This window comes from Mobula hypostoma, chromosome 2, assembly GCF_963921235.1.
Source record: "Mobula hypostoma chromosome 2, sMobHyp1.1, whole genome shotgun sequence".
NCBI lineage: Eukaryota > Metazoa > Chordata > Chondrichthyes > Myliobatiformes > Myliobatidae > Mobula > Mobula hypostoma.
In genome coordinates, this window is record NC_086098.1 from 40,315,246 (window position 1) to 40,603,603 (window position 288,358).

At 41.4% G+C, this 288,358-nt stretch overlaps 2 protein-coding genes across 4 annotated transcripts; both read right to left on the reverse strand.

Annotated features, from left to right (window-relative positions):
* Positions 1 to 667: 667 nt before the first annotated feature.
* Positions 668 to 166,170, reverse strand: gareml (GRB2 associated, regulator of MAPK1-like). Of its 3 annotated transcripts, none has more exons than XM_063036013.1 (6): positions 165,798 to 166,170; positions 113,934 to 114,074; positions 62,422 to 62,552; positions 39,228 to 40,442; positions 6,477 to 6,646; positions 668 to 2,731 (listed from the first exon to the last, which is right to left on the reverse strand). In XM_063036013.1, exons 1-6 carry the CDS (start codon positions 165,904 to 165,906, stop codon positions 1,720 to 1,722), a joined length of 2,778 nt encoding a protein of 925 aa, XP_062892083.1. In that variant the 5' UTR covers positions 165,907 to 166,170; the 3' UTR covers positions 668 to 1,719. The 3 variants fall into 3 exon arrangements, with proteins under 3 accessions (XP_062892083.1, XP_062892094.1, XP_062892102.1); XM_063036024.1 differs by having other exon boundaries at positions 39,255 to 40,442; positions 165,798 to 166,169; XM_063036032.1 differs by lacking the exon at positions 165,798 to 166,170 and adding an exon at positions 100,561 to 100,684 and having other exon boundaries at positions 113,934 to 114,037.
* Positions 166,171 to 209,358: 43,188 nt separating this feature from the next.
* rab10 (RAB10, member RAS oncogene family) lies at positions 209,359 to 277,738 on the reverse strand. Its single transcript, XM_063036043.1, has 6 exons — positions 277,282 to 277,738; positions 241,444 to 241,504; positions 221,117 to 221,255; positions 213,995 to 214,084; positions 210,365 to 210,466; positions 209,359 to 209,793 (listed from the first exon to the last, which is right to left on the reverse strand). The coding sequence occupies exons 1-6, from the start codon at positions 277,406 to 277,408 to the stop codon at positions 209,710 to 209,712; spliced, it is 603 nt and encodes a 200-aa protein (XP_062892113.1). The 5' UTR covers positions 277,409 to 277,738; the 3' UTR covers positions 209,359 to 209,709.
* Between the last annotated feature and the right edge of the window lie 10,620 nt (positions 277,739 to 288,358).

The following is a 288,358-nucleotide window of genomic DNA, read 5'->3' on the forward strand; positions in this document are numbered from 1 at the left end:
ATCCTACTACTAAGTTTTAGATGGCCTACCAACAGTCCCACAAAAGGAGAATCTTTACCTGACTTACTATTTTGAGAGGATTCAAGTTAAATATTCCAGCAAATAAAAATTCATTCAGTTCTGCTCGAGTCAGAAGGGAATGACCGGAATTCACAGCACTTCTGGAATGTAGCCCCTGATAGTTAAGGGTTTACTGTACGACCTGTTGTCCACAAGGTGCAGGTCAGTTTTACGCAGTGCAAATTTAGACCCTCTGCTGGTGGACTAAAGCAAACAACCTGTTTGAATCCTTAATGATGTTCACTGTTTGAATCCTGAAATCAACACAAACGAATAGCCGATGCTTCATGTATGGATTACAAATCATTAGATTAATTTGGACCAATCCTCTGTGTAGAATACCGTCAAGCCTAACCAAAACAGCTTTATTTCTAGAGCAACAAATGAGGATTTGTGTGGAAAATATCACCTGCCAAATCACCTCTAGCTATGACAATACTTCCCCAGCAACCATACATGAAGAACATGGAAGGCTATAATAGAGTCACGGAAAACGTCTCAGGTGCTAGTATTTCTGCAAGAAAAACAAAGCCTGTTATGTGCAAATAGAAAGATTCAGACAGTAAAGCAGCAAAAGTATCCATAGTTAATTTTGTCATGTATTATCTGTATTGGTTTGTATCAATTAAATTATGCATAAACGGGCATTTCCGTACAATTGCAGTATTATCAAATTTCATTGTTAAAAAAATTATATCAACATGAACATCTACAGTGAGAAATTTTACTTGTCCATAAATATACAGAAATATTCCAAAAAAAAGATTAGTTGAAAGAAACCAAAACTATTAACCAGCATAATTAAGAGCTGTCTTCCACAAATAACAGACTATACAGATTTAAGACAGTAGTGTTTAGTATGGTACATTTTTAGATCAAATTACTGGCTTAAACAATGTTCTAAATTATAGGCATATGTAGTGTACTACAACAAAGAGTACTGCACTATTCTCACATGTGTGCGCCCTTTTCTTCTTCTTCTAGCTTTCAATAATAACTACATGCTATACCAAATATATTTCAACAACTATGATAAATTTCCTAGGCTGTCCATGTTTGTTTGGTTAGGGAGAGACTGTAGAATCCACAGGTGCAGAAAAAAATTGTAGGTAACACAAACTGTTTCTTTAATAGAATCCCACTGTTTTATTAGTTCAAACTGTAAATGATAGAAGGAATTTATCCACCATTAATCTAATTCATCCTCAGTAACACTAACAGTAGGAGTTAACTGATTAAGAAAAAGAAATGGAAATTGTATTTCAGCATTCCATTGTGGAAGCATTTTAAACATTTATGGAAACAGAAGGAGTTTGAATAAACAGAGGCTGAAGTTTCCATAATCTAGACTATTCAAGTTCCAATAAGGCAGCATTAACTGCAGTTCAACAATAATTTAACTCTTTAACTCATATTTGTACCTACCAAATTGTGCACTTAATCTGAAGGCAAAGGACAGCGAAGTGTACAATGTCAGCTACAAAAGATACCACAATTTAATAACACATACTTCACACTGCACTACATAAACTGCCAACAAATAGTTTGGATTACTTTAAACATCTGGAAGTAATGTTCATAGAAAGTCTTTAAAACTGAAGGTCCTCCTATGAGTTAAAGAGTTAAACCTTAACCCACTTAGCTAAACAAGGAATTAGGTTAAATCTTCGGTCTCCAGCCTTTGATAAACTGCATGATCTTTTTCACTTGTAGTTTTGTGAGTTTGAAATCATCAGATAAAATCTCCTCAGTCAACTGAACAAAAATATTTCCATCGATGCGCTCACGGATGAAGAACGTCACCACATCCTCTGAAAGGCCAATGAACCTTAGGCATTTGGAGACTTCCTCCATCGAAAGAGTAGATAAGTCAGATGGCGGGTGCCAGTACAAGTCACTACCGTTTAATCTGGGCATAACTGGTGTACTAGATGAAGGAAGGGTGACAGCTATCTCTGCATTACTCCTTGACGATGCTGGAGGAACTTCTATAACACCCTGGGTGAGATAGACTCTTGTGATACCGCCCTCAGCACCTCGTACGACAGTGGGAGAAAGAGAAGCTGTACTGCGGATGATGATATTGTCTGAATCACAGACTTTCGGAGGCCGTGGTGGTGGGACGGGGCACGATATGCTCTCAGACTGTGTGTACAGTGAATCCTGTGCACAGTGTCTACACTCCTGATTGTACCTCGGCTCTCCGGAGGCTGGATCAGGGGAGGTACTACGGCTGACAGTAAGGTCAATTGAATCAAAGTGCTCCGACGTAACAGATGGAGACTTGTAATAATCAGAAGGTTCGAACCAATCTGTTGCTGATGGACTGGATGAGTAGGTAGAGTTGGCAAATGGATTCAATGCCCCAAAAGGGGCAAACCGTTTCTGGGAACTTGGTGGCTTCAATCGAGGACAACTATAATAACTTCTGAAGGTGGTATCTCCTGATAATTTCGGTGTGGATCGCCCACTGATCACACTTTGAACACTGTCTGAATATCCCCATTGATCGGACCAGGAAGTCTGTACATTCTGGATATTTGATGAAATATTCCCCGACAATGGGCGGTTGGAAGAATCCGTAGTCTTGCAGTCTCCCCACGTGCACGGGTAGCAGTAAAGGGAGTATGGGTCTGGAGATGGTGAACAGCTGTCACTGCAGGTCCCAGACCTGAAAACAGAAGGAAATCAATGGAGGGTGTATAGGAAATATGGCTCGTTAATGCATCTGACAAAAAAACACATTAATAACAACTGTGAGAGGAAACCATGAATCACAAAAAAACAAGCATGAACATAGCGACAAAGATGGCATGGCATTTAGCAAGTAAATAAATTCTAGGTGGATCTTGGTTTCATTATATCATGATGGCAAGAAATCACACTCAGTTGCTGAACTTAACCTTTAATACTGCATTTTACTTTTTAAGTAGATTTGATTATGCATTGATTCAACACAGAACTGTGGGCACAGTATGCCTCACAACTTAGGATGCCATTGCTATTGTTGCTAAAAGGAGCTGCATCTTGTAATTACCTTGTAAATAAGACATTTTCCTGTCAAAAATTTTTACTTCTGAAGATGAAGGAAACGCCAGCTGATAGTGGGAGACGAAAGCAAAGGCTATGTGAAATGCATGCTTAGCCAATCAAATCTAAAGTTCTCAAAATAATCACGAATCCGAGGAGGTGCATTCATTGTCAAATTAGAGACACAAATAGAGGAAGTGAGGGAAATCAAGATCGTGCTTTGAGAAGACAGAAAAAAAAGTAAAGTGAAATCATTTTTAAAATCTCTGAAGATGATTCATTAGCTGAAAGAATGGGACAAATAAAACCTCCTCCCTGACTTGCTGAATGTTTCTAGCCTTATTTTTATTTCCAATTTCTCCATCTGCAGTTTTTTTGAATATCTCTTTCAACTGTCTGTCTTCTCTGGTGGAGGTAAATCTAATCAAAACGACTTTGTTGTTAAAAGTTATCAGTACAGTTGATTTCAAGACAACACTCCTGGCAAGTTCGAGGTGTAAATAATGTACAAGAATTTGTCAAGGTTACTGTGAAGTTAATGTTGAAGCAAAATGTGGCAATTTCCTTCCTCAACACAAATTTAGAATCAGAATCCGGTTTATTATCACCAGCTTATGTGACATGAAAGTTGTTGTTTTGTGGCAGTAGAACAGTGCAAAGATATTTAAAATTACTATAAATTACAAAATAAGTATATAGTGCAAAATAAGAGGAATAACAAGATAGCGCTCATAAACTCTTCAGAAATCTGACGATGAAGGAGAAGAAGCTGTTCCTAAATCATTGTGGGTCTTCAGGCTGGTTAGTATGGTAGGTATCCTTCATTCATTATGAGCTTACTTTTGAGAGCATAAATCTGTAAAGACTTTTCTCTATAATATTTACAATATTGATTGGTCTGAAGCATATAAATTATTTCCCATTGTTTTAGTCTTCAACTGTCAAGCTTGCACTTCTGTACGATCACCTCTCTTATTGTGAAATTGGTTGTATTTTGCGCTTTCTCACAGATACCACTGAGCAGCTCTCGACAAATCTCAAGCATAGCATTGTGATATTCAGGAGCCTTTGACCTTTGTATCAGCTGCTTGTTTATTGCATGAGAAGCATTATTTCAGATACATTATGGCTGGGTACTATGTTTTTTTAGACTTGCCAATCATAAAATTCTGTACCACGGATTGCCTTTATTGTTTGAAAGATATTCCATTTATAAGCATCAGGTGGTAAATATCCCGCAGTGCAAACTATGACAGTAATTGCGAGAGATTCAAGGGCCAGAGAAATTGTCTGTCATGTTAAATCACCACCAGTACAAGAAATAATTAATGTACGTAACAGGAAGCACAACTGCAGAAAATATGCCTTAAGCATTTTAAAATTGAATTTGTGATTTTAAGGAGAGCCTATTTGTCATTAAATTGGCCACTTATGTGGGCATCTTCTGAAGAAATCAGTGTCAATGCTGAAGTGCATTATGCCGTATCTATATGGATCTAGTACAGCCCTTATTAAGAAATATAACGTATCTCTACTTCCAAGCAGATTCTATATGATTTGTGTTTGTTAATGATGCTTTGTCTGGTTAGATCACCGAAGAATTGATTTGTCATATCTGGCTCAGCTATCTGTCAGTCTCTAACTTATTTTTACTGAACTCAAACTCATTTCAGGGCCTTTGTGGTTAATCATGTCTGGCAAATCCAGCTTCCTTGGCTTTTATGAAAGCAGATTTTCCACCTGCAAGAAATCAGGGCACCCTGCACCCTGAATCCTATTTTCCTGCATATTCCAACTGCTTTCAACCAAATTCCATTTTGATTACACCTGGCCCTTTAAAATACTGCAGGCAATTAAATCACATGGTTGAAAATCATTTCTGCCCCCAGCTCTCAGGGTTCCTCTTTTTCATCTACATCGGTGGCCAATTTCTTAGGTACGGGGTGGAACCCGGTGTGGTCTTTTGCAGCTGTAGCCCATCCACTTCAAGGTTCGACATCGTGTATATCAAGGATGCTCTTCTGCACACCACTATTGTAACGTGTGGATATTTGAGGTACTGTCAGCTTGAACCAGTCTGGCCATTCTCCTCCAACTTATCTCATTGACAAAGCAATTTCACCCACAGAACTGCCGCTCAAAGTTCTTTTTTCTTTTCCTCACCATTCTCTGTTGTGATGAAAATCCTAGGAGATCAGCAGTTTCTGAGATTATCAAACCACACTGTCTGGCACAAACAATTATTCCACAGTCAAAGTCATTTAGGTCACATCTCTTCCTCATTCTGCTGCTTGGTCTGAACAACAACTGAACCTCTTGACCATGCTTGATATTTTTATGCCACATGATTAGTTGAGGCCTGCTGAAGGTTCTCAGCCTGAAACATCGACTGTACATCCATCCATAGCTGCTAGCCCGGCCTGCTGAGTTCCTCCAGCATTTTGTGTGTGTTGCTGCAGACTTTCTCTTGTTTGTGGCTGATTAGAGATCTGCATTAATGAGCAGGTGTGCCTAATAAAGAGGCCACTGAGTTTATTTAAAACAACAAAAAAGGTCCCAGGATGTCAATGTCGGTACACCATTTTTGGAAAATAATTGGAAACTGCTCTCAGAGTTCAGTGCAATAGTAAATTTTACCTCTCCACAAACCTGAATAAAGAGTAAAAGTAGTAAGTTATAAAAATAACTGAAATATTATCTGCTAATTTGCATAATCATAAAATTTAAGATATTAAGAAAAATATTTTCAAAATCTGTTCACAATAGTGAAGGAAGACTGCGAATTACAGTTTATTGTTTCACTATATAAAACCATCAACTTCAGTTTAAGCCAACCTTTTAACCTTCTTTTAATTATAGTCAGTCAACATATCTGGGACTGAAAATAAACTACTGCTAGTGCTGAGTTCCATTCCTCCAAATGGATGTTCTTAAAATGTTGCACCAAACACTACTTATGTGCTTCTACTGGTGGAAGTCAACTGCTTAAATAGAGGACCTCACAATAAATTATTTATTTTTATTGTTGACATGATAGCAGTACCAAAATGAGGTAACATTTTGTGGGCAGGAAAGGCACACATGCACAAATATGATTATATGATATATATGTACAGTATCTGAAATACATCTTATGGAAATGTTTGTTTGATGATGAAATTCAATAAAAAATAAATTGCAAAAAAAAAACAGATGGTTTAGAGATACAGAATTTTACCTTAAAGATGAGTCAAGGCAAGGAAAATTCATGCTTGGATTGTAATGATTATGTTAAAAATTCTTCTTGAAAATTAGGATTAGTCAAATATATACAGTATCCCACAAGGTTTACACTTACTGTTTTAAATTATTTGCGATAAACTGTAATTCAACTGAGAGCCACTTACATGTCATGAAGACCAGATGAGTAATAAGACAGGCTAGGGCTTGGTGAATGGGCCTGCTGGAGCTGTGCTTTTGCAAACCGAGGGGGAACCGGTGGGCTTGGCGTTAGAACGCCTACAGTACCCCGTGGTGGAATAGGGGGAGCATTTAGAAGTCGACATTCTTCTTTCACCTATCAAAATGAAAACATGATATTTTTCTGCAAGCTTTCCTGTTAATTCCATCACACAATGAAAATGCACGATGTATTATGAAATTTGGAACATTTCAGATGACTCCAAATAATGTGAACATCAATCGCAAAACCATCATCCTTGACTTAATTCTTATGCTGTGGAACACTGAAAGGTGGTTAGAAATCCATAGCTTTTATATATTAAACACATAACAGTAGTGATCGATCAGTTCTAAAACTAACACGTGGGTATTTTCTGTTTGTGTTTCAGAAGCTATTTCAGACAAGAAATACCCAACACTTTAAAATATTCAGAAGCAACCTAATGCAGAGATGGAAATACATTCTGTATAATGAATCACAACTAATCTGTTTATTAATGTGGTTGGGAAAGGCAATAAATGCCAGCCTCAATCAAAGCTGTATTCATAGGCCAGCAACTACTGCTAAAAATCCAATATAATTTTATTAGCATTATTATTGAAGAATCTATTGTGGTTCTCAAGAAGTTGAGAACAGACTGAGTCCGTCTCCGTGATACAGATATTATTAAGAGGGGAACACAGTTTCATAACTATAACTATAACTGGTGCAGGTACTGACTATGAGGTATCACCAGCTCTGTGGAGAGTCTCCCGCATCTGTGAAGCTTTGAATAGGTTCAAAGAAAAGCTGGGCAAGTATACAAAGGGGAAAGAAATGAAAAGATAGGTTGATAAACTGGGAAGGAGATAGCGGAGAATTTTCCATGGCATAATTACTTGTATTGAATTGAATTGTTTTGAATTGAATTGAATTGACTTTATTTCTTACGTCCTTCACGTGCATGAGCAGAAAAAATCTTTACGTTATGTCTTCATCTAAAGGTGCAAAGTGCAATCATGGTAATTTATAATAAATAGAACAGTTAATGTAACATGTATGTTGTACAGGTATGTTGAGCAAAATGGTCTGTTTCCACTCTGTGAAATTCTATGAAGTGGATTACAGCATGGTTCAATTCAGTACAGTGAGCTGAACAAGTAACATACAAAATGGCATAGCTGACGAGTAGAGACTTTACATGACTTGTAACATTTTTACAATTATTTATAGATAACAACTATATATTTCCTTGTAATGTCACTGCCTACATTAACAATATTCCATTCTAAGCTTTTATTGGTTCTGACATGCAGCATTAGTAACTCAATGTAATAAGACTTATGAGTATATATGAAATTTAAGGAAGATCAAGCGCAGCCCAGAAATCTTCAGCAAAGCCAAACAGACTATCGAAAAATCAACAAGTACTTTTACTTCTAAAAGGCAATTCAAAGCATTTCTTGCTGAACGAGAAGGTGCCATGACCCAAAAGCTAGCTGAAGAATAGTTTAAAGGCAATAAGTTGAAACATAAGAGCATAAGTTGAAGCAGGAATTGACCTTACAGCCAGTCCCATCATGCCTGCTCTATCATTCAATAAGATCATGGCTGATCTTTTACCTGTTACTTTTCCAATTCCCTTAATAAACAGAGATCAGACCAAATCTGACTTATTAGAATACTGTCCCTCCACAGCACCCCAGGATAGAGAAATCCAAAGATCCACTATCCCCTGGTTGAAGGAATCCTTTTCAACTCTGCCCAGAATGACTGTCTTTATTTTCAAACAGTGGTCCCTGGTTCTAGTTAGACAGTCATGGGCAATATCACCCCTGCATTCACTATGCATAACTCCCAAAGAATATCATATGTTTCAATGAGACAAATGCTTGTGCTTCCAAACATAGCAGACTACAGGCCAGCAAAGAATAATCACCCATCCCAAAATGTGTTGCACAGACCAGATCTATCTGCAGTATTGCAGATGCAGTTTCACCAAAGCTCTGCATGATGGCAGAAAGATCTCCTTGCTCTTATTCATAAATTATCTTCTAATAAAGTACAACATAATATTTGCCTTCCTAACGTTTCCTACACGAACATGTTAACTTATAATGAACAGCATTTTAAAACGCCCAGGTCCATCTGAGCATCAATTAATCTCTCACCATTTAAGAAATAATTTTCTTGCCTGGAGTGGGTAATGATGTTCAATGTGTAGCATCCCAGAGTACAGTGTTAGGTTGAGTGGAGTTTCTATGCAAACTCATAGTCAACTTTGATGATAGTAACACATATTGGCAATAGAATCAACAACAAATGCAGAAGTGACACACTGAAATGAGTTAAAACAATTAGGCAGGCAGTTGAAATTTAGAAACATAGAAAAACTACAGCACAATACAGGCCCTCTGCCCACAATGTTGTGCCGAACATGTACTTACTTTAAAAACTACCTCGGGTTACCCATAGCTCTCTATTTTTCTAAGCTCCATGTACCTATCAAAGAGTCTCTTAAAAGACCCTATTGTATCAGCAGCCCATTCCACGCACTCACCACTCTCTGCTTAAAAAACTTACTTCTGACATCCCCTCTGTACCTATTTCCAAGCACCTGAAAACTGTGCCCTCTCATGTTAGCCACTTCAGCCCTGGGAAAAAGCCTCTGACTATCCACACAATCAATGCTTCTCATCATCTTATACACCTCTATCAGGTCACCTCTCATCCTCCTTCGCTCCAAGGAGAAAAGGCCAAGTTCACTCAACCTATTCTCATAAGGCAAGCTCCCCAACCCAGGCAACATCCTTGTAAATCTCCTCTGCACTCTTTCTATGGTTTCCACATCCTTCCTGTAGTGAGGTGACCAGAACTGAGCACAGTACTCCAAGTGGGGACTGACCAGGGTCCTATACAGCTGCAACATTACCTCTCAGCTTTTGAACTCAATCCCATGGTTGATGAAGGCCAATGCACCGTATGACTTCTTAACCAGTCAACCTATGCAGCAGCTTTGAATGTCCTATGGACACAGACCCCAAGATCCCTCTGATCCTCAACACTGCCAAGAGTTTTACCATTAGTACTATATTCTGCCATCATATTTGACCTACCAAAATGAACCACCTCATACTTACCTGGGTTGAACTCCATCTGCCACTTCTCAGCTCAGTTCTGTACCCTATCGATGTCCTGCTGTAACCTCTCACAGCCCTCCACACTAGACACAAATTTAATGTGGGAAAACATCAGGACACCTCAAAATATAAACTAACAATTTCCTTGTAACTTCTCTGGACCATGATCCCTAGACTATGCTTCAACATAATTTCCAGGCTTTCAGTCAGTTAACTCTTGTGGAGATCTTCCCTCCACATTCTCCATTTCCACCCCCAACCAAACACAGTCCATTCTTTAGCCCACAGCTGCACAAGCGGCAATGTCCTTTGTTGATGCAATGTTCAGCCTGTAGCAAAAAAAAAACAAACCACTGAAGGAACTCAGCCGGTCACTCATTATCCATGGAGGCAAAGGAATGGTCGACGATTTGGGTTGAGTCTCTGCATCAGGAATGAGAGTGCAGGGGAAAGACAGTCAGTATATGGCAATAGGTTGAAACCGGTAAAGGTGAGATAGGAAAGATTAGGCAGATGAAAATGGGTGAGAGAGTGCCGGGGAGAGACAGGACAGAGGCTGGTAGGTAATAAATGGAGGTTTGAAGGGCATATGTAACTTGGTGGGTGAGGGGATAGGAAAGGTGAATAAAGGAAGAGAGTATCTGGGTGGACTGGTGGAAGTGAGAAAGGAGCAGTCCATGGCTGCATTATCTGAAACTGGAAACTATGTTCATAACACTGGGCTGAAGGGTGTTATTCCTCTTGTTGGCATTTGGACTTACCATGGCAGAGGTCGGTTTGGTATGGGAATTGCTTACCTGTTACCACTTCTACCTCCACATTAACCCCCACCATCCTCCTCCCCAACTTTGCTCCACCTGCCCATCATCTTCCCACACAACTCCAAATCTGGTTCCATTTATCACCTACCAGCTTCTGTCTCCTCCCTCCCTTTCATTTCAATATACAGGTCACCTTCCTCAACAAGCTCATTCCTGATATGGGATCTCAACCCCTTGCCTTCAGAAGTTCTGCCCAATCCACTGAGGTCTTCCAGCAGTTTAAGTTTTTGCTCCAGAATCCAGCATCTGCAATCTCTTGTGTCTCCAACACTCAGTCTCTACTTGTTTTACACAGGAGATATGGTGCCCCCTCACGTGTTAAAAATGTCCATTTTCCCCGCCTAATTTTAAACCCACAAAAGCAGCTCTGGAGCTGGGTGATAATAGGAAATATTAGAAAAACATGATAGGTTAGGTAAGGAAGTTCCAACACAGTTTTAATAAGATATGAAGCAAATACAGAAAGAGTTGCAGCATCCCCCGTACTGAATCCCAATAGCCAACCATGGGTAATTTAGAAAAATGGATTCCATGTTTCTTTGTCTTTGCTTCCTTTGCTGCAGTTTTACTTTGTTTTGAAGGACTGATCATCCAAGGCTCACTGGCTTGTTTACAATACAATGCCTGTTGCTGGCAACCTGCTTTTTCTTGTGTGCAAAACTGTTGAATCAGCTTGAACTTCTCATGGAGATAAACAACAACTATGATGCAGACTGAGCCACATTTGTTCGGCTTGGGTCATGTGTTGTGGTCTTTGTTACCATCAGATACAGTGTCAGTGGAGAGAGTACAGTGCAAGCTTATTTGAATAATCTCAGGTTGGAAGGTGAGATTTCAGAAACAATAGCTGTATTTCCTGATTCAATCAATTTCAAAGCTATTAAGAGGATCGAAGATGGAGAGAGAAATTGTTTCTGCAGCTTGGTGATATGGGACTAGGGGCATGCGGTAAAAATAAGAGCCAGGTCTTTCAGGCACAAAGGTAGAAATTGCAGCCACATGCCAATTATTGTGAAAGTCTTCAAATCCTCTTTGAATGGCAATGACAAGGCAACTACATATATTTAGTCAGAGAATGTTATACTGCATTAACTAAAGGTTTTCTGAGGGTGTGAAAAAAATACAGGCTTATCATGTGAAGCTACTAATTCATCATGATTTCACTGAAAATCACATCAGGCCCAGAGGCTAAAGTGACTTTATGTTCCCACACTCCTCAGTCAATACACTCATAATTGTTGTTATTCCTCTCTGTGCCTTTGGTGCATCAGGTGGCAACCTTTGCGTTCTCCTTTGCATTTGTCTGCTTTTTTTATGAGGCTGAGTTGCTAGCTCGACACTTAATCCCAGCACAGATGGAAAATGTGCCAGGAGATGGCCAGATTCGAACCCAGGACCACTCACTTCGAAGCCTGGTGTGGATGCCATTGCACCACCAGCCAGCACTCATGTAATAGTTAAGATCATTTTATTTTGGGCAATACTGAAATTTTCTCCTTATTTCCTCTCTCTAAACCACCACACATTTAGGCTAAAGATAAGAAGTTGCATTCCTTCCAGTGCGAACAAGATATATATTTCTTGCAAGGCTACTGCATGTTCATCGTTGCTTACAGGTGATGACCAGAACTTTTATCAAAACATACCGTAGCTTGTACCAACAAATGTCATGAGCAGACCTTCAATGGTTACAATGCACAACACTGAATAATAATCAGGTATATACTAACTTGACACTTCATCTTCCTAGAATTTCCAGCAGAAATGCATTCGCAATCAGTAACATAGAAACATAGAAACACAGAAAATAGGTGCAGGAGTAGGCCATTCGGCCCTTTGAGCCTGCACCGCCATTCAGCATGATCATGGCTGATCATCCAACTCAGAACCCTGTAGCTGCCTTCTCTCCATACCTCCTGATCCCTTTAGCCGCAAGGGCCATATCTAACTCCCTCTTAAATATAGCCAATGAACTGGCCTCAACTGTTTCCTGTGGAAGAGAATTCCACAGATTCACCACTCTCTATGTGAAGAAGTTTTTCCTCATCTTGGTCCTAAAAGGCTTCCCCTTTATCCTCAAACTGTGACCCCTTGTGTTGGACTTCCCCAACATCGGGAACAATCTTCCTGCATCTCACCTGTCCAATCCCTTTAGAATTTTATATGTTTCAATAAGATCCCCCCCAATCTTCTAAATTCCAGTGAGTATAGGCCTAGTCGATCCAGTCTTTCATCATATGAAAGTCCTGCCATTCCAGGAATCAATCTGGTGAACATTCTTCGTACTCCCGCTATGGCAAGAATGTCTTTCCTCAGATTAGGGGACCAAAACTGCATACAATACTCCAAGTGTGGTCTCGCCAAGGCCTTGTACAACTGCAGTAGTACCTCCCTGCTCCTGTACTCAAATCCTCTTGCTATGAATGCCAGCGCACCATTCGCCTTTTTCACCGCCTGCTGTACTTGCATGCCCACTTTCAATGACTGGTGTACAATGACACCCAGGTCTCGTTGCACTTCCCCTTTTCCTAATTGGCCACCATTCAGATAATAATCTGTTTTCCTGCTTTTGCCACCAAAGTGGATAACCTCACATTTATCCACATTAAATTGCATCTGCCATGAATTTGCCCACTCACCTAACCTATCCAAGTCACCCTGCATCCTCTTAGCATCCTCCTCACAGCTAACACTGCCGCCCAGCTTCGTGTCATCCACAGACTTGGAGATGCTGCATTTAATTCCCTCATCTAAGTCATTAATATATATTGTAAACAACTAGGGTCCCAGCACTGAGCCTTGCGGTACCCCACTAGTCACTGCCTGCCATTCTGAAAAGCTCCCATTTATTCCCACTCTTTGCTTTCTGTCTGCCCACCAATTCTCTATCCACATCAATACCATACCCCCAACACCATGTTCTTTAAGTTTGCACACTAATCTCCTGTGTGGGACCTTGTCAAAAGCCTTTTGAAAATCCAAATATACCACATCCACTGGTTCTCCCCTATCCACTCTACTAGTTACATCCTCTTAAAAATTCTGTGAGATTCGTCAGACATGATTTTCCTTTCACAAATCCATGCTGACTTTGTCCGATGATTTCACCGCTTTCCAAATGTGTTGTTATCACATCTTTGATAACTGACTCTAGCATTTTACCCACCACCGATATCAGGCTTACCGGTCTATAATTCCCTGGTTTCTCTCTCCCCCCTTTTTTAAAAAGCGGGGTTACATTAGCCACCCTCCAATCCTCAGGAACTAGTCCAGAATCTAAAGAGTTTTGAAAAATCATCACTAATGCATCCACTATTTCCTTAAGCACTCTGGGATGCAGACCATCTGGCCCTGGGGATTTATCTGCCTTTAATCCCTTCAATTTACCTAACACCACTTCCCTACTAACATGTATTTCCCTCAGTTCCTCCATCTCACTAGACCCTCCGTCCCCTACTATTTCCGGAAGATTATTTATGTCCTCCTTAGTGAAGACAGAACCAAAGTAGTTATTCAATTGGTCTGCCATGTCCTTGTTCCCCATGATCAATTCACCTGTTTCTGACTGTAAGGGAGCTACATTTGTCTTAACCAATCTTTTTCTTTTCACATATCCGTAAAAGCTTTTACAGTCAGTTTTTATGTTCCCTGCCAGCTTTCTCTCATAATCTTTTCTCCCTTTCCTAATTAAGCCCTTCGTCCTCCTCTGCTGGACTCTGAATTTCTCCCAGTCCTCAGGTGTGCCGCTTTTTCTGGCTAATTTGTATGTTTCTTCTTTGGAATTGATACTATCCCTAATTTCCCTTGTCAGCCACGGGTGCACTACCTTCCCTGGATTATACTTTTGCCAAACTGAGATGAACAATTGTTGTAGTTCATCCATGCAATCTTCAAATGCTTGCCATTGCATATCCACTGTCAACCCTTTAAGTATCATTTGCCAGTCTATCTCAGCTAATTCACGTCTCATACCTTCAAAGTTACCCTTCTTTAAGTTCAGAACCTTTGTTTCTGAATTAACTAAGTCACTCTCCATCTTAATGAAGAATTCCACCATATTATGGTCATGTTTTCTCTCTGAATGAAAGAGATCATCAACAGAATCACAATTCTAATGTTTGGATGCTATTTGTGTACCAAAAATAATTTATGTTCTTTCCCAAAATCACAACATTTGGAGTGATTAGGAAATTTAAGAAAGCTCAAAGGGAGATCATAGACACACAAGGCCTTCTACAGAGAGTTCAGAATTGTATTTTCCATCTTGTTTTACTGGCATTAAAAATATGTAAGACAGCCATAAATTACTTAACATGGCTAGAATGAGGAAGCAGTTTGTCAGAGGATAGTTATGGTCTTGTCTTTGAGGGGAAACAGCTGTAAGCTAAGTGCATGCCAAGGAAATACTCTCTCCACCCAGAACTGGTGAGCCCAAATGTGCATTTTACCAAAGCTCCAAACTCTTGCATAATTCAAACAATTCAGCTGCATAGATGTCGGCAGGAACTTCTACGAAAGTTTTTCTCCTGTTAAGAATTTGACTGTTTCCTATTTGAGGAGAGCTTTCAACCACGCTCTGATCAATTTATGTTGATTATACTAAACGTTTCATTTTAGAACAAATCAACCTCTTCTAGTTTGTTGAAAGAATCCGGGGAAGAAACAAGAATAAAGACAAGTGTCTTCCACGTGTGTTTCTTCCCCAGATTCTTTGAACAAACTAGAGGAGGTTGATTTGTTCTAAAATGAAACATTTATAGACATAAATATAACAGAATTGTGGCTAGTTCTCTACCTCTGGGTTGCCAATATTTGCATGGCTATATATTTATGGCACTTGGGATGTTGCATGCCCTCTCTTTGCCTTCCTGATTCCTTTCTTAAGAGTCTTCTAAATCTTTTTATAGTCACCAAGGGATTTACTTGCTCTAACGTCCTAAACCCAATGTACGCTTCCTTCTTTTCCTTGGCCAGAGCCTCAATATGTCTCATCAGTCAAGTTCCCTGAACTTACCAGGTTTACACTTCACCTTTACACCCGCACACTTGATATCACACTAATAAGCCTCCCCCATCTCATTTCCCTTCAAACAAGCTCACCTATTCAACCTCTGCTAGATCCTGTTTAATTCCTCCAAAATGAATCCTGCTCTAGTTCAGGTCTCTGACCTGTGGACCAGTCCTATCCTTTTCCGTCAGTATCTTAAAACTAATGGTATTGTGAAGATTAAAGCCAAAGTGCTCCTTGACTGACACTTCAGTTACTTACCCTGACTTGTCTCCTAACCGAAGGTCCAGCTTTGCTCCCTCCCAAGCAGGGCGACATTTTGACTCAACAAACTCTCCTGGACACATTTCACAAATTCCACACCATCCGGGCCCTTAACACTCTGGGTTGCCTTGTCAATATTGAGGAAATTGAAATCTCCCATAACTACAACCTGATTATTCAGGTCAGAAATGGGTTGATTATCAGTGACGTATAGTATGTTATGAAATTTGTTGTTTTGCAGCAGCAGTACAGAGCTATCACTAAAAATCACAATAAGAAAAATATTAAAAAATACATAGCGCAAAAGAAAGCAAAATAGTGCATGAATTCATGGACCTTTCAGAATCTGATGACAGAGAGGAAGAAGCTGTTGTTAAAACATTAAGTGTGCTTCCTCAGGCTCCTGTATCTCCTCCTTTGATGGCAGTAACGAGAAGAGGGCATGTTCTGGATGGTGAGGGTCTTTAACTGTGAATGCAGCCTTCTTGGTGCATTGCCTCTTGAAGATATCTTCAATGGCTAGGGCCCATGATGCAGATGGCTGAGACTACAACTCTTTGCAGCGTTTTTTTCCATCCTATACAATGGAGCCTCCATATCAGGCAGCAATATAACCAATCAGAATATTTAGCACATACATCTGTAGAAAGTTTCAGTATTAAAACACTTTGAAAATAACTCTGAAGTTCTCATGAGCTGCTGCATAATACTTGAAGCAAACTTTGGAGAAACTCTGGACATGTATCTCCCGTATCATTTCATCAAACTGCTTACCAAGCCCATTTGTTCCAGGGTCACCCAATTGTCTCTCGACATGTGTTGGGAATAAAACAGACACAGCCTTTTCAAAGTTTGTGTGGGGGCCATTGCACTGTCTGTACATGTATTTGTCCTGCTGCTTAATTTATTCAAGCCATTCTTTCAGCATCCCCTATGCCCATTTTGGTTCAAATCATATTGAAGGAACTCTTTGAAAGTCTTTCAGAGGTCCCAGTTCAGTGGATGCTGCAAAGTTAATTTCACTAACAGCTACAGATTGTTTGTCTTTGTTGGAGAACAGGGTAGTTTGCGTTTGCAAAAGGGATACTGGTACTACACCAATTTAGTTGGTAACTCCCTTCTGTTCAGTGTGTACGCGCCCCCCCCCGTGTTTTCTTTAATCTTTTATAGTCATCCACTGCTTTGACATCACCAAATGTCTTATTCCCTGCTTTCCATTTCAGTAAAAGAAATATTACGTTACAAAATCACCCAAAGAAATTGGCCATAGGAGAACCATTTTCAAAATTCCCCAGTGCAAGTTATGCGCAGTATTGTACTGTAGGTTTCCCTTGTTTCTTTTTATGTTTCTATATTTTTTCCCAGAATGTAGCCTGAAACTTCCAGTTAACTGAGGAACTCAATGTCAATAGTTCCTTAGTTAACTGCAAACACTCACCAACGTAAATGCTAAGTGTGGGACTTTGGTGCAGGCATTTTCAACTGCCTAGACCCTGAACTTGATGACAGTCTCCAATCAGCACATCCATTGCTGGACCCGAGTGCAGTCACTGGAGCACAAGCTTGCTGCAGTTCCCCAGCACAAGCTGATGATTCTGCTCTCCGATCTCACACCTTGGTGCAGGACATGTGAACACACTCAGTTCAGTGGAGGTTTTAAGGCTACTAGAAGAGAGCCAAAATATTGATGAAGACAGACAGAGGAACATCTGGAGACATTTCTGAAATGTCAGATTCGCTGCTGTTGTTACTGTGCGATCGAGAATCTCCGGAGGGTAGGCCCCAAAATCCCCGCTTTGCCTGCTGCTGGCGACCGAGGCTGAGGTCAAAGCATTCGGGTAGAGAAGGCGCTCGGTACTCGGTGTCGGAGGGCTGATCAGAGCTCGAAGTTCTCGGATGACTCAGAGTCGGACTGTGGTCGGGCATGGCAGGGAGAGTTTTCTTCCTTCTCCCGTCTGTGTGAGATGTGAGACTTCCGAGAAACTTTGAACTTTTTTACTGTGCCATGGACTGTTCTTCATCAAGTTATGGTATTGTTGCACTGTTGTAACTATATGTTATAATTATGTGGGTTTTAGTTTTTCAGTCTTGGTCTGTCCTGTGATATAACACATGAGGAATATTGTATCATTTCTCAATGCATGCATTACTTAGTGACAATAAAAGAGGACTGTGTGTCCTCATAATCTAGTAATCTAAATATATTGCGTTCCTTTTTAAAATTATTTGTGATGGCAGTATGCATTTATAATCAGTTATAAGTGTTTTATGTTGTCTTTATTTTAATTTTTATTTGATGATATAACAGTTTTTTCCCAATTGCAGGAATATTCAGAACACTGAAGGAAGTTGAACAACTTTGACAGCATGGTAAACTCTGTAACAACACACAAAATGCTGAAGGAACTCAGCAGGTCAAGCAGCATCTAAGGAGGTTTCCATCATCTGCAGTCTCTCTGGTGTCATGGTAAACTCTGCACAGGGCTTTGCCATCCCTCACTGGTTTTCTCCACCATTTTACACACACGGTGCAGTTGTCTCAGATCCAGCACTCCCACTACCCTGTTTGCACATCCTCCCTGTTACTGTATGGACTTCCTCCAGGTGCAGATGATTAGTATAGGAATCAGGGACAACAGGATTGTGAGGTGAGTGAATGAGCTTGTGTACGAGAATAGATTACAAGGAAAGAAATGGGGAAATGGGCAAGAGAGTGGCAGATGAAATACGGTGTAGGAAAGTGGATGGTCATGGTAATCAGAAGTTCAGATATCTAGGTTCACAGCTGAGTTTGCAAATCTCTGCTGTTGTTGCTTGATATGTTCTGCTTCATTGGTCTTCTGCTGAGAACGAGGGCCTGCTATATTGGCCCTGGAGTGTGTGGCAACACTCATGTACTGGCACTAGCACATCCTTGGGTGTGTTGGTTGTTAACACAAACAACACATTTCACTGTCTTGGTAAATACATTGGAATCCGAATCTAAAATTTACATTCAATGGCTTGGACTCCAGAACCATACTGGCTGGTCAGATAGCACGAATTAGAAAGTCGTAGGCCCTTCTAGAAGAAGAGCAATGGCAGAGACTGACATTGGAAAACCAATGGACGTGTTTATTCCCAGCAGTTTTACTCTTTGAATATTTGTCCCCCTGTTCTTGACCAACTTTTCATATAACCATATAACAATTACAGCACGGAAACAGGCCATCTTGGCCCTTCTAGTCCGTGCCGAACATTTACTCTCACCCAGTCCCACCGACCTGCACTCAGCCCATAACCCTCCATTCCTTTCCTGTCCATATAGCTATCCAATTTTACCTTAAATGACAATATCAAACCTGCCTCCACCACTTCTGCTGGAAGCTCGTTCCACACAGCTCTGAGTAAAGAAGTTCCCCCTCATGTTACCACTAAACTTTTGCCCCCTAACTCTCAACTCATGAAAACTCATTTTCACTGGTGTAAATCTCAACCCCTTCCTACCATGAACAATGCAAAGGCAGTAGGTGAGATAAAAAGGACCAGAATGCAAGTGGACAAAGTATAACATGAAGGATGAAAGCTGGCAGATACAAGGCACAATGAGTACTTAAAGATAGAAAATCTGCACATGCTGGAAATCCAAGCAACACACACAAAATACTGGAGGAACTCAGCAGGCCAGGCAGCACCTATAGAAAAGAGTAAACAGTCGACATTTCAGGCCAAAACCCTTTATCAGGACTTTAACAAGTACTTTTAAGTCAGCATTCAAATTAATGGGCTTCATAGTGCAGGAGAAGGTGATTAGTGAACCCACTATTACAGGTAGGAGGCATGTTGGTAGGATAATGTGAAAAGATCATCGAAGCAATTTTCCAGTCTTTGCTCACTTTAAGTGCAGCTCCCAACAGCGGCACATGATCAGTGAATTTATGCCATATTCCCCAAGTTTGTGTAGATTGTCAACAGGAACTTTACAGCTCTATTTGGTGTATTGAAAAATAAATTGACACAAATTGATCGGAAAGCAGAAGATAAAGTTTCTTGGAAATCTAGGTCAGATGTTGGGCACATAAAAGTTTGTCTTCTCTTGGTTGCAGTACAACATAAATTACCTCAGATGAATGGGAGCATTTCAAGAGAAAACGCTCTATAGCTGTTGCATTGAATGCGGCCTCTAGATCTTGTACTTCGGGGATGCTTTCAGACAGCACCTTTATTCACAGTGCATTCAGAACTATCAGTTTGAAAGAAGAAAAACAAATGAGTTTCACAATGTAAGATGTGGGAGAATTCTACAGACCCATGCTGGGACTGCTCCAACTTCTGACACTGATAAATTATACAGCTGGTTCGACGCACCGTGAACAAGTCAGCGAAGGATGTAATTTTCTCTGCTGGATCCATCAACAATCGCGTTGAATAGAATGCTGTTCGTTTACGTTTCACAACCTTGAAAATTCAGTGGCCAATCAAATAAATATTTAGCATTTAATTATGCATAAATGGCAAAGAACTTGTCCTCTGTTTTTTTTTAAGCCTGGCTGGTTGCAGAAGCAGCTCTTTGCCATTTTCTCGATTAAGCCAACCTCTGTCCTTTCCCGGTGCTTTTGACTAATTTTCGCACTTCACAGAGCTTACTGAGTGAGCCTTGCCAAATAGACGTGACTGGAACCTCAAGCAAAATTATGCAAAAGCAATGTTTTTTTCCACAATGTGTCCTTGGATTTTGTTCATCGTGAGTAAAGCTCAAATCGCTGTGGCATTCACCAGACTCAACAATATGGCCTGTTTATCGAAAAATGCAGATTAAATGTGTGACACGGACAAGGCTGAAGTTTATTGTTTTCCTTAGGGCAATAAGAAAGTGAACTTTTATGTACTTTGAAATAAATATATTTGGAATAAGGCTTCAGTACACTTAGACTCTTAAAATTAAATGTTAGGATCTGGTGCTCTTAAAGAAAAACTACACCTTTCAGCTATGCTGTGAACTTTTAAAAGCTCGGCCTATAATTTTCTTCACAATAACAACAATAAACTGCATTTATAGATCAGAATCAGGTTTATTATCACTGAGACTGTGTACTGTGTAATTTCAAACAAGAGGAAATCTGCAGATGCTGTAGGTCCGAACAACACACATAAGATGCAGGAGGAACTCAGCAGACCAGGCAGAATCTATGGAAAAGAGTACAGCCGATATTTCAGGCTGAGACTTATTTCAGCCCGAAACATCAACTGTACTCTTTTCCATAGATGCTACCTAGCCTGCTGAGTTCCTCCAGCATTTTGCGTGTGTTGCTAAGCAATTTGTTGTGTAGCCCCCTGGTAAGCCTCAGGTTTGCTCAGCTCACTGTCGTCTAGGGGGAGCAGCCTTCGGTCCCACCAAACTGGGTAATCAAGTTTGTGTGGATGCTGTGTGATGTACCCCACCCTGCCAAATAACAGACAATACACCATATGCGATTTAATGATTACACTTTATAGATCTTACTGGAACTATGTAATTAATAGATAAAATATAAAAGGAAAGTAAAAGGCGCCAAACTTATCAAAGTTCAACCACTTCGTGCACACAGTTGGAGCTCAATTAACGGGGTCTTCTTTCCACCATTCGATCCCCTCCGACCCCCTCAACCCGCCGCCTGGGACCAACCACGGTGGTCAACCAGAAATTCCACATGAGTCTGTCTTCGTCTCCTCTCCTCGCCGAGGACCCTGGCCCTCGGACTCCCGTTCGGGGTCCATTCTGCCGCCCAGTTTACAGCATCGCATCTCCTCTCCCTGTCCCCATTGTGCCTTCTCCCCCAAAGCCCGTGAAAAGCAATAGCTTACAGACACACAAGAAAGAATAACATCTATCCCAAATGGTTCGTTCCCTCTCTTATCAATAACATAACACAAACAAGCAAAGATAGGGAGAGAGGGAGAGAGGGAGAGAGGGAGAGAGGGAGAGAGGGAGAGAGGGAGAGAGGGAGAGAGGGAGAGAGGGAGAGAGGGAGAGAGGGAGAGAGGGAGAGAGGGAGAGAGGGAGAGAGGGAGAGAGGGAGAGAGGGAGAGAGGGAGAGAGGGAGAGAGGGAGAGAGGGAGAGAGGGAGAGAGGGAGAGAGGGAGAGAGGGAGAGAGGGAGAGGGAGAGGGGGAGAGGGAGAGGGAGAGGGAGAGGGAGAGGGAGAGGGAGAGGGAGAGGGAGAGGGAGAGAGAGAGAGGAGAGAGGAGAGAGAGAGGAGAGAGGGAGAGGAGAGAGAGAGAGGAGAGAGAGAGAGAGAGATAGAACTCCTTACATTGCGGTTATTATTACAGAAAAGCCATTTTAATTATAACATAACAAAGAAGCCATTTTGTTAGCCTTCGCAGTAACATAAAAGAAGAAATCCCTTACAGTTGTTTTGTGGTAGAAGTACACTGCAAGAGGTATCAAGTTTGTAAAATATCTCAGGGTTGTACAGAGGAACAATCTTTGTGGCCATATAAGGAGTATATGAGGTCAGATGACCAAATTCCAGGTCAGGTTAAAAGGGTGTTTGACAGGAAGGAGAGCAGAAGAGGCAAAGATTGAGAGCTTTCCACAATGAGGGTGATGGGCATATGGAACAAGATACCAGAATAGTGGTGAAGTCAGTTACAATTACAACGTTTAAAAGACATTTGGACAAGTTCATGAAGAGAAAAGGTTTAGTGGGATATGGTCCAAATGCAGGCTTGGGAAGGCACCTTGGTTGGCATGGAGAAGTTAGTTTAAAGAACCTGTTGCCATGCTGTATAATTATGACTCTACATTCCAGAGTTTGGAGCCTAGGCAGTTGAAGTCACAACTACCAAGTAATTAAAACCAGAGGACATGCAAGGGGTCAAATCTGGAGCAACACAACAATCTAAGGGCTCATAGGATTGGAAGAGGTTATAGAGATGGAGGGTCAGGAGAATTTGGGATTTGATTATAATTAACTATATACACAGAAGGCTCTACTGAAGTATGCAAACTTGGGAGAGTCACCTCTTCCATTTCTCAAACCTGGAGGCCAAAGTATCAGCAAAGCACTATTTGTCACCATTGTTGTAAAGGGAAAAGAAGAAAAATTTAAAAATCAGAAGGTTTTGCTGAAAGGGGAAGGATGAACGTCAGCAAGTATAGTGACGGTCAAATACGCACTACTTACTGAGATGGACAGATTAACTGAAACTTCCATGATAGTTACAATCATGTCAGTTATTTATGAGTCATGATTTCCCGGATCAGTGCAAAGTATGTCATGATTCTACAATTGAGGTGAAAGGAAATAACTTAAATTAAAACAACTAAAATAGAAGAAATACTTCCTAAAAGTAAGTAAAAATTCTGAACTGACATTATACTGGTCGTTATTATAATATTCTCTAACTGTGCCTTCATAGCATGCTGGTCTCCGGATCAGAAAAACAAGATTCAGACCTGCAAGTATCAAGCTCCTGTATTTATGTAATTCAGTGCAGTCTTCTCAATGCAGTTTGGCGCCAGAATCAGAAACCCACTTAATTGTGACATGGATGGCAGTAATTTTAAGAGCAGTTGGACATTGATTTGGTAAAAAAAAAATCAATGGAAAGATGGGCTGTAAACAGGAAAAGGTCGTGATCCACAACTAATAGCATCCTGAAGCACTACTGGCTTTTGTTCATGGCATTTTCAGCAGTTACAAACTTCAGTGAATTAATTCCAAAATATCTCAATCAGAAAAATCTAACAAATGAAACTTACCGCAAGTGAACAACAGATTCAATTTCCCTTTCAGTAAACAAGTTATAAGTGGACATCTGCAGTCCAGAAATGATTCGAATTACGCATGGCAAACGACCTCCCCACAGCAAGCAATAACCAAAGAGCTTTTATTTTTGATACCATGTGTAGGCCTAATGGCCTTGCATGGTCTTTCCTAGTTTTGCAATTCCCATCTCAATGGTAACAAATTAAAAGCATTTGGAACTGCTTGAGTTCATAACAGCAAATACCACAGAAGCCAGCTCTAAAAAAATGATGAAGCAAAGAGAGGAGAAACCAAGTGAACCGCAGCATTGGTACATTGCTGGGCAATTTTAAACAATGCCTGTGTGCAAGGTGCTGCCATTTTAATGCTTGTCAAGTCTAAATCTGATGACTACCTCAGAAGATCCTCTTAGGATACAAAACTGGGCTGAGAAGTGGCAGATGGAGTTCAATCCAGATAAGTGTGAAGTGGTTCATTTTGGTAGGTCAAATATGATAACAGAATATAGTATTTATGGTAAGACTCTTGGCAGTGTGGAGGATCAGAGGGATCTTGGGGTCCGAGTCCATAGGATGCTCAAAGCAGCTGCGCAGGTTGACGCTGTGGTTAAGAAGACATACGGTGTATTGGCCTTCATTAATCGTGGAATTGAATTTAGGAGCCGAGATGTAATGTTGCAGCTATATAGGACCTTGGTTAGACCCCACTTGGAGTACTATGCTCAATTCTGGTTGCCTCACTACAGGAAGGATGTGGGAACCATAGGAAGGGTGCAAAGGAGATTTACAAGGATGTTGCCTGGATTGGGGAGCATGCCTTATGAAAACAGGTTGAGTGCACTTGGCCTTTTCTCCTTGGAGCAACAGAGGATGAGAGGTGACCTGATAGAGGTGTATAAGATGATGAGAGGCATTGATCGTGTGGATAGTCAGAGGCTTTTTCCCAGGGCTAAAATGGTTGCTACAAGAGGACACAGGTTTAAGGTGCTGGGGGTAAGGACAGAGGTGATGTCAGGGGTCAGTTTTTTTTTTACTCAGAGTGGCGAGTGCATGGAATAGGCTCCGACAACGATGGTGGAGGCGGATACCATAATGTCTTTTAAGAGACTTTTGGCTAGGTACATGGAGCTTAGAAAAATAGAGGGCAATGGGTAAGTCGAGTAATTTCTAAGGTAGGGACATGTTCGGCACAACTTTGTGGACCGAAGGGCCTGTATTGTGCTGTAGGTTTTCGATGTTTCTAAAATCTGAATCCAGTAGCATAGGAGCCGAAGGATGAGATCTCTGCAGCTGACCGTGACAAATTACAGAGATTCAGAAGGTCACTTTATATAAGAAACTTTGTCAGGTTTGGCAGGTTGGTAGGCAGAAGGAGCCTGGTTAGGCAGGTAAGACAGAAGCAGTGGGATAGCTGGGCTGGTAAAAAATTAAACTAAATCCTTAGAGAAAAGTGACATAGGATGGGAAGATGTAGAATCCTTGTGAGTAGACTTAATAAACTGCAAGGGTAAACACACTCTGATGGGAGTTATATACAGGTCTCCAAACAGTAGCCAGGGCGTGGGCTACAAATTACAATGCGAGATAGAAAAGGCAGGTGAAAAGGGCAATGTTATGATAATGATGGGGACTTCAATAAGCAGGTAGATTGGGGGTGTATCCAAAGAGAGAAAATTTGTACAATGCCTACCAGATGGCTTTCTGGAGCAGCTCTTGGTTGAGCCAATTAGGGAAAAGACAATTCTGGATTGTGTGTTATGTAATGACCCAGATTTGATTCGGGAGCTTCAGGTAAAGGATCCCCTTGGGAGGCAGTGATCATAATATGATCAAGGCGCAAGAAAGATGCATCCCAAAGATGAAGAGATATTCTAAAGTGAGGATGATGCAATTGTGGCTGACAAGGGAAGTCAAAGACAGCATAAAAACTAAAGAGAGGGCATATCATACAGCAAAAATTAGCAGCACATTTGAGGATTGGGAAGCTTAAGAAGCAGAAGGCAACTAAAAAAAAGCCGTAAAGAGAGAAAAGATGAAAAATGAAGGTAAGTTAGCCAACAATATTTTTAAAAATTACAAAAAGTTTTTTCAGATATATACAGAGTCAAAGAGAGATGAGAGTGGGTATCAGACTGCTAAAAATAAAATGACGCTGGAGAGGTAGCAATAGGGGACAAAGAAATGGCAGACAAACTAAGTATTTTGCATCAGCGTTCACTGTGGATGACTCTAGCAGAATGCCAGAAATCCAAGAGTGACATAGGGCAGAAGTGAGTGCCATTGCTATTACTGAGGAGAAGGTGCTTGGAAAAGTGAAAAGTCTGAATTTACAGTAGGCCAGATGGACCACACCCCAGGGTTCTGAAAGAGGTAGCTGGTGAGATTCTGGAGGCATTAGGAAAGATCTTTCAATAACCACTAGATCCTAAAATGGTTCATAAAGATTGTAAAGGCCTGACTTCTGTGGTTGGAAAGATATTGGGGTCTATTATTAAGGATGAAGTTTCAGAGCATTGAATAAAAATAAAACATAGGAGCAGAATTAGGCTATTCAGCCCATCAAGTCTACTCCACCATTCCATGATGGCTGATTTATTATCCCTCTCAAACCTAGTCTCCTTCCTTCTCCCCATAACCTTTGACATCCTTATTAATCAAGAACTTATCAACCTGCACCTTAAATATACCCAATGACTTGGCCTTCACAGCCATTTGTGGCAATAAATTCCACAGATTCACCACCTTCTGGCTTCAGAAATTCCTCTTCATCTCTGTTCTAAAGGGACATCCCTCTATTCTGAGGCCTCTGGTCCCAGATTCCCCCAGAACAGAAGCATCTGCTCCACATCCACCCTATCTCGGCCTTTAAATATGCAGTAGGTTTTGATGAATTCTCCCTCATTCAGCTAAACTCTAGAGAGAACAGGCCCGGAATCATCAAACACTTCTCGTCCATGAACCCTTTCATTCTCATGAACCTCCTCTGGACCCTTTCCAGTGTCAGCCAGTGTCATAATGTTCATTCAGTGGCTTTTATTACAATACCAAATGCACCCAGTTGAAAGCTTAAAGGCCATCAACTACATCATTATATTTTAATACATAATTAGACTTTAATATATAATTAGACATTTCTAATTGTTTAATTAGAAATTAAACAATTACAAATGCAAGTTTCAATAGTATCTAGTATCTATGCACACAATGCTTCTATGCACAAACATTTACAGATCTAGGTAGAAGAACATAAATTAGTCACTTGGCACTAGAGTTCCATCTAAAATAGTCAGTCATTTTGAGACTGGCACATTAACGGCTCTGCTTCGTTAGGAATAGAGAGAGATTTCGTATGTTACCAAAGACTTTTGCAAGTTTGTATAGATGTATAGCAGAGAGCATGTGGACTGGTTGCATTGTGGCCTGGTATGGAAAATCAAATACGCAGGATCGCAAGAGGCTGTAGAGGGTTGTAGGCTAAGCCAGCTCAATCACAGCCACAACCCTCCCTATTACCAAAGAGATCTTTGAGAGGCAGTGCCTCAAGGTGGCAGCATCCTTTATTAAGGACCCTCATCGTCTGGGAGATGTCCTTTTCTTGTTACTGCCAGCAGGGAGGTACTTGGAGGCACATGATAAAATAAGCCAAAGTTGACATCGTTTCTGAAGGGGAAATCTTGCATTTGAAGGCCCTGGGCCTGTATTTGCTCGAGTTTAAAAGAATGGGGGTGAGGTGGTAAGGGAGTCACAATGAAACCTATCGAATTGTAGAAGGCCTAGATAGAGTGGATGCAGAGAAGATGTTTCCTATTGTGGGGAAGTCTAGGACCAGAGGGCACAGCCTCAGAATAGAGGGATGTCCCCTTAGAACAGAGATGAAGAGAAATTTCTTAAGCCAGGAGGTGGACAATCTGTGGAATTCATTGCCACAGACGGCTGTGCAGGCCAAGTCATTGGGTATACGTATTTAAGGTGGAAGTTGATAGGTTCTTGATTAATCAGGGCATCATGGAGAAGGCAGGAGAATGGGATTGAAGGAGATAATAAATCAGCCATGATGGAATAGCAGAGCAGACGAGCTGGGAGAAATGGCCTAATTCTACCCCTTTGCCTTATTTCATGAATCCGTTAGGAAATCCTCCTGGACTTACAGTCTCCAGAAAGCAACTAGATTTTCAGTGGAAAGCCAACACTGGTGGTGACTGCTACTATCCATCTCTGTGGAACACCCCGCATTGGTAGACAGCTTCACAGCACAAGATTTGGGAACAGGAGGAGGCAATTCATCTATTCAAGCTCAATATGTAATTGACAGGAAACTTCTATCAATTCCATTTTTCTTCCATCCTTTGATTCCAGAAATCCATTCTCAGTTTTGAAATGACCCAGCGATGGAGTCTTCATTCTGCCAAAGGTATACTAAGATATTCTGAGTGAAGAAATTACTTCACAACTCAGTGATACCCCCTTTTTCTGATGCCCTGGTTTTGGATTTAGCCCAGGAAACACTCTCCCTGCATCTAGACTGCCAAGTGCTGTGAAAATTCTGCAAGTTTCAGTGACGTGGCCTCTCATTCCTCTAAATTCGCGAATGCAAGCCTATTTCAAACCAAACCTGTCATTCCAGAAACCTGTCAGGCAAATCTTTGTTATTTTCCATACATGGAAGCATATCCTTTATAAGGCAAGACCACCAAAATCGTATGTGTTATTCTTGGTGCAGTTCCACCAAAGCTGTATACAGTTCTAGTAACACATCTGTGCTCCTGTATTAAACTTTCTTGCAGTGAAGACAAGCATACGGACCATTTGCCTTTCTAACTGCTTGCTGCATCTGCATAACAGCTTTCAGTGACTTGCATGTCAAGGACATTTAGATCTCCTTGAATGTCAACAATTCTCAATCTTTCACGACTGCGATGTTTCGGGGTGAAACCCTTCAGCAGGACTGGAGATCACAGAGGAGGAGCAATGAGAAAGGTCTTCAGTGAGTTCTGCCGAAGAGTTTCAGCCCAAAAAAATCGTCTGTAACTTTTTCTATAGATGCTGCCTGGCCTGCTGAGTTCATCCAGCATTTTGTGTGTGTTGCTTGGATTTCCAGCATCTGCAGATTTTCTCTTGTTTGTGATTGGATTACTTCACTGCAAAGTTTTTTCCAGGGATGCCTACCCTGAAGAAGTTGAAATCTTCCCTTTGATGGGAGTGCAGTGAAACCCTCCCTTACTGCTCCCCTCTGTGATCCCCAGTCCTGCTAAAGGGTTTCAGCCCGAAACGTCGACTGTACTTTTTTCTGTATAGATGCTACCTGGCCTGCTGAGTTCCTCCAGCATTTTGTGTGTGTTGTATGAAGAGAAACAGACGTGGTGTGACATTTCACTGAGCTCCAGCCTATTGGCTGACAGCAAATGTCCGTTTTTATTGATGCTTTTGGACTGCACAGGCGCAAGTCAGCGGTTAGCATGCAAAGATGAGTTTTACGTCCTATTTTTATCCACAGTTCTAAATAAGAAAGCAGGAAGTAATACTCAGCCTGCTGAATGAATGCCAAAGATCAGACTACATTGAAAGTGCCAGGGGACCATACTAAGAACCACATTAAGAGAGTACTGAACTGAAATAGAAGGTATGAGAGTAGATGGAAATGAATTTCAAGGAACAGTCAAAGTGGCCTTTATTCAAAAGGTCGATAAGCACTGAGAAAGGCGAGACATACTTCCTCTTGCTGGCTTAAAATAACCTGGTCATCAGATGTCTGCTGCTTCTGGTGTTGCTGTGCATGGTGTTGGTGTGGCTGATACTGCCTCCATCTAGTAATCCAAGACAGATCATTTCCTTTGGACATGATGTGCAGTTCCCCAGAGGAAAAAGAAACAAACCCAACTCTGTCTTCAACCTAATTGCTATTTACATGAGTGGCTGCGTTGGGTGGTCATTCCCAGCCGACACTTCCGCCGCTCCCCAGCGTAGCAAAGGACATTACCGAGGGTTGCCCTCTTCAGCTGGGCCATGTTACACTACCTCGCGCTCACTGGAAAGTTTCTGTGGAAAAACATCTTCAACCACAAGTCAATCAAGCAGAGATCTGCATAGAAGGTTCTAGAGGCCATTCAGGAAAAGAACAAGATGGATCTTTGTGGATGGTTGGCCGAGCAAATAATAAGTCATTTGACAGAACTCTGGACAAGTGCGAAGACCGTGCCTGGCTGGTGGCGAGAAGGGCCTTTTCTATCAGATGCTTTGGACACAGCCGGTGTCTTATCCCTTGATCAGACGTTCATCCCATTCCTGTGGACGGTGTGTTGGCCAAGAAGGGATGCAGTAATCTTTGCTGAGGTTCAACCCAGGGAGCTGTGGAACACAGGATTTTGCTCTATGGGCTGTTCACTGCTCGAAGGTCATTAACTCAGCGAAGGGTACACTTTAGTCTGCCTGAAATTCATTGAGCTTCCAGTACAAAAATAAAGCACTGCAAGAAAAGACCACTGTACACAGTCATTCTGCCTCTGTGCATCGGGCAGCTTGGCTTTCTGTAAAAGGGTCTCACACATTTTACTGACAAAATATTTGGGGATGAAGCATTTGTGACATTGATATTAGAAGTGAATGTATTTAAGTACTTGGTATAGTGAATGAAGATCATGAACTGTTCTGATTGTATCACTGTATGAATAAAGTACCAATATATTTGGGCATAAAAATAGTCAAAGTGGTGAATTCCAAAGTGCTGGACATTGATAGTTTCTCTGATGATGAGAATGAAGAATATACTCTGGGGTGAGGGGGGAAAGCATGTATTTGATCTATGGCTCGTACAGAATTGGAAGAAATTAAAAATAGGGAAGAAACGTAGATTCACTGGGGCAGGAGTATGTGTAGCTTGGGAAAGATGACAAGTATGAACACTCAGGACTTGCTGCAGAAACTCTCTTAAATTATAAACGCAAGAGATTCTATAGATGCTAGAAATCCATTATGCCACACACAAAATGCTGGAGGAACTCGGCAGGTTAGACAGCATCAATGGAGAGGAATAAAGAACTAACAATTCAGGCGGAGACTCTTCATCAGTTTGAAGGTCCTGATGAAGAGTCCTGTCCCAAAATGGCATTTGTTTGCTCCTCTCCACAGATGCTGGCTGATCTGCTGAATTCCTCCAGCATTGTGCAATACATACACAGCCTTAGATCAGAGTTTTGAAATGAACCTTGACAATGAGGCAGGGAAGGAGAATGAAATCTTCAGAAAAAGAGAAAAAGACATGGAGTCAGATACAGTCTTGTGCAAAAGTCTTAGGCACATACCTTGAGTGACCAAGAATTTTGCACAGTACTCCAAGCTGTTTTTTAGGATTTCCTGCATGAGTTAATTTTGATTTGATTTGAAGCACATGGTGGAAAGACATCCATCTCCATCCTCGAAGGATCTCGGCCGGAAACGTGAACTGTGCTTCTTCCTATGGATGCTATCTGGTCTGCTGCGTTCCACCAGCATTTTGTGTGTGTTGCGTCTCCATCCTGTATTTATTTGCCCTTGAAACAGCAAGATCTGAGAGTCTTAAGTTTTTGTTAATATTGGTAAACACTTACTAGAGTACAGTAGGCACCCTAGCTGGATATATGTACCTTAGACACAGTACTGTACATATTCTTCAGCAGGAATACTGAGTTTCAGAGGGTTTTTTCCTCAGAGTTCTGAATCTCTGGGATTCGCTGTTCCAAATAGTTTAAGATGCTGAGTATTTCCAAAGCTGAGATTTGGACAAGGGAATCATTGATGAAAATTGTTTCAAAGCGAAAGATCAAATCAGTTACAATCTTTCTGAATGGTGTAGTATTCCTTATATTCTGGCTAAGTCAACAGTAGGTGAAATATACAATTCAGTATTGAACAGAACATTAAAAAAATGCACAAGATTTTGGTAGCCTGAAAACATTTGGAATGGGAACCAGAAATGCTCAGATGCAACCATGAAACACAAACACTGACAAGGAGATGAAAGAAACTTGAACTCATTAAAGACTGACATCCTTGTCTGAAGTATTCCTCACTGGTTCCAAGGCACAGTCTATGTCGCTCATCCACTCACTTGTTCAGCTCAATTAAACTCCCTGAAATCTTTGTTCTGTCTTTGATGTAGAACCGAGTTTCAGATCCCATACTCTTATCTATCTTCAGAGCTGGTTGCTTCTATCTCCATTGCTATTTTGAGAACAAAACTTAGGAATTAAATCTTCAAAGTTTGCAAAACTGTTTTAACCTAACATTAAGGATGTTGATCATAGTCATATATAATTCACTTTCAAGTGATTGGCCATGTACAGCAGCAAGTCACAACAACTCTCATTTGTTTGCCTGCCTAACCTTGATCATTTATGTATCTTTTGTAGTCCAATGCAAGACAGAGGTTAGAGTTTCCTTTCACCAGCTCTAAACCAGGAAAGGAGTGATATAATTTATGGCTTTAGTTAAAAATTATAATTCCTAAAGGATTGAAAGGCATGTAAATGAAAAGGAAATTTGCTTGAATATTTCTCAAAACAGACTTTTAAAGGTACACTCTCAAACTAGCAGGTTTGCAACTTTGCTTAACTCATATCCCATAACGAATAGTGAAACTCATTAATTATTTTGATTCTGCAAATGCTGAAAAATTTGTGTAACACGCACACACACAAAATATTGGAGAAACTCAGCAGGTCAGGCAGCATCTATGGAGAAGAATAGCAGTCAACATTTCAGGCAGAGACCCTTCATCAGACTAGAAAGGAATTGGGAAGAAGGTGTGGGAGGGGAAGAAATACACGCTGGAAGGTGATGGGTGAAAGTAGGTGAGGGGGAAGGTGGATAGGTGAGGGAGGGAGACAAAGTAGGAATCTGGGAATTAGTAGGCGGAAAAGGTGAAGGGTTGAAGCAGATGAATCTGATAGGAGGGGAGAGTGGGCCAGGGGTGAAAGGGAAGGAGAGGGGTAACCAAAGAGAGGTGATAGGCAGGTGAGGAGAAGAATAGGGGTAAGAGGAGGGCTAAAATGGGGAAAGGAAAAAGAGGAAAGGGGAGGTAGGAGAAATTACTGGAAATTAGGGAAAAAACAATGAACATGACTATTTAGTGAGCTGTACTAATCCGCTGGTTACTCTGCTTCTTCATGAGATTACTGTTGGAGACCTTTCATTTACGTTACTGATAAAACATGCAACTTCATCTACTGACAACAGGCAGGAATTAAAATGGCAAAATGAATATGAACAGATCACCTACATTATATTTAAAGGAAGTCTTTTTCATCTGAGGAATCAGTTTTACAAAGTCCCAATGATATTTGCTATTGCAGGAGATACCCAATGCCTCCATGCCCTAGTCAGTCACTTGCACAGAATTAGACACAACTCTGTTCAGGAGTTCCTGTTGGATGCTCCAAGAGCAAATCTGCAGAGTCTCTCACCACTACTGATTCAATGTGATGGAAACTGTTCTCTCTTCCTTCTCTTTCTTTGGTTGCTGACCATTGAGCTTTCAACAAGGAAACATTTCCAGGAAGATGTAGGGTTCAGGCAATTTGTTCACACAGGGCCAATACTCACCCTGCCAGGAATAGCCCCAAGCCCCACACCCCAGCTGACTGCTAAACCACTCAGCCTGGCTTGTCCGACTCCGGTCATCTCAGGGCACATTTCCACGTTGAGCCATGGGGAGACTCACTGCTTGTTTCATCACAGACCCCTCCACCCCCAACACCCATGTTCCCACAGAGCAACATAGAGGCAGGAGTTCACACTAGCTTCCCTGCACACCTGTGCTTTCACTGATACAGCTATCAAAATATAATGGTAAATGAATCCTTTCATTGCCAATTCATTCCTGGAAATTCATCCTCAGTGCTTAGTAGAGAATTCTGGATAGACCACCAGTTTTTGTTTTCAGCTTTGTCACTCTTTTGATTGCCTAATAGCCATTGTCATTGATGGTATGCTGGGTGTCTGATGATTCAGAATCAGACTTAATATCACCAGCATATGTCGTAAAATTTGTTAACTTTGTGGCAGCAGTACAGCTATATAGGACCCTGGTCAGACCCCACTTGGAGTACTGTGCTCAGTTCTGGTCACCTCACTACAGGAAGGATGTGAAAACTATACAAAGGGTGCAGAGGAGATTTACAAGGATGTTGCCTGGATTGGAGAGCATGCCTTATGAGAATTGTTTGAGTGTACTTGGCCTTTTCTCCTTGGAGCGACGGAGGATGAGAGGTGACCTGATAGAGGTGTATAAGATGATGGTCATGTGGATAGTCAGAGGCTTTTTCCCAGGGCTGAAATGGTTAGCATGAGAGGGCACAGTTTTAAGGTGCTTGGAAGTAGGTACAGAGGAGATGTCAGGGGTGAGCTTTTTATGCAGAGAGTGGCGAGTGTGTGGAATGGGCTGCCGGCGACGGTGGTGGAGGCGGATACAACAGGGTCATTTAAGAGACTCTTGGATAGGTTCATGGAGCTTATAAAAATAGAGGGCTATGGGTAACCCTAGGTAATTTCTAAAGTAAGTACATGTTTGGCACAGCACTGTGCGCTGAAGGGCCTGTATTGTGCTGTGGGTTTTCTATGTTTCTATATTTCAGTACAATGCAATACATGATAATAGAGAAAAAAAGAAAACTGAATTACGGTAAATATATATATGTACTATATATGTCCTGGGCCGTGGAGGTCATTAACAATGGACACCACATTTCTGAGGCACCACTCCTTGAAGATGGCCTGTTTACTATGGAGGCTAGTATCCGTGATGGAGCTGGTTAATTTTGCAACTCTCTGCAGCTTACTTTGATCCTGTGCAGTAGCCCCACCCAATACCAGACAGTGACGTGGCCAGGTAGAATGCTCCCCATGGTACATCTGTACAAATTTGAGCATGTGTTTGGTGACATACCAAATTTCTTCAAACTCCTAATGAAATATAGACACCGTCTTGCTTTCTTTCTGGCTGCATCGCTATGTTGGGTCCAGGTTATGTCCTCAGAGATATTGACACCCAGGAATTTTAAATTGCTCACTCTCTCCACTTCTGATCCCTCAATGAGGATTGGTGTGTGTTTCCTCGTCTTACCCTTTCTGAAGTTCACTATCAATTCTTTGGATTTACTGACACTGAGTGCAAGGTCACTGCCGCGATACCACTCAACTAGCTGATATATCTTGCTCCTATACACCCTCTCATCACCATCTGCGATTTTCCCATCAATGGTTCCACCTCAAACATTGTACAGTAATTGCAATGTCAGATTTCTGATATGGTTGTGGGTTAATGTAAACTCCTTACTTTTATGATTTTCTTTTATGGTGCAAGTTGGTAGAAAAACATTGTTGCAATTGTCCTAGGATTTAAATGAGGGAAATTTTAAAAATTGGCAAAGTTATTGCTTCTAAGTATGTCTATGTGCAGAGGGAATAGTACTTGAGATGCAAAGTGTGAAGGGACAGACATCATAATAACCTTCTCCATCTCTTTCATCAACAGTTAAGTTTCACTGCTTTGAATAGACAGTTGACTGCAAAGTATGGAAAGACAAACAACAACTTTGAAATCAATAGCAAACAAGAGCCAATGATAACTTCAAAAGAAGGGTCAATTAAAAAGATAAAGTATTAGTTTGAATGCATGATATTCCTACATTTTAATCACAACTCACTTAGGATAAAAGCTCATTAGGTTTACACAAAAGGAATGAAGATTTAATGAGCAAAATTCACATACATAGTCCTGTAATGCCAATAAAGATATTCCAATTCACTACCATAATCCATTTATAAAGTGAAATGCTTTGCAGACTGTTTTCCATCAATAGTTTTAAAGCACTGTGCTATAAAGTTTCAGGAGAATGTCAATAAATTTACATAATTGAAAATGAGAATTTTTAGCCAATGTAAAATCAACAAAGGTAATAGCAAATATAATCAGCCTTATAGAAACCATAGAAAAACTACAGCACAGAAACAGGCCTTTTGGCCCTTCTTGGCTTTGCCAAACCATTTTCTGCCTAGTCCCACTGACATGCACATGGACCATATTCTCCATACACCTCCCATCCATGTATCTGTCCAATTTATTCTTAAATGTTAAAAAAGAACCCTCATTTACCACCTCGTCCGGCAGCTCATTCCACACTCCCACCACTTTGTGTGAAGAAGCTCCCCCAATGTTCCCTTTAAACTTTTCCCCCTTCACCCTTAACCCATGTCCTCTGGTTTTTTTCTCCCCTTGCCTCAGTGGAAAAAGCCTACTTGCATTCACTCTATCTATACCCATCATAACTTTATATACCTCTATCAAATTTCCCCTCATTCTTCTATGCTCCAGGGAATAAAGTCCCAACCCATTCAACCTTTCTCTGTAACTCAGTTTCTCAAGTCCCGGCAACATCCTTGTAAACCTTCTCTGCACTCTTTCAACCTTATTAATATCCTTCCTGTAATTTGGTGACCAAAACTGAACACAATACTCCAGATTTGGCCTCACCAATGCCTTATACAACCTCATCATAACATTCCAGCTCTTATACTCAATACTTCGATTAATAAAGGCCAATGTACCAAAAGCTCTCTTTACGACCCTATCTACCTGTGACGCCACTTTTAGGGAATTTTGTATCTGTATTCTCAGATCCCTCTGTTCTACTGCACTCTTCAGTGCCTTACCATTTACCCTGTATGTTCTACCTTCGTTTGTCCTTCCAAAGTGCAATACCTCACACTTGTCTGTATTAAACTCCATCTGCCATTTTTCAGCCCATTTCTCCAGCTGGTCCAAATCCCTCTGCAAGCTTTGAAAACCTTCCTCACTGTCCACTACACCTCCAATCTTTGTATCATCAGCAAATTTGCTGATCCAGTTTACCACATTATTATCCAGATCATTGATATAGGTGACAAATAACAATGGGCCCAGCACTGATCCCTGTGGCACACCACTAGTCACAGGCCTCCACTTAGAGAAGCAATCCTCTACTACCACTCTTTGGCTTCTTCCATTGAGCCAATGTCTAATCCAATTTACCAGCTCTCCATGTATACCTAGCGACTGAATTTTCCTAACTAACCTCCCATGCAGATGAATGAAATGAGTATTTTGCATCAGTCTTCATTGTGGAAGAAACTAGCAGTGTGCCATATGTTGAAGGGTATGACGGAAGAGAAGTGAGTGCAGTTACTTTTACAAGGGAGAAGGTGCTAAAAAAGCTGGGAGACCCAAGGGTACATAAGCCACCCAGGCCAGATGAACTGCACCCTAGGGTTCTGAAAGAGCTATTGGTAGAGATTATGGAGGCATTAGTAATAATCTTTCAAAAATCATTGAACTCTGGCATGGTGCCAGAGGACTAGAAAATTGCAAATGTCACTTCACTCTTTAAGAAAGGAAGAAAGCAACAGAAAGGAAATTATAAACCAGTTAGCCTGACCTCAGTGGTTGGGAAGATGATGGAGGCAATTGTTAAGGATGAGGTTATGGAGTACGTGGCAACACGGGACAAGATAGGACAAACTGAACATGGTTTCCTTAAGAGAAAATCTTGCCTAACGAACCTGTTGGAATTCTTTGAGGAGATTACAAGTAGGATAGATAAAGGGGATGCAATGGAGGTTGTATATGCGGACTTTCAGAAGGCCTTTGACAAGGTGCCACACATGAAGCTGCTTACCAAATTAAGTGCCCATGGTATTACAGGAAAGTTACTGGCATGGTTAGAGCTTTGGCTGATTGGTAGGAGGCAGAGAGTGGGAATAAAAGGATTCTTTTCTGGTTGGCTGCCAGTGACTAGTGGTGTTCAGCAGTGGTCAGTGTTGGGACTGCTTTTTATACTGTATATAATGATTTAGACGATGGAATAAATGGCTTCGTTGCCAAATTTCCAGATGATATGAAGATTGGTGGAGAGGCAGGTGGTGGTGAGGAAACAGGTAGGCTGCAGAAGGACTTGGACAGATTAGGAGAATGGGGAAAAAATGCGGCAAATGAAATACAATGTTGGAAAGTGTATAGTCATGCACTTTGGTAGTAGAAATAAATATGCAGACTATTTTCTAAACTGGGAGAAAATCCAAAAATGTGAGATGTCATCCAAAAATGTGAGATGTCAAGGGACTTGGGAGTCCTTGTGCAGAACACCCTAAAGGTTAACTTGCAGGTTGGGTCAGTGGTGAGGAAGCAAATGCCACGTTAGCATTCATTTCAAGAGGTCTAGAATACAAGAGCAGGAGTGTGATGCTAAGGCTTTATAAGGCACTGGTGAGGCCTCACCTTGAGTATTGAGTTTTGGGCTCCTTATCTAAGAAAAGATAAGCTGGCATTGAAGAGGGTTCAAAGGAGGTTTACAAGGATGATTCTGGGAACAAAAGGGTTATCATACAAGGAACTTTTGATAGCTCTGGGTCTGTACTTGCTGGAATTTAGAAGGATAAGTGAGGATCTCATTGAAACCGTTCGAATGTTGAAAGACCTAGACAGAGTAGATGTGCCTCAGGATAGTGGAGCATCCTGTCAAAACAAAGATGGGGAGAAATTTCTTTAGCCAAAGGGTGGTGAACTTGTGGAATTTGTTACCACAGGCAGCTGTGGAGGCCAGGTCATTGGGTGCACTTAAGGCAGAGATTGATAGGTTCTCGATTAGACATGGCATCAAAGGTTACAGGGAGAAGGCTGGGAGTGGGGCTGAGTAGGATAAAAAAAGATTCCGCCATGATTGAATGGGAGAGCAGACAATGAGCCAAATGGCCTAATTCTGCTCCTATGCCTTATGGTCTTGTAGTGTTGAGGAAGCAGGAAGGCTGCAGAGGGACTTGGACAGATTAGGAGAATGGGCAAAGAAGTGGCAAATGGAATACAGTCTTGGGAAGCACATGCTTACTTTGGTAGAAGGTACAAAAACAAACTATTTTCAAAACGAGGAGAAAATTCAAAAATCTGAGGTGCAAAGGGACTTGTAAAGCCTTGTGTAGGATTCCCTAAAGGTTCATCTGCAGGTTGAGTCGAGGGGAAGAAGCCAAATGCAATGTTTTCATTCATTTCTTAAGGACTAGAATATAAGAACAAGGGTGTGAAGTTGTGGCTTTATTGGCACAGGTGAGGCCTCACTTAGAGAACTGGGAGCAGTTTTAGGACCCTCATTTAAGGAAGGATGCATTGACATTCAAGAGGGTTCAGAGGAGATTCACGAGAATGTTTCTGGGAATGAAAGGCTTATTGTATGAGAAATGATCGATGGTTCTGGGCCTTTACATGCTGGAATTTAGAATAATGACAGGGGATTTCATTGAAACCTATTGAATGTTGAAAGGCCTAGATAGAGTGGATGTAGAGAGGATGTTTCCTATAGTGGAGGAGTCTAGGACCAGAGGGCACAGCCTCAGAATAGACAGATGTCCACTTAGAACAGAGATGAGGAGGAATTTCTTTAGCCAGAGGGTGATGAATCTGTGGAATTCGTTGCCACAGGTGGCTGTGGAGGCCAAGTCATTAGGTGTATTTAAGGAAGAAGTTGATAGGTACTTGTTTAGTCAGGGTGTGAAAGCTTACAGGGAGAACACAGGAGATTGGGGCTGAGAGGGAAATGGATCAGCCATGATGAAATGACAGAGCAGACTCAATGGGCCAAATGGTCTAATTCTGCTCCTATGTCTTATGGTCGTCTTATTGTTCTGTAGATTGTATGAATACATCATCCTAATTTTGTTCTCTGCCAGTAAAACATTTTTTTTAAAAAACTTACACTTAATCCGGTTGCTATGATACTCACAGCTTCTGATTTTGGAGGCACAGGAGGTGGACTTGGCACGCTGGACTCTCTTCTTTGTAAAATAGCCAAATGTGATGAAAAAGCAGGATCGTCATGTGAGGACGAGGAAGAGTGAGAGTAGAAAGAAATAGAACCCTGTTGCGTTTTATTTTCAGTTTCTGCTGACCTGCCACAGGAATCTTTTGAATTATCTGGTATTTGACTGCTCCACAATTCTTCATAGGGAATCTCTGGTTGCTCTCGAGTCCTAAAATAATTTTCTGCCCAATCAGGAGTCATGTACTCTCCATCCACATCAACTATCTCTGATGGAGTCAGTAACTCATGAGGCATTAGTTGCTGTTCCCCAACAGAATTATGGCAACCCTGAAAGGTAACTTCTCCATTGCTATGCAACAAAGCACCACTGAAAGCACACATGGAGAGCCTTTGAAATGACTGGGTTAGCTCTTCTCGGGCATAGTTCATTGAATTGGCCGAATATCCCTGCAAACAAACCCGGATTCTCCTTGGACTAGTGCAATCATCCATAAAGTCTGTCTTGACCTCTCGAACCGCCTTTGAGTACTCATCGGCATTGAAATGCTCCTGGCTAAACAAAGTTATTTCTTGGACTAACTTCTCATACATGGGGTTGCCCCTTATTAGTCCTTCAGGCAGCACAAACCTGGGCATATCAGAAAGCAGCAGAAAGTGCATTGGGATAATGTCATCCTTGCGAATGATGCAGCACAAGACTACAGTCCTTGATATGATGCTGACAAGCTTATAACGGTGCCCTTCACGGATGCAATGAAGATCATAAGAATTGTGGGGTGAACGAGAAGGAACGGTGACATTCACTGGTAGCCGGACCTTTTCTATAATACTGCGAATCGTATGCTCTCCTTCCTGCATTTGGATCTCCAGGGGACTGCGAGTACTGAATTTTCCACGGCACTGGAAGGGCAGGCTAAGGCTTTCGTTAGTCCTGTGGTTCATGCAGATGAGGCATGGCATTTTGCCCTTGACCTGTTTGTTCAAAGTGCCCCCCTTGCCCAGTTTCCTCAATATTGTATTAAAGCGAGACTTTTCCTTCACAGTCTTGGCACAGAGGATCTCAGCCTGGCCCATCAGCGTCAGCTCATCACCAGCGTGCAGTGTAAAGTTATAAACCTCACTGTCCTCGCTGAATTCACCAGAGACCACCTGAAACAAATAACCAGTTCAGGTTGAATTAAACATGGAAGTAACTATTATCCATTTATTTCAATAATATATTAATGTATTTAAAATTTAAATCACTATTAAGATAAGGAATAAATTATTTGTTCTACATTGCCCCAACAATGAGCTTTAACCTCTGCCAGGAGGGATTCTTAAAATTTACTGTTCATTAAGACTGTTCATTCCACAAATCCACCATGCCCAAGTATGTGAGCACAGAGTATGTTGTTTTTTGTTGTCTGAGTCATCTGCCTAGCTTCCCGCCAAATGAAGGGAAATAGATGATTTTCCAGTTAAATTAGTAAGCAGAAAAACTGGACACAAAACAGGATTATGTAGTATAAGAATCGCAGAAAAGGCCATTTTTTCTATTCAGTCTATACAGGCATTTATGGTCTATTCGAGTTTCCATCAAACTTTGCTCACCAAAATATTTCTAACTCTCTATGGTATTACCACTCAAATGGTTATTCACTTTGTTACATCTGTACTCTTCATTTCTAGAAGTTCCCGTGAAGTTCCATACTCCCACCACTGTTTGAACACAGAAAACGTTTCTTAGTTCCCTGTTGGTTTTCTTGGTGAAACACACACATAGACTAGAAATTCATCTTGACTGAAAAGAATTAGTTCTCAGTAGTTCCACCTGGTGAATAAAAAACCCAGCTATTAACTCCAAAATTGCCTATTGAGTCACATCGATCATCTGACACCAAAAATACATTACCAACATGGTGCGGTTGTTTCCAGTAGATTGTGCAATTTCACATGAAAAGGAATTTAGCACTGGAATTCCTGGTATAATTTGAAATGGAATGATGATCTTAATGTACAAGATAATCAAGTGCACCTTTTCTTCATTACATATTCTCTACTTCACTCCAGTTTCCAGTTGCAACAATATCAGCCAATACTTTATCTCCCATTAACAAATTTGAAGTCTTCATTCGGCTTGCTTTCATGCAACAAAAGGCAACTCAGAAAAAGCACAAAATCAGGAAAAAAACTACCCACGACTTCCATACATAAAATCATTGTTACTGAACACCACTAGGGTCAAAGTTAGGAACTACCTGACTTACTGCAAAATGGGAAGAGATTTCAAAGCATGATCAGTTTCCCAGGGAATCAGAAGTTCACTGAATGACACAACGACCTCTTGGCATACTTTACTGTGTCAGTTCTTTGAAAAAGCTACCCATTTAATCCCTTTCTACTTGGCCCTGCAAACGATTTTTTCCTTTTTTTCGGCCATGTCCCTTCTCAAAGTTATTGTTCACTCTTCATTTGAAGAATTAAGTTCCACCACCAGTGAAGATTTATGTGAGAGAATTCCAGGTGTGCAAAGTATATTGTAGATTTGGGAATTTGTCCCTCTGGACTTCATCCCTTTTAGGTTGTACCATATGACTTGCATTATTTTCCTTAGTCATGCTGTACAAAAGATAATGTGCAATAAGACTAACACTGAGTTTAGTTTAAATCAAAATTGACAGATTTGTGGTTGAGAACCAAATGGCAATTATGGATTCTCAGAGAAGAAGCTGGAGTACAGGAAGTTGAGTCAAGAGACTGGGGCAGAGATATGATCTCTAATCTGGGCTTTCTTCCAACATAGCTCCCTAAGTACAAGTCAGTGAATTTACTCAGATGTGGAGAAGACTCTAAAGCAGACAAGCTTTCACCCCAGATAAAGACAGTTTCTGGGATCTCTTACAAGTTTTCCTCAGCAATGTAATTCCTGTACTTGAAATAGATTAAGAAAAGTTTCAACAAGCTTGTCGATTCAATGGTACACAAGCTGTTAAATGTGGTTAAGAAAAGTTTGACATAAAGCTAATTAACTGATCACAAACATAAGTATTTGTCTGTGTTGTTCAGTGTATCTTAACTGTGCTGCATAATATAATGTTCCATTTATTTATTTCTACCAACTCACAACACATAAAGATTAGGAATTAAGATACATAAAACAGCAAAAACAGAGAGATATTTGTACTTGTGATGACATTCCATAATTTAATAATCTCTAAAACTCCATATAGAAACATTTACAACTGGACTCCAAAGGAAACAAGACTTGACCCAAGGGGTTATTCTAGGAGGTGTCATTGGGGGTGGAGCCTGCCACTTTGTTCCTGGACAACATGCACACAGAAGCTGAAATACTTTGTTATTTTCAGCAAGAAAGAACTGAGCAATGATATGTATAGTGAGCCCAGGACTTGAAAACAGTAAATTAGCGATGGATAGTTGGCAGATATTGTAGTCTCAATTTTAATCATGAGAACGTAATTGGATTTAATAAAATTCTCTATCAAGCATTGCAAAACCTCTGAGACAGTGCATTTGCAAGGATACAGTGGGCAGACGGAAAGTAAATACATTAGTATTCATACACTTTGTCAAGTGATCTTACTTACCCTAAAGCGGGCAAGGCAATTCGCCCCCCCCCAAACATGGAATGTTCAAGAAAGTAATATTTTTAACATATATGAATAAATATGTACAAGTTTAAATGGCTGCTAGATTATTACTTTATAGCTATTAAATCAAAGCTGACTGCTTTGAGCAGACTGAAAAGATGTCCACTGCTCAGTCCACACATGTATTACAATGCACATGCATACAGCGTGGCCCTTTCCCAAAAAAACACTTACAGCTTTTTCAGCAAACAGTAACAAAGAGCTCTCCACACAGACTGGAATCTTAATGAGAAAATGCTGTGGAGCTCTGCTAATGTGGCTTTTCATTCAGTACACCAGCAATCAAAAGAAGCTTGTATTGGGATGAAGGGGTGGGATGTACTCTCAAAATGGTATCCCTAAACACATCATTCTTAAAACAAATTTATGGGAAATTATTCCAACAGCATGGACAACATTTGAAATTCTTCCAGTTGTTACCTTGGTATCCCTAATGTCTTTCCATCTTGAAAGGAAATCGGGAAACTAATTCTTGCCTTTGGCAAGCTCACTTCAAATGACAACAACTGTCAATAAGCAAATTAACCCAACATATGTCTGAAAATGTCTTCATTTTGTCCTTACTATTTCACTTTCTTTAAAGGAGCTTCTGAATATTCTGCTACTTTAATGCAATGAAACCAAAAGTAGTCATTATGAGTGGTAATACAGACATTATTTTCAGTTTTTTTTCTAAAAGCATAAGTGGAATAGATACATAAATATGCACAAAAGTAAGCAGAAACCAATTTGGAGTGAGAAGAGTGAGAGTTTTTGAACATCCTCATTGACTTCTTTGTGGAAATGACCTGGTCTCCCAAGATACAGCAGAAGGAGGACAAAAAAAGAATTTGAAGCACTGCAGCTTGCCTTTCGTCCAACAAAACATCCGAATATGCTTCACGGGATAGTGGAATAAATCCAAAGCATTATGCCTTAAGTTTTTTTTCCCCATCCTTTTGAGAGTAGAAAATATTGCAAGTAATTGTCAGGTAGGAGCATCCTGCCAGGTGGTGTATTTGAAGTTAATACTGAGTACACATCACACTGAAGGGCATACTTCTTTTCCAGATCAAAAAGAAAATCAGAAGATACTCTGCATCCAGAGCCTGTCCATGTCTTACAGACAGTTGCAGCTATCTCAAGATAGAAATAGTTGAATGTATTACTGAAAAAGCTCTGAGTTACAGATTTTGAGTTTATTGACAAGTATTGTCATTAGAGCCTTAGTTAGAGAAATCCAGCAGAAATAAAATTGGATTAGCGATTTGGCTATATGGAAGGATGTATATGGAACCCACTTACACTGGGAAGTGACACACTGTGACTTTTCCCCTCTGTGCATTAATAACCTAGAATTTCAGTCTCATGTGAACTTCAGGTGAGAGCACACCTTCAATAACCTGGATACCTCCCCTGCAATGCAAAGGTACATAGCATCCAGTTTAATTGGCATGAAGCTTAATGTGGGAAAACATAACATAAATTAAAAGCAAATATAAAAGCATGTATTGATTAAATAATGGACCCTCACACATGGCTCACCAGCTCTCAATACTACAATGCATCAATAAACAGAGTAAAAAAAGATGCTGGATTAAAACAACAAATAGATTAAGTTTGAAAACCATAAAACACAAGATAATCAGTGCATGGAGCCAAAAGGTAAAAGTGGGGTCCTAAATGAGTCCTTTTCATCAGTATTCACAAAGAAAACAGACTTGGTTGCTGGAGATTTCAGTGAAGGGGTCGATGAAAGTAAAGAGGAGGATCTCAATACCCTGGCAGGCTTAGAGATAGATAAATCCCAGTGACTGAATGGGATTTATCCTAGGCTACTACAGGAGACAATGGAAAAGATAGTTGGAGCTCTGGCTCAGGTTTTGATAAACTTCATTGGCCACGAGTGGCGTACCAGATGACTGGAGAACAAATATGGACCCCTTTACAAGAAAATCAGAACTGAAAAGCCTGGCATCAAGTTGCAGGAAAATCCGATGAGCCTAATATATCTGTGTTCATATGCTGCAGGGAAGACAGTGGGAAAGTTCTGAAGGAGGGGATTAATGATCACTTGGAAAAAGTAAAGACTAATCAGAGACATCAAACACGGCTCTGTCAAGGTCAGATCCCGTCTGACCAATTTGATTGAAGGAGTAACAAGGTGCATCGATTAGAGCAGGACAGATATGATTTGGATGCACTTTACTAAAACCTTTGACAAGGTCAGAATCAGAATCACTATCAGATTTATTACCATTATTTTACATAACATGAAATTTGTTCTTTTCCAGCAACAGTACAGTGTAAACACATAAACCTATAAGTTACAAAATAAACAAATTGCACAAAAGGTAATGTTTGGCCTGAACAATAACTGAATGTATTGACCATATCTGCATGCTTTTATGAATTGAGTTGCTGCCAGATGTTTGCTTTAAGGAGTCGCTGTACAGATGTGCCAAATAAAGTGGCTGCTAAGTGTGTGTGCAAGACTTGAATGTGGATAAAGGGGAATGATGAGCAAGTTCACCGTTAACATGAAGATCGATGGAGTTGTTAATACTGTGGGAGGCAGTCTTTCACTGCAGAGATATTAATGTGTTGGTGAAATGAACTGAAAAATGGCAGATGGAGTTTCATCCAAACAAATACAAGTTGATGGATTTTGGACACCAGAGAGTACTGAGAGACAAAGCAACCTCAGTTTAAAAGTTTTTAGATCACAGAATGTTACAAAGCAAGTAGATAACAAGGATAGAAGGGCATTTTAGCTACTTGCCTTCATTAGTCAGGGCACTGAACGTAATGAGGTTACACTCCAACAGGAATAGTGTGTGCAGTCCTGGTCACCTTGCTGCAGGGAGGTTGGGATAGTGCTGGAGATGAGTGTTTTAATTATGAAGAATGTGACTGGAGAATACAGCTTGTGTTTCCCTGGACTGGAGATGTAGAGGGGACATGATTGTGGCATCTAAAATTACAAGAGTTACAGACAGGAGTCTTTTTCCCAAAGGTAGTTAAAACGAGAGGACATAAGTTTAATGTAAGAGGGAAGAGAATTAGAGGGGACACAAGAGAGAGTCCTACATTACCTAGATTCTTCATCTTGGTGTTACATTCCCAGGCGGTGGTTGAAGCTGGGCCACTGACAGCATTGGAGATGAGCACTTGATTCACTGAGGCACAGGGGCCCAATGACCGAGTGCTGGGTCACTAATACAGAAGGGTGCCCAAAGGTCAACATGAACAAGCTGGATGAAGGTGGAATGCTCCTATCATGTATGATTCTATGGCAGGATGATGAAGTTTGCCAGGCCCAAGGTACATGTTCTGAGCTCTTTCTTCAGAGTCCAAGTACAGTTTTCCTTCAAAGGATGCAGCAGTCTCCACTTCAACCAACTCACTTGACTGAGCTCCCTGGAGGTCCCTGAACCACTCTTCTTGCATTCTTTGTGGCATTTGGAATTAATAATGTTCCCCAAGCTTAATGACTTGGCCGGTTATCAGACTGGTAAAGGAAACTGCTACAAATTGGCCATCTGAGAAGCTCTGGGCCATCTAGATCCAAAATGAACTATCAAATGAAAAAGGAGACAAACGAAATAATAGATGCTGGAATTGGAGCAATTCACTAAAAGCTGGAGGAATTCAGGAGATCAGGCCAACTGTCTATTTCCCTCCATTGATGACCCGCTGATTTCCTCCAACTTCTCATCTGTTGAGCAACTGAAAGATTTGGTAGGTATATAAAATATTTAATGAGACAGAAGTGGTAAGTCTAAAACTAAACTTTTGAATGAGTCAAAGCAGCAGTACAATAGGACAAAGTAACTACAGATTGAGGACATGGCAGTAAGGATGTCTTCACACAAAAAGTCTTGTGCGAGGTTACTCAGGCAACATCACTGGTCTCATTTAAGAAACATAGAAACATGCATAAAAACAGAAATCTACAGCACATTACAAGCCCTTCAGCCCACAATGTTGTGCCGACCATGTAACCTACTCTAGAAATTGCCTAGAGTTTCCCTACCACAGAGCTCTCTATTTTTCTAAGCTCCATGTACCTATCCAAGAGTCTCTTAAAAGACCCTATTGTATCTACCTCTACCACCTTCACTGGCAGTGTTTTCCACACACCCACCACTCTGTGTGTGAAAAACTTACCCCTGACATCCCCCTCATACCTACTTCCAAGCACCTTAAAACTATGCCTCCTCATGTTAGCTATTTCAGCTTTAGAAAAAAGCCTCTGACTACCCACACAATTAATGCCTTTCATCATCTTATACATCTCTATCAGGTCACCTCTCGTCTTTCGTCGCTCCAAGGAGAAAAGGCCAAGTTCAGTCAACCTATTCTCATGCTCTCCAATCCAGACAACATCCTTGTAAATCTCCGCTATACTCTCTCTGTAGTATCCATATCCTTCCTGTAGTGAGGTGACCAGAAATGAACACAGTACTCCAAGCGGAGTCTAAGGTCTTGTATAGCTGTAACATTACGTCACAGCTCTTGAACTCAATCCCATGTTTGATGAAGGCCAGCACACCGTATACCTTCTTAACGACACTGTCAACCTGTGCAGCAGCTTTGAGTGTCCTTTGGACATGGACCCCAAGATCTCGCTGATCCTCCACACTGCCAAGAGTTTTACCATTAATATTATATTCTGTATTCAAATTTGACTTTACCAAAATGAACCACTTCAAACTTATCTGGGTTGAACTCCATTTGCTACTTCACAGCCCAGTTCTCCATCCTATTGAAGACTTGCTGTAACCTCTGACAACCCTCCGGGCTATCCACAACACTCCCAACTTTTGTGTCATCAGCAAACCTACTAACCCACCCTTCTAGTTCCTCATTGAGGTCATTTATAAAAATCAAAAAGAGAAGGGGCCCCAGAACAAATCCCTGCTGAACACCAATGGTCACTGTCCTCCATGCAGAATACAAACCATCTACAACCACCCCTTGCCTTCTGCGAGCAAGCCAATTCTAGATCCACAAAGCAAGTCTCCTTGGATCCCATGCCTCCTTACTTTCTGAAGGAGCCTTGCATGGGGAACCTTATCCAAAGCTTTACAGAAATCCATATACACTACATCCACTACTCTACCTTCATCACTGTGCTTTGTTACATCCTCAAAGAATTCAATCAGGTTCATAAGGCACGACTGCCCTTGACAAAGCCATGCTGACTATCCCTAATCAGTTCATGTCTCTCCAAATGCACATAAGTCCTGCCTCTCAGGATCCTCTCCAACATGATTAGCCGTTCCAATCTATTCTTACTTTCTTCTTCTTACTTTCTAATTTACATTATTTTTTGGGGTTTTTTTTTGTCACGGTAACACGTCGAAGCTGCACCCTCTCTAACATGCTGATAGAGAGAGTTTTATTTGGGCTTTCTTTAGCGCTGGAAATGGTTACATCCTGACACACAGGACAGAAGCAAGGTCACATTGTGTATTCCACGGACCAGCAAATACCAGCCAGCTTAGCAAACAGAGCAGCGGACACCCCTGCTGAAATCCGGAGGAAAACACACAGAGGATGCAGAGGGAGATCACAAAGCCAAGGAAAGAGGACCGGGTTGAAACAACAGAGACTCTTGGAGATGAGGAGTTTGGTGTGTAATACTGTTCCGGCTGACTGGAAGTACACTGAGAGTGGTAAGCGTAAAGGAGTTGGGTGCTTACTGATCTGGTTAACAACGGATGGTGCAGTCTGGGGTATATTACGATCGAGGAACGTGTTTGCAGACTGGATATTGAATTTTTTACTTTTGGACTTCGGCCACATTCCACCGTGATACAACACTTGGCGGCACGGGAGGTCGTTCCTGCCTATGGCCATCGAACGTGCAGCTCCTTCCGTGGAGGGTCAGACACCCTGAGCCAATAGACTGGTCCTGGACTTATTTTCCATCTGGCATTGTTTGCATTTGTTGTTTGATTGTTGGGGTTTTTTGTATTGCTATATTTACGCTCTATTCTTGGTTGGTGCGGCTGTAACGAAACCAAATTTCCCTCGGGATTAATAAAGTGTATCTATCTATCTATGATTTATGTTACCAAGTTCCTGCCTAATAGCATCATTTTTCACCCTACCCCAGTTAAACGTTTTCCCAAATTTTCTGCTTCCATCCCTCTTCAGTGCCATGGTAAGGGAGATAGAGTTGTGATCACTACCTCCAAAATGCTCTCCCACTGAGAGATCTGACATCAGAGCAGGTTCATTTCCCAATACCAGATCAAGTACAGCCTCTCTCTAGTTGGCTTAACTACATATTGCGTCAGGAAACCTTCCTGAACACACCTAACAAATTCCACCTAATTTAAATCCTTTGCGCTAAGGGGATGCCGGTCAATATTAGGAAAGTCAAAATCACCCATTACAACAACCCTATTATTATTCCACTGTCCAGAATCTGCCTCCCTATCTGCTGCTAGATGTCTCTGTTAGTACTGGGGGGGTCTATAAAAACACCCAGAATTATTGCCTCCTTTCTGTTTCTGACTTCCATCCACAATGACTCAATAGACAATCCCTCCATGACTTCCTCCTTTTCTGCAGCTGTGGTACAATCCAAGATTAGCAGTGCCAGTCCCCTATCTCTTTTCTCTCCCTCCCTGTCCTTTTTGAAACATTTAAAGCCCGGCACACTTAGCAGCCATTCCTGGCCCTGAGTCATCCAAGTCTCTGCAAACACCAAAACATCATAGTTCCATGTATTGCCAGGAGGCAACATACTATCCTAGTGTCTCTTTTGCTGCCACAGAATCTTTACCTGACTTTACCCTACCCTCTGAGGCTCAGAACTGACCACAGTGTTATTGGTCGGGCCTCTGCTGCCTTGCCGAGATAGGTCATCCCCAACAGCAGTATCCAAAGGGGTATATCTGTTGCTGAGGGGAGTGGCCACAGGGGGACCCTGCACTGACTTCCTTCTCCCTTTACCTCTCTCAGTGTTCACCCATCTACTCCCCCAATTCTGCACTCTGGGTGTAACCACCTGCTCAAAAGTTGTATCTTATCAATTTCTCTACCTCCTGGATGATCCCAAGTTCATCCAACTCCAACTCCAGCTCGTTAATGCAGTCTTTCACGAGCTGGAATTGGCTGCACTTCCCGCAGATGTAGTCATCAGGGAGACCATCAGGTTCCATGAATTCCTACATCCTACATGAGAACCATTCTACCGCCATATCAGCCACCCTGCCTGCACCGAACAATGGGCAACCAAGACCAAATTTTCTATCCTGTGTCTTTGTCCTCAGCCTCTTCTCATCGAAGCTTTGAGTCAATGCCTGATGCTCCTACTCTCACCACTAACCTACTCCAAAAAATGGCTGCCCTGCTTGCCCCTTCTGTACTTTTATTTCATTTGCAGTGCTCTGCTCCTGAGGTTGATTGAACCTCTGGAATGTCTGAATGCTCGGGAAGTTCTCCTTTTATACTTGCTTTGCCGACCTGCAAGTAAACTCTTCAAGGTGCTCTGCTGCTGATTCTGATTGTACTTGTGGAATCCTGGGTTGATGGCAGAGGGTTATCGGACCAAGGGGAGATCAATTGGCATAAGATATTGTGCTTCGATTCCTCAAGCACTGCTCCTCTATTCAGGTATTGCCATGAGCTAGGTGACCTGCATGTCTTGTGTATTTCACTATAATAGAGATGCAAGGCGTCTTTTCGCTGGGACAGAAAAGATTGTGAGGGTGAGTTATTGGGATTGTATATTAAAAAATATTACCAGTCATAACCATACAGGGGAGTCAGTATTAAATCAGCTGCAAAATAAAGGAGAAACGTCTCTGCCCTGAATGTTTGGAATGGGAAAATGAGAGAAGCATGCAAGGAAAACCCAGCTAAGTATCTGGCAAGGAAGGAGATGTGGCTGCCTAATGGTGGAGAACTGGTGGCTGAATTATGGCAAAAGGGATGGTAGGTGATTTTCACTTTCCACATATTGACTGGGACTCCCAGACTGTAAAAGAGCTGGGTGGGAAACAGTTTATCAATGTGTTCAGGAAAGTTCTCTACCCTGTACATAGAAGTCTCAACCAGAGAGAGAGTAATGCTTGATCTCCTATGAGAGAGTGAGACAGGACGGGTGACAGAAGGTCATCCAGGGGAATACTTTGCATCTAGTGATCATAATGCCATTAGTTTTAAGGTAATTATGAAACAGATAGGTCTGGTCCTCGGGTTGTGATTCTAAATTAAAGAAAGGACAATTTTGATGGTATCAGAAAGGATCCAGCAAGTATGGATTGGGACAGTTTGTCTTCTGGTAAAGATAAATGGGAGGCCTTCAAAAGTGAAATTTTGAGAGTACAGAGTTTGTATGTTCCTGTCAGAATAAAAGGCAAAGATAACAGGTTTGGGGAACTTTGGTTTTCAAGAGATATTGAGGTCCTGGTTAAGAAAAAGATGGAGGTGCATACCAGGTACAAGCGGGCAAGAAGAAATGAGGTACTATGGAGTAAAAGAACTGCGGGAGAGAACTTAGGAAATAAATCAGAAGCGAAGGCATGAAGACAAGGTGAAAGAGAATGCTAAGGGCTTCTACAATATATTAAGAGCAAAAGGACAGCAAGGGACAAAACTAGTCAGCTGCAAGATTAGGGTGGTAGCCTATGCATGGAGCTGAAAGAGATGGGGGAGATCTTAAATGGATTTTTTGCATCTGTATTTACTCAGGAGACGGACACAAAGTCTACAGATGTGAGGCAAAGCAGCAGTGATGTAATGGACCCTGGACAGATGACAGAGGAGAAGGTGTTTGATGTGTTGAGGCAAATTAGGGTGGATAAATCCCCAGGACCTGACAAGGTGTTTCCTTGGAGCTTGTAGGAGGCTAGTGCAGAAACTGCAGGGGTAATAGCAGAGATACTTCAAACATACTTACCCACATGATGTGCCAAAGGGTTGGACAATAGCTAACGTTGTTTCATTGTTTAAAAAAGGCTTTGAGAATAAGCCAGGAAATTATAGACTAGTGAGGCTGACATCAGTAGTAAGAATGCTATTGCAAAGTATTCTAAAGCACCAGCTATATAAATATTTGGATAAACAAGGACTGATTGAGGATAAAGAAACATGGCTTTGTTTGTGGTAAGCCGTAAGTGTGCTAACCAATCTTAGAAAGTTTTTCAAGGAAGTAACCAGGAGAATTGATGAGGGCAAGACAGTAAATGTCTTTGACAAGGTCCCTCATAGCAAAGCCTTTCATCTTCATGGGAGGTTGGACAAGAAGGTTCAGTTGCTTGGCGTTCAAGATGAGATAGTGAATTGGATTAGACATTGGCTTTGCAGAAGAAGCCAGAGAGTGGTTGTAGATCCTTGCCTCTCCGACTGGAGGCTTATGACTAGGGGTGCACTGCAGAGATAAGTGTTGGGTCCATTGTTGTTTGTCATATATATCAACAATCTGGATGATAATGTGGTTAACTGGATCAGCAAATTTGTGGATGACACCAAGATTGGGGGTGTAGTGGACAGCGAGGAAGACTATCATAGTTTTCAGTGGGATCTGACCAGGTGGAAAAATGGGCTGAAAAATGGCAGATGGAATTTAATGCAGTCAAGTGTGAGTTGTTGCACTTTGGAAGGACCAACCAGGGAAGGTCTTACACAGTGAGCGGTAGGACTTACACAGTGAGGAGTGTGGTAGAACTCAGGGCTCTGGGAATACAGATTCATAATTCCTTGAAAGTGTATTCAGGGTTGTAAAGAAAGCTTAATTGAACTCACTTGCACCATTTGTGCTAGCAGCTCATTTCACACTCACAACTCTCTGAGTGAAGAAATTTCCCCTCATGCTCCCCTTAAACTTCTCAGCTTTCACCCTTAACACATGACGCCTGGTTGTAGTCCCACCCAACCTCAGTGGTAAAAGCCTGCTTGCATTTACCCTTTCTTTACCCTTCATAATTTTGTATACCTCTATCAAACCTCCTCTCAATATAACTCAGGTCATCCAGACCCGGCAATATCCTTGTAAATTTTCTCTGTACTCTTTCAACCTTACTTACATCTCTCCTGTATGTAGATGACCAAAAATGCACACAATACTCCAAATTAAGCCTCACCAATATCTCATACAACTTCAACATAACATTCCATCTCCTGTACTCAATACTTTGATTTATGTGCCAATGTGCCAGAAGCTTTATTTACAACCTTATCTATCTATAACCCCACTTTCAATGAATTATGGACCTGTACTCTGGATCGCTTTGTACTATCACACTCCTCAGTGCCCCACCATTCACTGTGTAAGATCTACCCTTGTTGGTCCTACTGAAGTGCAACACATCGCACTGGTCTGCATTAAATTCCATCTGCTATTTTTCAGCCCATTTTTCCATCTGATGAAGATCCCTCTGCAAGTCACGATAGCATTTGTCACCATCTACTACACCCCCAATCTTTGCTGATCCAGTTAACCACATTATCATCCAGATTATTGGTATAGATTAAAAACAGCAATGGACCCAGCACCAATTCCTGTGGTGCCCCACTAGTTACAGGCCTCCAGGCAGAGAGGCAACCATTTACTCACAACACTCTGGAGGAACTCAGCAGGTCGGGCAGCCTCCGTGGAAATGATCAGTCAATGTTTCAGGCCGGAACCCTTGAACCCATGGATGCTGTCCAACCTGCTGAGTTCCTCCAGCGTGTCGTGAATGTTGCTTTGACCCCAGCATCTGCAGAGTATTTTGTGTTGACAACCATTTACTACCACTCACTGGCTCCTCCCACAAATCCAATGTCCAATCCAATTTACTACTTTCTCTTGAATGCTGAGTGACTGAACCTCCTTGACCAACCTCCCATAAGGGACCTTGCCAAATGCCTTGCTAAGGTCCATGTAGACAACATCCACTGCACTTCATCCACTTTCCTGGTAATGTCCTTGGAAAAACTCAATAAGATTGTTTGGACATGACCTACTACACATGAAGCTATGCTGACTATCCTTATTCAGTCCATTTCTATCAAGATATTTATAATACCCAGTCCCTTAGAATACCTTCCAATAACTTTCCCACTTCTCATTTCAGACTCACCGGCCTATAATTTTGTGGTTTATGTTTAGAGCTTTTTTTAAAACAGCAGAATAACACTGTCTATCCTCTAATCCTCTGATATATATATCTCCTATCACTTAAGGATGATTTAAATATCTCTGCTAAGGCCCCAGAAATTTTTGCACTTTACTCCTGTAGGGTCTGAGGAAACACTTTGTTAGGTCCTAGGCATTTATCCACCCCGATTTGCCTCAGGACAGCAAACACCTCCTCCTGTGTAATCTGTATAGGGTCCATGAAGTTGATGCCACTTTGCCTCACTTCTATAGACCCTGTGACCATCTCCCGAGGAAATAGAGATGCAAAACCTTTATTTAAGATCTCCCGCATTTCTTTTGGCTCCACACATGCATTACCATTCTGGTCTTCCAGTGGACTAATTTAGTCCGCTGCAATCCTTTTGTTCTTTTGAAGGCCTCTCATTTATCAAGTACACTTTTGCCAGAAAACAACCAGATCATTTCTGATATCAAGATTGGCCTCTTTCCACATTAGAATCTCAACCTGTGGACCAGACCTATCTTTTTGCATTTTTACCTTGAAACTAATGGCATTGTGATCACTAGATGTAAAGTGTGCCCCTACACAAACCTTTGTCACCTGCCCTGTCTCATTCCCTAAATCCAGATCAAGTATAGTATTCTCTCTCATTGGGAGTACTACATGTTGATTAAAGAAACTTTCCTGAACACATTTGACAAATGCTAACCCTTTTACAGTGTAGGAATCCCAATCAATATGTGGGAAGTTAAAATCACCTACTATATCGACCTTATGTTTCTTGCAACAGTCTGTGATCTCACAACAAATTTGTTTATCAAATTCCAGCGGACTGTTCACTGGCCTGTAATATAGCCCCACTAACGTGGTCATACTGTTCTTTTTTCTCAGTTCCACCCACAACACCTCACTAGAAAGGTTCTCCAGTCTGTCCTGACTGAGCACTGACATGACATTTTCCCTGACTAATAACACTGCCCCCACTTCCTTTTAATCCCTCCCACTCCATCGCATCTAAAACAATGGAACCCTGGAACATCGAGCTGCCAATCCTGCAACTAAGTCTCGCTAAAGGCTACAATATCATAATTCCAGGTGTTGATCCATGCCCTGAGCTCATCTGCCTTTCCTACAATACTTCTTGCGTTGAATTATACGCAGCTCAAGACACCATTCGCACCATGCTCAACCTTCTGATTAATTAAAGTCTGGCACAAGCCTTGTGGCCCATCAGGCCAGTGCTGTTGCCGGTTTCCGTGGCGTGAAGCGACTGAGAGTACAAGACTCCCCCGGATAGGACGCCAGTCTGTCACGGAGTTAACCTCCAGCATTTTTGCCAGTACCCATTCTCAGTTGGGTAGACTGGAGCATTGTGTGGTTAAATGCCTTACTCAAGGACACACACGCTGCCTCGGCCGAGGCTCGAACCCAGGACCTTTAGATCACTAGTCCAACACCCTAACCACTTGGCCACGCGCCACACCCAACCTGTTGATTCCTGACTTTGTCTGAGATCTTACCAACATTTGTCTGTCTCCACAACCTCTCCAATTACAGGGAAAGGTTGAAAAGGTTAGTACTTTCACAAACAAGTGAAAAATCTGCAGATGCTGGAAATCCAAGCAACACACACAAAATGCTGGAGGAACTCAGCAGGCCAGGCAGCATCTATGGAAAAGAGTACAGTCAATGTTTCAGCCCTCATCGGAACTGGAGAAAAAATGATGAGAAGTCAGGATAAGAAAGTGGGGGAGGGGAAGGAGAAACACAAGGTGATGGGTGAAACCGGGAAGGGGAGGTGTGAAGCAAAGAGCTGGGAAGTTGAGATTCATGAAAGAGATACAGGGGCTAGAGAAGGGGGAATCTAATAGCAGAGCAAAGAAGACAAGGGAGAAGGATAATTGAGGGAAACAATGGGCAGGCAAGGAGATAGTGAGAGAGGGCAAAGGGGATGGAGAAGGCGGAGCTTAGGAGGGTTAATGGCACCTTACAGTGACCCCTTTGCTTGCATCTTCAGAAACAGCTCTATTTTTCCCTTTCAGGGTTCTTTTGAAGACCCTGACCTGGCGTCACACGCTGACTATGGTTCTTTGCGGGAACGGGACCCGTTCTCGGGGTTCCACAACTGGCCATTATTCAGCACGCCAAAGGCTCAGCCTGAGAGTCTGCCTCGGATTCAGAAGCCTAGATCTCGGGGCTCTGGAGACAAGTGGATCGAGGGCCAGTGTCATGACAGGAGACCCGGGTGTCGTTGGGGGAGGTGAAATATCTACGGCTGTGTGCCTAGAGACCCGGGATCTTTGCAACCTTCAGGCACGGAGCTCAAAAAGCGACATAACGGACTTTTAACATCATAAACCAGCGAGTTGTTTGTTATGTCTCCCCCACTTGCTGGGAATATGGAGACACCTCTTTCTCCCTTTTTAGGGAGAGAGAGAACCTGCGGAATGTCAAATACTGGGTGAAACTCAAAGTCCTTGGGGTAACTGCAAGTCTGTGTCTTTGCTATTGGTTTGCTCACGCTTGAGTGCTCGGTGGTGGTGCCAGTAGGGGGAGGGGGGATTGTTGCTCACTGCCGCTTACGTGTGGGAGGAGGAGCTGGGGGGGGGGTACTTTTGGGTTCTAACATTTAACTGTCATTCATTCTTTGGGGCACTTCTCTCTTTTTGTGGATGGTTGCAAAGAAAAAGCATTTCAGGGTGTATATTGTATACGTTTCTCTGACATTAAATTGTACCTTTGAACCTTTGAATAGTGAAGTGGGGGGGAGTACATTACCAGAAGTTTGAAAAATCGATGTTCATGCCATTAGGTTGGAGGCTACCCAGAGGGAATATAACAACACCTTGTATTCCGTCTGGGTAGTCTCCAACCTGATGGCATGAACATCGATTTCTCAAACTTCCAGTAATTCCCCACGACCCCCTACACCATTTCCCATCCTCTTTTCCCTCTCTTACCTTATCTCGTTGTCTACCCATCACCTCCCTCTGGAGCTGCTCCCCCCCCCACCCCCTTTTCCTTCTTCCATAATCTTCTGTCATCTATTAGGTTTTCCCTGTTCCAGCCCTAAGTCTCTTTCACCAATCAACTTCCCAGCTCTTCACTTCACCCTCGCCCTCCCAGTTTCAACCATCACCTCTTGTTTCTCCCTCCCCTCCCCCCACCTTTAAGTCTACTGATCTTTTTTTTCTCCAGTCCTGCTGAAGGGTCTTGGCCCAAAACGTCGACTGTACTTTTTTCCATTGATGCTGCTTGGCCTGCTGAGTTCCTCCAGCATTTTGTGAAGGTTCGGACTTCCCTAGACTGGAGAAGATTGAGGGGAGATTGGATAGGGTTATTCAAAATTATGAGGAGTATAGATAGGGTAAATGCAAGCAGTTCTTTTTCCACTTAAGTTGGGTAAGACTACAATTAGAGATCATGGGTTAAGGTAAAAGGTGACACGTTTAAGGGGAACATGAGGGGCAATTTCTTCACTCGGGGGGGTGAGAGTGTGAACGAGCTGTCAGTACAAGTGGTGGATGCAGGTTCGATTTCAACATTTAAGAGAAATTTGGACATGTACATGGATGAGAGGGGTATGGAGGGCTATGGTCCAGGTGCAGGTCGATGGGACTGGGCAAATTAATGATTCAGTACAGACTAGATGGGCCAAAGGGCATGTTTCTGTGCAGTAGTGTTCTATGACTACATGAGCAAAACAACGGGAATGATGAAGGCCATAAGACATAGGACCAGAATTAGGCCATTCAGCCCATCGAGTCTGCTCTGCCATTCCATCATGGCTGATGTATCATCCCTCTCAATCCCATTCTCACCCTTCTCCCTGTAACCTCTGACACCCTGATTAATCAAGAACCTATCAACCTCCACATTAAATATACCCAATGACTTGGACTTCACAACCATCTGTGGCAACGAATTTCACAGATTCACCACCCTCTGGTGAAAAAATTTTTCCTCATCTCTGTTCTAAATAGATCTCCCTCTTTTCTGAGGGTGTGCCCTCTGGTCCTAGACTCGACCACTACATGAAACATCCTCTCTTCATTCATTCTATCTAGGTCTTTCAAACTTCATTAAATTTCATTGAGTTCTCCCTCATTCTTACCATCTCCAGCAAGCACAGGCCCAGAGCCATCAAACATTCCTTATATATTTCATTCCTGTGATTATTCTCATGAACTTTCTCTGGATCCTCTCTAATACTAGCACATCTTTTCTTGGATAAATGGCCCCAAACTGCTCAAATGCTTCAAGTGCAACCTAACCAATGCCTTATAAAGCCTCAACATCATATCCTTGCTTTTGTATTCCAGTCGTCTCAAAATGAACATTAACATTGCATTTGCCTTCCTTACTATGAACTCAACCTGCAAGTTCACCTTTAGGGATCCTGCACAGGGACTCCCAAGTTCCTCTGTGCCTTTGATTTTTTAATTTTCTTCCCATTTAGAAAATAGTCCACGCCCTTATTCCTTCTACCATGCACTTCCCTACATTATATTCCATCTGCCATCTCTTTGACTATTCCCCCAATCTGTCTAAATCCTTCTGCAGACACCCTGCTTTCTCAATATTACCTGTCCCTCTATCTATCTTTGTATTATCCCCAAATGTGGCCACGAAGCCATCAGTTCCTTCATCCGAATCATTGACATATAACATGTAAAGAAGCAGTCCCAACACTGGCTCCTGTGGAAAACTACTAGTCACCAGCAGCCAACCAGAAAAGGCCACCTTTATTCCCACATCACTGAATCTCCTTTATCTATCCTACCTGTTATTTCCTCAAAGAATCCAACAGATTTGTCAGGCAAGATTCCCACTTAAGGAAACCCTGCTGATTTTGGCCTACCTCTTCATATGCCTCCAAGTTCCCCAAAATCTCATCCTTAACAATTCTCCAACATCATTTCAACCACTGAAGTCAGGCACATAATTTCCTTTCTTTTGCCTCTCTCCCTTCTTAAAGACTGGAATGACATTTGCAAATTTCCAATCCTCAGGAACCATTCCAGAATCTACTGAATCTTTTAAGATCATTACTAATGTCTCCACAATCGCTTCAGCTACCCCTTTCAGAACATTGGGGTGTATTTCATCTGGTCTAGATGACTATTCTATCTTCAGACTCTTCTGCTTCCCACGTATCTCCATCCTAGCAAAAGCAACTACATTCATTTCTGCTCCCTGTCACTCTCACATTTCTGGCATTTTGCTAGTGTCTTCTCCAACCTCCTCCACCCATCTTCATATTGGTTTGCATGCGTTGTAACAAAGCCATCAATTCCATCATCCAAATCATTGACATTTAACATAAAAATAATCGGTCCCAGCACAGACCCCTGTGGAACACAACTAGTCATCGGCAACCAACCAGAAAAAGCTCACTTTATTCCCATTCTTTACCTCCTGCCAATCAGTCACTGCTTTATCCATGTTAGAACCTTTCCTATAGTACCATGGGGTCATAGTTTTTTAAGCAGTCTCATGCGTGGCAACATGTCAAAGCCCTGCAAGTTCATCTACCTTATTCTGTATACTGTGTGCATTCAAATAATAAACCTTCAGACCTGTATTCATCACTCTTTTTGATTTTGGTCCCCTGTTACACTGCAACTCATCCCACTGACTGCAATTTTCCCCTATCATCAACCTTTCTTTGCTACGTACTGGCTCTGATTGTACCCCATCCTCAGCCCCATCACTCAGATTCCTACCTCCCTGCCAAATTAGTTTAAATACTTTCAATAGCTCTCACAAATCTGCCGACAAGGATATTAGTTCCCTCCCCCCACCTCCGTTCAGGTTTAACCTGCGATTTTATACAGGTCGTACCTTACCCAGCCGAGATCCCAATGATCCAGAAACCTTAAATCACATCCCCTGCATTAACTCTTCAGCCACACATTCACCTGCCAAATCAACCTACTCTTACCCTCACTGGAGGGTGGCACAGGCAGCAATCCAGAGATTACTACCCAGCATTCTCTCTTTAGGACCTTCCTACGTGTGTCATTGGTACCAATTTGTGTCACGACTTCCTGCTGTTCACTGTCCCCTGTAGATTACTGATCTAGAGTAGAAGGTGGCTTGTGTGGAATATGAGCACCAGTATTAGTTTGTTAATTCTATGATTCAATTGCAATGACATGCCTGAGGAGTTAGTTGGATCTGCTCCAACTTGCCTAGAGTCACAACAGCTCAACAGCAGATGCCATTTCATTGGCTCCCCACTCCGCTCTGGAATGCCTGGACAATAAAGGTGCATACATCAGTAGAATAGAATAGAATAGAATAGAATAGAATAGTTTTATTGTCATTGTTGTGGAGCAATGAAACACAGTTTAGCAGCTCAACGTTTTGCAGCATGACAAAGAATAAATACATAAAATAAACTCTAAAACCTCAGGAATGCAGTCCAAAATTAATAATATATGGATGGGGGGGGTAGGACTATTGCACACCTGCCATTCCTGGAAGTGTGATGCATTTAGCTGCTGCTGTCTTGGGGGGGGGGCAGGAGAAGGGAAGGGGATGTTATACATTTCACTGCTTGTGGGTAGAAGCTGTTAAGGCGTCTCTTTGTTTTCGTCCTTAATGCTCTGTACCTCTTCCCAGAAGGTAGAGGGGAAAACAGGTGATGTCCAGGATGAGTAGGATCCTTTGAAATACAAGTAGCCTTCTTTTGAAGTCTGCCAGTATAAATGTCTCTGAGGGAGGGTAATGTTGTGCCAATAACCCGCTCTGCTACCCTCACCACCCGCTGCAAGTCCTTCCTGTTCTGTTCTGTGCAGCTGGCAAACCACACTGCACGGCAATACGTCAGGAGGCTCTCTATAGTTGTCCGATAGAAGTTGATCAGCAGGATGCTATTCATTAAATGCAACTCAGCATTCAGCACTATCATCCCCACAAATCTCATCACTAAGCTCCAAAACCTGGGCGCCAGTGCCACCCTGTGCAATTGGATACTGACTAATCCCAGTTTCTAGGCATTGGTAACATATCCTCCATGGGATTCCATCTTGTACATTTCTTCATTCGTTCCATTAAAGTTGCTTGGACCAGCACACCCTTCTAGTGGAAATATTTGATCACCAAAACACACAAGATATCTAGCCATCTCTACAAATGATTTACTTTCTCATTGGCTTATGTAGATCTCAAAGTCAGCACATACCAATCCATCAGGATATTGCTTAGCATTCTATGATCCTCTCCTGCAAATCTATGTTAGGTTTTATGAAGCTTTTATCCATTCCCATTACCTATGTCTCACCAACATTAACAGTTGTGGCAAATAGATTAAAATTCTGCACGAAAAATGAAGGCCAAAACAAGGAACTCAGTTCTACACCCAGTGGCACAGCACGTGAAAGATATGACCCTTAGTCCTGCCAAAGGGTTTTGGCCCAAAACATCAACTGTATTTTTTTTCTATAGAAGCTACCTGGCCTGCTGAGTTCCTCCAGCATTTTGTGTGTGTTGCTCAGATTTCCAGCATCTCCTGATTTTCTCTTGTTTGTGGCCCCTAAATGCTTGGAGTGGCAAATCAAACACTCTTCTACCTGTGAGCACAGTCACGTGGATCAGACAATGGACAGTATCAGGACATCCTACCCTCTTTCATATTTGAGGCAGTTACCTTTGAGAGAAATTCCATCCAAAAACAGAAGTAGCCTCTGAGAGATGTATTCTGCTGTGAAAACAAGAAACTTGGAGAAGAGGTCAAGGTGGAAGATGGGGGTAACTCATGGATAACTTGTTTATACAGGCACAGACTACATTCTTGTACTATTTCTCCAGATTTAACATTCAGCATTGACATCCGTTTGCACACAGAGAATTTTAAAGCAATCTGTAGGTGCTTTCCAGCTAATTAGTTATACAACTATAGGTTTTATTCTCTACCCAGTAGCTAAGTGCTACAGTTCCATTGGTGTTTCACCAGTCAATGCCAGAACAAGGAAAATAGCAGTCCCCCACAAAAATACTCTCATTCCTCCTGACTGTCAGATCTACTATCAGCAAATGAATGGCTAATGGTTGTAAGGAGCTGTTTAATGAGTGAACGACCATGGATTAGTTTGGCTCTGCTGTTATGCTTCTTTATTGAGTGGGGAGAGAAGACATCCCGCTCGAAAAATTCAGTTCACAATACTAAAGGTAACTGTATCACCGGTGTATTTGTTGAAGCCTGTGCTCAACACAGGAGATTTGCCAATGAAGATGAAACATTAAATCCATGCTATTATCACTTGCAAAGAAAGGAGCTTTCCAGTGGAAAAGTATTTCAAATCTCTCATATTCTTGAGCAAACATTCACAAATAAAAATTAGTAATTCTTTCTGAGAAGATAAATCTGACTTTTGTATGACTGACCTTTACACTGAACGTTATCGCCTCCATAACAAATACTCGGTCTGGAAAAACATTGGCCACTTCCTCAACACTGTTAAAGTACTGCACAGGCTCCCTTACATCTCGATCCTGCTCCAGCAATTTAAACTTCCCTGAGAAGAGGAAAAGAGTGTTTGAGTGAAAACATGAAATTAATTTGACGAAATATCTCACCAATAAGTTTCAGTATCACTAAGGAAAATTGGCCAAAAGCTGCAATAATAATCAAATCAGTTAGTTAAAATGTTCACTGTCTTAAATATGGATGCATTTTTGTCGCTATACATAGAGGACAAATAAAGTTTCTGATGCAGAGCCACCCTTTCCAGATACATGATTTAATGTTGTTGGCATTTAAATAAAAGAAATCTTCACCCAAAAAAACAAGCAGCGGTATGAAAATAGACATGATAACAAAAGCAATGAAACAAGTTTCTACTTGTTTAGAAGGTAATGATCTCAAATGTATAAGTAGCAAAAACTGAAGATGTGTTTCTCCACCTTGGTTACAGATGAAAGAAAAGAATTGAGAAGACATCTAGCAAACACACACTGGCTAACAATGGATCCTAGGTCCAAAACAGGAACCGTGCAAAAGAATCACTGTTGAAACCGAAACTCCGAAAACAACGAGGAGTCCTCATTTTACTTCAAATTCAAAAATACATTTTGGACAACATCTGAAATGAAGTGGAAATTATTTAAAAAAACTGCAGGTGCCGGAAATCTGAAATAAAAACAGAACCGTCAAAGGGGCTTCAACCTGAAATATTAAATCTGATTCTTTTTGCACAGACACTGCCCAAGATGCTAAGATATCAAGCATTGCTTGTTTCTAATTTGGAATGCATTCTCCTTCTCTCCATTTCTAATCACTATCTTTGCTCCCCTATTACAATCCCGCAGGCCCTCTCAAATAAGACCTCTTTGTTCCCTTCTCCAAACCATCAGGCATGGTCGTTTGCCAATGGTTTCTTCCAGGCCACTAAGTAGATAGCAATTCACCTGGCTGCTTGGTGGGAAACAATATTAACAGGGACTTCTCACTTTGTTTGATGTGACACCCAAGTCCCAGGCTCCTCAGCCACTTATAGTCTTCACTGCATCCTTGCTCAAATATCAAGCCTAAAATAAACCAGTCACTCCAGGAATCCAAATCAATGGAGCATTTACAAAAATTCCTGAAACATGTGCACAGCAGGAAGGTTCCAAGAGACATGTATGAACATACAGCTGCTTCAGCCAAATTTTATTGTCCCACTGCAAAGAGAAAGTACAAATTCACATCATGAGCAAAATTATATTGCACTGCCTTTGCAAAGTTAGCCTTGTAGAGTGGGTAGAATATGACAAGCACATCTACAAACCATTGCTAATGTGCTTTGAATGGATTCACAATGCTGCTCAGTGTGGCTGAAGATACTCAAAGTAAATTTATCATCAAAGTACATGTACCAAAAAATACAACCTGGAAATTCATCTTCTTACAGACAGCCACAAAACAAAGAAAGACAATAGAATCCATGAAGCACCACACACAACAAAGACTGACAAGCATCCAATGTACAAAAGAGGACAAATCGTGCAAATTGTAGTAAGTAAACAAATAACGCATAGAATATGAGCTGCAAAGTCCCCAAAAGGTAGTCCACAGCTGTGGAGTCAGTTCAGCGTTGAGACAAGTGAATGTGGTTGAGGAGTTCGATGGCTACAGGGCAACAGCTGTTCCTGGTCCTGGCGGCATTGACCCAAGAATCCTACACCTCCCACCCGATGGTTGCAGCAGGAAGAGAGGGGAATGGGTCAAACGTAGGCAGACAAGATGGGCTCAGGTGGGAATCTTTGCTGGCACTGAGTAATGGGGCTGAACACCAGTTTGTTTTCCACTCTTGGACCTCGAAACTTTAATCTGGCTTGAAGTCTGTTCGGGAGAAGGCAGACATTAGTTTTCAAGGGGCCGTACGTGCATTCCAGAGTCAAGTTTGCCGAATCTTTACAATAAAGACTATGTAAAATGGGTATTGTCAACTTCATTGGAAGAGTCTCAGTAATATAGCAGAACAGTATAGCAAAAGGGGTTGATCTCTGATTCATAGAGAGCTCTGCCAAAAACAAACCATTGGTACATGGAAAATTAGAAAGCAAAGGAAATTATATTAGTTTATAAAATCAGTGCCATTTTACTTTCATTTTTGTTAGCAGGTGTTCCTGTTGAGGTGATAAGAACTACAGAGATCTGGTAAGAAAAAACTAATGGCAGTATCAACTGGAGGCACTTCTGTTATATCAGTTAACCCGTATTTAGACATTTTAAGATCTGTTTAGACCATTGAAATTTACATTAAGTTGCATCTTGCAAAAAGTTAACAAGAAATTATTTAATCTGTACAAAACCATGCAATTCTGTTTCAGATTCTTGGAATGCATTTTATAATTTTGTGAAACTGTACCACATAGGGTTAAACCCAAGCACATGCAGAACACATCACTGATTGACACATTTATACAGGTCAAGTGGTGGCCATTTAGCCCAAAGCTCTGCAATTCATCCTGTTCCCTGCTCTTTCCCCACACGCATTGGCAAAATGAAATTACTTGAAATACTGCATTTAATGACCATCTTTTGTGTCACTGACAAAGATGTTTACCCAAATAAAACTGAAAAACAACATTATGCTGTGAGTGGCTCTCTATGGTCAGTCAGCATTGTACTTGACCATTATTTCAGTGTAAACTCAAAGAGATCAGTTCAATTTCTACACCCCCCCCCAAGTAATATAACCTGCAAAAGATAACTGCAGACAGCAGTTGTGTACCTTTAGTTTTGTGATGACCAGTTAAAGAGTTTCTATATTTAAAATCTGTGACAGTGTAAGAAATGTACTTCTGCTGCAAATCTATCCTAAACAATGTTATGGGCAGTTTTATTATTCTCTGTTGGACATGGAAGAAAAATAAATGACTATAAATTAAAAGATAAAATAAAATAAAAACTAAAATAAAAGAAAATAAATTATATACCGTTTGCTCATATGTTACTTAAATAAAACTATTTGTTTGCTTTAGTCCAATGCCTGGTCTGGCGAGGACGATGAGAATGATGGTTTAGCCGTGTGTGTAACGAATGATTTTCTGTGGTAATGCCTGGATCATCTATCATGTTACTGACAGATACCTTCTGAATCAGTGGAGCATTAGATCTACTAAAAAGAACAGATGGCGACACTGAAACCAAAACAAATCTGGAGTAAGAAAAAACAAAAAGGTGACAGTCTCTTTGTACAAATAACCATTTCACAATATTTCTGGCGTAATTGGGTGGCAGGAGAATAGGGAGAAGTTGATGGGCATTCAAGATGGAATATGGTACAAGGATATAATTGAGGGAATGGGACTGAGAGGGTTGTCCTGCTGGAATGAGGCCTAATCTTGATGGGCTAACGGGCAGCTTTCAATGAAATGGTAAGTGTATTCACCTCCTCCCTCAAAGAGTCCTTCCAGGTGATGCAATGGCTCACCTGCAAGTCTGATGGGGTCCTACTGTATCTGGTGTTCCCGATGCCATCTCCTGTACATCAGTGAGACTCGATGTAGATTGAGGGGATTGCTTTGTCGAGCACCTTTACTTCGTTTGTAACAGAGAGGATTTCACAGTAGCCAATCATTTTAATTCCAGTCCCCATTCCCATTTCGACATGTCGGTCCGTGGCCTCTTCTACTGCCACAGTGAGGCCACTCTTAGGTTGGAACAGCAATACTTCATATTTCATTTGTGTAGTCTCCAAACTGACGGCATGAACATTGATTTCTCTCCCTCCCCCTCCACTCTTTTTCTACTCTCCATTCTGGCTCCCCTCTTAACCCCTCTCTTCTCCTCACCTGTCTATCACTTCCCTCTGCTGGTCCTCCTCCCTTTTTCCCATGGTCCATTCTGCTTGCCTAGCAGATTCTGATTCTTCGATGCTTGACCTTTTCCACCCTTCGAATCTCAGCTTCTCACTTCATAGAAACATAGAAAATAGGTGCAGGAGTAGGCCATTCGGCCCTTTGAGCCTGCACTGCCATTCAGTATGATCATGGCTGATCATCCAACTCAAAATCCTGTACCTGCTTTCTCTCCATACCCCCTGATCCCTTTAGTCACAAGGGCCATACTGAACTCCCTCTTAAATATAGCCAATGACCTGGCCTCAACTGTTTCCTGTGGCAGAGAATTCCACAGGTTCACCACTCTCTGTGTGAAGAAGTTTTTCCTCATCTCGGTCCTAAAAGGCTTCCCCTTTATCCTCAAACTCTGACCCCTCGTTCTGGACTTCCACAATATCGGGAACAAACTTCTTGCATCTAGCCTGTCCAATCCCTTTAGAATTTTATACGTTTCAATAAGATCCCCCTCAATCTTCTAAATTCCAGCGAGTATAAGCCTAGTTGATCCAGTCTTTCATCATATGAAAGTCCTGCCATCCCAGGAATCAATCTGGTGAACCTTCTTTGTACTCCATCTATGGCAAGTGTTACGTACCCCGTAACTGGGTTGCCAAACCAGCAGAAATGGATCACTCAGTTGGAGTCTGGAGTACTAGAACTAAGAAAGTTTTATTAAAGAAACAAGCAACACATTAATCGAAAGGATAATAAATGCAACAGTTCAGCGATGATAAACGCACATGTGCACAGAATTAAGATAACAGCATCAATCAAGCTCTATCGTTGTAGAGGGGTAAATGACCAATTTCAAAATGACTCAAAGTTCAGTCCAGTTAGTAGTTCAGTTCGCAGTAATCGTTGCCATGGCGATGGACACGGTGGGGGAAGAGACAGAGATAGAATAGGAACAACTGATCATTCAGAACAGCTTCACTCACAGACCAGCGAGATGGCTCACAAACAGCTTTTGGGCGGGTCCTTGGTGATGTCACCTGAGGTCACCGACTGTGACCCCTCCTCCAGATGCGGTCGATCCTCTGCAGTGAACCCGGCACCCAGGCAAGGGCGGACACACACCGGGTTCCCGCTGATCGTACCTTTCCACCCTTGTCGTTGTCTGGCACTTCTCACCCACTCGTGAGAGGCGCACCGCTTCCAGGGTCTCGTTACCTCGGGTGGCGTGTGTGTCTGTCTTAGCGAACCTGTCCCTTTTTATCCCCCTGCTGGGGTATCGCCTGTCCATCACTTCAAACAGTTCAGGGTTCAAAGAGGGGAGCCGCTCCAGACAGCTCTCTCTCCCACGTCCCTTCATTACACATCTCCAGACGCTGCTCCATTGTTCCTTATCTCTCCTTCCCCTGAGGGCAGGTGGCAGACCAACTGCTGATGCCACTGATGCTAGCCCAGGCCAGCAAACATCTTAATTTTATGTGTATTCTCGTAACACAAGAATGTCCTTCCTCAGATTAGGGGACCAAAACTGCACACAATACTCCAGGTGTGGTCTCACCAAGGCCTTGTACAACTGCAGTAGAACCTCCCTGCTCCTGTACTCAAATCCTCTTGCTATGAATGCCAGCATACCATTCGCCTTTTTCACCGCCTGCTGTACCTGCATGCCCACTTTCAGTGACTGGTGTACAATGACACCCCGGTCTCACTGCACCTCCCCTTTTCCTAATCGGCCACCATTCAGATAATAATCTATTTTCCTGTTCTTGTCACCAAAGTGGATAACCTCACATTTATCCACATTAAATTGCATCTGCCATGAATTTGCCCACTCACCTAACCTATCCAAGTCACCATGCATCCTCTTAGCATCCTCCTCACAGCTAACACTGCCGCCCAACTTCGTGTTATCCGCAAACTTGGAGATGCTGCATTTAATTCCCGCGTCTAAATCATTAATATACAAACTCCATTTCCAGAAAAGTTGGGACATTTTCCAAAATGCAATAAAAACAAAAATCTGTGATCTGTTAATTCACGTGAACCTTTATTTAACTGACAAAAGTACAAAGAAAAGATTTTCAATAGTTTTACTGACCAACTTAATTGTATTTTGTAAACATACACAAATTTAGAATTTGATGGCTGCAACACACTCAACAAAAGTTGGGACAGAGTTAAGATAAGATTGAAAAGTGCACAGAATGTTCAAGTATCAGTTCAAAAGGAACATTTCTCAACGCAAGATTGCAGAGAATTTAGGTCTTTCAACATCTACAGTACATAATATTGTGAAAAGATTCAGAGAATTCAGAGACATCTCAGTGCGTAAAGGGCAAGGTTGGAAACCACTGTTGAATGCGCGTGATCTTCCAGCCCTCAGGCGGCACTGCCTAAGAAACTGTCATGCTACTGTGACAATTATAGCCTCCTGGGCTCAGGAGTACTTCGGAAAACCATTGTCACTCAACACAGTCCATCGCTGCATCCAGAAATGCAACTTGAAACTGTATTACGCAAGGAGGAAGTCATACATCAACTCTATGCAGAAACGCTGGCGAGTTCTCTGGGTCCGAGCTCATCTCAGATGGACCAGAAGACTGTGGAACCGTCTGCTGTGGTCAGATGAGTCCACATTTCAGCTAGTTTTCAGAAAAAACGGGCGTCGAGTTCTCCGTGCCAAAGATGAAAACGACCATCCAGATTGTTATCAGCGAAAGGTGCAAAAGCCAGCATCTGTGATGGTATGGGGGTGCATCAGTGCCCACGGCATGGGTGAGTTGCATGTATGTGAAGGTACCATTGATGCTGAGGTGTATATTAGGACTTTAGAGAGACATATGTTGCCATCAAGGCGACGTCTCTTCCCGGGACGTCCATGCTTATTTCAGCAGGACAATGCCAGACCACATTCTGCACGGGCTACGACAGCGTGGCTTTGTAGACACAGAGTGCGTGTGGTTGACTGGCCTGCTGCCAGTCCAAATCTATCTCCTATTGAAAATGTATGGCGCATCATGAAGAGGAGAATCAGACAACGGAGACCACGGACTGTTGAGCAGCTGAAGTCTTATATCAAGCAAGAATGGACAAAATTTCCAATTGCAAATCTACTACAATTAGTATCCTCAGTTCCAGAACGATTAAAAAGTATTATTAAAAGAAAAGGTGATGTAACACAATGGTAAACATGCCTCTGTCCCAACTTTTGTTGAGTGTGTTGCAGCCATCAAATTCTAAATTTGTGTATGTTTACAAAGTACAATGAAGTTGGTCAGTAAAACTATTGAAAATCTTTTCTTTGTACTTTTGTCAGTTAAATAAAGGTTCACGTGAATTAACATATCACAGATTTTTGTTTTATTGTATTTTGGAAAATATCCCAACTTTTCTGGAAATGTGTTTTGTATATTGTAAACAACTGGGGTCCCAGCACCAAGCCTTGTGGTACCCCACTAGTCACTGCCTGCCATTCTGAAATCTGCCATACCATTCGCCCCCACCCACCTGCATTCCCCCCTGACCTGACTTCATCTACCACTTTCCAGCTTGTACTCCATCCCCTCCCTCATCTTCCTATTCCAATTTCATCACCCTACCGTTCCAGTCCTAATGATGGGTTTCAGCACAAAACTCTTTATTCCTGTCCATAGATGCTGCCTGACTTGCAAAGTTCCTCCAGCATTTGTCATGTGTTACTCTGGATTTCCAGCATCTGCAGAATCTTCTTGTGTTACTGGTAAGTGCAAATTGATTTTGCTCTCCCATACCCTGTCCCTTCAATTGTTCAATTGTCTTCTAAAAGTTATCACCACAATAATTTCATCATTCCATTTCATTTGAAAACCTCATTATCCATTGCCTTAAATCTATGTTCTATGAATATCTTTCCCCTGGATGCCTTTAAAAACTTTTCATAACTCGCAACTTCCAATCTCCCACTCCAAATTTCTGATGGATAATTACCTAATAGCAGCATTGACAATGATGAAGGTCAGAACAGGAGGCAAAGGAAAGGCCCGAGTAATCTCTATCATCTTCAGCCAGAAGATCCATCTTGGCTTTCTCCTGAGGACTCTGCTGTTTCAGCTTGATTCATTTCATGTGTAATGAGGAAAGGGTTGAGTGCTCCGGAGTGTCCAGACAATATCCAAGCTTTAGCATTTAAGTCCTGTATTCCAGAACCAGCCAAAACTCAAGGTTTACAATCACAGCACTGGTTGCTACCCAGCCATGTGGAAAATTGCCCAAGTACGTTGTGTCCATGCAAGTCAAATTCAGTCCCAGTTACAACAAACCATTCAATCCTTCATTATCAGCCAAATGATGGCATGTGTCATCTCAAAGGCAGTCAAGTAATGTCAGTAACTTAGCACAAAAATGCTCACCTTGGGCCTTATCGGAACAACTTGACCCCAGAATAAAGTTTCTCATTTAATTAGTGCTGTACTAACCAGCTGAAGAATTCATTCCCTATACCAAACATCATGTGAAGGCAGAATGTACCATCAATAAAATGCACTAAATAACCCGCCACCCTCAGAACAGCAACCTCACCATCAGGGGGGATAAAGCCAACAGGAAAACAGAACATCTTTTCTCTGCATTTCTGCCAAATCATATGCCATCCTGACTTGGAAACGTATCACTAAGTACTGGCACATCTTACCTAACAATGCTATGGATGTACCTTCACTAGTTGACTCACTGGGGAAACTTGGGATACGTAGTGAATGCTGGACTCGCCAGCAGTACCTCATCCAGTTAATGAGTTTAAAAAAAACAAAGAGCTAACACCTGTCAGACTTCATGTTAGCATGCAGCTACAAAGGTCAAGTCCAACCACCCATGAGAACTTGTTCTCACACCGAGTGCCCCTGAAATCTGTCCCTCTTGCTCCCCTGATTCCAATGGCAGAAACTATAGGCTGAACAGAAAATTTCAATTGATTTGGACAACCTTTGCAGAACCTGCTTCATGTTCCATACCAAAACAGAACCAGAAGTGAGATTTGATTGTGAGAAATAATAAACTGAGAAATAAATCACCGATGATCTCACCTGGACTGCAAACACCAGCCATGTGGCAAAAAAAAAGCACCACAGCATCTCTTCCAGCTCAGGCAACTGAAGAAGTTTGGCATGAGCCCCCAAATCCTCAAGGCCTTCTACAGGGGCACCATTGGGAGCATCCTGACTGGGTGCATCACCACCTGGTACGGGAACTGCACCAACCTTGATCGCTGGGCACCGCAGAGAGTGGTACGGACAGCCTAGCTCCCCTGTGGATGTGAACTTGAACTTCCCTCCATAGAGGACATTTATGGCAGCGAGTGCAGAAAGAAGGCCTGGAAGATCATCGGGCACACCAGTCACCTCAACCATAAACTGTTTCAGCTGCTTCTGTCTGGCAAATGGTACCGTAGCATTAAAGCCAGGACCACCAGCCTATGGGACACTTCTTTCTGCAAGTAATTAGGCTTATAAATTCATATGTCTGTACATTGTGATGGAGTCTTAACACAAAGATTTTTACTCTCTCACATTGTGGGATGGATGTAAGATTTAAATAAATTCTAATATCAATGTTGAAGAACGGCTCCTGACTGAAGGCAAAAAATACAAAACAATCTTCTAAAAATTCTTTTTACTCTTCTTTATTCTCCTACCCTTGTAACCAATGATGACTAAACAATTTTCAAGAAACCTCTGTGTTCACCATTGTTTTGTTTTTGGCAGCCAAACTAAATTCAGATTATAAGCTATGTACACAACAAACGTTGAATGCAGTTCCCACACAGTATGCTGGAGGAACTCAGCAGGCCAGGCAGCATCCTGGCACTTATCCTTATAAGCAGAACAAGCGCTACACCTGCCCCGAGACCTCCTCCCTCACTATCTTTCAGGGCCCTAAACAGTCCTTCCAGGTGAGGCAACACTTCACCTGTGAGTCTGTTGGGCTTATTTACTGTGTTCAGTGATCCCGGTGTGGCCTCCTGTACATTGGTGAGACCCGATGTAGACTGGGAGACTGCTTTGCCGAGCCCCTACACTCCGTCTGCCAGAATAAGCAGGAGCTCCCAGTGGCCACCCATTTTAATTCCACTTCCCACTCCCATTCCGACATGTCACTCCATGGCCTCCTCTACTGTCGTGATGAGGTCACACTTGCGTTGAAGGAACAACACCTTGTATTCTGTTTGGGTAGCCTCCAACCTGATGGCATGAACATTGATTTCTCAAACTTCAGGTAATGCCCCCTACCCCACCTTTCACCATTTCCCATTCCCTTTTCCCTCTCTGACCTTATCTCCTTGCCCACCTATCACCTCCCTCTGGTGCTCCTGCCCACTTCTTCTTTCTTCCATGTTCTTCTATCTTTCACCAATCAACTTCCCAACTCTTTAGTTCATCCCTCCCCCTCCAAGTTTCACCTGTCACCTGGTGTTTCTCTCTCCCCTCCCCCCAACTTTTAAATCCAATCCTCAGCTTTTTTTCTCCAGTCCTGCTGAAGGGTTTCGGGCCGATGGGTCGACTGTACTTTTTTTTTCCATAGATGCTGCCTGAGTTCCTCCAGCAATTTCTGTGTGTTGCCAGGATTTCCAGCATTTGCAGATTTTCTCTTGTTTGAATGCAGTTCCATTTAAACTACAGATGAGATTTAGGAAAATAATGTTTTTAGCTCAGTATCAATATATAAAAAACTGAAAGAGCAAAGAACAGCAGACATTCCACCCTGCAAAAACTCATTTCAGGGAGGTCTCAACTGGAAGTCTCAACCTCAAAGCAGTCTGTGCGAATGAATTTGTTAATCTTGCAAGACATCAGATTCACAAGAGAGCTGACTTCTGAATTCTGTCTTAATGTGCCATGCTCACAATAGCTGCTGTCTTGGTTGATGAGCAGGCATAGTTTTTTGCTATTTCTGAATCAGGAAACATTTTCCTGAATAGCTGGCCTGTGTGCTTCCACACCTGGAATGGCAGGTTATGCTCAACGATGAAAGATGTAAAGTACACCTCAGCTCTAGTGACCTCCTCTGTCAGACTTCGGTTTTCTGCTGAAAAGAACTGTGAAATACCTGATCAGCCTTCCCTGTGCTTAGCCTCCCTAATATGTTGTGGTCCCTAAAAGAAATAAAATCATAAGGTGTATCCTTATTACAGGTGTGGGTCGCTTAACGTTCATTCGGACAACGTCTGATCGCATATACATCCATAGTCTCTCACTAGTCGGGATCAGAACTTACTTTCTTACATCGAAATGGGGAATTTTAAATGAGTGACTTAGAAGTTCTGTATCTTGAAGTTCAAGTTTATTGTCATCTGGCTGATTGTCCACAAATGAAACAACCTCTGTCCGGGCCACGGTGTAGCCACAATACATATATCACGCACACCACATAAAACAATATATTACCATATTATTTCATGAAGTGTAATTCAAAATGCATACAAAGTGCACAGCACAGGTAAACAGTTCGCTGTCCTAATGACGAGACCTCGGTGGGGGCCGGGTATTTATTAAAATTGGTTTTTCTTCTGCAAACAGCTGTGCTTAAACCCAGCCCATCGCGGGCTTTGATGTCGAAGTGTTTCAGGAAAAAAAAACCTTAAGAATTTGCCTGCTGCGAGCGCATTTCTAAAGATGTCTTAGCGGACGATTTTGGAATTTCGCTCCAATTTAAACCCCACTTTAATCCCCTTTAAGACGCCAACGCGCCCCCTTATAGGACAGCTTCGCATAGTCAGGTTGTCACCACCAGCCTTGGGAATTTCTTCGCCAGGCTTTTGTACTTCATCACCGACAGTTGTCCGGATGATTTCAGCGTCATTACAGATGGCAGTAACTGAACTGATGGTATATGGAAGAGAGAGAGAGAGAGATCAACTGTAAAGCCTGCCCATAGAGAAAACTGATAGGTCTACTTAGCACAAAGAGAGATCAAGCAGGATTCATTCATTTTCTTTCTTTCTTTTTTTTCCCCTCTTCCTCTCTAAAAAAAATCGATTTCCGGGATATTGTATATAATTTGCGGGCATCAGGGAGCCGCTATCGATATGCAGGAGACTCCCGGAACTCCCAGGAGAGGTGAGATGTCTGGAACAGGCATCTCACATCTTTTAAAATGGTATTCAGTAACTTTTCCAAGAGTTTTTTAGTCACTGGAAGAACAATTTGGAGAACTTGGTGCTCTGGTTGCCGAGAGGAGAAATTGGAACCCGGGCAGGGGAGATTTGATGCCCGTTCAACTGGCCTAGGTGCGAGGTTGGATTACTTTGGGTGCCAAGCTGATTTGAAGAGCTAGAGAGTGGCTTTGGGCTGGCCAGCAAAACCTGGGCCCAAAGTGAATTGCCGGGCAGCATGGTCTAGGCCTGGGGCCTTTTGCTGCAGCACTGCCCAGATCATAGTGCAAGGTACGATACGTTATTTCGACAATTTAAATGCCAGCCCAGATCAGTGGTGACAGCCGATTTTGCTCACTCTCTGCGATGTTCACTCTCTCCAGGGTGCTCGAGCTTTATGTTGTCCATTGTTTGTTCAATTTACATGCCTACTCAGACAGACTGAAAAGACATGGTGTCAGGATCCGGAATGACAGCTGATTTTGTTCACTCTCTGCAATAGTCTCTCCTCTCTCTCTCTAAAGCGCTGAGGCTCTGAAGACTGCCCCGGCTGTTGTGCTTCATGCCCGCTAATACATTGAACTGATAAGCAAGGCTTTCGGCCTACTCTGGGGTTCAGATCTGAAGACTCAACTTTTGGTTCAGATTGTTGTTTGCATGATCTGTGTTTTTTTTTCTTTTTCTCTTGCGTATCAGAGTTGGTCCTTCAGGTTTCTTGTTTTGTGGCTACCTGTGAACAAACAAATCTCAAGGTTGTATAATTTATACATTTTTAGATATTGAATGTGCTTTGAATCTTTAAAGGGTCCTGCGATCTATTAATTGCATTCTGAATTTTATATTGAAAACCAGAAATTGTGTGCACTGCTAATCAAGGAAGAAGCATCATACCAGAGTTTTGCAACTATCCCTCATTTAAAATTTGGAAGGATGGTCCTACAGCAGTGAAGGTGAACCTCAGGCTTGGCAAAACAATCTCCGTGATGTTGTCTCAACGGTTTGCCAAAACATGGAATGCTGTCAAATTGACCACCTCCCACTTCTCATCGAAATTCAGTTTAAATCAACACTGCAGCACCAATAGTAAAAATGTAGGATAATAAACCATAAAATCTTTTGTAACATAATGGGCCAATAATAGTGTTAGACTTTTCAGCTGTTAAATTCATTTTCATGAATTTACATTATTTTCCAGTGGAACAATCCGAATTCATTTTCAGCAACTCAATGATATATTTGCATTTGCCAATACATTTTAGTTGTCCTTATTAGATGTTTCAATTATCACACTTCCATTCAATTATTTCAGGTTGCCAGTCACTTTGACAGTCGGGAGATACAGTCCCTAGCAGGAAAATGCTTCCTCTTGCTCGAGTACGTGAATCAGGCAATAAAGTCTTCAGACTTTGTGTATGTTAATCTGAAATGTCTTTGTGCCAATATAATGAAACACACATACACTCAGGTCTAAGAAAAAGTCTTGAACCATTAGTTTTGCACTATGACAATGATTTTATATTTATCTAGGACTTCAGTGAATTGAACTGAACTAGTACAGGCTCTATTGATCTAGCCACACAATGCACACTTGTGTTTGTTCAGTCCTCATCTCTTATTTTCATTAAAGCAGAAAAATTGAATTTGTTCTTATTGCAGCACCTCGTAGTCCCCTTTCTCTGCCACTCAGCACCCCCGGGCTTTTGTATCACCATGGAAACCGATGGCTCAGAAAGAAAGCTTAGGTCTTTTGAATAGTTTGTTATTCTCACACATTCCCTCTGTCCACATGCACACAGAAAGACCAATCAGAATGCAAAGAGTCGGACCCCAGGCTCATTGCTGTGCAAAGCCGCTGGAAGCTCAGACGGAAAAGGATTTAATCACATCTATGAGACTACTGACTGCGCATTTATTGTTCCCGGCTCGCATTCACTTCGCCGCAGATCCAATCATTTTTTATGTTAACACTTTTATTCACAATGCTTTTCCTCTGTAATGTAATTCCTGGACCACAAAGCTCTTTGGTGCAAGAGTATCTTTAATCCAATATCAGGTTAGATTTTTAGTTGGATGACAATTTGGCAACACCACTGTTTGTAAGATTTCCACCACATCGTTTACCAAATTATTATTCGGAAACTGTGCCTTTCCCAAGTTCTGCTCAGACTGTGTCAGGTTGCCATTGGCATAGCAACCTCATAGAAACCTACAGCTTACACTCTGGTCCAAGCAAATAACTATGAAGAGAAGTGATTGCAGTGCTTCTAAACATTTATTCAAATCACCCAGAGTGGTGATGCGATCTGAACAGCCAATGTTACTCAAAAAAAATGCTTAAAGCTAACTTTCAAAACTGTTGTGTAGAGTTTCACCGTCAACTAAGCCTAGTTTCATGTCTATTGCATTCATTTCCAACCCCAAGTAATATCCCTGGTCAGCTACCAACAGTGATAGAGAAAATACAGTGGAGTCTGGTTAATTGGGACATGTTGGGACCAGTACATTATGGCCCATTAAATGGCTGCACTAATCAGCCAAAGTTTCATGGAAATGATTAAAAAGGTATAAAAGATGCAAACTACCATTTAACTGAGCACCAAATTATATATTTAAATTAAGTACAGAACAAATTAGAACATTACCATTATTACTACAGTACTATAAAACTCAATATTAGTTCCTAATAATTATTGACAGAGGAATTCATCCAGCGTATGCTGTTGTGTTCTTTTGATTGACTGGAAGTGAACAAATTCAGTACAGGTAATGGACTGCCTTCACACAATGCATTCTCCAAATCTTCATTTTCATTGCAAAGCTCAAGATGATTGTCAATACCTTCAAATTCTTTGTAGTTCTTAACTTGTTGAAGTAGCGAAATTGTCTCGTTTTCACTCCCACTATTTTCTGGCATTTCTAAGCCTGAATGCTTGAAAACGTAATGAGCAGAGCAGTTCAGAATTGCCTTACTGCTTACTTCTCACCAACTCTCAATAATAAAAATATCTGCTTTTTGAACATAAATGCACGCAACTGACACTATTTAAAAACTGTTGGCTCGAAGCATGGGGTAGTACAGATACACGACTGACACTAGTTTGAAGCTGTTCGGCAACAGATTCCCATCCCAGTTAAGTGTCCCAAATGGATAAATGGAATCTTGGGTATTTATTCCAATTAGTTTTTGTTATTTAAGTTCTGTCCCAAATAAGAAGCAACCCTGATCAACCAGCAGCCCAATTAACTGGAATTCGCGATATTGATTTCACTGTCACTTATAAGAACTTCAAAGTACATTTATTATCAAAGTATGTTTACATTATACAACCTTGAGATTCGTCTCCTTACTGGCAGCCACAAAACAAAGAAACCTAATTGAACCCTTTTAAAAAAAGTCCATCAAACACCCAATGTGCAGAAAAAATAACAAATCATGCAAACAATTAAAGGAAGCAAATAACATTCAGAACTGAAGTCCATGAAAGTGAGTCCACAGTCACGAAGCCAGTCATCACTGCATCTGGTCCAGGAGCCCGTTAGTTGCAGGACACAGCCTCAGTTCAATACAATGATGAGTAAAACTTGCAAGCAGCAAGCTGAACACCAGCTTTTCCCTCTCCTCTGGCCAATCAGCATGCTATTCCTCACTCTCGGACCTGGGCCTGAGGCCCTTAGCCATGATTCAGCCCATACCTGACCTTTCAAATCTGCCCAGCGTTTAAATCAGTCGAACATCGGCTTCTTCCTCGCTCTCGGGCCCAGATCCTGCCACCTCAACTCTGCCTTGCCTCGGTTCTGCTGTTTCGAGTCACCTCCTGCCCGACCCAGCTACAGTCAAACATTGTCTCGTTGCCCGTTTGGGGCCCAGTTCCCGCGGCCTTTTCTCGACCCATAGACACCATGCCTCAATCTGTTACAATACGGATAACATTTAATTTTATTCTCGATTGCTTGAACATTCAACACTCATCTGCAAACCCCAACACACCACTCCTTTTGACTATGCCCACGCTACACCTTGAGGTCTGGAGAAAAATACTGCTGATCACTTTTCATGTCGGTCCAATGGCTTTACCTGAACTGACTCCTCAAGGACAACACAACAAATTTGATTAAACTTTACAAAATACAGGCTTTTTGTTCTATGTGAATATGAACAGAAAACAGTAATACAACACAGTACTTTTTTGAAGTAAGCAAAGGTAACTGTGAATGTACTGACCATCAAGATAGATCAAAAAATCAAAAACAAAGTTGCATTCACTTGAATTTATAGATTTTCTCTGCAAATAAATGGATGCTGTTCTGTCTGAATTAGTCTATAAAGAGAAAAAAATTAAAGGTATGAACTCCAGACACTAAAAGAATATTCAATTTGTTTCTTCCAAATCCAATCTATTATTATTATTCACCTCCATCTTATTGGACATCACAGTGCAAACAGAATGCCTTCACCCATACAGCCTGAATGGAACAAACACATCAAACGTAACAGAGTCATTATTACTTGTTTAAGTCTTCAATGATAAAAGCAGCTTGATCAGATGTGCAGAGCAGTGGCAACCCCAACTTAATCCTAACCTAACCACGAGAATCAGAATCAGGTTTATTATCACCGGCATATGTCGTGAAATTTGTTAACTTGGCAGCAGCAGTTCAATGCAATACATAATGTAGAAGAAGAAAAAAAAGTAAAATAATAATAAATAAGTAAATTAATTACAGTGTATGATGCACCATCAATAACTCCAAAAGACTGGAAGTAGAGTAAATACTGAAAGGCTTTTATTAGTAGTAAAATTTAACCTCCAGCATGCTGAATATCTGCCCCTGGACTGAGAGGAGGAGCCATGGCCCACTCGCCTTTATTCAGGGGTCTGTGGGCGGAGCCACAGGAGCAGTCAGCAGAGGGGCGTGTCCAGACAGGTAACCCAGTTACAACATATATATATATGGTTTACCACAGTGTACGTATATTGAATAGATTAAAAATCATCCAAAAAACAGAAATAATATATACTGAAAAGGTGAGGTAGTGTCCAAGGGATCAATGTCCATTTAGGAATTGGATGGCAAAGGGGAAGAAGCTGTTCCTGAGTCGCTGAGTGTGTGCCTTCAGGCTTCTGTACCTCCTGCCTGATGGTAACAGTGAGAAAAGGGCATGCCCTGGGTCCTTTATAATGGACGCTGCCTTTCTGAGACACCGCACCTCGAAGATGTCCTGGCTACTTTGTAAGCTAGTACCCAAGATGGAGCTGACTAAATTTACAATCTTCTTTTGGTCCTGCGCAGTAGCCACCCCCGCCGTACCAGACAGTGGTGCAGCCTGTCAGAATGTTCTCCACTGTACATCCATAGCAGTTTTTGAGTGTATTTCTTGACATACCAAATCTCTTCAAACTGTCTTGCTTTCTTTATAACTGCATCGATATGTTGGGACCAGGTTAGGACCTCAGGGATCCTGACACCCAGGAGCTTGAAACTGCTCACTCTCTCCACCTCTAATCCCTCTGTGAGGACAATTTACAGTGACCAATTAACCTACCTGGTTTGCCTTTGGACGGTGGTGGGGGGGGGGGTAGAACAAGAACATCTGAGGTATAGTCAGGCTTTCCATGGGAGGGATGTACAGACTCCTTAAAGAGGATGCCAGGAATGAACTCTGAACTCTGATGCCCTGAGCTGTAATAGCGTCATGGAAATAACTATGCTACTGGGCACCCGACATCTTACACTTACCAAGATTAAATTTTATCTGCAACCTCTCTCCCCATATCTGTCACTAATTTATTTTCCTCTCTAATCTTAATACTTTATACTGTACACAACTGCAGCAATCTTGGTGTCATCTACAAATCTGCAAATTCACCCATGCACCTTTTCAATCAAATCACTGCTGTATATCACGGGGAACAGAGATCCGAGCACTGATCCTTGCAGACCACCACTGGTCACGAACCTCCATCCAGAATCACAGCCTTCTACCCTGTTCTGTTTTCTATGTGGAAACCAGTTCAAGGTTCAAGAAACTGGGTACTACTAGAGCTCTAGAAAATTACAAGGTTGCGAGGAAGGAGCTTAAGAATGGAATTAGGAGAGCCAGAAGGGGCCATGAATAGGCCTTGGTGAGCAGGATTAAGGAAAACCCCAAGGCATTCTACAAGTATGTGAAGAGCAAGAGGACGAGCTGTGTGAGAACAGGACCAATCAGGTGTGAAAGTGGAAATGTGTGCATGCAGTCAGAGGAAGTAGCGGCGGAACTTAATGAAAACTTTGCTTCAGTATTCACCGGAGAAAAAGACCTTAGCAATTCTGGGGATGACTTACAACGGACTGAAATGCTTGAGCATACAGACATTAAGAAAGAGGATGTGTTAGAGCTTTTGAAAAGCATTAAGTTAGATAAGTCACCGGAACTGGATGAGATATAACCCAGGCTACTGTGGGAAACAAGGGAGGAGATTTCTGAGCCTCTTGCGAGGAATGGGAGAGGTATTGGAGGATTGGAGGGTTACAAATGTTATTCCCATGTTCAAGAAAGGAAGCAGAGATAACCCAGGAAATTATAGACCAGTGAGTCTGACTTCAATGGTGGGCAGATTGTTGGAGAAGATCCTGACAGGCAGAATTTATGAGAGTTTGGAGAGACAAAATATGATTAGGGATAGTCAGCATGGCTTTGTCAAGGGCAGATCGTGCCTTATGAGCCTAAGTGAGTTCTTAGAGGATGTAACAAAACACATTGATGAAGGTAGAGCAGTGGATATAGTGTATATGGATTTCATTAAGGCACTTGATACGGTTCCCCATGCCAGGCTCCTTCAGAAAGTAAGGAGGCATGGGATCCAAGGAGACCTTGCTTTGTGGATCCAGAATTTGACCACAGAAGACAAAGGGTGGTTGTAGATGATTCATATTCTGTATGGAGGTCGGTGACCAGTGGTGTTCTGCAGGGATCTGTTCTGGGACCCCTGCTCTTTGTGACTTTTATAAATGGCCTGGATGAAGTAGTAAAAGGGTGGGTGAGTAAGTTTTCTGATGACACAAAGGTTGGGGGTGTTGTGGATAGTCTGGAGGGTTGTCAGAGGTTACAGTGGGACATCGATAGGATGCAGAACTGAGCTGAGAAGCAGCAGTTGGACTTCAACCCAGGTAAGTGCAAAGTGGTTTATTTTGGTAGATCCAATTTGAAGGCAGAATATAATATAAATGGCAAGACTCCAGGCAGTGTGGAAGATCTGAGAGGTATTGGGGTCCATGTCGATAGGACACTCAAAGCTGCTGTGCAGATTGACAGTGTTGTTAAGAAGGCATATGGTGTGTTGGCATTCATCAACTGTGGGATTGTTCAAGAGCCGTGAGGTAACGTTACAGCTATATAAGATCTTGGCCAGACCACACTTGGAGTACTGTGTTCAGTTCTGGTCATCTCACTATAGGAAGGATGTGGATACTATAGAGAGAGTGCAGAGGAGATCTACAAGGATGTTGCCTGGATTGGAGGGTGTACCTTATGAAAATAGGTTGAGTGTACTTGGCCTTTTCTCCTTGGAGCGATATAGGATAAAAGCCGACTTGATAGAGGTGTGTAAGATGATGAGGTCTAGTGATTGTGTGCATAGCCAGAGGCATTTCACGGGGCTGAAATGGCTAACACAAGGGAGCATAGTTTTAAGGTGCTTAGAAATAAGTACCGAGGGGATATCAGCGGTATGTTTTTTTCCACACAGAGAGTGGTGGGTGCATGGAATGCACTGCTGGCAGCAGTGGTGGAAGTGGATACAACAGGGTCTTTTAAGAGCCTCATAGTTAGGTACATGGTGCTTAGAAAAATAAAGGGCTATGTACTAGGGAAATTCTCGGCAGTCTACAGAGTAGGTTACGTGGTCGGCACAACATTGTGAGCCAAAGGGCCTGTAATGTGCTGTAAATTTCTATGTTCAGTCCTGAATCCAAACTCAAATCCAATTCACCCTGGATTGCGTGCATCTTTATCTTCTGAATCAAACTATCTTGAAGAACCTTATAAAATGCCTTACTGAATTTCATGTAGATAACTTCCACTGCCTCAGCCTCATCAAGTTCCTTTGTCAACTTCTCAATAAAGTATGTAAGACATGTCCTGCCTCACACAGAGACATGCTGACTGCCCCTCAACAGGCTATGACTTTCTGAATATCCATAATTCTATCCCTCGATATCCTCTCGAGTTCTGGAATCTGAGGGAGTGAAGTTATCCAATCACAAACAAGAGAAGAACCTGCAGATGCTAGAAATCAAAGCAACACGCACAAAATGGCTGGAGGAACTCTGCAAGCCAGGCAGCATCTATGGAAAAGAGAATAGTCAATGATTCTGGCTGAGTGAAGATACCTACTCTGTTTCAGGAGCCTAATGGAATAAGGTAATAACTGTTCCTGAATCTGATGGTGTGGGACCCAAGGCTCCTGTGCCTCCTTCTCAAAGGCAACAGCAAGAAGAGAGCATGAGCCTGGATGGTGGGCTCCTCGATGATGGATGCTGCTTTTTCATCAAAATGGTAGACTTCTTGATAGTGCTGAAGTGCAGAGCGATCTTGGGAGCCAGATCCACATTTCACTTGTCATCACAAAGTGATGATGAGATTGAGGGGAGATCTGACAGAGGTTTTAGAAATCATGTGAAGCATAGATAGAGTAGGTAGTCAGATTCTTTCCCCAAGGTAGAAATGTCAAACACTATAGGACATGGTTTTCAGGTTAGACGGGATAAGTTTAAAGGCAATTTTTTTTAATGCAACAAGTGTAGTTTCCTGGAATAGGCTACTAGGGGTAGTAGTGAAAGGCAGTTTTGTGGAGTTTAAGAGCCTTTTGGATAGATATAAAGGGAATGAGGGACATATTTGATTCACAGTATAAATGGGCATCAGGATTGGCATATCGTGTTCTGATTGACCTGTTTAGTACTGTTCTGGGGTCATTATGAAAGGACAGAATCGATGATAAAACCAGTAGGATTCCAAATCAAGTTATCATCACTTTGTGAAATCTAGTGAAGATGGAAGATTCATATTAACCTGGTGTCATAACATTATTTATTTCAAAACTTACAAAATAGAAGATTAGACCATTTCTGGCATTCAATAAGATTATTCTTTTACCTGAGATCTACTTTTCTGTAGCAGGTAGCACTTCATTCCCAACTCCATAGTTATGCGATCATTCGAGTCGATCATGATATTCTCCAAAGTGGTTGTCTTCTGTTGGATCCTCAGGTGTCTGTAGAGACTGATCCAGGATCGACATAACCGGGACGTCAGAGTGGATTTCCTTAAAGGAGAAACCTTGTGCATGACTTTGGTTAACGTGGGAAGACTGATGCACGAGCAGCCATTGCACAGTTCTTGACAGATTAAGTCCAGTGGCGTGGGGTGCAAGATCAATGGTGTAGTCTTCCTCTGCCTTCACTGCCAATGTGATATGTCATCATCTTCAGCCAGCTCCACAGTTCAGCTCTTAGTTGGATCGCTCTTTGCCTGGACCTTACCACCAGGCATGAACCTAATCAGGAGCTAAACACCAAGTCACTAAACTCCAAGAACTCACAATCCTCTCCACCCCAACAAGGTGACGATTCAGATAATATACATTGATTGGCCTCATCTCAAGTAATAACAAGGAAGCCTATGGAGAAGTCATCACCCTGACACAGTGGTATCAAGAAAATAACCTCTCCCTCAATGTCACAAAAGCAAAGGAGCTAGTTGTGGACTACAGGAGGAATGGGGACAGGACAACCCTTATTGACATCGATGGATCTGGGGTAGAGAGGATGAAAAGCTTTAAATTCCTCAGCATCCACTTCACCAAAGATCTCATTTGGTCTTCACGTACTGGCTGCATGGCGAAGAAAGCACAACAGCACTTCTTTCACCTCGGCTAGTTGAAAAAGTTCGGCATGAGTCCCTAAATCCTAAAGCCTTTCTACAGGAGCACAACTGAGAGCATCCTGACTGACTGCATCACTGCTTGGTGTGGGAACGCACCTCCCTTATTCGTAGGACTCTGCAGAGAGTGGTGCAGACAGCCCAGCGTATTTATGGATGTGAACTTCCCACTGTTCGGGACATTTATAGCATAAAAAAGGCCTGAAGGATCACTGGAGACCCAAGTCACCCCAACCACAAACTTCAGCTGCTACCATTCTGGAAATGGTACCACAAAGCCAGGACCAACAGGCTCCAGGACAGCTTCTTCCACCAGGCCATCAGACTGATGAACTCACACTAACACAATTGTATTTCTATGCTATATTGACTGTTCTGTTGTACATCTTACTGTACATAATATTTATTACAAATTACTACATTGCACATTTAGACCGAAACTTCAAGTAGAATTTTTACTCCTTACATATGTGAAGGATGTAAGAAACAAAGTCAGTTAAGATCATTCCTCTGAGAAGGGGCTGATATACTGTAATATTATGATTATTAATAGCGTTCTTCTTATCAAAAAATACGTGAATGAAGGTTATTGTAATAATGTTATTTACCTGCATCATTTGAGTTCTCACCAAAGCAAAAAGACCCTACTGACCAATATTAAAAATGGACTGTAGTCTAAAATAACTGCTGTTATTTTTGTTTCACAATAGATTACTGTACACAGTCCTAAACGAATCTGGAACAAATTCTTAAATAGATTCTACTTGATCCGATTTTTAAAGAATAAATGATCACCCACTTTCACAGATTTCACCAATTTTTGAGAATACTGTTGAAAAATATTGATTTATTAGTATTTATCAACATAGAAAGGCTTTTGAAATCAAGATAAAGTTGTTGCAATTTTTTCTTTTAAACATTCCAACACATCTTATTTGAAATGAGCATCAATGCCAAACACTGCTTTATAGAGACCATGTGGTGAGTTTTCCTTTAACGAGACCAATATATTCCTGCCCTTTACTTGGTTTCAGTATTAGTAGTTGCGTCAATCAGTAACAATTTGTATTGTGAATGTTCATTATTTAATGGTCACCAAATTTCAACAATACCCAACAATAAAGCCTGAAATGGGAACTGTACTTCGCTCAATCACAGGACTCTGCAGAGAGTGGTGCGGACAGCCCAGCACATCTGTAGATGTGAACTTCCCTCTAATCACGACATTTACAGAGAAAGGTACGTAAAAAGGGCCCAAAAGATCATTCGAGACCTGAGTCACCCCAGCGACAAACTGTTCCAGTTGCTGCCATCCGGGAAATGGTACAGCAGCATAAAAGCCAGGACGAACAGCCTCTGGGACAGCTTCTTCCACCAGGCCATCAGACTGATTAATTCACGCTGAGACAATTGTATTTCTATGTTTTATTAACTATCCTGTTGTACAACTATTTATTACAAGTTACTATAGATTGCACATTTAGACGAAGACATAACATAAAGATTTTTACTCCTCATGTATGTGAATGATGTAAGAAATAATGTCAATTCAATTCAAGCTCCGGAAATTTTTCATAACAATAAATCCCTGTATGAAAAGCAAAGAAACACAACCAGATGCACAAAGCAGAAAGTTCTTGGTTTAGATAGCAATTGCCACTGCTCCCAAATGCATACATTTCTACACAACATTGATTCTCCACCTGATCAGCACCCGACCATCAGTAACTCCGAAGTGGGTGTATGCTGCTCTACTTCACCATGAGCGAGTATTGTATAAGAACAAATATCATCATCCATTTTTAAATGTTTTATTTTTCCTGATTGATTCAATACCTGATGATTAGTATAAGTTTTTATAATTGAGGCACTCATCACCATCAATGCAATATACTACACAATGAGCTTATGGGTAAACCAACCAGACTCTGAGGTACTGAAAACCAAATCACTAGTTAGTGCTTTCACAATTGCATAAGTGTGGTCAATGAATTACATGAGCTAGTATAATGTATGGTACAGAGTTAAATTCTGTGCACACTTCTTTTTAAATTGCAATATCACAACATATTCTGGATTCAAGTGCAGTACTAGAATAACTAAGACAGAAACTAAATAATTCGGCCATCATTTGATGGAAAGCCATAACAATGGCAAAATATTAGCCCATTCAAAGACAGAAATTATAATCTAATTTAAGATACAAAGGTTTGTTGGGACAGAGGAGTGCACCTAGCCACAGTAAACCTGATACATTTCAACTTGTTTTTAACAGTACTCTCACGTCATGAGGGAAAATAACATCCATTCTTTCATACTTCACCAGTTCGTCCTTTCTTGACAATCAAGTTCAGTCAAAAAGCCAAAATGATCCTATCTGCAAGCCATTTCATATTTACAATAACATTGATATGTTATTTTCTCTCAAGATCTTCACCACCTCCACCCCCACCATCCCTTCTGCACACAGAGCAACTCTTACCCCAACTTACTTATTTCCACTATCTCGATGGTACCTTCAGGCTCCTGCACTGAAAAATGCTAGGGCCTCTCCACTGGCTGTCCAAAGCAAAACTGCCCATCACATGGGCATCCCTGCTTCAAAGAACCAGCATATCTGAACCAAATTTGTCCAGTTTGTTACAAATTTTGTCTAAAAGTTCTCAAATTATCTTTGAAATTGAGAAAGTATGATTTTCTTCACTTTTATTTCCATCTTTATTACACTGCATACATCATATATTAAAGAGATCAATAAGGACCTGTCTGAGAAGATAGGATATAGGAGAATACAGAATAAGAACAGGACTTTAGTCCATTTCTGTACAAAGCATAATTTTGCAAGGAGGAATGGGCAAGTTGAACTAATCCCTTTTGCCCGCACCTGATCCATATACCTCCATTTCCTGCATATTTATGTGACTATCTAACCACCACTCTGTGTCTAAAAAAAAGTTTACGCATTTAGTATTAAGTATTTGACATTTTTATCCTGGGAGAAAACTTTGGCTGTCTACCCTATCAATGCTTCTCATAATTTCATTCATTTCATAAGGTCACATCCCAGCCTCTGATGCTCCAGAGAAAATAATCCAAGTTTGTTCAACCTCACCATTCCTACTATAAAGTATGGTGGAGGTAGCATTATGCTAAGGGATGCTTTTCAACAGCAGGGACTGGAAATCAGGTCAGGATTGATGGGAAGATGAACGTTGCTAAATATAGAGAAATCCTGGATAAAAACCTGCTTGCCTCTGCCAGAAAGCTTTAACAGGGGAGGAAGTTAGTCTCTCAACAGGACAATGACCCAAAGCACACTGCCAGAGCAACCATTGAGTGGCTTCAGATGACAAAAATTGGTGTCCTTGAGTGGCCCAGTCAGCTTTCGGATTTTAACCTGATTGAACATCTCTGACAGGACCTCAGGATTGCTCTCCAACTAATCTGGCACAGCTCGAGTCACTTTGCAACGAGGAATGGGCAAATCTTGCTCCATCATGTTGAGCAAAGCTAATAGAGGCTTATTCAAAAAGACCATTGGCTGTAATAGCTTTGAGAGATGGTTCAACTAAGTACTGAAAAAAGCCAGATAAATACTTTTGAACTGCTGATACTTCAGTTTTTGAATTTATAATTTTTCATGCTTTACAGTTTTCCATATTTTTTGGTCTCTACCATATTTTTTGAAAAAAGAACCATGTGATTCACAAATAAAAGCTCCCAATTAAATTGGTCTAAATTCCAGGTTGCAGTACTCATTTATGTGAACACGTTTATGTGTTGGGCGCTGAATATTTTTACAAGGAACTTCATGGTAAAATGAACAGTGTCGCTGGGGTACCAAACTAACTTTTGCTCCCCATTTCGAAGTCCCCAGCCAGCAGAAATTGTGTGGTGGAGAAGGTTATATGAAATGAGTGTCATCCCCCTCTTCCACCTGGTGTGTAACATTAACAAGTAGGGTGTTTGCAAAAAGTCTGCAGGGTCCTAAATTGAATAAAAGGCATGTTTAAAAATTATTTTCACGGTTCTCTGTAGGCCAGTTGAAGCAAGAATTATTTCTTACCCTTCTTTGACCATCCAACATCTGATCCCTATCATCTCTTAATGCACTATCATCACTATCTTGGACTCCTAGCTGATGGATAAGCCTACTTGCTGACCACATAATGGATTTGCTGTGCTGAGAAATTTAACTTAAAATTAGTTCCGCTATACAAGGATGCAGTAACAATTTCCTTGGTAAGCATTTTAAATCTGCTAAGAAACATGACGAGGCCAGATTTTTAGAGGGGATTTATTTCTTTGCATTTACATCGAACTGCTAAAATTTTTGTGACCTATATTCACCCCCCTCCCCAACATGATTGGAAGCCAAAGTACAAAGAACAATCAATGTAACCATGGCATTCTTCACTCCAGTGTAATACAAGATTGATTGAATCCAGCAGGGAGACTCTGACAGATAATCCAACCAAATCCCTGAAGTGAAAAAAGTAAAATGTGTGGTTTTGACAGACAGATTTATCCTGAGGTGAAATTAGTATTCATTTATTTTAATGGTTACAATGAATGCAATGAGGGATTAAAAATCTTTTAAATTCATTTACAACATGACTGACATAAAAATACAGTAGTGCTGGTTAAATGGACCATCAGTTAATCAGGAAGCCGCTTACTTGGGACAACGCTTAAAGGACAAAGACAAATTGAAAATAGCCAAGATTCACTTTCTTTACTTAGGACACTATGTTGCTTAATTGGGGCAGACGATGGTCAGTCAAGTGCACTTGTGTAACTGTTAGATATGACACTGTGCTTAGAACAGTTGGCGTTTTTGTGTTATGTTGTCCATTTGGGCCACCAAACTTTGTTACAAAAAGCAGTGATTTTTGATGATTTTGGATTTTTTTTATTTTGACTTAAAAAAATTTTTTGAGACCCTTGCCATGAAAAGATTTGACACTAGCTGATAAAATTGCCCTACTTGACTAAACTAAAAGCTATCCACCAAACACCACTCATCGTCAGTGGGCAGACAAAACTGGAATGCCTAAAGCTACAATTGCACACTCGATACATCAGCAAACCAGCCTGTAAGAAGAATGGGCATTACTTGAGGGTCAACAGACAACATCCCATAAACAAAAGGGCCCAGATGTTGAAGAGGCCCTCAATTAATTGTTTTCCATTGTCACCAGACAAGTAGCATGTCAGTGGACCAATGTTAAAAAAACAAGTCTGAGGAGCTAGTTACAAAGCCGGGCCATGAAGATTTTAAAGCAACAGATGGTTGGTTGTCTCAATGGAAATATAAGCACCACATTAAATTCAAGAAAGCACAGGTAGCGAAAGATAGTGCTGAAACTGTGTGCAGAAACTTGGAAATCTACGAAACTCCACGACTTGCTTCAAAAATTTTGTGCAGATGATACCTACAATGGCAGTGCAACAAGCCTTTGTTATGGTCCATGCTGGACAGTTCCCTTTGCTATAAACACACAACACTGTCAGGTTCAATGAAAGCAGCTGATCGCACACCGTGTTGTGTTTCTCAAATATGTCAGGAACTGATCAAAATAAATTGCTGGTTATTGAGAAAAGTGTTAAACCTCAATGCTTTAAGGGGCTAAGAATGGATAGTTTACCAATCGAATACTATGCCAGCTGAGGTACACTCAATGAATTTCTCCATCAGTAACAACTTTGAGCTAATAGTCAGTTATATAGTACTGCAGTAATATTGTTAGTGTTCTAATTTGTTCTGTATTACATTTAAATACACACAGTAATATGTTACTCAGTTGAATGGTAATTTGTCTTTTTCATATCTTTTTAATTATTTCCATGAAACTTCAGATAATTAGAACAGCCACTTAATTTGCCCAAAACATACTGAGTCCCTATATGTCCCAATTAACTGGAATCCACTGTATTTTCAAAGGCTACTTTTTTTCCACCTCCTAAGCAAAGGTAACTTGTTTTAGGACTGTATTTTTTGAATTTTATTTTCCATGCCACTTGTATCTTTCTAAATATGTAACCATATGAATTTTGTCCAGTCTGATCTCATAAAACCTTTACTATACATGGTTTTTCATTCTGCAATTCTGCACAATTACAAGAGAATTAGTTCGTGGGGCCAATGTTAACCATGCGCACTATGGCTAATCACAGCACCAAGACACAGATGACGCACATCTGATGAAGAGAATAAACATTTGCAGAAAAGCATTAAAGTGAACCAGCAGAATATGAACAAATTAGAAGACTAGGCCAAAAAGTGAAAGATCTTCATAAATATGAACAATTAGAAAGTTAATCAAACGGGGAAAGTACAAATTATATACAGAAGAGGAATTGTGAGATACTGCTCAGTGTTTCTCTGAGCTGACAGTTGTCAGCATGCATGTTGAAAAAGACAGCAAAACTACTGGAAACAAGCAGGTCAGGCAAGGACAACAGAGCTGGTGCTTCATATTGAAGAGCTCTTGGAAAGTAGTATGGATTGGGAAGTTAAAGTATGTATGGAAACAAGGAAAGACAACGAAGTTAATGATGCAACTATAGTTTATAAAGTCGAGTCAATGTTGTCAATACTACATTCCCCTTCAATTTATGCACCTCACTGACAAGAACTTGTAATTTCGTAATTAATCTCATTGCATGAGCATCATTATTACAATCACTGCTACAAGTCACCTTTCCTTTGCAACTTTGCCAATATCAACCACATCCGAAAAAGTGGGTCAAGGAGATAAAGGGCAAGTCCCAGGCCTCCACTGGAAGTACAGGAGAGTATGCACGAGTTGGCACTGATCCTTTAGCATGACCCAGGGATGGGGAATATATATGAAGCAGCCAAGACCTCAGCCCTTGCAGGGGTGCATTCATTACTCAATTATAATAAATCAGCAATAACTAAGACAGAAATTGTGTCTTTTCCCAATATCATTTTTGAAAGAGTTATTTTGTTGTCATTTAAGATGATTGACATTTTGAATTCCACCAGGAGCACAAGCAAGCTGAGGTGATTAGCCAGAAGAGTTGTCAAGCCCCTATGCACCTTGTAATGATTTGATCCGTATGAACAAGACAAGCTTTTCACTGTATCTTGGTATATTTAACAATAATAAACCAATATTAATAACAACTCCACAATCTCAGCTGCCTGCTGCACACTTACATTTGAATATTGCATTTTGAAAGAAAATGCTGAGCACTCTAACCTGCCAGTCTAGTGTGAAATCTACTGCCCAGCCATGGAATTTCTAAAGTACAGTACTCTGGTAAATCTGCAAACTCTTAGGAACATACTTTGAGTCAAGATTCAAGTTTATTTATCATGTGTACATTGAAACATACAGTGAAACTCATTGTCTGTGTTAACACCAACCCGAGGGGGTACCGTGGGCAGCTTACAAGTGTTGCCACACATTCCGGCGCCAATATAGCATGCCCACAATGCTCAGTAGAACAGAACACAAAACACAAAACAGAACATACACAAGCAACAAAACAACATCAGCAAAATGAGTTTTTTGCAATAGTTTCTTCAAACCAGACAACACCTTTAAAATAAAACATTGCCCAAGAGAATCTTTGTACAATTGAAAAGATTATTGACATAAAAGGCTGCTTTGAAGTAGAAACACACAAGAACATCCACTATTCTTTTGAACAGACTTACATGCTGATATGGAACAAATCAAAGGTTGAGTATCAATCCAAGCATTCTCTTTCACCACTCAGAACACTCTGACATACTGACGGAACCAAGCAAAGCCCAACGAGTTAATAGAAGCATGATTCAACAGGCTGTGAAACCTCAAGAAAAATTGAGTGGAGAAATGTATTCAAACATTACTTTAAAAAATAAGCAAGGATCTGGTGTGCTTTCAACAGGGATGAAAAGCATCTTTGCACTTTATTTTCTCTCAGTCTAGCATATGTGAAACAGAGCTTGTGAACTTTTTCCAAAGGTTGGTTAGAATATGAAATGAACCTTCATTGCATGACATTTTGCAACTTTTATTTATTTGTATTGTTGAGATTTGCGCATTGCGGGCAAATCAGCATTTATTGCCCACTCCCATTTACTCTTGAATTGAAAAGGCTTGATGGGCTATTTCAAAGGGCATTGTAAAATCAACCACATTTGTGGGTCTGGTGTCACATTAGGATTGCAAATTTTCTTTCTGAGGGTTATCAGTGAACCAGATAGGTTCTTAGTGACCATCCAGTAGCATTGTGGTCATCGCTGTCGATGACTGATTTTTTTTTTAATTCCTAATTATGAAGCTAATCTTTATCCCAAAATTGGGATTTGAACTCTGACCTCTGCGTCTGCCAGCATTGCATTCATTATTTGATATCCCTCTTTGTTTACATTAGGTCTCATTTTGTCCAAACATGCCATTCATTTATTAATCTAATCAAGATCCTCTTCCTGGTTTTCAAATCTGTGCATGTCCACATTCTTCAATACCTCAGAAGCCTCTTCCAGCCCTGCGTAGATAGCAGGAGTTTTTTTGGACAACAGGCAAATGAAAGCTCAAGAGATGTGTGTAAAGAAGGGCTGAGGCCAATGAAATCATTAGCTGTGTCCTTATCAAATGGTAGAGCAGGCTCAATGGGCTGAATGGCCTGCTCCTGCTCCTGCTCCATTTTATTATGCTCTTATTAGTTTTCTGCACTTCCCAGTTTTTGTTACTTCTTCATTGATGCCTGTGCCTTCAGACTCCATTTCCAAATCTGAAAACACCTGGTCAGAGAAAAAAGGTCAGAGGTTCATTCACTGACCTGAGACATCAACTCAGTTTCTCTCTCCACAGAGGCTGCCTGACCCATGGATGTTTTCAGCATTTGAAGTCTGCATTATTTGCTCCTATTTCCATTTTTAAAGAACATTCCATCTCTATTTTTTTCTTTATTCCTTCTATTCTAAAAATCTACCATTTAGACCAAGCTTTGGTCATCTCCAAACCAAAATACCTATTAAATTTGTAAAATTTAATTTGCTAACACTCCTGACCAGTGCCTTAGAATGTTTTACAATAATAAAGACACTAAATAAATACAAAACTTCGCTTCCTGGTGCCCTTTGCTGTGGAAGTCAATGTTTTCCCTCATGAGTTCCCTTGGTGATTTATCACTTTCCCAAAATGTACTTTAGACTTAATCTCTGATGTAAAACAGGAAAGAACGTAGACTTGAAGTAATGTACAGCCTGAACCATGTCAGTAAATGACTGACAAGCAGATAATGACCCAGATTGCAGATCAATGAGATGCCAAATTTCCTTGCTATTTCCCCAGTCACCTCTCTAAACTCATTCTTGGAGCTAATCCATTTTGGTAGATTGTTGATAGGGTTAGAAAGGAATATGTATCATACAGGAAATTAAATTATTTGACATCACCTTTCAGATTTGAGCAAAGGGGGCCCTTCCAAATCTGAGAGTTGTTCTCGAAACCCCTCCCCCAGCCTTCCACTTGTCTATTTCAGGCACAATGATGAAGAGGCACGTCTCTATGTTTCATATTATTTATTTATTAGGAAGCCTCAGCGCCAAAGAAGGCAGCACTCAGGCCATTAACATGCCATAGTGGTTAAATGATCTCACTCTTAGAACTAAAATCATTCTGTCAGTATCCGCTACTAATGAATGGGCTGGAGCCATGTATTGCATATCAGTTATCTTTCACCTATTAACTCCATGCTCGATGTTGATATTGTTAATATAGCTACAGGGGTTAGCACAATACACGAACTTCCAACAAATTTATTGCTTGAACAATTAAAGGCTCCATTCAATCCACGCTCTATTACCATGAAAATTGAAAAATAGTTTCCCAATGTATAATTTCTAGTCACTGAAACACAATAGTCTTATGTTTAAAGGTGGTGGGAAGAGAACTTGTCTCAAAACTGCAGCTCACCATCCTTTACAAGTATGTTTTATCACAATGCGCATACACTGCCTATTCTTTACGAGTGAGAAGATTCAGTCAGTAAGACAGAACAAGTGTGGTTCCCATAGGGAACTACACACAGAGCTTGCAATCATCATGTCACAGCAACAGACAGGACGAGTGGAGGGAGAGAAGGAATGAGGAGGGAGTCCTTCCCACATTACTTGGCACCTTCCTGCCAAGCCCATGCACTCATCGAGACCTGTAGTGCAAATGCAATCTACAAGCGGAACAGTCTAGCAGACGTTACAGCATTTGGTAAGAGGCATATTACAGAGAAATGCAATTACATAGAACATAAAATGGAACAGCACTAGACAGGCTTTTCAGCGCATAATGTTCTCCCAATCTTGATGCCATTTGTACTAAATGTCCTTTTGTATGTCATGCATATCCCTTTATATTTAGGCATCTATCTAAAAGCCTCTTAATCACCTCCAACTTGCATGCAGGAATACACCATGGTTGTCACAGGCAAGTACACTCTCTGCATAAGAGACTTGCCCCTTACGTCACCTTTAAATTTCCCCCCATTGAGCATAAAAGCACATCCTCTTGTGTTTGACAATTCTACCCTGAGAAAAAGATTCTGGCTGTCTGCCCTATTTATGCATCTCATAATTTTGAAAAGCTCTATGTGGTCACCCCATAGCTTCTGATTCTCTAGGGAGAACAACCCGAGTTTGTTCAACCTTTCCTTATAGCTCATACCTGCTAATCCACACAGCATCCTGGTAAACCTCTTCTGCACCCGCTCCACACTCTGTAACGGGGCAACTAGAACTGCACACAATACTCCTAGTGTCGTCTAACTCAGGTTTTATTCATCTGTTGCACGACTTCCTGACTCTCATGCTCAACGTCCCTATCAATGAAAGAAAGTATGCCATCCATCTTCTTCCCCATTTTATCCATTTGTTAAGCCACTTTCAATGAACTGTGAACCACGGTTTACATACCGACAAAAGGTGATGTTAATCAGGCACTCGAGATTCATGCACCATCACCAAACAAGAAACAGCCCACCCCAGCGCATTTGAAATCATCATCAGGGAATTCAATCAGGCTTGTTTGAAGTCATCCCTGCCCAACTATCACCAGCATATAACCTGCAGTGCCTGGGTTTCTGACACACTTGACCACTACTATACTACAATTAGGAATACATACCATTCCTTGCCTAGACTGCACTTCAAGAAAACTGATCACTTAGTTGTCCTTCTCCAACCTCCATACAGCAGACATCCCACCCTGCAAAAACTCATTTCAGGGAGGTCTCAACCTCATAGCAGTCTGTGTCAATGAATTCATTAATTTTGCAAGACATCAGCTTCACAAGTGTTTTGTGAGACAGCTGACTTCTGAATTCTGTCTTAATGTGACGCATCATGCTGAATGCCCTTTTTACATCAAAATTAGAATTTGGCAGCACCAAAATCAACTGGCAGAGCTCTTTGAATCTCAACTGCCCTGTGCTCACAGATTTTACTTTGGACAGCTTCCCCCAGAACTCATCAACTGGCAAACTTTTGTAGTTTGGCACCAGTCCTTCAGGGTTAGTTGAGACATAATCCAGGACTCACCTCAACATGTCTTTTACATCATTTAACCCACCATGGGCAATAGGAAAGTCACTGTTGCAAACAGTGCAGCGAGTAACACTGTCCTTATTTTTGACCCCTATTAGGCAGGGGTACACTTTAGTGTAGTCTGGGGTGAAGTACGTTTTAGATTTCCTTTTTTTGGAACACTCTGCCATGGCGCTGCAGGACACTAAACTGAACTAATGGACAATGAAACAGAGAGAGCGGTCAACTGTAAAGCCCGCCCACAGAGAAAACTGCTGGAACTACTTAGCACAAAGGGAGACCAATCAGGATGCCCTCTCTGTCACTCTCTCGCTATGTCTGTCACTCGCTCTCTCTCTTTCTCTCTCCTCCTCTCGCTCTCTCTCAAAAAAAAATCGATTTCCGGGATATTGTATATAATTTGCAGGCGTCAGGGAGCCGCTATCAATATATGGGAGACTCCCGGAACTTCTGGGAGAGGTGGGATGTCTGATACAGGCAGAGGCTAAAGAGCAAAGCTCCAGAGATAAGGACAACAAAGAGGTAGTCACAGCCACAGGATTCCTTCGAGTCAGTGGACTGGGCCATGTTCAAGGACTCATCTGTGGATCTGAATGAATGCCCCATGGTTGTCACCGATATTACTAAAACAGTTGAAGATGAGCGTGCCCCCACAAAAATCATTCAGTGTTTCCCCAACCAGAAGCTCTGGATGAACCACGAGATCCCCAGTCTGCTGAGGGCCAGCTCAGTGGCACTCAGGTCCGGGGAAGAAGATACAAGAGGCCCAGGTGTGATCCCTGGAAAGCCATCTCATTGGTAAAGTGGCAACTGCACACCAAATTTTAATCACTGAAGGATGCTCCACAGCTGCGGAAGGGCTTGAATGCCTTTACCCTTACAAAGTGAAACCAAGTGACAGAGGTGGCAACAAGGCTTCGCTCCCAGAATCTTCACAAACTCCCACAGCCCTGGATGACCCTGTGATTTCTGTCTCTGAGGCTGATATGAAGGCATCTTTCAGGAATTGAACCCATAGAAACCATCTGGCTTCGATGGGGTACCTGGCTGAGTATGAAAGACCTGTGCTGATCAAAGTTTTAGATGTCACCTTCGCAAACTTCTAAAGAAGTAGAGGCCTAAATCTAAGGAGGTGGTACAGGAGCCTGAAGACACACACTCAACATTTCAGGAACAGCTTCTTCCCCTCCACCATCTGATTTTTGATTGGACAATGAACCTGTGAACACATTCTCATTATTGTTTCCTCCCTTGTTATTTTATGTAAACTTTTTATTGTAATTTATAGCTTTTATTACTATGTATTACAATGTACTGTTGCCACAAAACAACAAATTTCTTGGCACACGCCGGTGATATTAAACCTGATTCTGATTCTCAACTGGCTGGCATGTTCACTGAAATCTTTAAGCTCTCACTTTGGTAGTCTGAAATACCCACCTGCTTCAATCAGCCTTCAATTGTACCAATGCCCAAGAAGAAGGTGATAACCTACCTCAATGACTATCATCCAGCAGCACTTACATCCACTGTGATGAAGTGCTATGAGACATTGTTGATGAAACATATCAACTCCTGTCTGAGAAGCGACTTGGATCTGCTCCGATTTCCCTACCGTCACAGCAGGTCCATATAACAATTACATCATGGAAACAGGCCATCTTGGCCCTTCTAGTCCGAGCCGAACTCCTACTCTCACCTAGTCCCACTGACCTGCACTTGGCCCATAACCCTCCATTCCTTTCCTGTCCATATAGCTGTCCAGTTTAACTTTAAACGACAACATCGAACCTGCCTCAACCACTTCTGCTGGAAGCTCGTTCTACACAGCTACCACTCTCTGAGTAAAAAAGGTCCCCCTCATGTTACCCCTAAACTTTTGCCCTTTAACTCTCAACTCATGTCCTCTTGTTTGAATCTCCCCCACTCTCAATGGAAAAAGCCTATCCACGTCAACTCTATCAATCCTCCTCATGATTTTAAACACCTCTATCAAGTCCCCCCTTCAACCTTCTACGCTCCAAAGAATAAAGGCCTAACTTTTTCAACCTTTCTCTGTAACTTAGGAGATGAAACCCAGGCAACATTTTAGTAAACCTCCTCTGTACTCTCTCAATTTTATTGACATCTTTCCTATAATTCAGTGACCAGAACTGTACACAATACTCCAAATTTGGCCTTACCAATGCCTTATACCAATGCCTGTTCTGGGACCTCTACTTTTCGTGATTTTTATTAATGACCTGGATGTGGGGGTAGAAGGCTGGGTTGGCAAGTTTGCAGACGACACAAAGGTTGGTGGTGTTATAGATAGTGTAGAGGATTGCCAAAGATTGCAGAGAGACATTAATAGGATGCAGAAGTGGGCTGAGAAGTGGCAGATGGAGTTCAACCCAGAGAAGTGTGAGGTGGTACACTTTGGAAGGACAAACTCCAAGGCAGAGTACAAAGTAAATGGCAGGATACTTGGTAGTGTGGAGGAGCAGAGGATCTCGGGGTACATGTCCACAGATCCCTGAAAGTTGCCTCACAGGTGGATAGGGTAGTTAAGAAAGCTTATGGGGTGTTAGCTTTCATGAGTCGAGGGATAGAGTTTAAGAGTCGCGATGTAACGATGCAGCTCTATAAAATTCTGGTAGGCCACACTTGGAGTACTGTGTCCAGTGCTGGTTGCCTCACTATAGGAAGAATGTGGAAGCATTGGAAAGGGTACAGAGGAGATTTTCCAGGATGCTGCCTGGTTTAGAGAGTATGGATTATGATCAGAGATTAAGGGAGCTAGGGCTTTACTCTTTGGAGAGAAGGAGGATGAGAGGAGACATGATAGAGGTGTACAAGATAATAAGAGGAATAGATAGAGTCGATAGCCAGCGCCTCTTCCCCAGGGAACCACTGCTCAATACAAGAGGACATGGCTTTAAGGTAAGGGGTGGAAGTTCAAGGGGGATATTAGAGGAAGGTTTTTTACTCAGAGAGTGGTTGGTGCATGGAATGCACTGCCTGAGTCAGTGGTGGAGGCAGATACACTAGTGAAGTTTAAGAGACTAACTGGACAGGTATATGGAGGAATTTAAGTTGGGGGCTTATATGGGAGGCAGGGTTTGAGGGTCGGCACAACATTGTAGGCCGAAGGGCCTGTACTGTGCTGTACTATTCTATGTTCTATGTTATACAATTTCAACATTACATCCCAACTCCTATACTCAATGCTCTGATTAATAAAGGCCAACATACCAAAAGCTTTCTTCACCACCCTATCCACATGAGATTCCACCTTCAGGGAACTATGCACCATTATTATCTGTTCTACAGCATTCTTCAATGCCCTACCATTTACCATGTATGTCCTATTTTGATTAGTCCTACCAAAATGTAGCACCTCACATTTTCCAGCATTAACAGCAGATACCTTTTCATTGGCTCCTCATTCAACCCTGGAACATCTAGACAGCAGAGATGCATACATCAGGATGCTCTTTATAGCTTGGCATTCAATACCATCTTCCCCTCAAAACTAATCAATAAGCTTCAAGGCATTGGCCTCAATACATCCTTGTGCAATTTTGGATTGTTGATTTCCTCTGTTCAGATTGGCAACATCTCCTCCACAATCTCCCATCAGCACAGGTACACCGCAAAGCTGTGTGCTTTACTTGTTTTACACTTATGACTGTTAGGCTAAGCACAGCCTCAATACCATCTTTAAGTTTGCTAAATCACCATTGTCGTTGTCCAAATCAAATATAGTGATGAATCAGCATATTGAATCAGAGTTTGAAAATCTGGCTGAGTGGGGTCACAACAACATCTCAGTCAATGTCAGCAAGACCAAGGAACTGAATATTGACTTCAGGAGGAGGAAACCAGAGGTGCACAAGACAGTCCACATTAATGGATCAGAGATGAAGATTTCCTCAGTTTTATTATTTCAGAGGATCCGTCCTGGGCCTAGCATGTGTCATTATAAAGAAAACACATTAGCATGTCCATTTCCTTAGAAGTTTGCAAAGATTCAGCATGACATCTAAAGAAGAAGAAAACAGCCCTTAACTCCAGGTGAAGTCATTGGAATGCAGTCATGACGGCATTTTTTTTTAGCAGGCTTTCTTATTTTTACAAGGCCAATTTGCTAGCTCGACGCTCAACCCAGCACGGATGGAAAGTGTGCAAGGGAGCCGGCTGGATTCGAACTCAGAAGCCTTCGCTCTGAAGTCAGGTGCTGATGCCACTACAGCTCCAGCCGGCTTATGACATCTAAAACTTTGACTAATTTCTATAGATGTGTGGCAGAAAGTATATCAACTGGCTGCATCATAGCCTGGTATGGAAATAATGGCCTTGAATGGAAAATCCTAAAAAAAGTAATGGATATGGCCCAGTCCATCATGGGTAAAACCCTCCCCATCGATGAGCACATCTACATGGAGCACTGTTGCAGGAAAGCAGCATCCATCATCAAGGACCCCACCACCCAGGCCGTGATCTCTTCTCACTATTGTCATCAGGAAGTATGCCTTAGGACTCACACCACCAGGTTAAGGAACAGTTACTACCCTTCAACCATCAGGCTCTTGAACCAGAGGGGATAACTTCACTCATGCCATCACTGTTCCCACAACCTGAACTCACTTTCAAGGACTCTCCACCTCCTGTTCTCGACATTTGTTGCTTTTGTATTTGCAGTTTGTTGTCTTTTGCACATTGGTTGTTTGTCCATCCTGTTGGGTGCAGTCTTTCATTGATTCCATTATTTCTAAACAAAGGAAGGCATTAATCAGGCGTCAAGTTCAATGGGACAGATTGTGCAAATGGATAAAAGTGATTTCATCACATGATGATGGATTCTTTACACCATGTCTGCACACTGCAGCACAAGAACACAAACCATATTGGTACATATCTGACCTCCCATTCCCATCCTGATTGGGACATATCCGACCTCCCAGTCTGATCCTGGTTGGTCCAATCCAACCTCCCACTCCAGTCCCGGTTGGTCCAATCCGACCTCCCACTCCAGTCCTGGTTGGTCCAATCCAACCTCCCACTCCAATCCTGGTTGGTCCAATCTGACCTCCCACTCCAATTCCGGTTGGTCCAATCCAACCTCCCACTCCAGTTCCGGTTGGTCCAATCCTGGTTGCAGCCCGAAGGCTATGGGTGTTCCACAAGGCATTGAACTGGGGAATTAAGTGTCAGTAAGCACATTCATTTCTGTTGGGTCATTGGCCTGCATGGAAGAGGAAGTAAAGCTGAGTGGGGTGTCCTGTTGATATTAAATTAAAGTACAGTGGATTCCTCTTGATTGGGCTATTGGTGACTTGAGAGCCTCTTATTTGGGATAATTGTTAAAGACAAAAAACTAGTGTCAGTTGCATGCACTTGTGTGGGCGTTAGACACTACACCGTGCCTAAAGAGAACAGTTTTTAAAATAGCATCAGTTGTTTGTGTTTCAGTTCGAAAAGCAGGGATCTTTTGTCACTGGTATTTGGCAAGAAATAAGCAGTAAGACAATTCAGAACTGTTTTGCTCATTGTGGTTTCAAGTATTGAAGCCTGGAGATGCCAGGATTGAAAATGAAACAATGTTACTACTTCATCAAGTTAGGACCCATGAAGAATTTGAAGATAACAACAATCATCTTGAATGTTACAATGCAAATACAGATTTGGAGGATACAAACGTCAGAAGCATTGTATGAAGACAGTCCATCTGTACTACATCTGCACTGATTTTGTTCATCATCAGTCAATCAAAAGAATACGGCAGAGTACGCTGGATAAATTCCTCCGTCGGTAACTTAAGGAACTAATACACAGTTTTATAGTACTGCAGTAGTATTGGTAGTGTTCTAAGCTGTTCTGTATTTCACTTAAATACATAATGTGTTACTCAGTTAAATGGTAGTTTGTCTTTAATATACCTTTTTAGCTATTTCCATGAAACTTCAGTTAGTTGGGCCAGCTGCTTAACTGGACCAAAATGTACTGGTTTCGATGTGTCCGAATTATCCGGAATTCACTGTGTGTGTCATGTTTATGGAAGTAATTTGAAACTTTTTTTTGAGTTCCTAGACACCTCTGAAACTGTCAGAAGCAGTCGGTGTTGCTCAAAACTGTGTCACAGAACATGGAACAACTGCAGCAACAAGACCTCAATGACACAGGGAAATGTGTGGACAAAAACACCAAGTACTACAATAGGGATCTAACACGAATCCAATGGGAGGTGTGAGGCACAGTCCAGCACAATATTTCACAATATAAATTCACACCATATATTTATTAATTCAATTCAATCGGGTCTATATTGCATTAATGTTTTAGACTGGAAAGCATAGTCCCAGAAAAATAAAACTGAAGTAATTTGCTGGACTTGCTTTCTTCTTAATTTGAAACACTGAATAATCAACTGCTTAATCCCATTTGACTAGATTGTTTAAAACAATTAAAAGGAATATTTGCTAAAACAAATCTGAATATGAGAAGGATAAGTGAATAAAGTAAATAAGTACTCTAATTGCTTTTTAAGTCATCCATCTTGGTGCTGCACAATTGAGAAATAAATCTATAGAAGGCACACATGATTCAATTACTTGAATTGGAGACAGATAGCTCATTTGCAGATATTTTCCATGTGCCAGTCCAAACTAATATGTAAGTAATACACTTTTGGCAAGGACTCAGAACCACCCACACTTACAAATAATGACTTTTCATTCCCATCAATTAAACACAAATACACTTCAAAAGGCAATTTTCCTCACAAAATGTAAAGGAGAGCATACGATGGTGCAGTGAGCAGACACCAAATAGAAATCAAGATTATTCAATGATATAATATTTACTCATTTACGAATCACAAAGGACTGTTTTAAGCAACAACACTTAGTGCCAAGTAGCAGCAACCAATGATACATTTAGCATGACTGAAATAGCATCTTGCAGCAAAGACACTGCAGAAATTGTGATGTGCTCTCACTGCAGCAGTGATTTGTGCTGTACAGCCTCCCAAATGCAGCCCAGGTGGATTCAATGGCAGTGAGTTCAATAGGACATGTTGTGCAATGGAATAATGGTGTGATTGAGAAAATCGGGGTGGGGGGGGGGAAATCGCCAGAATGGTGCTGATGTGCGGTTTTGTGGTGGGAAATAATCTCTGCTTTGGCAAGGGAGAGAATAGTGAGGGGGCAGTAGACAGGGAGGCCTCCCAGAACAGAACAGATCAATATATATCATGTGGCTTTCATTGCATTATTTCATAAATGGATTCAATATAATGCAGCACTAAAATAGCCTAACTGAATATATTGGTGTAAAATTGTGTCCACAATGTTCTGTTCCTTAAGACATGCTCATCTTTCCATCTTGCGGAATAGAGTCAGAGTCATAAAACATTAAGCACAGAAACAAGCCCTTCAGCCCATCTAGTCCATGTCAAACCATTAACCTCCCTAGTCCCATTGGCCTGCACCTGGACCAAATGGGATACCTTTCCCACCCATGTACCCATCCAAATTTCTCTAAAATCCTGACCTCGCAACCCTGGAGGCTCTGAAACTTTAACTTAGGGCCTACCTCCCTGAACTCACTTTGCAGAACCTTGTCACTCCTCCTGCCCATGTCATTGATACTGCCGTGGACCATGACCTCTGGCTCATCCTTCCACTTAAGAATGCTGTGGACTCGATCTGATGTGTCCTGACTCTGGCATCTGGGAAGCAACAAATTATCTGGGAATCTCATTCTCATCCACAGAACCTCCAGACTATTCCCCTAACCAACAAATCCCTTATCTGTACAGCTCGCCTCTTCTCCCCACTTCCCTCTGAGCCACAGAGCCAGACAGTGCCAGAGACCTGACTGCTGTGGCTTTCCTCTGCTAGGTCATCCCTCCCACCCCCACCCCCACCCAACAGAGTCCAAAGTGGTATACCTGTGCCTGAGGGGACAGTCACAGGGTTACTCTGCACTGGCTGCACATCCCCTATCCATCCTCGTGATGGTCATCCAGTTACCTGTGTTCCACACCTTCAGGTGTAATTACTTCGCTGTATACCCTATCAACCTTTAAGCCTCCCGAATGATCAGAGTTCATCCAGTTCCAGCTCCAGCTCCTTCACTCAGTCTGTTAGAAGCTGCAGCTGGATGCACTTCTTACAAGTGTAGTCATCTGGGGTAATGGAGGCCTCCTTAACTTCCCACATTCTGCAAGAGGAGCATTCTAGTGTCTGGCATCCCCACTGCTCTAAATGTGCAGTAAGAAATAAAGAAAGAACAAATAACAAAAAGAAATCTAACTATGGTCTATGCCGCTCCTAAGCCTCAATAAGCCAAAGCCTTAACTCCCCACTCCCACAAAGTCTGCTCCACTTAAACCCAACTTCTTTTTATTGGTCCTTGCCAAGTGTCTAATTATGTGCAATCCATTGAAATAATAATATGAATTTATAACAATGAATTTAAAATACAGTGCCCATTTCATCCAACGCTCACACTTTTACTAATAATTACTGAATGATTGATCATCATTTTCCACTGCTACTCCAAGGTAGTGAACACATAAAAAGCTTTTCTCTACTTGCAATTGGCATGAAAAGCAGGAATGTCTTGTGCCTGTCTCACCTAAAGACACAGACCAAGAAGCATCCAGACTGATACATGGGACGTAACTTTCAAGGTAGTCAAGTACAACCAAAGCAGCACATTCACAGGAGTACCCTGAAACCAATACACAGGTGTGGAAATCTGGGCACCACGGTGGGAACATTATTACAGTTGTATCGAGTTCAATTCTGGCACTGTTATGTAAGGACTCTCTGTAACATCCTTCTCATTGGTTGAGTGGGTTTTCCCCAGCAGCTTCAGTTTCTTCCCACAGTCCAAAGACATACCGGCTAAGTTAATTGAGCATTGTAAACTGACCTATGTTTAGCTTAAGGTTAATGAGGGTTGCTGGAGCAGTATGGCTCGTAGTGTCGGAAGGGCCTATTTATCACTAAATAAAATAAATTTCAGCTTCAGAGAGCCAAAGGACTTCAGCAATCCCGAAGTGTGGGATGGGACACCCAGCATAATAAAATTCTAGATTCCAGAGACCATGAGCTTCACAGAAATCTAGATCTCAATTGCTCAAAAGGTTCTTACTTCTCCAATATCTGCTGCCCTGGAGATGCAAAGACATCCCGAGTTCTTGTGCTGGCTGGCTTCTATCCAGTGGTGGGCTGTAATAAGCATCTGCTGCAGTATATGTTCACCTTTTCACAGGGTTGAAGAGAAACTAAGGTCAGCAGGCATTCAATCCACTAGAAGACTGGTTAACACTTTGCTACGCACTAGTCAGAATCTTCATTTTAAACCTAACTCACACCTGCAATATTTCCAGCTTTTTTGGCACAAATTCATAATCAAAGAGCACACATTCTTCATGGGTGTCTCAAAGCTTGAGAGGAAAATGATGCTAGACTGAGGTCACCGTGACTGACAGCTCCCACAAGCATTTATAAATACAAACTCTGAGTAACAATGCTCTTGATTCAAAATATTTAAATCCATTGAAAACAAAATATGCTGGAGACGCCATTCTGGATAAGTAGCCAAACACCAGGCTGAGTCACTCCAGCTGACCCTTAGAGAGCAAACATTCAGTTTACTAATCTACAAACGTTTGTATATTCAGACACAATATAAAATCCAATGCTATTATCCTTTCAATGACACAGTTATTACCATCTACTGCTGCATCAAATAAATTCACAATTCAGTCATAATAAGCTTTAGATTAAAATTCTCTTGACAGTAATTTAAACTGAAATTATTTATTAAGTCTGGACTAGTGATATATAACATATATACAGTGTATATACACATTTATTATGAATCCCATTGACCCTACCTAAGAAATACAGCCCATGGCAAGGTATACAGTAATGTGGGTACCATTATGTCAATAGTAATGAACCGTTCAGCTGATTCTCAGCACTGGGGCTAGCTTTGTTATCAAGTGCAATCATCAATGATGTTAACTTTGCTTCCTGTTATTGTGCCACGGTTCGATACCAACACAAGTAATGTCATTTCCTATTCACTATTCACTTCAGTGAATTATGGTCATAATGCAACAAAAGAGATGGTGAGTAGTGAGTAGTTTTACACAATGAGGCCTACAGGGCACATCCGAACCTGGCACCAGGAAAGGTACAACCTCAGTTCTGAAGAAGTCATAATGCATTGACTTTTTCCTCTTTCCTGATACTGCCTGAACTGCGGTGTGTTTCCAGCATTTTCAATGCTTCCAGCCCAAATGATTTCACTAAAACCAAAGCAAGCTTGGGTAGCGTGCAAGATGAAGAATCCCCAAGAAATACCCATTCTGCCCATTCATGTTCTGCACTTGCGAGACTTGAAGGCATTCCAAGGAGTTCCTGTGAGTACTGCAGAAAGTAGAGCGCGGTGCCTATGATTGTTAACATAAGGCAAAGATTCCATAGTGGAACAAAAGATTGGAGCAGTGAATGATTCCAGAATGAATGCTTCATCAGTCAGGGAAAAGCCACACTATCCTTCAGTCACTCCAGGCGCTGGGTTGCAAGCTACTTTTCAGCACCTCGATGACCCTGCTACTCGCCAGAATGCTCACCCTGCGTAAATTAGCTGCTGTGCTCCCAGCACTGGGATCACAATGCAACAGGTGAAAAACATCCCTTACGGAACTTGGACTGTTAGAACCACTGAACTTTGGTTATAAAGTGGAGAGCATCTCTTGTGTAAAGCGAACAATGATTAGCAATTTCAATAATGACTTTTGCAGTAAGTTAGTATTAACGCTGCACTGTATCCATAATCTAAACTGGTCAAAACTAAAGTTTGTCATTGAACAAAGCTCTTCACAATTGAAACAAACTTTGTCTCAATAAAAAGCAACATTCCTGGAGATCATTCCAGTTTGGGTCGTGGAGTGCAAAGAAATCATTCAAAGAGCAAGTTCATTCAAAGACTTGTTGGAAATGGACACCAAATAATGTTTCGTCTCACAAAGCAACAGTTTTCATTTATGACGTGCCTTTATTGTCGCAAACGTCTCAAAGCACCTCAGGAGTGAATATCCAAAAACTGAAAAGCATCTGTCACAGAAGACCACAAACATGAGAAAATCTGCAGATTCTGGAAATCCAAAGCAACACACACACACACAAAATGCTGGAGGAACTCGGCAGGCCGGGTAGCATCTATGGAAAGGAGTCAACAGTTGGGTTTTTGGGACAAGACCTTTCATCAGGACCTTCATCATAGAAGATCATTAAAACCTGGCTAAAGAGGCTCATTTTCAGGAATGCCCTAAAGACAGAAAATACACTGGAAAGGCAGCGAGAGGATATCCAAAGGGTCCTGCAGCTGAAGACGTGGCCAAGATGGTGGAGCAAAATAGTTGGTGGTGTCTAAGAGGGAGACTGAAAGAAGAATAATTTTCTTCCAGTGTTTTGGGCCCACACTCATTTGCAGAGCTACGGAGGGACAAGACCACAATGCGGTATATCAGTGGGATGAGAATACATCATTTAGCTGAAGGACAGTGCACATCAGAGAATACAGGAGAGATAATTGCATGGAAACAAGAGACTGAACTTGTTACACCTGTGAGCCAGTGGCAACGCTCATATTATTATTACAGTTTTGTACTCATGGTAGCTCTGGCAGAACATTAGCTAAATGGTTTGCAGAAATCCACTTTATATCAGGTTTGAGGAAATTTTTCACAACCATGGCTGAATTATTTCAGTTGATTTGAGTGTTCAATTTGAGATCTCCATTCAGGGTTGATCAATGAGCAGACTGAGCAGCAACGACTTGTAAGACCTTTGTTGCCCAATACTTAAAGCTGAGATTTATAACCTGTGTACCTGGGAGTGAACGGAACAAAGAAACATTCTTCTGAATCATAATACTTCTCATTCAATAGTGAGGAAAATTCTCTTGTGATTGTTGAATCAGTTTACACCTCTAGCTTTCATCTTTGCAAAATTAATCAAGCTTCATTTGAGCTTGCTTAAAGTAATACATTTTGTTGAAGGTTTTCCACTCTAGCTTATATGACACTGAAAATTATAGAAGTATTTAAGCAAAAAGAATTAGAATCATAAAAGTTTATGACACAAAAGGAAGCCATTCAACCCATCGTTTCTACAGAGGATGAAAACATGCTGTCCCATCTAGCCCCACTTTACAACATGAAATCCACTGCCCAGCAGGTCACACATCCAAGTGCTGCTTCTAACTACCCTTCACACAATGAATTACAGATCCTGACCACACTCTGGGTGAAAGATTAACTCATCTCCCATCTAAACTTTCTATTATTAAATCCACACCACTGGTTTTGATGCTTCACAAAGTAAGATTGGCCCATCTGCCTTTGTCTACTTATGACCCTCATAATTTTAAACTGTTCAACAAGTCTCTCATTCTCTACTGTTCCCAAGGAAACAACCTCAGTCTTTACATCTTCCTTTGGAACCACAGTTATCTAAGCCTAGCAACATGCTTGTAAATCTCCTCTGCACCTTCTCCAGTTCAAACACATACTTCCTTTGAATGATGAGTAGAACTGTATACAGAACTCCATGTGGTCTAATTAGTACAGTTAACTATTATGCCAAGGCATCACTGGTTTTACAGATTTCTCTGTTGGCTAATTAAGGAAATCATACCGTGCAGTTATTATCCACTTTATGAATGTGTTCTGCTATCTAAAGGTACACTTCTAGGACAGCTTGTTCCTTCACATATCTCAATATCCTGCTATTTATTGTCTGATTCCTTGCCTTATTGCAGCACATCAGAAATACAATTTAACATCCTGCTGATTTGAATTCCATTTGCCATTTTTTCTTCCCAGCTTGGCACACCTTCTTGCAGTCTAACATTTTCCACCCAATTGTCAACTGCACAGTGCATTTTTATATCACCTGCAAACCCCCTTATCATGGCCCCAACATTTAAATTTCAATCATTGGTAAAAAAAAAAGCAAGTTCATGAAAAATGAGTCTGGTCTTCCCGTCATTAAAGACCCATCAAACATTCCTCTTTACATTTTGCCACACAGTTTTGGATACAGTTTACCACTTTCTTGTGGACTTTTACACTTTGGACCTTCCAATCATGGTCAAAAACTTTGCTTTTGTTGTGCTCTGTTGCCCACAACTAATAATCCACCTTCCTCAACCCTCCTTGTTAATCAAGCAAGGCAAGTTTTTATTGATAGTATTTTAGATACCTGGAACAGATTGCCAGGAGAGGTACAGAAGCAAATATGATAACAACGTTTAGGAGGCATTTAGGAAGGCACATGAACCGGCAGGGGAAAGAGGTGCAAGGACCTGGTACAGGCATATGCGATTAGTTTAAACTGGCATTTTATGATCATGCAGATAGTGAGGGCAGAAGGGCTTGTTCCTGTGCTGTACTTTTCTACGTCCCAGTGTTCAGTGATGCGTTGCCTATATCCATAACATTCACAATCACACGTTCAGATTAGCAGGCCACAGGACTGGGTTTCAGATGAAAACATATACTGACTTGGATTTTCAGAAGGCCTTTGTCAAGGTCCCACACATGAGGCTACTTAACAAGAGTAGAGCCCATAGTATTACAGGAAAGATTCTAGCATGCATGGAAGATTGGCTGACTGGCAGGAGGTAAAGAGTGGGAATAAAGGGGGTCAGTTCTGGTAGTCAGTCAGTGATGAGTGTGTTTCCACAGGGGTTGCTATTGAGACCACTTCTTTTCATGTTGTCTGTGCTGGCGATGTGTTGGCATCTGCACCTGGACTTCAGAACTAGAGGTCCCAGGTTCGAATCTAGCCGGCTCCTTGCACAAGTTTCACCCGAGCTGGGTCAAGTGTCGAGCTGGCAACTCAGCCTTGTGAAACAGACAAACACTACAGAAATAGTAAGGTTTCAATAGATGCATTTAATGTCAGAGAAACGTATGCAATATACATCCTGAAATTCTTGTCCTTCGCCCAATGCGCCCAATGCCACTGGGAGGAACTACTTTTCACGCTGGACAGTAGGTCAGCAATTCGGATGATGTAATTGATGGCTTTGTGGTCAAGTGTGCAGAAGATACAAAGATGTTGAGGAAGCAGTGAATCTGCGGAAGAACTGAGACAGATGGGGAGAATGGACAAATGGAACCTAATATAGGGAAGAGTTTAGTCATGCACTTTGGTAGAAGGAATAAGTGGCTCAGAGGGCCTAATTCGGCACTCTATCTCAATAAAGAAATGTGTAGACTATTTTCTAAATGGAGAGAAAATTCAAAAATCAGAGGTGCAAAGGGACTTGAGAGTCTTTGTGCAGGATTCCCTGAAGGTTAACTTGCAGGTTGAGTCAGTGGTAAAGAAGACAAACGTAATGCCAGCATTCCTTTCAAGGAGACGAGAATATAAGAGCAAAAATGTAATGCTGAGATTTTATAAAGCACTAATTAGACTGCACCTTGATTACTGTGAGCAGTTTTTAGCCGCTTATCTAGGAAAAGGTGTGCTGGCATGGGAGAGGTCCAGAGGAGGTTCACAAGAATGACTCTGGGAATAGAACAATTGGATCCCGGATTTCCTCACTTGTAGACACCAGTCAGTTTAGATTGACAGAAACATCTCCACAATCTCCATCAGCACAGGAGCACCTCAGGGACATGTGCTTAGCCCGACTGCTCTGCTCACTTTACACCTATGACTGTGTGGCGAAGTACAGCTCCAACACCGTATACAACAATGGTGTCATCTGCAAGCTTGTGTGCTGTAACAAAGTTGCTGATCAATCAGCTGATTGGAGGGAGATTGAAAATTTGGCTGAGTGGTGTAACAACAACAACCTCTCACTCAATAAGACCAAGGAACTGTTTATAGACTTCAAGAGAGGGAAACCAGGGATGCATGTGCCAGTTATTATCAGAGGTAGAGAGGGTCAGTAACTGTAAATTCCTGTGTGACACTATCTCAGAGGACATGTCCTAGACCCATCATAAAAAGCACGACAGCGTCTCTACAGGAGTCTGTGGAGATTCTATATGTCATCTAAAACTTTTAGCGAGAGTGTGGTGAATCTGTGTGGAATTCATTGCCACGGATAGCTGTGGAGGCCAAGTCATTGAGTATATTTAAAGTGGAGATTGAAGGGTTGATAGGTTCTTGGTTGGTCAGGGCATCGAATGTGGTGGAGAGAAGGCAAGAGAATGTGGTTCAGAGGGATTATAATCCAGCCATGATGGAATGGCGGAGCAGAGTCAGAACCTGATTCTGCTCCTGTGTCTCATGGTGCACAAATTCTTTCCATATTCCATTTACAAACTTACACAAAATATTTTCCATTATACTGCAATGATTCTGACTTTTGTACATGTTAATCTCAAAACAAGTGAGTGCCATTCACAGAATGCCCAACATCACTTGGACAAGTGAAACTAAACAGACATCTGTCAAAGCCTAAATCTGGAAAATAAGCCATCAGAGAAATTCACAATGGGAAGGAATAAGTTCAGGAAGGGAATGCAGAAATCACACACAAAACATTGAATGAAGAAAGCTACTTTGCAAAAATTCAAGGCAGTAGTATCAATCTCAGAATCAAATTTAATATCATCGGCATATGCCGTGAAATTTGTTGTTTTATAGCAGCAGTATATTGCAATACATAGTTACGATAAGTATATAAAAAAATAAATTAAGCAGTTAAAAAAAGAGAGGGAAAATACTGAGGAAGCATTCATGGGTTTATTGTCCATTCAGAAATCTGATGACAGAGGGGAAGATGTTGTTCCTGAAACACTGAGTGTGCGCATTCCGGCTCCTGTACCGCCTCTCTGATGGTAGCAATTATAAGAGGGTATGTCCTGGGTGATGGGGGTCCTTAATGATGGATAACACACTTTTAGGGCATCCCCTTTTGAAGATGTTCTGGATGCTGGGGGGGCAAGTGCCCATAATGGAGCTGAATGAGTTTACAACTTTCTGCAGCTTTTTCTGATCCTGTGCAGTGCCCCTCCATACTAGAGGGTAATGCAACCAATTGGAATGTACAGTTCATCTGCAGAAATTTGCAAGTGTCTTTGTTAACATACTGATTCTCCTTAAACTCCGAATGAAATATAGCTGCTGTCATTTTTCGTTGCAATTGCATCGACGTGTTGGACCTAGGATAGATCCTGAGAGATGTTGACACCCAGGAGTGTGAAACTACTTTATCTGCTTAAATAGATCATTTGTTCGGCGTGTCTCTGGCTCCTCTTTATTGCCAGAGGTTGCTATAAATGCAACATGGAATGAGTGAGCTACTGTACCTCACAGCAGTTTGACAGAAATTACAATTTCTGAATTGGTTCAATTAATATAAATTTCATCGTTCAGGCTCAAAATCTCTTCGGAGTCTGTCACTTTCTAGACCAATTCCCAATGAACTCGACAACACGTTTGAAATTCAGAGCACTTTCTGGCATGTAGAGGTTTCAGCTCGGAGTCACATTTATTCTTATAGTCAAAAGGAAATGCAAAAAGAAAAATCAAAAAGCAGAGACATTTTCTTCCTTTGTTACGTTCTCCGTGATTCTGCCCCAGTGACCTTATTTTGCAAGAGCCAGACATTCACTATAAACACAGCACTCTCACAGCGCTCTGGTGTGAAGGCTTAAATAACATTCCATGGAGGCTTTCAACAAACTAGATCCGTACAGTATTGAGCTAGGTACAAAAAAAAGCTTTATTACACATATCACCTTGTATGTTTTTAATGTTATTACAATATTCATTAATTAGTTATTACTTTGCTGCAATTTTCTGAAAAGCAAAAAATAGTGATATTCAAAGTCTGAAATAGAATAGGAAATGTGGAAAATGCTCACCAGGATAGTGGAGAGTAATACAGCTAGTGTTCGATTAAAGCTCTGTATCTGGAAATGTGAACTCTGTTTCTCACTCCGCATATTCTGACTGAACTGCTGAATATTTGCAGCATTTTCTCCTTTACAATGATTATAAAGGCTGTAATGGTAATCTCCCATTGTCTCATTTCAAAAAAGCCTCTCTAATTTGTTGAAGAGTAAATCATATGAATACGGATAAATACATAAAGCACAATTTGGAATTTGTTAATATCAACAGTTTGCTCAGTTTAAGCCAGGCTCTGTCCAGACCTGACTTGGAGCAGAGGCTTCCAAACAATATGTCAAAATTTTTTTTTTTTAGTTTATTTTATTTGAAGACAATAAGACCATAAGATACAGAAGCAAAACTAGGCCATTTGGCCCATCCAGACTGCTCCACCATTTCATCGTGGCTGTTCCATTTTTCCGCTTAGCCCCAATTTTATTCAGAGTTACAGCGCAGATCAGGCCCTCCTGGCCTGATCAAGCTGCAGTGCCCAGCAACCCAGCAACTTCACACCAGCCTAATCATAAGACAACTTACACTGAGCAAGTCCCGGCAAGCGGGTTACATCTTGGCGACGTGGGAGGAAACCGGAGCACTCGGAGGAAGCTCACGTCCATGGTTTGCGGGGAGAATGTACAAACCCTTCATAGGCAGCACAGGAATTGAACTCCTAACTCCAGAAGCCCTGAGCTGGAATAGCGACACACCAACCACTCCACTGCCATGGCTTGCTCCCTCGTTTTGGTGCAGGTTCATCTGTACATCACCACTTTACTTACAATATTTGTTCCTCCTTTCACTTCGACATAAAAGGCTACTCTATTATAAACTTTCCAATCAAACGCCATCATGCTACATGACTCTTAGTGAAGATTTCAGCAGTAAAGATCACAGGCAATTAGTTGGTCAGAAAGGGAAGTGCCGTACTTTCTCTCTGTTTTCCTGAGACACAACTGTAAAAAACATTAAATTTCGCTGAGCTGAAAATGAATCTGAGCTCCAAACCATTAAGTGTATATCCTTACATTCAAATTTAGAAGGAAGTAATGCTCTATTTGTTCACATTTTTCACCTTACCTAGGTATTGTAAAGGGATATCGATCTTTGGTCCAATCACATAGTGGCCTTCTTCCAAACTGTGAGCTGTCACTGTCGTCCACTGTCTACATGAGTGGATTAGGAGTAGGTCCTGCTCAGTCAATCCTTCGATGTATTCTCCTACAAAACAGGACAAAGAATCATGAATCAGCAACAAGAAACCTGTATTAATTAATTAAAGAGTAGATAATTATCACAGTGATTTACTATCACTCAATCAGAATGAAAGGGAAAGAAACTGAAAAGGAATCTGAGAAGTAAAGACAGATGTCTAGGCATCTGTCATGAGGCTGATATAAACTCAATAGTTTGGAAGATGCCACAAACCACGGGAATGCCATTAATCATGGGAATCCATGACCTCACTCCACCACTTCTCTACAAACTTCCTTCAGTCTCATATCTCAGTTCACCTCCTCTGCTCCACTGAATGTGGTTATCTTGTCTGTTTCACTTTGTGTTGTGTTGCCTGGTCTTAATTTCAGAATCCAGTGCTTCAGTCAATGCCTTTAACTCTTTCTCCATTAAGTGCCCTATGTCCAGATCCCTCATTTTTTGATTCCAAGATCCTTTAGCAAAATGTACTGCACAATGCACAGATCCAACGCACTATACCAGAAAACAGTCAAGTTGTGGATTAAAAACACTTTGGGCATTAATAGATTTTTTTTCAGTCACTTCTCTGCCCCAACAGTATGGAGGATTCTAATTCTGTAGTTTCCAAACTATTACCACTGCATCTCCGCTGCAGTTCATGAAAGTTTTCATCTCTGAATCAACTCAGGAATCACATGCAAAAGAACTATAAATCTCTGAGGAGACACAGAGACTGCAGATGTTGAAATCTGAAGCAACAATCAGCTGAAACTCAGTGGGTCAAGCAGTATCTGTGCGTAGAAAATTGCTGACGCTTTGAGTCAAAATCCCGCGTCAGTACAAAAATTTTTAATCTCTCTCATTCCATCTGCTATGTCCAGGAGGAATGAGTGCCTTGAATTTACCTTAAGGAAAAAGTGTTCTAAATCTAAGGAAACGATTGCCCCCACTTTTTAGTTGGAGCTAGAAAATTTTAAAATACAAATCTGAAATAGTTTCTCAACAATATAAACAAAATGATTTGTTGGCAAAGAGAAGATACTGTGATAATGAATGTGAACAAAATGTGTTGTGTGTTGGATCTTGTGAACCATTGCATTTGCCATTATCAGCAGCACATTGGATGAACAAATAAAAGTGACTACACTTACAAGGTAAAAGTGAATGACATTTACTGTTTATTCTGTATTATCACTAATAAATGTGTATTAATTCACAGTGAACACAAACATAAATCTTACTAGAAAAGTGGGTGTAATTTATATTACAGAATGGGTAAACAACATTCTTTCACATCCCAAACAAAAAAAAGTGAATTAGTCTGGAAACTTTTTCCCTGAAGTCATCCAAAGAGATCAGTTGGACATGAATGCTCAACAGAAAATGGACAACACCAGTACAACCAAAATGGAAACGAGAGAGTTGTGAAGCGAACGATCCTTTCAAAATGATGGAAGGACAGGGGCATAGGGGGCAACATACATCTGGTGATGCAGCATTTTGAAAGGGCCAACAAGAGAAAATCTGCAGATATTGGAAAACCGAGCAACACACACAAAATGCTGGAGGAACTCGGCAGGCCAGGCAGCATCTGTGGAAAAAGTACAGTCAACGTTCACGGCCCGAAACATCGACTGTACTTTTTTTTCCCATAGATGCTGCCTGGCCTGCTGAGTTCCTCCAGTATTTTGTGTGTGCTGATTTGAACTCTGTTTTTCTCTCTGGCCAGCCTGGAATCTCCCATAGCCCTGCTGTTAACCATACATAATACAAACAGTATAAGGAGTATAATCACCCTCTAACTACCCCATTTAACCTGGCCTCACCCACCAACTTCTCTGCAAATTAAAACCAACATTTATCTTTATTTCTCAACTCTGTTTCTTTCTCCATTAATGCCACCTGTTGTGTGTTTCCAGCATTTTCTGTTTAACCAGGGCTTGAATCTACAGTGCGCATAAACGTTCCTCAAAGGCAGACCCAGAAAGAACAAGAATTCTTCCTGCAGCTCTACAAACACATCCAGCCGCAGGCACGTTCTTCCCTCTTGCGGGACCAGTTTTGCCCTGACCCATCATAAAATGGAAGTCAGCCATTGGCCTGGCCTCCCCTGCACAGTGAGGGGCATACTGATTACTGCCAGTATCCAAATGAAGACTGAACTGAGGGCTTTCTGTGTGCCTTCGCTGCTCCGCCAGCTTTGCATCCATCTTAACCACTAAACAAATTTTTCCTGCTGCTCCCTGTCATAGTTCCTTGCTCTGTACTCACCTTCCAACAAATCCCTGATCACCTCGATCAATCTAAAACTTTCCTGGGGGCAGGGTGCAGTGGGAAGGAACTTCCGAAGGGCAATAAATCTTACAAAAGGAGAAATGACAAAGGGAAGGCTTAGATCTGTGCAAGGAAATCCCTGGGGTGAGCAGCCGGATTGAAACTAAAATATCAGTATTCTCATATCACGCCTGTCTGAGGCTATTGGCATCAATTCAGCTGGAATTCTTTGTGGTGCAAGTGCAAAGTCCACATTTCTTCCATCAACATTACCCAGAAGATCCAATAATTTCAATAACTCTGTGCAGATGATAACGCAAAAGAAATTTAAACCAACTACAAATCTCTGGTTATTTCAGCCCACCGCTGAGACCATGTCCTATCTGCTCATGTTTTTTTTGTTTTGGAAGAGGTGTCTGCCTGAACTTTGTAACCCATCATTCTCTAAGTAAATTCATATCATTAACCACTCATATTTAATTAAAGGGTTACTGTCAGGAAGTGTTTCTAATACTAAAACTTGCTTCTCCACAATGTTGCTTTTTAAAAGGCATTGGCCAGCAAGACCAGCACTTACTGCACATCCTAACCATCCTGAAGAAGAAGGCCGAGAGCAACCTCCATGAACCACTGTGGTCCTTCTTATAAAGGATGGTGCTATTGAAGAGAAAGCTCCAGAATTTGGACCCAGGGACGATGTAGGAATGTCAGTTTATCTACAAACCAGGATAACATGCAACTTGGAAAAGAAATTGCAAGAGGTGCTGTTCCCAAATTACATCTCACATGCGTAAACCAAATGGTTCTTCTTCCATGCATATTCATCCATCCCTTATTACCCTCACTTAGTTCCATCTATCCATTGTCCACTCTCCATCTGGCTCTACCTATCACTCACCAGTCTCTACAGCACGGCCCTTGCACTACTTACTAACAATCTTTCCTGATGCAGGGTCCTGACGCTTCAGAGATGTAGCCCGATTCTTTGAGTTCTTCTAACATTCTGTTTATTTTTGACAACTGCTTTTGATTTCCTTGGTGATAGAGGATGAAGGTATTGGAGTAGGTGGGCGAATCACTGTGGTGCATGTTGTGAAGGGACATGCCTCTAAATGGATTCATTGTCCAAAATCACAGTGAACCAACCACCAGTTCAAAGTTTGTTGGAAACAGATGCTATTGTAATTGGCACTAAGGACGAATATCTGAACCAGCAATTATAGTGCATCTTTGCTGACTTCAGGATGCTTCAAATTACAGAGATTTGGCAGATAGACTGTTGAAAGCCATTATAATTACAAAAATCATCCCATTCCCAAATAGGGATAAAGTAGAAGCAGGGATAAAGTTCACATCGGGCTCAATGCAATAGATTCAACATTATCAGTTATGCCCAAACCTGCTTACATGGGTCCTGATTAGAAGTCACGATCAAGGTTGAAAACTCTAAAAATCTGTACAGAATGGGATGGGACAAACTGCATTTGGATTTTCTCCCTGAGTTTAATCCACAGACTTGCATGAGCCTAAAGATCTGTGGGCTCAAACCTCCAATTTACTTCCTTCACTGGCATCTCATCTTATCCTCAGTCAAAACTCAGCTTTCGCCACTATCAGTCTTTGTAATCCCCTGCAGGTCCTGCAAGAATATTTTGTTTGTCCAGAAGACATTTTATTTGTCCGGGAAGAAAGACAAGGGGGGGGGGACCCAGAGGATGGGCAAGGGGTATATTCAGAGGGACAGAGGGAGAAAAAGGAGAGTGAGAGAAAGAATGTGTGTATAAAAACAAGTAACAGATGGGGTACGAGGGGGAGGTGGGGCATTAGCGGAAGTTAGAGAAGTCGAAGTCGATCCCGGACCTCCTGTCCCATGATCCTCTCATATCCCTTTTGCCTATCACCTGTCCAGTTCTTGGCTCCATCCCTCCCCCTCCTGTCTTCTCCTATCATTTTGGATCTTCCCCTCCCCCTCCAACTTTCAAATCCCTTACTCACTCTTCCTTCAGTTAGTCCTGACGAAGGGTCTCGGCCTGAAACGTCGACTGCACCTCTTCCTAGAGATGTCACCTGGTCTGCTGCGTTCACCAGCAACTTTTATGTGTGTTGCTTGAATTTCCAGCATCTGCAGAATTCCTGTTGTTTGTATCTTACTTTTCCAGTTTACGCTATATTTTAGGTTCCACTCATCGTCTCCTCTTTACAGCTTTACCTGATACACATATCATTCACCCTCCCTGGCAGCACGACCACTGACTGTGCCATTCAGTTCATCTCATCCCCACAAAGAGTTCAGATGTGAGTTTGCAAAATAGCAAGCGATTTGCATATGAAGTTCTACGCAGATCAGGGTCGAAAACAGGGTTAATATCACCAGCATATGTCGTGAAGTTTGTTAACTTTGTAGCAGCAGTACAATGCAATACATGATAAATATAGAAAAAATGAATTACAGTAAGTATATGTACATTAAATAGTTAAATTAAAATAAATAATGCAAAAACAGAAATTTTAAAAATAGTGAGATAGCGTTCATGGGTTCAATGTCCATTCCGAAATCTGATGGCAGAGGGGGAGCATCGCTGAGTGTGTGCCTTCAGGGTTCTGTACCTCCTTACTAATGGTAGCAATGAGAAGAGGGTATGTCCTGGGTGATAGGGGTCCTTAATGATGGATGCCGCCTTTCTGAGGCTCTGATCCTTGAAGATGTCTTGGATTCTACAGAGGCTAGTACCCGTGATGGTGCTGAATAATTTTACAACTCTCTGTAGCTTCCTTCAATCCTGTGCTATAGCCCCCATACCAGACAGTGATATAGCCTGTCAGAATGCTCTCCACAGTACATCTGTAGGAGTTTGAGTGTTTTAGGTGACAAACCAAAGCTCCTTAAACTCCCTATGAAATATAGCTGTTCATTTTGCCTTCTTTATAGCTGCATCAAAATGTTGGGTCAATGTGAGAACCTCAGGGATAAAGGTGAGATAGTACTTTTGGGAAGAAGAATAGATGCCAGTGGAGAAAGTTTGGATGAACAAGGGAATCTGCAAGCACAAATGCACCAGTCACTAGATGATATGTCCATAAAGAAAACAACCCAAGCACCTGAGAGTTTTTTTTTGTGGGAGACAGAGTTTAAAAATAAATTTTAAAACAGAAAATGTGAGAAACATACAGGAGGTCAGGCAGCAGTTATTATTTCTGGTCTGAGATCATTTGTTACAATTTGGCTCAGGGTTCTGGCTAAGACCATGACAACAGAACAGATTTGCTGTTCAATGTCATGCTGTTGTTGATGCATCTTGATTGGCCAGTTTCCTACACAACAGTAAATATGGTTCCCTCATTCTGCAAAGGGTCTTGAGGGTTGGGAGAGATGTGACACTTACAAGTTATTCTTTAAAACCATGAGAACGGCAATTGCAGGACAATTTTTAAAAAGTACTATTTGTAACACACAACCTAAATCTCATTTTCCATCATCTGTTTGTTCTTCTGCCATCAGGCAAACATTACAGGAGTATCAAAACTAAAACCACAAGGCTACTAAACAGCTTCCTCCCACAGGCAGTCAGACTGCTAAATAGCTGCTCTACCTGACTCTGCTTTGGACACTTCTAGCTTCCACTGGATACTTATAACTTGATTTTAACTGACATCTGGCTGTTGTGTTTTACTATTTATTATTATGTTTATTATTTAGTGTTGTGTTTGTTATGTTATGATTGCACTGCTCCTGAGAAACGCTGTCTCATTCTGCCCTGCAGAGCTGATGTGCGGTTAGAATCACAAGAAAGTTTTTTGAATCTTGAATCTTGAATCATAAACTAGTCGACAATCATTTGGCTATGGAGGTAGAAGTAACATCAATATGGTCTCTGCACTTTGGGAGAGGGTATGTTGGATTACCAGAGGCAGATAACTCCTGGATTTCCTATTTCAACAAAATCCCAGTCAGAATTAACAATGAACGTGGTTTTCCTCTAATGGAAACATCTTCTGGGACGCAGAAACCAGTCATTTGGTGTACGTTTTCAACACCCACATGGGCTTAAGTGGTTGGGTATCCAACAAAACAAATGTGCAGCAGGAAAGTTCATAAACATATAAATTTCTTTCAGAAGAAAGAACGAAAAATTCCCAGATGCAGCTGCTGAACCGTTCCAGAAGGCAAAGAGACAGAAGAGATGGGCCCCTTTTCAGCAGTGTTTTTTTCTTTCTAAAAATACTATATACTTCCCTGCCATATAAAGATTGCAATTATACATACAACACACTCATTTACTCTGCTCATTAAGTCAATGTGGCATCCATTTTTCTCTCTGTGAGCAATAATCTCAAGACACACAGGATCAAGCACAGAGTGTCCTCTACCCTGGCCTTTCCACCACAGTCTTTGCAGCAGTTACACCAAGCTTCAATATGGCCCTCAGCCTGGAGCCCCACACTTGGAGTGAGCTAGTCTCCAGCATCTGCTTGTGTCAGCTCTTTACTCTGGAAGGTCGCCAAGTTTTGTATGACCAAAGGGTGTCTGTCACTGAGTTGATGGTCTTACTGCACTATGTAATGCTGTCCCTGGGAATAGTTTGTGGGACATAGTGTGATGCAGCTGTTCAAGGTAAATTTCAACAAAGACCACTGCATCCCTTTCCAATCCACAAGATAGATGACACCTTTACTGGTGCCTCCTCAAAGGAAGCATGACCACCAATGTGTGAAGGACCTGACAGACCTGTCTGTCGCCCACAGCAAGGTCTCGATGGTTATTTGAGATCTTTGGGAACAAGGAACTGTGCCAAATGAATTTACTTGTATGCTAGAGGACAATATGACAGGATGCACCATCTCCTCCACTCATAGAACCTCCGGGACACTCTATGCAGACCTCTGCCTGCTCAGTGTGTAGTCAAAGCTGCTCTTTCGCATTAACTGCACCATGAGGCACAGTCTTACAATGGTTCAAAGCAACACGGCCAGGCCAATCCTTCAGAACCCCACTGAATCTGCAGAATAGCAATACTTGGTTTTCTTTTTGTAGCCATGATCTGCACACATTCAGAAGCAGCAGGGAAGCAAAGGAAGAAAATATTGCACACTCTCGTAATGCAGCCCACATGAACACAAGGCAGGGATGGAGGTATCAACAAACCTCACAGTGCTAATGGAGGGTCTCAGCCGAAATGTCGATTGTTTATTTCCCTTCATAGATGCTACCTGACCTGCTGAGTCCCTCCAGCATTTTGTGTGCGTTACTCAAGACTTACAGCATCTGCTGAATCTCTTGTGTCACAGCCTCCCAAATACACATCTCACGAGGCTTGTGATGACATTACCCTTGTGGTGCGTTCATGACCTGAAGTTCCTTTCAATAGTGTCCAGGAAGCAGCAAGGGGCACCAACACACTCGTTAGTCATCTACAAATATTGCTTTATTCACAATTACAGATAATTCTCTTCAAGTTCATTGCAGGCCTCCAAGTGCCATCCAGATTTTAACTGTAGGACATAATGACCAAAGGAGACACGTGATTTTTGGGTTGAATTAGATAACATGACACTGAGCTGGCAGTTGAGAGTCGAACTGGGAAAACGTCCTTGTACCCAAAGGTACAAATCCAAGACAGAGTCAGAAGATTGATGTTCATTTAACCAGCCAAGAACAGAACACATTTGAATCACCTGTTGGATTATACTTTCTACTGAACTCACAAGCAAGTTAAGAGGTTTCGGCAGCTAAACGAATGTCCTTTCTGATCTTGCATTTTGCTCGATGCAGACAGAGGGACAAATGGAACAAAGTACACCATTTCCAAATGCGCTGAGAATCTCAACAGTCTAGGTCAAGAAGTCCTCACAGCACTAATCTTTATCAATGCCCTGTTGCTAAGCAGGAAAAAAGAATAAATTTAATAAGATGATAGGAATTTCACATGCATGAAATTCCAATTATTCGTGTAACTCTCCAAAACAAGTAACTGTAGAAATCACACAGAGTTTCTATTTCCCTGATATTGAGAACATGCTTCATACTTGTAATGATACAGCCTATACAGTATACCCAACATAAAGGGTTATGGATCCACAAGTTTATGTAGAAGCTCTTCTTGATTCTAGTAAGCTGTAATTGCACTTTAGACCAAAACACTACACTGACAATCTGGACCATCTAGTGGTGTTAGTGTGCTACTTTCCAGGATTACTTTAAGGGCGAGGGGTGGGGTTGGTTGCTCTCAGATTCTACACCACAAAATCTCACACCTCATCCTCCTCAATAACCTGCTCAAAAAGTACAGAGTAATGGTTAACTATGTTTCCAGACTGGAAGTGATAGATTTTCTCAGGGAGAATTGTAATCAATTTTGAGTTGTGTTATGTGAACAGAATGTAAAGAACTAGATGAGTCACAGTCAAACAATAACAAAAGAGAGCCTGAAGAGCTGGCCTGCCCTCTCCTCCTCCTGTATTCATTCTGGCTCACTGCGTCAGATCCTGCCATGGCAAAGGAAACCAACATTATTTCCAAGGCAAAGGACAGTAAAGGAGAAGTTAAGCAAATATAACCAACCATAATGTGGTTTTAAAATTAAAACTGTGTTTAAAATGTACTTTAAATGACTTATCATTTTCTCTTTCTGCAGTCTTGTGAGACAGGAGGTGATGGTGTTGAAAGCAGAGTAAGAGCAAGTTATTTTCTATTCCAACAGGAGACTTCACTCTGCTGCACAAACTTACCAGAGGCATGCACACACACGCGCACTCACAGAGCCACACGCACCACCTCCCCACCACCCAATTGTATCATTCAGTCTCCTTCCTCCGTTCACTTAGCCAGCCTCCCTCTCTCATTTCACTTAACCAATTTCCATTTCTGCTTCTTCACTCTTCACTCTCCTGCTTGCTCCCACCAGGCACCCGAGTCTGTCCAAAGTGAATAATAATGGTTCCCTGTTCCTCCTAGCTCACTGAAATCCCACGAAACTGTTTCATATTTGATTGCACCTTGCTCCTGGCTTTGAACATAACCATTGTGATCTAATGTGGGCTGTGGGTGTTTGATAGTGCTACTTATAGAAAGCTTCACTCTTTCAAAGCAATCTGTGGCATTCTCCATTCTGATCCTTTAATACAAAAGATTCTGCAGATGCTGGAGATCTTGAGTAACACACAGAAAATGCTGGAGGAACTCAGCAGGTCAGCCAGCATCTGTGGATACAATCCATGTTTTTGGCTACTACCCTTCATCTGTCCATTCTGATGGAAGCTACCGCAGAAAACAGTAATGATTATTCTGTCTGGGGAAATGTGCAAGTTGGCCATTACCTCCTCTGATGGTGCTGTTCTTCTGAATGGCATTTGCTGTGACTCATGGCAAAAACATGTTCTGTACTCATCCCCTTTTTCAGAATGTTTGGAGCATACCTCATGCTATATTCCAGAAAAATATTAGAAAAGTATTCCGAATTTCAGTGGGCCTGCACTCACTGGAATTCAGAAGAATGGGGGGGGGGGGGCAGGGGAATGGGGAAATCTCATTGAAACCTATCGAATGGTGAAAGGTCTCAATAGAGCGGATGTGGAGAGGATGGTTCCTGTGGTGAAAGGCCTCGATAGAGTGGATGTGGGGAGATGGTTCCTATGGTGGCGGAGCCCTTTGGGAGGGGAATGGGGGAATCTCATTGAACCTATGGAATGGTGAAAGGCCTCGATAAAGTGGATGTGGAGAGGATGGTTCCTGTGGTGAAAGGCCTCGATAGAGTGGATGTGGAGAGGATGGTTCCTGTGGTGAAAGGCCTCGATAGAGTGGATGTGGAGAGGATGGTTCCTGTGGTGGTGGAGCCCTTTGGTAGAGGGAGGTCAATTTAGAACCGAGATGAGGAGCAATTTCTTCAGCCAGAATGTGGTGAATCTGTGGAATCCATTGCCATAGATGGCTGTGGAGGCCAGGTCATTTCGTATACATAAGGCAGAGGTTGATAGATTCTTGATTAGTGAGGGCATGAAGATATACAGGGAGAAGGCAGGAGATCAGGGCTGGAGCAGCCATGGGCCAAAAGCCCAATTCTTCTCCTATATCTTACGGTGCTATATCCAAGAAAGAGCTTATCATTTAAGTCTAGAATAGAAAATACCTCCTTGGTAACAGTGAATTCTGTGTATGACTGAGGCAATTCAATCAGGACACCCAGCTGGGCAGAAATTATTAGAAGCTTTTTCTGACTGTGACAGAGAATGTCTTGTGTTGATCTTTATTCTGGCTGAGAGATGGGATTACTGCAGGTGGGCAGCTGAAGAGACGTGAAGAAGAGAGATCTCAAGAAAAATGGAGTCTGGCAAACTTTGCTCCCCCTCATCCGATTGACCACCCATCTGAAGCTGTTAACCTATTGGTCAGATAGATGCCACGTTAAGTACATTCTCCACTGCATACCGTGTATGACTGTAATGTGGGTACTTTGCCAGACTATGATACTAGGGCCTTTGACTGTTAAATCTGAAATAAGAGCTGTCCAAGTTGCATGCTATCTTGGACAATGTCTCCCATCCACTACATAATGTACTGGGTGGGCACAGGAGTACATTCAGCCAGAGACTCATTCCACCAACATGCAACACAGAGCGTCATAGGAAGTCATTCCTGCTTGTGGCCATCAAACGTTACAACTCCTCCCTTGGAGGGTCAGACACCCTGAACCAATAGGTTGGTCCTGGACTTATTTCCTGGCATAATTTACATATTACTATTTAACTATTTATGGTTTTATTACTATTTATGGAGCAACTGTAACGAAAACCAATTTCCCCCGGAATCAATAAAGTATGACTATGACTATGAAAACAAACCAGAGCAGCTGGGAAATTAAAATAGACCTTGAATAAATAGTTACAAAAACATTTACTTCTTAGCCAACAAAATGCTGTAAAAACCATTCAGTACACTAATGTTCTGATCTGACCCAAAAGTAGCTACAGATGTCCAATGGTCATCAGAAAATTAACAGAACAAATGGACACTGAGTACCATCACAAACCACTACTCACTGACTCCAAATCACACTCGGGATGATGCTGTCATCGCTCTTGCAGCACTGTTGCCAGTTAAGTTAAAATTGTACCCCTTGTTTTGACAACTTTGTTTTTAAATAGTAATATGTAAATTATGCCAGGAAATAAGTCCAGGACCAGCCTATTGGCTCAGGGTGTCTGACCCTCCAAGGGAGGAGTTGTAAAGTTTGATGGCCACAGGCAGGAATGACTTCCTGTGACGCTCTGTGTTGCATGTCGGTGGAATGAGTCTCTGGCTGAATGTACTCCTGTGCCCAACCAGTACATTATGTAGTGGATGGGAGACATTGTCCAAGATGGCATGCAACTTGGACAGCATCCTCTTTTCAGACACCACCGCCAGAGAGTCCAGTTCCATCCCCACAACATCACTGGCCTTATGAATGAGTTTGTTGATTCTGTTGGTGTCTGCTACCCTCAGCCTGCTGCCCCAGCACACAACAGCAAACATGATCGCACTGGCCACCACAGACTCGTAGAACATCCTCAGCATCATCCGGCAGATGTTAAAGGAGCTCAGTCTCCTCAGGAAATAGAGACGGCTCTGACCCTTCTTGTAGACAGCCTCAGTGTTCTTTGACCAGTCCAGTTTATTGTCAATTCGTATCCCCAGGTATTTGTAATCCTCCACCATGTCCACCCTGACTCCCTGGATGGAAACAAGGGTCACCAGTACCTTAGCTCTCCTCAGGTCGACTACCAGCTCCTTAGTCTTTTTCACATTAAGCTGCAGATAATTCTGCTCACACCATGTGACAAAGTTTCCTACCGTAGCCCTGTACTCAGCCTCATCTCCCTTGCTGATGCATCCAACTATGGCAGAGTCACAGGGGGAGCTTCTTCTTCACTCAGGTCATAATGTCAATGTGAAACGAGCTGCCAGTGGAAGTAGTGGATCCAGGTTCAATTGCAACATGCAAGAGAGGTTTGGTTAAGGACGTGGATGGGAGGGTTATGGAGGGCTTTGATCCAGGTGCAGGTCAATGGGTCTAGGCAGAATGAGCATGGACTAGATGGGCCAAAGGGCCTATTTCTGTGCTATAAAGCTCCATGACTTTATAAAGAGATTTGTCCTTTTTATTCTATTTATGCCTCTCATAATTTTATACACCACTTCTCAGCCACCTCATTCCCAAAGAAAACAAGCTTTTATTATTCAGTCTTTCTCCCATTCCTCCAGTCTTCCAGTCCTGGCAACAATCTTATAAGTTTCCTCTTCACTCTCTTCAGTGTAAACACTTTTACTGTTCAATCCCTGACCTTGTTGTATCTCCCCAAAGGCATTGCATCACACTTCTCAACAGTGACCCAACCATGTACTATACATCAAGAAATTAAATGATTTCTTCCTCGCATTGTCTTTCTTAATCATCTGCAAACTCTTTATCAAGCCTCCTACATTTAACCATACTTCATTAATGTAAAGAATAAAGACCAATGCTTAAGCACTGAGCCCCACAAAAAACGAGTGACAACAGCCTTCCTGTCATAAAAACATTAGTCAACAATCACCGTTCATTGTGAACCCGATCCATCCTGCCCAATTCCTGGTCCAGCTATTCAGCTGCAGCCCAAGAAATCTAATGCAACCTTCATGACCCTATCCCTCAGTACTTTGTGGTACAGATCTACAAAGATTCACAAAGAGGCAGCTGATTACCACCTCCTCAAGAACAAATAGGCATTGGGAGTAAATTTACCTCAGAGGACTCTCATCCCAGGAATGAATCAAATTGAACATCCAGACCATCATTTCCCTCACAGTGATATTCATTATCATATTACAAAACTTTTTGACTATCTTGCATCATCTCATATGGTACAGTTCATCTGCTCTCTGGGCTCCAAAATAACATTCAGAGAATGCATTGTACAATTATGAGTCATTATTAACACAACAAATGGGAACAAGAATATACTGCATGGTCCCTTACGCTTGCTCTGCTTTTCTATAAGATCTTAGTGACAGCTTCATCTCCCTGCCTGAACCCCATAATATTTGATACTCCAAAAAGGTTAAAACTTGAATGTTGCAGCATTTGAATGTGAACATGTGTTTCTGCACGTTCCCACTTATTTTCACATGTCTGCCATTTTGGTTCTGCTGTTATCCCAGGGAGAAAGAGCTGAAAGAGCTGTGTGAGATACTGTCAGGACAAGCTTGTCAATCTTAAAACCAACTGCTTCTGGTAGACATGGATGTGGGATGAAGGGCAATCATGGTCAGATATCTGGCTAGTCGACCTGTAAGGATGAGAACTGGCAGCCTCTCCAGGTCAGCAGGCCTTTGGCAGGGCCTGGGACTGGAGTTTCATATGGACAGGGGGCACGAGGGCTGGCGACCCCCTAGATACAAGCATTGGTGAAGATCAGAATTCAAGGCCTAATGTTCGGGATTCGCATCCACCATCATAGGGAAGTTCTGGCGTTGATATTGAAGGTCAATCAGAAATCCAGATCAAAGCCCAGAGATCAATTGGAAATCCACTAGTCGGGGATCAATGCCCAGAGCTCCAAGTCTGTGAATCTCTGCAAGTCCACTGGAGATGTTGAAGGCCCAAAGTCTGTGAATCTGTGAGTCCACTGGAGGCCGGAAGCCAAAGAAGATAGCCTGTCCTGCATGTGGGCGGTAGGAAGAAACAGGCCTTTCTTTGTCACTTGCTGTGTTCTGTGCTATTCCACTGAACACAATGGACGTGCTACGGTGGCGCCAGAGTGTGTGGCGGCTCCTGCCGGCTGCCCCCAGCACATCCTTGGATGTGCTGACTGTTAACAGAAATGATGCACTTCACTGTATGTTCTGATGTACACATGATAAATAAATCTGGATCTGAATCAGCAGCTGCCTCCAAACAAGCCAACCAACCACATTCTCGGTTGGGGACATTGCAAAATATCAGGATTAACAGTTTGTCTCCATCTTCAATCTAAAGCTTTTTTACAACAAGATGATTTTAGCTTTAAGGCAGGTTGCAACGTATTAAGATTTTCATTAGATGTTCTATGTTTTCATTGACTTCTTCCCATAAACAAACCTCATGGCAACCTTTGCAATCTAGTGCACATCTTCTCCAGTCCAGTAGGTAGTCAAATGATAGCATTTACACAGAATCTTTTCTACATATATATTGCCAACACAAGACGCAATTCCAAAGGCGGCACGGCAGTGGCTATTAGGAGCTTAAGGAGACTTGGCATCTCACCAAAGACACTCACAAATGTCTGCAGATGTACGTGGAGAGCATTCCAATTGGTGGCACCACTGTCTGGTATGCAGGAAGTTGTAAATTCTATCATGGCCATGAGCCTTCTCAGCATCAGGACACCTTCTAAAGGTGTTGCCTCGAAAAGGACCCAGATCACCCAGGACATTCCCTCTTCTCATTGCTAACATCAAGGAGGGGATACAGCAGTTCAACATTTCAGGAACTTGTCTTCCATCAGATTTTTGCATGGCAATGAATCCATGTGTTACAAAGTACATTACAAAACATAACAGTGGCGACAAGGAAGTTTTAAATGAACCCAAATAACTACCTACTGTATCTGTTGAAGTACAGTGAGACATGCAAGTTTTTAAAAAGTAGAGCAAGATGCTTGAGTTTTTAAAAAGTGCAGTGAGAACTGGTCAAGTAAAAGAGCAGTTAAAATAGCTTTATCATTGGAAACAGCAGACAGAAACCCAGTTGAGCTGCAGACAGGAATGGAGGTGAGCGTGAACAAAAACGCACTGTCTAAACAGAAGTGGCGAACAAATTGTGGCAGGGGCTCACATTCACCAGACCAAAGAAGGTTTAAAGGCAAAACTTGCAGAAAATGCCACAAAGTAGAACACATACTAAGAGCATGTTGCGCAGACAACAATAAATGGACTGCACAGGGAAGAGAAAAAAGATGAAAAGTCAAGTTGCAGTTTCAAAAGTCTGCATGCTGTGATGACATTTCTGATAATGAGAGTGACACAGGACTGATAGCCTTGAGATTTACAAGGTGTAAACTAACATGAAACAAGCAACATGGCTTAAACAAAAAGTAAACTGCAAATTGATTAAAATGGAATTAGACACTGGCTCGCATGTTTCAGTCATTCCACAAAATGAGTTTGAACAGCATTTCAAAGATAATGAACTGAAGCCAGGAGAGAGCCAATTAAGAATTTATACTGGAGCAAAGAAAACTCCTGTGGCTTAACTCCATTTGTAACAGTGAGATACAACAACCAACAAGCTGCATTGGGCTTATATGTGGTAAAAGCAGGAGGGCCAGCATTGGGGGGCCGTGATTAGCTGAGACAACTACAACTTGATTGGAGATCCATCCACCATTTGCATGCCACATCCACTGCAATAGAATCAACCAAAAGCCATTTAAGAAAGGTACTGGATGATGCCATAGCAGTGTTCAAGAATGACATTGGAAAACTCAAGCATATCAAGGGTAAAGTAGTGTTAAATGAAAATGCCTCACCCAAATTTTACAAAGCCTGTCTGGCTCTTTATACCACCAATAATAATGGGGCCAATGACTTAGATCGCATGGAGGCTGAAGGAATTCTTTTCAAGGTTGACTGGAGCCCTTGGGCAATGCCAGTGGTCCCAGTAGCCAAGTAGAGTGGGTCTGTTAGGATCTGCAGTGATCTTAAAGTTACTATCAACCCAGTACTGAAAGTGGATCACTACCTTCTGCCCAGGATGGAGGACATCTTTGCAAACCCTTCTGGAGGGAAACACTTCAGCAAAGTGGACGTAGCTAGGGCCTATCTACAGATGGAAATGGAAGAAGAATCCAAAATGTTTCTCACCATAAACACTTACAAAGAGCCTTATCACTATAAATGGCTTATTTTTGGAGTAGCAACTGCACCTGCACTCTGGCAGAAACCTATGGACCAGGTGCTACAAGACTGTCCATGTACTCAGTGTTACTTGGATTACATCATTGTTACTGGTAAGAATTACAAGGAGCATTTCCAGAAGAAGAGTGGAAGAGTATGGATTTAAAGCACAATGCAACAGGTGTGAATTCTTTAAACCAAGCATCACCTACTGTATTCACACTATTGATGCACAAATATTACACAAGCATGCTGGGAAAATTCAAGCAGTGGTGGATGCCCCAAGGCCAATGGATGTATCACAATTGCGGCCTTTTTTAGGATTTGCCAGTTACTATAATATGTTCTTGCCAAATCTGGGTACTGCGCTCCAGCCCTTGAACTCACTACTACAGATAGGGAAGAAGTGGCAATGGACAAAGCACTGTGAAGCAGCTTTTGAAAAGGTAAAGGAAATGGTGACGTCAAGACATTGTATTCACACATTATGATCCATATTGTCAACTGAAGCTTGCCATGCACTGTTTGGGATGCCAACGTGTTCAGAAGAAAGGCATCCAGAGCTGTCAGAACTACCTCCTGCAGTCCTAGAGTCAACAACCTATGGCAATCAGGAGGAGACCCCAGAACCCGGGATTGTTTCACAGCCACAAGACTCACCCGCCAAGCAGCGTGATCCCTCTTGTCAAGAGAGACGTTATCCTACAAAAGTAAGAAACCCTACACAGCAAGTAAACCGGTAGGTCTGAATGGGACAGTTTAAAATTTACTATGCTGTGGAAATCTATATTTTAGTTGTAATATATAACATACTAACATTTTCCATATACGTACACACGTTAGGATGCATTGTATATTGAGTTGAGGTTTATAGCTAAGCAGAGAGGAATGTTGTGCATTTAATACTTAAGTAATATTTGAGTAATATTGTTTGGTTACACATTGTTTAAATAATGCATTATGGGTTACATGTAAAAATTCGTGAATTGCATACATCATGACGTTACCATATCAAATGTGCAAACCAAAACCCGTTCTTCTGGGCTCCCATCTTTTTCTTGCAATTAGTTTTTTTTATTTTGGAGTTACCATACCTAACACCACGTGCAGTACCTCATAACCTTTTTCCTCTTCTTTTGCTCTCTGTTCTCTCTTTTTGCACTGCTTAATTTCATTTTTATATAACAATTTCTTATTTTAATTTATAATTTTTATATACTGCAATGCACTACAAAAAAATTTCACAACGTATGCCAGTGATATTAAACCTGATTCTGAATGTGACAAGAAATAGGAGGAGGAAGAGACCATCAGACCATTAAAGCTGATCTACGCCTGCCTCAACTCCTCTTCTGTACCCTTTCTCTATACTCCTCTATTCCGTGATCTGTTAAACATTTGTCTGCCTCCACTTCAAATGCTTCCAATGATTCAGCTTCTGTCAACAACCAGGACAGAAAATTCCAGAGATTCACTATCCTCAGAGAAGATACTTCTACCTCAGTTTTAAACGACTATCCCTTTCCAGTAAAATCTAAGCATTAGTTACATATAATCATAAAGTACTTGTAACATTTTTGTTCCACACCAGCGTAAACCACCCAGTAAATGACAGCAGCAATATTAAATAAGATAGCAGTATACAGTAGAGTAAATATGCATATTTCAATGTTGCTGAAAGCATGGGGCTCCTGTGTATTCAAGTTAGTCAGATCACTAATTGTAAATTAGTCCTTATAAATGAGGATACTTTGAGGGCGCACAAGCATTGGCAAATATGGACTTATTCAAGTTCACAATGGATTCTAAAGAGTACACAGCATAGAAGGAATATCCCTGGCTATAACATTCAGGAGTCAAAGCAGTGTACACTTTTGCTCCCTTGGAAGTTACTTTCGGAGTAAAGGGGATCTCCCACGCAATTCCAGGGCCGATGAACTGCTGCACTTTCAGCATCTGGTTTTTTGCAGCCTCTAAATCGACCATTTGAGACAAGTCCTGAATCCCAGACAATTATGAGCATTGTGAGGAACAGCTATCACTTACGTGGCATTTGGATCTTTGTGAATGAGACAACTGAAACATTTCAGAAGCAATTAACTTGCTAACCAGATACGCAATTTTAAGTGTTAATTTTCAGACACCACCAGTGTATAACGACAAAGACCACTTCAATCAGAAGAAAGACTCACAAACGTGGAACAGCTTTTCCTTTTCTGTACACATGCAGCCAAAACAATGACAGCCCAGAGGTCAAATCCAACCCTCTGTTGTATCAGCATCGAGGCTCCATTGTGCAGATGAAATCCCTGGAACTGACTCGATTATTACTATTTACCTAATCCTCTGCCTGGACTCACAACGTAACCTTCTCTTTCCAATATGCCTTCATTTAATCACCGCTGCCCTCTTACAACCTTCTTCATTCTACTTCCCCTCAGAATCATGACCACCTTCTTTAAGATTCCAGATCCTCCCACCTACCTGCTCAATAAGACTCTGTCTCCTTTTTCTAAATGTTTCTCACTTTTTTCTCTAAAATTGATGTGGTTCTCTGTACCATCTCAAGAGTGCAGAGAAAGAGTCTGCCTGTCTGATTGATTGATTGATTGATTGATTGATTAATTATCAGGGGAAGGCTTGATGGAGTTAATGCAAATAGAGCCTCATTTGTGTACTGAAACTAATCTATAACCACAACTGTGATCTGACCAGTTTGAAAGCATGGGGCACCTGTGTCTTAAGCTGGTCAGATCACAGTTGTGCTTATAGATCATGAGCCATTTTATACTGCTGGCTAATTATAAATTAGTCTTCATAATGAAGGAGATTTTGTGGCCACACAAGCATTGATGGAGCTGGACTTGCTCATAGTGGCCACTTTATACCTGCTTGTTAATGCAAATATCAGATTAGCCAATCATGTGGCAGCAACTCAATTGCACAAAAACACACAGACATGGTCAAGAGGTTCACTTACAAAGAAGAGAAAACCCGCAGATGCTGGAAATCCAAAGCAACCTACATAAAATGCTGGAGGAACTCAGCAGGCCAGGCAGCATCAATGGAAAAAAGTACAGTCCTGCTGAAGGGTCTTGGCCCAAAATGTTGACTGTACATTTCCCCATAGATGCTGCCCGGCCTGCCGAGTTCCTCCAGCATTTTGTGTGTGCTGCACGAGGTTCAGTTGTTGTTCAGACCAAACGTCAGAATGTGATCTATGTGACTTTGATTGTGGAATGACTATATCTCAGAAACAGCTGATATCCTGGGATTTTCATGCACAACAGTCTCTAGAGCAGGGGTTCCTAACCAAGGCTCCGTAGCATAAAAAAGATTGGGAACCCTGCTTCGGAATTTAGAGAGAATGGTGCGACAAAACAAAAACCATCCAGTGAGCAGCAGTTCTGTGGGCAAAAATGCTATGTTAATAGAGAGATCGGAGAGAAAAGGCCAGGCTGGTTAAGCTGATGTGAGAGTGACAGTAAATCAAATAACCACATGTAACAACAGTGGGGTGCCAAAGAGCAACTCGGAATGCACAACGCGCCAGACCTTGAAGTGGATGGGCTACAGCAGCAGCAGGAGACCACACCAAGTTCCAAAGTGTTCCTAATAAAGTAACCACTGAGCTTATTCAAGTCTGTATTATCCCAATGGATTCTAATGAGATGATGTGACTGTAGTGTATAAAGAGCAAATCCTCTCTCAGAAAATTATGTTCAGAGACAGACATAGGGAACTATGGAATAAGCTACGTTCACAAACATTGAAACTGCAACTTGATGAGAGGTAAAAGAAGTGCAGGTTTAACTTTCAAATCATAGCATCTCACTGTGCTATGAGTTTTAAGAGCAAACCAATATGGCAAAGTTTCCTTTATCACGGAGAGGGCCCAACTCGCAATCAAAAACACTGATAAGAAACATTCACACAAGTGGACAGGACCTGAACATCCATAGAGCTCATTTTGCAGCTGTCAGTCTGACTATCTGATGTTGGGCTCCTCATGTTTCAAACCCAACCATTTGTTGCATCACTATCTGTGTCCCAGAGAGTAAAGAACATCTGAATTCAAGAGCTTCACTCCCTGGCACCGACCCAACTGTTTTTCTGCCTACTTAACTCTTCTTTCAATTTTACATTCTGCTCCCCACTGTACCTAAAGCGTAGTGGCTGAAAATAACTTCCTCGCCGTGGCTTTCATGGGTAACTGGCCCACTTAACCAGCACCAGATTAGACCTAGCACAAGTTTAACTCTCTTCATTTCAAGAAAGAAGATGAGTGAGACAAATAATTTTCAATAATTTGGATGCTTTAAAATAATTTACTTAACTTACATACAATTTTAACTTCATGAAATTTTTTTTAAATGTTTTATAGAAATTAAACTATTTTAGCATGAGTTTTCATAATTTCAATGCAATTATTTAAATGTTGTTTTGAACGTTAGCCTTTTTTCTCAGAGCTCCAACAGCCGGGAAGCATGGATTACAAGTGAGAGCACAGTAGCTGTCAAAGGGGCATGGATCAGCCAATCAGGTGGCAGCTTTGGGATAGGTTTGCTGCTGCAAATACCTTCAGGAGGGAAAGGAGAAAAGACATTGATCAAAAGGAGGGTGGGGAGTACAGGTGAGGTACAGTAATGAATTCCAGTGAGACATGCCAGAGAGCTTTCTTTCCCCTTAAGATCAAACAATCAGTGATAAGTGATCTTGAAGTAAAGGAGCCATTGGGAGGTAGTGACCATAATATGATAAGTTTTTATCTGCAAGTTGAGAGGGCAGATCAGAAGTGTCAGTATTGCAGTTGAACAAAGGAGAATATGGAGCCATGAGGGAGGAGCTGGCCAAAGTTGACTGGTCGGATATCTTAGCAGAAAAGACAGTGGAGCAGCAATGGCAGGTATTCTTGGGAATAATGCACAAGGTGAAAAATCAGTTCATCCCCCGGAGAAGGAAGGATTCAAAGGGGGGAAAGTGGCCACAGTGGTTGACAAAGGAAGTCACAGATAGCATAGCATTAAAAAAGTATAACAGAGCTAAGGTGAGTGGGAAGGCGGGTGATTGGGAAATTTTTAAGGAGCAACAGAACTTAACTAAAAAGGCAATACGCGGCGAAAAAATGAGGTATGAACGCAAGCTAGCTAGGAATATAAAGGAGGATAGCAAAAGTTTTTTTTTAGGTATGTGAAGAGAAGGAAGATAGTTAAGAACAATGTTGGGCCCTTGAAGAATGAATTGGGAGAAATTGTTATGGGAAACAGAGAAATGGCAGACGAATTTAATAAGTACTTTGGATCTGTCTTCACTAGGGAAGACACAAGCAATCTCCCAGATGTATGGATGGGCCAAGGACATGGGGTAACAGAGGAACTGAAACAGATTGACATTAGGAAGGAAACGGTGATGAGTAGACTGATGGGACTGAAAGCTAACAAATCCTCAGGTCCAGATGGTCTGCATCCTAGGGTACTAAAGGAGGTGGCTCTGGGAATTGCAGATGCATTGGTGATCATTTTCCAATGTTCCTTAGATTCAGGATCAGTTCCTGAGGATTGGCGAATGGCTAATGTTATCCCACTTTTTAAGAAAGGAGGGAGGGAGAAAACAGAGAACTACCGCCCTGTTAGCCTAACATCAGTAGTGGGGAAGATGCTAGAGTCCATTATTAAGGGTGAAATAGCGGCATATCTTGATAGCAGTGATAGGATTGGGCCGAGCCAGCATGGATTTACCAAGGGTAAATCATGCTTGACTAATCTATTGGAGTTTTTCAAGGATGTAACCAGGAAAATAGACGCGGGAGATCCAGTGGATGTGGTGTACCTTGACTTTCAGAAGGCATTTGATAAGGTACCACATAGGAGATTGGTGGGTAAAATCAGAGCTCATGGTATTGGGGGGAGGATATTGACATGGATAGAAAACTGGTTGGCAGATAGAAAGCAAAGGGTAGCAGTGAATGGGTGTTTCTCTGAATGGCAGGTGGTGACCAGTGGGGTGTCACAGGGCTCGGTATTGGGACCACAGCTGTTTACAATTTACGTCAATGATTTAGAGGAAGGCATTGTAAATAACATCAGCAAGTTTGCTGATGATACTAAGTTGGGTGGCAGTGTGACGTGTGATGAGGATGTTAGGAGAATTCAAGGTGACTTGGATAGGCTGGGTGAGTGGGCAGAAACTTGGCAGATGGCATTTAATGTGAATAAGTGTGAGGTTATTCACTTTGGGAGCAAGAACAGGAAGGCAGGTTATTATCTGAACGGTGTGGAGTTACTTAAGGGAGAAATACAAAGAGATCTAGGAGTACTTGTTCATCAGTCTCTGAAGGTGAATGAGCAAGTGCAGCAGGCAGTGAAGAAGGCTAATGGAATGTTGGCCTTTATTACAAAGGGAATTGAGTACAAGAGCAAGGAAATCCTTTTGCATTTATACAGGGCCCTGGTGAGACCACACCTGGAGTATTGTGTGCAGTTTTGGTCTCCAGGGTTAAGGAAGAACATCCTGGCTGTGGAGGAGGTGCAGCGTAGGTTCACTAGGTTAATTCCTGGGATGTCCGGACTGTCTTACGCAGAGAGGTTAGAGAGGCTGGGCTTGTACACGCTGGAATTAAGGAGATTGAGGGGGGATCTGATTGAGACATATAAGATTATTAAGCGATTGGACAAGATAGAGGCAGGAAATATGTTCCAGATGCTGGGAGAGTCCAGAACCAGAGGGCATGGTTTAAGAATAGGGGGTAGGTCATTTAGGACAGAGTTGAGGAGGAACTTCTTCTCCCAGAGAGTTGTGGAGGTGTGGAACGCGCTGCCTCAGAAGGCAGTGGAGGCCAATTCTCTGGATGCTTTCAAGAAGGAGCTAGATAGGTATCTTATGGATAGGGGAATCAAGGGTTATGGGGACAAGGCAGAAACCGGGTATTGATAGTAGATGATCAGCCATGATCTCAGAATGGTGGTGCAGGCTCGAAGGGCCGAATGGTCTACTTCTGCACCTATTGTCTATTGTCTATAACCACAGAACCACAAACATGAATCAAGCAAAAATAAACCTTCCCCTGTAACTCATGTTGAGAGAACTGACAGATGTGAGCACTTCCGAAAACTACATCCTAACCCGACTGGGATGGCAACTTGTTTGCTCTACTTACCCTCCTGTCATCTCCCACGTCCTTTCAGAGACAAAAATCTTGGACTCACCATAAAGCTGACCAATTAACCTCTCATACAAACCCATATGAATGGACCATTCCCTCTCCTTCACGAATATCATCTCTCTCATTTAGAAACAACCCTTTGTCCCTTTAAAATACTATCTCCTATCCAGCTCCCCTTAACTTTTCAAAGACATTGTGCATGTTGTTATTTCTCACTATGGAGGTTAACAATACCTTCAGTCTTTTCCAGCAGCTTCCTGGGATCACACATATGACTCCATTCCTATTAATCCAGTTTCAGCCAGTGAATCAGCTTGGAGGGTTTCTCTTTCCGCTCACACAATGTAAAACCAGGGTCCTGCTTGGATCTCTGCATGCCCGATTTATTTCCAACCGCATGCTGCCACTGTGTGATGTAATCCAAAACCCGGTTTAAGATGGCGCTGGTGAAACACAGCAACAACTTGCTGGCAGCAAACAAAACTATTCACTACTTTATTAATCACACTTTTTCTTGAAAATGATTATTTCAAAAGGGAAGCCTGTAACTTCCCTTCAACCTGCAGTTGAGCTTTTGAACCGCCTATATGATCTGGCGTTTTTGCAGTGTGAACTGAAGTCTTGAAGGTATATTCCGTCTGGGTAGCCTCCAACCTGATGGCATGAACATCGACTTCTCTAATTTCCGCTAATGCCCCACCTCCCCCTCGTACCCCATCTGTTACTTATTTTTATACACACATTCTTTCTCTCACTCTCCTTTTTCTCCCTCTGTCCCTCTGAATATACCCCTTGCCTATCCTCTGGGTTCCCCCCGCCCTAGTCTTTCTTCCCGGACCTCCTGTCCCATGATCCTCTCGTATCCCTTTTTGCCAATCACCTGTCTAGCTCTCGGCTCTATCCCTCCCCCTCCTGTCTTCTCCTATCATTTTGGATCTCCCCCTCCCCCTCCAACTTTCAAATCTCTTACTCACTCTTCCTTCAGTTAGTCCTGACGAAGGGTCTCAGCCTGAAACGTCGACTGCACCTCTTCCTAGAGATGCTGCCTGGCCTGCTGCGTTCACCAGCAACTTTGATTTGTGTTTCTTGAAGGTGCAGGATGGTTGCGGCATGGCGTGTATGGGCTGAATGGCGGCGGTATGGCCTTGGCACGAGACTGCAGAATGAACAACTGCTCATTAGTTTGCCCATTGCTGGAGCCGACGGAGGTGATCTGAGACGAGGCAGAGTTGAGGCAGCAGGTCCCGGGCCCGAGAGCAAGGAAGAAGCCAGTTATTGGCCAACTTAAGCACCATGCTAGATTACAAAAGTCAGGTACAGGCTGAAGTGAGCCAGCAGGGCCCAGGCCCAAGAGTTTATCAAAACGGCAAGAGTGAGGAACGACGTGCTGTCTTGCCGATTTTAGCGCCAGGCCAGGTGGAAAGGTCAGGTTTTGGGGCTGAAGGAAAGGAATGGGCCAATGTTCAGCTCGCCGCTCACAAAGCTTACTCATCTCTGTGCTGAACTGAAGCTGTAGCCTGCAACTAACAAGTTTCTTGTCTGGCTACAGTAATGACTGGCTTCGTGGTTGTGGACTCACTTTCGTGAACTTCAGTTCTGAACGTTACTTGCTTACTTTTATTATTTGCACAATTTCTTTCTTTTTTCTGCACAATGGGTGTTTGACGGTCTTCCTTTTTGTGAAGGGCTCTTTTGGGTTTCTATGTTTTGTGGCTGCCGGTAAGGAGACGAATGTCAAGGATGTATATGGTACACACACTTTGATAATCAATTTATTATAAACACAGTTTCCACGTGTATCATGAGGAGATCAGCGAGCTGATTAAGAATGTAAGAAATAGGAGCAGGAGTAGGTCATCTGACCCATTGAGCCTGCTCCGCCATTCAATCAGATCATGTCTGATCTGAGCATGGACTCAGCTCCACTTACATTTCCCCCAAAACATTCCATCTCCCTACTATGTAAAAATCTATCTAACTATGACTGAAATATATTTATTGAGGTAGCTGCTACAACTTCCCTGGGCTGATAATTCTACAGATTGACTACTCTCTGGATAAAGTCGTTTTGGGTTATACTTTATAGTCGCCAAGCAATTGGTACTAGAATGTACAATCATCACAGCAATATTTGATTCTGCGCTTCCCATTCCCTGGATTACAAATATTAAATATTAAAAATTTAAATTTTAAATCATAAATAGAAAATAGAAAAATAGAAAGTAAGGTAGAGCAAAAAAACCGGAGGCGGGTCCGGATATTTGGATGGTACGGCCCAGATCCGGGTCAGGATCTGTTCAGCAGTCTTATCACAATGGAAAGAAGCTGTTCCCAAATCTGGCCGTACGAGTCTTCAAGCTCCTGAGCCTTCTCCCGGAGGGAAGAGGGACGAAAAGTCTGTTGGCTGGGTGGGTTGTGTCCTTGATTATCCTGGCAGCACTGCTCCAACAGCGTGCGGTGTAAAGTGAGTCCACAGACGGATGGTTTGTGTGATGTGCTGCGCCGTGTTCACGATCTTCTGCAGCTTCTTTCGGTCTTGGTCAGGGCAACTTCCATACCAGGTTGTGATGCACCCTAGAAGAATGCTTTCTACAGTGCATCTATAAAAATTAGTGAGGGTTTTAGGGGACAGGCCAAATTTCTTTAGTTTTCTCAGGAAGTAAAGGCGCTGGTGGGCCTTCTTGGCTTTGAACTCTGTTTGGCTGGACCAAGTCAGGTAATTTGTGATATTGACCCCGAGGAACGTAAAGCTTTTGACCTGTTCCACTTGCGCACCACCGATGTAAATTGGGACATGTGGTCCGCTACTCCTTCTGAAGTCAACAATCAATTCCGTCGTCTTGCTGACGTTGAGGGATAGGTTATTGTCCTCGCACCATGCCATCAGGTTCTTAATTTCCTCTCTGTACTCAAACTCATCGTTACCCGAGTTACAGCATGATGGGTTACCCAGATGGGTTAGCATCTCCATCTAATCTCAAGAGAAAGTATACAGCTCCACAGACACCAACAGAGGTCCAGCAGATCATTTGCAACCCAAACTTCATGTGGCTGGTGGAGAAAAGTCTCATCAAATCTTTTATGCACATCCAGAGGGTCAGTCCCACTCTTAATGTGGCTGTAGTGTGGATGAGATGATTGTCCATCATGCTGTGGACTGTGTGTTAGCTGAGGTCTGGAGAGGGATAGAGTGGTCCTCTTGAGATTATTCCAGAGCAGCGGCATAATGAAGGCTCCCAAAAAGACAATCTCAGGCAAACACCTGCTGCCTCTGGAAGATGATGGACTTGGTGAAATTCACAAGTCTGTCCAAAACTTGCTCGTTTTCCAGTATAAAATGTATGCAAGCAGTTGGTATTGACTGGCATGTTCCATGGTGCAAGAGCACATGCATAATCTCAATGCAAACATTGTAAAAGCTCTTTGGGCGAAGGGCCACGGTCAAGAATGCTGCTGCACATTGAGAGACGGGCCTTGGGTTATGGTCTCTCTAAAGCATTACTCATGCATGGTTTGGAGGAAACATGAATGACAGAAATGTACTCTAAAATTTGCTAGTACAATGAACATAGTGAAGGACTGTCATGGTGGTATTGACAGTATATATTAATAAGCTATATTTTGGAATAAAAAAGATCATTTGCAACCCAATGAACAGAGAGTGGAAGGAAAGAATGCATGAATTCCAGAAATTCAGTACAGTCAAGATCATCTATGGCTCAAATGACAAGAACTAAGGTGAACTTGTGAAGCTCGGAGAGGTATTCAGTGCCTACTGCAAGGAACATATTTTATATACTTCAAATATAAACGATTCATAATGAACATATACACAAAAGAGTGCTAAAAAACTTTTTACATTCATGATTGTTGCATCCAGTGGTGTAAACCATTAAAGAGCAAGGAAAAAAAAATCACCAAACAGAACCTTTGCATTGGCTGTACCAAACTTCAGTGCGCCACTCAGCTTGTACTCCTGCAGCCTGCAACATTCCCTTAAAACATCACACCATGCTGGAAGACCAACAGGGACCCTCGCACTCATCTCCATACCCGCTTAGCAAATCCACAGATGCAAAGAGGTGACTTGGCCGTTTCTTCCTCATCACACCCATCCCAAGGGCAGCGTGTTTTGGGAGTGATGTGTCATCTGTACAGGGAAGTTCTAACTGAGAGCGCATCTCTAGACCTCCGCATATTCAGAGGGATCATTGTAACTCCACTTGTCAAATTGCTGTAACTTTTCAATGCGAGTATAATTAATTGCTGCTTTGAAATCTATGTTTTAAAAAATGGGCGTGCAATTACCTGTGCATTAATCAGGATCAATTTCCCATCCCCTCACCTTTTCTGTGGGTTACCCATTCCACTGAAACTCCTGTGGAAATATCCTTGAATTTCATGGCTAATCCTAATATATTTTATGGAAGATTTGGCTAGGGTTTCACGTATTTTCTTGACAGGAATTTTAAGTGATGGCTGTGAAATTTTAAATGGCTGTGTTTTTGGTGTTCCAGGGCTTTTCTTTCAGCTTTTCTATGTGTGTCATTACACTTTCACATCATCCACCACCATGGTTAAGGCAGCAGCACATAAATTCTTATGCACAGTGCATGGATCATGATGTCAGTCCTTACAGAACATTGATCTGATGGTATTAACGTTCAAACTGGGTCTCAGTGATGCAGCTAATACCACCTGCAATATTGAAACTCGAGGATCATCAATTCCTTCATTATGAATTGTTTCTAATTGTAGACCTCTTTGCATTTTCTGGATTCTACAAGAGCTGTGGTGTAAGGAAGTTTTGTGCCTTGTTTTTCAGATTACCGCCAAAATCTGTCGCTCCCAAAGCAGACCTTTAGATAGCATTACTGTTCAATGTGTTTGGGAGAATGGAAAGGGACTAGAGGGGAGGACAACCTGTAAAAAGGACAAAAGTGAAAACACCCCAAGCAGTGGCTCTGTCTAATAATGGGAGGAATTTTGATGCCTGCAACTCTGTGATGAACAGTGCTGAAACTCCATCTAACTGAAGAATGCATCCTGGCCCCAAAACCAGAAATACAGAGCAGGCCAAAAAATGCATTACCAGGAGGAGTTAAGGTTAGACATGCTGGGAAATTTGGAGACCCATACAGTATTTTGTGATTTGCAGCACACTACTACACCAGGGTTGATAAATGCTTGCTCTCTTCATTGATAAAGGATGGCAGACAAGAACAAATAGATTCTATTGATCCGTACCTTTCAATTTTGCAGGATGCTTTTGGCTGTAAATGCTGCAATCAGGAGACTCAGTGTGAGGGAGTGAGCAATGTGGCAAATTGCACTGATCTCCTAAGCAAATGCTGTGACTGCAGTCACCCATGAGACAATGGCACTGGTGGGTGACTAATCATCACAAGCAGGTATCGTCTTTGACGTCCTCTCGTAGAGTCTTCCACATTCAAAATACATCATGTTTTTAATATCTTAAGATCAAAGCTAACTGAAGGTGATTCAATACAATTTCAATAGCTACAATGACTACATTTTGAGTCTGTGAGTTATATATCAAAAATGTGCGATATCTCTGAATATACAAATACCTTTGCTGGGACAAAGTAGTTCACAAAGATGGACTAACGTTTCTGAGAACATTGAATACAGACATCCAAAATTAATGTTGGAGGGCTGACTTTGAGTACAAAACTATTGACAGATCAAATATGCCTGTGACTATGATTGATGTACTAAATGACAACAGTCTGCTCTACAGGTTTTCTTGAACTTGGACACAATGGTTCAAAATAATTTAGTTATAGGTGCCTGATTTACCATAGGTCAATGAACATCCCATTGTCCCAAACAGTGATGTTTCTTTACAAAGACATCCTTTTAACTTCAAACTGATTATTGCTTGCAATGTATATTAAGAACTGAAGACTGGTCCTCATTTGAATTAATAGCTGCTACGTTCAAATAATTCTATAACTGCTGAATCCCTAATCCAAAGTCTGATTGTTTGCATCTTGAGTCAGCTTGCTCTTCAGTTGACATCGAATGTTATTTTTAAATTTTAGAATAGACAATCAGACATAAAAAGGCATCTTCTTTTTACACTATTCAACTTGAAGGAAATGAGATTCTGTTCCATCTTTTTGCTGAAGACTTTCAAAGTAAATATGTCACCAGATACAATCCTGAAAAATCAATTTCTTGCAGGCATTCACAGTAACTACAACGAAACGCAACAGAATCAATGAGAAACTACACAAAAAGGCAAGCAATCAATCTGCAAATGATAACAAATTGTGCAAATACAAAAACAAAATAATATTAATAAATATTGAGATTATGAATTGCACAGTAACATATACAAAATATAACATATGCTCCAAGGCCATACGTTTCAATTATTTTTGTAGTGCAAAAATTGTGTTAGATGGCTGTTGATTAGTGTGAGTATTAAATTTGCAACGTAATTACTAAAATTGTTCACAAACCTGGTCTATTTAAAGCTTTTCAATAAAGAACATGTGACCCAAATGAGAAGCCCCTTTGGAATAATGTATGTCTGAATATGTATTAAACAGTTGTCAAACTGCTGCCCTTGTAAAAACGGAGCTTCAGATAATTGACAAAGGATAAATTCTTCTAACAGCCAACACATTACCTTCTGGCCAATTAGCCAGCATTAACACAATAATAGCTTAGAAAAAGTGGTATTGGAAACACAAAACAGTTACAGATGTGCACATTGGTAATTGTATTTAACCTCTGAGGAATCAACATGGGAAATCAGAGCTCTTCACACATCCTTGTTGAATATATAGATGACTTGAAGCACTTTCATGCACTATTCAAATCTTCTAACAACTGTTGTGACAGACTGTTAACAAAATTAATGATTAAAGGAGATTTACACTAGAGAATTAACTCACCCTTGGTCAGACATCCAGATGTCCTGTACATTTCTATCACTAATTGGACTCAAAAAGAGAAGAAGTAAAATTTAATTTGATGTTGTTGTTGTGCAGTATGGTAATTGATGCTTCAGTTTGTTTGTTCCCTTGTTTCTCTTGTGGGATACAGCAGAGTGGAACAGAGAAGGGATCAGGAATCACTAACAGACCATTTTCTCTATTTAAAAGAAACTTCTAGAATAACACTCATCAGTGCATCTTTACATTTATTACATGAAGACAAAAGTCTCAAAAATAACTATGCTTCAAATGTATATTTAACAAGATTGCGCAGAGGGCTCAGATTTCACAGGCTGATTCCTTTGGAGTTAAATTTAGTATACAATAAAATCATCAACATCTGTCATGAACCTCCAACATCCAGTTTTACAGGTGAGGATTGTGCTAGATAGTAACAATTTAATACTCTAAAATCAGAGAGCCCTTGATGGGTGAAATATACCAGCAGATCTCCAAGATAGATACATAACAGCCATCAAAGCACAGCCTTGGCTGATGGCCATCTGAGAAAATAAATTAAATGAACTTTCCTTATTTAAAAGTGAAGGATTACATTATTTGATTGGAAATTTGGAGTAAGTGGATGACATTTGATAGCGGCTGCTTCAAACTTACCTTTTATATTTTCTCTCTTTCTGCTTGAAATACAATGCAGATATCCACAGGCCAAAGAGAGATGGTATTACTGCTGACTGATTGTGTGGACACATCTGTTTGTCTTGCTCATTGTTGGCTCATGTTTCTCTAAATTAGTTTTGCCATGTGTCTGCTGCTTTGACACAGAATACTGAAGATCAAAAGTGGCTTAGGATCACCTTCTTCTGAGTAACTGATGATGGAGAAAGCGTGACAGCTACAGTCATTTCTAATGCACCAGCTCTGGTTAGAAAGATCGCCAGGGGTTTCTCAGGGAGCTGGAATGCTTGGTGAGGGGTGGGCATGGCAGGTAACAGTTCTTGGTTCTCTCAGACAGGAATAACCATCTTTGATACAGGATAACCTAACCACCTCTCTGTACATTCTCCCAACGCCACCATCTTCGGGATCGTCATTGCCAAGTGACTCCACTGGACAAGACTGCACTTTCTCAATTCCGGCTGTCGGTCACCTCACCCCCAATGATTCACACTCACGTCTCTGGGACTTGTCCAAATTCAGTACCTCGTGTTCCTGCCCATCTCCCTCCAGCAGCTGTCTCCATCTTCACATTCCCCTCCCCCATCACTCCATCTGTTTCTTTTTCCACTCTGTCACCATCTATCCTTGTACGATAGCCTTCCGTTCCCACCTCTGCCTGCCACTACCTGCTTGTCATCTTCCACGCCCCCCCCCAGTCCACTAATGGACTCAGAATCCTTTCTCTCATCTCTACTCCTTCTGAGCATGTGCATTTACTCCAGATGCTCCAGTTTCCTCCCACATTCCAAAGATGTGCCAGTTAGTAGGTTAATTGGTCTTTGTGAATTGTCCTGTGATTAGGCTAGAATTAAATCAGTGGCTTGTTGGACAGGATGAACCTGCATCTCTAAATAAATAAAATCCACTGTCCTTTAGTCTGGGGAATCAAGTGCAAGGGGGAAAAGCAATAAATATTTACCCAAAATGCCCATAATAGACAAAGTTATAAATACAAGTTAGTGTAACAAGTTTCAGATTCAAGCTACATTTCTAGTTTAACACCAAAATAGTGAGAGGATACCAAGTACACTGTTTATCGGTGAGGGGAGAAGATGGCAGTGTGACACAGCTCGCAGCGGCCACTCCGGTGGTGATGTCTGTTATTTGTCAAGTAGGGTGCCGTGCACAATCCTGATTTGATGGAGACGGATGTGAGAGCACGGAGGAACATCTGGTGAAACTTCTGAAATGCCTGCTTCGCTGCTGCTGCCACTGTGTGGTCCAGAATCTCCAGAGGAGAAGGCCCCAAGTCCTCGGTTTTGCTTGTTGCTCGGTGGCTGGGGCGGGAATGAAGTGCTCGGCAAAGGATGGCACTCGGAGAGGCTGTGTCAGAGGGCTGGTTGGAGGCTCGAAGTTTTCGGATGGACTCAGAGTCTGCTGCGGTCGGGTGCTTCCAATGGTGCTGCATCGGCAAGTTGGTGGCGCTTGGAGGTTCATGGCAGGGAGAGTTTCTCCCTTCTGCCACCTGCATGGGATGATGAGGCTATCAGGACTTTGAGACTTTTTTTTTTTACCGTGCCCATGGTCTGCTCTTTATCAAATTATGGTATTGCTTTGCATTGTTGTAACTATATGTTATAATTATGTGGTTTTATCAGTTTTAGTCTTGTGTCATGTGTTTTCTTATGATATCGTTCTGGAGGAACGTTGTATCATTTTTTAATGCATGCATTCCTAAATGACAATAAACGAGGACTGAGTGTCCTCATAATCTAATCTAATCCTCAAATACATTTATCAGTGAGATTTCAGCAAGATAAATTCCAACAGCTCCAGTTAAATTCATACCTACAGGCATCAATTTATCAGTAACCTTGTTTGTCCCCTTCCCCATTGTGTATCTTATGCAATCAGACGCCCAACATAACAAGCAACCAATCTCTGCTGTCATTAATATCCTAAAAATAGGTTTCCACCATTCAATAGCAGAATGTTACATTGACCCAACAACATCCAGCAAACAGATCTGGAGACTCTGTGCCATTAACATCAACTGGTAAATCTGATGATGACAAGGATTAGTTTTGAATATTAAATTATTATTGACTTTTACCCTACTCTTTCAAGTCTGGCCAATACATCATGGGTTTTTCTACTGAATAGCTTCTGATACAATTCCAAATGGCATAAATGGAAATCTTTCTCATTCACATAGAGTATTGAACATTGTATTACTAGTTTCCTCATTAAATGTTTCTTGCCAATGTCAATACTTGGCAACTAATCCACAGGCAACTTCTGTATTTACATGTTTATCGTAGTAACTTCTAGCAGCAGGCAGTGTCTCTTTTGATTGCCTTCAACAAATTAAAATCTTTTCCTTCTGACTACTAACATGAAGCTTTCCCAGGCCACTGCCACTGTTCCACTTACATTGATTAGACTCTGTCTCCACGTTTTCCAATTTATTTTTTTACATTTCACTGAAATATCCCACGAGGAATCTAAGACTATCAAACAAAGTCAGATTGAAGATTTTTAATGTCATTTCCAGTACACAAGTGTAAAGGAGAACAAAATAATTGTTACTCCAGATCTGATGCAGCACAAAAAAACAGAATAAGATAAAGAACACAATAAAAGTAAAAGTAAAAGAGGTCATTAGCGGGAAAAAAGTATATACATCACTGCATTTTTTAAGTATACTTTAGCAGACACTTAGCTAACATTACTACAGCTGTATTTCTTATTCTGACTCTCCCTCTCCAAAACTTTTCTTACCTTTCTTGGGAAATCTTTACCCAAGGTTCACTGCTGACAATTTCAAATCCATCATTTGCTCCCAATTACTGACATCTAGGTTATTTTCCCAAATGTCTTTCTGTTGGCTTTTATGACTAATTGTGCCTCTGATGCTTAACTTCTTAAAAGGAAATATGTGAACAGAGTCATCATACTGGTGTTTGCAAATATGCCAGTTGCATTGGGCACACCCCCAACATCTGATACTTCACGTCAATTTGCCACGCCACATCTTCTATTAAGAGGCTGGTGCACACATGACTGCCAGACTTAGAATTTATTTTCTAAGTGTTAGAAAGAGGCCCGTAAGAAAACTTAAAAGTCCCATGCATGTTAAAATGTCCTAAATAAGAAATAATAATGAAACATTGTCCTTAGACGATGGATGCTAAAGGAAGATGGGATCTAGCTCACAGATCTGCCATGAACTCAAGCAACAGTGAAACAACCTGAAGGGACAAAATGGCTGACCTCTGTTCCCACATTTAGAAATGTGAGAACTGCGTGTTAACTTAACATTTTCCACTGCTCCAGATACAACAAAGAAACAAATATTACATTTAGAGAAAAAGGCCCTTAATCATGATCATTTTCCAATCATGCATCATACGCATCTGTCACCTGAACCACAAAATGAAGTTTTTCCAGAGGCATAAAATTCACTATCTATTTTGTTGAATCTATGATGTTGTGCAGATGACATTTGAGCACCATTATTGCAGTTAGAGCAACTACTTCAATTCATCCCATGCTTAAATGGTGTGTGTGTGTGTGTGTGTGTGTGTGTGTGTGTGTGTGTGTGTGTGTGTGTGTGTTGGCACTGCCAGTGGGCGTGACCCTTTTACAATGATATTTGTGGTACATTCTTGTCAACAAAAAAATTCTTACCAAAATTATTAACTGCCCCCATGCTTTTAAATTTTACTGTGTCAGACTGAATCCTCTATCCTTACAAAGGCGAGTTGTTTTACGCTGTGACTGAATTTCCGAGAGTTTGCAACTCAGTGACACTTCAGGCTTAGAGTCAAACATTATTGAAGGAGTCACAGCAAAACCCGCTGTTATCAATTTTGATTTTTTCTTTACCCTCACTTGTGCTCTTTAGTACAAGCCCATCACTCACACAAGTTTTAGTTCATCAAAAAGTGAAAATGCTGAGTTATCCCCTTGATGGAGGACATCTCTCCATGACCATAATGCCATAGGACACAGGAGCAGAATTAGGCCATTTGGCCCAGTGAGTCTGCTCCGCCATTCAATCATGGCTGATCCTTTTATCCTCCTCCTCAACCCCATTTCCCGGCCTTCTCCCCGTAACCTTAGATGCCATGTCCAATCAAGAACCTATCAATCTCTGCCTTAAATTCACCCAATGACCTGGACTCCACAGCTGCGTGTGGTAACAAATTCCAGAAATTCCCCTGGCTAAAGAAGTTTCTCGGCATCTCTGTTTTAAATGGATACCCCTCTATCCTGAGGCTGTGCCCTCTTGTCCTAGACTCCCCCACCATGGGAAACATCCTTTCCACATCTGCTCTGTCTAGCCCTTTCAATATTTGAAAAGTTTCAATGAAATCCCCCCCAATCCTTCTAAATTCCAGCGAGTACAGACCCAGAGCCATCAAACGCTCCTCGTATGATAACCCTTTCATTCCTGGAATCATCCCTGTGAACCTCCTCTGAAACCTCTTCAATGCCAGCATATCTTTTCTAAGATGAGGGGCCCAAAATTGTTCACAATACTCAAGGTGAGGCCTCACCAGTGCCTTATAAAGCCTCAGCATCACATCCCCGCTCTTATATTCTAGACCTCTTGAAATGAATGCTAACATGGCATTTGCGTTCCTCACCACCAACACAACCTGCAAGTTGACCTTTAGGATGTTCTGCACAAGAATTCCCAAGTCCCTTTGCATCTCAGATTTTTGGCTTTTCTCCCTGTATAGAAAATAGTCCGCACCTTTATTTCTACTACCAAAGTGCATGACCACGCACTTTCCAACACTATTTCATTTGTTACTTTCTTGCCCATTCTCCTAATCTGTCTAAGTCCTTCTGCAGCCTTCCTGTTTCCTCAACACTACCTGCCCCTCCACCAATCTTCATATCATCTGCAAACTTGGCAACAAAACCATCCATTTCATCATCTAAATCATTTATATACAGCATAACAAGAAGTGGTCCCAACACTGACCCTTCAGAACACCACTAGTCACTGGCAGCCAACTAGACAAGGATCCTTTTATTCCCACTCGCTGCCTCCTTCCAATCAGCCAAAGCTTTAACCATCTTAGTAACTTTCCCATAATACCACGGGCTGTTAACTTGGTCAGCAGTATCATGTGAAGCTCCTTGTCAATGACCTTCTGAAAGTCCAAATATACAATATCCACTGCATCCCCTTTATCTATCCTACTTATAACCTCCTCAGAGATTTCCAACAAGTTCATCAGGCAGGATTTTCCCTGAAGTAAATCATGCTGACTTTGTACTACCTTGTCCTGTGCCACCAAGTACTTCATCACCTCATACTGACAACTGACGCTTTCATCTTCCCAACCACTGAGGTCAGGCTAACTGGTCTATAATTTCCTTTCTGCTGCCTTCCTCCTTTCTTAAAGATTGAAGTGACATTTGCAATTTTCCAGTCCTCTGGCATCATGCCAGAGTCCAATGATTTTTGAATGTTATTTCTAATGCCACGACAATCTCTAGTGCTACCTCTTTCAGAACCCTAGGATGCAGTTCCTCTGGTCTGGGTGACATGCACTTTTAGGTCCTTCAGCTTTTTGAGCACTTCTCCCTTGCAGTAGTAACTACACTCACTTCTCTTCCTTCACACACTTTGTTGAACGTGGGGGGAGGCTGATGCAAGGTCCTTGACAGATTGAGGTCAGGGTCTAGTGGCCTGGCATGCAAGATGACTGGGGATCGTTCACTGCTGCAGTCTTCCTCAGTCTTCACAGCCACTGTGATATGTTATCATCATCCGCCAGCTCCACAGATGGGCTCTTTATCCGGAACCTCCCCCTTGACCTTAGCGCCATGGGTGATCCTACCAGGAAATAAGCTCCAGACAGCATCATTCTTGGGATCTCAGGAACACACAATGAGGTGATGATCCTCGAAGAGTCAATCAAATGCCAGACTCGTGACTACAAAATGTTGACTCCTTTTGAAGGCAACTGTTTTTCAAGTAAATAGCCAACATAACATCTGTGCAATGGCTAGTTCCTTTTAAAATTTGCAAATCTTACATGGAAAATCAATTATGAGGGCAATATGAGCAAAATAAAAATGCTCCTGAACAACGGAGCTAAAAATCACATTTGATTCGCAGCCTGTGGCGGGCTAGACGATATTTGACACTGTGCTGTTCGGATGTTCTAACTGGTTTCAGCTGTCTACAATATGCAATTGAAATCTTTTGGGTTGCTAGTCAATAATTACAGCTTAAAATATTATTTACTAGTCTTCTGAAGACTGATGAACAGAAATTAGCAAAAATGAATGGTGTGGTTTCAGCTCCTGTTATTCTCACAATACTGGGTTGCTACAATGTTACAATGTCTTCTCCTCAGGATCTGGCCTGAACTTTACCTCTTACTGTCTTCATTTGCGTATGACGACACAAGAAATAAAAATCAAATGGTTGTTGGTGCATGTGGAACTCCAAACTTTTCAAAATTATTTCACAACCGAACTTTTTACACACCTACCCTCACTCATAATTTCTACAGCAGTTTCCATTCAATCCTATTTTTTCTTCTTTCTCCAGATTATCTTGTGGTATTGTCTTCACATCAAGAACAAGAGGATAACCAGGGAGAGGATTGGACCACTCAAGAATAAAGAGGGGTACACTTGCTTGGATACAGAAGATGTGGGTGAAGTCCTTAATGAGTACTTTACTTCAATATTTATCGAAAAGATGGAAATGGAGAATACGTGCTGAGTGTATTGATATGCCAGGGCATTTTGAAGAAAAGAAGGAGGCAGTGTTGGGTCTCTTAAAGAGTATTCAGGTGGATTAGTCCCCAAGACCTGATAGGATATTCTCCAGGTTATTGAAAGAGGCAAGAGAAGAGATTTCTGGGGCCCTGACCAATATCGTAGTGTCCTCTCTAGCCACAGGAGAGGACCCAGAGGACTGGCAAGTAGATAATTTTGTTGCATTATTCAAAAAGGGAACCAGAGATAACCCTGGAAACAACAGACTGGCAAGCCTATGTCAGTGGTAGGGAAGTTACCGGGGAGAATTCTTACAGATAGTATTTATGAGCATTTGAAAAACCATGGTCTAATTAGGGGAAGCCAGCATGACTTTCTGCAGGGCAAATCATGTTTTGCCAACTTGATTTGAGTGTTTTTGACAAGGTGCCTCGTGGGAAGCTCAACCGGAAGATCAGGATACATGGGATCCGTGGAGAGTTGTCCATTTGGGTTCAGAACTGGCTTGCCCATAGAAGGTCGATGGGACTTACTCAAGCTGGAGGTCTGTGATTGGTGGTGTTCTGCAGGGATCTGTGCTAGGACCTCTGCTGTTTGTGTTGCACATATATGACATGGATGAAAATGTGTGGATTATTAAATTTGCAGATTATATGAAGATTTGTGGTGTCATGGACAGTGCAGAAGAATGGCAAAGAAAATAACAGGATATAGATCAGTTGCAGATATGGGTGAAAAAATTGCAAGTGGAGTTTAACCCAGCCAAATGTGAAGTGTTGCACCATGGTAGACCAAATACAAAGAGAGAGTACACTGTTAAGGGCAAGATCCTAAGCAATGTTGATGACCAGAGGGATCTTGGGGTTCAAGTTCATAGCTCCCTGAAAGTGACTACACAGGTTGATACAGTGGTTAAGAAGGCATATTGCATGCTTGACTTTATTAATCAAATCATGGAGTTCAAAAGTCAGAAAAGTTATGTATACTCCAAGTGAGGCCTCGCCATTGACACTCAGCATCACCTCCTTTCTTTAATATTCGAGAACTCTTGAAATGAATGCTGACACTGCATTTTCCTTCCTCACCACCAATTCAACCTGCAAGTTAAACTTTAGGGGAATACTGCACGAGGCCTCCTAAGTCCCTTTGCACCTCAGATTTTTGAATTTTCTGTCCACTTAGAAAATAGTCTACACTTTTATTCTGTCTACCAAAGTGCATGACCACACACTTCCAACACTATATTCTACTACCACTTCCTTTGCCCATTCTACTAATCTGTCCAAGTCCTTCTGCAACTTCTCTACTTCCTCAACACTACCCAGCCCTCCACCTATCTTTATATCGTTAACCAACATGGTCACAAAGCCATCAGTTCCTTCATCAAAATATTTGACATACAATGTAAAAAGCAGTCCCAAAACAGACCCCTATGGAATACCACTCATCACCCGCAGCCAGTCTGAAAATGATCCCTTTATTCCCACTCTTTGCCTCCTGTTAATCTGGCATTGCTCTATCAATGCTAGTATCTTTCCTGTAATACCCTGGGCTCTTACCCAGTTTAGCAGTCTCATGCAAGGCGCTTTTTCAAAGGCCCTCTGAAAATCCAAGTGCACAACATCCACTGAATCTCCTTTGTCTAACCTGTTTATTTATGAAAAGAATTCCAACAGATTTATCAGGCAAGACAATGAGGAAGCCATGCCGAGTTTGGTCTATTTTGTCATGTGCCTCAAAGTACCTCAAAACCACATCCTTAACAATCGACACTAACATCTTCCCAACTTCTGAGGTCAGACTAACTGGCCTATAATTTCCTTTTTCCTCCCTCTCTCTCTTCTTGAAGTGTGGAGTGACATTTGCAATTTTCCAGTCCTCCAGCATCATGCCGGAATCTAGTGATTCCTGAAAGAATATTACTAATGCCTCCATAATCTCATCAGCTACCTCTCTTAGTACCCTGGGGTGTAGTCCATCTAGTCCAAGTGACTTATCTACTTCAAACCTTTCAGATTCCCAAGCACCATCTCTCTAGTAATAGCAATTGCACTCACTTCTGTTCCTTGACACTCAGGAATTTCCGGCATATGACTAGTGTCTTTCACAGTGAAGACTGATGCAAAATACTTATTCAGTTCATTCACCGTTTCTTTGACCCTTCGTTACTACCTCTCCAGCATCATTTTCCAGCAACCTAATATCTACTCTCATCTCTCTTTTACTCCTTATATATCTAAAAAACTTTTGCTATCATTTTTGATATCATTGGCTAGCTCACCTGCATATTTCTTCTCTCCCCCACCATGTGTATTTTTTTTTTTAAGTTGCCTTCTGTTGGCTGTTAAAAATTTCCCGATCCTCGAACTTCCCACTAATTTTTTCTCTTTTATATTTCCCTCTCTTCTGCTTTTATGTTGACTATTACTTCCCTTATTGGCCATGGTTGCATCATTCTCCCTTTAGAATACTTCTTCACCTATGCTGCGTCTTCAGAATTGCTCCCAGAAACTGCGGCCATTGCTGCTCTGCTGTCATACCTGCTAGTTCCTGTTCCAATCAACTTTGGCCAGCTTCTTCTGTAATTCTCTTTACTCCACATCTGACTTTAGTTTCTCCCCCTCAAATTGCTGGACGAATTCTATCATATCATGATCACTGTTTCCAAGGGTTCCTTTACCTTAAGCTCCCTTACCATATCCAGTTCATTTCATAACACCCAATCTGGAATTGTTGATCCCCTAGTTGGCTCAACAACAAGCTGCTCCAAAAAAAAAATCATCTCGGAGGCATTCCACAAATTCTCTCTTAGGATCCAGCATCAATCTGATTTTCCCTATCTACCTGCATTTTGAAATCCCCCATGACTGCAGCAGAGAGAGATTGAAGATGTCCTTGAACACTCCTACCATTTGTTCGGCACAGGTTTTCAGAGCCCTACCAGGTATACCATCAGGACCTGATGCCTTGCAAGGGTTCACTCTCTTGAAATTGTACTCAGGCAGCATTTTACAAGCAAGAGTTGCCAGCTTTAGGAAGGAAATATATTGGATCAGCTACACCAGGAAAAACTGTTAAAAGGAGTAGAAAGATGGTCGATTGTAAAGGTGACAATGATGATCAGATGTGTTCCATTCCATTACAACTTACACTCAGTTATGATTCCAAAAAAAAAAATCACTTCAACTGCATGGAGAAGTTATCCAAAAACTATTCAACAGAACAGGCAGATCAAAACTGATTGAAGCAACTTAGACTCAAAGCAGTGAAATGCAATTGAATAGATTAAATGCCAATTATTTGTAATGAGGAGAGAGAATTACTTGTCCATTATTTGTCCAAATTGGTTATTCATTGTAGCTGATTGTTTTATCACAAAGATCTGTAAACCATTCTCGGTGTCAAATTGCTTTAAGTCATCAGAGAACATATACTATTAATAATAGTTCTTTCTTATCCAAACATACCAATTTCTGAAATGTCAGATTTAATGATAGCCTACTTTATATTCAATTCTGCTTGGTGTATTTTAAGAACTTCTAACTTTAAATGTGGCTACCAACAAAGGTGAAAGAAAATAAAAATCTTTGTACTACGCTATTGTGGACGTCAGAACATCCTCAAAGACTTGGCCACTAATCAAGTAATTCACAGTGCGGTCACTGTTATAATTTAGGAAATGCAGCAGCTTACTAGTATGTAGCAAACTTGCAGACACAAATTTAAAGATTAAATCATTTATTTTAATAATATTGATTGAAGGATAACTTTAGCACAGACAAAAGTAATGCTTATATACCTTTAATGTCCATCTGAGAGATGTCCTTTCATTCAACATCTCAGAAAGAATCACTGCCACATCTCCCCACTACTGCAGTGGAGAGGTAACCCCAGTTCTGTGCTCATGTAACGAAATTGCCAGAGTGAACTTGAACCCACAAAGCCCTGTATCACAGGCACATATGCTGTCAATACAAACTCACAACCTCTGCTGGGCAGGAGACAAGTGTGCTACAACTCCATTCTCAAGCCATTCAATATTCTGACTTAGAAATGTGTTCATCTGTGACAGGAGTAAGTACTGGAACAACTTCCCAAAGGTTTTGTAGGAAAACCCTCAAACTGATGCACCACACCCTTCAACAGCAATAACTAACAATTTACACAACCCACAAATTACTTCAAAATATAGTGACAGAACTTCTCACATCTGTTTATTGTCTCCATTCAACATCTTCTATGGTGCACCAATCAGATAGCTGTCACATACAAGGCCAGGGGATCTCAGCATCTCCCATTATAGCAACATCGTAGCCAAGTTTAAACCGGTTTTCATCTGACATCTACACTGATCCAGGACGTGTTAATGTTGTACTTATATCACCTCTTGACCAAAATCAGAAATATCAAATCAAGTTCAAACTAACCAGTTTCTAATGCCAGTAGAATCAGTCTGAACACAACAGCAAAGAAACAGGCCCTTCAGCCCACCTAGTCCATGCCAAATTATTATTCTGCCTCGTCCCATCAGCTGAACTTGGACCAAAGTCCTCCATATCCCTCCTATTATGTATTTATCTAAATTACTCTTAAATGTAATCAAACCCATATCCATCTTCCACCGTCAGCTCGTTCTGCACTTGCGGAAGTTCCCCTTACGTTCCCTTTAAATATTTCACCTTTTACTCTGAGCCTATGACTCCTAGTTCTAGTCTCACACAACCTCGGTGGAAAAAGCCTGTTTGTGTTTAACCTACCTATACACCTCATAATGTTGTATATCTGTATCATATCTTCCATCATTCTCCTAAGTATCAATGAATAAAATCCTAACTTGTTTAAGCTTTCCCTCTAACTCAGGTCCTCAAGTCCTGGCAATATCCTTGTAAGTTTTCTCTGTACTCTTTCAATCTTATTGATATCTTTCCTGCATTTAGGTGAGCAGAACCACACACATTATTTGTATTAACCCTCCGAAGCTACGCTGAGAGCCAATGCAATAAAATCCGTTTAGTTTTAGGGGAGAAATACACTTTTCCTGTTTATACCCCTGGTTAGCTCTTCTCTTCTGTGATCTGACATAGGAAATGGTGCTTGTGATTGCAGGTCTGATTTTCAGCCAACAAAAATTAAGAGACTGCATTTGAACTGAAGTGCAAGCTCCTTGCTCCTGATCAAAAGAGAAATATGGATCTACACTGCTCCAGGTACGAGTCCAGGCTTACAGTCACCTTCCAACCTCCACCAGGAAATTCCTTCTCCAGACAATCAAAATTGGGTCTAATATCACTGACGTGTGACATTAAATTTATTATTTTGTGGCACTGTGACTCGGCTAGGATTTAGCTGCAAGCTACTTTAAAAAACCAATGCAAACAGAATAAATCTAGCTGACATTCAAGTGCAGTACCAAGGACAGCTGCACTAATGGCCAAAATGAGAAACTGAACTCCACTTGTCCTCACAGATGCACCATTTGTCCTCTCACAGCACCATTTTGACAAACAAAAGGGCCAGCGAGGTGACCAATAGCCATCCCTTTATGTCATCGATTGTCATTTTACTGTTTGTAGGGCCTACATGGGTACAAATGGCTGCTCGGTTTCACACATTACCATTGAGACCACACCAGAAAAACTTCATTGGTTAGGAAACAACTCCGGGATATTCTGAATAGGATGATGATGATACAAATGCTTCCTTAATTTCAACACAGGATGAACTATATTGAATAAATGACTATTCTCCATTAGCTTCCACTGATGAGGCAATTTTATGAAAAGAAAACAACTCAGATTTTTGTAGACAAGAGCACAAGAAATGTTTTTGATTGTATGCTGCATAATTAGTGCTAAATTATGAATTCAACCTTTATTACCAAGAATGACAAGGGCAGCAAATGGAAATACTACCATCTGCAGGTTGCCCTGCCAGTTACATACCACCTGAACTTGGAAGTATTCTGTCATTCTTATGTCGCTTATGTTTCTAAATCCTGGGAGCATATATCCACATTATTGTGCTTTCTGATTTCACTGGGAAGACCACCTTCACAGAGCAGAAATAGCTGGCAGTCAGCGGTAAGCGGAGTGCTGCAGGGGACGGTGCTGGTCCTGCAGTGTTCCTGATTACATTAACGATTTGGGAGAAGGGACTGAGTGAAGCACTTCCACATTTGCTGATGACACTAAATTGAGTGGACAAGCAAAATGTGCAGAGGATGTGAAGCCTGCAGAGGAATATATAGATTAGTTACGTGAGTGGGCAAAGTCTGGTAGATGGAGTACAGTGTTGTTAAATGCAAGATCACCTCCTTGAGAAGAAAATGTAGAAGATCAGATTTTATTTAATTGGTGAAAGATCGCAGCATGCTGTTGTACAGAGTTACTTGGGAGTGCTTGTGCATAAATTGCAAGAGGTTGGTTTGTAGGTGTAGCAAATTATCAAGTAGAAAAATGCAATGTTGCCTTCATTACAAGAGGATTGAACTGAAGAAGAGAGATGAGGGGTCTAGCGTAGAGAGTAGTTAATCTGTGGAATTCTGCGCCCGGGGAAACAGTCGAGGCTGCGTCATTTAATATTATAATAAATAATATTATTTAGATAATTTTAGCATAGCAGAGGAATTAAGGACTATGGGGAAAGACAGGCAGGTGGAGCTGAGTCTACAGCTAGATCAGCCACGATCTTATTGAATGGAGGAACAAGCTCGACAAGCCAGGCTGCCGACTCTTGTTCCTCTTTCTTATGTTTCTTGTAGGTAGTCATTTTTTCAGAAAGCAGTTCTAAAACTTGAATGAAGTGATTGAGGTCCAAATGGTTAAACTATTTGCCAAGATAGCCATCCTCTCAAACACTAATCAATTCATATATATTAAAAAGAGTAAAGACATAGGGATGGCAGATGTCTGACATGATTCTGACTTCTTAAATTCATGAAAGCTGATAGTATTGAGGTAATTTTGAACTTGTCATCTTGGTGTAGGTCCACCACTGAAATAAAGATAATGTGGTTTTTGCATAGAATTGAAACACAAAGATTTACAAACTTACATGTTGGATTGATCCATCAGAATCCAAAAGGGTAAGGCTTGAATTGAAATCCCATTTTTTCCACAGCTGGTTTTAATCCATTTTGAGACATATATTGTGAGCAGAAAATTCACATTCAAGATGCATGTAATTATAGCCACTATAGCTAATGTACAAAACCTATTTATCAGTCAGTTTATGAGAAATGTTCATGGAGTTATCATACTGAAAGTCATCTGTTAAAGGACAAAAGCAAAATGAGAACACAAGTGTAAAAATGCAAATAAAGAGAAACAATTACAAAATAAATTGGAAAAAGATTTCCAATGGTCTCAGAATTGTTTATTCAATTTTGGATAATATCTCAGGCTTGGTCAATTAATTTCAAATTTGTCATCTCAAGTAGATAAATAAATCACAATAAACTAACAACTTCTTTCAAACAATGAAAGAAACAAAATTAAAACTGCTGAATGGTTTAAAGCATCAACAATACAAGTTCATGCAAATAAATATTTAATGATGTGAGCAGTCAAGTCAGTCTTTTCCCTGAAATAATCAATATTAAACACTTTATAATAGGTTTGAAATTACCGCTTGCCACATTTATAAATCAGCAAGGCCTCTTTCCTCACCGGCCACAACTTGAATTTGTAGAATGTCATTAACATTGTTAATGTTTGCCCACAAACTGTTTAAAGTTAAATGAAAATCTGTCCGGCGACAGACTCTGTATGAACTATAACCCTAGACCACAGAGAATAAGCAATGCTGAACTACTTTGGGAGAATAAACACTACAGATGGCTGTAATTGAGCTTGTACCACTAATTTTAATGTATTATGAAAAAATATTATGGAGGACATCCATAAATGAATCAAACTTTCTATATAATGCTATACTTCTTACTTGACTGTAGCTCTTGTCTGAGCTCCATAAATTCCAAGAGATTAATTTAGAAAAATATTTATACCTATAGTTGGTCAAGAAATGAGTTCTGCGACTACCCAACCATCTGGACCAGAGACAAGGAAAACACTGGTGCTTTAGCCATAGATGGATTCCTGTTACTCTTCATAGCAAGGGGTTGACTGCTTGAGGGACAGCTAAACCAAAGTGGAGGTCAAAATAGCATTAAGGATGAAAGACTTGGAAACAACCAAAAGCAAAGTCCAAATTTGGCCTCTGCCTCTCCTAAATCTCCGAAGCATCACTAATATAAATTTGAGGGAAATTCCCTGCAGACCTAAACCTGTGAGCTGTTGAAGTTCAGTTGATACATTTGCCTCCCAAAATGAAATGGCCTTAAGCCACCTCACCCTCATCCACAGTAAATGTAAACCACGAAGACAATTTCAAAAGCTATCGCCGAAAAGCCACACCAATTTGGCCAGCAAGGAAAATTTCTATATAGCAATAAGCAACTTATAGGAAAAAAATCCCCAACTATTGGTATTATTTTATTTTGCAAAGTATAGTCAGTCCACCAAATGAACTTCGTAGCAGTTGTACAAAGAAAAGCTTTCGCAGAGATGATAAAAGGAAATGCTAGAAACACTCAGTGGGTCAAGCAGCATCTATGGAGAAAGTGCATCTCTGGCACTTCTCTTTGTTATTTAAGACTTCCAGCATCTATAACGTTTTGATTTTCAGCCTTTGAGCTACAGTATGTCCTGTCCTCTTGCCCAAAAGTGACCGAGTATAAGGAATCCACATGAAGAAAACAGGAAAAATAAGCCTATTACAAAAAAAAAGGTAATCGTAATTAATTTGAAGATCATGTCATTTATTCCACCTACAAAGCTGCTATTTGAATGTAAGCAAATTGTAGATACCACACACACAAACCATGTTTACTGAGAAAGCTCAGACAGGTAACTCAATCTCTCAGAATGTACAGTTAACATGAATGGTCTGCTGTGGACAGTCTGGATCTTCCAAAGTCAAAATTTCTGTCTTGGCTTCACTGGAAGCAAATAAAAAGCACAATTTTAGCTGCTGACATCTAAAAATGAAAAGTCTCTTTCTGGCTGTCAAAGTAACAATGACCACTGTGTTCGTCAAGTTGCATACTACTGTTTGATTTAGAACTGCATAATTCACTGTTTCAGGTGGCAGTTAAAATATTGCAATAAGATGAAAGATCCCGAGAGATACAGCAAATTCCATCTCACCTCCAGCTCTGGGCACTCCATTGATAAATGACTGCATTTGATAAGACAGCAAAACCCAGATAAAACTGGGGAAGAACAGCTGCAGGAAATGGAACTTCTTTGTAGAACATGAACAATGCACCCAAGTTTAATGAAAATATTAGTCTAGAACAGATGTTCCCAACCCTTTTTATGACATGGACCCTTACCACTAACTTAGGGAGCCCATGGACCCCAGGTTGGGAACCCCTGGACTAGGAAAAAAAAGCCAGGAATGTAAATTTAATTAGTAGAAGGTCCAAAGTGGAAGAAGAGAAAAAGAATTTTCATTAGTGAGGAGTCAAGATCTAGAACTCAGGGTACAGAAGAATCTGTCACTATTTAGAAGGTACTTGGCTGATTTCTTGCAGAGAGTTGTGACCTACATGGCTCTGGAACAAATGCTGTAAGGTAGAATTAGGTTCTCTGGCCCCTTTGGCCAGTAGGCAAATGACTTCCTTCTATGTGAAAGGAAGTCCTTGAGGATTTTAAAAAAGCCACCGAAGAACTTGGAGGGAATTAGGAAAGCCAAGAGGGGTCATGCAAGTGCTTGGCAAGTAAGGTTAAGCAGAAGCCCAAAGCATTCTATACATACATAAAGAGCAAGAGGATAACTTGGGAGCTGGTGAGACCCCACAGACATATAGGAGGGAACATGCTTGGCGGTAGCAGATGCAAAACAAGGTCCTAAATGAGTACTTGATATCAGTGATTACCAAGGAGAAGGATGAGAAAAATAGGGAGATCAGTGTGGAGTATGCTAATACTGGGGCATTTTGAATTAAAAGAGCTAGCATTGTGTCTTCTAAAGAACTTTAAGGTGGCCAAGTTCTCAAGGCCTGATAAAATACACCCCTGGTTTTTGAGAGGGGCAAATAATAAGATTGCTGGATCTTCATGTCCTCTTTATCCACAGGCAAGGTCCCGAGGGGCTGGCGTGTAGCTAATATTGTTCCATTATTCAAGGGAAATAAGGATAATCCTGGTTACCATAGACTAGTGAGTTTCATGACAGTGGTATGGAAGCTACTGGAGAGGATTAGAGATGATGAAGATGATTGATGAAGATAGAGCTGTAGATATTGTCTACCTGGATTTTAGTAAGGTGTTTGACAAGCTCCCTCATGGGAGGCCCATCTCAAAAGCTAAGATGCATGGGATCCAAGGTGAATTGGTTGCTTAGATTCAGAATTGGCCTGCCCACGAGAGACAGATTAAAAGTTAATGAGACTTATTCTACAGAGATCAATACTGGGACCTCTGCTGTTTGTGATATGACACAGATGAAAACGTAGATGGGTTAGTTAGCAAGTGTGCAGATAATATGAAGATTAGTGGTGTGGTGGATGGCGCAAAGACTGTGAAAGATACAATAGTATTTAGATCAGTTGCAGATATGGGCAGAAAAATGGCAGATGCAGTTTAACACAGCCTAACATGAAGCGTTGCACTTTGGAGATCAAATGTAACAAAAACAGTACACTGTTAATTGCAAGATCCTTAACACTATTGGTGCACAGAGGGATCTTGGGGTCCAAGACCACAGCTCCCTGAAAGTGGCTACACAGGTTGATAGGGTGGTTAAGAATGCATACAGCGTGCTTACCTTTATCATCAAGAAATGTTTTCAAGGGTTGAGAAGTTACGTTACAGCTTTACAAAACTAGAGTTAGGCCATATCTGGAGTGTTGAATTCAGTTCTGGTCATCCCATTATAGAAAGGATGTTGAGGCTTTGGAGACGGTGGAGAAGAGGTTTACCAGGATGGTCCCTGGATTAGAGGGCATGTGCTACAAGGAGAGGTTGGACAAACCTGGATTATTTTCTCTGGAACGGCAAAGGCTGAAGAGAAATATAATAAAGGTTTATAAGCTAATGAGAGGGATAGGCAGTATAAACAGCCAGTAGATTTTTTTCCAGATTTGAAATATTGAATACAAGAGAACCCTAATGTGCGGGCATGCATTTAAGGTGAGAGGGGGTTAAGCTCAAAGATGATGTGCAGGGCAAGATTTGTTTTTTGAAAAACACAGATTGGAGTGTGTCTGAAATATGCAGCCAGAGGTGGTGGAGCCAAATATGATAGAAGTGTGCAAGAGACTCTTTGATAGGCAAGTGAATGTGAGAAATGGAAAGATATGGACATTGCTTAGGCAGAAGAGATTAGTTTAGTTGGGCATTTGACTATAATTTAGCTTGGAACAATATCTTAGGCTGAAGGGTCTGTTCCTGTGCTATGCTGTTCCATGCAGCCTGTTGGACACAAAAAAAATCACTATTTCACTCAGAAGTAAAAAGGAATAAAAACATTGAGAAAGGTGGCTGTTAATGAATTTGATTATTCTCTCTCATGAACACTTGTGCATAGCCATCAAAGACAAGTGGCTTTGTAATAAGGTGCTTTATTTAAAATACTATCACTGATTTTTGGCGGATGGAGTAGAGGTATTTGATGTGCGTAAATCTGCAACATGGTGATACTTGCCTAAGGGTACATGCAAAAACGCTTTAGTTCCATCAAGTCTGGTAGGATAAACTTTTTGTTCCCAATCCTAATCCTTCCCCATGGCCCTGCAAATTATTCTCCCAAATGCAAATCCAATTCCATTTTGTATAGCACTGATACTTTTCCTGTCCTGCACTCCTACACACCCTTATGCAGAATAAATTCCAGATTTTTCCTACTCCCTGCATTAAAATTGCGCGTATTTCCTTTTACCAAAATTTGCTTCCATCTATTTACCGTCTAAATCTGTTACCAATCTTCTCCACTTCTGCTCACCTTCCACTTTCTGTCTTTGTTCCAAAGCGAACGAGCTCAGTTTCTTCCTTCAACTTCTAACCCTGAAATCTGTCAATGACCAGCATAACCCAAGATCAGAAACATCACTGGTGTACTGTATTATCTGTATGACACCTCCACTGCAAATTTGTAGCCTCAAAAGCAACCAATTATTTTAAACACAAGAAATATCAATCCAAGGAGATCTGAGCAACTTGCAGGTGACTATAGATAATAATAAACTGCTGCAGAAAAGGTACTGCACCTTGTCTGCAAGGAAAGTTGAAAGTGTAGTGTAAAGCACCAAATTAGTTTCTGCAGCATCAAATCAAACACAGCCAGCGAAGAAAAGTTTGCAGACTGCCTGCAATCTATAATCAAGCTCTTGCATTAGAAGTATTGGTCTGGATATCTAATATTCATGTTGTAGTCATAAAAGAAATCAATTATCAAACCAAATTACTTCCCAGTGGAATACAACAGATGAACGACGAGTGAAAATTCCTCAGACTGTTGGCCAGGACACTCCCTGCTCACACTAAAATTGCACCAGTATTTTTATGCGAGTCTGAAGGAACAGATAGGGCTCCAAAGCTGAGACGGCATGGTTTAGCTTTTCAGGAGGAAGTCACGTTTCAGGCTTGTTAAGTGGAGCTCTCAGCGTCAAATAAAGACGACAACATGAACTACAAGTAACCACATGAGGTAATGAAACTTCACAAACCTATCCTAGCTGATCCTAATCACCAGTTTCTTTAAGATCCACCACAGAGCTCCCTTAAATGCCTCTGCAGCATATCAGCCACTATTAAGAACCACCAAGGCATGGTAACACATACAAAATGCTGGAGGAACTCAGAGAGTCGGGTCACGATGAGGGGTCACGGTCCGAAACGTCGACTGCTTATTCCTCTCCATAGATGCTGCCTGGCCTGCTGGGTCCCTCCAGGGTGTTGAGTTACTGTGGATTCCAGCATCGGCAGAATCTCTTGCGTTTATAGCCAATACATGGTTTCTTTTAAGCTTCATCTCATCCAGTTCCTTTAGATTTTACAAGTGCGACGACTCCACGCTCTCCTGTGGTAAATGTTCCAAAGCTACGGAACCACCCCCTCCCCCTACGCTTTGAACCTGACGCACTGCTTGTGTGAGGAGGCGAGTTGTCGGACCAGTGAAACAAAGTGCACACTCTCCCGCCGAGAGAGGGATTTTAGGTCAACAAACCGCTGTTTAAATCCAGAACGCGAAGAGAGATGGAACGTGTCGCTAACTTCCAGTGTTAAGTGTATTGATTCCAGTGGCCTCTTCTCCGCTGTGAACTGTGGCACTAAAAATCGGAGATTCCAACGCGCCTGACCCGTCGTTACTGCTACTGCACTTGCACCGTGGTGTACATAATAATTAACTTATCTCAATTTATTCATATTTTGCTGCACGTCCCCCACGGCTTTCAATTCAAGCCCCTGAATCAATCTGCACTTTTTCAAATCTACGCAAAATGGGGAAAAAAAATCTTCTTCAATGATGTTCTTCTCCGGGATAGCCTGCAAACGGAGCTACAAACTGAGCCCCAATTGCCAAGCCATCCACCTTCATCCTGCCGCCCCGGTTCTTCTCGACCGAGCAAGTTCCTCCAGCAGACTGATTATTGCTGTCTTTCCCAACCCTCCCTGGGATCCTTCTGAGTAATAAAAGAGAGGATTTGAGATGCTCGGGGCTCGGAGGTGGGAGCACACCTGCCGTACAGGGGGCGATGAGGAGGGTAGAGAGAGCCCACCCCTTTGCTCCACACACCGGGGGAGTAAGGAGTGACCCACGTGCAGTAAAAGTCAGGGCGAAATTCCCACCAGGGGAAACAGACACCTGAAATAAACAGGACGCTGCCTTACACTCCGCACAAACACCCTACAGTTAGGTTAGCGTTAACGGGACCTATGGGTCCGCAACTTCGCTGCAACTCTCCGCACTTCGCCAGAGTGAGTATCCGGTACTCACACAGGTAAGGATTCAATGCAACTCTCCAATATGTGGCCAGGCTCCGGACAACCGCGGGCCGCCCCTGCACGCCCTCTTACCTTGGCTCAGCCGTGCCAGGGTCGGTAACCGAAATTTGCCAACGATAGCGTCTAGTGGTAAAGACACCGAGCTCCATTTGATATCGGAGGCGCCCGAAGACTTATCCATTTTCCGGCATCATAACTTGTGCGGTCGGCTGGCAACGTGCGAGAGGCAGCGGCGACCGCAAACTGCTGCCCGCCGAGCTTGTTTCCCACCAGCACCTACAATACTCGGCATGTTACAGGCAGCCAGCGAATCCCGCAAAGCCCCGGCGAACACCTCCTCCCGTGGCTCAAAGCACCGTCTCTACCGCTGGCCCCGGAGTACAGTACACCCACTCTTGTCTGCCCACCCTGATAACACCGCCCCTGCCGCCAGCTCCAGAATACACCCCGTCCCTTCCGCCCTCGCCGCCGGCTCCAGAGCACACCCCCTCTCAACACCGCCCCGAAATACACCCCCTCCCCACAGACTGCCTCTCCTCACTGCCCATCCTCCCTTCACCATCCCCTGCGAGCACCGCCCACATGAACAACACCGCGCCGGTACCGCTCACCGGCCCCTCAGAGGCCCCTTCTCACCAAGATTCAACCTAACCCCAATAACGTCGACAACCCACCCCTCCAACACCACCTCCCCAAACTCAGAACCATTCCTATGCATGACACTGCTCCCGGCCCCATCACCACTATACACACTCATCCCTACACCTAACAACCCCCCCCCCGATATTCCCACGCATGACTACCCCTCCCCCGCGATTATCCCAAACCTGACAAGTGCTACCTAATTATCCCCACCCCTGACGATACTCCCATCGGATATCCCCTCACCTGACAGCCGCCCCTCCAATTATCCCACCATCTGCCACCCCCTTCCGATTACCCCTTACCTGACACTCTCCAGAGTATCTCCACACCTGGCCCCCCCCCCGAATATCGCCATAGCTGCCCTCCAGTTATCCTGCACTTAATACCTTCGATTATCTCCAGCTGACAGGACCTCCCCTCCACGTTCCCTCACGCAGATAAAATGATCCCCTTCACAAATTATCACCTCCAATCCCACCTGAACAAAGTGGGACACCGAGCTTTCCCAACCCCGAACAACCCTCTACCCCATTAACTGCTCCCACGACACACACTGCCTCTTCCCCTACTCAACTGCAGCTCCAACTCCTTCCCACAACCCGCTCTGCCTCTCCTCGCAAATGACTGCCCGCTCCACAGAGACACGAACTCTCCTGTCTTCTCATCCAACACTGCCCCGACACTCAGATGCTCCCGCCTCGCATGTGAATTTTCCCCACTGCACCCACACGGACCTCCTCCATTCAACAGCATCCGTACTCACACCTGAATGCCATTTTCCCATACCTCACTTCCCCATACCTCACTGCTCATCCTGTACCTCACTTTCCCATACCTCACTGCTCATCCTGTACCTCACTTTCCCATACCTCACTGCTCATCCCGTACCTCACTTCCCCATAGCTCACTGCTGAACCCTCATCCCACACCAACACTGCCTCCTTTCTCACCGACCCCCCCCCCACACAACTCCTGCAGTCGGTCTGCATTTTGTAACCGGCGCTAAAGTAGAATTAAAATACCTTAAAGATCTGGTAAATTTACATCGTCGAGTTACTGTTAGGCAGTTTCTAGGAGAAATCTTTGATGCTCAGTGGCTGCCAAATTAAATTGACCGAGCAGTCAATCATATCGAAGAATTATTACAGCCAGCAAGCCGAGAATCACGATGAATAAAATATCCTACGGATAAACTTGAAGTGGAAGTTAAAATTTGGTGCCTTTGATTTTATATATCTTATTGTGAATTGTTCGTCTACATTAATTACAAACCACAATTTTTTTCAGGTTGCTAAGCAGAGATCGTTGCATTATTTATAATCAGCCTACACCTAATGATATAAAGTATAACATTGTCAGGCTGTTTAAGGTAGAATAAACTATAAATATATACAACTGCTGTGAAAGCTTTTAAAATTGGGGTGATAAAAACTGCAAAGCAGTCCACCCTGTGGAGGAACCAGGAATCACTGATAGCAGTTCTTTGATTTTCTGTGTTGATTGGCTGTCACTTCCTTGGTGTGTCAAAGCACAACAGTTTCACTTTACTTGCAACAGCAAAACTTCGGTCACAATTAACCATGCTTCTCCAATCTTGAATTGAGCTCTGGAGATTTGCAGACCAGAGAACATTCAAGCTAATTCAGTTGGCAACACACATCAAAGTTGCTGGTGAACACAGCAGGGCAGGCAGCATCTTTAGGAAGAGGTACCTCTTCCTTAAGATGCTGCCAGGCCTGCTGCGTTCACCAGCAACTTTGATGTGTGTTGCTTGAATTTCCAGCATCTGCAGAATTCCTGTTGTTTGCGTAATTCAGTTGGCTTTGCATTTGAAATGTAAAACGATGCTGAGATAAAAAGCAAAAGCTGGTGACCCGGAAATGTGTTAAATTAACAGGATTAAAGTGGATCTAAGCCAGAATTAAGGGAAATATATAGCCAACATTAGGAAAGCTTTTAATATTCAATGAGGTGGCTTCAAATTAAATATATTCTAAAGCAGGCACTTGGCAACTGGGAACTGATAGACAAATGAATATACTAATGAATAGGAAAAAGTATGAGGGGTCACCAAATAAGCAATTCATGCTTGCTTTTACAGAGGGAAGTGAAAGTGGCAGAGTGGAAGTGATTTGCAAAGTTGTGGAATGATTATCTCTGCAGATAAATATGTTAAGTCAAGTTACAAAGGCAATATTTCAGTTCGCTTATATAGCACACTTCCAGAGCATTGAATGAAGAAGGCTCCGAGCAATTCATAAAATATGTAACAAAACTACGGAACTGTTACTCATAGAGAAAAATGTAAGCCTGGAAGTAATCTTGAAATGTACAGTGTAAAATGACAGAATAGCCCTGGGCATCCACCAGCTGCCTGTGGTCATTTCTCACTCAAAATCACTTCACCTGACTCCAGCAAGCTCACGTCCTTACCAGGCATTACAAGAGCTGAACAACAAGGCTTGGAGCAGTGACAGGACTTTAATATAGTGCTGTCAAAAAAATAAAGACCAAAATATATTTTTTTAAAATTATAGAATGGAGAATGACAATTAAAGTTACAATGACATTTGGGAAATACTAAATCCATGCTGTGTAGTAACGTATTCTTCTTCCAGAGCTGAATGTCGGTGATTTGCTGGTGTTGATTTTGACCTTTTGGGCGATTGGGAACCAACTGCTTGACTTTTGCACTGTTGTTGGAGAAGTCCTCACCACTTTGAAGTGTGCTAGTGGGTTAACTGGTGAGAATCGATGATGGAAGGTCAATACCCCAGTGTACTGACTGGGCTACACAGGAGCACTGCTAATCTTTGCTTCATCATTAATGAAATGTGCTTACCAGACTCTAACCAAAAGCATTAAACTACACAGTTTGGATCTAGCTATATAAAGGTTTTATCATTCTTTTAACACCCAGAAGGCAGGTCTGAAGATTAATACCTGTATGTTCACAAACAACGAAAGTTAGAATAACTGATTTGTAATTTTATCCCCAATAGTTCTTTTCAAAGCAAAATATGTGTTTGCCCTTTTTATGTTCCATAAATTTTACATTCTGTTAATTTATTATCAAATTACATTATGCCCATAAGATAGAGGAGCAGAATTAGGCTATTTGGCCCATTGAGTCTGCTCCACCATCTCATCATGACTGATCCAATTTTCCCTCTCAGCCCCAATCTCCTGCCTTCTCCCCATATCCCTTCATGCCCTGACAAATCAAGAATCAATCGATCAACCTCTGCCTTAAATATACCCAATGTCTTGGTCTCCATAGCCACCAGTGGCAACAAATTCCACAGATTCACCACTCTCTGGCTAAAGAAATTCCTCTTCATCTAAAAGGATGCCCCTCTATTCTGAGGCTGTATCCTCCAGTCTTAGACTCTCCCACCGTAGGAAACATCGTCTCTACATCCTCTCTACTAAGCATTTCAACATTCAATAGGTTTCAAAGTGGTCACCCCTCATTCTTCTGAATTCCAGTGAGTAAAGATGCAGAGTCATCAGACACTCCTCATATGACAAGCCATTCAATCCCAGAGTCATTTCATGAACCTCCTTTGAACCCCCTCCAATGTCAGCACATCCTTTCTAAGATAAGGGGCCAGAACTGCTCGCAATACTCCAATTGAGGCCTCACCAGCACCTTATAAAGCCTTAACATTACATCCTTGCTTTTATATTCTAGTCCTCTTGAAATAAATGCTAACATCGCATTTGGTTTCCCACCACTGACTCCACCTACAAATTAACCTTTAGGGAATCCTTCACGAGGACGCCCAAGTCACTTTGCACCTCAAATTTTTTTATTTTCTCTCCATTTAGAAAATAGTCTATGCTTTTATTTCTTCTACCATTCATTTTCTGTGAAGCCCTGCACAGAATGTATTTCAGGGTAGTATATGATGACATAATATAGTACCTATAAAAAGTATTCACTGCCCCCCCCCCCCGGAAGAATACATGTTTTATTGTTTTACAACTTTGAATCACAGTGGATTTAATTTGGCTTTTTTTGACTCTGATCAAAAGTGATCTAAATTAATTAATTATTAAACACAAAACAATTAATTGCATAATTACTCACCCCTTCAAGTCAGTATTTAGTAGATGCACTTTTGGCAACAATTACAACGAGTTTGTGTGGATATGTCTCTATCAGCTTTGCACATCTGGACTCTGCAATTTTTCCCCATTCTTCTTTACAAAAAAAAAGACAGAAAATCTACAGCACATTACAGGCCCTTTGGCCCATAATGTTATCCCAACCATGTAACCTACTCTAGAAGCTGCTGAGAATTTCCCTACCACACAGCCCACTATTTTTCTAAGCTCCATATACCTATCCAAGTGTCTCTTAAAAGACCCTATGTATCCACCTCTACCACCTTTGCTGGCACCCACCACTCTGTGTGAAAAATTTACCCCTGACATCCCCTCTGTACTTACTTCCAAGCACCTTAAAACCATGCCCCATCATGTTAGCCATTTCAGTCCTGGAAAATTGCCTCTGGCCATCCACATGCTCAATGCCCCTCATCATCTTATACACCCCTATCAGGTCACCTCTCATTCTCCATCACTCCAAGGAGAAAAGGCCAAGTTCATTCAACCTATTCTCATAAGGCATGCTCTCCGATCCAGACAACATCTTTGTAAATCTCCTCTGCACTCTCTCTATAGCATCCACATCCTTCCTGTAATGGGGTGGCCAGAACTGAACATACAAGACCTTAGTAAAGTCCCAAGTGGGGTCTTACTAAGGTCTTATATGAGACTAAAGTCTTACAAGCTGCTCAAGCTCTGTCAGATTGCAGGGGGTTTGTGAGTGAACAGCCTTTTTCAAGTCCAGCTACAAATTCTCAGTTTAGATTCAGGACTGGACTCTAACTTGGCCAGTCCAAGAAATTAACATTGTTGTTTTTAAGCTACACTTCTGTAGCTTTGGCTTTATGCTTGGGGTCATTGTCTTGTTTGAAAACAAATCTTCTCCCAAGTCACAGTTCTCTTGCAGACTGCATCAGGTTTTCCTCCAGGATTTCTTTGTATTTTGCTGCACTCAGTTTACCCTCTACCTTCAGAACCCTTCTAGGGCCTGCTGCAGTGAAGCATCCCCATAGCATGATGCAGCCACCACCATACTTCACAGTAGGGATGCGTATGTTTTTGACGATGTGCGGTATTTGGCTTACACCAAACATAGCATTTAGTCTGATGGCCAAAAAGTTCAATTTTGGTTTCATCAGACCATAGAAGCTTTTCCCAGCTGATTTCAGAATCTCCCACGTGCCTGCTGGCAAAAACTCTTTGCCACTCTCCCTGAAAGCTGCAACTGGTGAAGAAATGGGCAACAGTTTTTGTATGCACAGTTTCTCCCACCTCAGCCACTGAAGCTTGTAACTCCTCCAGCGTTGTCATAGTGGCCTCCTTCACTATTCCCCTTCTTATACTCAGTTTTTGAGGACAGCTTGATCCAGGTATATTTACAGCTGTGCCATATTCTTTCCATTTCTTGATGATTGATTTAGCTGTATTCAGTGACTTGGAAATCTTTTCATATCCATCTTCTGACTCTTACTTTTCTAATAATCTTTTCACAAAGTTGCTTGTAGTGTTCTTTTGTCTTCATGGGGTAGTTTTTGCCAGGATACCGACTCACCAGCAGTTGGACCTTCCAGATACAGGTGTATTTTTACTGCAATCAATTGAAACACCTTGACTGCACACAGGAGATCTCTATTTAACTAATTATGTGACTTCTAAAACCAACCAGATACACCAGTGATAATTTGATGTGTCATATTAAAGGAGGTGAATACTAATACAATCAATTATTTTGTGTTTCACATTTGTAATGAATTTAGATCACTTTGTAGATATCTGTTTTCACTTTGACATGAAAGAGCCTTTTTCTGTTGATCAGTGTCAAAAAAAGCCAAATTAGATGCACTGTGATGCAGTGCTGTAAAACATGAGAAGTTACAGCAGGGGTGTGGGGGTGAATACTTTTTATAAGCACTGGAAATTTATTTTGAACTTCGAACATCAAAATCACAGCCTTCACTATTTCTCCCTTGGGGTTTACAATGGGCCCATGAGGTCTCAGGGTTCCAGCTTAAGTTAGCACCATGCAAAATGTTGGAGGAACTCAGCAGGTCAGGCAGCATCTGTGCAGGGAGAAAAAACAGCAGATATTTTGGGCCAAGGCTCTTCATCAAAACTGCAAAGAAAGAGGGGAGAAACCAGAATAAAAGGGTTGGGGAGGGAGCGAGGGAAGGTGAATCACACAGGTTGGTGAGTATGCATTAAAAAGCAGTGCTTCGTGGGAGTTTTGACATTTGGTCGGTGGCCATTTGGAGTTAAACGACAGGACCTCCAGGGTAGTGATCTCAGTATTGCTACCCATGCCACATGCTAGTAAGGCCATAAATTGGAAGAACACACAGTTTAACATGGAGCTAAGGAGTTGGTGTAGGAAGAAGGGCTTCAGATTTTTGGATCATTGGCTCTCTTCCAGGGAAAGTGGGACTTGCACAGAAGAAACGGTTTGCACCTAAACTGGAGGTGGAGGGGATTAATATCCTAGTGGGAAGGTTTGCTAGTACTGCACAGGGGGATGGGGGGGGCGGTTAAACTGGAGTTGCAGGGGAATGGAAACCAGAGCGCTAGAACAGATAGTGGAGTGGTTGTAGATTTAGATGTTGCTCAGACTTCAGACAAAGTCAGAAAGCAAAAGGTTAGGCATGGTGTGACTTATGTTCTGAGTTGCGTATATTTCAATGGAAGAAGTATTGTAGGAAAAGCGGATGAGCTCAGGGCATGGATCAACACCTGGAATTACGATGTTGTAGCCATTAGTGAGACTTGGTTGCAGGAGGGGCAGGACTGGCAGCTCAATATTCTGGGGTTCTGTTGTTTTAGACGTGAAGGAGCAGGAGGGATTGAAGGCATTTCTCAGTCAGAACAGACTGGAGAACTCATCAAGTGAGGCTTTATGGGTGCAATTGAGGAATGAGAAAGGTATGACCACATTAATGGGGCTATATTATAGATTGCCCAATAGTCCATGGGATTTAGAAGAACAAATCTGAAGAGAGATCGCAGAGTGTTGCAAGAAACATAACGTTGTGATAGTAGGTGATTTTAACTTTCCACATATTGACTGGGAACCCCATACTGTAAAAGGACCAGATGGGATAGTTTGTCAATGTGTTCAGAAAAGTTTCCTTAATCAGTACATAGAAGTCCCAATGAAAGAGTATGATGCTAGATCTCATAAGACCATAAGATATAGGAGCCATCAAGCCTGCTCCACCATTTGATCCAATTCTTCTAGTCATCCCCACTCCCCTGCCTTCTCCCCATGCCCTTTGATGCCTTGGTTAATCAGGAACCTATCTATCTCTGCCTTAAATGTACCCAATGACTTGGCCTCCACAGCCGCTCGTGACAACAAATTCCACAGATTTACCACCCTCTGACTAAAATAATTTCTCCACATCTCTGTTCTAAATGGATGTCCTTCAATACTGAAGTTGTGCCCTCTTGTCCTAGACTCCCCTACCATGGGAAATAAATTTGTCATATCTAATCTATTCAGGCCTTTTAACATTCAGAATGTTTCTATGAGATCCCCTCTTATTCTCCTGAACTGTAGGGAATACAGCCCAAGAGCTGCCAGACGTTCCTCATACAGTAACCCATTCATTCCTGGAATCATTCTCGTGAATCTTCTCTGAACCCTTTCCAATGTCAGTATATCCTTTCTAAAATAAGGAGCCCAAAACTGCACAAAATTCTCCAAGTGTGATCTCACAAGTGTCTTATAGAGCCTCAACATCACATCTCTGCTCTTGTATTCTATACCTCAAGGAATGAATGCCAACATTGCATTTGCCTTCTTCACCACTGACTCAACCTGGAGGTTAACCTTTAGGGTATCCTGCACAAGGACTCCCAAGTCCCTTTGCATCTCTGCATTTTGAATTCTCTCCCCATCCAAATAATAGTCTGCCGATTTATTTCTTCCACCAAAGTACATGACTACACACTTTCCAGCATTGTATTTCATTTGCCACTTTGCCCATTTCCCTAAACTATCTAAGTCTCTCTGCAGGCTCTCTGTTTCCTCAACACTACCCGCTCCTCCACCTATCTTTGTATCATCAGCAAATTTAGCCACAAATCCATTAATCCCATAGACCACATCATTGACATACCTCGTAAAAAGCAGCAGTCCCAACACCGAGCCCTGTGGTACTCTACTGGTAACGGGCAGCCTGACAGAACAGAATCCCTTTATTCCCACTCTCTGTTTTCTGCTGATCAGCCAATGCTCCACCCAGGCTAGTAACTCCCCTGTAATTCCATGGGCTCTTATCTTGCTAAGCAGCCTTATGTGCGGCACCTTGTCAAAGGCTTTCTGAAAATCCAAGTAAACTATGCCTACTGCATCTCCTTTGTCTACCCTGCTTCTAATTTCCTCAAAAAACTGCAGTCGGCTAGTCAGGCAGGATTTTCCTTTCAGCAAACCATGCTGGCTTTGGCCTATCTTGTCATGTGCCTCCAGGTACCCTGTAATCTCATCCTTAACAATCAATTCCAACAACTGATGTCAGGCTAACAGGTCTATAGTTTCCTTTCTGCTGCCTCCCACCCTTACTGAATAGCGGAGTAACTTTTGCGATTTTCCAGTCATCCGGTACAATGCCAGAATCTATCGATTCTTGAAAGATCATTGTTAATGCCTTCACAATCTTTCCAGCTACTTCCTTCAGAACCCAAAGGTGCATTTCCTCAGGTCCAGGAGATTTATCAACCCTTCCACCATTAAGCTTCCTGAGCACCTTCTCAGTCATAATTTTCACTGCACATACTTCACTTCCCTGACACTCTTGAATGTCTGGTATACTGCAGATGTCTTCCACTGTGAAGACTGATGCAAAATAAACATTCAGTTCCTCTGCCATATCTGTGTCTCTCATTACAATATCTCCAGCGTCTTTTTGTATCGGTCCTATATCTACCCTCAACTCTCTTTTACCCTATATATATTTTAAAAAGCTTTTAATATCTTCTTTGATATTAGTCGCCAGCTTCCTTTCATAATTCATCTTTTCCTTCTGAATGACCTTCTTAGTTTCCTTCTGCAAGTTTTTAAAAGCTTCCCAATCCTCTATCTTCCCACTAGCTTTGGTTTCCTTGAATGCCCTCTCTTTTGCTTTTATTTTGGCTCTGGTTTCATTTGTCAGCCACAGTAGAGGAGGCCTGTAAAGATGAAGCCACACTCAGGTTGGAGGAACAACACTTTATATTCTGTCTGGGTAGCCTCCAACCTGATGGCATAAACATTGACTTCTCAAACTTCCGCTAATGCCCCACCTCCCCCTGGTACCCCATCCGTTATTTATTTATATACACACATTCTTTCTTTTTCTCTCCTTTTCTCCCTCTGTCCCTCTCACTATACCCCTTGCCAATCTTCTGGGTCCCCCCCCCCTTTTCTTTCTCCCTGGGCCTCCTGTCCCACGATCCTCTCATATCCCTTTTGCCAATCACTTGTCAAGCTCTTGGCTCCATCCCTCCCCCTCTTGTCTTCTCCTATCATTTTGGATCTCCCCCTCCCCCTTCCACTTTCAAATCTCTTACTAGCTCTCCTTTCAGTTAGTCCTGATGAAGGGTTTTGGCCCAAAACGTCGACTGTACCTCTTCCTAGAGATGCTGTCTGGCCTGTTGCGTTCACCAGCAACTTTGATCTGTGTTGCTTGAATTTCCAGCATCTGCAGAATTCCTTGTGTTTGCATTGTTTGAGACAGTCTGTTTTCTGGCAAAGATGTACTGCTGCTGGCAGATCATCAGCTAGGTGAAAGACGCTCTTTGGTCAGCCCGAAACTTGATGATCTGCCAGCACATGGAGATGTCTGTGGGAGAATGCTGCCGACTGGCACATTCTCGGTTGCAGGAGTACGTGCTGAGGGACGCACTGAAACTCAGTGCAGCCACCGCAAGGGCCCGGTGGAGAAGGACCACAGTATAGGTTTCTCCACCCGTGGGAGCGGGAGGGGTCGGTGGGCGGGGAGTATACCCCTCAACAATGATATGGTAAGCTGAACTACTGGAGTGCCACATGGGTGGCTATAAATACAGATATGTACTGACTATAATGGAAATGTATGTAAAGGATGGAAAGTTATTGAATGGTTTATTGTATATATTTATTTTTGAATAAAGTATATTTTGAAATAAAAAAAAACTTGTGAGTGGGAGGCCTTCAAAAGAGAAATTTTGAGAGTACAGAGTTTGTATTTTCCTGTCAGAATAAAATGTAAGGATAACAATTTTAGAGAACCTTGGTTTTCAAGAGTTATTGAGGCCCTGGTTAAGGAAAACAGGAGGTGTACAGCAGGTATAGGCAGGTAGGGAAAAATGAGGTACTTGAGGAGTATAAGAAATGCAAGAGAACACTTAAGAAAGAAATCAGGAGAGCTAAAAGAAGGAATAAGTTTGCTCCAGCAGACAACATGAAGGAGAATCCCAATGACTTCTGCAGATATGTTAAAAGCAAAGGGATTGCAAGGGACAAAACTGGTCCTCTGGAAGATCAGAATGTCATCTATGCATGGAGCCAAAAGAGATAGGGAGAGATCCTAAAAGGATTTTTGGATCTATATTTACTCGGGTTGATGGACTGAGATTCAATGGAATTGAGGGAAAGCAGTAGTGAGGTCATGGCCCCTCTACAGATTATCGAGGAGGTGTTTGCTGTCTTGAGGCAAATTAAGCTGGAGAAATCCCCAGGGCCTTAACAAGGTGTTCCCTTGGCCCTTGTGGGTGACAAGTACAGGAAGTGCAGGGGCCTGAGCAGAAATATTTAAATCCTTAGCAACAGGTAAGGTACCAGAGGATTGGAGGATAGCTAAGTTGCTTAAGATGTCGGTAAGAAAGGCTCTAAGAATATACCAGGAAATTATAGGCTAATGACTGTGACATCAGTAGCGGGAAAGTTATTGGAAGGTATTCTAAGGGACTGAATAAATGAGATTTGGATAGATGGGGAGTGATTAAGGACAGTCAGCATGGCTTTGTGTATGGTTGGTTTATGTCTAAAGGAAGTTGCCAGGAAAGTTGATGAAGGCAAGGCAATGGATGTTGTCTACACAGACTTTGGTAAGGCATTTGACAAGGTCCTGCATGGGAGGTTGGTCAAGAAGGCTCAGTCACTCAGCATTCAAGATGAGGTAGTGAACTGTGTTAGACATTGGCTTTGTGGGAGAAGACAGAGAGTGGTAGTATATGGTTGCCTCTCCGAATGGAGGCCTGTGACTAGTGGAGTGCCGCAAGTATCAGTGCGGGGCCCATTGCTGTTTGTCATCTATACCAATGATCTGGATGATAATGTGGTTAACTGGATCAGCAAATTTGTAGATTACACCAAGATTTGGGGTGTAGTGGACAGTGAGGATTTGGACCAGCTGGAAAAATGGGCTGAAAAATGGCAGATGGAACTGTGAGGTGCTGCACTTTCGAAGGACCAACCAGGTGGGTCTTACCCAGCGAGCAATATGGTACCGAGGAGTGTCGTGTAACAAAGGAATCTGGGAATACAGGTCCATAATTGATTGAAAGTGGGGTCACAGATAGATAGGATCATAATGATAGCTTTTGGTACCTTGGCTTTCATAGATTAGTCTGCGAGCCAGTAGGGTTGATCGGTACCATCTGAGGAGAATAATGCTCATAGTGATTTTTGGCAAGGTATACATCTCTAGAGTTAGAAAGTATGTGATAGCATTGCACCAGTGGTAGCTTTATTACTTCAAATAAGTAATCACTTTTTGTATATATTCCATATTAACATCAGTACATCAGAAAATGTTACCCCACCCCCCAAAAGGTGAAAACCCTCATTTGGAGAGATTTCTGGAGTTTTATCAATGTCATGATATTTTCCATATTGTTATATCAAATCAAAACAATCTTAAGCTTTTGTCATAGCATATAGAATTACATTACAATAATTCAAATGTGGGGTTCCACACGGCCATAACCTAGGCCCCATTTGGTTGTAAAATGAATATATTTAATCAAAGACTGCTTTCCATACTTTCATAACCTATTAATAATCATAATAATTTTCCAAGTTTTCCACATCTTCATCTGAACTTTCCACACATGTCAGTACACCTGGGGCCATTTGCAACACACATACATCTTGGGAGTGAACATTTTTTTGGACAGTTACAGGCCAGTAGATCCAGGACGGCATCGGGTGCTGGCTGGCCTTCCATCCAGTGCACCACCAACTGTTCAGCTTCCTCTTCTCTCTCCATCTTCCATCCTCTGCCAACAGGGCTTGGCACTTGTGGGTCCTTCTCCAAACATCATCTTCATATACCAGCCTGGTAGTTGGCTCGCTGTGCATGTTTTGTTAAGCAGTCCTTGCATGGTGGGAGTTGATGACTTTCGCTTTCACCTTTTTTGGCAGAGGTGATACCTGAGCTCATTGACCTTGGTGGTCGATGCTTTTGGGGCATACAGGAGACATGTAAATGCCTCCAGTTTGTCCATCAGTTCTGGCGAGAGGTCTCATTTCTGACCCAACTCTAAGAATGTGTCCTGAGTTTCCCTGTTGCTGGTCAGAAGTTTTAGGGCACTTGTCTTCCCTTTTCCTGCAAAAGCACTTACAGTGTCACATCCTGTATATGCGTGCAACCCAATGAGAGCCCTACAAATCTCTATGACAACAGTGGCAGCAACCTTCCTGATGTCTACAAGCCTTGTACAGGTTCTAGTGCCACACTTCTGGAACAATGGGGCCTCAATCTTGTCAGAAAATGCTAAAGACATGATAAAGACATCTGTGTCTTCTGAGCAGATCACTACAGATTGGTATCCCTCTCTTGTGGCATGGGCAGCATGGAGAAGTAGGCGGCCATCTGCTTCTTCTTGTTGACACTGAAGAGCTGATACCTCCTCACTGTCTTGAGATGTGATTCTGTAACATTTATCATTCACAGTTGCATACAGAATCTTCTCCTGTAGCTTTGCTCTGTACTCTGCCTTCCTCCATTCACCATTTGTGTGCCTGTGATACCTTACAACTCATGACCAGTCTCTTCACCCCGTAGAGATCTTTCACTATTCTTGATAAAGTTCTCCTTGTATGTGTCAATCACAACATCTATTCTGCTACTCTACTGCCTTTCCTCAGAGCCATCCCCAGAATTGTTGTGGCAACATCTCTGAAAGTAACTTGATCACCTTTCACTCTTTGAACCAAATTCATTCCATCAACCACTGTAGCAGAGTTTCCTGGGAGTTGCTCTTCTACTGCTACATTTTTCTGCAAGGTTGTGGCTATAGTAGCTTTATTTGTCTTTCTCAGCAATCATTCTGGTGTGGACAGGGCTCAGGGCAATGGATGAGAAAGGATATCCTCCATACGTAGACTGCATCCTTGTGCCATCGCTATGATGCGTCTGAACAAAGACCTGTCTGCTTTCAAGATGATCAACCTCCCATTTGATTTCACTTCACACACATATCACTGAATGTTTTCAGCTTGTTGGTTTTCATTGGGTCATGGAATTTCTTTGCTGGTGGGTCTTCCTTTAGTCTCTCATCTTCGAAGGTTGCATAGCATTGCTCACTAATCTCAGATACCTTCATCAGGTCAGAGGCAATGTCCTTGGGGGCTGCCCTTGCCGTAGAGATGCTAATGAGGTCCTGCTTCTCTGCAAATGGGTTGACCCATTCATGTATGAGGCTAACCACTGCTGAAACTGCTTCCTCATCTTTCTGGATTCTTGGCCTCTGTAGCTCTGCATGATGAAGCTCTGATTTGTTGCCCTGTATCATCTTCCTCGACTGTCCCAGGAATGCACTGCGGTGCTCAGCTGTTATGCATTCAGGCTGAACGGTGATGTGCCTCCAGAAGTCTGTGTGTCTTTGTTCATTGTGGCTTCAATAGCCTGATCCACAGGGATCTGCCCAAAGGGGTTGTTACTTGACAGCTGCACTGAGAGTTGGCCTGTCTTGAAGGCCTCCTACACAGAAGGATTCTTCTCTGGGAGGTTCATCATCTGAGCAAAGTAAGGGGACAGGTACCTGGCATAATTCATCTTATCATAGGCAAAGCACCACGGGATCATGGTTCTTATAGCATGGAATACAACTCCCAGCCCCCTCACAGAAAACTACCACCACTGCAATGCTATCACATATTTTCTGGCACTAGGGGTGTATACCTTTCCAAAAATCACTATAAGAATTATTCCTCCCACATGGTACCAGTGGCCCAAATTTGGGGTCCTGCCTCATGGACTAATCGAAGTATTGAATACAGGAGACGGGACGTTACGTTGAAGTTGCTTAAGATGTTGGTAAGGCCTAATATGGAGTATTGTGTGCAGTTTTGGTCATCAACACACAGAAAAGATGAAAATAAGATTGAAAGAGAGCAGTGAAAATTTACAAAGATGTTGCCAGGACTGGGTTCTAAGGAAAGACTGAATAGGTTAGAACTTTATTCTAACCTATTCAGGGAGTTGAGAAAAAGGACTGCAAAGGTAGTAATCTCAGGATTACTGCCTGTGCTACGCGACAGTGAGCATAGGAATGCAATGAGGTGGAGGATAAATGTGTGGCTGAGGGATTGGAGCAGGGGGCAGGGATTCAAGTTTTTGGATCATTGGGACCTCTTTTGGCGCAGGTGTGACCAGTACAAAAAGGACGGGTTACACTTGAATCCTAGGGGGATCAATATCCTGGCAGAAAGATTTGCGAGGGTTACTGAGGTGACTTTAAACTAGAATGGCTGGGGGGTGGGAATCAAATTAAAGAGACTAGGAGAGAGGAGGTTAGTTCACAAATAGAGAAAGCTAGTAGACAGTGTGTGAGGGAGGATAGGCAGGGGACAGAGATCAGGAGCACTCAGACCAAAGATGTAGGGGACAAGGAAGAAAAAGATAACAAAGTTGTTTGCTCCATTAAGGATAAAAGGAGAGTAAGAGGTGGAGAGTTTCTTACATGCACCTATTTTAATGCTAGGAGCATTGTAAGAAAGGTGGATGAGCTTACAGCATGGATTGGTACCTGGAAATATGATGTTGTAGCTATTAGCGAAACATAGTTGCAGGAGGGGTGTGATTGGCAACTAAATATTCCAGGATTTCGTTGCTTCAGGTGTGATAGAATAAGGAGGGGCAAGAGGGGAAGGTGTTGCATTGCTTGTCAGAGAAAATATAACTGCGGTCCTCTGGCAGGATAGATTAGTTGACTCATCTGGGGAGGCTACTTGGGTGGAATTGAGGAATAGGAAAGCTGTAGTGATGCTTATAGGGCTGTATTATAGACCACCTAATGGGGACCGAGAACTGCAGGAGCAAATTTGTCAGGAGATAGCAGATATTTGTAGTAAGCACAAGGTTGGGAGATTTTAATTTTCCACACATAGACTGGGAGGCCCATTCTGTAAAAGGGCTGGATGGTTTGGAGTTTGTCAAATGTGTGCAGGATAGTTTTTGCAGCAATACATAGAGGTACCAACTAGAGAAGGGGCAGTGTTGGATCTCCTGTTAGGGAATGAGATAGGGCAGGTGATGGAGGTATGTGTTGGGGAGCACTTCAGGTCCAGTGATCACAATACCATTAGTTTCAATATAATTATGGAGAAAGATAGGACTGGCCCCAGGGTTGAGCTTTTTGATTGAAGAAAGGCTAACTTTGAGGAGATGCAAAAGGATTTAGAAGGAGGGGATTGGGACAATTTGTTTTATGGGAAGCATGTAATAGAGAAATGGAGGTCACTTAACGGTGAAATTTTGAGGGTACAGGATCTTTATGTTCCTGTTAGGTTGAAAGGAAAGGTTAAAAGTTTGAAAGAGCCATGGTTTTCAAGGGATATTCGAAACTTGGTTTGGAAAAAGAGAGGGATTTACAATAAATATAGGCAGTTTGGAGTTAATGAGGTGCTCGAGGAATATAAAGAATGTAAAAGGAATCTTAAGAAAGAAATTAGAAAAGCTTAAAGATACGAGGCAGCTTTAGCAAGTAAGGTGAAAATAAATCCAAAGGGTTTCTACAGTTATGTTAGTGGCAAAAGGATAGTGAGGGATAAAATTGGTCCCTTGGAGAATCAGAGTGGACGGCTATGTGCGGAGCCAAAAGAGATGGGGGAGATTTTGAACAATTTCTTTTCTTCAGTATTCACTAAGGAGAAGGATATTGAATTGTGTAAGGTAAAGGAAACAAGAAGGGTAGTTATGGAAAGTATGATGATTAAAGAAGAGGAAGTACTGGCGCTTTTAAGGAATATAAAAGTGGATAAGTCTCCGGGTCCAGACAAGATATTCCCTAGGAACTTGAGGGAAATTAGTGTGGAAATAGCAGGGGCTCTGATAGAAATATTTCAAATTTCATTAAAAGCGGGGATGGTGCCGGAGGATTGGCGTATTGCTCATGTTGTTCCATTGTTTAAAAAGGGTTCTAAGAGTAAACCTAGCAATTATCGGCCTGTGAGTTTGACGTCAGTGGTGGGTAAATTGATAGAAAGTATTCTTAGAGATGGTATATATAATTATCTGGATAGACAGGGTCTGATTAGGAACAGTCAACATGGATTTGTCCGTGGAACGTCATGTTTGACAAATCTTATTGAATTTTTTGATGAGGTAACTAGGAAAGTTGACGAGGGTAAAATGGTGGATGTTGTCTACATGGACTTCAGTAAGACCTTTGACAAGGTTCCACACGGAAGGTTATTTAGGAAGGTTCAATCATTCAGCATTAATATCGAAGTAGTAAAATGGATTCAGCAGTGGCTGGATGGGAGACGCCAGAGACTAGTGGTGGATAACTGTGTGTCAGATTGGAGGACGGTGTGTAGCGGTGTGCCTCAGGGATCTGTACTGGGTCCAATGTTGTTTATCATATATATTAATGATCTGATGTTGGGGTGGTAAATTGGATTAGTAAATATGCAGATGATACTAAGATAGGGGGAGTTGTGGATAATGAAGTAGGTTTTCAAAGCTTGCAGAGAGATTTAGGCCAGTTAGAAGAGTGGGCTGAAAGATGGCTGATGGAGTTTAATGCTGAAAAATGTGAGGTGCTACATTTTGGTAGGACTAATCAAAATAGGACATACATGGTAAATGGTAGGGCATTGAAGAATGCTGTAGAACAGAGGGATCTAGGAATAATGGTGCATAGTTCCCTGAAGGTGGAATCTCATGTGGATAGGGTGGTGAAGAAAGCTTTTGGTATGCTGGCCTTTATTAATCAGAGCATCAAGTATAGGAGTTGGGATGTAATGTTGAAATTGTATAAGGCATTGGTAAGGCCAAATTTGGAGTATTGTGTACAGTTCTGGTCACCGAATTATAGGAAAGATGTCAATAAAATTGAGAGAGTTCAGAGGAGATTTACTAAAATGTTGCCTGGGTTTCATCTCCTAAGTCACAGAGAAAGGTTGAACAAGTTCGGTCTTTATTCTTTGGAGCGTAGAAGGTTGAGAGAGGACTTGATAGAGGTATTTAAAATTATGAGGGGGATAGATAGAGTTGACGTGGATGGGCTTTTTCCATTGAGTGGGGGAGATTCAAACAAGAGGACATGAGTTGAGAGTTAAAGGGCAAAAGTTTAGGGGTAACATGACGGGGAACTTCTTTACTCAGAGTGGTGGCTGTGTGGAACAAGTTTCCAGCAGAAGTGGTTGAGGCAGGTTCGATGTTGTCATTTAAAGTTAAATTGGATAGATATATGTACAGGAAGGGAATGGAGGGTATGGACCGAGTGCAGGTCGGTGGGACTAGGTGAGAGTAGGAATTCGGCACAGACTAGAAGGGCCGAGATGGCCTGTTTCTGTGCTGTATTGTTATATGGTTATTCCTTGTAGCACAGAAGATTGAAAAGAGATTTGAAAGAGGAATTCAGAATTAAAGAGTAAATGCAAGCAGTCTTTTTCCACTGAGATCGGGTGAGAATACAGTTAAGGGTGAAAAGTGAAATATTTAAGGGGAACATGAGGGGAAACTTCTTCACTCAGCAGGTGCTGAGAGTGTGGAATGAGCTGCCAGTGTAAGTAGCGGATGCAGTTTTGATTTCAACATTTAAAAGAAGTTTAGATGGGAGGGATATGGAGTTCTATGGTCTGGTTGATGGGACTAGGCAGTTTAAGTGGTTCAACATGGACTAGACAGGCCAAATGGTCTTTTCTGTGCTGTAGTTTTCGATGACTCAAAGCTGGCGTTCAATAGGTGAATCCAGATGAGGTGGGGAAGGTAGGTAAGTGATGGAGAGTGGAAACGGGAATGATGTGAGAAGCTGGGAGATAATTGGTGGAACATGCTAAAGGCTGAAGGAGGTGGAATTTGACAGGAGAGGACAGTAGAGTGTGGTGAGAAACCGAAGGGAGGAGGGTGTGGGTGATGGGCAGATCACAAGAGCTGGCCACTGGGAAATCCTGGCTGTTACAGTGTATGTTATCTCCTGGTGACCAGCCATTTAATTTCCATTTCTTATTTCTACACTGACATGTCTGTTTGCAGCTCCCTCTACTGCCAAGTTGTGGCTGGACATCATTAGAGGAACAACACCTTATGTTCTGTCTTGGTAGTTTCCAACCTGGCGGCATCAACACAAGTTTCTCTAATTGCTCTAAGCCCTCCCCTTTGTCCCCACACCCACTGTTTTCCCTCACTCTGGCCCCATTACCCCTTCACTATTTCCTCCTGTTACACGGAAGCAGATTCGCAGATTTGGGAAGTGGGACAGAAGACACTGATTGCGAGTAAGCACATTAACTATTTATTTGCACACAAGCAGTGAAACACCCAACCAAGCATCTAAGTCAAATAAGTATTTACCTCAGCCCTTAACTTACAAAACTACAACACAAAACATTCAATAAAACTTCTAACTCAAACAGGTACTTCATTAAGTCCCCCCAAGTTACACAACTACAACACTAAACATTCAACAAACAAGTCTTAATCTAAGTGTACGTGCAGACCTACTTTCCCATTGGTCACAAACCAGTCTGTAGGGATGGTCCTAGCAAAAAGACACCAAGGCTCTCACACGCACTATTCTTCAACTCTGGAGTGTCTGAACTGGAACCCAGTGCCGTGGTGAGAAAGCCAGCCAAAGGGAGAGAGCTGTGGCATCCTTCAAATGGGTCAATTCATTACCGGTGCGGCAGAAACAGATTTCGTCCAGCAGGTAAATTAAGCCCTCTCATTATAACTCCCTAACAGAAAACTTTGCAAAAACAGAGACAATCTTATCGACTCCAAATTTAAATCTCTCTTGAGGCCTCTTCAAAGCTTTCCACAGTCATCTCTTCAGGAGATCTTACACTTATGCAAAGACAATCAATGACTGAAGTTACCTCCCGGAAGAGGAATCTTCACTGAGTGGTGCATTGTAAACAGGGAATATCTATCATAATATTTAATTCATTGGAAAATCAAATAGATAAAGCAAAATGTAGGGCCAGAAATAAAATGTGGAATTGAAAAAGAAAAAGTTGAAATAAGAACCTTGAAATTATTAGAAATAAAAAGCCTACAATAATGAGGAATTACACCTACCAAAGTAGAATTGCATTTATTATCTGTAGGTAAAATATTGCATTTCGAATTGGCCACAATTGTCCTTTTAGTGGCATTTTTTGTTTTATTTACTCAGTAGAAAAACACTATCATATTTTCCATGTGTTTTAATCAAGTGGTATCAATATCAAAAGGTCCAGGGTTAGGAGGTGACAACTAGTGAATTAACCTAGCCCCTCATACTAAAGGGACCTAAAGAAGCTGAATTTTATCCCTTTTTAATTATCACTGTATATAACAGAAAGCAATTTTTAAAAAAACACATTGGAAGGTCAAGGGGTGATTGATAAGTATGTGGCCTAAGGTAGAAGGAGTCAATTTTAGAAAACCTAGCACATTTATTTTTCAACATCATCCCCTCCTACATTTATTAACTTAGTCCAGCGGTCGTGGAACATATGGATCTTGGACCTCCAGAAAGTGTCCACAGCAAAGGTGATTGATAAGTTCGTCGCCTAAGGTAGAGGGAGATGAGTTATACAGCTCTCATTACAGGCACATGTAGCTCAACTCTTTGAGTGATAATGCAGAAAGCTTCAAGTTAATAACTCATCTCCTTCTACCTTAGGCCACAAACTTATCAATCACTCCTGCTGTGGGCACTTTCTGGAGGTCCAAGATCCACGACCGCTGGACTAAGTGTGTAAATGTAGAAGGGGACTATGTTGAAAAATAAATGTGCTAGGCTTTCTAAAATTGACTCCTTCTACCTTAGGCCATGAACTTATCAATCACTCTCGTAGAAATACAACTCAGGTTCCACAGAACATCGTTTCTATGAACATTTTTGCTGGGTTGAACACAGAAGTTGTACAATGGTGGCGATGATGGATTCCCATTCTAACAGAGAGAGTACAACACAAGTGAGAAGCAGATTAAGAGAAGTTCAGAGGGGAAGCAAAAGAAATGAGAGAGGCAGAGACATTGTGAGGAAAGATTGACAACAAATGTAAAGGAAAATCCAAAGGTATTGCAGAAGTATTTGAACAGAAAAGGGGGATTAATTGAAGTGGTTGCTTCACATCCTGGTATGGAAACACCAGTACTGATGAATGGAAGAGCCGATAAAAAGTGCTGGATGCAGTCCAGTACATCACAGGCAAAACTCTCCCCACCACTGAGCACATCCAAAAGCAGTACCGCCACAAGAAAGCAGCATCCATTATTAAGGACCCACGCCATCCAGGCTGTGCTCCCTTCTTGCTGCTGCAATGGAAAGGAGGTACAAAAGCCTTGGGTCAGAGAAAACCAGATTCAGGAACAGTTACCAGCTGTTAACCATCAGGTTCCTGAACCAGAGGGGATAATTTCATGCACCTCAACTCTGGACGGATCCCACAATCTATGAATGCAAACTTTCAAGGACTCTAGTGAAGTGGTTAGCATATGCTTCACAGGACTAGCGACCTGGGTTCAAATCTTGCCACTGTCTGTACAATGATTGGGTTTTCTCTGGGTGCTCCAGTTTCCTCTCACGGTCCAAAGATGCACCAGGTGCTTGGTTAATTGGTCATTATAAATTGTCCTATGATTTCGCCAGCGTTAAATCGGGGGTTGCCAGGCGGCATTGACTCGAAAGGCCAGATGGGCCTATTCCACGCTGTAGCTCAATAAAAAAGTAAATAAAACCGAGAACATGAGTCTGTTTATTTATTTGTTTGTTTTGTAGTTTCTCTTTTGTGCATTGGCTGTTTGTTTGTCTTTGTGTGTGAATTTGCACTGATTCCACTGAATTTCCGTTCTACCATGGACACCTGCAAGAAAATGAATTTCAAGGTAGTGTATGGTGATAATATACATACTATGATAATAAATTTACTTTTAACCTTTCCTCTCCATGTACCTGTCTATAATCTCTGCCCATGGACTCCGATTGTCCCATTTCAAAGTTCAGAGCAAGCTGTACAAATGGAGACAAATGGAAATAACTCAGGAAAGTTGCTTGATTGGCATGCAAGTGTTGGACCAAATTGCTTATTTCCTTACTGAATATCTCTTCAAAATAAATATGTACCCATGAAAGAAGCAGGTGTGACTGAGGTACTCAGTGGGTACTTAATATTTACCTTCACCAAGTAAGATGTTACTGGAATCTCAACAAAGGATGAAGCAACTGAGATTCTATATGGGCTCAGGTAAGATATAAAGACAAGGTTAGCTGCACTGAAATTGGATAAAACACCCTATCTGGATGGAATACAAGCGGCTGAGGGAAGAAAGAAAGGACAGACGTTTCGAGGGCCCTTTCAATAACCCTTTCAACATCCATAGATTCAGAAGTAGTGCCTGAGTACTGAAAATTCAGATATTACCCACTTTTCCAAAAATTACGTGGAGAAAACCTCCCGTAACAATAATCAGGTACACAATTTCCAGTCACTTGGACAAGTGCAATTGATCAGTAGAAGCTGACATGGATGCGTTCAAGGCAAATTGTATCTGACCAATTTGACGGGGTTTGCTTTATGAACAATGGATAGGAAGTTAGACAAGTAACAGAGAAAAGTGTAAGATAGATTGCTCTTTGGATGAGATAGAAGTGTGCTGCAAAGATCAGTTGTGGTTGGACCCATGTCCACTACATTAAGGTTCACACTTGGCATTACAAAGCACAGTTTTCATATGTTTCCAAGTTAGCTTTTCCTCGGCTGCACATCACTTTTCACAGAATTACAGGATGGTTACAAGCATGGAAGCAGAGTTTTCAGGCTGTTTTACACGAGCAACCTCATTTCCTCACATGAACCTGAAAATACTTTACTTCAATACTTTTCTAGTTCCCTTTGAATGTGACAATAGAACCTTCGGTGATGAATTCCAGACCCTCACTTCCTGTTACTAATTTTTTTTATTATTTTGGTTCCTTATTCCACTTACAGCTGAACTAGTGTTTTATCACAATTTGTCAAGACTGCTTTCCTCCTGTAGTTTCATTTTAAAAAGCTTAACACCCTGTATATTTATTTCATATTTTTCTCAACCTACCCTGTTACTTTCAGTATACTTGAAGCACAATCTTCCACACAACTGTTTTTTTAAAAAGCACTTTTAGAATGACTTATATTGCCTCATATTTCAAAGCAGTAAATTTCATCTGTCATCTATTTGCTCTTTCCACCAGTTTGTCAATAAATAAAGAACAATAAGGAAAATCATGGAGGTTATGAAGAGAGGATTTTGAGAGCCAGGCAGAAAGCTGAGCTGGACCGCCAGGGTAGTAATTTCTGGATTGCTACCCATGCCATGCACCAGTGAGGGCAGAAACAGGATGATTTGGTAGATAAATGCATGGCTAAGAAGCTGATGTGGGGGTGGGGTGGGGGGCAGATCTTTGGGTTCTTAGATTATTGGCATCTCTACTGGGGGAGATATGACTTGTATGAAAAGATGGGTTGTACCTGAACCTGAAGGGACCCAGGATTGGACTGATGGGGTAAAGCAAAGATAGCGTGCAGTCAGATTGTCAGGAAGGGCAGGCAGATGATAAGACAAAATTGCAGCCAACAGGATGAGTATCAGTGCATTGGGGATGCAGAATGAAAAAAGCAAATCCAGTACTCGTGTTATATCTCAATGTATGGAGTATAAGAAATAAGGTGGATGATCTTGTTGCACTTCTACAGTTTGTCAGGTATGATGTTGTGGCCATCACTGAACTGTGGCTGAAGGATGACTGTAGTTGGGAGCTGAATGTCCAAGGTTATACATTGTATCAGAGGGAGAGGAAGTTAGGTGGAGAGGATGGCATGGCTCTGCTGGTAAAGAATGGCATCAAATCATTAGAAAGATGTGATGTTGAATCCTTGTCAGTTGAGTTAAAAAACTGCAAGAGTCAAAGGAACCTGATAGCAGCCATATACAGGCCTCTCAAACAGTAGCTGGGATGTGGACTACAGATTACAACGGGAAATAGAAAAGGCCTGTCAACGTTATGTCAGTAGAAAAGGCAGTGTTATGATAGTCAAGGGAGAGATTAACATGCAGGTAGATTGGGAAAATCGGGTTGGTAATGGATCTCAAGAGAGTGAGTTTGTTGAATGCCCACGAGATGGCTTTTTACAGCAGTTTGTCATTGAGTCTTTAAGTGATCAGCTATACTGGATTGGGTGTTATGTTCTATAACTGGAGATGATTAGGGAGCTGAAGGTAAAGGAACTCTTAGGAGCCAGAGATCACAATATGATTGAGTTCAACTTGAAATTTGATAGGGAGAAAGTTAAATCTAATGTAGCAGTATTTCAGTGGAGTAAAGGAAATTACAGTGGTACGAGAGAAGAGTTGGCCAATGTAAATTGGAAGGATGCTGGCAGGAATGACAGCAGAGCAGCAATGGCTTGTGTTTCTGGAAAAAAACAAGGAAGGTGCAGGATAGATGTATTCCAAAAACAAATAAATACTCAAATGGCAAAACAGTACAACTGTGGCTGACAAGGGAAGTCAAAGCTAATGAAAAAGTGAAGAAGAGGGCATACAACATAGCAAAAATTAGCAGGAAGATAGATGATTGGGAAGCGTTTAAAAATCTACAGAAATCAACTAAAAGAATCATTAGGAGGGAAAAGATGAAATAGCAAGCAATATCAAGATGGATAGCAAAAGCTTTTTCCAAGTTTATAAAAAAAAAGAGATGAGAGTGCATATAGAACCACTAGAAAATTAGACTGGAGAAATAATAATGAGGGACAAGGAGATAGCAGATGAACTAAATGGGTATTTTGCATATGTCATCACCGTGAAAGACATTAGCAGTGTACCAGTTGTTGAAGAGTGCGAGGGAAGAGAAGTGAGTGCAGTTACTATTACAAGGGAGAAGGTGCTCAAAAAGCTGGAAGATCTAAAGGTGCAATCACAAAAAAGAGAAAATCTGCAGATGCTGGAAATCCAAGTAACACATATAAAATGCTGGATCAACTCAGCAGGCCAGGCCTAAAGGTACCCAAGTCACAAAAATTATTCCAGGATTGAATAGCTTGCATGTGAAGAACATTTAATGGCTTCGGGCCTATATCCACTTGAATTCAGAATAATGAGGGGTGACCTTATTGAAACCTATCGAATGGTGATAGGTCTTGATAGAGTGGAAGGGGAGAGGACATTTCCTATGGTGGGAGAGTCTAAGACCAGAAGATACATCCTCAGAACAGAGGGGCATTCTTTTAGGGTCCGGGATATTTCTGATCGTGTCCAAGATATCCTGAAGTGGGAGGGTGAAGAGCCAGAGGTCCTGGTACATATAGGTACCAATGACATAGGTAGGAAAAGGGATGAGGTCCTGAAAGAAGAATATAGGGAGCTAGGAAGGGAGTTGAGAAAAAGGACCGCAAAGGTAGTAATCTCGGGATTACTGCCTGTGCCACGCGACAGTGAGAGTAGGAATGCGATGAGGTGGAGGATAAATGCGTGGCTGAGGGATTGGAGCAGGGGGCAGGGATTCAAGTTTTTGGATCATTGGGACCTCTTTTGGCGCAGGTGTGACCTGTACAAAAAGGACGGGTTACACTTAAATCCTCGGGGGACCAATATCCTGGCAGGGAGATTAGCGGGGGCTACTGAGGTGACTTTAAACTAGAATGGTTGGGGGGTGGGAATCAAATTAAAGCGGCTAGGTGTGAGGAGGTTAGTTCACAACAGAGGGATGGGAACCAGTGCAGAGAGACAGAGGGGTGTAAAGTGAGCGTAGAAGCAAAAAGTACAAAGGGGAAAAGTAAAAGTGGCAGGCCGACAAATCCAGGGCAAGCATTAAAAAGGGCTAAGAGAGTTGTAAAAGAGTGCCTGAAGGCTTTATGTGTCAATGCAAGGAGCATTCGTAATAAGGTGGATGAATTGAAAGTGCAGATTGTTATTAATGATTATGATATAGTTGGGATCACAGAGACATGGCTCCAGGGTGACCAGGGATGGGAGCTCAACGTTCAGGGATATTCAATATTCAGGAGGGATAGACACGAAGGAAGGGGAGGTGGGGTGGCGTTGCTGGTTAAAAAAGAGATTAACGCAATAGAAAGGAAGGACATAAGCCGGGAAGATGTGGAATCGATATGGGTAGAGCTGCGTAACACTAAGGGGCAGAAGACGCTGGTGGGAGTTGTGTACAGGCCACCTAACAGTAGTAGTGAGGTCGGAGATGGTATTAAACAGGAAATTAGAAATGTGTGCAATAAAGGAACAGCAGTTATAATGGGTGACTTCAATCTACATGTAGACTGGGTGAACCAAATTGGTAAAGGTGCTGAGGAAGAGGATTTCTTGGAATGTATGCGGGATGGTTTTTTGAACCAACATGTCGAGGAACCGACTAGAGAGCAGGCTATTCTGGACTGGGTTTTGAGCAATGAGGAAGGGTTAATTAGCGATCTTGTCGTGAGAGGCCCCTTGGGTAAGAGTGACCATAATATGGTGGAATTCTTCATTAACATGGAGAGTGACGTAGTTAATTCAGAAACAAAGGTTCTGAACTTAAAGAGGGGTAACTTTGAAGGTATGAGACATGAATTAGCTTTTATAGACTGGCAAATGACACTTCAAGGATTGACGGTGGATATGCAATGGCAGGCATTTAAAGGTTGCATGGATGAACTACAACAATTGTTCATCCCAGTTTGGCAAAAGAATAAATCAAGGAAGGTAGTGCACCCGTGGCTGACAAGAGAAATTAGGGATAGTATCAATTCCAAAGAAGTAGCATACAAATTAGCCAGAGAAAGTGGCTCACCTGAGGACTGGGAGAAATTCAGAGTTCAGCAGAGGAGGACAAAGGGCTTAATTAGGAAGGGGAAAAAAGATTATGAGAGAAAACTGGCAGAGAACATAAAAACGGACTGTAAAAGCTTTTATAGATATGTAAAAAGGAAAAGACTGATAAAGACAAATGTAGGTCCCCTGCAAACAGAAACAGGTGAATTGATTATGGGGAGCAAGGACATGGCAGACCAATTGAATAATTACTTTGGTTCTGTCTTCACTAAGGAGGACATAAATAATCTTCCAGAAATAGTAAGGGACAGAGGGTCCAGTGAGATGGAGGAACTGAGCGAAATACATGTTAGTAGGGAAGTGGTGTTAGGTAAATTGAAGGGATTGAAGGCAGATAAATCCCCAGGGCCAGATGGTCTGCATCCCAGAGTGCTTAAGGAAGTGGCCCAAGAAATAGTGGATGCATTAGTGATAATTTTTCAAAACTCGTTAGATTCTGGACTAGCTCCTGAGGATTGGAGGGTGGCTAATGTAACCCCACTTTTTAAAAAAGGAGGGAGAGAGAAACCGGGGAATTATAGGCCGGTTAGCCTAACGTCGGTGGTGGGGAAACTGCTGGAGTCAGTTATCAAGGATGTGATAACAGCACATTTGGAAAGCGGTGAAATGATCGGACAAAGTCAGCATGGATTTGTGAAAGGAAAATCATGTCTGACGAATCTCATAGAATTTTTTGAGGATGTAACTAGTAGAGTGGATAGGGGAGAACCAGTGGATGTGGTATATTTGGATTTTCAAAAGGCTTTTGACAAGGTCCCACATAGGAGATTAGTGTGCAAACTTAAAGCACACGGTATTGGGGGTAAGGTATTGGTGTGGGTGGAGAATTGGTTAGCAGACAGGAAGCAAAGAGTGGGAATAAACGGGACCTTTTCAGAATGGCAGGCGGTGACTAGTGGGGTACCGCAAGGCTCAGTGCTGGGACCCCAGTTGTTTACAATATATATTAATGACCTGGAAGAGGGAATTAAATGCAGCATCTCCAAGTTTGGGGATGACACGAAGCTGGGTGGCAGTGTTAGCAGTGAGGAGGATGCTAAGAGGATGCAGGGTGACTTGGATAGGTTGGGTGAGTGGGCAAACTCATGGCAGATGCAATTTAATGTGGATAAATGTGAAGTTATCCACTTTGGTGGCAAAAATAGGAAAACAGATTATTATCTGAATGGTGGCCGATTAGGAAAAGGGGAGGTGCAATGAGACCTGGGTGTCATTATACACCAGTCATTGAAAGTGGGCATGCAGGTACAGCAGGCGGTGAAAAAGGCGAACGGTATGCTGGCATTTATAGCGAGAGGATTCGAGTACAGGAGCAGGGAGGTACTACTGCAGTTGTACAAGGCCTTGGTGAGACCACACCTGGAGTATTGTGTGCAGTTTTGGTCCCCTAATCTGAGGAAAGACATCTTTGCCATAGAGGGAGTACAAAGAAGGTTCACCAGATTGATTCCTGGGATGGCAGGTCTTTCATATGAAGAAAGACTGGATGAACTGGGCTTGTACTCGTTGGAATTTAGAAGATTGAGGGGGGATCTGATTGAAACGTATAAGATCCTAAAGGGATTGGACAGGCTAGATGCAGGAAGATTGTTCCCGATGTTGGGGAGGTCTAGAACGAGGGGTCACAGTTTGAGGATAGAGGGGAAGCCTTTTAGGACCGAGGTTAGGAAAAACTTCTTCACACAGAGAGTGGTGAATCTGTGGAATTCTCTGCCACAGCAAACTGTTGAGGCCAGTTCATTAGCTATGTTTAAAAGGAAGTTAGATATGGCCCTTGTGGCTACAGGGGTCAGGGGGTATGGAGGGAAGGCTGGGTTCTGAGTTGGATGATCAGCCATGATCATAATAAATGGCGGTGCAGGCTCGAAGGGCCGAATGGCCTACTCCTGCACCTATTTTCTATGTTTCTATGTTTCTATGAGATGAGGAGGAATTTCTTTAGCCAGAGAGTGGTGAATCTGTGGAATTTGTTGCCACAGGCAGCTGTGGAGGCCAAGTTTTTAATGTATATCTAAGGCAGAAGTTGATGAATTCTTGATTGGTCAGGGCACGAAGGGATACAGGAAAAAGACAGGAGACCAGGGCTGAGAGGAAATAGCAGAGCAGACTTGATGGGCCAAATGGCCTAATTCTGCTCCTATATCTAATGGTCTTAAAATTACCTAAGTTTTTTTTTCCGTCCCACATTCAACAATGTGGAATGACTTGAACAACTTATCTGCAGTCTTAACTAACAAAATTTGTCACAATATGCTTTTCTAAAATTGAAGACTCTGCCAACACAGAGAGATACCAATGATTTGGGCAGTTATTTTTATGTATTCTGATGTGGATTTTCTTTGTAACAGTAAATTTAGCCAGTGTCATTATTGCAATATTCATATCATTCAACAGTAATCATGCAAGTTACATTATTAGCAAAACAAAAAAATTGCAGTACGTTGCCATGACAGCCAGCAAGGAACTTTTGCCCCGCTTCAATCCCATGCTGATGACTCAGACTGATATTCTCTTCACTCCACAAACTGATAAAGGAAACTGATAAAGAACTAATAAAGGAATTTATTCCTTTAAAAAAAAACAGAAAACCTAATGAATTCCTGGTTCAATTTTTTTGGTAGAACACTTGGGGTTACTGGAAGGGCAATTTAACACTATCAAATAAGAAGTGTCATTTTCTACCTCCACCTCAACAGGGAGGAGTGGTAGAGAGTGAATATTGTTTCCTGAAACCGAATGAGTCCCCATTCTGACCACAATATTCAACAGACTTGTAAATAATTCAGTCAATGGGATGGGTAGCCACTATCAGAGATTTATGGTAACAAAGATGGGGGTAATAGAAGTGATAACAAAGATATTGTTAGATTTGTCAAAAGAGCATAAGTTTTATAATGGATTTCAGTGTAGACAAGTGTCATTCATTTTAGATCTGCAAAGAAATACAGTAGAACAACTTGCATTACCAGAAGGAGAAATCGATGTTCATGTTATCAGGTTGGAAGCTACCTAAACGGAACATGAATTGTTGCTCCTCCAACCTGAGTGGCCACATCGTGGCAAAAGAAGCAGTCATAGACGTGTCAGAACAGGAATGGGGAGAAGAATTAAAATAGTTGGCCATCAGGAAATTCCACTTTTGGCAGATTGAATGGAGGTGCTCAACAATGCTGTCCCCGAATTTATGTTGGGTCTCAGCAGTATAGATCTATTGTATCCAATGTCCACCAATGTATCGGGAGCACCAATAACTCCAAAAGGTGATCCCAAAAATCCCTTTTGTTTTGATGATTAAAAACTGCAGCTGCAAATCCAAGGATTAAAAATGCCGGATACATGCAGATCAGGCGCATCTGTGAAATGGGAAACAGAATTAAAGAATTCAGATCAAAGTGTCTTCACGCCAAACTGTTAACTCCGTTTCTCTTTCCACCAACATTGCCGGACCTGTTGAGGACACAGAATTTTTTTGCTTTCGAATTTTCCCCAGACTGCATTACGGCACAGATTTCTGGCTCACACCGCAAACAAATTCAGGGGAGAAATTATTGAATTTAATTGAAAAATTAATGCTTTCACTTCAACATGCATAGCTGATGTTGCCCAAAAGCAGTCATGGACCAGAATCCTTCTGCGGTTGCTCCACTTTATTGCAGCAATAGCATGCCCCGGGTTTGTGGTCTCCAGAAATGCAAACAGTTACTCCAATTGTAAATGCACCTGAATGTTATGGAACTAGTCATCACAAGAGTTTCACATTCCCCAACAAGCAGCAAAATCAAGATTTTAGTTGGTCTCTGGCTGCCACACAGGTACATTAGTGACATATAGTGGCAACTAACCAGTACTGCACAGTCCAACTCAGTAGAAAGGATAAATCTCAAAGAGTCTTATGAGTCTTGGAATGCAGTCATATTACAAACCGGTTTTCATTATACTAATAGGAGATGTCATCTGGAGAACTTCAGCATCAGAGGCCTTGGTACTAGTGGATTCAATTATAATTATTGGTGCTTGATAGCAATTTGCTTGTTTTTTTTTAAAAAAATCTTACTAAGACCTGTAATGCACTTAATCACAATGTTGTTTCTCCCCAACTCTGTTGTACCCATTACCACCATAGCCTAAATTATCTAAACTGCTTGAGCAAATCTCGGCCTGAAACGTCGACTGCGCCTCTTCCTATAGATGCTGCCTGGCCTGCTGCGTTCACCAGCAACTTTGATGTGTGTTGCTTGAATTTCCAGCATCTGCAGAATTCCTGTTGTTTGAGCAAATCTTCCTGACATTTATATCCTTATCCTGCAAATCAGTATGAGGCTTCATAAAAGATGACAACATTCCACTCATGATTTTTTTGGCAGGTCTCCAATTTGATTTACTGTATTTGGTATGGTTTGCATTTTCTGATTGAAAGGCATCTTCCCAATGGCAAGCACAGCACAGCAAGCAGTGAAAATAAAGACAGGCAATTCATTAAATTCCAGCCAGCATTGCAAGTTCTTTTAGAGAATTCAGAGTGTAGGATGTAGCAATATTCTGATCAGCTCTGCTCATGAAAGCAAGGTACCCAAGGTCCCATGAGCTGTATTATGGCGCAAAGACCATAAGACGCAAAAGCATAATTATGCCATTCGCCCTATCAAATCTGTTCTGCTATTCCATTATGGCTGATTTATTATCCCTTTCAATGCCATTCTTCTGCATTTTCCCCGGTAACTTTTGACAAATCAAGAACCTTTAAACCTCCGCTTTAAATATACCCAGTGACTTGGCATCCACAGCTGTCTGAGGCAATGAATTCCACAGATTCACCACCCTCTGGCTAAAAAAATTCCTCTTGATCTAAATAGGTGTTCTTCTATTCTGAGGCAATGCCCTGTGGTCCTCGACTCCCCTATTAGAGAAGGCATGTCCACTCCAGCAAGGCTTTTCAATATTTAATAGCTTTCAATGAGATCACCCTCATTCAAAGGGTCTAGCTGAATCACATGGGGGGGGGGGAGGGGGAGGGAAAGGACAATAACGGGGAAGATGGAACTGGAAATTTAACCATGCAATTATAAAATAAAATTAGGTTATTTTTCAAACAAATATTCTTAGTCTGTATGGCACCACAGCAATAAGAGACGGGAATGAAGCACAAATTATTACCAAATTAGAGAAACACATATCCAAGCATATGGATTAGGAATGAGTCTCTTGGTCTCACAAGCCAGTTCTTCCAGTTGCAAGATCAGAGCTGGCCTGATTTTTTACCTGAACTGCCCACATTGATATTTTACCCCTTTAATTCATAAGAATCTAAGTCTGATTTAAAAGAAGGATTTCCTCCAGCCTTTGGTGAAAAAAAAGTTCCAAAGTCACAGCCCATTTTTGGCTTCACTGAGTGATCTCCTATCTTGAAGGAATGACCTAGTTCTAAATTCTCTCATGGAGGAAATGTGATTCCACACATATCCTGTTAACACTCTCCATGATTTTATATGCTTCAATATGCCCCTCCCCTAAATCTCAGTGCACAAAAACCTAGCCTGTCCAATCTTTTCTAATAAGATAATCTTACCATACAGATAACAGACTAGTGAATTGTCTCTGACCTGCTTGCAGTGCATTATTTTTCCATAAATAATACAAGTACTGTACAGTATTTTGGATGAAGTTGCACATTTCTAAATATAACCTCTCTATGAATATAAACAATTTCCAATTCCTTCTTTGCACCACAAATTCCGTGTTTGGATCTCTGTTGGATTCTATATATTAGAATAAAACATTGCTTGTTCAATTGGTGTAATGTTTTTGAATCACCAAATATTTTCTCTATGTTTCATGTTGAAATCAACTGAACCAATTATAGGAGGTGGAATACAAGGAGTCAATGTCATTATTCAACATTTTTGGGGATCAAATTTCTCTGCACTGGTGTTTCTATCTTCTAATCAAACAGATTATGAAATCTGTAAAATAATTTGAGAAAATGAAAGCCAACAGCCAGTTGTATGCTTTTTCAGTCTAGATCAACTGTATCAATTACCCTGTATGCAACTTTGAATACTACCTCAAAAACTGAATTTGGCTCCCTAATCAACTCAATAGTCAACTATGTCATCACTAAAAGCTTAATAAGAATCGCAGTCCATACACTTATCTTCCTTTAAAATGTACAGAAATTGTGTTCATAACATTCTAATCAGCATGTCCAAGTTTTGCAGCAAAAGCATTTTGCATACCAAGAATTTGACAGCTTCTGCACTTACTTCCTTTAAAAAAAAATCACAGGATACTAATGTGCCCTGATGATTTTCTGCTTTAAGATAGAGACATTCATACTAGTTCCTTTGCATACCTAAACTTTGGAGATCCAGTCCTTGCTTCATTCAAAGGTTGTCGAAAACCAAATTCTCTACTGCCCCATTGTAAGCAAAGTAAAAACACAACAAATCTGTCATTTCCTTGTTTTTCTTTGTAATATTACCTACCCATTTCCACAAGATGCCTGACAGCTGCAATACTGAAATAACGTTCATTACTTCGCAGCAGAAATTTAATAGTACTGCATGTTGCCTTGCTTTTGTGCTGCACAATTGATTTAAAGTATTAAATTTAATCACAGACTGGAGCAACTCATGAAAGCTTCCTCTCCAACAGAAGAGAAGCCTCAACCTCTTACAGGCATGTGAGTTTCCAACACTGGCAAAATAGATTCCAAGTCACACAACATACATCAAAGTTTCTGGTGAACGCAGCAGGCCAAGCAGCATCTGTAGGAAGAGGTGCAGTCGACGTTTCAGGCCAAGACCCTTCATCAGGACTAACTGAAGGAAGAGTGAGTAAGGGATTTGAAAGTTGGAGGGGAAGGGGGAGATCCAAAATGATAGGAGAAGACAGGAGGGGGAGGAATAGAGCCGAGAGCTGGACAGGTGATAGGCAAAAGGGGATACGAGAGGATCATGGGACAGGAGGCCTAGGGAGAAAGACAAGGAGGGGGGGTGACCCAGAGGATGGGCAAGAGGTATATTCAGAGGGACGGAGGGAGAAAAAGGAGAGTGAGAGAAAGAATGTGTGCATAAAAATGAGTAACAGATGGGGTACGAGGGGGAGGTGGGGCCTTAGCGGAAGTTAGAGAAGTCGATGTTCATGCCATCAGGTTGGAGGCTACCCAGACGGAATATAAGGTGTTGTTCCTCCAACCTGAGTGTGGCTTCATCTTTACAGTAGAGGAGGCCGTGGATAGACATGTCAGAATGGGAATAGGATGTGGAATTAAAATGTGTGGCCACTGGGAGATCCTTTTGGAAATAAAGCACATCTGTCCTTCAAGCTTGACAAGTTCCCACAACCAATGATCTCACTTTCAAAGACCATCTCATTACCACTCTTTATTTATATTTGAATTTGCACACACTGCTTTCTGCACTCGTTTATCTTTCGTTGATCCCATTACTATCCTATAGATTTGCTGAGTGTGCCCACAAGAAAACAAATATCAAGGTTATATATGCTGACAAAGAGATAAATTATTGATCCCAAAGGAAATTACAATGTCACAATAGCATTATAAATGTACAGATATATAGATATACAAATATTAGAAGAGAAGTATTTTAAAAAGTTACCTCAAACAATCTAACAGGAGGGGTTCATCACTTCTCCTACTATAGTTGACAAATTATAGAGCCTAATGGCTGAGGGCAAGAATGACCTCATAGCACTCTTTGGAGCAGCGCAGTTGCCTTAGTCTATTACTAAAAGTGCTCGTCTGTTCAGCAAGGTGGCATGAGAAACATTGTTCAGAATTACCAGGATTTTCTTTTGGATACTTTGTTCTGCCACACTCCAGTGTGCCCAGTTTGATCCCTGTAACAGAGCCAGCCATTCTAATCAGTTTATTGAGCCTGTTGGCATCACCCATTTTGATGCCACTACCCCAGCACACCACTGCATACAAGATTGTACTGGTGACTGGTAGGATATGCAAAGGAGAGGTTTGCATACTCTAAAGGACCCGTCTCCGCAGGAAGTAGAGGCGACTCTGGCCCTTCTCACAGCCTCAGTTTCCGTGCTCCACTCAAGACCATCATTCAGGTGCAGCCCCAGGTACGTGCAAGTCTTCACCACATTCACATCATCAATAGTAACAGGGAGCAGTGCAAGCTTAGTCTTCCTAAAGTCCATCACCACCTCCTTTGGTCATACTAATGCTGAGCTGCAGATGCACCATTCCACAAATTCCTACACCAGGGCCCTGTATGCATCCTCCCGTCCTCCCTTTATGCAGCCTACTATTACTGAGTCATCAGAGAATTCTGCAGAAGACATAACTCTGTGTTGTATCTAAAGTCTGAGATACAGGGTAAACAGGAAGGGAGCCAAGTGCTGCTTAAAGAAATGTCTGACACACAGCTCTGAAACTACAAACTGTGGTCTGCCAGTCAGGTAGCCCTTTATCCAGGATACAATGGAAGTGCTGACCTGCATTGAACAGGGCTTCCCCCCCAGCAATGATGGCTGAGGCCTTTATGTGCGTTGTATAAGAAAATTACGTACTTTGATAATAAAATTTACTTTGAATTTTGTTTATTTACAATTTTGGTGTTAGCAAAAAACAAATACTTGAAATTCTTTCACTACCCACTGCAGAGTAGCAACTAAAGGCTCATCTTCAATGGCAAAGTTGAGCAATAAATAACTGTCCCAATAAACCACAGGACAAGAAATTCAGATGCCATTTGTCCTGTTAATCAGAGCTATATAATTTGCAAACCATTTTTGTACATGTAATTAAGATCAAACCATATACATGTGCCATTTCACCCAGCATTGTTTTCCATCTTCATTTACCGGGGATTCAGCAGCTTGCTGAAGTTGGCTACACAAGTAGACAGGTCAGAGAAGCATGCGGACCTTCAGCAGTCATAGCAGCAAGTTTAGGAATAGGGACATTAGGTTGCAGTTACAAGTTGCTGGTAAGAACACACTTGCAGCATTGTGCAATTTTGGTCTCCCTGTTACAGGAAAGACATTGTCAAGCTGCTGATTGCATGGAAGAGATTTATGAGAAGGTAATCTGTACTTGAGGCCCTGAGTTGTAGGAAGGGGTTAGGCACAGAAGATCTTTATTCCGTAAAGCATAGGAAAAGAGACATGCGAAGTTCATTAAAATTACGAGGGATATGAACAAGGTGGATAATCATAGTTTCTTCCGCAGGGTTGGGGAGGCCAAAACCAGAGGGCACAGATAAGAGCAAAGAGATTTAAGAGACTCCAGGAGGTAACTTCTTTATACAGGGTAGTGTGGAATGAACTGCTTGAGGAAATGGTCAATGGAGCAGCAAATGCACCATTAAAAAGGCATTTGAATCTGTACATTGAAGGGAAAGGTTTGGATGATTTCGGGCCAGAGGAGATACTGAGGTCAGCGTGGACTAGTTTATGTGATGTATTGTATGTGTGTGTCATCTGTACCCTAATGATCCATTGCTGTTTTAGTGGCCATAATCATCAATTAGTCTAACAAGCTGCTGGAGTACCACAGCACCCTCAAAACTCTTGCCAGAAGTGCAATTTCTAACTACTTAAATGCCATCAATCAGCAATTGTGGGATATGACAGTTTGAAACAAAGGTCGGATTTGATCATTTCATTACCTTCACAGATTGCAGATTATTTACTTTGATGTTTCTGAAGTAGCTATGGGTAGTTTCTAATATAATTTATTGGTATTGGCTTATTATTGTCACAGGTACCAAGTCAGTGAAAAACTGGTCTTGCATACTGTTTATACAGATCAAATCATTACACGGTGCTCTGAGCTAGAATACGGTAAAACAATAATACTGCAGAATAAAGTCTACTGAAAAAGTACAAGTGTAGGTAAACTATAGAGCACAATGTCACACCAAGGGAGATTTTTGAGGCCAAGAGTCCATCTCATCAGACTCTTGAACAGACCTAGTACAAGTAGAGTAGAAGCTGTCCTTGAGCTTGTGGTACACATCCTTACAGGTTTTTCTATCTTCTGCTCCAGCAGAGGGAAGAGAAAATGATTAAAATGCACAGGGTCTTTGAATATGCTGGCTGTTTTACTGAGGCAGCAAGGAGTATAAAGAGTCCAGAGAGGGGAAGCTGGTTCCTGTGATGTACTGCATGTGACAACCTGTAAAGACAGGTTTTCTTCCAGTATTGGGTCCAATTCTTAACAGCGCTGCATCAACAACTCTGGTCATCTTCTCACACTAGTATTTTATAAATACACCCAATGGTTTCTTGGATCTCATACACAGGATCTGCAAGTGTCCACATCTCTCATACCTGATGTGCCCTCTCCCAGTTACACTCATTACCAGCACTTTCAGCAGGAATTCAAAAATATTACCACTGAAGCATACTAATCCTGTTCAAAAGAAAAACATCTTGCCCTTGCACAGTTTAGGTTCAAACACGTTTGTCACAACCTACTGCATTTACCAGTCATTTCTCCTTACTTCGTATTTTCCCCTTTTGATTTCCTTTGTCTTTTTCTCTGCTCTGGTTTGAGATAAGTTACCCTTAAAACATTTTTTGGTTCTACCCAAAATTTAGTTAATTTTAATAATGAATATTTATATAGCACCTTTCATAGATTAAGATGCTGGCTCGAAGTGCCTTCTGTAGATAGTGAAGACAAATCAATAATCAGAAAAATAAGACAAAATTAAAAATCTGATTTTAAATTTTATGAGCAGGCAGGCATACAGTGTCTTAGATCTCAAAGATTAATAACTGAGAATAAGCACTAGAAAATAAGTATTTTAACTGTTCTGGAGCAGAACAAAATAGCTACAAGGGTATCCAAAATTGACCAACTGTATTTTCCAATCTGTACAAGACAAAATGTAGTGCAAACAGGTATGAATACAGTAAAAACTGAGATCAGATAGGCTTACAACATGAATAGATTGACAGCAAATGAAATTCACTGAGAAGCTTGAGCCATAGTCAAGATAATAAGGGCTTTTTAAAAAATGCAAAAGCAGAGGAAGATTTGAGCTTGTAACTGCTTCTTAGGGATTTATTGGCTGTGAATGCCAATTGTTAAATTTATTTTAAATGTTCTCAAGCTCAAGAATCCAAGTTAAGGGAATAGTCTGAAAACTATTAAGTCTTTCACAATTTGGAGACATTTCCTCATTCACTGGGTTTAAGTTCAGAAAACACATCTAGTCAATGTTGGATCAGTTTTAGTGATCTTACTAAAATAAAGGGGAAAATATCAAACATAAGGAATAATTGACAGATTAACCATTACCTTACTGAATGGCAGAAGAGACTGGAGCTACAACACACGATTTCTTAAAATACAAGTGAGAGGGTGTTTCTGCACAAAAGCTAAACAAAAGCAGTCTATAAAGCAAATGAGTTGCCAAGAAGATTGTTAATCAACATGCTTGGAACCATTTTGATTCCAGCTGGATCTTGTCAATACAGTACTCCCTAACATTCAGAAAGGATTAAGGATTCGGGAAGTTTTTGTTTTAAACTAATTTTTTCTAGTAACAAGAGAATTAATTACACAAACTAGAAAACCTGGGACTATTCCAATTGCAATTAACACCCAAGAGGTGAAACTCCTAATCATGAAGCACTTAAAAGCAAATTGAGGGAATTCCAATGGCAGAGATAAAGGAAGAAATATCTGGGATTCGCTTACAAAAGAAACAAACGTAAATACTTGCTACATAATGAATGACAAGGATGTGGGGTGCACAGTCAAACAGCATGGTGAGAACTGCAGATTTGGGTTCTAGGCTGAATTGCAACTTCTGAGTGGTATTAACTGTCAAGTACAAGATGCTGTAACTGGCAAGACACAGCACCGCTCTGAAATAGCCGGCACACCAACATGGGTCAGTGATTATATCCATTATATCACCACAGGAACCTGTGCAGCTGAAGTCAGGCGCATCATCGAGGTGCAACGAAAGCATGCTGTGCGCAAGGCCCGAGCAGCATCCACTGCCACGACAGCACCCACCCACTTGTGTCCCACATGTGGGCGAGCCTTCAGGGCTCGGATTGGCCTCATCAGTCACCTCCGGACCTACAGCCACCAATCTCCCATTTGACTTTGAAGCCATGGACATCTTCGACTACGAAAGATGAACAATCAATCAAAATCAAATCAATTGTATTATACTGATGCCAATGTAACATCAATTCCCATCAGCTACACAAACAGAGGATCAAATTACTCAAGGAATATCAAAGCAAAAACATTCGCCCTCCATCTGACTTGGAGCAGCCTTATAAAGTACCAATTTCAAATAACAAACCATGGCCCAGCTTTCTTTGTTGTCACAATCTGTGTCTGCAAATGCCACAAGAATGCAAAACAAACTGAAATATGGCATATCTAAGTTTAATTCCTAGATTTCAGTGTTGCAAGAATTAGGCTCCATTGATAGTTTGTCAACTTATACTTGACACTTATAGCAAAATGGTTGTGAAAGAAAAAAACTTGGTAATCCTCTGAGAGGTTTCACACTAAAGCAGTATGAGAAATGGTTAAAAGTGACTATAATTCACTCATTGACTGCAGTGTGATGCAACAGCTATCATATGAAGCATGAGCCAAAAGCTTTTCCCCAGAACCCATCTCATTAAGAACCCCACAAATGAAGTTTCTGTGTAATGATAGTTGTATCACTTAAGAGCACAAAAATGCTACAGTGAGCACATGTAGCTCATCTACATCCAAATTTCCTTCGTTTGTTTTATTTTTGACAACATGCATCACCTAATAATGAATTTGATGTAAAACTGCCTATTCTGAGAATCTGTCTTTCTGAAAATCATCTTCCAACTAATGGCATGTGCCAGAGTAGAAATACAGAGTTTAAAAACAGGAAAATACACAATTACAACCCTGGTTGTTACATTCAGTGAAGACTTTAGAATGGGTTATCATATTGCAAATATTTGAACAGCTGGGCAAATCCCTTCAACAAATCCACCACATCAATGAATGATCTTCATCAGTTTATCTAAATCATTTAAATTAATATTTTCTTTACAAAAAAAAGTGTTCTAATATGGGTTCAGACAATCTTTCAACCAGCCATTCAAACTAAATACATTTTATATAATCTGTAAGGAAATGATACAAGGTCAAGGCCAACATTTTAACTATTTGCATCTCCAGACATTAACTGGCATGTTAAGTACTAGTAACATTTTGACTTTTGCCCCTTTTGGATTAAAACACAGCAAGTCTTCAGGAATAGTCCGTAACCTTCAAGATAAAGGTAATCCAATTCATAGGTTTTTATGGCCAGTGTTCGGTGTGCAGACATACAATTTTAATTACGCAAACTGAGCATTTCCACACAGATAGGTAGAACATTTTGCGAACAAGTACACAGAAACATTAATGGCTGTGAGCCAAGATAGACTGGTACTATTCACTCTGGTTGCTCTCCTAATATCATCTTGCCATTTAAAATATGAATGAGATTATCAGCAGTAATCAAGAACTGCATATGTTTGAAGTTGTGCAATAAATCTTTAACTATGGATTACTCCACAGACACTTTGCATACACTCAAAGTTGATATTATTTGAATTAGTTTTTGGTGTATTGGCATTTCTTCAAAAATTGTATAATGTAATCTGGAAAGGTTAACTCAATACACAAGAAATTCACAAAAAATATTTCTACAAACATCCTGCTAAATTCCAAGCCTGAAGATTAATCCACAGAGCATGAAATAAGTTACCCCATGTTTAGATTGGGGGGGGGGGGGTGAGTGAACATTTAGTCCACAACTTGAGACAAGATTTTCCCTTGGGTTATGAACTGACATATGTAGATGAACATGCAGAAAATGTGGTACAATTCAAATGTTTAAAAGACATTTTGATTGCTGGGGTGGAGGTAAAGGATGGAAAAGGGTTTGAGAGATATCAGTGAAGACTCTAGTACAGAAATTAATTGAAGCAAATATCCAGTTAATTAGTTACTGGCAAATTAATACCTACACAATTTCAACCACTTAACAATGCAGTTGAAGTTAAATCACTTGGACAAAATGAACAAGGCAATGGAATAAAATGAATTTCAATCTAGTTCTTGAACAAATAGTCAAGTTTGAAGTACTGATAATTGCTTGGGATTACTTGATTCTTTTTGTCAATTAACCCAAGTTTCTTATACATGCCGATGCAATTCAAAAACTTCAAACTCAAATGCTGACAGCTGCTACCAAATTTGAAGTGGCAAAAAATTCCAAATCAAAAGACATGTAACTTTACACACCTTGTACTTAAATGTTAAAGAGTCAAACAACTCCAATCTACCGATTGTCTTTTCTAGATTCAGAGATATAACTGATTAGTTTGTGAAGAGTGATCAATAGAAACTCCCACAGTCTTACGGCCTCAAAATTAACTGTTATCCACAAAGCTACAAGGTCAAAATCCATCAATTTATCCTGGTTTATGCATAATACCACTGGAAGATGTATGACACGGGAAGGCCAACAGATCATTATGCAAGCTCTTCTCAGAATTTCATTTGAACAAGGTACAGGCAATTACAAGAGCTTGGGTAATGGAATGTGCCTTCATGGAATTCAAAAGTCACTACCAAAGTATGGATAAAAATTTGCTTTCATGGAATTTGTCTATTTTCACCATGCATTGCAGGATGCTTTGCAGACTGTTTTCACATTACGGAAAAGAATGATATGGATGGTAATGCAACCCACTAGTAATATGGGGTTACTGTATCAATATTGTTGAAAAGAGATATAATCCAACCACCTTTGGAAAATAACCAAATTATCTACCCAAAGACGACTTTGAAATTAACCTTAGTTAATTTGCAATATCCATTTCCTTTATTACTCAACAGAAACAGTCTGTAATTTGTTTATTATACTGTACATGTCAACATCATCCAATTTTTGAATTGGTGCAACTGGCATTTCCATACATTAAATCCAGTCATTTGACTATTGAAAACCTATATAATTAAAATGAAGCCCAACACAAATTCATAAAATGTTAAAGATCAGTGTTACTGTTCTAATCAGAAAACCTCCAATATACATCTCAAAATCAATTATGTTAACCTTAATCCATTTCCAAAAGTTAAGTCACCAAATCAGCAGTGGACCAGCAAACCGCATCTGAAAATCATGGTAAATAAATAACGCGAGTTTCAGGTCAGACCTGTTCATGCATTAAAAACTATTAATCAGCTAGGCAGATACACTGAAGGGGGGCTTTCCTTTTTTATATATACAGCTGACATGTGCATATTAAAAGTTAAAACAGTTTAATTGGGAAAATAGACATGTAAAATATATTTGACATCATGCCAAAATGTGTTCTGGTGGATAGATTTCCAATTCACTTGCTTTTAATTCAAAGTCTTTAATATTTTTGACTTACCAGCATAATATGCAAGCTGACAATACTCTTTCCCAAGAGTGAATAATATAACAGTAGACATCTAGAAATTGACAGTTTTAGTAAAATTTGAAGTATTAAACTACAATCTCCAATGCTGGAATGGACTGCTAATGAAATTTATTCAATTGTGTTGGTTGTCACATGGCTTACAAATGATCCCAAAGAACTGTACATAAAGGCTAAGCACCACTATATTAGGCAAGAGCCCAGTGTAAACAAAAAACTGATTACATTGGTTACTTTGTATATTCCCTCATGTTCAGTGCAGGATTTAAAAAGGGTGAAAGCACTTTGCACAACCGAAGGGCTGTACGAAATACAAGGAACACAGAGCCCCCGCGACCCCTCAGTTCCAAACTTTGAAATACATTGGCCAATCCAGCAACACAGACACTGTCTGAAATATTATTTTACTGCATTATTTAATCAGTAATCCATGACGCAAACTTGCTCATCATTTTAATGCAAAGCAGCCTTTTAAAAGTATCATAGAACTACACCAATTTCAACACTCCCAAGAAAATCTCTTTACAAACCACCACCCAAAGAGAAATGCAAAGGGACATCTGGAGGAGGATAAAAAAAAAAGTCACTCAAGTGACTGGAAAAAGTCCCATTTAGCTACTGGTGCAGGCCATCAAACTGAACCAAAAACAGTTTTCAATAGTCGATAAACTGGTTCCAAAAGGCTAAATCATAGGAGATCTGGATTGCTTGGTAAATGTGATGTTTCATTATTGGTAGAAAGAGAACATGTTTCAGGCCGCAGAACTGCCAAGTCATCAACATGTTATCCATTGCCTTATTACCAAAGTACAGTTATCCTGGTTTTTGTCAGTGGCCCATAATTACAGAAAACACTTAGAGGAGAATCACACTGTAAAAATGCAGTATGACATGCATTAATATTTTTGATGGAATATGGTAAAAATGAAGAGTACACATACAGGAAATATTGATCAAGAAATACTGGAGTTCAACACCAAAATTAAATATTGCTTAGACATTGGCAGCTATAATGGATTTGTATTGAAGTATATAGTAAAAGAGCCAAGTGAGAACTAGTCTTCTGCCTCAGCAGTCATTCTGTTACGCCTGTTTTCAAATAAGGCACAAGACAAAATCAAATCCCTCCTACAAAGGAAAGCAGTCTACGTGTCTCGAATTTCACTTTTTTTGCACAAATGTACAAATTAAAAAGTACATTATACATAAGAGAAAATTCCACTGTTGTACAAAATTTGTTAATTCTAACTTTTATTCTTATACAATTTGATGAGTTGAAACCATTGTTACTTTGATAATGAATTTAACTATAATACAACCAAATGTAGTGAGTTGAGCACATACATTTAAAATGAGACAGTGAGTCACAGACATGATTCTATACAGGTTTTCAAAGTTGTGTGTGAAGCAGGCAAGATGCAAGAACTAAGGTTAATGAGATTTTTGTTTTAATGGGAAAGGACATTTTAGATAGAATGCAGAAAGTATATTTCCACAGGGATCGTTCAGCTACAGCATTTCTTCAATCCTGTTCCACCACCTGTAGTGCTGATATCTACATTTTCCCTGTCAGGTTCCTTTACAGGAGTCTGAAAGTTTAAAAAAAGATATTTAATGCAGACTAAAAAAAAATGCTCAATTATGAGACCAACTCTTAAGCTCTAAAATTTACCCTCCTTTTCACTCAAACTGGTAGACCCACAGATAAATTGATCCATATACAAATTATCTTGTTCACCCGTACAATTGTCTCTTAACTAAAATCAACTTCAGTAGTAGAAATCAACAGGTTAATATTTTATATCAATTCAATTTACAATATCCTTCATTAAAACCAACAGATATCCTGTTAAGATTACAAGTGATTCTTTTAACTTTAATTTAAAATTTACATGTTTTTCAGATTACCCCATTTCATCACAATTGCTACATTTTTAAATCACAAGATAGCAGCAATTTCTTGTCATCTTGTTTTGAAATCACATACATTTAATTCTAGAAAAAATACTTCAATTTCTGATATGTAAACATAGACCAAGATTAAGTGGAAAAAATAAGCTAGGTTGACAGGTTGCACAAAAATAAGACAGGTTACACATTTCCTTCCAGTTTCGTTCTTTGCACTATTAGAAATGACAGATGGCCTTCTATGAAAGTTACCTTTTGAAGTATGTCTTCTGCTAATGTGAGGAATGCTTTTTCAATGTTGATATTAGCTTTTGCACTCGTCTCAAAAAACCTAATTGCATGTTCTCTGGCGATCTAGAATGGAACCAACAGCCAAGTTACTGAGGTTAGCAGAAAGCATGTTACAATTTAGAAAACTGCATCATTTTTGTTGATAAAGTCATGATATATTTCACCATGTACCAACATGATAAACCTCGAAAATATCACATTACTTCAGTTGTATTAAGTATCAAGCTAATTTTCTTAAAGAATTTCCCCAAACTATACAAAACAATACCACATTAAACACTACAATTTTGCCTTCACAAGCATCACATTAAGAACCAGTATGCCGCCCAGGAGCGAGCCCTGGAATTTCAGTAAAACATTAGGATGGGCAGTGACATCTGCATTTGTTTCACACCAGTATTTGATTGTAATATCTTGATCAAAACAGTATGCTGTTCTTTCACATATTCAAAATATTTCATCTATATTTGCATACATTTCAGAGCAAATGTGAATAACCTCTGATTTTTCGTATCCAAAAGACAAAATGATTAAATATAATGTTGACCTAAAGGCCTGAATTGGTAAGCAAACTGCAAAGGCAAAGTGAAAGACTTTTAAAGCAAAGATTGAAGTTGTGATTTCAAAATAAACAAAACTTTACTGACCGACCCAAATGGACAGAGTTTGACTTTTAGATTATCTCAGGTGGGAGGGAAGAACAAAGACCAGCTAGAAGCTTCTCCATCAAGTTTTGTGCTAACAAACATATTATCAAGGTTTACAGGAAAGGTGTTGTAGCAGGGGCCATATTATACCATGCAGAAGAGGTGGAAATGCCACTTGAAAGATATAATACCTCCAATAGTGTGGCACCCTTCCCATAGTGTACTAAAGCATACTTCTACTGGCTAGAATAAGCCTCAGGTTCAAGTACTATGCCAAATTTGACTGCTTAAAGAAAAAGATGGCGACACTATTACAGCTCGGGGCATTCTGGAGATCAGAGTTCAACTCTGGTGCCGCCTGTAAGGAGTTTGGACATTCGCCCGGCCTGGGTGCTCCAGTCCCCCTTCCTCGAACAGTTCAAAGACATAGTGGTTAGTAGATTAATTGGTCATTGGAAATTGTCCTGTGATTAGGCTCATGTCAAAGGTGGGTTGCTGGGTAGTGTAGCTCATTGGGCCAAAAGGGCCTGTTCCATGCTGCATTTCTAAATAAAGTCTGTTAAAGGAATAAGCAAGAGAGCGAGCGAGCGAGAGAGAGACACTGAACCATTGGTTTGGTCTGCAACTATTTAGCAGCAAGTAATTTCAACTCCAAACTCCAGGGTGCCAAGCTCTGATAGTGTCACCATCTGCTTTGTTTAAAGCAGTCAAATTTGGCATAATACTTGAACCCAAGACTCATTCTTACCACTAAAACTGTGTTTTAATCCACTTTGGGAAGGGTGCTACACTATTAGAGGTACTATATCTCTCAAGTAGCATTTCTACCTCTTCTGCATGGTACAATATGGCCCCTGCTACACTTCTCCTGTAAACCTTGATAATGTGTTTGTTAGCACAAAGGCCTTTATTCTTCCCTCCCTTGTGAGATAATCTAAAGCTTAAAGGTTGTCCGCTCAAGAGTTTGGGTCACTCAGTAAAGTTTTGCCAGGGCAAAGGTCATATTGACAAACAATTTTGTATACAGAGGGCAAGTCATCAAGTCTTAGAACTGTCAGCTTGGACATAGGTAAAATTCTTAGTTGCTGCTATGGGAGTCATGTTAAGAAATCAGGAAGAATTAATCTGTATATCTGTGTACAAAGGGGAGAAACATTAATGAGCATTTGTTTTCTCTTTGAGGGAGTTTCAACCCCAACATTTGGTTGAATCTTCCCAAATTATAGCTGATTCAGATAATTTGAAAATAATAACATTTCATCAAATGGGGTAAAGGTTGTGATCCAATGTACAAGGAAATATGTTAGAAGCCCTTTTTTCCCCACATCCATGCTTAACGTCAACCAAACCAAGGAGTCATTTGTTATTCTCAAGGAGAAATCAGGAAATCATGTACCAGTTCTCAGTGACAGCTCAGTGGAGAGAGTAAGCAGCTTCCAGTTCATGGCTGTCAACATCTCAGATGACATGTCCTTTGCCCAACACAGATGCAATCATGATGAGGGTACACCAGCACCTCTACTTTGTTAGAAGCTTAAGGAGATTTGGCGTGACACCAAATCCCGACTGCATCATGGCCTGGTACAGTAATTCCAACACAAACGCAAAAGGCTACATAGAGTAGTGGGCACAACCTGACCTATCATGAGCACAGCCCTCCCCACCATTAACAGCATGTATAGACTGCTCTGCCTAAAGCAAGCAGCATCTATCAAATATCCCCTCCTATCCACGTCATATACTCTTCTTGTGTCTAGCCAGGCAGGAAGAACAGAAGTGAGGTTAAGGAATAGCTACTGTCATAAAAACATAGAAAACCTACAGCTCAATAAAGGCCCTTCCACCCACAATCCTGTGCTGAACACGTAATTACTTTAGAAATTACCTAGAGTTACCCATAGCCCTCTATTTTTCTAAGCTCCATATACCTATACAAGACTCTCTTAAAAGACCCCATTGTACCTGACTCCACCATTGTCGCTGGCAGCCCATTCCACTCACTCACAACTCTCTGCATAAAAAACTTACCTCTGACATCTCCTCTCTACCTACTTCCATGCACCTCAAAACTGTGCCCTCTCATGTTAGTCATTCCAGCTCTGGGGAAAAAAACTACAACTTACGACCATCAGGTTTTTGAACCAACCAATGCAGCCCTAATACTACTTCAATGAAGCACCACGGACCACCTCTTGTACCAACATCGACCTTTGAAATTGCAGAACATTTTATTTTTGGACAATGATTTGTGTCTGGAAAGTTGTTACCATGTTGTAACTAGATGCCTGTGACAAAAACTCAACTATCAACCCACACACTCAGGCTCTGCATACTGCCTTGGTGATTCTCATTGAATTTGCAATCTCATTGCTACTCATGTTAAAGGTTCAAATCATTTTCCTGGCACACCAGAATTCATCCAGAGTGCATGGCTTTTTAAAGCATAGGCCATACATACCTGTTTGTGTTTAGTCTCTAGGATTAAGTTTCAAAAGCGATCTGTGGGGTAGTACTTTACAGGGCATCAGTCTTAGATACACTAGCAATTTATACGCAAACTTACTAAGACAGAGCAAACTTATGTCATGTTTGTTGAATTTTTAAGTAATGGCCTGAAATTCAAAGAAACCATTGAAACTTAACATAACAAGGTTAAATGGACTCATCTTAAAAATGGCAGCTCCTATATTATGAAATTCCCATACTGCCAAACAAAATTGCAGATCAAGATGATGTGCTTAACTAAGGGTTAGTGGGAGAAGAAGAAATGACAGGACAGTAAAGTCAGTTGCTGAAATGAGCAATATTATCCCAAGGTAAAGCAGACATTTTGAAACAAGACTGCTACATGAAAGTGGACCATTAGGTGTTAATATAAATCATGCCCTCTTATTAAACATATAGTTAAAAGACAGGAGTACATGGAAAAGAAAATTAAGTTTACCTGCTCCCCTTTAGATTTCGCCACCACTCGTTTGTCTTCCATGTCACATTTGTTGCCTAGTAACATCCTCTCTACATCTTCATTTGCATGCTGAAAGATTTGATTCATATTACTAAGGTAACTTGCTAATTTACATCCTGATCCAATGCATTAACAGCACAGCTCAAATATTGCTCCACCTTATAAAAGGTTAACCATAAATTGAAATCATTCGGACCACTACTAATTGACAGTAACCGAGCAGAAAACAAGTCAGATGCTGTATGTAATAGCTTTCAGTTTTTTGCCCTTTGAATCAAGTTGGGAAACTAATAAAAATTAAAATCCCAGTATAACTTTTTTTTAAAAAACTAAGCACAAGTAAAATTCTATTTCTCAAACTGCACATTTCACCTGAGCATTAGTTCTATTGTTAAGTTTTTTTTGCAAATGCAATAAGTTGCCTCATGGAAGCTATAGTTTAATATAAGGTAGTATCATATTTCTACAAATATTCTGCCTGGTTGTCAACCCAGGAAACTAGACAAAATGTATGTTCTTTGTGCTAACGGTTCTGAGAATTGATAAATTTAGGTAAGCTTTTGGAAGGGATGACTAGAACATGTGCTTTGTGCCATGGACTTCATGCTGTTCATATGAAGTCCAAGACAATCAAGAAATTTTGAATTATACTTCATGCCTGTAATGAATAGCCAAACAGATGAACATGGTAACTTCTGGATGAGACAATTTGTGCATTTGTAAGTGGGCAAATGTTAAGGGTAGCCAAGTGTAAAGTTGGTCACAATTAGATTGTCTGAGGTACCTGCCCCCTTCTTCCCAGACGGTACAAACAATTATGAGTTTGTCACTGAAGTTACTTCCTGCCAAGTGTTGAAATTTCAACTAGTTGACCTTTTGCTTCCAAGGGAAGTATTCTGATGATAGGTACTTCTCAACTTGTCAATCTGGGGTCAGTAACAAGACTAGATAAGATAGTTTGCCAAGTAATGGAGTTAGTGATAGTCATGTCAAGTATAGGGTTGCACCTAAAGCATTTCTTTTAGTCGGCACTGAACGCCTCCTGATCAACTAATTTCTACTTTTCATTCTCAAGTCTAGGCTCCTGACAGCAATGAACTCTCACGTGGTTATCAGTCATTTGTGGAGTCCTTTGATTATTTGCCCTTCAATCTTTTCTAGCTGTTTAACTTCCCAGGAGCAATTTTTGACTTGGCTTAGAAATACAGCTGCACCTTGGACTTCCTGCATGATGGCATGCAGACCAATGGAGGTCCACAATAAACTCACCGTCGTGGTAATCCCAAAAAATTGCTGCTAAACTGAAGTTAATGTCCAGGACAAATGGAAAATTGTCCAACCTATATCAACTTCGTTGGAGAATAAATCCACTCCAACTTCTGTGAAACTTCCCATTTGGCTTCTTTGCACTTTAGCAAGTTATCAATTATTGCAATAAAGAGTGAGAGAATGGCATGCAAACTGAATGCAATAAAGCTTATTATTTGGAAATCGCAAATGGTTCTGCATTGGGTACTGATTCTGGCACACCCATGAACATTGAGGGCCTGGCTCCTGCTCTTTCCATTGGAACATTTTACTATTGTATAACATTAACTGTATCAACAAGTGCCAAAAAATTGTGAGTTCAGTTCCAAGCACATTAATTTATTTGACCAGAAAAATAGTTGTCATCAATCTGTCCCTGCTGCATACACTACACCCACCATCAATCTGCCTTCAGCATATCAACTATTCAGGTCTCTGACACTAAAATGAAGCAAATTTCCAAAGCCCAGGAACCACTCTTCGATAAGAAAACATGAATGATAAAAGTTAGCATCTTCACTGAAGTAGTATAGCCCCAAGTGGAAGATCAAGAATTGAAACACTTAACAAGGCTATGTGCAAGTGATTCCTGCACACAAGACCTTTTATAAAGCACTCATACAGTTCCACAGTTCTACCAGAAGGCTAAGCACATGTACTGTATTTCTTTTACCAAGCCAACATTTCTGCCAGTGACTCATAATTGGTTCTGATGAGTTGACTGCGTTGCTCATATCCTTCATCGGGTTTTACAAGCAGCTTTCTGTACCTGACAGCATTCTTCCTATTTGTTTTCAAGATAGCCGCTTTTCCACATTGGATGCTTTTCTATGGTGCAACTATAAAAGCCAGCGAGGGTCCACTTTAATAGCTGTAGCATACAGAGTTTGGCATGTTAACTGTTCAACCCAAGACTTCAAGAAACTGAAGGGAGACATGGGTACAATTCAGAACCCACCCTCCCCTCTGTGGACCCCATCTATACATCTCACTGTCTCAGAAAAGCAGAAAGTACAATCAAAGGACATGCTTATCCTGGACTTCGGTTCGTGGACAGCTTCATTGCTGCTGTTTAATGACTATTGTACAAGAAGTTGGGCTTGCACGAACACTAATCTGCTTATTGTTATTGCTTTCCTTTGCACTTCTCAATATACTGTGATCAAATGATACGACAGGCAAAGAGGTTTTTCCAATGTACCTCAGTATATGTGCCAATAAACCAAATTAACTGGATTGGGGACAGCAAAAGTGAATACTTAGGTAATTATTGGGCTGGAAGAGGGTAGTTAAAATATTTTAAAAATAAGAGTTCATTATTAGTAATATGTAATATTAAGTTACTTGGACAGCCAGAAACTTTTATTTCAAGTCCATTTTGTATCAATTTTGCCATACCCACAGGATTCCATAGATTACTAATTCTGATAGGCCAATTGCACTATACCAGATGGTAAGCTTTAAAACATTACAACTTAACAGATGGTAAAGCTCTAAAATATGCTCCCACTCCAAATACAATTTGCCTTTAAATCCTTGCCAACCCTTCATTATCATTTAATTCTTAAGATTATTTTGACCCCATCACCTATCAGATATTTAACTGACATTCAAATGTCAGTTTTCTGTTCATCTTTTCAACAAAGTATATTGTAACTCTGGTTCTCTGGCACTAATCCTCAATCTATTATGCAAACTCCCCACAAGCATCAACAACTTTATTTACGTAATTCAGTTCCTTCGGTGCCATTACCCCCCTCAAACAAGCTCTATTTGGAAGTCTAACAATAATCTCTCATGTTAAATCCCTCACTTTGGAAATTTTTTTTTCAAAACCTGACCAAAGTTGATCCTTCTTTCATATGGCACTAGATACCAACTGCAAGTCACTGCCTAGCATTATCACTGTGTACGAACTCACCTGGGCATTACTAAAGATTACAGACTTGAATTACATGCTACAATCTTCAGAGTCACCACATTCACAAGGGGCTATATTGAAGCATTCATTTTCTGATCTCAGTTTTATCACCTTGCCTTAGATTTCGCTGCCAAGGGCATAGGTGAAGTAATGTTTATCCGGCATTCAGTCCAATATTTTGTAGCACATAGATTCATTTAGGTTATCATCCAACAGCTTTGAACTTGATAAAATGGCTTTGATCTTTAGGTCACTTCCTGATTGGATAGTAAGTTCATCAGTAATTAGTTGATGGAACACTTGACTGGTCACCCACCCCCTCCTGGCTGTATCTAAAGTTTATCATGCCATGACAAAATTTCAGGCTAATGCATTAAGTGGCTAGCCTGTACGTTAGATCCCAGTGCAACTATGGTATCAACAACTCCAAAAACATTGAAATTCTCCCTCATAATAGATGTCTGGGGGTGGGGGTGGGGGGTAAATGACACTGTAAAGCTTTAACCTTGACAGTCTCTTTGAAAGCAATCTTGTAATACTCATGTAAAACTTTCATTGGCTAAACACAGACCATCAGGAAATATTTAAGATAATAAAACAGATAGAAAGCAAACATTAAAGTGCACACCAAGTTATTCATAATTAAACACTCCCTAATGGAATCACAAATATAGTATGTGTACTTCAACCTAATTGCCATGAATTTGGTATGATCTTGAACTAGTATTAAGCATCTTAAATTGAATTCTTACTCAGTTTGTGTCATTAACTTAATTTTACAACAAAATCAGTTTTGTTTGTGTAATATGCACTATACTCTACCTTATATTATAGTTGAACAATTAGAAATACAAAGACATTTTAAATATACCCAGTGTCATTAATATAGCTTTTACATTGAGCTGAAAACTATCTTTTAATTTGATATTCTTCCTGTGACAACTCAGATCAAGTCAAATCAATCTCTCAGTTTTGCATTAGCTGCCATTACAGATACGGAACATTAAGACCAAGACTGAAACTTCATCTGCATGAGCATTTTTCAGTAGCATCCACCTTCATTGCAATAAAGCTCCACAAGGACACTTTTTAAAAAAAAACATTACTGAAGTAGAAGAAGCAAGGAGTAAATTAACAATTTATACCCATTTAAAGATGGGTAACTGAATTACCCAGAAATTGATCACAATTGACTCCCAGTTGCTGTTATGGAATGCGCAATTCAGTTTTGTCCTTGCACCCTATTTAATGGTCTTCCTTGTACATGACAGATTTTCATGACTAAATTCACAAGTTATACCATTACTTTTTAATATTTTAATTCTTCTAGCTTTCCAGTTAACATTTTGTAGTGTTCCTAACTGCACATTCATTTATTAAAATATATTTGTATTTAAATTGTACCTAGATAATTGGAGTTCACTCCAAATATCGCAGAATCAAATATCGCTGTGATGATTGTACATTCTAGTATCAACTGTTTGGTGACAATGAAGTATAAAGTACAAAGTATAATTTACCAAAACATCCTGCGTCTGCCTTCTCAACAGTAGCAAAAAACAAAATGGAAAGCTTGATTCATCTTCTGGCCTGTAATATGCTGCTTAGCTATCATCTGCTAACCAGGAACTCATTCCAAATTAAAAATGGTGGGGAAACAAGAAAATCTCAATTTTGAATTTGAATGATATTGCAACTGAATTATATAGCTGTATTTTATACAGTGTATCTGGTAACATTTGTAAGGGGGTTTCCACTTTTATGTTACTGCAGAGGCTAATTAAAATGGTGTCTTTGTTATGTTAATCTGGGGAATGCGGCATTGTTGTGTTAAACGCTGAGAAAGTTTGCGCTAGCAGCTTGTTTTTGCTTAGTGTGACAAGAGAGTGCTATTAACCAATTGGGATAGTTGTTATGGTTTTGGTGTATTTGAAGATACTGTATGCGCGGGGTTTGGGGCAGAAGGCGGGAGAGCGAGACAGAGGATGGACCAGGTGCTGTGAGTCCGCTAACGGGGTCGGACCCCGAGCGGGACGTTCGGCGAGGAGACGGAGACGAACTTATGTGGAGCATCTGGTCGACCACCGTTGTTGGTCCCAGGCGGCCGGTCGAGGTGGCCCGAGGGGGTCGCAGGGTGAAGAAGGTCCTTGAGCTCCAACGGTTTTTGTGCACGAAGAGATTGAACTTTGATAAGTATAGCGCCTTTTATTTTCCTTTTATATTTTATTCTCTTTTAATTATATAGTTCCAGTAATATCTATAAACTGTATATCATTTAATTGCATCTGGTGTATTGTCTTTTATTTGGGCGGGGTGGGGTACCTCACACAGCATCCACACAAACGAATTAAATTACCAGTTTGCCAGGGCCGAGGCTGTTTTCCTCAATGACAGCGAGCCGAGTGACCCTGAGGGTGGCCGGGGGGGGGGGGGGGGGCTACACATTAAAATTGAGATTGTTCTATTGTAATGGTTCATTCTAATAAAATTACGTCATACATTATGACACAAGTGCCTTTATCTGTTCTGTAGCATGAATAGTGCAAAGGAGATAAAATAAATTACTGTAGAAGATATAAATTGAAGTAACTCTTCATAAATTTGAGCATGGTAAATCTGCCAAAAACTTGCAATAATTAGACTTAAACTAATTTTCACATACATTGAAGTTTGAAACACATTCTGACTTTAAACATAACTGATTACTCATTGTAAAAAGTGCTATCATAAAAATTTTTAAACATTTTCTACAAATTTGACTTTGAAACTTCACTTTGTATTTATATTTGGGAAGATTTTTAGTAAAAGCACCCAATTGGGGATCTCTACAAAAGATAAGGGGTAGCATGGTAGTGGAGCAGTTGGCACAATGCTATTACAATGCCAGCAAACCGGGTTCAATTATACTGATGTCTATAAGGAGTTTGTACATTCACCACTTGACTGCATGGGTTTCCTCTTGGTACTTATTTCCTCCCACATTACAATGATGTACAGGGTGGTAGGTTAATTGATGAGTTAATTGGGCAGCACAAGCTCCTTGGGCTGGAAGGGCCTGTTACCGTGACCTGTCCCTCTAAATAAAAATAAATAATTTAGCCTACAAAGTTGCCAGGGTTTTCCAAATGCACATATTTGGACTAAGTATCAGCTGAAATTTCATTCCTTCCAATGATTCAACTGTCCTTAAAGGATGCCAAGAATGCAAAATGAATAATGAGCATAAAAACAAACTCAATGCTCTTATCCTGTTACAAATTCCAGTACAACTTTATTTACATGCCTACCTTACCATGCAAAATTAACTTTGAAGTAGCTTATGTAGTCTTTAGAAACAAATACCAAAGCCAAATTATCAAAAATAACGTCTGTGCATTAGCACCAACCTTAAAATGCAACTGTTCTGCATCAGACTGCCTCACCATCTGTAGCTGAAAACAAAGTCTGCAGGCAAAACAATTAGCGATAGGAGTAAGCCAGACAACCCCTTGAACAGTTCCACAAGTTCATGGCAGGCCTGATAAGAACATAATAAGTGCGGGAGTAGGCCATCTGGCCCGTCGAGCCTGCTCTGCTATTCAGTACGATCATGGCTGATCTGGGCATGATGTGACTCATCTCCATCTTTTCACCTCCATCTCTGCTTTATTCCCCATAACCCTCAATTCCTCTACTATGCAAAAAAAAGAATCTTTGCCGCAGGTCCATTTTCTGGCTTGTTTGTCCATAATCCCCAATTCCTTCAGATATAATAAATTTGTTAATCAAAGGCTTAAAAATATTCAATGATTCAGCCCCAGAAGTTATGAACTTCAGCTTAGCTCATCAGGTACAGAATTGTTTCAATAATCAACTTCTAACTCTTTTCTTACCTCATCTATGTTCCTCAGCCATTTACTGATGTTTTCAAAGCTTTTTGCATTTGTAATGTCATAGACTAGCATGATTCCCATTGCTCCCCGGTAGTAGGAAGTGGTAATGGTGTGAAATCGCTCTTGACCTGCTGTGTCCCTTCAAAACAAAAGACAAAAATAGAATAAGATTGAAATTTTGATGAAACATCACATTTCAGTCAATGTAATCAGACCTCGGTTTACAAAAAAATTTAAAACATCAATGCAGGAGGATTTAAGGTTTAATTACAATTTGGACTCAAATTAATTACAATAGCACAAAATCAGACCATCTGACTCAAGCCTAAAGCATTTGAGTTGAGCAACCACAGTCCTCGTTCCTTGTTTTTTTTGAAAAGACGATCAAATGATTAAACATAGAAACAGAACAGCACAATACAGGCCCTTCAGCCCACAAAGCTGTGTCGAACATGTCCTTACCTGAGAAATTACTGAGGGTTACCCACAGCCCTCTATTTTTCTGAGCTCCATATACCTGCCCAGGATTCTCTTAAAAGACCCCATCATATCTGTTTCCACCACTGTTGCCGGCAGCCCATACCACGCACTCACTACTCTCTGTGTAAAAAAAAACTTACCCCTGTTATCTCCTCTGTAACTACTTCCAAGCACCTTAAAACTGTGCCCTTTCATGCTAGCCATTTTAGCCCTGGGAAAATTATAATCTGAAATTCAATGCTTGTGCAGGTGATAGATGGCATGACATCGATTTCTCCAATTTGGAGTAATCCACCCCCCCCTTCCCTCAATTCCCCATTCTGTGTACCCCTCTCCCCCCTTAGCTCTTCTCCTTACTTGCCTATCACCTCTCTCTGGTACCCATTTCTACCATGGTCCACTCATCAGATTCCTTCTCCATTCCTTTACCTTTTCCGCATTTCACTTTCCAGTTAAGATGGCACTACCAATCGTGTGCGACAGCTTTCTGATAAATAAACTCTTCTTGGGCTTCCAGCTGGGTACAGATATCGATTTTAGCCATTTCAATGGCAAACTCTGCTGTCATCATCAGGGATGATGCTTGGACATGTTGAGTCCAGTTGTATATATAGCCCCTTCATCCATCCCTCCAGATTGGTTAGTCCTCAGCCAATCCGATTTCCGCTGTCCCACCTTGTTTACAATTGAATTCCAGTTCTTACTTAGAGCAAGATCTTCGCCTTTCTTAAAATTATTTTCCTCTAATGTTGAAGCTTCCTTCACCAGGCAGTTCCAAAAGCCATTGGCGCAAAACATGGGATTGACTTTGACAGCATAAACGCAGGGCGAGAGCCAATTACGCTCATTCTCTGAGATGGTCACTCCTTTCTATGGCGGAGGCCATGAAGACTGTCTTGGCTGTTGTACTCAGTACCCGTTAATGTGATGAACTGGTAAGTGAGACTTCGGGCTTACTCCGGGATTTGGATTGTTGTTCCCTTCAATTAATTGTTAGCATGATTTGTGTTTATTTTTTCTTCTTCGTGTACGAGGGGTTGGTCTTTTTTTTTGGTCTTTAATTGGGTTCTTTCAGTTTGCTTTGTGGTTACCTGGGAGCAAACAAATCTAAAGGTTGCATCACTTATACATTGTTTGATAATAAATGTACTTTGAGCTTCGAGCTTGTCCTTCGCCCATTCTACCACCCCCCCCCTACCTTTCCAGTCCTGATGAAAGGTCTCAGCTGGAAACATCAGCTGTTTATTTCCATGGATGCTGCCTGACCTGCTAGAGTTCCTCCATCTTTTGTGTTACAAAATAATAAAGTTGCCTTCAGTCATGATTTTGTGCCTCATATATCTATTCTCTTCATTCCTATGAGAAGCCAAATATCTGGACCATACATAAAGTTGTTCAAAATTACTTGCTCTTTTTGAATTCTATGCTTAGATTTACAAATCACAGAAAACAATTAAAAACTCTTCTGCTACCACAGTGAGGGACTTATGCATGTTTCCAGGCTCCTAACTGGCAAAACTATATGCAACAAAGAGCAAATAAATTATCAAAAAGTAATGCAAGTAGATCTTGCACTGTTTGTCAAAAGACTACATCTACTAACATTTGCTACAAAACAAAAACAACACATTTGTCCTGTGTGAGGAAAATGCAATCAGCAAAATAAAAGGCAATTGGAATTGTGAAAAATTCGATAAATTGAGAAATAAACTCAAATTACTAATGTATGATGCTGGCTAAGGCAATGGGAAGGAGAAAGATTTGTTGAATGGATATAAAAGAACAAGTGACGAAAATGAAGAGAGAAAAAGAGCTTTCGGGTTTCCTAGAAATTACAGTATGACCTTACTTTTCATTAACTACATTTATAGGAATTTACTGTTTGGCCTCGGACAACTAAATTTTGACCACATCGAATCTGTGCTAAGGTTGTATATTGTTTTAAGAAAACCTGTAACTCCACACTACCAAACAAAACTTTGGATTCCTCTCCCTAATTATTAATCAGAATCAGTTTTATCACCACCAGCACGTCACCAAATTTGTCATCTTGCAGCAGCAGTACATTACAATGCACATTAACAATTATAAATTATAATAAGCATATATAAAACTAAATTAAATAATTAGTGCAAAAAGAGAGGGGAGAATAAATACTGAGGACTGGTTTATTGTCCATTTAGGAATCTGATGGCGGAGGGGAAAAAGCTACTCCTGAAAAACTGTTTTCAGGCTCCTTGATGGTAGCAATAAGAGGATAGCACACCCAAGCTGATGGGGTCCTTAATGATGGATGCTGGCTTTTTGAGGCATCCGGGATGCTAGTGCCTGTGATGGAGCTGACTGAGTTAACACTTTTCTGCAGCATTTTCCAACTCTGTGCAGTGGCATCTCCATACCAGACAGTGACACAACCAGTTGTACTGCAGAAAGAATGCCACCTCGAGAAATTAGCGAGCGTCTTTGATGACTTACCAATTCTCCTCAACCTAATGAAATATAGCTGTTGTTGTGCCTTCTCTGTCATTGCATCAATATGTCAGGCCCAGGACAGATCCTCAGATGCTGTCACCCAGCAACTTGAAACTGCTCACCCTTTCCACTTGATGAGGACTGGTGTTTTTTCCTCAACTTTCCCTTCCTGAAGTTCGTAATCAATTCTTTGGTATTAATGATGCTGATTGCAAGGTTGTTGTTATGACACCACTCAACCAGCTGATCTATCCCACTCCTGTATGCCTCCTCATCACCACCTGAAATTCTGCCAACAGTTGTGCAATCGGCAAATTTATAGATGGCACTTGATCTCTCCCTAACCAGAGGTGTGGGAGTAAAGGCAGAAGAGCAGTGATTACTATGCAGAGAGTGTTATTAATTAAGCTATTAGCAACACTAGATTTGGAAAAGTAATTTCTTCAACACTGGAATCCGTACTTTTGCCAAACTGCAAATTTTAAGTCATTTACATGGGAAATTAGTTTCAATTTGAACATATTGGCAAGGAAATTGCTGAAATACACAATCAAGCTAGGGACAGAGAAATGATTAGAAACACCAACATCTTTCCTAAAGCTGGGGACATCATCTGGTTTAAGATGGCATTACTGAAGATATGCAACAGCTTGCTGGTAAATCACAAGGCAAGAGAATAGACTGAAAAGACTACTTATAACATCTTTCATAAAGGAAATTGTGGTGAACTATTGCTGCAGACAGTGAGGAGGCAGGCGAAGGACAGGCAGATCTGGAGGACAAATCGCACTGGGGTATCGCTAGACGCGAAGTGCTCAGGCCGCCGGATTCACAAATGGAGTTGGTGATAAAGCCGCGCTGGAAATAAGAGTGAGCATTTTGGAGAGGAATCAATGCAGAAGAGTTTCGATGTCCGTCCACCTAACCTGCGTGAGGTTAGATCGCTGCAAGTGCTCAGCCAATTTGGCGAGAATGAGAATGGTTTTAGGCAGGGCATGGAACATGGCACTTCTCATTGCTTGGACAATTTAAACATTAGTGCAGTAGACTGGAACCTTGAGTGTCGTGTACGAAGATGAGGGTCGGGCTGATTTTGGTCGCTCTCCTGTGAATGTTTATTCTTTTCTCTGTGGCAGAGGGGCTGTGAACTGATCTGGCTGCGGTGCTTTTCTGCCCCGTTGGTGTGATGAACTGGGGACCAAGGCTTGGGCCTACTCCGGCTGCTCTGGGTGGGACTCCATCTGGTTCAGAATGTTGTTGACTTGCTTCTACTGTTTGCACTATGTGTGCACCCCCCCCTCTGCACAGTGGTTTTTGTTCTTTTTTAAAAATTGTGTTAATTGAGTTTGGTGCTTTGCAACTGTCTGTAAGGAGACAAATTTCAAGGTATATAATTTATACATGCTTTGATAATAAATGCACTCTGAATCTTTGAAATACCATAATGAGAAGAAACTTGGAATGAGATTTTTAAATTGGTTAATACTTCATCGCTATATGCTCGTCATTTCCTCCTACAATTTAAAGTGGTTCATAGGGCTTACATTACCAAGGATAAACGATCTCATTTTTACAGAGACACATTTCCCTATTGTGATAGGTGTAACAATGGAGAGGTTTCATTTATTCATATGTTTTGGACTTGCCCAAGTCTCGGAAAATATTGGAAGGAAATATTTCAAACTTTTTCTGTACTCTTCAAAGTAAATTTTAAGCCTAATCCTTTGACTGACCTATTTGGTATTGTTGGAAGTAAAGATACCATTTTGAAGACATCTGATCTGCACATTTTGGCTTTTATCTCTCTTATGGTGAGAAGGGCGCTTTTGTTTAAATGGAAGGATGCTGTTCCGCCTAATCACTCTCAGTGGTTACAGGATGTTATGGCTTGCCTAAATTTAGAAAAGATTCGTTGCTCAATTTCTGAATCTAACCAAGATTTTCAAAATTTGTGGGGGACGTTTTTAAATTATTTTCATAATCTTTGACTTCTTGTTAAAGTACAAAAGTTGGTAAATAGTATATTTTATTATCTGATAAGTTTCTTTTTTCTCCCCTCCCCCCCCCCCCCAAACAGCTTCGGCTTTGGTAGTGGGTGTAGATCTTTTTTATCCTTAATAAAATTGTTTATATTCTAATATACGAACTAATCTAATCCATATGAATGTAGAGTAAGGAGTTTGTTAATGTGATTCAATATATTGCATCTGGTATTATTATATTTTGCTGGTTTTGTAATATGTATTCTCTTGAACTCTATTCTTCAACATATAGAAATCAAAATCAATAAAAAATATTGAAAGAAATACCATAATGAACTGTCTGGGTGTTAAACAAAGACTGCACTGTTCCCCCTGTACCTGCGCCCCCCAGAGTTACGTTTGTCATTGAAGTTTATAGCTGAGGGCATGGTCACCTATCACCAGCAAGCATATCAAGGAAAATCTGGTAACATATCAGAATCATACTCAATTGGCCCAACTACTCAGACTAAATCCTTATAATTTTCTCTGTGCCCACACACCCTGACACAGAAGCATAGATCCAATTATACTTAAAACATGTTGTCACTATGGTCTCGTATCCATGTCTCTTCCCTCTTGTCAGACCGAGATTCTGCTTCTGGAATGCTCTGACATCATTTGGCAAGAAGCATGACTGAGGATCGGTAAGAATTGAAATGCCTCTGTTAAGGTTTAAAGACAAGTACTTTTGTCAAAGTACAACTAAAATATCTCAGGTGTTTATAAATTTTTTTTAAAAACTTGCCTTTTCCTGCATAATCTTTACTTTGGGAATCAAATAAGGGGATCCTGATCCTCCACCAATCTAGCTGGCATAGAACTGCAAGGACTGATGACAAGGCACAGAACCTTGCAGTCTGCAACTACTGAACACCAGCAATACCTTTCAGTTGTAATTGGCTCCATTCAGCTCAATATTTCTGTTAGTCAAATGACCAGGAAACAAAGATTTTCCTCAAGTACAGCAATGAGCTTTCACTTGTAGGAAAAAAACTTCAACTTCCCAGAATGAACTACACTGCTCATATCCTTCAAGTTCTAGCATCCGGTTATAAATGTCTTGACATATGAACAATTGCAGCCATGGTATAAGAGGTCATGGAAGAAGAGAGGAAACAACTAGATCAAATGGACAAACCTCATCTTAAACAAGGTCAACATGATCCAATTTTGATGAGGTGCAGTGACATAATCAGTAGCCTCTGCTACAACAACCCAACACTAACCTCAGGAGCTGTCATGTGAAATTTGAAATTCCTCCACTAACTCTTGTTTTCCTCTAAATGTTTTAGTTTCCTTCACCATCACAAACTTGTTCAGGAGAGCAGGCTGGTGACAATCGGTGCCTCGGCAATATCCAATGATTTTTAACTGACAAACCTCAATGAATTCTCAATCTTAAGCAGTGACAGCACACACTAAGACAATGAGAAATGAAATTCAACATTGTCTAAGTTCAATATGAAAGTGGATTCAAGGCAGTTACTACGACGTCCTGGTCAATATGATAGTCAGGATTCACATGCAGTGAATTCTCACAACACTTCTCATGGAGACCAAAGCTATGTAAGTTTCACCATGTTTTTGTTTCAAGACTTCCTTACTGTTCCCTTCGTCCCACTGGAGTGAATATTAAGAATGTTGGCACAGTCATAACCTTTTCTTGATACCACTTTATTATCCCACCTGTATTTTTGCCCATCACTTTTTATACCTTCACTGATTATACCTTCACAGTTTGGCAAAAGAATAAATCAAGGAAGGTAGTGCACCCGTGGCTGACAAGGGAAATTAGGGATAGTATCAATTCCAAAGAAGAAGCATACAAATTAGCCAGAAAAAGTGGCTCACCTGAGGACTGGGAGAAATTCAGAGTTCAGCAGAGGAGAACAAAGGGTTTAATTAGGAAGGTTGAAAAAAGATTATGAGAAAAAACTGGCAGGGAACATAAAAACTGACCGTAAAAGCTTTTATAGATATGTGAAAAGAAGAAGATTGATTAAGACAAATGTAGGTCCCCTACAGACAGAAACAGATTATGGGGAGCAAGGACATGGCAGACCAATTGAATAATTACTTTGGTTCTGTCTTCACTAAGGAGGACATAAATAATCTTCCAGAAATAGTAGGGGACAGAGAGTCCAGTGAGATGGAGGAACTGAGGGGAATACATGTTAGTAGGGAAGTGGTGTTAGGTAAATTGAAGGGATTAAAGGCAGATAAGTCCCCAGGGCCAGATGGTCTGCATCCCAGAGTGCTTAAGGAAATAGTGGATGCATTAGTGATGATTTTTCAAAACTCTTTAGATTCTGGACTAGTTCCTGAGGATTGGAGGGTGGCTAATGTAACCCCACTTTTTAAAAAAGGAGGGAGAGAGAAACCAGGGAATTGTAGACCGGTTAGCCTAACATCAGTGGTGGGGAAACTGCTAGAGTCAGTTATCAAAGATGTGATAACAGCACATTTGGAAAGAGGTGAAATCATCGGACGAAGTCAGCATGGATTTGTGAAAGGAAAATCATGTCTGACGAATCTCATAGAATTTTTTGAGGATGTAACTAGTAGAGTGGATAGGGGAGAACCAGTGGATGTGGTATATTTGGATTTTCAAAAGGCTTTTGACAAGGTTCCACACAGGAGATTAGTGTGCAAACTTAAAGCACACGGTATTGGGGATAAGGAATTGATGTGGATAGAGAATTGGTTGGCACACAGGAAGCAAAGAGTGGGAATAAACAGGCTCTTTTCAGGATGGCAGGCAGTGACTAGTGGGAAACCGCAAGGCTCAGTGCTGGGACCCCAGTTGTTTACAATATATATTAATGACTTGGATGAGGGAATTAAATGCAGCATCTCCAGGTTTGCGGATGACACGAAGCTGGGCGGCAGTGTTAGCTGTGAGGAGGATGCTGAGAGGATGCTGAGAGGATGCAGGGTGACTTGGATAGGTTAGGCGAGTGGGCAAATTCATGACAGATGCAATTTAATGTGGATAAATGTGAAGTTATCCATTTTGCTGGCAAAAACAGGAAAACAGATTATTATCTGAATGGTGGCCGATTAGGAAAAGGGGAGGTGCAACGAGACCTGGGTGTCATTATACACCAGTCATTGAAAGTGGGCATGAAGGTACAGCAGGCGGTGAAAAAGGCAAATGGTATGCTGGCATTTATAGCAAGAGGATTCAAGTACAGAAGCAGGGAGGTACTACTGCAGTTGTACAAGGCCTTGGTGAGATCACACCTGGAGTATTGTGTGCAGTTTTGGTCCCCTAATCTGAGGAAAGACACCCTTGCCATAGAGGGAGTACAAAGGTGGTTCACCAGATTGATTCCTGGGATGGCAGGACTTTCATATGATGAAAGACTGGATGAACTAGGCTTATACTCGTTGGAATTTAGAAGATTGAGGGGGGATCTGATTGAAACGTATAAAATCCTACAGGGATTGGACAGGCTAAATGCAGGAAGATTGTTCCCAATGTTGGGGAAGTCCAGAACGAGGGGTCACAGTTTGAGGTTAAAGGGGAAGCCTTTTAGGACCGAGATTAGGAAAAACTTCTTCACACAGAGAGTGGTGAATCTGTGGAATTCTCTGCCACAGGAAACAGTTGAGGCCAGTTCATTGGCTATATTTAAGAGGGAGTTAGATATGGCCCTTGTGGCTAAAGGGATTGGGGGGTATGGAGGGAAGGCTGGTACGGGGTTCTGAGTTGGATGATCAGCCATGATCATACTGAATGGCGGTGCAGGCTTGAAGGGCTGAATGGCCTACTCCTGCACCTATTTTCTATGTTTCTCTGTTTCTATAAAACCATAAGACAGAGGAGCAAATTTAGGCCATTTGGCCCATTAGCTTTGCTCTACCATTTGATTATGTTTGATTTATTATCCCTTTCAACCCTATTTTCCCGCCTTCTCCCTATAGCTTTTGACACCCTTATTAATCAAGAACCTACAAATTACACCTTTAAATATGCCCAAAGACTTAATCTCCACAGCCATCTTGGACAATGAATTCCGTATATGCACCACCTTCTGGTTACAGAAATTCTTCTTCTACTCTATAAGGACACCCTGCTATTCTGAGACTTTCCTCTGGTCCTCGGTTCCACAATTGGAAACATCCTCTCCATGTTTATGAGGCCTTTCAATATCCTGAGTGTTTTAATGAGACCCCCCCACCCTTTTCTACAAGCACAGGCCCAGAGCCGTCAAATGCTCCTCATACTTTAACTTTTTTATTCTCAAACTTCCCCTGGACCCTCTCCAATGCCAGCACATCCCATCTATAAGGGACTCAAAACTGCTCACAATACTCCAAATGTGGTTTGAACAATACCTTATAAAGCCCCAGCATACATCCTTGCTTTGATGTTCTGCAGTCTCGCTGCTTTCACAACACTATCTGCCACTCCAAGTAACTTTGTATCATCTGTAAACTTGGCCATAAAACCATCAAATCTGTCACCCAGGTTATTAACATATAATGTGTAAAGTCATGGACCTAACACCAACCACTGCATTGTGCCACTAGTTGCTGGCAGCCAACCAGAAAAAGCCCTCGCTCTTGGCCTCCTGCCAGTCAGCCAATTTTCTGTCTGTGTTACTATGATTCATCTATCATGGGCTCTTACCTTGTTAAGCAGCCTTCTATGTGGCACCACGTCAAAGGCCTTCTGAAAATCCAAGTAAACACCCACTGACACTCCTTGGTCTATCCTGCCTGTTATTTCCTCTGGTCACACCCAAAGTACAGGCTTCGGACAGTAGATGGGTACCACCAGGAGAGGTTAGGGGATAAAGAAGCTAGTGCAGGGTTCTCTTGTGACCATTCCACTCGCAAACAAGTATACCTCTTTGGATACTGCTTTGGCGGGGGGGGGAGAATATCCCATTAGATCACAGCAGCAGCCAGGCTGGGTGGCACTGTAGCTTGACCGGACAGGGTAAAGTCAGGCAGTGTGATAGTTATACGGGACTCTCGATAGTTGGGGGAGGGGGCAGGGTGGAGTGAAAACAAAGGAAATTCTGTGATGACAAAACAGACACCAGGATGGTGTATTGCCTCCTGGGTGCTATGGTCTTTGATATAATGTAGCAGCTGCAGATATTCTTTGGGGGGGGGGGGAGAGAGAGAAGAGAAAATCAGCCAGAGGTTTGTCATGGTGCATGACATAGGCAGAAAAAGTAGTGGTTCAGACATCATGGTACTAATGACATAGGCAGAAAAGTGGAAGTCCTGTCAGTGTGTATATAGTTGGGACAGAAGTCGAAGAAAAGGACGTCCAAGACTGTGATCTCCAGATTATTCCCTGTGCCACAGGCTATTGCAGGTGGTAATGGAGTAGTAGAATAGCTGAATGAGTGGCTGCAGAGATGATGCAGATAACAGGGTTTCAAGTTCCTGGATCATTGTGCTAAAGGATGTAAAAGGGTTAACATGGTCAGTTAAACAATCGTCATTGTCATCTGAACCCTTAGTGCCTAGGTGGCACATGGGGCCCAGTTAAACAATATTTTTCCTCTAAGAAACTGCTGATGATCAACAAACGTGCTGAGCCATATTTCTTCTTGGAGTTAGACAGTGTTAAGGTCCCTATTTCTTTGTGCAGTCATGCACATAGATAAGACCGCTCCAGCTTGTTATGTGTATGTGAGCCATCATACTTATTCTGTAATTTGTCTCTTGGTACTGTCATGCACATAGATAAGTCTGGCTCCAGCCTGTCTTGTGTGGAGGTATCTGAATGACTATATCTTCTGTAAGAGGAACTGCCAGTTAGTTGGTGGACCAAGCGGGAATAGTCACAGACTGTTTTTGTTTGAGCGACTAAATGAAGTGCCCCGGAGGATTTGAATAGAGTTTTACTTAGTGACTTTATCCTAATTCAACTTTCACAATTGGAACCTTCTCTGGGGAAGGGGTAAAGGGACAGACTGCACGTGAACTGGAGGGGGGACCAATATCCTGGCCACGAGGTTTGCTGATGTTACTTGGGACGAGTTTCAACCAGTTTTGCAAGGGCTGGGAGCTGGAGCCCCAGGTCAGTAAAGAAAAGATCAGACCAGAAGGTAGACACAAGGGAGAGTATTGAAAGGCAAAGTTGAAGTAGATATGATGGGTTGGATAGTGTGGTGTATATATTTCAATGCTAGGAGTATTATGGGCAAGGGAGATGAAATTAAGAGCATGGATCAATACATGGAACTACAATGTTGTAGACATGACTGAAACTTAGTTGAGAGGGGAAAGAATGGGTGATAAATATCCCAGGTCTTTGAAGTTTAAGAAAAGATACAGGTAGTGGTAAAAGAGGAGGGAGAGTTGGACTACTAATCAAGGACAATGTCACAGCTGCACCCAGAGGAAACATAATGGATAGGTCAGACACAATTTGGGTGGAACTCAGGAATAGGAACAGTGCAATCAACTGATGGGATTGTACTGCAGACCCCCTAATAGCCACTAAGACACTGAGCAACAGACATGTAATGCGATTAAGGAAATTTTGTAAAAATATTAGGGTTGTTGTTATGGGGGATTTCAACTACCTGAATATAAACAGGGACCTTCTTTGTCTAAGGGGTTAAGGTGGGGCTGAATTTAAGTGGATTCAGGATAATTTTTTAAATCAATATGTGGATGATCCAATGAGAGGACAGGCTGGACTGGACCTGGTGTTGGGTAATGAGTTTGGCAATGTGACTAACCTTCAGTTCGGGATCTGTGACCACAACTTCTCAACTTACAGGATAGGTATGGTCCTTGAGGTTTTAAACTGTAGTAAGGCAAATTACAAGGTCATTAACCCAGTAAGAAGCATTAACTGGGAACACCTTTTCTCTGTAATGTCCACATCAGACATGCGGAGGGTGTTTAAAGGTCAACTTACAAAGTACAGGAAAGGTATGTTTCTGTTAAGGAGGACAGGGATGAAAAAATAATAGATGAATTGAATAATAAGTGATGAACTTAGTCAACAAGGAAATGGATGTAAAGCTTTGGAAGTTAGGATCAAATGAAGCATCAAGTATAAAGAAGTCAGAAAAGAACGAAAGAAGTGAATGAGGAAAGCCCAGAGGGGTCATGAAATGTTCTTGGCAAGTAGGATTAAGGCGAATCCCAAGGCATTCTATGCATATATCAAGAGCAAGAAGCTATCTAGGGAGGGGGGACCACTCACGGATAAGGTCGGGGGGAACATTTGCTTGGATGCAGAGAATGTGAATGAGGTATTTAATGAGCACTTTGCTTCAGTATTTACCCAAGGAAAAGGATATAGAAAACCAGGAGATCAGTGCTGTGTGTTTAAGTACGTTTGGGCATTTAGAGGTCAAGGAGGAGGAAGTATTGGGTCTAAGATCTTAAGACTATAAGACACAAGAGCAGAATTAGGCCATCTGGTCCATCGAGTCTGCTCCGCCATTCATTCATGGCTGATCCTTCTCTTTAAATTTCTTCCTCAACCCCAGTTCCCAACCTTCTCCCCGTAACCTTTGATGCCATGTCCAATCAAGAACCTGTCATTCTCTGCCTTAAATACACTCAATGACCTGGCCTCCACAGCTGCACGTGGCAACAAATTCCACAAATTCACCACACTCTGGCTAAAGAAATTTCTCCGCAACTCTGTTTTGAAAGGGCGTCCTTCTACCTGGAGGCTGTGCCTTCTTGACCTAGACTCTCCACCAAAGGAAGCATCCTTTCCACATCTACTCTGGCTAGGCCTTTCAACGTTCGAAAGGTTTCAATGAGCTTCCTCCCCCCACCCCCCCCCCATCCCTCTCAGTTCCAGGGAGTACAGACCTAGAGCCATCAAACATTCCTCGGATGATAACCCTTTCATTCTTGGAACCATCCTTTTGAACCTCCTCTGGACCCCCATCCAATGCCAGCACATCTTTAAGATGAGGGGCCCAAAACTGTACAGACATCCTTGCTCTTGTATTCTAGACCTCTTGATATGAAAGCTAATATGGTATTTGCCTTCCTCACCAACAACTCAACCTGCAAGTTAACCTTCAGGGTGTTCTGCACAAGGACTCCCAAGTCCCTCTGCATCTCAGGTTCCTGGATTTTCGCGTACGTTTATTTCTACTACCAAAGTGCATGACCATGCATTTTCCAACACTGTATTTCATTTGCCACTTTCTTGCCCAGTATCCTAATCTGTCTAAGTCGTTTTGCATCCTACCTGTTTTCTCAACACTACCTGCTCCTCCACCAATCTTCATATCATCTGCAAACTTGGCAATAGAGCCATCTATTCCATCATCTAAATCATCTATATACAGTATAAAAAGCAGCACATCACTAGTCTCTGGCAGCCAACTAGAAAAGGATCCTTTTATTCCGACTCATTGCTTCTTACCAATCAGTCAATGCTCTAACCATGTTAGTAACTTTCCTGTAACCATGCATGGGCTTTTAACTTGGTCAGCAGCCTCACGTGAGGCACCTTGTCAAAGGCCGCCTGCAAGAGCAAATATACAATATCCACTGCATCCCCTTTATATATGCTATTTGTAATAATCTCAAAGAATTCCAACAGGTTCATCAGGCAGGATTTTCCCTTAAGGAAATCATGCTGTTCGCACTATCTTGTCCTGTGTCACCAAGTATTCCATCACCTCATCTTTAACAATTGACTCTAACATCTTCCCAACCACTGAGGTCAGGGTAACTGGTCTATAATTTCCTTTCTGCTGCCTTCCTCCTTTCTTAAAGATTGGAGTGACATTTGTAATTTCCCAGTCCTCTGGCACCATCCCAGAGTTCAATGATTTTTGAAAGATCATTTCTAATGCCACCACAATCTCTAACGCTACCTTTCAGAACCCGAGGGTGCAGCTCCTCTGGTCTGGGTGACTTATGTACTTTCAGGTCTTTCAGCTTTTTGAGCATCTTCTCCCTTGTAATAGTAACTGCACCTACTTCTCTTCCTTCACACACTACAACATCAGGCATACTGATAGTATCTTCCACAGTGAAGATAGATGCAAAATACTCATTCAGTTCATCAGCCATCTCCTTGTCCCCTGTTAATATTTCTCCTGCCTCATTTTCTAGCAGTCCTATATCCACTCTCACTTCTTTTATTTTTAAAAGTTGAAAAAAGTTGAAAAAAGTTTCACTATCCACTTTGATATTATTTGCTAGCTTGCTTTCATATGTCATCTTTTCCCTACTAATGATTTTTTTTAGTTGCTCTCTGTAGGTTTTTAAAAAACTTTCCAATCCTCAATCTTCTCACTAATTTTTGCTTTGTTGTATGCCCTTTCTTTGTTTTTACAACAGCTTTGACTTCCCTTGTCAGCCAAGGTTTGTACTATTTTACCAATTGATTATTTCTTTATTTTTGGAATACATCTATCCTGCACCTTCCTCATTTTTCCCCAGTTTAACACACACCATTGCTGCTCTGCTGACATCTCTGCCAGCAGCTCTTTCCAATTTACTTTGGTCAACTCCTCTCTCATACCACTGTAATGTCCTTCCTCCACTGAAATACTGCTACATCAGACTACTTTCTCCCTATCAAATTTCAAGTTGAACTCAATCATATTGTAATCACTGGTTCCTAAGGGTTCTTTTACCTTAAGCTTACTAATCGCCTCCAGTTCATTACATAACACCCAATCCAGTATAGCTGATCCCCAAGAAGGCTCAACGACAAACTGTTCTAAAAAGCTATCTCTTAGGCATTGAGGTGGACAAATCACCAGGGACTGATGGGATTTACCCCAGGTTATTGAAGGATGCAAGAGACTAGGCTGCTGGGTCCTTGATCAGTCTTTGTCTTCTCAAGCCACAGGCAAGTTTCTTGAGGACAGGCAAGTTTCTTGAGGACTAGCAAGTGGCTAATATACTTGCTAAAAAAAGGAACAAGGGAAAATCCTGGGAACTATAGACTGGGGAATCTCATGACAGTTGTCAGCTGTAGGGAAATTGCTGGAGAAAATTCTGAGGGATAGGATATACGAGCATTTGGAAACCCATAGCCTTATTAGGGAGAACTATATGAATGGCATGTCGTGCCTCACCAACTTGATTTGAGGTTTTTGACAAGATGTCGCGGGATACTGATGAGGTTGGGCAGTGGATAGTCTATATGGATTTTAGTAAGGCATTTGGTAAATTTGGAAACCGGCATAAGCACCAGCCTGAAGGGCCACAAAGGCTCGTGACCGACTTAAAAAAATAGTTTGGTAAATTCCCTCATGAAAGGCTAATCCAGAAGATCAAGATGCATGGGATCTGCAGCAAACTGGCATGTTATAGAAGACAGAGGGCAATGGTTGAAGGGACTTATTCGAGCTGAAGGTCTGTATTCAGTAGAGTTCTGCAGGGATCTGTGCTGGGACCTCGGCTGTTAGTGATGTATGTAAATAACCTGCATGAAAAATTAGATGAGTAGATGGGTCGGTTAGTAAATTTGTGGATAATACCAAGATTGATAGAGATGTGGATGGTGCAGAAGATTGGCAAATATAGCTGAGAAATGGCAGATGAAGTTTAACCCAGATAAATGTGAGGTGTTGCACCTCGCTAGGGCAAATGCAAGGAGACAGGACACTGTTAAGGGCAAGATCCTATAGTGTTGCTGAGCAGAGAGATCTTGGCATCCAAGTTCATAGCTCTTTGAAAGCAGCTACACAGGTTGATCAGGTGATTAAGGTGGCTTATGAAATACTTGCTTTTATTGGTTGAGGCACTGAATTCAAAAGTCAGAGTGTGTTAAAATTTTATAAAACTCTGGTTAGGCCATATCTTGAGTGTTCTGTACAGTTGTGATTGACCCACTATAAGGATGTTGAAGCTTTGGAAAGGGTGCAGAAGAGGTTCACCAGGATGCTGCATGGTTTAAAGGGCAGGTGCTATTATGAGATGCTGTATGAACTTGGGTTGTTTCCTCTGCAGCACTGGAGGCGAAGGGGAGGTCGAACAGAGGTTTACAAGATTATGAGACACAGAGTGGACAGACAGTATCTGTTTCCCAGTGTTGAAATGTTTAATACCAAAGGGCATGCATTGAAAATGAGAGGGGATAGATTCAAGAGGGATACAAGGGGCAAGTTTTTTTGAAACTCAGTTGTGGATGCTGGGAATGCGCTGTCTGATATGGTGGTAGAGGCAAATATATTAGAGGCTTTTAAGAGACGTCTGGATAGACGTGTGGGTGTAAGGAAGATGGAGGGATACGGACATGGTGTAGGTAGGAGGGATTAGTGTTCGGGTGTTTTTGATTTGCTCTTTAGCGGATTTGTGACACCACTGAGCTGTTCCTGTGCTGTACTGTTCTCTGTTCTAAAGAATTCCAACAGATTTGTTTTGTCCTCAAATAAAACCATCCTGAATTCTGCCTTTTTTTCTCTCCAACTATCCCAAAAGCTCAGCCTTAATAACAGTCTCTAACATCTTGCTAACCACTGAAGTCAGGTTAATTGGCCTATAATTTCCTGTCACTCCTCCCTAAAAGAGTGGAGTGATTTTGTGATGTTCCGGTCCTGTGCAACCATTCTAGAATATGGATCACTACTAACACCTCCACAATAGCCTCAGCTATCAAGTCAGAAAAATTGCTGGTTCCTCATTTGTTATAATTTCTATCTCTGCCAATGGATCAACATCTGTTTCTACTACTTGTTAAAGCTCTGAAAAACTGCATTTCTCTTTTCTTCCCGAATTACTCAGGCTTCCAAAATTTCCCAATGCTCAAGTCTACTCACTTACAGTTTGAATCTTCTCAATTCCTATTTTGCTGCGCTGCACAATGGCCTTCTTTAATATTTCATCGTTTCTTTATTTGAACATTCATCCAATACTACAGTTTTACCTAAACCCCAAGCCATTTCTGAGAAAACTCATTCTGGCATGACTGCAATGAAGCCCAACCCAACACAGCAACTTCTTGAAGAGATACCAGAAAATCCAATCCACGTTCGCCCCACCCCACCCACCCCCAGACAATGCATTCAAACTGTTTGAAGCTCTGCCAAGTTAAGTGCAACTTAATCAACAAACCAGGTGATTATGACCTTTGTGCCTCGGGTTGTTAATTTAGCACCAGATGGCTAAAACACCTATACCAGGGGCCACATCTTTTTTTCCCCACAGCGGACCACTGTAATTTTGACAATATTCTTGCGGACCGGCCAACGGGGTGGGGTGGGGGGGGGGGGTGTTAATCACGACTGGAATATAGGTGACAAGTCAACTACAAGTCACTTATAAGTGGCTAATACACTCAATTTCATTTCTAAAAGGGTTTATCTAACGAATTTAATATTAAACACAGCGCATATTTTTCTCACATGAATATAGTGATAAGTCACTTATAAGCCAATAGCATAACATTTTAAGTAACATTTGGATATTAAACAGCGCATATTTTCCTCGTATGAACATATAAAATCATTGCAACACATCAATATCGCTGAATCAGTGGGAGCCCTGGGCTTGTTTCCCTGCAACAAGACGGTCCCATCGAGGGGTGATGGGAGACTGCGATACTCGAAGGGGGTTCCTTATGTCCAGTCTATTCCGCAATTTAGTTTTTGTTGCATTCATTGCAGAAAATCCCGCTTCGTAGCGATATGATGTTGGAAATGGAAGCAACGTTTTCAGTGCTTTCGTGGCTATCTCTGGATACTCAGCCTTGACTTTGATCTAGAATGCCGGCAGAGATGTTATGTCAAACGTACTTTTCAACCCACCATCATTTGCAAGCTCGAGGAGTTGATCTTCTTCCCACGCTGACATGGATGATTCACCGGGGACATTCACAAATGGGTCACGGACTCATTCCTTTGCAGGCCTTGGATCATTTGCGGTTGGGAAGTAACAATCGAATTCTGTCGACAGCGAAGATAGGTGATCGTGCAGCAGCTGTGAGAAGGACAGTGAAGCCTCAGTCTCCCAAACTCCCAGCTAATGTTGGGAACATGTCAAATATGCCCCTGTCCACTCGCTGTCCCCACAGTTCCAGTTTGGCTTTGAAAGCTGACACTTTATCTGCCAACTTGAAGACAGTTGTCATTATCCCCTGAAGTGACAAATCGAGTTCATTGAGCAGGTTGAAGATGTCACACAGATAAGTGAGTTCTGCTATCCACTCTTCGTCACTGAAATGTGCTGCCAGTGGTGACTTTTTTCCTGAAAGAAATCTCTGTAGCTGCTCTCTTAAATCAAAAACCCTGGCCAGGGCTCTCCCCCTTGATAGCCACCTGACTTCAGTGTGTAAGAGAAGGTGTTTGCGCTCTGCATCCATTTCCTCGCAAAGCTGCTCAAACAGACGCGAGTTAAGGGCTTTTGCTTTGATGTGATTGATAACTTCAACAACATCACTCAATATGCTCTTAAGATCAGGTGACATTTTTCGGCTAGCCAGCATTTCCCTGTGTATGACACAGTGTGTAGACTGGCATTCAAGAGCAACCTCTTTGACTCGGGTAGTGAAACCAGACAGTCATCCAGTCATAGCTGCAGCCCCGTGTGTGCATATCCCAACACAGAATGACCAGTCCAGTTTGCCTGACATGTAGCCATTTAAAGACTTGAATAGTTCTGCCCCAGTTGTGTTAGTTGGCAGCAGCAGTGCACACAACATATCCTCGTGCACATCGTCTTGAAATAGTGCAGGGTGCTTGGACTCAAGGTGCTGAAGCAGTTTTGAGGGCTTCATTGCCTCATTAGACAGCTTGCCTCCACATATCACACACAGGGGGCTTGGAGTGTGCGAGTCACTGGTCGCAATAAAGCCATATTTTATGTACGACTCGTATTTTCTGTTGAAGGAAGCTTTCTTTTTTTTTGCAGTCTCGGCCTCAGCTGTCTCTGCGTTATCATCATTGTTAGGCCTTTTATGTCCCCTACCATCTCTTCCAAAGAAACTCTCAAGAGACGTTTGTTTTTTTACTCAGAGTAGCTGTAGGTTAATGACCAACTGATGACCTCACCTGCGTTCAAGTTCAACAATGGGCGTGACAGGGATTGAGGAAAGGTGCAGCTGACTCATATCGTTTCATATCGCCAAATCAGATCCTTTCCTCGCGGCCCGGTAGCACATGCTTCCGTAGTTGGGGACAACTGACCTACACTGATGGCACTCTACAAGAACTGGTCAACTCCTTCACACCCTAGCCCACTGGATTTCCTTCAACCATCCTGGAGGTCACACCAACAACTATGAAAACTATCTAACCTGAAATTTTATTCATACTAGGCTCAAATGCAGTTTACTGTTCAAGTTTAAAGAGCATAGTACAGAACGGTGCAGCACAATACCAGCCCTTCAGCCCATAATGTTATGACAACCTTTTAATCCATTTCAAGACCAAGTTAATGCTTCCCTCCCACATAACACTCCATTTTGCTATCATCTGTGTGCCCATCCAAGAGACTCTTAAATGTCCGTGATGTATCTGCTTCTATCACCACCCCTGGCAGCATGTTCTATGCACCAACCACTCTAAAACAAACGTGATAAATAATTTTACACAAAGTATGGAGAAAGGAGCTGTAAAAAGAGGGGTACTCTGGTAAGAGCAGAAACCAAAACAACAGCCAAAGCCACTACGACAGAATACCCAATCAGAATTCAACCTCCAAAAGCAATAAACCACAGCAAACAGTTGAGAAGTTTGCTGTTTGAGAATCCTGAACTACTGCTTTGTAAATAGCATAATTTACCAATAATGCAAGTAAAGCTCCTGACTATGTTGTGCATTTTAAAAATATTACATGCCCTTCAGTGTTCTGCCATTACAAAGGAAACAATACATCTCGTTTCTGCCATCAAATAAAATGAATTTATCTTAAACTGTTAATGTTAGCAATATAAAACCATACATCCTCAGTCAGCATATGAACAGAACATAGGTAGGCCAGTAAGCAATGCTGCAAAGCAACTTGCAGGAATTCATGAATTTATATTCACACAACATTAAAAAAGATAGTACTTATTATCCAGACTTGATTATTTCTAACACCAAATCAAAATTGCGTGCAACATCTTTTCGAAAGTATACCAAGTGGCAGCAATTTCTGGAGTTAGAATTTTGATTAACTGAGAAAAACAGGAGGTCCAGAGTTGAGGATCTATTTGAGATGCACATCATCTGATAATCTACAAACTAAAACTATTGCAATCACAAGTGAAATTGGTTAGGAAGGATATTTCAGAATTCTGAAGATTCTCTACCATCTTTATTTGCTATAATTTCTCACACACATAGACCTCAATTTCAATAACTTAATAAAAATAACCAATACTGAGACTTCAAGAAAAATCTATAAATGCTTTCATGAAGCATTAGATCTTTCAATCTATAAAAAGATTCACCTTACCATATCTGCAATTTGATCTTCTTTCCATGTAGTTCCACTGTTTTGATTTTAAAATCAATTCCTGAAATTGAGAGAAGTATTTTAAAACATGAGAATTATTTGGTCCAGGATTCAGATCAAACCAATGCTTCTATTGCTTCCCCCCTCCCAAAAAGCAACAGGCAAATCAAGACTTGCCCTGGATATAGCCACCCAAAACATATTACTTCAAAACAAGCTTAATTTAGTTCTCCAGCAATCTCACCTTAAACTTGCATCATTTGAAATATTGGAATCAGAATTTAAGGGAAATATCTTCAACTCAAAATACAAATTACCCAAACTTTGGCACAGAATTCAGGTTAGTTTGTGATTAAAATCAAAGTCCACAAAGTTTCAATTTTTAAAACAAGGAATTCAAAGTTTATGATATAGGTCATAACATAATGAAAAAACATGTAACATAACTAAATGAGAGAAGAGGGAGTAAAAATAGGCAAGTCTCATACTTTTAGTATTTGAATATTCATCGTGTCTTCAACTAAATGGTAGAACACTGCTGTTACAATTGTTAGAGATGCTCATGGGTAATTAAACACTACGAACACTCACAAAGCACTGGAGGAAGTCAGCAGGTCAGTCAGCATCAGTTGAAAAGATTAGTCGACGTTTCAGGCCGAAACTCTGCGTCAGGACTGAAGGAAGAACTTTGGGGAGGGTTTGAAGAATGCTGGTAGTTGAAAAAAAACAGTAATTTGAAAGACAAAGGGGTGGGGGAGGGGAGGCAGGGAGGTGATTGGCAGGAGAACAATGCGCAGTAGTAAAAGGAGGCGGAACTATGAGGGAGGTGATGTGAAATTACTGGAAGTTGGAGAATTCTATGTTCATAAATTCATAATTCTATTTTCATAGTTCCGCCTCCTTCTACTACTGCGCATTGTTCTCCTGCCAATCACCTCCCTGCTTCCCCTCCCCCACCCCTTTGTCTTTCAAATTACTGTTTTTTTCCCCCAACTACCAGCATTCTTCATACCCTCCCCAAAGTTCTTCCTTCAGTCCTGACAAACGGTTTCGGTCCAAAACGTTGACTAATCTTTTCAACTGATGCTGACTGACCTGCTGAGTTCCTCCAGCACATTGTGAGTGTTCCTTTGACAACAGCATCTGCAGATTATTTTGTGTTAAACTTTATGAATTCAGGTACAACCCAGACAAAATATTTAGGGGGGGAAAAAAAATCAGAATACAGGTAATAAACCAGATAATCTGCTAATTGCTAAATATGAACATTTAGTGCAATATGACTGAAGGTTTCAATAACATGAAATAGGATTCAGCACCCAAGTCAGATTTTATTTAACTTTTGAATCACATTACGAAATAAAACTTGGTCCCACACTTATTCATCAGCTCAAATTAGACTAACTTGTTTTTAGGAATTCTGTTAAACTAATGTGAAGCTCTACTTGATGAAGACTGCGTTTTGTTTACTACGGATTCAGTTCCTGAAATAGAGAAACACAACTTATTCTGCACCAGTCAGCATAAAATAAATCCACGCCTTGCTCAATACGAATCCCAGCTGTGTGAGCAAAATGCATTTGCAAATGTTCAATTCCCTGTATTCAAAATGGCAGAACATACTCATGACATTACATGCAAAATTATAATCACATTTTAATCAATCATAAATCAATTTTTGTTTACATTGGACAGCCACAGTTCATTTTCAGATTTGGTTAACACTGGTTTTAGACAAGATTTATTCCTTAGTTACATACAACACCAACAGTGGCAACGCTTTGAACAGAATGTTGACTAAACGTTCAGCATTATGCAAAAAAGGTTATTTAACCCATTCATCAGTATTTTTCCCTGAGCAGTTTGTATAAGCTCTGGTTATAAGATTTAAAACAATCTGTAGTATCTTTGGATGTGATTAAAAAGTGATATTAATCTGAAGATTTAAATATTTCTGTTCTAGATCAACCTCTGAAATGATCGAAAGCAGGAGCAAATTAACACAATTGGAGCAGCCAATGTACAGCATAACTACACTTCTGAAAAATGACAACATCAGCATTAAGTGTAGAAAGTGTGAGTAGTCATCAAATCAGAAGATGGTGGAGTGGGTATTGCATGTATCAACATTGCACTTGGACTAAAAGATTGCTGGATATTAGTCCATCAATCAATTTGACATTGCTTCAAATTTTACTCTTCCTTTGACACAATCCTGTTCTCATTGTGGACTGCCAGACAGGAAGAGGGTAAATATTTCTCTTCTACTAATCCAGGTGTAGCAGTGACATTACAACTTGAATCTGTACCACAATGTGAAAATTACGAAAAGACTGGGGGCGTTGACCTATGATTAGTGAATAAATTCATCTGATAAATATCGCATAAGAAACTACGCAAAATATATTAACACCCATCAACAGCTTTTCCATAACTTTAAAATCATGGAATGACACATGGGAAGATCCATTTTTCTGGTGTACTTTTGCACAGGATATTGTCAGGTTCCTCAGAAATTATTCCACTGTAAAAGTACGTGACCTAAATCAGCACGTGCACAAGTATCCAGCAGTCAATCCTAATTCTATGCAACAGCAACTGGCGTGCATTTAGACATCACATGATCAACTTTCAAAGCTGCAAAGTGGTGCTACAAGGCAAAACTCCAAAGAAGCCAATTAATTCAAGATTGGCAAGCCACACCATAAAAATACATTCAATCCATGACAAAACGCAATTTAACAAAAACTTGCTCTTCACTTCACAAAAGCCATGACCACCAGTTGAACACTAAATTATTCCTGCTAGTTGCTCAAGAAAAAAAATCAATGTTACTTCGCTTTTGCCTGCAATTGTTAAAATGCTTGCTGTACCAGAACCCCAGAAGCAGCTTTGTAAATACTAGTAAAAAAAGTTCTCTAGGGTCATTGTAGTCAGTCAGTCAATAAATAAATAAATACACACACACACACACACACACACACACACACACACACACACACACACACACATGTATATATGTGTAGGTCATCCCTAAACGACAGCCCAAGAAGCAAATTTAATGACACCACCATTTCTCCTTTCCCATTTGTTTCTGCATGCTTATTACTTTTCAGATAGCTTGTGGGTCTTCCCCTCAGCCCAGAGGGCAGTTTAACAGTATGCCTCTCTCTCTCTCCCTCCCCCCAATTTCCTTGACAACAGAAAATGTTAGTTTAGATCTCTCAGCTTTACCTTAAAAAAGGAAAAGATTGGGTAAAAGCTGATGGCCAAATATCAATTAAGTTGTGAGTGGCAGTAGAGCAGATGGTGGTAGCTCAAAGAGTGGTAAAGGGGAGTGAATAATAATTAGGTACATTTGAAGAGGTAAAGGATAAATGAAAACCAGTAAGACCAGTCAGTGCAAGAGGAAACAATTCTACTTCTGTGTGTGTGTGTGCGCGCGCGCGTATGTGTATGTGTATATAAAAATGTCACCATACATAACCCTGAGATCCATTTTCTTGAATGGTTAAATTAAAAAAATAGTTAAATCCAGTATCAAGTCCCAAAGATTGTCAAATTCCAGGAACAACTTGGAGAATTCAGTGCATCAAGCAGCATCTGTGGGTAGGTGCTGAACTTTGTAGCTGCACTTTTCAAGTTTGAAAGTTGATCTGCACAAATCTACAGTCAAAATCTGTATCATAACTAGTTCACCTCCCTGGCAGATTTGACTCACCTGTTGATTTACTCCGACAATTGTTCACTTGATTCCAGCGCCTAGAGGCTCGTCTCCACTATCATGAGCCAAGTTCAAATGCATTAGTTAACTTAAGCAATGCAGGAGCCCTGAGAACAGGGCGAAGAATTAAAGTGAAAATCAGTTGGAAGCTCAGGAACACCCTTTGTGTCCAAGTGTGAGAAGAGTTTATGGACATCTTCAACCTCTCACTTTGGCAGTGTAAGTTGCCCACTCGATTCAAACAGGCATCAATCACATCAATGTCAAAGTGCTTCAGGAGTTGGCCATGGAGCACATTAACTCCTGCCAAACGAATGACCTGCATCCACTCCAATTTGCCTACCATCACAACAGGTCAATAGCACCTGCCATTTCAATGGCACTTCATTCAGCTCTCGACAACACAGACAATGAAAATCTATATACCAGGATGCTCTTCACTGACTACAGCTCAGCATCCAACACCATCATCTCCTTGAAGTTCATCACTCAGCTCCAAGACCTGGGCCTCAGTACCTTCCTGTGCAACTGCATTCCGGATTTCCTCACTGACCACAGTTAGTAGATTAATAATATCTCCACACATCTCCTGTTCTACTTGCTTTATATGTACTTACGAATGTAAAGCTGAGAATAGCTCCAATACCATATTTAAGTTTGCTGACAACACCATTGTTGTTTGCTGAATCAAAGCTGGCATATAGGCACAATGAATCAACTTTACTAAACCAGATTGACCCTCAATAGATTCTACAGCTGCTGTAAATTGAGTAGTACACCTAAATACTGGAGGAACTCAGGTCAGGCAGCATCTCAGAAGAAAATAAACTGTCAACTTGACTGGACTCAGAAAATTGTAGCATGGAAACAGACCCTTTGGCCCAACTAGTCCATGTCAAAACCATTTAAACTGCCGACTCCCATCAAGCTGCACCAGGACCACAGCCCTCTAAACCCCTATATTCCATGCACTTACCCAAACTTCGGTTAAACATTGAAATCGAGCTTGCATGCACCACTTGGGCTGGCAGCTCTTTCCACACTCCCACGACAATCTGAAGTTTCCTCTCATGTTCCCCTGAAACTTTCCACCCATGACCTTAACCCACGACCTCTTGTTGTAATCCCACTCAATCTCAGTGGAAAAAACCTACTTGCATTTAACCCATCAATGCCCCCCAATTTTGTATCCCTCTATCAAATCTCATCTCAATCTTCTACAATCTAAGGAATACAATACTAACATATTCAATGTTTCCTTAAAACTCAGGCCCTCCAGACTCTGCAACATCCATTTAAATTTTCTCTGTACTTTTTCAACTTGTTTACAGCTTTCCAGTGACCAAAACTGCACACAATACTCCAAATTAGGCCTCACCAATGTCTTTACAACTTCAACATACCATCCCATCTTCTGGACTCAATAGATTGACCAATGGCCTATATATCAAAAGCTTTTGTTACAAGCCTATCTACCTGTAACAACACTTTCAATGAATTATGGACCTGTATTTCCCAATCCCTGTTCAATCACACTCTTCAGTGTCCTACCATTCACTATGCAAGACTACCCCCGAATGGTCCCTACTGAAGTGCAATACCTGGTGTTTTTCTGAATTAAATTTCATCTGCCATTTCTCAGCCCATTTTTCCAGCTGATCCAGATCACTCTGTAATCTGTGATAGACTTCCTTGCGGTCCATTACACCCCAGTCTTGGAGTTATCTGCAAATTTAACCATATCATCCAGACTGTTGATATAGATGACAAAAAAAAAATAGACCCGACAACAATCTTTGCAGTACTCCATTAGTCATAGGCCTCAGTCAGGGAGGCAACCATCTACCAGCACTCTGACTTCTCTCACAAATCCAACGTCTAATCCAATTTACGAACTCATCTTGAATAATGGGCAACTGAACCTTTCTGGCCAACCTCCCATGCAAGACCTTGTCAAATGTCTTGCTAAAGTCCATACAGACAGCATCCATAGCCTTGACTTTATACACTTTCCTGGTAACTTCATTGACAAAATACGAGACTGGTTAGACAGGATCTATCATGCACGAAGCCATGCTGTCTCTTCTTAATCAGCCCACGTCTATGCAAAGAAATTGTATCTGGTCCCTGAGAATACCTTCCAATAACTTTCCTAATACCGATGTCAGACTCGGCAGCCCTTCTTAAACAGCGGAACAAAACTGGCTATCCTGCTATCCTTTGGTTCCTCTCCTGTCATCAAGAACAATTTCAAAATCTCTGCTAGGCCCTGACCATTTCTGCACTTGCCTCCTGTTTACGGAATGTTTTGAAAACTCTACTGAAACTTAATTGCCAAAGATATTTCATGGCCCCTTGCTACCTTCCTGATTAATTTCTCTCCTACACCCCAAATGCTTAGACCTGCCCTTTCCTTGATTAATCTTACCAATAATCTTTGTCACTCTTAATATCTGGGAATCTGTTCATCTGTAGGCTGTCAAGCAGTGCTTTGCTAGATAACACTCATATCAGCATATAACTCTCAGCTTCCGAGACAAGAGATTACACAAAGCTGATCTTACGGCTAAATGCATGCTGGATGAACGCTTGTAACAAGATGCTGGAGGAACACGGTCCAAACGAAGGGTCTCAACTCAAAACAATAGCTGTATTTCCCTCCATAATGCTGATTAGTCTGCTGACTTTCTCCAGCATCCATCTTACTTGTTTGTTGCACCACATGTTCTAAACTAGTTGAGCAATTTACTGTGAGCAACCACATCTATTCCACTAGCAAATTTCCTCAAAGTTGATTTGTCCTGGTCCATTTGAAATGAAAATCCACAGATCCAATACCCGCAAGCACCTTACTGGTCTCTCTCCTGTACCAACTCACCCCTTGCAGCCTTTTGGCCCATTTTCTGTCTGTGCACAAAGGAGGATATTTCTGCTTTTTAGTCTCTTCCTTGACTCCCTTCAATCTATTTACACCATCCTCTTCCTTCTCCAATTACCCCATCTGAAGTAATTAAACATCATCTTTGGTTGCTCATCTCCCCTTATTCATCAGCCACTGCTGACACATCCTTGCCTCTTGTACCAAGGACTTAACATACTAATGTGGAATCAGACATGAAGCTGCAAGTGACCAACAACCCAGCCTTCCCTCAGCTTTCTCTACAACAATCAACTGCTTCTGGCATGTCTCAAGAGAAACCATGATCACTGTCATTTAAATGTTTAAGAGCAGGATGTAAACAGGTGACTTTCATTGGTTTAATATACAAGTTGACAACATCCAAGAATATGCTCTTCACCCAGGATGTCCTTCATTTTCAGACAATGGCATATGGTAACATTCAAGATTCAAAGTGCACTTATTATCAACAAATGTATAAATTATGCAACCTTGAGATTTGTTTGCTTAATATGCTGTCAGAAAGGAACCCAAAATAATCCAATCATGCAAATAATACAAGCGAGCAACAACAGCATTCCAAACCATTTTGAGCCCTTAGAACCAAATCCTCAGAGCAGCTTAGAGTAGGCCCAAAGCCTCAGTATTCAGTTCATCATATTAACAGGGCAAGTCACCAAAGTTCACAAGCAAAGCACAGCAGCTGCAGGCAGTCTCACAGAGTGGAGAAAGGAGCCCCCGGCCTATCTGGGCCAGCGTTTAAATTGTCCACCAGTTAAGCTACTCCTATGGCTAACACCCCCCCCCCCACAAGGAACATCATTGGGTTCCACTTGGCACAGGATGTCAATTCTACATTGAAGTATCCTGTCACACCATTATTTGACAAAATACCATTTGACACTAATAGAAGCTAAACAGTAGATTGCGAAGAAACATTTTGCTATGTTTCTTAATAATTGGAACAACTGCAGCAGTTGCTTTGAAGCCTCTACATTCCTACTGAAAATGAATTTGTATAATAACTGCCTATTAAGATGCAAAAATAACGTAAAATTTTCATTGATAAGCTCCTGCCCTTGTGCCATTTTTAAATTAGTCTTGTGGATTCCAATTCCGTCGCATTGCACACAATTTACTGTTCAGTTCAGCACAGTATAAAAATGAACTTTAGAGTAACAGAATCCCTCTTGCTAATTTGCCCAAAACAAATGATTACATATAATGTTATCACTGGTTATCTAAATCAGTTTGATCTCATTCGTAACATTACTACAATTTGGTATCATATAGAACCATAGAAAACCTACAGCACAATACAGGCCCTTCGGCCCACAAAGTTGTGTCGGACATGTCCCTACCTTAGAAATTACTAGGCTTACCTATAGCCCTCTATTTTTCTAAGCTCCATGTACCAATCCAGGAGTCTCTTAAAAGACCCTATCGTTTCCGCTTCCACCACTGTTGCCGGCAGCCCATTCCATGCACTCACCAACTGAGTAAAAAACTAACCCTCTGCAGCCTTCTATAGTTTCCAAATAACACCTTCCACTGTCTCTTGTCCTTGGTTATTTCACGGCCATTAGAACAAAACTGAATCTAATTCTTCATAATCTGCATGATTTCTTACCACTGAACAGCAGTATGATTTACTTTTTATTTTAAAAACAGTCCCTCAATGTCCATCTGCGGCTAGGTTTCAATTAGACCATATGTGGTTACTTTGACATGTGCCATTAATTTGTTATATTACAAATGGATAGCGTTTAAAGATTTTTTTTAGTCACTTTGCAGGTAGGCACAAAATCACAAAAAGAAAAGCAATTCATCCACAGCTGACATGAAAAACAAAGATAACATTAATTTAAAGGAAGACTGAAAAGTTGCCAGATTCCTGAGCAGAATGAAGGACACAGAGCTCAAAGGAGGATCAAATTTTTAAAAAATGTATTGAAGTCTCAAATGAGAAAATTAGTTGAAGTCAACCACGGACATTGTGACCTAACTGATGGTGCTGTTGGTGCAGCACCATTTGTGGCTGATGTGAGTGATGCTAGATTGACAGTCTCTGTTGCAAAGATCACATCTAAAAGTAGTCTCAGCTCTGCTCCAGCATTCCTTTCTTTGGGCCCTATTTGTCTTTTGTCACTTTCAGGAACTTTTCTATGCCTGACTTCAGGTCTTGTTTATCTCCACCTGGTGTGGTTGCCTGCAAGTTCCTCCCAGGACTCAAGTGTTGATGTCCAGCACCTCATGTTGCGAATGCAGACATCCTTGCAGCACAGATGCAGGTGGCCAGTGGCCCTCTTGCCTGACGCCAGCCCATCATAGATGACGTCTTTCAGGCTACGGCTATCCTACATGCAGGGGATGCAGCCCAGCCAACCCTGCCTGAGTACATGCTTGGGAGGCTGGTATGAGAGGTGCCTAAAATTGATGAAGGCATCTTAAATGGAAGATGGTGATCCTTGTTTGTTTAGCCATACAGCACAGAATAGGCCTTCTGATCCTTTCAGCCATGCCACCCTTGCAACTCCTGACAAACTAGATTAACCCAAAACTAATCACGGGACAACTTAAAATGACCATTTAACTTACCCTGCACTTGTTTGGGCTGTTGGAGGAAACCAAAACACCAGAGAACACCCATGCATTCCACAGGGAGGACATACAGACTCCTCACAGAGTGGCACCGGGATTGAACTCCAGGATGCCCCAAGCTGTAATAGTACTGCACGAACCATTACACACCTGTATCTTAGTGTATGTGCCCAGGTAAAAATATAACACTGTGCTGGTGACACAAGCACTATACGCTGCCACCTTTGTTTTGACTGAGAATTTGGTGTTCTAAACTCATTTGGGTCCTGATGAAGGGTCTCGGCCTGAAACATCAACTGCACCTCTTCCTAGAGATGCTGCCTGGCCTGCTGCGTTCACCAGCAACTTTGATGTGTGTTGCTTGAATTTCCAGCACCTGCAGAATTCCTGTTGTTTGGGCAAGAGTTATAGTTTTCTGATGTACTTGCCGATTTCTGCATCCAAAGAAAGGTTGTCACTGATGATGGATCCCAGAGGTGTGCTCAGCTCTGGTCACCTTACAGGAAGGGTGTGGAAGCCATAGAAAGGGTGCAGAGGAGATTTACAAGGAAGATGTCTGGATTGGGGAGCATGCCTTATGAAAACAGGTTGAGTGAACTCGACCTTTTCTCCTTGGAGTGACAGAGGATGAGAGGTGACCTGATAGAGGTGTGTAAGATGATGAGAGGCATTGATCGGCTTTTTCCCAGGGCTGAAATGGTTGCCACAAGAGGACACAGGTTTAAGGTGCTGGGGAGAAGGTACAGAGGAGATGTCAGGGGTAAGTTTTTTTTACGCAGAGAATGGTGAGTACATGGAATGGGCTGCCGGCAAAGTGGTGGAGGCGGATACGATAGGGTCTTTTAAGAGACTTTTGGATAGGTACATGGAGCTTAGAAAAATAGAAGGCTTTGGGTAAGCCTAGTAATTTCTAAGGTAGGGACATGTTGACACAACTTTGTGGGCCGAAGGGCCTGTATTGTGCTGTAGGTTTTCTATGTATGTGAACTGATGAACATCCAGTTTGGAGATAAATGGTAATGACTGGTGCCTCCACATCTGTTTGAGGCTGATAGCCAGGCCAAATTCCTTGCAGGCCTGGGAGAAGTAATGATTAAGATCTGGAGTTGCTGCAGAGTGTGGGTTGTGACAGCTTCATCATTAGTGAACAGCATGTCTCTGATCATAGCCTCGAGCATTTTGGTTTTGGCTCTTAGGCAGGCAAGGTTAAAAAGCCTGCTATCTCATCTAGTGTGGAGATAGATTCCCTCTGTTGCAGTGTCTCAGGAGAAGTTCAAAGATGGTCCCCAGGAAAGTAGAGGCTAGAACACAGCCTTGCTTCAAGCCACTGCTCATGTCAAAGGGCACCAAAGAGCTGCTGTTGTACTGCACAGACCCTTCATATTAACGTGGATGGATCCAATCATGCCCTACCAGTCTTGGTGGGCAGCTTTGGAGAGGATCTATCTAAAAGAGCCCATCTCTACTGAGTCAAATATCCTGGTGAGATCATAAATAAAATGCAGAGGGGTTTCTTTTGTTTTCTGCTCTTCTCCTGGAGTTGGTAGAGAGAGAAAATTATCTTCGCAGTTGACCTTCCACTACAGAAGCTACTGACACCAGGCAGCTGCATTCAGCCAACTTCCGTAGGTTGACTAAGACTCGGGCAAAGACTTTGCCCACAAAATTCAGGGGAGATGCCCCTTTAGTTGTTACAGTCACTTCTCATGTTTGGTTTTTGTAGAAGGTAATCTTTGCATCCCTCATACCTGTGGTACAGTTCCTTTCTGCTGGCACAGAGAAAACTTTATACAGCAAATGCAGTAGGGTAGTCATGCAGTGCTTGATCAGGTCGGGGGGGCGGGGGCCATCATTGCCTGGTACCTTCCCTGGGGGCCAAGCTGCCAATGACCTTGCTGAACTTGCTGAATTCTAGGGTTGGTTTTGCATCCAGTTCTTCATTTGTCAGCAGGCACTCAATGATATTCAAGGCTGAGGTGGGTCACATTGTTCACATTGGAGTAGAGGTCAGAGTAATGTTCCACCCATCTCTCCATCTGCTTGCCTGTGTGATTACTTCACCAGTGATAGATTTGGGGGGAACCATTTTGCTCTGGCAGGGGCTGAGGACTTTCTTGATGCTATCATATACACTCGATATTGCCTGTCAGTGCTGCGGTCTGGATGGCTTCACTGAGCTACAAAGCTTAGCAGTCTGTTGAACTTTACTTCCAGCAGCCCTGAGGACCCATAGGTTCCTCTCAATTGGCGAATGTTTATATTCAGCTAGGCTAGTTTGATTTCAAAGATTGGGGGTTGTCATCTTGTTGAATTTGAACCAACCAGTCATTTGTTTGAGGTCTTCTTCACAAAGATAGCTGAGGATGGTATTCTGCAGAAGTTCCATTTCTCTGTGATAGTTCCTAGTTCCTGACACTCAGTTCTTTCTTGAACGACTTAGAAAACTGCTAGAAGTCTGGGTGAGACATTTTACTGACATGAATGCAAGGATTCCCTTCTTGTTTTGTGCAATGGAATTTCTTTTACTGCAGTCTGATCGAACAACACACCAGTGGTCCATGTTGCTGCCTGTGCTATGAAAGGAGCGTGTGAAAAACACACTTCCACGGAAGGAGCGCCTAATCAAGACTAAGACCAGTTGATGCCAGTGGCTGGAGCATGAGTCAGTGGGAACATACAAGAGAAACAGGACTTTTGGTGGTACTGAGGTGAAAAGAAACAAGTCTCTCAAATCCACTGCTGCCTGGTTCCACTGTCTTCAATAATGTGTTCCTGACTGCAAAGCCTACTCCATGCTCGCAGGGCTCAACAGAGCCCTTCCTTTGCCAGTAAAAGGCGTAGTCTTTCTCCTTTAGTGTGGCTGAGTGACCTCGATGCATCTCTTGGAGGATAGCTATGTCCAAGTGAAGTCTCGAGCTCCTCGTATATTACAGCTGTCTTCCTAACATCACTGATGTCTTGGAGATTATCAGAGACACCAGTCATCATTGTCTGAACATTCCAAAACCCCAGAAAATTAAAGTCTCAAAGATGTTTTATGTAAAAACTAGCAAGGTTCATTATAGGCCCCCAGCAAACCAAAGCAGGATCATTTACAACAATTACATAACAGAAAAATTAGACCTGTCTTCATGGAAGACAATTCCTGAGGACAAGGAAGAAACAAATGTTAATTAGTAGGCTTGAAGGCTGATAAGCCCCCAAGGGCACAATAATCAGTTTTGAAAAATGAACCATATGGACTAGTGCTGCTCTGATCATCTTTCAAATTGAAAAGATTCTCAATGTTCCTGTAAATGTAAGGGGTCAAATATAACACTATTTAAGACACAAAGCCAGAAAACAGGGGATCATTGTCTGTTAGCCCAATGTTAAGAGTACAGCAAAATATTAGTATCAATGAAGGAACACTCACAACACACTGGAGGAACTCAGAAGGTCAGGCAGCATCCGTGGAAACAATGAGTCGATGTTTCCGGCTGGAACCCTTCGCTAGGACTGAAGAGGGAAGGGGCAGAGGCCCTATAAAAAAGGTGGGGGAGGGTGGGAAGGAGAAGGCTGGTAGGTCCAGTTGAAAAACCAGTAATTTGAAAGACAAAGGGGTGGGGGAGGGGAAGCAGGGAGGTGTTAGGCAGGAAAGGTGACGAAGGAATGGGGAAAACACAATGGGTAGTAGAAGGAGGCGGAACCATGAGGGAGGTGATAGGCAGCTGGGGGAGGGGGCAGAGTGAAATAGGGATAGAGGAAGGGAGGGGGAGGGAATTACCAGAAGTTGGAGAATTCTATGTTCAAACCAAGGGGCTGGAGACTACCTAGACGGTATATGAGGTGTTGCTCCTCCAACCTGAGTTTAGCCTCATCATGGCAGTAGAGGAGGCCACGTATGGACATATCTGAATGGGAATGGGAAGCAGAGTTGAACTGGGTGGCTACCGGGAGATCCTGTCTGTTGTGGCGGACGGAGCAGAGGTGCTCGACGAAGCGGTCCCCCAATCTGCGTCGGGTTTCACCGATGTAGAGGAAGCCTCACCGGGAGCACCGGATGCAATAGATGACCCCAAAAGACTCACGTGAAGTGTTGCCTCACCTGGAAGGACTGTTTGGGGCCCTGAATGGTGACAACAGAGGTGGTGTAGGGATAGGTGTAACACTTACACTTACAGGGATAAGTGCTGGGTGGGAGAACTGTGGGGAGGGATGTGTGGATAAGGGAGTCGCAGAGGGACCGATCCCTGCGGAAAGCGGAAAGGGGTGGAGGGGGAAAGATGTGCTTGGTGGTGGGGTCCTGTTGAAGGTGGCGGAAGTTGCAGAGGATAATGTGCTGGATCTGGAGGCTGGTGGGGTGGTAGGTGAGGACAAGAGGAACTCTGTCCCTGTTGTGGTGGCGGGAGGATGGGGTGAGGGCCGAAGTGCGGGAAATGGAGGAGATGCGGGTGAGGGCATCATTTATGACGGTAGAAGGGAAAACACAATCCTTAAAGAAAGAGGATATTTGACATGTCCTGGAATGAAAAGCCTCATCCTGGGAGCAGATGCGGCGGAGACGGAGGTACTGGGAATAGGGAATGGCATTTTTGCATGTGGCGGGGTGGGAAGAGGTATAGTCCAGGCAGTTATGAGAGTCAGTGGGCTTGTAGAAGATGTCAGTGAACAGTCTGTCTCCAGAGATGGAGACCGAGAGATCCAGAAAGGGGAGAGAAGTGTCTGAGATAGACCAAGTGAATTTGAGGGCTGGGTGGAAGTTTGAAGTAAAGTCGATGAAATTGACGAGCTCAGCATGGGTGCAGGAAGCAGCACCAATGTAGTCGTCAATATACCGAAGGAAAAGTTGGGGAGCAGTACCAGGATAGGTTTGAAGCACAGACTGTTCCACATAAACAACAAAGAGGCAGGCGTAGCTGGGGCCCATGCCAGTTCTCATAGCTACACCCTTAGTCTGAAGGAAGTGGGGAGAGCCAAAGAGAAGTTATTAAGTGTGAGAACCAGTTCCGCCAACCGGAGGAGGGTAGTGGTGGTGGGGAACTATTATCCAGGAAGTAGCGGAGGGCTTTGAGGCCTTCTTGATGGGGAATGGAGGTGTACAAGGATTGGACATCCATAGTAAAAATGAAGCAGTTAGGACTGGGGAACTGGAAGTTATTGAAGAGGTGGACGGCATGGGATCTATCCTGGATGTAGGTGGGGAGGGACTGAACTATGGGTGACAAAATGGAGTCCAGGTAGGCAGATACAAGTTCGGTGGGACAGAAGCAGGCAGAAACTATGGGTCTACCAGACAGTCAGGCTTGTGTATCTTGGGGAGGAGGTAAAACCAAGCGGTACGGGGTGTGGGAATAATGAGTTTAGCGGCTGAGGATGGAAGGTCTCCGGAGTTGATAAGGGCAGTGATGGTGCGGGAGACAATGGTTTCATGTTTTTTGGTGGGGTCCTGTTCCAGGGGTAAGTAAGAGGAGGTGTCAGAGAGCTGCCGTTTGGCCTCAGTGAGGTACAGGTCCATCTGCCAGACTACTACGGCTCCACCTTTGTCAGCAGGTTTGATGGTGAGGTTGGGATTAGTGCGGAGAGAGTGAAGGGTAGTGCGTTCAGAGGGAGTGAGGTTGGAGCAGGAGAGAGGAGTGGTGAAGTTGAGACGGTTGATGTCTCGGCAACAGTTGGAGATGAAGAGGGGGAGGGGAATCCTTACCAAAGAAGTAGGCTCGGAGACGTAGGCGATGGAAGAAGAGTTCAGCGTCATGGCGGGCACGGAACTCACTGAGGTGTGGAAGGAGGGGGACAAAAGTGAGGCCCTTGCTAAGGACAGAACGTTCTGCCTCAGAGAGGGGAAGGTCAGAGGTCAGAGGGGATGGTGAAGGCACGGCAAGGGTTGTGGCTGGGGTCGGAGGAGGGTGAAGAGTGGGAGGTTTCAATGAAGGATATTATAGAGCACAGTCAGCATTAATTTATCTAAGGAAAACATGGATCCAGTACACGAGATGAAAAAAAGGGTAACTCAAATACATGGTGTAAAGGATTTTGCCAAATTTTGGTCAATAGATATTTAATATTCAACTCCACAAACTACTCATTGTGGAAAAACAAAGTGGAAATGAACAGATCCTCATCAGTTTGGCAGATGGGATGCGCCAGTAGAACAGGCCCATCTGAGATGACGCCACAATTCCAGTAAAGAGTGGCGCATCCTCAAATTGTCAACTATATCATTGCCAGGCAACACACACAAAATGCTAGAGGAACTCAGTAGGCCAGGCACTATCAATGGAAAAAGAGTACAGTCGATGTTTCAGGCCAAGACCCTTCATCGGGATGGGGAAAAAAGACGAGTCAGAGTTTGAAAGTGAGGAGAGGGGAGAAAGAACAAGGTGATAGGTGAAACTGCGGGTAGGAGTTAAGTAAAGAATTGGGAAGTTGATTGGTGAAAGAGATATAGGGCTGGAGAAGGGGAATCTGATAGGAGAGGACAGAAGGCAGTGGAAGAAAACAAGGGGGAGGAGCACCAGAGGGAGGTGATAAGGTGAGAGGGGGAAAACGGTGAATATGGGGCATTACTGGAAGTTCAAGAAATCAAACCAGGTAGACCTATTGTTTCACCCAAGATCCACAAACCTGCCTGCCAAGATAGACTTATTGTTTCTTCTTGCTCCTACCCCACTGAACTTAATCTGCATACTCCAACTCAGTTTTGTCACCCTAGTCTAGTCCCTGCCTACCGACGTTCATGACAATTCACATGATCTTGATCTTTTCAAGTTTTCTGGTGCCCATCATCTTATCTTCCCTTTGGATGTCCAGTCCCTATACACCTCTATCTCCCACCAGGAAGGCCTCAAAGCTCTGCATTTCTTTCTGAACACCACTCAGTTTCCCTCCACCACCACTCCCCTCCCTCGTAATAATTTGTCCTTCAGCTCCTCTCACTTCCTTCAAACAAAAGGTGTAGCCATGGGCACCTGCATGGTCCCAGTTATGCCTGCCTACTTGTTGGCTACATGGAATAGTCTAGGCTCCAAGCCTGCAGTGGATCCTACGCTACATCAACGACTGCATTGGTGCTGCTCCCTGCAGCCATGTGGAGTTCATTGACTTTGTCAATTTTGCCTCCAACTTCCATCCAGGCCTCAAATTTACCTGGTCCATTTCTTACACCTTTCTCCATCTCTCTGTCTATCTCTAGAGACAGCTTACCTACTGATGACTATTATAAACCCACTGATTCTCACAGCTAACCATACTATACATCTTCCCACCGTTACTTGTGAAAAAAAAACCATCCCCTTCTCTCAATTCCTCCATCTGCTCTCAGGATGATTTGCTTCATTCGTGAAATAAGGAGGTGTTTTCCTTCTCCAAAGAAAGGAGCTTTCTTTCCTCCACCATTAATGCTGCCTGCAACCACACCTCTTCCATTTCACGCACGTCTGCCTTCAGCCCATCCTCAAGCCAGTGCACCAGGGATAGGGTTTCTCTTGTCCTCACCTCGCACACTACTAGTGTATGTCCAGCATGTAACTCTCCGCAACTTCTACCACATCCAAAGGGATCCTACCACCAAGCACATCTTACGCTCTCCCCCACTTTCTGCTTTCCTCAGGGATCACTCCCTCGTCTGTTCATCCCTCCCTACTGATCTCCCACCTGGCATTTATCCTTCAAGCGGAACAAATGCTACACCTGCCCCTGCACCTCCTCCCTCACTACCATTCAGGGCCCCAAACAGTACTTCCAAGTGAGGTGACACTGGTCTACTATATCTGCTGCTCACAGTGTAGCATCCTGTGTATCACTGAGGCCTATCACAGATTGGGAGACTGCTTCGCCAAGCACCTACGCTCCATCTGCCAGAAGTGGGATCTCCCAGTGGCTACCCATTTTAATTCCACTCCCCATTCCGACATGCCAGTGCATGGCCTCCTCTGCTGTTGTGATGAGGCCACACTCAGGTAGCCTCCAGCCTAATGGCATGAACATCAATTTCTCGAACTTCTGGTAAACCACTCCCCGCCCCACTCCTCGACACTTCACTATTCCCATTTCCCTCTCTCACCTTATGTCCTCCTTCTGGTGTTCCTCCACCTTTTCTCTTCCATGACCTTCTATTCTCTCCTATCAGATTCCCCTTCTTCAGCCCTGTATCTATTTCATCAATCAACTTCCCTCTCACCCCCTCCCAGTTTCATCTATCACCTTGTGGTTTTTTTCTGCCCTCCTCCCACTTTCTTGCTCTGACACATCTTCCCCCGCGCTCCCCCCCCACCCCAAGTCCTGAAGAAGGGCAAATTTCTCGTTTGTGAATAGCATTGCCAAAAAGAGCAAGATAAACACCAACTGAAAGAACTTAACATTCCTTACCCCTTCCCATCTACAGAGCAGTTCTGTCAAGGGAAATGGAGATGCATGCTCATGCCATTATGAGAAAGATCACTGGACTGTTCCACCTTTATTCTACTGAACATATTCACAACGCTCAATGGGCAAGAGTTAGAACAGATTAAATAGCTAAAATGTCAGAGGCATCTTCCATCACAAACTAGTTTTATTTTGTTACCTGCTAGAAAATCAATATCTAAAGAACTCATCAGCAAAATTATGGTCAAATTACATACAGAAATACACACACTCGAAGTATAAACCACAGACAGCACAAAGTCCATAAAATTCTGCAATACTGCCAAGCCCAGTCATGAATGAGTCTTTAGAGAGAGTCTGTGTCAAATTTAAGAGACAACAGAATGGGCAGCTCAAAACACACCCAAGGAATTGTAGATCATTAATAGGAAGGTGGTTTATGGCAGCCGCACTGGACTTCAAAGCAGATGGTCCTGAGTTCGAAACCGGATGGGTCCCTGGACAGCAGCGGTATCTGTACAGAAGAAAGGCCTGGCAACCTACTGCTGTATCTTGATACGAAAACCTACACTATCCATAGCGTTGCCATAAGTCAGTGACGACTCAACAGCACTCAGCAACAACATTCCAATTAACATTTTGGCCCACTATTTTCCCTTCACTGCCATCAAGTTCAGCGATTGATCCTGGTCCAAGGAAGACAAAAGGGAATGCAGCAGGCAGATGATGTTGCAGGCAACTTAGTTCAACCACAGCACAGGATTTTGTGCAAGCAAACACACCACTCAAAAGTAGCAAAGAAATCTGGGGGAAATCAAAAAAAAGTCACATGTTAGGGAGTATTCTGGAGTTATCTGAATATTGCTGATATTAATTCAATCAATATTCAAGCTTCAGTGTTAATTGTAAATAAGTTTGAGGAACTTTGCAATTAGGTTTTGAGTTTTTTTTCTAAATTGCAAGCAGCAAATTCAAATTAAAAGCACAACCTGCTCCACAGACTAAAACTACATATGCAAAAGCCAAACCAATGGGTTTGCGCTCCTGGCAACACAGCAAAGTTATTTGCACCATTGTGACTTGAGTGCCAGCTGGCAGACCAGACGGATGTTGTCACTTAGCATATCAAACAGGTAATCAATAATTTGTGTACTTACCATATTTGTGTACTCAGGCAGCCCTGACATTAATTTTGGGTGGTTGGTTCCGTCATCAAAATATTTTAGAATATGTGCTAATTAGTTTCTTTTGAAGGAGTTTAAACCCTCAGTGCATAAAGGTCTAGGAATAAACCTATGCTCAGCAACAGCAATGAGTGCAAAAGGGCCAAACTGTTTACTGTCACTTCAGTCAAAAGTGACATTCAACTGCCCCATCTGTTCTATCCTGAAACTATCATTAGCACATCTGATTCCATCAACATAATAATATTATTACACAAATGAATGAACCTGTCAAGTATTGAAGATGTGCTCCAGAGCCAACTACCTCTGGCCAAACATGATCATTGATAGTACAATGATCATGTTGAGATATCCCATAGCTGAGGCAGCTTCCATGGTAGGATTCTGCTGCATCATCCATCACAAAAGTAGTCAACAAATCGCAAACACATTGAAGCCAAGACGTACAGTTTGCACAATTCTTCAAAGGCCATTTGGATTACAAATGCAAAGCCTTTCCACCACCTTCAAGAAAAACTGGGAAACAAAGAAATATTCTCCTGGAACTGTCCAGAGAGAGTGTTTTCAAAATACAAACAACCCCAATGGTCTTATAAACCGACAGCACCGAAAAAGGCCCTCTGGCCCATGTAGTCTGTGTTGAAGCATTTAAACTGCCTAGTCGCATCGACCTGCACCTGGTCAGACCTCCATATCACTCCCATCCACGTACTTATCCAAACTTCTGAAATGTTGAAATTGAAATCGTATCCACCAATTGAACTGGCAGCTCGTTCTATATTCTCACCAATCTGAGTAACGCTCCCCCTCATGTTCCCCTTAAAACATTTCAGCTTTCACCCTCAATCCATTACCTCCAGCTGTACTCTCACCCAACATCAGTAGAAACACTGCTTGCATTTACCCCATCTATACCCTTCATAAATTTGTATACTGTCAATCTCACCTCAATCTTTCGTATTCTAGGAAATAAAGTTCTAAGCTATTCAATCTTTCTTTATAACTCAGGTCCTCTATTCCTGGCAAAAATCTTGCGACTTTTCTGTACTCCGAATGCTATTTTCATCTTTCTTGTAGGTAGGTGTCCAAAACTGCTCAACACAAATTTGGCCTCACCAACATCTTATACAACTTCAACGTAACATCCCATCCCTTGTACTTATAGATGGATTTCATATGCCAAAAGATATCTTTACAACCATATTCACCTGTAGCACCACTTTTAATGAAATGTGGACCTGCATTCCCAGATCCCTTTGTTCGACAGCACTCTTCAGTGCCCTGCTGCTCACTGTTTAAGACCCACCCCAGTTGGTCCTCCCAAAGTGCAACATCTTACTTGTCTGCATTAAATTCCATCTGTCATTTTTCAGCCCATTTTTCCAGTTGATCCAAATCCCTCTGCAAACCATGACAGCCTTCCACACTGTCCGCTACACCCTCAATCTTGGCATCACACACAAATTTGCTGATCCAGTTAACCACACTACCGAAATCATTGACATAGATGACAAACAACAACGGACCCAGCACCGATTCCTGTGGCACACCACTAGTCAAAGGCCTCCAGTCAGAGAGGCAACCACCTACTACCATTCTCTGGCTTCTCCCACAAAGCCAATGTCTAATTCAATTTACTACCTTATCTTGAATGCCAAGTGACTGAACCTTCTTAACCAACCTCCCATGTAGGACCTTGTCAAAAGCCTTACTAAAGTCCATGTAGACAACTGCATTGCCTTCAATTTTCCTGGCCACTTCTAAAAATGCTATAAGATTAGTTAAACAGGACCAACCACGTATGAAGCCATACTGACCATCCCTGATCAGTCCTTGTCCAAATACTCATATCCGGTCCCTTAGAATACCTTCCAATAGCTTTCCCAGTGCTCATGTCAGGATCATTGGCCTATAATTTCCTAGCTTATTCTTAGAGCCTTTCTCAAACAGCAGAACAACATTAGCTATCCTCCAGTACCTCACCTGCTGCTAAGATTGTTCTAAATATTTTTGCTTGGCCCCCAGCAATTTCTGCACTTGCTTCCCACAGGGTCTGAAAGAACAGCTTGTCAGGCCCTGGAGATTTGTCCACTTGATTTTGCCTCAAAACAGCAAACACCTGCTCCTCTAATCTGTATAGTGTCCACGACCTCACTACTCTTTTGGCTTCATGCATAAATTACCATTCTGATCTTCCTGAGGATCAATTTTGTCCCTTGCAAATCTTTTGCTCTGAACTGTAGAAGCCCTTCACAATCTCCTTCACCTTGTCTGCTAGTTACATGAGCAACCTCATACCTTCTCTTAGCTCTTCTGATTTCTTTCTTAAGTGTTCTCTTGCATTTCTTATATGCCATAAGCACCTCATTTGTTCTTACCTACACCTGCTATGCAACTTCTTTTTCTTAATCAGGGCCTCAATAATCTTTGGAAAACTAAGATTCCCTCAACCAGTTATCCTTGCCTTTTATTTGCCAGGCACATACAAACTTCATACTCTCAACGTCAACTTTGTAGGCCTCTTACTCACCAATCACATCTTCACCAGAAAACAGGCTATCCCAATCCACACCCGAGACGACCAGATCTATCCTTTTCCACAATTACCTTAATACCATTAGTTTCATGATCACTAGATGCAAAGTGCTCCCCTACACAAACTTCTGTCACTTGCCCTGTCTCATTCACTAACAGATCAAATATTACACTCTCTCTTGTTGGAACTTCTATGTACCGATTAACGAGGCTTTCCTGAACATATTTGACAAACTCTATCCCATCTCCTCCTTTTACGGTATGGAAGTCACAGTCAACATGTGGAAAATTAAAATCACCTACTGTCACAACCTTGTTTCTTGCAAGTCTGCGATCTCTACAGATTTGTTCCTCTAAATCCCTGGACTGTTAAGCGGTCTATAATATAGCCCCATTAATGTGGTCATACCTTTCTTATCCCAGGTCCACCCATAAAATCTCACTAGAAGAGTTCTCCAGTCTGTCCTGACTGACTACTGCTTTTAATCCATCCCCCACTATCATGTCTAAAAGCACGGAACCCCAGAACATTGAACTGCCAGTCCTGCCTCTCCTACAACCAAGTCTCACTAATGGCTACAAAATCAGAATTCCATGCCCTGAGCCCATCTGCCTTTCCTACAATACTTCTTGCATTGAAATATAAGCAACTCAGAATAGTCCAACCATGCTCAACCTTTTGTTTTCTGCCTTTATCTGATGTCTTAGCAACATCTGTCTCCATAACCACTCCACCATCTGTTCTGGCACTCTGGTAACTCACATTCCACCCCCCCCCTCCCCACATGCTGCACTAGGAAACCTTCTTACTACAAACCTTCCCACTAGGGCATTCACTGCCCCCCTCTCCAGTTTAGGCACAAATGTGTTTCTTCTGTACAGATCCCACCTTCCCTGGTTGACAACCCAACGATCCAAATATCTGAAGCTCACCCGTCTACACCAACTCCTTAGCAACCTGTTAAACTACATGATCTTCCTATTTTTGGCTTTACTAGCACATGACACAAGTAGCAATCCTGCTATCATAAATCTGGAGATCCTATCCTTTAAGTTAACACCTAACTCCCCAAACTCTGCAGAACTCTGTCCCTCTTCCTACCTATGTTACTGATACCTATATGGATCACGACCTCTGGCTGCTCATCCTCCCATTAAGAATTGATTCTGGACTTCAGGAAGGCAATATCAGGAGAACATGTGCCAGTCCCCATGGAAGGGTCAGTGGTGGAATGGGTGAACAGCATCAAATTCCTTGGTGTCAACATCAAAGGACATGCCCTCCACCCTATGCATTGATGCAATCACAAAGGAGGCATGCCAGCAGTCTACTTCATTAGGAGTTTGAAGAGATTAGTCATGTCACGAAGACTAGCAAATTTCTAATGTACAGTGGATAATATTCTGACTGGCTGCCATCATAGCCTGGCAAGGAGACTCCAATGCAATCGCAAGACGGTGCATAGTGTTATAGATTCAGCCAACTCTATCATGGGCACAACCCACCCGACCAGAGTACATATTACAAAGGTGATGCTTCAAGAAGGCAGCATTCATCATTAAGATCCTCAACATCCAGAACATGCCTTGTTACTGTCGGAGGAGATGCACAAGTATGTACAGCCACACTCAATTCAGAAATAGCTTCTTCTGCTCCAGATTTCTGAACAGTCTGTAAAAATATTTTTTCTTGCATATTTTGTAATTCATGGCAATTCTGTCTTTTACAGTTACTGTAAAACAATGAATTTCGCGTCAGATGGTAATAAATTTGACAGATCACACAGAGCTATCAACCCACGCTACACATTTACTTCCACCATTATACCAATGCATTGATTTGAGCACATTTCTCATGTATAGGAAACATCTCAAGATGCAATTCCCACTCATGCAATATTTCCAATTGGAAAGTGAGGTTGGAGACTTCCGGTAGCGCTCATGGAGTGAAGTCGCGTTCTTGACTCGCTCCATTACCTCTGAGTTTTTTCTCTCTATGGTCAGCTATACTTTAATTAACTATTAAGGCATCAATTTTTACAATACTTTGAATTAAACTGAATTCTCTGACAATTGGATGATACTGAGATCGGCTATGTCTAAGAACGGGAAAGACGGCAAGGATGGTAAACCTCCGGTTAAACCGAAAGCTACGGATCTCCCTCCGACTGAATCACCGGTGACTTTGAAAGCTATATCGGAGTTAATTCAGAGGGAAATTTCAACCTCTGTTAGGGAGATGATTCGTACAGAAATTATGGGCTCTGTTAAAGACCTGATTCATACGGAAATCTCAACTAAGTTCCAGAAAATTGCCGATTTAATTGATAAGATGCAAACATGTATTGCGGAACATCAGTCGGCTATATCTGGTCTTCAAAAATCCGCGCAACAAAGTGAGCTTAAGATGGGGAAAGTCGAAGAAACAATTAATGTAATGAAGAAGAAACTTGACTTTTTGACTTTTAAAAACTCTGACTTGGAATCTAGAATGCGACGGCAGAATTTACGAATGATTGGCGTCAGGGAAGCCGTGGAAGCTAACAACCCTATGAAATATTTCTCCCAACTTTTAAAAGATGCATTCCCTACTGTATTTCCTGACCAACCACCGCTACTGGATCGTGTTCACAGAATCCCATCATACTCGTCTAGGTCAGATAGACCTAGGCATGTTATCTTACGTTTTCATTACTTTCAAGACAAGGAGAGACTGTTTCGATTCGCTCGATCTAAAGGTTTCATTGATTTTTCGGATCTTAAGTTCCGATTCGTGGAAGATTTCAGTAAACCAATCTGGGACCAACGGGTCCGTTACAGATCCGTGATGTCGGAATTCTATAAGATGGATTTAAGACCAGCGCTGCTGTACCCTGCACGTCTAAGGATTCGCATGTTAGATGGAGCCCTTCGTTTTTTTGATTCTCCATCGGATGCCCAGAGTTATCTGGATCAACTTTCATCTTCAACATCTTAATTGCCTTTTTTTAATTTTCTCCGTTGATCGGAGGCTGTGAATTGGTTGGTTTTAACTTTTCTGTGCCCTATTTGGGCAGAAAAGTTTACTTTCGATTTCTTAATATGGCTGCTAAACTTTCTTTTTAACTGCGTCATTTCTTTCTTTTCCCAGGGGATTCTGGGTGGTTACTTCCCTTTTGTCATCTTACGTATTTCCTGTGCGGCCTTAAATTTTGTAGTTTTTTTTTAAATTTTATTCTGTTTTGCTTTTTATAATCATTTTATGTTAATAATCCTATTTTTTTTGTTGCTGTGTCTATTCATGAGTTTGAGGTTTATTGTGGTTTTTTTTTAATATATACTTTCCGGCTTTTGTTCTGTTCTGTGTGTATTTTAATTGAGCTAACTTTTTTTTACTTATTTTTTTACTGTTTTACAATTAGCTGATCCTTTTCATATTTATACCTTTTTTTTAGGGAGCGTATACCGGAAGTCATGGGGGTAGTTTTAGCGCTTGCTTCTTTCTGGCGGGTCTGCTTTAGATTTCGCCTTGGGGTCCTGGGGTGGGGGGCGGTGGGAGGGGCTTCACGTTTTAGTTTGTTTCTCTTTGGGCTATATACATTATTGAAGTATTGGTTGCGTCCTTTTCCCCGGTATCTTTTGTATGTTCTGTTTCCTCTCCGGGTTTGTGGGTCGCGCCTATTGTCAATCCTCCTTGTTATGGGTTGACTTTAGGATTTATGGAGTCTATTATTAATTTTGTCTCCTGGAATACTAATGGTCTTAATCATCCTATTAAAAGGAAAAAAGTTTTTAAAGTGTTCCGGAGACTTAAAGCACAAATTTTATTTTTACAAGAGACCCATGTACGGAGGGGGGACAGACTACGTTTTTTCAAATTCTGGAAGGGACAACAATTTCATTCGAACTCCAATGCTAAGATTCGAGGCGTCTCTATTTTCATAGACTCCTCAGTTACTTTTATACAACAGGATATTATCTCTGATCCGAATGGTAGATTTTTATTGGTTAGTGGTTTATTATTTAATAAAAAAGTAGTTTTGGTTAATGTTTATGCTCCTAATATGGATTGTCCGGAATTTTATAAATCATTGTTTGATCAGTTTCCGAATTTGAACGAGTTTTCATTGATTTGGGGCGGAGATCTTAATACCTGTTTATCTCCAGCTTTGGACCGTTCGGCTCCTTTACGGACTTTACCTAATAAATCTGCAAATTTGATTAATTTTTTCCTTTCTGATTCTGGGTCGACGGACATTTGGCGTTTTCTGCATCCTCAGGAAAAAGATTTTTCCTTCTTTTCACATGTTCATCATTCCTATTCAAGAATTGATTATTTTTTCATTGATTCTCGTCTCATTCCTTCAGTGATTAAATGTGATTATGATTCTATAACCATTTCGGATCATGCTCCACTTAAGCTTTCTATTAAAATTATGGCCAATATACCAAACAATAGACAATGGCGTTTTAATTCGCTGTTGCTTCAGGACTCGGACTTTGTTAATTTTATGAATGAACAGATTGAGCTTTTTTTTACAATTAACCATACAGAAGATATTTCGGTTAACACTCTTTGGGACACTTTTAAAGCCTATATTCGGGGTCAGATTATTTCGTATTCCGTTGCTTTGAGGAAGAAACAGAAGCAGGAGGAGATGGTAATTGTGGACAAGATTAAAGAAATTGATAAGAAATATGTTATGGCTCCTTCTGAGGAGCTATACAAACAAAGAACTGAACTTCAAATGGAACACAGTTTACTACTCTCGTCCTCGATTGTAAACCAATTAAAGAAAACAAGAAGTGATTTTTATGTTCACAGTGATAAAATTGGCAAGCTGCTGGCTAATCAATTGAAATCTAATTATGTTAAATCTCAAATCAATCAGATTTATAACCAAAATGATCGATTGATATTGGATCATGTGGGGATTAATCAAACCTTTTGTGATTTTTATTCTTCTTTATATCAATCAGAGTCTCCTCGAGATTCTAAATATATGAATGATTTTTTAGATAAGTTAGACTTCCCTCTGATTTCACAGGATATGTCTTCTTTATTAGATACTTCCATTACAATGGATGAGATTAAGAATGTTATTTTTTCTATGAATCTGGGGAAAGCTCCTGGCCCTGATGGGTTTACCGTTGAATTTTATAAATGTTTTGCTTCTTTATTGATTCCTTGGCTCTATAAGGTTTTTGAGGCTTCTTTGAAACTTGGTAAACTTCCGGAATCTTTTAATAGAGCATCAATTTCTTTAATACTAAAGAAGGATAAAGACCCTGCTCAATGTGCATCTTATAGACCAATATCTTTATTAAATGTTGATTCTAAAGTTTTTTCTAAGTTATTAGCAAATAGACTAGAAAAAGTGCTTCCTTCTATTATTTCGGAAGACCAAACGGGTTTTATTAAAGGTCGTTACTCTTTTTATAATATTCGTACATTGTTAAATATCGTTTATACTCCCTCACAAAATGTTCCTGAGTGTGTTATTTCTTTAGATGCCGAGAAAGCTTTTGATAGAGTAGAATGGCCTTATTTATTTAAGGTGCTTGAAATGTTTAATTTTAGCTTGAAATTTATATCCTGGATTAAACTGTTATATCACTCCCCTGTAGCCTCGGTTCGTACTAACTCCTTAAACTCACCTTTTTTTCCTCTCTTTCGTGGTACTCGACAAGGCTGTCCTCTTAGTCCCCTATTATTTGATATTGCATTAGAACCTCTTGCAATTGCTATTCGAGAATCTTCAAATATTACTGGGATAACTCGGGGATTAAAGTCCCATAAATTATCACTCTATGCTGATGATTTACTTTTATATATTTCTAATCCTGAGAGATCCATTCCTGCTGTTTTAGAGTTATTAGCACAATTTGGTCTTTTCTCAGGTTATAAATTAAATCTTAGTAAGAGTGAACTTTTTCCGATTAATAAACATCTTCCCTTATATTATAAATTTCCATTTAAATTGATTAATAATTACTTTTCATATCTTGGGATTAAAATTACTTGTAAACATAAAGATTTATTTAAGACTAACTTTTTACCATTAATAGACCATATTACTCAACTTTCATCTAAATGGTTTCCCTTATATTTAACTTTGATTGGTCGTATTAATGCAGTTAAGATGTTTTTTTTGCCAAAATTTTTATATGTGTTTCAGGCATTACCAATTTTCGTTCCTAAATCTTTTTTTGATAAAGTTGACTCTAAAATTTCTTCATTTATTTGGCAGAATAAGAATCCGAGACTGGGTAAAATACATTTACAGAAAGCTAAGAGAGATGGAGGTTTAGCATTACCTAACTTTAGATTTTATTATTGGGCTATTAATATTCGACATATGAAATTTTGGTTACTTGACCGGGACATACTATCTATTCCTAAATGGGTAGCATTGGAATTACAATCTGTTCAGGGTTATACACTTGGTTCTATTTTAGGTTCCTCTCTTCCTTTTGATTCGAAACGTCTTAAGCAGGTCTCTAACCCGATAGTTAAATATGCTTTGCGCATTTGGTTTCAATTCAGAAAATTTTTTGATCTTAATCAATTCGGGTTAGCGATTCCTATTTTAGGTAACATATTTTTTCCTCCCTCTTTTACGGATCGCGCTTTTCAAACTTGGAAGACTAAGGGTATTTTACGGTTTTTGGATTTATTTTTAGATGGTTCCCTTATGTCTTTTGAACAATTATCTAATAAATATAACTTATCAAGAATACATTTTTTTAGATATTTACAAGTTAGAAATTTCCTAAGTACTATACTTTCTTCCTTTCCAATGCTTCCTCCTATATATATTTTAGATTCGATAATTAACCTTAATCCATGTCAGAAAGGTGCATCGGCTATGATTTATAATATTATTATGAAACTTAGGAAAGCTCCATTTGATAAGATTAGGGTAGATTGGGAACAGGAATTGGGGCTTACCATTTCTGTGGATGATTGGGGGCAGATTTTACAATTAGTTAATACTTCCTCTATTTGTGCTAAACATTCCCTAATTCAATTTAAAGTGGTTCATAGAGCACATATGTCCAAAGATAAGTTAGCGCGTTTTTACTCGCATATTAATCCTTTCTGTGATAGATGTTCGGGGCAGATAGCCTCTTTAACTCATATGTTTTGGTCTTGCCCTACTTTGGAAACTTTTTGGAGAGATATTTTCAATATTATTTCTAAGGTATTAAATATAGATATCTCTCCTCACCCTATTACTGCTATCTTTGGACTACCTAAAATTTCTAGTAATCTTTCCCCTTCAGCCCGTAGAATGATTGCATTTCTTACTTTAATGGCGAAAAGATGTATTTTACAACATTGGAAAGAGCTTAATGCTCCAACTACCTTTTTTTGGTTTTCTCAGACGATTTTATGTTTGAATCTGGAGAAAATTAGAAGTAACCTTTATGATTCTTCATTTAAATTTGAACAGATTTGGGGACCTTTTATTCGATATTTTCATTTAATGTAATATTTACCCTTCTTGTTTTTTCTTCACTGTTTTAATGGAGGTCGGGATTGAGGACGTGATTTTAAGTTTAACTCTGTTTGGTTTCAAGTTAGCCCATTGCTTTGCTTTGCTTTTAGTTAGTTGCACGGTGGGTTTTTTTTTGGGGTTTTTTTTTCTTTTTTTTTCCATTGATATATATAAAATCTAGTATACTATTATGTTATCTTGGTTTCTTATGCTTAAATTACATTGTTTGTAGTATTTTCTTTTTGGTATTGTTATCTTTTGGAATTTTATTATACTTTAACATTGTATTAATGTTTATATGGCTTACCTTTTTTGTATACTTACTCAATAAAAAGATTTAAAAAGAAAGAAAGAAAGGAAAGTGAGGAAGCTGCAGGAACACAAACTACCACAAGTTATTTCCAAGTCAAACATGACATTGATTTGAATACAGAAGGTCCTTCACCACCAACTATAGCATTCAAGGCATCTCTACTCTACACTCTCAGTTAAGTGGGAATTCAATGTTGCCCAAATTATGCACATATGAAGTCCAACAAATTGACAACTAAACCCAGATGACCTCGGAATCTAGCAACAATATTCCTCAATTTACCATTTGGATTTAGAAAACTCTAGTACACAAGTGCATCAAATTTGAAGAGTCAGCAATAACTGATAAAATAACTTCAATGATATTACATTAGTTACGATGGATTGTAAATCAACTACATAATTGACGTGGATTAATAAAATCTCATTACAACCATTTCATTTGTTTTTGTATCTTTTCCCAAGGAAATAGTCTCATGTTCTTCTGGATGCACCTTATCTAGTTCAAATCTTAAAACGTGAATAAAGTGCACCAAGGCTCCAAGAACTGCAGCAAGAATTTCAGGAGATTTTGAAATCTTGTGTCAACATTCTGTTTGGTAGAGTAAAATCAACTTCTGGACTTTGTGGCAAAAAAAGAATAGTCCAAATTCAATTAAGGTTGCACACATCTGCGCTTGACTGCCACGTTCAAATATAAAAAGACTTTCCTCAACCCTAGTCTAAAGCTGCGGATGTTGCCAACAAATTTCAAAGTTAGTGGAAATTAGTAAATTTAGAAAAGCTGATGCATAATTAAGTTAACAAGTGATTGATTTCACCAAATGATGCCACAAAAATAGCCCTCCAGCTCATAAGCATTGAAATACATTACATGTGTGAACATGAACAATATTCCTGAAGAATTCACTTGTCCCTGGTATGTGCTCATGCAACGCCAAAGCATCATTAAAACAAATTATTTGCTTTAAGAACACTTCTCTAGTAACCAAATTTTCCAAATGCTTTCCTGGCAGAGAAAAAAGCATCACTAATGTAGTGATGTACTGCTACATCTACATATCCTGTGCATACAAAATCAAGGGCAAAGTATGTACTGTTTGTATTTTATGGTCAGAATCTACACAAATATTTTATCAAGAGCCAAAGAACAGGCTTAATAGAAATTATCTGACATACTTTGGAAGATAATGATTGTTGGAATAGCCTAGGTAAAATTGAACATTTTTTCCAATCACTGCAAATGATTGATGTCAAGATCAAAAGGATACTTCTATGCCAGTGCCACTGTATGTGGACTGCTGCTTGGAGTTAGAAAGTTGTCTGAATTTATGAAGCAAGCACAATGTCACATTGGCACTGATGCTGGTTAAGTACCTTAAATATTTGCCCAGCTACAATACTTTAATGAATGAACGGTAAACTCATATTGGCTCTACACTATACTTCAGTTATGCAGCAACTAAATTTATTTTCCCCGAAGGTAAAAAGCATTGAAACTGGTAGTCACAACTTTTGCCTCACCATATCCATTTCAACCATCAAGACAATGTCATTTATCATCATCTGGTTCATATTTTAGTTTGCTAAGGTAATTCAAGTAATTGCCCAGATGCTTCTTAACTGTTGATAACAGTCTCCATTTTCTCAAGCAGTACATTCCAGATTCCAAACAGCCTTTGCATAACATAAACACTCCAATAAATCCCCTTGCTCAGGTTAAACTCTATGCCCTATCACCCTAGACATCTGTGCCATGAGAGAAGTTTCCTCTTAGCCGCCAAGACCTTTAGGCCTTACTGATCATTGTCGATACTTATTCCTATTCGGCCCACCTCCCCCCCCCCACCACCCTGTACTATCAGGATGACCCCCACTGCCTTGCTCAACAGCCAATCAAGTCAATCGCCCTCACCATATGACCAGTTTTTCTGACAACCGTAAACTAATACTTGCAAAAAGAACTGCAAGGATTGTCAAAGGTTGCCAATGAGATGCATTCCAAAAAACAATTAGGCACCCATTGACATGGGAATCTCCAAGAGGAAAAGCAATTTATGAACATGATGACAATGCTCTCCAAGGCAACATTTAAATCAAATGCCAAAAGGATTAATTTTATCCTAGATATCTCTAGGGTACATTGGATTCAATTGCAGCACGTCTACCTTCAAGCTTGAGGGAAGAGCTCTAAATTATTTTCTAATTGTGTTTCAGAGATCAGGCTAAGATACAACAGCATTTACTTGAAGTCTATATTTTGAGGGGGAAAATGAGAGAGGCCATCCATCCAATTTCAACTCAAATTATTAAAGCTTCCAGTTAAATCTATACCATTATACTATTTAATAAATCAGGTTGCATGCATTTGAACTTTAACATACCATATTCACCATCATTGAGGGGGCACATCAGCAATTCTACTTCGTATGAGCTTAATTTTCAGTCTATCAGACAACTCTTGAATTTCTACAGATGTACAGTGGAGAGCATTTTGACTGGTTGCATCATTGCCTGGTATTGGAAGCTCCAGTACACAGGATCACAAGGCTACACTGCCTTTACTAAGTCAGCTTCATGATGAACACAACCTTCTCTACAGTTAAAGAGATCTTCAAGAGATTTTGCCTGAACATGCCATCTTCTCACTCTACCATTGAGGTGATGGAGAAGCCTGAAAATCCACACACAATTCAGAAACACCTTCTCTTCTGTCATCAGATATTTGAACAGTTCATTAACATTACCCAATTACAATAAATTGTGCAAAGCAGGAGTAATTTCATGTCTTTACACTGTCCTGTTGCCACAAAACCACAAATTTCACATCATAAGTAATAAACACAATTCTAATATCCTTTGGCAGTCGGGATACCAAATTCAAAACACTGACAACCTAACAAAAACTCTCAAGCATCCAAAGAACTCTAGCACAAGATGAGCATCACTTTCCTTAACCTCTCAATTGTCATCCAATCAATTCAATAATTGGCAACAAAGCCAGTCATCTTTATGTATACCACACAGTACTCCAGATGTCTGAGTCTTGAAAATTACAGCCAAATCTGCAAATTGTTTCAGAAATAATATACCATTTTTCTCAAGTGGTATGTTAACTTTGTCCACCAGTGATCCAAAATGCGTCTGCACAGGTTATAACCAATTTGGACCATCTCAGACTTTCACTTAATACTCCGCCTGTGTAATCTTTGTGCCTATACAATTTCACAGCAGGTTTGATCCCATCCAGCTTTCATTTGTCAGTAAAATTAAATAGCTAACACACATCACCTTTGAAAAGAAATAAAACTGGGAATACAGCACTTCAGTTTGGCACCTTTTTACCAGCAAGTCATCAACCCAAAAATAAACCATTTATTCTCCTTTGCTTTTTGCCCTTTCAGCCAATCTTCAACTGAAATAATCATTATGCCATAAGCATTTTTTCCACGTTAACAGTGTGCAGCATTAAATATCTTCTACAATTCCACATACAATGAATTCACTGGTTCCCTATTTAGCCTGCATGGTGAATCTTCAAAATATTTCCTTCTTCCCATACCATATAAACTAACTCAGCATATTACAATGTTGTAACTGCCACATTATTATTGTTCTTATCCCCTGCCAACAGCAGACTAATGGATCTGAAAGTATGGATACATTTAGGGCCTCCAATCCAAAGCCATTTCAGAATATAATAAATTATGGGATGACAAAGCTTGCATCATAAGAACCAAATAGCTTGACAAGCCACTAAAAATGTTAGAAGGCGAGGAAAACAGAATCAATTTTGAATCTTCAAAGCATACCCTGTATCTGGGGTTTAGATAAATGCTTAATAAAACTTGAGCACCTTTTGCAAGGCATGATTAATCCAGTCACTGACCTTGAACTTTTCTCCACAAAGCCAAACCCCCAGTGTGAATCAGCTCCATTCAAAGGAAAAAAATGTCATAATAAAAGTGAAACAGATCAACTTCCTCCTGCAAGATCCACAACCAAGCTTTCAGTGGAATTGAAGACTCCACCCACATCTGTGGCACTTTGTACTGTTGAAAAAGAGCAGCTCTCACTGTTCTAGCTTTTGCAGAATACTTGGGATTAAGCAGCTGAATTAGTTATGTTGGAGCTCGTGTTTTATAGCCAGATGACAGTTCCTTGTGGAGTAAAAAACTTCACGATGAAATAGTTGTCAGGAGATTGTTGAAGCAACTTGCATCATATTAAACTAACATTGTGAAATTTCCCAAAGCAAATCACTTCTGATCACCACAAGAATTTAAGTTAGAGTAGCAGAATTTTCGCTCTTATGGCTTCTGCAGAGTGTATTAATTTTCTGAGGAGGTTCATCTTGTCGTAACACAAACAAACTTCTACAGATGTACTGTTAAAGGAATCCTGACTGGTTGCATCATGGTCTGGTACAGAAATTCAAACGCACAGGAATGCAAGAACTTGCAAGGTGTAGTGGACTCTGCCAAATACATCATGGGCACAGCCCTCCCCAACAACAGTAGTATCGACAGGATGTGCTGCCTCAAGAAAGCAACACTGAGCAAAGATGCACATCATCCAGGTCATGCCACTTTTCCACAGCTATCACCAGACAGGTGGTGTAGAACTTCAGGCTTCTCTACCTCCAATTTCAAGAACAGTTACCTCCCTTCAACCAGTCAATTCTTAACCCAATGGCAAAACACCAAATCACAAGTAACATGCTAACTTCCAATTGTGTCCTTTCAAGTAAACACTACCTTTATCTGAGATGCTGCTACAAGTGTTTCATTACACCTGTGCATGGCAATAGACTCTACTTTGACCTTGCTCTTCAAGATGATGGCTAATCTAATACCAAAGACTGCTCACCTGTCTAACCCACTCAAAATGATGTCCAGATAATGACAGAAATAACATTTTGGTTAATACAATCAGAGACAACCTCTAGTCCAATGGGGGGGGGGGGAAGAATTTTGAAAAATGTATCATTGTCTCATTTCAGTCTTAAATGATTACTTATTTTAAGGTTTATACCAAATTCAGACTCAGTGAGGGGAAATGCCCTTCTTGCATGACTCAGTCAAGCTTTATGACAAATTTACATGTTTCAATGTGATCAACTTCCATTCTTAACTATAAAGAGGCCAACCCAACTTCATCTCAGCATACTACAGACATGTTATAGTAACCTACCCGATGGAGAACACCTGAATTAGAATTTAAGTTGTCTGTATAGTGAGCCCCAGTATATACGTATTAAAAAAATCTTTACTGCACTCAGTCCACAATCAAAAACAGTTAACATACCATCTTCCTCCTTAATCTGCTGCCATCTGCATGTCAGCTTTGAGACTTGTGTACAAGGACATACACATCCCTTTGAACATGAATATTGCCCAATCTCAATAACGTTTAAAAACAGCATGTTTTCCACTTAAATGAAGAACCTTGTTCCCCACCCCAAGATGTTTTCTATCTGTCATGACCCTGCCCACTTAGGTTGCCCAGCAAAATTTCAGTCAGAAACAAAGTTCACATCACATGGGGCATTAATGTAACCCATGAGTTTAAGGGTAACAATAACAGAGCACTGTCAAAAAAAGTCCAAGGCAAAAGGGAAGCAAAATAAGGACAACCTACAAATTGCAGAAAATGAAAATTACAGGATGGGAGATGAGAAAGCAATGGGACAGATTCAAGTACGGGTATGCAATTCAAAGATACTGCAACTCCAATTATTGAATATCCGAGGGTCAGAGAATGAAATAACAACTGGATTACTGATGGGGCCCCATTCTCAGAAATGTAATCATGCAACTAAAACTAAAGTAGCAAGGCTGCCTGAACATTGTCACGAGATTACAGTACATTTCAGGGCCTTACAGCTTGACGTGAACCAAACTGGAACCAGGATCCATGGGCTGAGTGGTGGGAAAAAAAAAGTGCTTTTCACTGTCTCTTCAAAAAACTCAACTACATTGTTTCTTTTCCGACATAGGAAGGCCCAAAGACCTTCTACTTCATGATTACACTTAGAAACTTATATTCAAGATACTTCATAAAATTTACAGATTAACATAAAAGCATAATTTAAATTTATTAAGTACACCATTACGCTCTTACTATCAGGACACACTTAAGTGACAAGTTTTGAGTAGCTTTACTGAGCCGACAGTCATTTATGAAAAACAAAGAATCTGTCCTCACCGCAAAAAAAATCCAAGAACAATTTTAGTATAAACATACTTTGGAAAGCAATTACTGTAAACATGATGCAAATATTTGAATACATACATATACACACACATACAAGAATTGTACATTATATATATAGAACAATCTGCATAAATATCAAGTTTTAAGCTCAAACGGCGAAAAGATGTGTGGTTTGTAGCAAAGATTTTTAAAATTATTTTATTAAAAATTAAACCCTTGGTTCCATTATGTACAATTACGTCTTGAAAACGCAAAACCAAAAATCACCATTAAAATACACCAAGTGGCACACGCACAGAAACCACGGATATAGGGAAAAAATTAAGAGTAACACTGCGATTAATCAGTTATAAAATTTACCACTCCCCCTTCTCTCGCACAGTGGCCATTACGTTACAATGAGTCGCGCTGTCTTTGGATAGCGGCTATAAAAAGGACAAGGCCTCGAATGTCCCCACCCGGTCGGCCGCCTCTATCGTGACCGGTACAATGAAAAGGTCAGGAACCGCTCCCATCCCCGTTTTCCCCAATGCTCTCACTTACCTATAGTAGAGATAAAAGTGGTATTAAAGGCGTCATCGGAAAACCTGAAAAGCACGCAGGTCTTTCCCACGCCCGAATCCCCAATCAGCAGCAGCTTGAAGAGTAAATCGTAGGTTTTCTTCGCCATAATCTGTCGCTCCCTCGCACTGGCTGGTAATAACTGGGGCGAGGAGAGTTCTTTTTAAAAAGGAACAAAATGGCGCCTCTCTCTGCCTGTTTCTCCCTCTCCCTCGCTCTCGCTTTAATAACAACGCTCCGGCTGCCACAACTTACAAGCCATGAATGCCCATGGACCTGACCGACAAGAAACACATGCACGGGCGGCTATCCCACCAATCGTTCTGTCTTTAAACTTTCCTTTCTCTCCCGTTTAACTTCGCTAAGACATTCGGGAACCACAGAGACGATCTCATTCAACAGCGACGTCAGTGCAGCGCTCACCCACCCACCCAGCCAGCAGCTCCCTCCTCCTCCTCCTCCTCCTCCTCCCCCGCTTCACGAAGAAACACACACCCAACCCACTCCCCCCCGGCAGCTTCAGCGCCCACAGGAAGTCCTGGCCAGCTCCCTATCGCAGCTCCAATTGGCTCCTCCGCCGGCATGACCCGACACGACCGCGCTGAAAGCTCCTCCCTGCACGTCAACCGTGTCTCGATTGGCCGATCGCACCGGATCCTGTGCGAAGAGTGGATTGAGGCACGTCAATCACTGGGTGGGCCCCGCCTGCTCCCCCGGCCGATTGTCCGAACTGATTATGTCATGGGGCGTGTGCGCGCGTTTTCTTCGCCGCTGCCGATCGGCCCCATGGCCGGCGTTCACTTGAGGCGAGAGAAGGTAGTGTCGTGTTGCTTTGGCATCAGTGTCTCTTCGAATGTATCGGTACACGGTTATGAATGACAGCATATCTTGGCCAATTGTAAGTTCAGCGCTGCGTTGAAATCTAGTGATGCGGTGGTTCTTATTTTAATAGCCTGCTTCCGTCAAAAACCAGTACAAAAACTATCCCAGTTTCTTTAAATAACGTCGCATATGGAATTTGATTACATTTTCATCTTCAGTCTATGTGAGGATGACGGTTCTGAAAATATTGGTTGATATAAGTATTCCCCGTTTCTGAAATGCTGTGCAGTTGGTTCGTAGACCACGTTCCAGATCAAAATGCTGGCGGGGCCCAAAGATGCGGAGCAGTTCAAAAGTCACGAAGAATGCTTCAAAAGACAAAGATGTTTTCAAATATATGAGATCTGAAACAAAACATGGTACATAAAGGAAGCATTTCCGAAGACAACAGACATACAGATGTAGACCATTAACATAGCTTCAACAGAATCATGCATAATAATGGGAAACTAAGGTTAAATGTCCAGAGAAATCAGGGAAGTAACAAACACAAAGTATTGCAGTTGCATCTTACATATTCGCACAATTTACCAAAAAGTTTCACAAGTCAATTGTCACAAAATATTCAAATGTTTCTTGCATTTCTATTTTTTCAGTTTGCCAGTATCTGCAGTTCTTGTTTTGATTTTCAAAACCAGTTGTCACAGTCATAATATGACACCTAATTTTTACTCATTAAGGCCCCACATTTTTAAAGACATGGGAATCTCATAAGAGGACAGAAATCTCTGAGAAGATCATTGAGTCATCTTTTGGAAACAGGGCACTGTAGCAATGGTCTCCGCTGTGGTTTTTGGAGGGAGTTCCAGAATTTACAGATAGCAATGTTGAAGGAACAGTGATACTTTCCTTATATCAGGTTCTGAGTTGAAGATGAAACTGCAAATTGGTCAATTGAATTATTATTGTCTCGTGTAGTGAAGTACAGTGAAAAAATTATCTCACATGCTATTCAAATCAATCTTTTCTAATGCATAAGGTCATAACAATGATTGTGAAGATATGACTCCATCCCGGTATGCTAGGGCACTGTTGAACAGTCTTATATAGAAGCTGTCCTTGAGCCTGGTGGTATGTACTTCCAGGCTTCTATATATTCTTCCTGATGGGAGGGGTATGAAAAAAGAATGTAGACCGAGGGTGGGAACTTTGATTATTCTGCCTGCTTTATTGAGGCAGTGAGAAGCAAAGACAGAGTCCATGGAAGGGACTCTGGTTTCTGTGATGTATTGAGCTTTTCAAGATTGTTTAATTTCATTTCCAGTACACAATTATAAAGAAAAATGAAAAAAACAATCTGGATCTGATACAGCACAGAAAAAAACACAATAAGATAAAGAATACAATAAAAAAGCACAATAAATATAAATACATAAGATAGCTTGTATACAAAGATTGATTGTATGCCGATAAAGTGATGCTGGGCACAGGAATACTTGCACATAGGTAACTGACAAGAAGTATTAAAGTTGTGGTTGGGGCTGTGGAAGGGTGTTGATCAGCTTTATTGCTTGGGGAAGGTAATTGTTTTTGAGTCTGATGCTCTTGCCTCCTAAGTAGCCTCCTCCTTGATGGGATTGGGAGAAACAGTCCATGAGCAGGGTGGGTGGGATCCTTCATGATAGTACTGGCCCTTTTCTGACACCTTTCGGTAAGTATGTTCCTGATGGTGAGTAGGCTGGTGCCAGTGATGCATTGGACGATTTTGACTATCTGTCGTAGAGCCTCTTCAGTGATGCAGATTGTTTGGATGCTCTCTGTTACGCATCTGAGTATTGATGTGCATTGTCCAGCTCTCTTCAGCCTCCTCAGAACGTAGAGGCGTTGACGAGCTTTCCTGATTGTGTAGAATGTATTCTGGGACCTTGCAAGGTTGTGTGAGATGTGTACCCCCAGAGTTTGAAATTGCTCACACTTTCCACTGCTGTGTCACTAATGTAAAGGGATGTGAGTGGTGGGAGTTCTCCTGAAGTCAATAACCATCTCCTTGGGTCCTGTTGACATTGAGGAAGAGGTTATTTGCCTAGCACCAGTCCTTGAACTCTTACACCTCCTCTCTATAGGCTATCTGATGGTTGGTGATAAGCCCCACTACTGTCGTATCATTGGTGAACTTGACTGTGGTGTTTGGACGTGCAGTGATGTGTGAGCAGAATGTACAGGAATAGGCTCAGCACAAAGCCCTGGTATGCAACTATGTTGAGGATGATGAGGAGGGAGGAGTGGGTGTAAATCTTAACTATCTGAGGTCTGTTACTTAGGAAGTCCAGCACCCAGTTGCACAGTAGTCCACTACTCTCTGCAGTTTCTTGCAGTTACGTGCAGTGTAGTGATGCATCTGCATACGATGCTTTTTGTAGTGCATCAATAAAAATTGGTGAAGGTCAAAGGGAATATGACAAGTTTTTTTTAGCTTCCTCAGGAAGTAGAGGCTGTAGCATCAATGCAGTTGCACCAGGACAGCCTACTGGTGATGTTCTCTCCAAGAAAATTGTTGTTGTCAACCCAGTACTATTGATATACACAGGAGCACGTGCATGAAATATAGTCCACTGCAGTGGATTGATCTACAACTTTGCAAATGGAGATGGATCAAATTCTGGCTATACAGTTGTGAATGTACAGGGAGTAGAATAGGGGGGCTAAAGGGGTAGCTTAGTCGGGTGTAGAAAATAATCATGTGACCTCACATATTTCCACATCTGCTAAATTCTTGCCCAATCAGTTGATCTGTCTATGTTCCCTTAATGCCTGTCTGCATCCTCATCATAGTCCAACCACCAGCCGTCTTAGGACCATCAGCAAGCTTGGATATATTGCACTTAATCCTCTCATACAGTTCATTAACAATAGATTAGAGTTGTGGTACACAGAAACATGCTTTTGGCCCACCTAATCTGGGCAATCTACCAGGCACTTATTTGCATTAGTCGAACATTAATGCCATTTTCTTCTCTGCACATGTTCATCAACTCTGCCCTATCCCAGAGATTCTATCACTCACCTACAGATGAGGGACAATTTGCGGTGACCAATTCACCTACCAATTTGCACAACATTGGGATGTTGGAGGAAAATGGAACTGGAAGACATCTACAACAATCAGGGAGAATGAGCAAACTCCACAGAGGAAACACTGGAGTCAGGATTGAACCTAGCTCACAGGAACTAAGAAGCTGGATCCCTGTGATCGTGAACAACTGAGCTCACAGCATCAAACGTCACCTTACTAATCACAGCCTCTCAGAGCATAGATGAACTGTTCATTCCATTTCTTTGAGTTATACCTGTTAAACAATCCTCAGTCGACAACCAACATATTACTCCCAATTTGCCACAAAATCTGGTTTGCCCTAATCTATTTTGCTGGTTACATCAAAATGCTCTGCTAGATTTATCAACCATGATTTCCCTTTTATATATCCATGTTGCCTTTGCATAATATTTTTTAAAAAGTTTTACCGAGTGCCATGATACCACTACTTAGTAAATCAGTAAAAGATTCCTGCAACACACATAAAAGTTGCTGGTGAACGCAGCAGGCCAGGCAGCATCTCCAGGAAGAGGTACAGTCGACATTTTGGGCCGAGACCCTTCGTCGGGCTAACTGAAGGAAGAGCTAGTAAGAGACTTGAAAGTGGGAGGGGGAGGGGGAGATCCGAAATGATAGGAGAAGACAGGAGGGGGAGGGATGGAGCCAAGAGCTGGACAGTTGATTGGCAAAAGGGATATAAGAGGATCATGGGACAGGAGGCCTAGGGAGAAAGAAAGGGGGAGGGGGGAAGTCCAGATCCCTAGGCCTCCTGTCTAGCACCTTCAGTAGCCTCACTTCATGTTCCTCCAAGGTGGACCCAAACACCATGAGGTCATCCAGATACACCAAAACCTCAAGCAAGTTCATATCCCCCACTGTTTTCTCCATAACATGCTGGAAGGTTGCAGGGGTCCCGATATGCCCTTTCTAACTGGAAGAATCCCAGTGGACATATAAATGCCATCTTCTCTTTGTCAGACTCACTTATGGGGATCTGATAATATCCACTCCTCAAGTCCAGCACACTGAACCACTTTGCACCACTCCTCAGACAGGCCAGCACATCTTTGATTCTCAAGACCGTATACTGGTCAGGGACGGTAGCCTGTTCAGAGTCCTATAGTTCACACACATTCATAGCTTCCCATTCTTCTTCCTGGCAACTGCTATTGAGGAAGCATAGGGACTTTGGACTCAGTAATGATCCCAGCACAAATGCAGCCGAACGTCTTCCACCTCTGCAGGGGCCAGTCGCAGCGACCTTTCTCTAAACGAGGTGTCCTCAGTCACTGGAATAGTGTGACGAGTGCTCTTGGAACAATCCACACCAACTCATCAGTAGAAAAGACACATAGTTTCAACATCTTCACTACCAATCTCTTCTTCCAACCTGCAGACACCGGGCAGTCCACAAAGTTAAATGACTTAGCAGTCAACTTTTCCCTTTTCACAGATAGTTTCTCCCCAGCTTGTCTCACAGGGACAGTAGACATTACCATCACCGGGAAGAGATGCGCCAGGGGCATCCCCTGCTTGAAGGTGACCTCCCTCTTTGTAGTGTTCCTGGCAATCATTGCCATTCTGTTCCCATGTACAGCCGAGGGGTTCTGCATGTCAGGCCTCACCAGTACCCCAGCAAGCACTCCCGACTCCTCTTCATGGTTTTCCAGAGCATCTGCCAAGAGGGCCTCAGGAAATTTGGGGTTTCCCGTAACTCTCGTTACTTCCTCTCACTGGGTCTCTTTTAAGTTTTCCCAACGTCTCTCTCTACTTAGGTACCCAGGGGCTCACTCTCCAAGGGGTTTCCCGTCATTCACACTCCCGCCTGAAGTGTCCCTCTTCACCACAGTAATAATAGACAAACTGGCTGCTCCCCTTCTCACAGGACCCCAGCTGCAAGCAGCCCTCTGCATAGTGCGTCCCTTTAGAGGGTCCGCCTCCCTATCAGCTCCATCATATGGCGGGTGGCCACACCCACTAATAACAATCGGGACATCTCAGTTCTCAACTCTGCCACGATCTCCTTTACCACTCCCCAGGGTGGGCTATCTGTGATCACTTCAATGCAGGGGACCACCACCAACCCATTCTCCTGTGTTGTACATGGTAAATGAAGATGAGGGAAATCTAGTCATGAGGCCAATCAGTGAAAATGGTAAATCAAAAATGTGCGAAATTCAGGCATAAATTTTCTCAAAAGATTTCACTGCACGAAAAAGAGAAGTATTTTTAAAAAGCAAGAATGTCTCACCTCAGGTCATCCCAGTCACTTTAGGGAGTCCAAACATAACTGTGTATTTGAAAACAAGAAAGAAAGCTTTAGACTGTAGGTAGTTATAGATAATTCGGTCAATTGGCCAAAAATCTAGAAACTGGAATTTAATCCAAATATGTGTGGAGAAATACATTTGGGGAGGCATAATAATACAAGGGAACAAACAACAAAGCGAAGATAGTGTGTGGCGTGAAGGACCAGTTGGATCATGAAGTGTATGTCATGACTCAAAAGTTCAAAGTAAATCTATTGTCGAATTACATATATGTCACCATCTACTACCCTGAGATTCATTTTCTTGTGGGTATTCACAGTAAGTACAAAGATACACAATAGAGTTAATGAAAAACCACATACAACAAAGATGACAAACAACCAAGTGCGAAAGACAACAAACTGCAAATACAAAAATACAATAATAATAAATAAATCTATATACTACTAAAACTCTCATGCTCTGTCTGTTTGTGACCTCCAATTAGTGCAAACGGTGCATTGGAGCGGCACTATTTTTGGCTAAATCGAATTAAAATGCGCTAACTTACAGAATGCAAGCAAAGTTCAGGGTTATATATTTATATAAAATTGCTCATTCGCCAAAAATCAACAGGCTGGCTTTCACCCGAGAGCCATCATGGAAATTGGGACGCGACAGCCTGAGGCATGCGCACGACCAGCCTCAGCAGGGACACCTACCGCAGCAAAAGGGCAGGGTAGCTCTATTTTGAGGGGTCACATTCTGCTAATCACCATCAGCATGTGCAGGATTGGGACAGATCTAACTGCCACCAATCAATAAGAGATAATTAAATCTTATAGTAATAACGTACTTCGAGACACCCATAAAACCCTTTGCCGCAGTCAAAGGACAGCGGTGACTATATCACATCCATTTAGGAGAGCGCCAACCACATCATAAACACTAATCTGCATCCTTTGGTGTTAGTGCTTCGTATCTTCTATCCAGCATTAGGGTAAAAAAAATGGTCAGCCTAATTATGCCGCGTGGAAAGGGAAGAGGACATTATGGTCAAGAGATGACGCCAAACGTCGTCAGGAAGTGGCAAGGAGAGGGAGAGAACAAGAATTGGATGAGGCCAAGGCCGCACGACTCCAGGATCAAAGAGTCAGGACAAAAAAAGATGAGAGAAGAAGAGACAGAGGAGGAGAGGCATGCACATCTCCAGGATCAGAGACAAACAACAAACAGCAGAAGAGCTTAAAAGACCGGGGATGAAAGGGCTGCACATCTCCAGAATGACAAAAACAGGCACAGAAGGAGGAGAGAGGAAGAGAGAAAGGAGCTGAGACATGCATGTCTCCAGGATCAGAGACAAAGAACAAACAGCTGAAGAGACGAGGGATAAAATGACTGCACATTTCCAGAATGACAACGAGAGTGACGAAGGTGGCAGATAAACCAGAAATGATGCCATCAAAAGTGTCCTTCGTTAAATGCGGAGGAGATATATTTGCTTTGCTACGCGTCGTTCTTCTTTAATAAACTGAGGTTTTCTACTTCAGTTTCCAAAGCAAAGCGATACCAATAGCATTCAGGAAAATTTAATGTTCATTCCGGTCACATCAGACTGCACTACCCTTCTCTCAAGGGGTGCCCCAACGGGTCACCCCATTGTCTAGTAAGCAATAAATATTGAGAACATGAATTGAAGAATCTTTGAAAGTGAGTTCATAAGTTGTGGGATCAGTGAAGTTGAATGAAGTTATCCCTTGTGGTTCAAGAGTCTGATGGTTGATGGGTATTAACTATTCCTGAACCTGGTGATGTGAGTCCTGAGGCCCCTGTACCTTTTTCCTGATAGCAGCAGCAAGAAGGGAGCATGTCCTGGGTGGTGGGGGTCCCTGATAATGGATGCTGCTTTCCTGCAATTGCATTTCCTGAAGATGTGCTCAATGGTGGGGAGGGCATTACCTGCGATGGACTTGGCTGTATCCATTACTTTTTGTAAGATTTTCCTTTCAGAGGCATTGATGTTTCCATACCAGGCCATGATACAACTAGTAAGTATACTCTCCACCACACATCAAAGTTTTTTTTTGACACCACTGACGTCAGCTGAATCAAAGTATATAGCATATAGGAGGGGGATTGAAAGTCTGGCTGAGTGATGTCATAACAACAACCTCTTAATGTCAGCAAAACCAAGGAGCTGATTAATGACTTCAGGAGGAGGAAGCCAGAGGTCCATGAACCAGTCCTCATTGGAGGATCAGAGGTGGAGAGGATCAGGAACTTTAAGTTCCTTTGTGTTATCATGTCGGAGGACCTGTCCTGGGCCCAGCATGTAAGTACCATTACAAAGAAAGCATGGCAGCACCTCTACTTCCTGAGGAGTTCCCGAAGATTAAAGGTAACATCTAAAACTCTGACAGACTTCTAGGGATATGTGGTGGAGAGTATATTAAGTAGCTACATCACAGCTTGGTATGGAAAATACCAATGTGCTTGAACAGAAAATCCTACAAAAAGTAGTGGATACAGCCCAGTCCATCATGAATAAAGCCCCCCCTCCCCCACCATTGAGCATATCTACATGGAGTGTTGTCGTGGAAAAGCAGCATCCATCATCAGGTCACCCAACCACCCAGGACATGCTCTCTCCTCGTGCTGCTATCAGGAAGGAGAGCCCCTAGACTAACACTACCAGGTACAGGAACAGTTATTACCCCTAAATCATCAGCCTTTTGAACCAAATAAGTTCACTCAGCTTCACTTGCCCCATCGCTGAAATGTTCCCACAACCTAAGAACTCACTTTCAAGAACTTCTCATCTCATGTTCTTCGATATTTTTTTTTGACTGCTTGCTTGCTTATTTATTTATTTATTGTTTATCCCTGATTCTGCACTTATTCTACACTTTCTCAATTGTGCTTTACTCTTTGGCAATAGGGCTCATAGCAGTCTGAAATTAGCACCACTGTGTTTTCCAAGAGCAACCTGTAGTTAATGCCTCATTTGCTCTGTTTTTCTCTGGTCTACAATGCTTGAAATTTTTTTTACACTTTTATCAAAGAAATAGAGTCAGCAATGCTCTGAAGTTACAAGCCACACAATAAACTGGTGACATAATGGGAAACTTTATAAAATGGGAAGGTAATGATTCAGCAAAATAGATACTGTAAGCTGACATTCAAGATGGTACTGCAGCACAGAAACAAACTACATTTAGACGAACTGTTCAATTTTTACAGCATGAAATTTAAAAGTACAGCATTAAATCAAGACAATTTTCAAAATGAGGGTTGTCAGTGCTGGCTTAGTAATTGCAATGCTTTTCATTCTTCCTCCATGAAATATGCTATACGACACTTCTTTACAGAGAGATAAAAATAGTCTCTCGATTTTCAAAGCCAATAATTGCATCATTTATGCTTGATATCCAGATAGTAGCCATTTTGGAAAACAGACATAAATCTTGTCTTCTTTAAGGGAAATAGATCTCGAGACTGAGGATTGTGGCCAGAACATTAAAGGAGAAGTTTTATAAAAAGGGGAAGAAGTAGAGGTGGTAGCAACTGGAAGTCTGCAAAACACTGCTGATTAAGGATTTTAAGGACCTGGGTGTTACTGATAAATCCAACACTTATTCCTCACTTCTCATTGTTCGTTAGCAGATGATAGGGAGTTGTCTTCTTGAACTGCTAGTGTCCTTGGAGTTAAGGTACTTCCACAGGTTTGTTAGGTTGGTTTTTCATCATTATTAACCACACCTTCCATCATCTTGCTTATATTTGATAGCAGAACATTGGTGACGTTATTAACACAGGAATAATGAATTGATTGGTGAGGTGTTTCTAAGTCAATTTGAAATGTGACTTGGAGGAAAACATACTGTAGTTCATTTTCAAATACTGCCCTTGAACCTCTAAGTGGTAGAGTTCACAGGTACCTAAAGAGCCTTGATGAGCAACTGTAGTTTGTTTTGCAAATTGTATGCAATGAAACACGAGTATATGTTCTTGATTGGACATGGTATCAAAGATTACGGGGAGAAGGCCGGGAATGGGTTGCGGAGGAGGGAAAAAAAGGATCAGCTATGCTTGATGGTGGAGCAAGATCGATGGGCAGGATGGCCTAATTCTGCTCCTGTGTTTTATGGTCTTATGGTATTAGGTATGACTTGAGTAAGCACTTAGTCCCATTGTCCAATTTGGCAGAGGATTTTGTCAACATATTTTTTCAGAAGTTGCCTTGATGCCACTCTTGTAGAGCATCTGAGGTTTTCAGCATTAGTACATGGAGTTGGCTAGCTAATAAAAATAAACTGAACTTAATTGTTTCTTTCTTACATTGTTAATGATCCCATTTTGTTGATGATTGAGAGAAGATTGATGGGGCAGTTAGAGTTTGGATTTGTCCTGTTTTTTGTGGAGATGGCAAACCTTCTGCACACAATTGGATCGATGTCAATGATGGAGTGGAACAGTTTGGCTAGAGGCATAACTAATCATTTTTATATTTGTTGATAGGATAGGGGCATGATAGCATTTTTTGTCTATTCATAAATAGGGGCATGACAGCATTTTTTGTCTATTCATAAGTGTCAAGTGAACATTGCAGATTATTTGGCCATTTCATAGAGCAATCCAGAATCAAATACATTGATGGATTTGGAAACACATGCAACCCGAGCCTGTAGTTTGCTTATTTACAGCAATCTGCTAGGTTCACGGTAGTCATTATTTACATAAGATTTTAATTACTCAAATTTAAGTTACACAATTCTATAGTAGGGGTCGCAATAGCCACTGCTCTACACACGGTCCTTACATATCTGGAAAAGAAGGATGCTTATGTGAGATTGCTGTTTTTGGACTAGAGTTCAGCATTCAATACCGTAATTCC

Excerpts from the sequence above, each read along its gene's own strand:
- gareml (XM_063036013.1), bottom strand. The coding sequence starts at position 165,906 with ATGGATAAGTCTTCGGGCGCCTCCGATATCAAATGGAGCTCGGTGTCT. Across the intron at positions 114,075-165,797 it reads CCTGGCACGGCTGAGCCAAG|GAGAATACATCGAAGGATTG; the intron begins GTAAGAGGGCGT and ends CCTGTTTTGTAG. Across the intron at positions 40,443-62,421 it reads CGATAACGTTCAGTGTAAAG|GTGGTCTCTGGTGAATTCAG; the intron begins GTCAGTCATACA and ends TATTTGTTTCAG.
- rab10 (XM_063036043.1), bottom strand. The coding sequence starts at position 277,408 with ATGGCGAAGAAAACCTACGATTTACTCTTCAAGCTGCTGCTGATTGGG. Across the intron at positions 210,467-213,994 it reads CGAAATCTAAAGGGGAGCAG|ATCGCCAGAGAACATGCAAT; the intron begins GTAAACTTAATT and ends GTTCCATTCTAG. Across the intron at positions 209,794-210,364 it reads CAGAAGACATACTTCAAAAG|ACTCCTGTAAAGGAACCTGA; the intron begins GTAACTTTCATA and ends TTAAACTTTCAG.